Source organism: Euleptes europaea, chromosome 4 (assembly GCF_029931775.1).
Source record: "Euleptes europaea isolate rEulEur1 chromosome 4, rEulEur1.hap1, whole genome shotgun sequence".
In the NCBI taxonomy this organism is placed as follows: domain Eukaryota; kingdom Metazoa; phylum Chordata; class Lepidosauria; order Squamata; family Sphaerodactylidae; genus Euleptes; species Euleptes europaea.
The window spans coordinates 23,623,758-23,871,036 of record NC_079315.1 but is presented as its reverse complement, the minus strand read 5'-3'; the positions used below and the strand labels follow the sequence as shown (position 1 = coordinate 23,871,036).

The window sequence follows — 247,279 nt, the reverse complement described above, 5'->3', positions numbered from 1 at the left end:
AAGTCCCCGGTTCGATCCCTGGTACGTCTCGTAAAAAAAAAAAAAAAAAAAAGCTTAAGCCCATCACCTAAAGCCCCGAGTAGACAATAGCGACTTTGCTAGGCCAATTCGATAGAAAAGCAGCTTCATGTGAGCAAATGCAGTCCGCACTTAATGGGCACGCAAGACCATCCGAGGCCTCTCCTAAGAACGTGGACCTATACTGTAAACCTGGAAACAAGAAGAATGCAGCCAGACCCTTGTGGCTGGAGAACTAGTGCACTGAAGTCTGGGTTTGTGCTTCCCTCACCTGCTGGTGATTTTTATTTATACTTTTTAAAGCACGCTTCTTAAAACTCCATCGTTATTGATGCCCCCCCCCCTTTCCCTGGTAGTTTTAACCATTCTAATCTGTAGCAGATGTGAGACTTGCGTATTCAATCATTCTTGTGCACACAAACCTAGGTCTAAGACCCCCCCCCCCCGCTCAGTTTAGACCAATGTGTAGCCAGCTCCCTACAATTTAGCGCTACAGTACCATTCCTAAACAGAGGATGGACTGAAGTCTTAGTGTGGCTTTGTACTTTTGCATTACTAGCCAACCTTTGAGAACATTTTCTTCTCTAACACCTTGCAAAGTAAAAGAGGCAAGTGATGTAAGCCACTCAGTGGCAAAGTATAAATGAAGTAAATAAATATCTGCCGTCAACTGTTTGTCTTAATATTGGCTTAGACAATTGATCACAGCAGCTTTCCAGGGTCTTGGTCAGTGAAAAGGTATTTGTTAGTATTGGCGACCCATGATCTATCAAACCTAGGACTTTCTGTATGCAAAGTGCTGTATCACTGACCTAGGGCACCACCCAGAAGATAGTGGCAAGCAGTTGTCCTCTCCATTACAGCCAGAAGACATGAAGGAATGAGGAGCCAGATTTAGGCTTCTTGAAGGACACTTAAGCAGAGGCACAGTTGCCTAGATTTGTTGTACCTGTAACTTGCCAAAAAGATCCTACTTCTCACATACACAGAAGTTGAGGGATATTTAAGAGCTTGGGCTAATAGTTGGTTTTAGAGCAGGGTGCTGGGCCAATTTTAGTATTCTTCCAGTTTGTCAGTTAAATGGCATAGTGTAATGGTTACAATATTAAGACTAAGATCTGGGAGACACAGGCTGGAATCACCCCACTCTGCCACGGAAGCTCGCTGGGTGATTATAGGCCTAATCTCTCAGCCTCTCTCACTCTTAACGTACCTCACAGGGTTGTTGTGAGGATAAAATGGAGAGGAGAATGTTGCAAAGTGTTTTGGATCCCCACTGGGCAGAAAGGAAAGGATATAAATGAAGTAAATACACACGTTAAGAAATTTTAGCCTACCCACCATCCAAGTATATGTGAATCCAAAGAAATCAAACAGCAAACAAGATAGTTTTTCCAATGTTTATTTAGTACAAAACCTCTGAGAGACATGTTTGAATTAGAGACACAGCAAATAAAAACACTCCATGGGCTCTAAGGCACCCCAGTGGTACAATGTTGCTATGGCAGGTAGGACTGTTGTTTTAGGATAACTCGACAAGGATAAAGAACAACCGGTTATTGAATACCTGAGGTACTGTCAATGTGCAATTTCCTTCTTTGAGACTGGTGTGAGAACGTATTACCATGCATTCTAGCCTCTCAACATCTCTGCCATGAGTAGAGGAATGATATGGAGTTGTTTGCTTCAAAGGCACAAGCACAAATGCTTACTGGTACTGAGAACTAAACAAACGGAGCTTTCTTAGTGGTGAAAACTGAAGAGCTGGCTTATGATGGAGAGATGCAGAAAATGCCCATTGTACAGTACTTAGGAACAGAAGTTTGTTTCCTATTCAAGTCAGTAAGCTTTCAAAACACTTCCATTTCGATGCCAAGGAAAAAGAGCAAAATTACATCAGTTAAGTGTGACCATCACACCAAGAAGCCCCGCTGAAATACCACACCAGATAACATAATTAGTGCCAAATGTTAACCAAATTATGGGCTTGATTCAAAGGCAAGCAATGGTTATTTTATACCCCCAAAACAGAAACCAGTCCTAATAGACAGAACACAGAGAAGATAAGCCTATATTTAAAGGACATTTCTGCAACCTTCAGGTAACAGAATGGCTTGATAACTGACTAGATTTTTAGCCTCTGCCAACATTAAAAAAACAAGCCTTGAGATCCCTTTCATGGTATTTGTGTGCCTTGGTTTTTCAGCTGCTCTTTCAAATGTGCTGCTTCTTACAGCTTCCAGGAAGGTCATATAAAGTTTTGCATTTAAGCATAACTGACTATTCAGTTTGCTACTGTATCCCATAAAAGGAAACCAAGTTTTCTTAGTTACATAATTGTGTTACACTGAGTGAAAATTCCATGATTCCCATAAACACATTTAGTTCCCCCTCCCCTGCAAATATACAAACAAGTCTTCATTAGCTTCAAATACAAAAATACTTTAAATTTTACAGAGGGCAAGCCAATAAAATTATGTACACACTGGGAAAACACTACACATTGTTTGTTAGACTACATAAACATGTCTCCACCTGAAGAGCCAACAAAAAAGCATTCCAATCGAGTAATCATGTTGCTCAATTGCACTAAATATCCGCATGCTTGCCACAGAACTAACAGATGGAGGATTGTTAGCTCAAAGGTGTAAGGAAAAAAAGATCTAAAGTGCTTAAGGCATTTCCTCTTGATATGGGTCTACCCTGTTAAGCAGCAAGAGAACTAAGCACTCGTGCCTCAGGCTAGTTCACAGTAATGATCCTTCCTATAATGATAACAAACCCATCTCTCTACTTCTCTTAATTTATACTTCCGTATTAACACTAAGGGTGCATCTGGGGTAACAGCTGCAAATCAGGTAAGTTGTGGGAAAAGCCACAAAGAAGTCTGCATAATTGGAAGCACCTTGCATAAGTATTCATTTCAGAAGTATGATGTCTATTCAGCTTGGAAAACTACTCAGTAGCTTGTAGACTCTTTCCTTAGGCAGCAATGGTGTTACCAGCAGTGCACATGTTAACTGTCGATAGTAGTGAAGGGCAAAACAAAGCTAGTGCTTTATACCTTACCGTCATTCCAGTTTTAGGAATACCTGGATACAGATTAATTAGGAGCTTATTTACAATATTCAACATATCAGTAAGATACTTTAGAAGAGCTACAGTCTGCTTCCCTCCCAAAAGGTACTTGGCATCTAATTCAATGAGCATAAAGAGAATCAGTCACTCAAAACATTCTCATTTTACCCACAACAGTGCAAAGAGGTTGTGCCACAAATAGGAGTGGCATCACTACAGTGTAGGAATCTAGCTGTATGAGTTGGAAGTTTATTGGTTTCTTGTTAGAATCCATATTTAAACTTGCCTTTGAAAGGGGCAAATATCTTGAATGCTGCTGACATGAGAAAACTTAGCATTATACGCTGCCAAAGAAATCTTTTGCAAGATGAGAATCAAACAATTAAAGCCCATACAGGAAATTCTGCTGAACTGTACATATTTTAGACATCCAAATTGTAGTGTAACTTCTCTGTGAAAGGCAAATGTCTTAATTTTGCAAAAGTGGATGAGAGTTACAGAAGCAGTTTGCTTGGTACACTTGTAAAATTGTCAAGCAAACAAATCCACAGAAAAATATATTTTAAAAAATAAAATACTAAATCCTACTTACTGAAGAAGTGACTAGGAGCCAAGCTAAAATGTTTAGGGAGGTTGGAAGCACATTAGCATACAACCTTAAGTTTCAATGCATGGCCTTAATAATCTTTTCTGACACCATGGAAGGAAGGGAGGAGTCATGAAGCCATTAAAAAATGGGAATGTATAATCCACTTTTTATCTAGCCAAGATCACAGAGGGCTCATATGAGTCAATACATAACACATTAAGTTATTAAGTTTCATGTACCTAGAAGCTAATTATAGACTCCAATTCAATTAGGCACAAATTTCAGGACACACCCTACAGAAATGCCAATGGATTCAGCGTATAAATTTATGCCAAATAAGGGTACAATCTTAAACTCATCGTGGATCTCTGTCCATTCAGGAACACTAGAGGGACTTTTATCCCCACTGGGGAGACAGGACACAGAGGTTACTTTACCTTCTAATCACAGAATAGCCTAGAGATTTTATAGGAGGAAAGTAGCAATACGTCAAAACTTTCATATGCTAAACTGGTCACCAATACTATAATCTTTCACAATCAGGTGATATCCCATTCCACAGAGTATTCTGCATGGCTTGTGGACACAGCAGCCAAAATAAGTTTAGAATCCATTACCTACGCAGACAAGGCAAACCTTGTTAAAGTAGGCCATGGTGCCTGATGGTATACGATCTATCTTGAATGAAAGGACAGCGATCAAAACTAAGTATGTGTATCTTGCTCCTTTTTCCATTATGTCAAATTATGTAGATTCAAATTGGCTCCAAAAGGTTCTCATTTTTAAAGCTTCGGTGTAGGATCCCCAGTACATCTACTATTTCTCAAGATCAAGGGGGCAAGAGTTAGAAATTCACAAGAGAAGGAAAGTGATGAGGGTTTCAGACTAAGATCATACTTGTCCTTATCGTATCATACTGAAAGGATGAATCAGCCACAAGACAAGTCATCAAGTCCAGTCTAATAGAATCACATACTTGTAGCCACAATCTCAATACCCCTCTTAAAAAAAAAAAAAGATCAGTCTATTTCCTATTACTCTGCAGATTCACCGTATGCTCCTGCCAATATTCCATTCGGCTCCACGTATTCTGCACAAATTAGTGCTCAGGCTTTATAAGCAGCAGGAACACATAAAACCATTGTTGCAAGCTCTTCTTAATTTCGCCTGCAGCAAAAGATTAGTTAACCTATAGCAGAAATATCATTGGGCAACATTGGTTAGGCTACTAGCTGAACCGCTCAATCCATTTTCATTCTTCTGTAACGTTTTCACAGCCGTTGGCACCTGCAGTCCTGTTGTCACTGTGAGACCACCACACCAGACCTAGCAAATAAAGGCCAGCATCTGAAACGTAAGTATTTATTCATACCATTTCTTTTTTTCTTAAAATGCTAAAGGGGCGTGCATTTTCACAAAGTAATGTGAAGCGTACTTCACGTTAGACAAATACATCACATCTTATGGTAATGCAACAGAAACAATGGAGGAAATCCACATGTATTCTAAAGCAGGAGTCCCCAATCTTGTTGAGCAGGTGGACACTTCTGGAATTTAGAGAACAGGGAATGGGTGCCACCACAAAATACCACGGAGGTCTGGGGCCAAGCAGAAAATGTTGGAAAGATGCAAGTCAAGCATCCTTCTACTACGAAGTCAGTCGGATCTGGGCTCTCTTCTTTCAGTGAGGTGCAGGAAAGCCAGACTGACTCTATGCTTTGGGAAAGAAGCAAATGGGCACCAGGAAACTCACTGGTGGGCAGTATGGTGCCATATTGGAGATCACTGTTCTAGAGCAAATGCAACATGCATTACTTCTGATGGTTCTGTATATTTACTCTATGCAGCAAGCAACCTAGTACAGTAACTGGATTCCGTTATTATAGCCCTTGAAAGCTGTAATTTTGTAGGGACGTTGGGAATTGCCGCAATTCTTTCACAGAAAGAATTCTTAGGGGTAGGAATAAAATGACAAAACTGATTTTAATTTGTAGTGAAGGTGGCCAGAGTAAATATCTGGTTGGTGTGCAAACAAGCAATTTAACTTGAACTTTCTGTCTGTTTAAAAAATGCTGCATCTAAAATCCTGGAGAAATTGAAATTGTGCAAACTAATCCAACAGATGTGTACACTAATTTGACAAACTAATTCCTGTGCAAACTAATTTGACAGATAATGTTGGCATACTGGGATATCAGTGTCTAAATTCCGCATCCTTGAATACTTGTTTTGAGTCAATGTGCACTTGTTTGGACTATGAAACAAAAAAACCCTTATGCTTCTTTCACTTTGAAAGGTAAGAATCAAGCCAGTTTTTCCACTGTCATTTCCATGGAAAAAATGATGGATAAAATGTGCAAGCATTTGGCCTCTTCAACTTCAAGCTAACTTTTAAGCACTGTTAATATAATGTGGTGTGCACCAAGTTCCAGACCCTTTTAAAAGTATCAATCAGGATTAAGTTAACAAATTAGACTTCACAGACAAAAAAAGTATCCAGGAGTGATACACAGGGCTTGCTCTGAGCTTATTCAAAAGTGAATAGTCTACAAAAACATTACAAGATCTAGGCCTCAGAATGTTTAAGAACATGGAAATTTGCACTATATCTACTTCCTTTTAATATTTCCTTTTGAGGAATAACTGACTATATTCAGGTATCACAATAAATTGCCTTGATCAAAACCCAATTTGCTGACTGGCATTCAACTAGGATTCCAAATGAAAGGTTTCTAGCTGGCAGTTTAAGTAAAGCCACCTTTTGGAGTCCCTTGAGTCACCTGACCACAGAAGATAACATGGGCAAGAGGCAGCCAAACCAAGGTTTGTCACTTTTGGTAAACCAGAGTTAGTTGCACAAACCAAAGGCCGTATGACTGAAAGTAACCAAGTTGGGGGTACACATCCTCAAGCCCTGCACCCCAGGCAATTCAATTTCTACAATCTAAAGTATGCAAATACTTTCACAAACAAGACTTAGCAGCTTGCTGTTTGAAGATGAAAGCCAGTCTTTGAAGAACCTGAACTCCTGGGCCCATTCCCAAACTCAACGGTTTGTCTGCCCTCTCATAGAACTTTGCTCCACTGGCAAAGCCCTAGAGTTAACTGTATCCCAAAATAACTATGACATTAGGTTGGTAATCTTACTAGCATAATTCAACAATACAGAAATAGCCTGTGAGGTTAGAAGTGTGAAAAGGTAAAAGGTAGGTACTGACCATGAAGCCTGGTAATAGTGGTTGGGAAAATTTTGTTTTGAAGGTATACAACAGTTGCTTTGAGCTTGCATTATAGAATGAAAGCTGACCTAGAGAAAGGAAGGAAAGTTAATACTTCATGAAAGTTCATTTACAGCTTTTTGTCTAATTAAAACTACACATTCTGTATGGTTTGGGACTAATGATTACGAACTAAGAGATTCAAGCCCTACAACAGAGTATTTAATGACGGCCAATACTGAATCTGTAAGCAAGCATCAAGGAACAGTATGAAACACTGGGCAAAAGGAAAGGGTGTAGCAGAGAAAGGCAAGAACACTGCCTGCAATATAGGGGACTAATTCCTAAATTAGCTTTTAAGAATTATTTTGTTGGATCAGGCAACAGGCCAGCCTAGTCCTCCCCCCTGGCCTCCAACAATAGCTGACCATATGGCCAGAGCTTACAAACAAGACAACTGAGACAAATATCCCAATATGACCTCAGCATCTGGTAAACAGAAGGATGCTTCCTCTGAACATGGAGATTAAGCTCTTCACTGTCAGGGGTGATCATCAGTGATGACCTACCCACCTTGCAGCAATTAAGTCCATAACCTGACTAGGGGTTATGCATGCATATAGTAATGCCCTAAAACGTACAGTCAATTTCACGGAATGGTCCCAGCTTCAAATACAAAAAGAACCCTTCTATTCACTCTCCATACTGTTCTCAACAGCCAGATACAATGATGACAACTTAGTACAAAGCTAGATAGCACCAGGCAGGTCTGCACCTCTAGTCTTTGTTCTGGCAACATAATTCAATCAAGCCCAGTTTCCCTAATCTCTAGGATCTATATTTGAAATGAGTTAGTCTTAGGACTTCAAGCTTTAAAAACTTCACAGCAGTACACTAATCTATCCCAAATTACAGATAAGTACATCTAATAGCTTTACTTTGTTTCTGTTATTATGCTGGGACTATTATTTTTGTATACTTCCCAGTGGCTATTTTTCAGCAAATCTTATTGGAGGAATTATGGAATGCATAGCTGAAGTGAAGAGTACCAAGAACAGCTCCTCAAAGGATTAACATTTCAGGGGCGGGGAGACACCTCTCTGAGACGTTCAGGTTTACTCTGGTTAAAACTTAAGAAACTGTAGCACTACCAGAAACGATTAACCCAAGCCCCCCAGTTTATTTCACCTCTTCACAATGTTCTCCCCTTTCTCTGAAGAAATATTTAGAAGTCAACCCATTGCAACATTTGCAAAAATTTGTTCACAGCATTACGTTATTTTCCATTTCATAATATTTTTGTAGACTAGAAGTTACCTCCGTCGAAGTCACAGTAGATGCCTATCCTGTCTGGAACCACAACATCTAGTACCTTTGCTTTGTTATTGTGTTTGGCCGCAAAGGTAGTCTGAAGCCAGTTGTTGATGTGCACGCACCAGCTTGTATTAGTTTTGCCCAGCTGATCAAATTTCCCCAAATTTTTATATGTCACTCCCACACTATAGGATTTACAGTCTTTCTGGGCTTTCACTTCCCAGTAGTGCTGTCCGCTTTCAATAGCAGTGTCTCCTGTAACAAAACACAGAAGTTTCTCTTAACACCAAATAACTTTTTGTTGCTTCGAGGTGAAGGCTACACAAGAAGAGATACATGTGGCTGTGGTGGAAAGTGCCGTCAAGTTGCAGCCGACTTGTGGCAACTCCATAGGATTTTCAAGGCAAGAAACGTTCAGAGGTGGGTTGCCATTGCCTGCTTATGAGTAGCAACTTGGACTTCCTTGGTGGTCTCCCATCCAAGTTCTAACTGGACCGACCCTGCTTAGCTTCTGAGATCTGACGAGATCAGGCTAGCCTGGGCCATCCAGATCAGGGCAAAGAGATTCCTGTGTGTGTGTTAAGTGCCATCAAGTTGCTTCCAACTCATGGCGACCCTATGAATCAAAGTCCTCCAAAATGTCCTATCTTTGACAGCCTTGCCCAGATCTTGCAAATTGAGGGCTGTGGCTTCCTTTATTGAGTCAATCCATTCCTTGTTGGGTCTTCCTCTTTTCTTGCTGCCCTCAACTTTTCCTAGCATGACTGTCTTTTCTAGTGACACTGGATTAAAAAAAGATTCCTACTTGAATACAAATGACAGATTGTGTGTGCCAGTGAAAATCCCTGATCTCATTGCTTACAGACACGGGACTAAAAAGCCAAAACCTAGGAAACCTTACCTAGCACTGTGTACGATTCCCCAGTAAACCGATCTCTGCTGCCTCTTATCAATGGAGAGCGTAAACTGACAGATGACCGTTTTGGAGAGGGCGTCCCACTTCTGCAAAATGACAAGACATTAAGGTATTTGTATCTCTCTGCAATATTCAAGTGGTGAACACTACAGCATATAACTACTGAGAACAAGTTAGTTGGGGCACTGATAAAATATTAAGTTGCACAGAAGCTCTTATGATCATGCATGGCTCACATGCTGTTAGAGGGCTCTCTCTGTTCATCCTGCTATGCTGAAAGTCTCTAACTATTCAACACACAAACGAAACTATTACGACAATAAACCATAGCAAGACAAGAACAGAAGAGGCATTTAAACAAACTAACTATTACTGAACACTGATAAGATATGTGAACGGCAGGAATGGAGAGTAATTCTGAAAAAAATGTGTGCTTTGACAAGCATCTAATAAACATTCAAAGGAAAACAGGAAGTCTGATCTGGACCAATCAGTCAGACATTTCCCCAATTCCAACAATGCATCAGCAACTCTCTCTGCCATTCTACTGTAATGTTACAGGACACCTAACTTAAAAGAGTTTTCTGGTGGAGAATCTGAGTACTATGGATTAGTTTGCTGAAAGACATTTAGTACCTTTGACAGAAAAAAAGGTACCTGGCTTGTTTGCATACTGTAGTTTTAGGTCATAGTTTTACTGCTGTTTTCAGAACCATATCTAATTCTGAACAAGGCCCTAAAGTGTGGTTCAAATATCCACACACTGTGGCCAGGGATAGACAAGGAGGATTTTTCTACAAACCTCAAAGAAGTCTTGTGGAAAAATACACAGGGTGGTTAAAAAAAAAAAAAACCCAAATACAAGCAATGTCTGCAGCTTTAACAGATGAATGTCCACCAAGATCTCATGAGACTACGTTCAGCAATCTCAGCGGCCATTTTAAGGGTTGCTAGGCAACCATAACAATACTGCAGAGTCCCCAAAAACTTGGTTTCTGTCAATCCAAGTTGGAGGGGAGAGACTGAAAAAGGTGAAATATTGAAGGGAGGAAGGAAGCCAGGGCACAACAAAGAAAAACAAGGGAGATGAAGGGGGGAGGATGCAAGGGAAAAGGAGATGTCCCCCCTTGTGAAATCCTGTTGCGGATCTTAAACACATTTGACAACACAGCTTTGAAAGGTGCTTTGTTCAAGTAAAGTGTAACTAAATAGTTACTTACCAAAAGAAAAAAAAGAAATAAGTGAAAGCATGAAAAAAAAGACAGCAAAGCCAAGAAATTAAAGCATTAATTCAGGGGAAAAGAACTGTATACACAACGACATTTGATCCTGCTTCGAGAATACCACTGTTCTGAAGCCTGCTTCCTTCTGCTTTCTATCCTAAAAGCGACCATAGGTTTGCTGCTGCTTTACAGAAAAGTAGCACGGTTATTAAAAACATTTGGTACACAGAAAAAGGCACGCACTACAACTGCCCCCCAGATTCAGATGTTATGAACTCAAACACCAACATACTAATTTTCAGGTAAGTGTGCCAAGGTCCCTCCACCAAGACAGACTTTTGTATTCAACAGCCTTTACCAGTATGCACAATAATGTAAACATTTGAAGCTATCTGAGCAACTCTGTATGACATTACACCGTTTTCATATACACTTCCCATTTCATTTGTTAAGCCACTCTAGCAGTACTACGGCCCTTTCTGGGGTGTTTACAAATTGAAGCAACATCACATAAAAGGCTAGTTCTTTAGATAGTACATACTCATGTTGAGAGAAAGTATGCCTAATTCATGTGAATGGCCAAGAAATAAATTTGTTGAGGAAATAATGTTTAATACTTAGTTCTGGATATGTAACTCCAATGAGGTCTACAGAGTTCAGCAGCTACTTTAGCTGGAATAAATTCTACAGCAAACAATTTGCTAACATTGCATCGCTGTACTCCCTTCTTGCCCTGACCTGGATGGCCCAGGCTAGCCTGATCGCGTCAGATCTCAGAAGCTAAGCAGGGTCAGCCCTGGTTAGTATTTGGATGCGAGACCACCAAGGAAGTCCAGGGTTGCTATACAGAGGAAGGCACTGGCAAACCACCTCTGTTAGTCTCTTGCCTTGAAAACCCCATAAAGGGTCGCCATGAGTCGGGTGCGACTTGACGGCACTTTACACACACACACTCCCTTCTTAGTAATATTTGGCGGTACAAAATGTGCAACATGACAGAAGGAAAACATTTTTTATTTTAATTATTTTACTTCAATTTTATTTTTTTACTTCAATTTACATCATTTATATCCCGCCTTTCTGCCTAGCCAGGGCCACCAAGGCGGCTACAGAACATTAATGCAGGGAATGTCAGATCCGAGGTAGAAATCGCAATTTGCTTGATAAAACTCTCTACAGTGGTTCTCAACCTTCCTAATGCCGTGACCCTTTAGTACAGTTCCTCATGTTGTGGTGACCCCCAACCATAAAATTATTTTCGTTGCCACTTCATACCTGTAATTTTACAGGTACACTGTTTATTAACTTAATAATACACACGCTGACTTGGATCATTCATCCCCCCCTTTCCTCAACGCCTTTTAACAACCATTCATGCACGGGAGGTTTTGCCTTGGATTTGCCGCTCTCTAGATGCACATTTTCCCCATCTGCATTCTCAAAACTCTGCAAAGGGGCTTATTGTTGAGTTTTGAGAATCTGCTTGGGGAAAATGTGCATCTGAGTGGCAAATCCAAGGCAAAACCTCCCATTCATAAATGGCCAATAACTCCCTGTCCTGGGTCACCCTCCCGCCTGGGCTCCCCGGCCCAGGACCAACCCCGACCCCAGCGCCCCAGGCAGGGGAAGAGGGAAGAGCCCTCGAGCCTCCACTCACAGGGAGAGCAGTCAGGAGAGGCAGCAAACGGCAGCCGGCTACAGCCTCCTCCCAGCGTCCGGGGGGGGGGGCGGGCCAGAAGCCCCCACAACCGCCGACAGGCCCGCTCGTCAGCTGGTGAGTGGGAGAACCGGCCCGGGCGGACCACGCCCGGCTGACAGGGCGCCGCAGCGGCCGCGACGTTCCCCGGACCCCAGGCTGGCCAGCCAGCCGGGTCCCCGGGGAGAGGCCAAACAGCCTGCCCATCAGCTGGCCAGTGGAGGGGGGAGAGTGCTGGGAGAGGGAGGCGCCAGGCGGTTCAGCGCGGCTCCAGCTCTGGCGCTCCCCAAAGCAGGCCCGCCAGCATCAGCAGCACGCGGTCGCTCCTTCGTTATGCGAGTACCTCCTGCGCACTCTCTCCCGCCCTCCTGCGCAGACTCTCTCCCGCCCCCTTTCAGAAACCTTTCGGTACTGCCGTGCTGGTATTCGTCTCGTCCCCCCGTCCCGACATTCGTCTCGAGTCGACCGACACCCCAGCCGTGCCTGCACTCGAGGGGCCAAAGAGCGGTTTGCCGACCCCTGGTCTTAGGCAACCCCTGTGAAAGGGTCGTTCGACCCCCAAAGGTGTCGCGTCCCACAGGTTGAGAACCACTGCTATATAAGAAAGTTTCAAGGAAACTTAAAAGCTTTCTAAACGAAGTAGAAATCAGCAAATTGGGCACATCATCCCATTGATATGGAGGACCCTGTCTTGTGCATCTGATGGTGGGATTTAGCATACAAAAGCTATAGATGTTAGCAGAGATGCCTTTAAAGTGATAGAAATGTTTGTGTGTTTTTTCTTTTCCATATAACAGCCATTGCTATATTACTGACAACCATCTATGCAATTCTGTATTTTAATGTTACTGGCTTTAAGTTTAGCAACTGTTTAAAGCTGTGTACTGCCTTGCAAACATTTGCAGAAAGGCAATTCGTTAATGTACAAGATGTCAAATTGAAGAATTTACACAGAGCAGAACATCTGTTGACTGGTAAAGGCAGTGGAATTGACACGTGCTACGTCTAGAGAGCAAGAACTGAAAGGAAACTATTGAAGAGCAGTAAAGTTGCAGGCTAAACCCTAGGGCTAGCAAGAGGCATATTGTCACCTTGTATTGTTCTTCAGGAGGGTAATCTGGCCACTGTCAGACAAAAATAGGAAATTAAAAGTGACTCTGAGGAGAAACATTTAATCTTATCTAAAAAACCACTAATTTGGCAATCTTTAAACCACTTTAAAACCATTTCCTTGCTGATAATAGTAGACACTGCATGCCATTTACAGTTCAAAAATATTTGCCCACAAATGAAATCAAATTGGAAAGTACTGCACACAGTAAGCAATCTGATAACATTTGCAACATTTATCAAACAAATCTTGAATTTAAGTGGTGATCTTCATTGCATGCCTGACCAAATTATTTTGTACACTTGGAGTGTGTAGATTATCGAAGCCTACTTCTTCATAGATCAGGACTCCACGATGCTGCCAGGCTCGAAGCCTTCTCCTGCACATATTTTCGTACTTTTAAAAAGTTAACACAATTAAGACAACGATGAACACCAGGGAGAGCTTCTCATAGCAAAAACACATAGTGCCAGGAATGCAAGACCAGCACCAGCAGGCAGGTGTACCGTTTGCATAGAGATCAGCACCTTTTCCAGGACCAACCTCAACCTGTGGAAGAATTCAGCCAGAGCTTCACAGAGCTCTTTAAAGAAGCCGACGAAGAATGCACTTACAAACCCCTTCAGATTTTACTCTGCATGAATAGCAAGGCATAGGTGGATAACCACGTCACCGCATGTTCTCCAGCTGTTCTTAAGTGGTGTTGGCAAGTGGAATCTGAGAACATATAATTGTTTCAACCATGTTCCCTCCTCACTCCATTAATGTTCCTCCTGATTGCAAATCGTCCCCCCTATCAGAAGAGTTCTGTTTTCTTTATTGGCTTGAATGAAGGGAAGGCATTCTAATGGAGGAAGGAAATATTCCTGTCCTCACCCATACCAGACCATGCCATTCCTAGGGTGTGGTATGGCAAGGGGGCCCAACACCTCATTTTTATCCTGTCTGTCCTGCAAGGAACTCAGCATAGTGAGGTTCTCAAATCCTCCATTTTGCCCAACCACCACCCTGCAGGGTAGGTTAGGCTAAGACAGAATGATATCAAGGTCACCCTGTGAGTTTCATGGTGGAGTGGAAATCTGAACTCAGAACAATTATACTCTGTGAGGTTAGTACCTTCTTGGCCTCATTTTGTAACCTGACATGTGGAAGCTCATGGCCTGGATTCTGACATTTAAGTACCTTGGGCTTTTTCTTTGAAAGCCAGACAATACAATTCAGAAGGACCCTGGGTTTAAAAGCTTATTTAAGTTATCTGAATGCTATCATTCCACTTTTTCTATCACAGTTAGAAAAGCCTGATGTTTCAGATGTAAAAACCGATAATGGAATTATTCTTACAATCAAGAATCTCTCTTACAAAGAAATGTTCTCTCTTCAAAGAAATGTACAATTAATCGTTTGAAAAAGAACTCCCTTTGGGCGCATCCTTCCTCCTGTAGATTATAGGAAATGCTGCTTTCAAGGAGTGTCTCTTATGAATGAGGCACGTGACCGAATCACATAAGGAGTAAGCTTTAGCAATCTTATCAAAAGCAGTTCCCAATACTACCATTCAGTTAACCAGGGCCAATTTTTAACCATGTCGCCATCTAGGTAAATCAGAATTCTATTACCTGGTTATATTATGTAACATTTCCTAAAACTCCCCATTTATTTGCTTCAAGAGCTGCCTCAAAATGCGGGTAGCAGCGGTGTTTAGTACCAAGAAGCTGATGGATTTATCAAGTTTAAGGCAGTAAGTTTATTCTAAAACTTATGCCAACTTCTCACAAAATCTATTATTTGCTTTTCAGGAATAAAAAAAGCAGATGTACAAACTAGTACTGAGCAAACAACAGTTTTCCTTACCTGCCTTTGTTCTCTTTTCCTTTCACTTTGTTCTCTTGGCCTTTGCCTCCTGAAGAATCCCATTCAACGCAGGAATCTTCAACTTTCAAGTTCATATGAGACGAGGAACCATCCAGATTGAAAACAAGAGCTGAACAAAGACAAGATGTGGAACAGTTATTCACGCCCTTTCCTTTAGTGCAATACCTACTTCAGGAATTAACTCTAAAGTAGAACCTGCTATGACCCATTTTCCAACTTTAACTCAAACAGTATATAACATCAGGACTTGTGGTTTCTTTTTATCAGATCTGCCTATCTGCCTTCAGAGCTCTAGAGTATCCTGGTAATCACAGGCTTCAAGTTATGAATTAAAGATCTATGGAAAACAAGTTTGCTCTCAAATCTGGACAAAGTAAGCATGCCAATCTGTTCAGTAATCAGAGAAGACAATGCAGGTTGTCACATACTAGAATATGAGTGTTCACTGTGAAAGCTAAACATTAAGTGGGAAGAACTTTGTTACGTCTACCATGATCTTCCCCAATATTAAATTTAACATAAAAGATGTGTTCAACACATTTTCTAATTTCCATAGCTACAGAGGCTGAATGCCAATGATGTAAGCACCCACACTTTCAGAGATCAAAAGTGTTCCATACAGCCAATCAGCACTGAGTCACTACTGCTCAGTGGAATGTGGTTTTGTCTGAATTTAATCCATCCACTGCCAACGAAGCGGAATAGCTTTGAAAGCAAAACAATAGCTGTTATATTAAACAGACTATTCAAATACTGAGTTGTTGTTTTTATAAGTATTTCAGTGTACAAGGTTTGGAATTCCTCTCGGAAAGGTCAACAAGATGCTGGAGTAAAGCTGACCTGAAAACTGTAAAAGCAAATATCCATAATTGTATACAAAATTTTAGAGTAAATTACCTTTGACTCAAATGAGAATAAGATACTGTTACAAGACTGCCATTAGATGAAAAGCCTGCAAGTTATAGCCAATATATACAGCAGCCTCTAACAATACCCAGCTACTTCTAGACCAACGCATTCTCCAGAGTAAAGCCAGAGATAGCGGACGCAAAATAGAGCACAGCAGCCCCCTAAAAATGCACTATAGAAGTTCTAATCTTGAAAGAGCATCATACACGTAGCTACAAATGTATATCAGCCAGATCAACGGCCAACTTTTTAAAATAGAAGCTGCTGCTGGGATAGCTTCTTCGCACTTCATTTTTAGATTACCGCAAACATAACCCAAGGCTTCATAGAATGATTCTGGACTTAATCTGTCAGATTAAACTATTATTCTGTACTATTGTCAATCAATCAAATTTTATTTCGATACAATATCAGCTCTAAATATTGTCACATTTGACACAGTATGGTAAAACCCTGGGATTTTTGATATGACAAAATGGTTAAGCAAATGAACCCCTTCTTTAGGAATCCCACTGTCGCTTGATTAAACACATAAGTCTTCCTGAGAAAAGTGGACCGTTAGTGCTGCAAAACAGAAGAACAACAATTCACAGGCTAATTTCCTGCAGTCGGCACTTTAGCCACCATATCATACGAGTTGTCCATAATGCAGTTTTACCTTTGGTTTCTAAAGTCACTGGGTCAGAACAGTCTCCCGCCACAGCCTTGTTGCAAGCTCGGACACGGAAATTCATATATTTTGAATCAAACCTCAGACCTGGAAGATGGAGAAGCCATCAGACAGATAAGATTAACACACACAAAAGAGCTAGACTCAAGTCCAGCAGCACCTTAGAGACCAACAAGATTTTTTCGGGTATAAGTTTGACTGTCAAAGCTCCCTTCGTCAGATGGACAAAAAAAGGTTTATCTAGAATTATGCAGAAGACCTGGTGGCCCCATGAAGAACTGGGGGACGAGGAGGATAAACAATTTGAATTTGGGGTGAAAAGGAATTTTCCATCTCCTCCTCCAGGATGCCACAAACTCTTTGGGGCTTGGACATATAAATTTCTGTATTTGTCTTCCCCTTCCATTTAAAGGACTCAACTGCTCTCAAGATACCTAAGAACACTAAGCATGCTCAGTTCTCAGACCAGACCACTGGGTTGGAAGGAATATTTTCTTAAAAAAAACAAACATTTACCACTAATATTTTTCTGCACACCCATGGAATTCTTCTGAATATGCAGAAATCCCAACCTTGCCTGTGGCCTTTTGTACAGCCTTTGTGATAGCAACTTCTTTTTAACTTCAAAAAGAAAATGTTTATTCTTGGCTATCTTAGCTGTCCCATTAAAAGCAATTTTAAAATATAAAGGTCAACAGGACATTATCAGATACAATTTATATATTAGAAATGATTTTGTGAGGAATTTGTCATAGGCAGTTCATTGCTCAAGTCATCCTGAAGAGGAACCCCACTCCTCGAAGATACCTGATAATGTGTATTCAGTGCCCTTAATGTAGTCTATAGATTCCCAGCACCTCTCATCTTTTACTCGAGGTAGTCCATCAAAATTGGTTTTTCTATATTCTAGTACGTAGTGATCAATTTTGTTGTCTTCTTCTGGCATTTGCCACGATATTGTTACCGAGTTGTCAGCTACAAGACAATCAGCTAGAACGATCTCTGGAGCTCTGGGAACTGTTGAAAGAACAACAAAAAATTTAAGAGCACTGATAAAGCAGACCACCACTCAGACGCTAGTTTCGATCATTTCAATCTTGCCAAAGATGAATGAAGACTTGGATACAAAAGCTGGGCTTTTCTGCAAGAATGAAGGTCTACAGCCCAGCATCTATTTGATTTCTTGTCCTCTACTCAACAAATGAGCTCAGAATCAAATTGCACTAGGCTTAGCAATACTAGCTTCTTAGTGTGACAGGACTGCATATTTACAATGCTAACGAACACACCAGTGCCGACCTATGTAATTTTATCACCAGCTTTTCAACTGTGGACTGCTTACCGGTACAATTTGCTTCTGTTCTGAAAATACCCAGACTGACCTCCTTTAATTAGCAGAAAGCAAACTGGCAGTTATGGACTGGGGTGGGTGGATGGGGGAACTCTACAGAAAAAAATCCTTACTACCCGGGCATAAGTAGTGGTCAATGGTGACCTCTGTTTCCAAGTCCTCTGCATGTCGTAGAGAATTTAAGGAAGGCAGTCTGATGTGTCACTGGCTACTTCTACCAGCTCCAAAGCCTGACACAGATTGCTCCAATCTCTGTTGGTACCAAAGGTCAGCAGTGATATGGGAAACTCTCCTCTCTCCTAACTAGGCAATGTGAAGTAAAAGTGTCAGCATCAAGAACAGGACCTTGCCCATAAAGAGCAGATTAAGGTTTGTGTATTCTATAGATATTTACCTAACAGTGCATTGATATGCAACATTCAAGACAGGGAAAACCATTAATATAGCTAGCACCATTCACTTCTGAAAGCTAAGTTTAGTTTCCTCATAAATATTTGAACGTTACTCTTATTCATGTTGCAATCAACATCAGGGATTAATCAATATATAATCTTTTTGTATGCCATTCTTCCTCTGAGGAGTTTTACGTACTCTGAATTTCCTCTTACCACTCTGCTTACACAGGAGAGGGTGAGAGACAGAGGCTTCCCAAAGACCAGATCTCAGTAAGTTTCCTGGATGAGGGGGAATTTGAACCTGGGTCCTGGCAGTCCAAATCCATCCAATTAACTATATATATTGCTTCTCGGCCTTTTGGCTAAGATCAAGTGTAGTATCTATATATTTTGAAATTAGTCATATTAGCACTACCAGGGCTTTACTTACTGCCAGATAATGTATTTTGCACTTCAAACCAAAAAAAATAGCCTGCATTTACTAACAGGCTTTGCCATAGCCTCATAAAGTTGATGCACACTAGGGAACCTGTGCACTAGGAAACCCACTTCTATTCTAGACTTATCTCAATTCAAACACATTTTTATGTTAAGAATCAATTCAAGATGCAATATCCTCAGCATGCATAAGAGGGGTAAACAGAGGCAAATCCAATTACCAGAAGTTACACAAAAACCTATTAGGACCAACCACTACCATCCACAGAAGAGACTGCAACTTTTGAGTTTTTCAGAACTCTCCTTCAGGCTGGATACTGAACATGCATGCACACACAGAAGGTGGCGGTCCCTGACCTTTAGGACCTCTTCACCAAGCACTTAAACGTCCCCGTGGTTAGACAGCCATGCTGGTCCACAGCAACACAAATACTATCTGCCTGGACCACACAATGCAGGAAGCCAGAAGCATCACCAGGTATGGTGACAAAAATGTTAATTTATTCATAGCTGCATGGCACAGTAAGAGTACAGTTCTATTGGGGGTGGGGGAGAAGTAGAGAATTTCAGTTGGGCTGGGAGGAGAGAGATGGCAGATAGCCGAGTCAGATGTTAAGGGTTTAGACTGCTTTAAACTGCTAGGGAATTGTTACAGAAAGATAGCTGCTAATGTATATTCCTCTAGGGCTTAGCAGAATAAAATTAAACTCTTTGTGTTGGTTCAGCGACTTATGTATCAGGCCGAACTGGATGAAAGCCAACGCAAGTGTTAACTATAAGTTGCTCTACCATGTTTGGATGCTTCATATATATGCATGCTATATTGTTCTAAAGTAAGTCCTTTACCCAACGAGCGATTAAGGGCATGGGTTTAATTCAGCCAGAGTCTTTTTTTGGGCAAACTGTATGTCACAGTGCATTGGATGGGAATCGGATGATTAATCAGAACTGATCTAAAATTTCAGCAAAACAACTCCATGCCAAGATATTCCAAGCATTTGTCATCCACAAGATGTGAATTAAATCTGATCTCCTGACACTTTGAATTTGATTCTTGAATACAAAGCCTTCGATTCATCCAAGCAGGAGCAAATTCAGGTCACCCAAGTGTCATTTGGCAACTTGCTGTGGAAGACAGCAGTAAGAAGGTTCTTTAAAGACCAGAGTGATTGACAAGCAACAAGAGTGATTGAAATGGGCCCACGCCATTTAACACTGGGGACTTGAGACCTGGTAATAAAAGCCTCTGAATAAAAACATTTGGCACCATTCCACCCTCATTATTGTGTTGGGTGCTTCAGCTAAATCCCTCACTCTATACATAATGCCGTTGAACTGCTCCACAGGATAAGTTTACCTGGCAAGAACTTTAGAGCTTGGAGCATTTGCCTTTCCTGAGAGAAGTCCACCATCAAGTGTGTCATGTTGTCACTCACTTTGGGTCTCAAAGAGAGACGGAATGCCGGAGCCATTGTAACTCTAAAGAGCAGAAGGCAGAAGACAAAGTTCACCAAAAAGAAACCAGAGGTCTTGCTGTAAACACATAATATTTCTCTAATACCCAGCGATCTGCAATATGGATGCTGTCTCAGGAAGTTTCTTCAGTCATCACCTTAGTGCCCTGTACTTTGATACTAAGGTGGACATTTCTACTGGTCATATGCCACTATTCGTTGTATAGCCGAATTCTATCAAAAGCAGTTTATCACAGCTTTCAGTGTTCCCATCCCTAACACAGACATAAAGGGGGTTGAACTGGAGGGGAAGGACAACAGTGATCTGTCTTCCGCATGTGCTAGCCAACAAAGGACAATATGCAGAAGAAGCTTCTATTTATAACTGATCAATTTCAGAGAACATGAGAAATGCATTGCAGTGTCAGTATTTTTACATCATCATCAAGGAATGTAGTAGTAGCAGCAGTAGCATGAGTTCTGGGTACCCAGAATAATTCAGACTTTCAGAGAACGCTACTGTATTATTCCAAGTAAGTACAATTTTCTATTGAGCTGTAGTAGAAGCTACACATCCTTGCTCTTGGGAAACTAATGTTAACCACAACACCTGGACTACAAGTTATACACCTGAACTTCCATTCGTCAATTGCTTCACAGTCAGGCTAATTCAAACCAAGATAATTCAGGGCCTGGCAAGATTTGTACTTCTTTTTGTTCGTCATAAATCAATTAAGTCCCTAATTTTTTTAAGTGAAGCAAGACAAATTCAGGAGAAGTAGCTGCTATGCTAATCCTTACAGTACCATAGAACATGTCTGTCTGTTTTGCTATCATGAAGTGGTATGTACCATTCTCACTGAAGTGAGAGGCTGGCTCCAAGTCACATTCTGCACCAAATTAAATCTAGAAAGGATTTAAAGATACAGAACCACAAGCCAAAACCATAAAATTATGGTTCAAGCTGAAATAAGAACTCACAGCTGCAGAGATGGAGGGAAGGAAGCAAATTCAGAAGAGGGTTAGGACGATGGGATCTTGTAGAGTCCACCTTCTCATACAAACCTTACTATAGGACAACAGCTGTTGCTGTTGCCAGCACTAGCATTTCCTGGGCTCCTGCTGGAAATGTCTCCTTAAAGGCTTTTCAGCCACCCTATTGCTGTGCTGAGGCTGATCTCCGCAGTTCTTTTCCTAATTCTCTTAGTCAAAACCTTGAGGCTGGAGAACACATTCAGAAGCATTCCTAGAGAGACCAAGCAGCTTTTTAGCAGCAAGTGGCCTTTGCTGGGCTTGTACCTTGTAAAGGCATCTGTGCACAGCTCAGCAGCCACACTGCAAGTCTCTGTCCACTCTAAATAGAGCTGTGAAAATCAGAACAGGAAGGCTGAATTATATGCAATATTCTAAACACTGCAGACCAGGTGGAGATCACTTGCCACTAAAGAGGTTTTAGCGGCATCCCCTTGATAACCAGTATCTGCTCTGACTTCAAGCTCCAGCCATATATGGCTGCTTCCTTCTGAATATACCAGCGGACCCAAAAGTTTGCAAGCAGGGCAGCGTAGTACTGCCTTACTGCCTTCTTAAACAAACTGGAAAAAAACTGCACTCTGTAAGTACTGAGACATGATCCCGGCAATTAATTAAGTCTCTGCCCCACCCAAATAATTTCACTGTGTGAACTGTACAGAATACTGGGCTTTTGCTCATGTGCTCCTGGGCTTGCTTTGCGCCGACTCTGAGAAACACGCTGAGCATAAGATGCCAAAATATCCAATTTTCAATCATTTCTACTAAAAGGGATGCCTTGGCCTGCATAAATAATGAACATGGAGCTTAAAGCTTAAGTGCCTCAAATATTCTGGGATACCTTTCAATATTCACTCTAGCACAGGAACAGACTTACAATGTCCCGCTTTCAGATTTTTTTTTAACGAAGTGTTTTATGTGTACTGCATATCCGCTCTCAAGATCACATGGAAGTGTTCCAATAAGTTTCATTCCCCCTGTGCATGAAGTCAATGTTATATATAGAACTAGTCCAAAATTTTAGAATCTGTACCAGAGACTCCTGTGCTACTTCCAAGTTTAGTTTGCATCTACTATAAGAATAGTAGATTCTTATAGACTCGTCAGATCTCAGAAGCTAAGCAGGTCAGCCCTGGTTAGTATTTGGATGGGAGACCATCAAGGAATACCAGGGTTGCTGTGCAGAGGAAGGCACTGGCAAACCACCTCTGTTAGCCTCTTGCCATGAAAACCCCAAAAGGGGTCGCCATAAGTCGGCTGCGACTTGACGGCACTTTACACACACACACACATAAGAATAACTTTTAATCCTATTGTCACACATCTTTCTAACCCCACTGCTATTTAAGCTATGCCCACCTTCTTTGTTACTGCATAAAAATGAAAGCCAATGAACTAGGAAGGAGGAAGGGTAAATTAAAACAGTTTTGTGCTCGGTCACCATGCAAAACTCAGTTTTGTATCAGTTGTATGAATCCTGAGTAAGAACAATGACTCCTTAAAACTACCATCCTCAACTTCCATTAAAAAAAGGAACAGTTAGAAGCAAGAAGTTTGTACTGTACCTATCCTTGATCTGTCTGGCAGCCTTGAAGCATTTCAGGGAGAAGAAAAAGAAGGTAGTTAATGGTTTCATGCAAGTTTCATCTGCAGTAACATGCAAGAAAGTTAAGAGTATGAATCCCACAGGCATCCAACTCAGATTTCAAAACCAAACTAGAGTTTTGTTCACTGAAGATTTGGCCCACAAGCCTGTGTTAATACAAAGTGATAGAAATGCAGTCATAAGCAAACAAAGCATTATATTTCTTCAAAGCCAGCCCAATCAATTCCATGTGGCTTCTCCTCAAACCTGCACTGAGAATCGGTACTCATTTCTAATACAAAAAGGGATCAGCCCAACTCAGGAATATCCCAGTTAACTCTTGTACTAAACATGACAAGTAGAGAACGTATTTGTGTCGGAGTTTGCCATCTGCATAACAGCACTCTAGCTTTAGAGTTTTTGCCCCTCAAAAGTCCCTAATTAAAGTACAATTTATTGATGCAAAAAGACATCTTTCACTTAGGTCTAGATAGAATAGAATGCTTATAAGTTACAAGGTAACAAAATGCCCAAAATTACTTTATACTCTACCGAGCATACTCACAATCCAGAAGCAGAACAGACAGAATCTGTCCAGACCATAGGTCATAATGAATACTTAGAACAGTAATCACACGGGACTGACAACACAAAATATGAACAAAAAAATTGTGGTGTACAATATGTTCAAGCTGAGGGATTTGGAGGGGGGGAAGGGGATTGCCATGCTAGCACAGCTTCAATCAAATACACCTTTCCCAAGATGTCCCTCTACTGATTAACAAAAATACAGTTTTTGTTAATTTGACCAGAAGGTTTCACAAAACCCCATCACCAAAATGGTAATGTTCTTAACCGTCTAGGCCAGTGGTTCCCAAAGTGGCCAGTACCACCCCCTGGGGAGGGGATTACCTAGGGAGGGCACTAAGAGGCAAGGGGGCAGCAGGGGGCACTAGAGGTGGGCCCCCTTCGACTGTGTTGTTGGATAGGGGGCGCTGGGGTTGAGTTTGTGGAACCAAGGGGGCGGTAGCCCGAAAAGTTTGGGAACCACTGGTCTAGGCTATTCTATAACAGCAGTGGTAAATATACCTCAGCCCACAGATAATATGTATAAAATTCAGTTTAGGGGGAAAGTGTATGATTTGCACTCCAGAATTTAGCTTAAACTTGCCTCTCCAAGCAAGATCAAGCATCTACAGAAAGCTGGTTAGCTGCTGTGAAAGCTCACGTATGTGCAGAAACCACGGAGATGTTTATGGCTGGGGGAGTGTGACAAAAAGGTCTCCCGATCTGGGAATGCAAAATTAAGTAGAAGAGGGGGGTATGAACAGAAAATGAAAACCCTTTGTTGGTATTAAGGCGATGAAGAGGAAAAGCCAGATAAAAAAGAAGAGCAGGTGAAAGATGTAGAGGTCATAGGATGTTTAAATTCCAGTTATGAAATAATTTGGCATTAAATCTGGGGTAAATATTTGCCTACCCTCTTTCCATATTAAGGGCAAATCAGCTTTAAGGGTAACATGAATGCATTTATTCCCTTTCCCCCTCTTTACTCAAAATACTATGAATATACCCTTGCTTGTTAAAAATTCTGTTTCTGTTCAGGGATGTAAGATGTTGAGTAGACGCTGAAGTTTTGTTATTCACTCAGTGTGGCTTTGTGGTTTCCTGGACAGCTACACACATCTAACCTGGGCTATGCTAACCAGGAAACTAAGGGGAGGTTTAAAAATCCCTTTCTGGATGTTGAGTTATCAATACAATCTTACCTGCCACGGATTACTCTGAGCTACAACCAAAGTGGGATAGGAGGGTTGAGAACTGCCAGAGGGTTTTTAAAAAATAACCATATTTTAAAGTTGTTAAAGTTTTAACTGATAGGACTACAACCTACTTATTGTCTACTCCTACTGGCAACCACAATTAAAGGTTTTGATACCACTGAGGAGACGGAGTAAGGCTGGGAAGGGAAATTTTTTATCAAGGTCTGGTAACTGGGACTTGGCCTGCTAGATGAATTCCTTATCCTGGTGAAAAGGGGAACCCTGTAGAGGAAGCCCGTATCACAACAGCCATCCAGAACCACAACAGGAATCTGCTGGAGCCTTATATAAAAATTGGAGGAGCTTGATTACAGCTATAAACAACAATGATAATTCAATCTTCTGGTGGACTGTGAATTCTCTAAGTAATGGCTATGTCAGAGTCCCAGCATGTATCCTGTCATCGGTCTGGGTAGCTTACTTCAAGAGCCTTTTCTCCTACTCTGTGGAAAACCAAGGACTTATACCTGTAGCTTCTTCTATTTTGCTGAATTCCTGGCCAGATGTGTCTCCTAATGAAATTAAACCGCTCATTGATCGCTTACGTTCAGGGAAAGCCCCAGGTTCTGATCTAATTCCCTATGAACTTTTTAAAGTCAATAGTAAATGGTGGGCCAACATTCTTGCTCCTGTATTTACACAAATTAATGCATCAGGAGCCATTCCAAAATCTTGGAGACATACTATTATCGTTCCAATCTTCAAAAAGGGTCAGCTCTCTGACCCAAGTTGTTATCATCCAATCAGCCTTTTGTCTTGCTTAGGCAAATTGTATTCCTCCTACTTATTAAAGAGGCTGTTGGACTGGGTTGAGAGTAATGACATCCTTGGATGGGAGCAGATTGGCTTCAGAAAGGGTTGGTCTGTTATGGACCATTGTTTAGTGCTCTCTCACTTAGCCGAGAAATATTCCTCCCCCCAAAATGGCACCCTTTACGCAGGTTTTATGGATCTTAAGGGAGCTTTTGATACCATCCCGAGGGAGAGGCTATGGTTGAAACTATCAAATTCTACTATGGATAGGAGGTTACTATGGCTCATTCAACAATTTCATACTGACCTCACAGCTCAGGTTCGCTGAGCCCTTTGAACTGGCCAAGGGAGTTAGACAAGGTTCCTCCATGCTCCTTTCTTGTTTAATCTAAACCTGAATGATATGGCAACCAATTTCTCAGAGTCTTGTCACCCCCCAAAGCTTGCAAGTCATCCCACCCCAATTCTACTCTATGCTGATGATGCAGTTCTCCTGTCCTGTACAAGAATTGGTTTGAAAAGATCTTTACAACCCTTCTCTGAGTACTGCTCTAGGGAAGATCTTAAAATAAACCACCATAAATCTAAGATTATGATCTTCACAAAGAGGAGAAAAATGCCTCTTTTTCCCTGGGTATTAGACGGCTTTGAGGTTGACCAAGTCAAGGAGTTTGTTTACCTTGGCATTCTTTTTTCCCATAACCTAAATTGGAATTCCCATCAAAAAGCAGTGTCCAACAAAATTAAACCTGGGGTTGGTGCTATTGTCAACTTTTTCAGGTGGCAAATATATTCCAGGGGCTGTTCAGGTTTTTAATCTAAAAATTACCCCAATTATTCTCTTTGGTGTTGCCATCTGGATATCAGTTGTCAATGAATCTATAGATCGTCCATTGCTTCAGTTCTTACGAAAACTCCTAAATGCCCCTCGATGTGTTGCTGGCATTACTCTTCATTCCGAGTTTGGCCAAATGTCACTTGAAGCTAGGGCATGGTTGGCCGCCTTTAAACTACACCTTAAACTGTGCTTTAGCACAGAGGGGTACCTAGCTTCTTTGAAGCACGACCCTTTTAAATCCTCATGGCAAAAAAACTTAGATGAGAAACTGTCATTGTTGGGCTTCTCGCAGGATATGTTATTAGATCTTGGGAAAACTGAAGCTTTCACCAAAATTAAAAAGCGCATTAAAGAGTTTGATTATAACAGCACTACTTTTCGTGCTCGCCACGTTAGTTCATCCCAATTCTTTGGAATACCACCACCACGTGGTTTGCCTGCTTATACATATTATTTGACAACTCCTCGTCTTTCTAGAGCTTTTTGTTTAGCTAGATTGAATGCTAACCCCTCTGTGGTTATGCAGGGCAGAATTTTGAATATACCATATTCAGACAGGACCTATCCTTGCTCTTCTGGCTCTATCGATTCACTAGCTCGTGCCCTTTTGGAATGCCGCTTTTACGAGGAACTTCGATCACATTGTATTTCCCCCCCTTTAACTTACAAATCTAATGCCTCTGTGTCTGACATAATGTCTTTTCTACTAAGCGATAGGGATCCCAAGGCTACATTGTCAGTGGCAAGATTTTTCAGTCCTTATATCTCTCAAACACTAGTTATATGCTGCTCAAGATCAATGGATCAAGGAGCTTCTAAGGGATAAAAGAAAAGGAAAGGAATCTGCTGGGGAAAAATAAGTATTTCTGAGCTATCCTAACTGGATGTTTGGATGCAGACTGCATTAGTAGTCATGCAAGAATTTTAACATGGAACAATTCAAGCAGCATTTAATTTAAAGCCAGAAAAGACACTGAGTTGTGTTATGAGCTCCCAAGTGTCTTTCTTGTAAATAGCCTGTGCTCAAGACATCAAATGGGACCAGAAGAGCAGACTAGAGGGAAAGAAGTTTTCTAAGCCTCCCCTTGCACCATTTTCCTGACCTGAAAAGCCCTGCAGGGCTGCTATTTGCCATAACAGAGCAGGCACAAAGGTCCTATATATTCAGGTCCTATATGTTTACTCCAACAGGGCAAACAGTGGTTCTGCAGGGCTATTTCAAACCAGGCAAATGATACTGAGGGCACTTAAACCACCTTCCCCATGGTCCTGCACACTGAGCATTTAAAGGGCAAATGGGTTTGTGTGTTCCACACATAGAACTCCCAGCATTGCACTGGTTTTCTCTACAATACAGACAACAAAGGCTGGATGGAAGCAGCTTCAGCATAAGCAAAATGTTCTAATTTTGTTTGCTGTATCCTCCACCATTTGCAGTTGCCAGCAATAACTTGCTCCAAAGTCACCCACAAACTCTACAGAAGAAAAGCAACTAGATCCCTGGTCTCCAAAGGATAAGCTCAGGTTACAAGTTCCCTTGTCTTTCCCAACATAATTATCCGTGCCCTTACACACACACACAAAACCAGGTTACTAGGCAATGACAAATAATCTCTGGATTCCCCCCTCCCCCCAGATTTAATTCTGTCTATTGCATATTAAAAGGAGAGAGATCAAAGAATAGTGAATAAATAATGAATTCAGCTCAAAGGGAAAGTGATCTCCCACAGTAATAAGTGAATTTTGTTCCCTCAGCAGTTACTATTAATTGTAGCATTACACTTCTCGTGGTAAATTTACCAACCAACCATTTTAAGAGAAACAGTGCTGGGCTAAAGGGCAGCAGTCAGTTAAAAGGAACACAATCCACATTTAGGGTAGATATTTATTCTGAATGTAAAAGCAGCAGTCATCAAGATTCTGCCCTCCTTCTCCCCAGTTTGAACAGAGCCATTTTAAGATCTTTTTCTGGAAAAGTTAAGCACATGGCCATCACTAGAATGAGTCCTCATTATGAAAGCCAAATAAGCCTCATTAGCCAGCAAGTGTAATTTTGGCTGTGCTCAGCAGAACACCCATCAAAATAGAGACTGATGAAACAGCAAGTTTTCAAACTGATGCACAAAGTACTACGTTTTGCAGAGCCAAACTATTTTGATCCGTGACCATTTGTCAAGCATATTAGAATAGGGCAATAAATAGGATAGATTCATTGCTAGGCTCAGGGAGGAATAAAATAATAATGCTATCAGTCTGGGAGACTGGATGGCCAGAAAGTAATCGGGGCAGCAAGGTGTCTGCTGGAGTCAAGAGCTAGGAAGGGATGAAAGCAAAAGGGATCCGAGCAGGGTTTGCTTTTGTATTAATTTCAGGGAAATGACCCCAACGGAAGCCTTAAACTTCTCCAAAAGTAACAAATCCCAGTTTTTCAGAGTACTCATAGTACACAGATCAGAACAAATTCCTCAGCCAGAAGCAAGCATTAAGGACTATCTCTGAGCATACCTCAAAATCAGGGCTATAACAAAGGGGAGGGTCGAGCAGCCAGCCGCAGCATGCAGACAGGGCGGCAGAACTGCCTCTCCTACCTGGCACAGAGGAGACTACAGGAGAGGCAGTTCGGCCACCCTCTCTGCATGCCACAGGGGCCGTGGCTGGCCTCCTCACCACCACCACCCCACTTACGGCTCTGCTCCAAGTATTAGTTTTAAAGCCATGTCCATCATTGATTGAAACACAGCTTCCTTTCCAACAAAGTTAAGCTTAGCAGACAAGTACAAGTAACAGGGTTTTGAACTGGTGTAGCAGTGGTGGTACAAATAACCTGGGGAAACAAAGCGCTGGCAATACTAGTCATGACAAATTCATGTAACAGAACTGTGACAATCTGCATTGCCAATTTAAACTCCACTGAGAATAAGTGAAGACAGTAGTCTAAGATTTCCCCATTCAGCAGTAGATTTACCATCCTACACGTGGGCCCTCAGATAATACTGATAATTTCATTGTTCCAAGTACAAGATATTTACATGCCTACTGTATGAATGTTAGAGCCCTGCAACGCAGAGTGGTAAGCTGCAGTACTGCAGTCAAAGCTCTGATCATGACCCAAGTTCAATCCTGACAGAAGTCAGTTTCAGGTAGCTGGCTCAAGGCTGACTCGGCCTTCCATCCTTCCGAGGTCGGTAAAATAAGTACCCAGCTTGCTGGGGGTAAAGTGTAGATATGGATGAAGGCAATGGCAAACCACCCTGTAAACACAGTCTGCCCAGTAAACATCATGATGTGATGTCACCCCATGGGTCAGTAATGACCTGGTGCTTGCACAGGGGACTACATTTACCTTTTTAACTGTATGAATGCTTCTGCACTTCCATATAGCAGTAGCTGCATAATCACTGGCAAATACTAACTTGACAAGTATCTGACGAAGGGAGCTTTGACTCTTGAAAGCTCATACCCTGAAAATCCTGTTGATCTCTAAGCTGCTACTGGACTCAAATCTAGCTGTTCTACTGTAGACTAACATGACTACCCTCTGAAACTAACTTGATGTTGTCACTGAACAGTTACAGACTGTCTTAACTTTATTCATGCCTTCTCAGATCTAGCCTGCACTATGCACAATCAAGGCGCAGATTCATCTAGCTTTATTTTGTATCTGAAATTTACAAAATCCAAAATTATATATAGGATTTTTTGAGCATGTAAATCTTGACTAAAAAACTTATCATTTAAAAGGTTCTACTATCTTAGGGGCAATATGGATGCATACATTTGAAACCCTTAGAATGTAGTGTCTACAACTGCTGAGATTAATAGATTCTACAGGTCCTCCTACTGCTGTGCCTTACTACACATTTTCAGACATATGCAACATGCGGTTAATAAAAATCTGGGCATTACTTGTTCACATTAGATAGTTTAATACCTTTGAAAATTCCTCTGTGTCCTTTATGTCCAGTGACCGCGTAGCAAATTCAAGCAATTCTTCAGAGTTCTCAAGGGACTTACTACATTGACTAAGTTGATTCTAGAAGAAAAAAATACCATTCAGAACACCAGCCTGTAGTAATTTGTTAGCTATTAGAGAACACATTTTAGCTAGACTTTGCCTTCTCTTTCCAGCTGCCAGCTAAGGTTGCAAGAGCAGTAAGCTTGATCAACGATCTTCCTCGAGTCCTCCAGGCTACAAGATTTTAGAAGATGACAAGCCTGAAGGCAAATGAAGGCTGGAGACTGTTGGCAATGGCAAATTCCATGTCTCACTCCCAATTCCACATGCTCAAAGTAGAACTATGAGCATGGAAAACATACGGCTAGCCCTAGTTAAGCTATTTGCATGCATGCCAGCTCCACAATTCCATCTACTGGTTCCAGAATTTTCAGTACATATGGATACCATTTACATGGTTATTCAGGAACAATACGGCAGCATTAGGAGGAGGAGAACACCTCCTTGAGCTTCTAACTTGATCTTGCATTCGAGCCTCACTTGTTTTAAGTAAGAAGCTTAAGTCTCTCTTCTAGACATCACTGGAGAAGTTTTATGGCTTCTATCAGGAATACTTTTTGCCATCGAGTCACAGCTGACTTATGGCAACCCCTAGTGGGATTTTCAAGACCACAGAGTTCAGAGGTGGTTTGCCACATTGCCTGCCTCCGTGTCATGACCCTGATATTCCTTGGAGGTCTCCCATCCAAATACTAGCCAGAGGCAACCTTGCTTAGCTTCTGAGATCAGGCTAGCATGGGGCTCTCCAGGTCAGGGCATTAGGAACACTATACAGAAAAAAAGGATTCCAAAATGCCAGATATTTTTTGGTCTAGGGAACTCAAGCCAAAGCTAGTTAAGTACGAAATGTAAGGCTGAACTCACCACGAGAAATGAAATTATCTGTGGAAGAGAAAGTATGGAATGCAATGCTTCTGCTCCAATGTCTGACAGGCCACCTGCACTCCTGGCTCAAGCACACAGCCCTTGAGCAAGCAAGCAAGCGAGGGCCAGTGAGGGTGTTGTTTTGGTTGAGGAAAACCCACTCTTCCTAGTAGGGATTCCTTGCTGCTCCCCAACCTCCTCTTAAGTGGGGTTTAGTGCCTTTCCCTTTGGTAGGCTGCCACCACCTCCTAATCTTTGTCTCCCCCACTGGTTTGGTGCCAGGAGGAGAATCAAGTCAGGGCTGCTTGCAGACAATTGGTTCTCGATTGCTTCTCTTAAATACAGGCTTTAATCTACTGGCGTAACTCTAGAGAAAAATCCAGGCTCCAGGACAAGGGTTCTGACTAATAAAAGAAATGAACCAGAAAAATTTCTAACCTAACCTGGAGCTTACAATACCTGAGCATTTTATCTCCATGTTTTCATTTCTGGCTGCAAAAATCATGCCTCTCTGAGCATGCTGAATGTTCCTTGCTCCAATGTTACCATTGGACATTGAACACTGTTCAATGAACACTGGTCAGTTTCAATAAACATCCGCCCCTTCTGCTCTTATCCATGACTTGCAGGGTAACTGCAAACCTGTGCAGTTACACATATGTAGTTGTGTTCAAAGCAAACGTGCACAGAGTTGGAGTCAATGCATTTAAACGTATCAGATTTGAGTATACTCCGTGGAAAATGCCATGATGAAGTTGAGGTAGAGTTACTGTCTTCTATATATGAAATATGGATTGTCTAAGCTTTACAAACTTACTGACCTCCATGGCATCTAACTAACATGCAGATGCTTGGTACACAACAAGGCTGCAGAGTAAGAACTTTTCATTACGATATAGACAAATAGTTCAGTTACTATTTGGTACATTATTTTCTATATAGATTTAACAAATAATCTCAGGGTATTAACATTTACCCTCAATTTGCAAACACAGCAAATGATACCCCAACCAATCACAAAACAAGAAGAGACTCAGTCTTGAACACTGTAGCCCAGTGACTAAAACATTCCAAATTATTGTTGCTCACAGGAAGCTGACAAACCTTGCCTGTGAAGTGCATCAGACCAAATCCAAATGTCAATGTTTTGAGTTTGTTCCCCAACCACTTAACATTAGTACTGAAGAAACAGCAACCCCAAGAGCTTAACAGGATAGGTATATCAGAAGGCCCTTCAAGTATTTTTCATTTACTTGGAGTGCTACAGGAATTCCAGAACAGAACTAAAGGGTGTTATACTAATTAGCATGTCAATATTTAAACCACTCTCAAGAATGCATCAGGCATCTGGGTAAGAAGGTCCTTTCAAAAGTAGTCAGACACCCTGGGATCTTTTCAAGTGTGTAAAATGCTTCTTTTCAAAGACAGCACACTTGTTGTTGTTAAAATATTCATATAAGCTGGATAAATTCAAGACAAATCAGATATCTGCTGAGCATCTCCATTTTAAAATGTATAAGTCATAATGTCTCTTTTAAAGCTTTCATTTTAAAAAAAAATTGATACACGATTTTCTAGAGCCACAGACAACACTTTGAATAAGTGTCTTAGATTGGTTTCTTCCAAAGGTCTGATACACATACACTACTGTACACTTCAGAAAGATTTTGCTTTTGCTATTTATACAGTACAACCTAGATCAGTATCACTCTATATATAAAAGTTCCGGAAATACAGCAAACAACATAAAGGTGAAAAATGCCACACTTGTTTAAACTATACAAATCCAAACATTTAACACATTTATACACTATAGGAGTTATTCAATCTGTTCCAGATTTCCTTATACTATAAACATTCCATTGTGTTATTACTGAAACACCAGTGCCTACTTACCTGAAGTTCTTGAGTTTTATGAGCTTCTGCTTGTTTTATACTAGTAGTCATACTTTCCTTCATCTCATCTAGTATTGAATACAAGCCATCAAATTCCTCATCCAGCTCACCGATTACACTAGAAGCATTAGCCTGTGAACAGAATTTTCGTTGTACTTGTTAAGTATTGGTTTGTTCAGCACCAAGCCCAACCTAATAGTAACCATCACAAAGTCACAATTTCATCTGTAGCACACTAGGTTTCCTAAGCATAACTGGAATACTACAAGACATCTATTATGAATAAGACTTATCTTGATGCTTCAGTTAGACCTACACAAATACAAACATCATCAGTGCACTTCATAAAACAGGCATCGTCAACAAAGCAAAATACCAAGTTTAATGGTTTTGATATCACTCTCTCATATGATTACAGACATTAGTTATAAACAGATATTAAGGACACATGAAGCTAACACACAAAGAATTCCTAAAGGGCAAAACACATTCTAATTTGCCTCAGTTCAGATTTCCACCCTACCATTCCTTCAAGGACCTCCAGCCATTGTACATGGGGCTTATCATACTTCATTCCCACAACCATCCTGTAAAATGGGTACATAGCACTAATCGTCACCACTGAGAAGATATCTGAAGCCAAGCTGCCAAATTCAAGCCCAACAGTCACTTCTCAATAGCAAGCATAAATTCCTTAAATTCATGAGAATACCAAAGTGGGGTTAGTAGCCCTCCCCCTCCAAACGAGAAACTTAAAAAACGTATCACTCACAACAGAAGAATTCTGTATTGTATTGACTGTATCTCATGACAGAAACTTATAGACAGGATCACCAAAAAGTTCTTAGTCAGATTAAGAGCTTTATGTTGAAACAAAGCTAAGCAGTACTGCATGGAAAACTAAAGCTATTTCTCTGAAATCTTGCCCATGGCACTGATTTCTATGACTGCATAACTGTTCAGAACATAGGAAGAGCCTTGCTGGATCACAGCAGTGGTCCATCTAACCCAGCATCCTGCCTCACTAGTGGCTTACCAGTTATTCTGGAGGGACAATAGCAAGGTTCACAGCCATAATGATGCTTCACAACAATTTAAAGCACAGTCTACATGTGTGGGGCAGACAGATGAATGAAGCAGAGTATGGAGTATTTGCCCTGACCTGGATGGCCCAGGCTAGCCTGGTCTCATCAGATCTCAGAAGCTAAGCAGGGTCAGCCCTGGTTAGTATTTGGATGGGAGACCACCAAGGAATACCAGGGTTGCTGTGCAGAGGAAGGCACTGGCAAACCACCTCTGTTAGTTTCTTGCCACGAAAACCCCAAAAGGGGTCGCCATAAGTCGGCTGCGACTTGAAGGCACTTTACACACACACACACACACACACACACACACACACAGAGTATTTAGAACAGATAGTATTAATAAATGAGGGGAACTGAGCTATCCCCTGCCCATCTCCCACACAAGGACACAACTGAAGTACCAGGGAGGATCAACTGCTCAGCTTCTCACCCATCTGCCCTTCTAAATGTTAAACAAGACCCACACCCTTTTTTATATGCAAGCAGGGCAAACTGGAGCAATCGTGGCCGACACCGTTTCATCTAGTTTGAACCTTGACCTTTATTGCTTCAAAAGTAAAGGAAGTGGAACAAGTTCAAACCAGCTCCTTGCAATGTGTACAACAGTTTTTGCAAGCTTTACCACATACCTGGACACCTTTCAAGGTGTGATTTAGTGTTTCAATGAAGTTTTGGATTTCATCATTTTTGTGTGCCAGTGTGGAAATAATCCTCTGCAGAGCTTCCTAGAATTAGAGAAGTTGGTGAAGGTTTTAGTTTACTTACATACAACATATGAACTTCAGTCAGTCATTTTTAGACAAACAATGCCTTTATTACAAACCACTTGACTGATCAACTACCCAGGCGACACAGATGCATGAAGGCCAAGCTGGTAAGAGTTTGTATTTTATCAACTACAAGACTAATATACTAATTGCCATTTTGTGGCTTAATGACCATGCTGTGGTCAGATGAGGATTTATGGCAAAATCAAGATAGACTTACTTCCTGGACAACAGAAGAGATTTAGAGTGCTGCAGGAAGATTTGCAACTTATTACGAAACCTCCCCACATTCTTCTATGCCCCTATGAAAACTACTTCTGCAGGTCAGGATACCCTCCCACACAGCACAGGATGTTGCACGGGGGACAACATCTGGTATGTGGAATGGGTGGAAATTAGAGGAACCCCTCCATGGAAGCTCTTTGAATGCTGAAACCATGGCAGTTGAATCCAGCAGGACAGAGATTATACAGGTAGGGAAGGCAGATGCCCTGGAGGAGACTTGGGGAGGGGCTGTGGCTCAGTGGTAGAGCATCTGCTTGGCATGCAGAAGGTCCCATGTTCAATCCCCAGCATCTCCAGTTAAAGGGACTAGGCAAGTAGGTGATGTGAAAGACCTCTGCCTGAGACCCTGGAGAGCTGCTGTCGGTCTGAGTAGACAATACTGACTTTGGTGGACCTAGGGTCTGATTCAGTATAAGGCAGCTTCATGTGTTCCTGTGAGCACAAGGGGCTTTCTAGATTCTGAGCAATATCATCAAATGTGAATTGACAAAAGCATCTGCAGTAAAAAAACAGGACAGGTGTTTTACCTTCACATATACAATACTTGTGGTCCATAAGCAATTGTATTATGGATTCAAATGATACATTTTAGGAAATATTCTATTCATTGGTTCTAATCCTAAGTGAGTTCATAAATGCATATTTCCCTTTTCTCCCTTCTCTTGAGCAAATCCAAAAGGTGTTTGAGAGTTGTGGGACCCATACAAACAGAATGGGAGTTAGTGTGGGAGACAGCATCAGACATTCTTTCTCATAAGTTAAAGAAAGAAGAGGAATAGTTATTTCTGCTGGTTGCTACATCCTACTCTGTTTCTGAGGGTCTCCTTAGCCTCAGGGGCAGTGGAAGGGGGGAGTGCTATTCTATGAACCTGTTCAGTTTGCAGTTCAATGAACATTAGTTTTTACTACAATATGCTACTTAATGGGATTTGCTGTGGAATAATTTTAAAGATTTTTGTCTCTACCACAACTGGCAGATATGCATCTACCTACATTTCCATTTACAGTCATGTGTTAAGAATTTTTAAAAATATATATCAATGTTGTGGCTAAAATCCCCAGCACATGGAGGTAGAAAAGCTGAAGACAAAGAGCCCTGTAAATGTACACATATTGTATCATGTGGTATATTTCAGTCCCAATCTAGCTGGCTTGTTCATGCTTTATGGGGAACAAATGCCCTTGGAAGGCTCTCATAATTCTGATTTGAGGCACAAGAAACACCAGTTTCCCTGCTCCTATCCAGTTTCTGAGCTACTTACATAATCCTACACTAGTCTGTCATTAGTGGCATTTTACAAGCATGCATATCCTGCAATATCAAAGAATCTCACAAATCTGAATAAACGTTCAGATTCTCAGGTAACAAAAAGATTAATACCTGATCACCCAAGGCAAACTTGTGCCAGTCCTTTGTAGACCCAGCAATACCAGATTCCTGGACTCTGGCTTTCTATACTCCTACCAAGTCACCAATTTTTACTGACCTAAAGATTAAGGATTTATCTCAGCCTAAAATCATGTTAGCAACTAGTTACATTTTATAGCACAGATCCATATATGTCTGAGTAAAATGTATCACCTCTTTCAAGTTTCCCACCCCCAGTATTTCATTCTTAAATCCACGGAGAACATTAATGCTAAGAGCACTGTGTGTTTACAATCACTTCACACTTTCAGTCTCTATAGTCTGTATGACCAGTTGTTATAGCTTTCCTAAAGACAACAAGGTCCAGAGCTGAGCTGACAAGCTGTTTTTACCACCAAATTCCAGATGAGCAGTGCATCTGATAGGCTAGAGCTAAGCCACAGATCCTATAAGTGTAACTATCAGTTTAAGTCAGAATTCGCAGAACTCTTCTTTCTTGGATTTACTAGATTACATTTATTCCTACCACATGAAAATCATTTTATATCCATTTCTAGAGAACAAATACTCATTTGAGAGCAAAGGTTCCTATTACAAAAGTGCCAAGGCAGTTCCTTACACAGCCACTCCTAAAATAAACATACTACCTTATGTTTCCTTACCAACTATCTCACCATAAATAAAAGTATTAGACTACAGCTAAACTTCAGCTAGAAGTAAAATGCATCAAATGCAAACACATTCTACAATAGTCAACGTAGTATTCAGAGTACATTTGTGCCACATTGAACTCTATAATGTCATAACTTATCTCAATACATGTAGGAAATACAGAGTTATGAAGATGGGTCATATCAGGTTTTTCTTGAGCCAGTTTTTAACTGTTATGTGTGTCCTATTAATGGACACAAAATTCCTACCACAATGCTCAACTTGTAGCGTATTCTCACCTAGTTTAGGATGTAGAAGATGGAACCTATAAAAGACATTGTTTGGGGAAGGACAGGAGAATGGTATGCCTATAATGGACTTTTGGAACTGCTGTGAGAATTACCAGAATCTGCCCAGGTCCTTGATATACTTGGATGTTCAGTTACTACATATGCCTTAGCTTAAAACTGTAATTGATATTGTTTGTTAAAAGTGGACTATTTTGTTTTCAGAAACAATATCTTTACTAACTAGAAGCCATATATTTGAAAGCCACAGTTCACATGGCATCAGAAAGTCTTAATTAAGTTCTAGAAGCCATAGGGCAAACATGTTCCCATTATAAGTATCACGTAAGATTTCATTTCTTATATAATAGTAACATTTAATAACCCATCTCAGGGGCCCAGCAAATGCATGGGAGGGGGGAAATTGGTACTATGCCTATTTATCTGCTTCTTACCTCTGTGTGTTCATTTCATGCTCTGAACAGGGCCTATGTTTATTTATTTGCTTTATTTATGGCCCATCTTTTTCATTGAGACTAAAGGTGAATAAATTACAACCTGCAGCCCTGTGATCAGACACCCTGTACAAAACATGAATGTGCAGGTACCACTCAGAACTTCAGATGCATAATGGAGATTAGAAATAGAGACCAGAAGTATGATGTCTTCTCATTCAACCCTTCCCCTCCATATTAAGGGAAAATTGGAAAGGTGCAAAAGGAACTCCTCTTCAGTTTTAGCCAAAGATTTGGGGGTGGGGTGGGGAAGCTGATTCTTCCTTAGCAGTATGTAACTGACAATACCAGAATCCAAAAATAACTTCATTGGTTTGTTTATTTACTACATTTCTATACCACTTTTCCACATTGCTGGAAGTTTACAACAACAACAAAAATAAAAAACTAACCAGAAACCAACAAACAGAATAAAAAAAACTAACCAGAAACCAACAAACAGAAAAAACTAACCAGAAACCTGACACATTAACACACTAAATAACATTAAAACCAATTTTAGGAGAGAGACAGCTTAAACTGCTACTTTTAAGGGAGTAAGAGATTATACTTTTCTCTGTGCAATTCCTGAACAACATTCTCTTCCACTGAATTGATGGTAACATATTCCCCCTTCTACCCATAGACACTTAAACCTGCTCAATTTACCATGCACTTAATTATTAATGTCTCGCTTCTACAGCCTAGCATGCTGCCCTACTTTATCAGGATACTATCTTAATATGCAAGCACCAACAGTATTTTGCAGAACTAAGTATGCCTATAAATCTCTCACTGCACAATTCAACTCCCAGCATCTACAAAACAGGGCCATATGCATTAGTTATCTTTCTGTATAGCTTCTGAGATGTCATTTAAGCCTTACTAGAAAGCGAAATATCAGAAAAAGGTGCAACATGAGACAGAAGATACTATAAAGATAATTTATTCATTTTTAAAATAGAGTTTGACATATACAAATGGATTATTAGATTACTTTGAAGTATCAGCTGTTATCTTCTTGAACCAACACAAAATCACAAGTCTGAGCTTTTTGTATAACTACTTGACACTCACCTTCATACAAAGTAACACTAAAAAGCACATTTTATTTAAGCAGTTAATCAAGTTTTTAAATCCACTTTATGTAGGGAAATGTGCTATTAGACAACAAAAAAAGGGGGAAACAAACTCAACCAAAAAAAGTACAGGGAAAGGAAATATCACCATATACACAGTCAAATGGCACTTGTGCCATAGCTTTTAATATTAATTCCTGCAAGAGAACATTCACTACTAGTGTGTCTGGTAGCAACTAATAAATTAAACTGTAGTACTTTTACTGATGTGCACCAGGTGGAATTAACCTCTCATTTACTCTTCTGAAAGCACAACCTTGATTAAGAAGAAATAAAACCAAAGGTACACAGCTGTGCGTATATAAATTATCATATGATTCAAGTAAACTGTCTTAAAGGGCTTTTTTAAGGACTTTTCCTCGACTGACGTTTACTCTGTTGGGACAGCCTGGATTGTATTTTAGGTATTACATTGTACAAGGACACTTTCAGGCTTCTCTTATATTATACCATTTACATGTATGACTTACTGTTCAGTATATTAACAGATCACTTCAGGTTACAATGGTTCCATATTAACATACCATACCCTCATTAGCACATTATCTTGATACTTACAGGACAATGATTAGCACATTACTTTTGCAGGACAATACTCAGCTCAAACCCAACCCCTTTCTGACTATATATTACTCTTCCTACACCCTTGACACTGAGACACACTGTCCTTCAGTGTTACTACTCTGAAGATGCCTGCCACAGTTGCTGGTGAAACGTTAGGAAAGAAAATTCCAAGACCACGGTTACACAGCCCGGATAACCTACAAGAACCAATTACTGTTCAGTTACCATACGTTAGAAAAACAGGGTACAATTTTTAAAAACACATAATGCAGCTATAAAATTAGTTGGTACTGCTATTATGTAGTAGCCAGGTATGTTGTAAATACATTTATTAGATTTTTTAATTCTTTTGATCTAAGTGTTTTTCTTTTCTTTTATATTTCATTTTAAGAATGAAGAAAACAGGGGAAAAGAGAAGACTGGCAGAGCAGACCCAGAAGTTCCACTCTTTTCAGAGAGACAAGCTTTCAAGTGTGCACAGGCCTGCAGTCTAAGAGCACACTTCTATGTACACTAATTCAGAATTAGCTCAATTGAAAATAGCAGGGCCAGCGGGGGGGGGGGGGAGGAGGAGGGAGAAACACTCCAAGGGCCCTTTTCAGTGGGAGCTGGACAAGGTGCTGCTAGGGTGTGGCTATACATTATGTGGCCCACACTATTGAGGATACCAATAGGGGTAAGTAAGATTGTGATTGGCTCAACCTCACAGGGTTTCTGCAAATATAAAGGGGGGCATGTTTAATACAGAGAGCTTCCCACCCAGTTTCACTGGGCTCAAGGCAGATCCCAGGAAGGGTTGCCAACATCCAGGTGGGGCCTGGAGTTCTCCCAGAATTACAACTGTTCCCCAGACTACAGAGATCAACTGCCCTGGAAAAACTGGCAACTTTGGAGGATGTACTGTATGACATCACCTCCCTGCTGAGCTCCCCCCACCTCCCCAAACTCTCTCAGGCTCAATTCACAAATCTCCAGGAATTTTCCAAGCTGGAGATGGCAACCTTAGTCCTAGGACTGAAAGTGACAACACAACTCCTGTTGTGAGCCACAGGAAAGGAGGCACCACCTATAGAGCCAACAAATCAGGGAAGGAAACACCAGATAAAGACAGCTTTTGGGGGGGCATGGTTCAGTGGAAGAGCATCTGCTTTGCTTGCAGAAGGTTCCAGGTTCAATCCCCAACATCTCTAGTCAAAAGATCAAACAGCAGGTAATATGAAATACCTTTTCCTGAGACTCTAGAAAGCCACTACCAATCAGAGGAGACAAGGGCATGACTAAATATAAGTTCATGTGCTCATTCTCCCTTCCCTGGATTGCTGTGACATCCAAACAGGTAAACTATAGTTAGCATTGCCTCACAACCATGGTCTGCAAACACCCTTCAAACCCTGGCTTCAGTCATGGTTTGGGGCAGCACGCTGGTCACAATTTGCTTAGGACATAATATGATGGAGACAATGACTCAATAGCAGACCATCTGCTTTACATGTAAAAGTTCCCATGGTTCAGGCACTCAGAGATGAGAAAAAAACTACCAGAGGCCTTGCAAAGGAGCTGCCAGTATCTCCACCATGTAGCATCAACCTGTCCACAGAAGGTCTCTGGTTCTACTCCTGGCCTGTTCCATAAAAGGGATCTGGTAGCAGGTAATGTGGAAGACCTCTATTTGAAGCCCTGGAAAGCAACTTCCAGCCAGAGCACACAAGATCAACTTGAGAAACCAGTATTCTGACTTGGCACTAGGCAACTTAATGTGCTCTTAAAGGAAGGGACTGTGGCAAAACATTTGCTTTGAACACATGAAGCTGCCTTATACTGAATCAGATCCTTGGTCCATCAACGTCAGTACTGTCTACTCAGACCAGCAGTGGCTCTCCAAGGTCTCAGGGGGCAGAGGTCTTTCACATCACCTCCTTACCTAGCCCCTTTAACTGGAGATGCCGGGGATTGAACCTGGGACCTTCTGCATGCCAAGCAGAGGCTCTACCACTGAGCCACGGCCCCTCCCTGACATGCTTTGCATGTAGCTGGTCCCAGGTGGGAAAAGGTCAGGCAGCAGGTGATACGAAGCCGCTCTCCTTGGGATGCTGGTGAGCCACTGCCAGTCAATGGCCTGACTGGGGTCGAGGAAGATTCATGTATACTGGACACTGACCAGAGGTCTGACTTACTATAAAGCAGGTTCGTGTGTTGTGCAGCAGCCCCGCCCCCCCATGCAAGCATCACACCAGCAGCAGAAAAGCCACAATGAAGGGCTTAAAGGTGCCCCACCCCCAAGATGCTTTGCGGGGCTCCCTGCCTTTTGGACCCCCCCTCCCTAAAACAAATAAGTCTGGAATTCATAACAGACCCCTTCCCTCCCCCCCCCCACCACCAAAAAAAACCCCGAGAGGGCCACAAAAGCCGGCACTGCTTCACGCAGAGCCACTCTTCAGCCCTGCACCAGCCCCACCTCCCCCTTTCTCATCCTAGGAGGGAAAGGCCCGACTCCTTGGCCTCTCTAGGACCCCCTCTCACCTTTCCCTCCCTCTATATTCCTCCGCCCGAGAGGAAAAAGAGCTCCCACCGAGGCAGGGGCCGCGCCGGCCCCTCCGCCGCCCCGCCCGACTTACTTTCTGCGCTTCCATGACGGAGGCCGGCCCGAGACAGGCGAGGACAAAAAGAGAGGGAAGCGGGGCGAGCGCGGGAGGCAACAACGGACGCGGGGGACGGAGCACCGCGCCGTCTCCGTCCGCCTAACGGTTAACGCTGGGGGGGGAGGAGGGCGTCGCGCCAGCCACTGAGCGGCGGCGGCGGCGGCCCGAGGAGACCGCGAGCGTGCGTCAGGAGGCCACGCCCACCTCTCCAGAACCCCACCCTTCGGCGCTTCGCTCCCCCCCTCCCTCGGCGCGCGCGTGCGCCGTGGTGGCCCAGGCGGTCTACGGCCGCCCTGCGGCTGGCGGGGTTGTTGCAGCGGAAGTCTCGTGGCCAGCGGCAGTGGAGGTGCTGCCAGAGGGCGAAAACGCCCGGGCGCTTGAGCCTCCTTTCTTCCCTGTTCCAGCCAGGATCGAACGCACGGACGTTCGAAGAACGTTCAGCCAGGATCGAACGCACGGACGTTCTTCCCTGTTCCAGCCAGGATTCAGCCAGGATCGAACGCACGAACGTTCGAAGAACGTTCGTGCGTTCGATCCTGGCTGAATCCTGGCTGGAACAGGGAAGAACGTCCGTGCGTTCGATCCTGGCTGGATCCTGGCTGGAACGGAAGAACGTCCGTGCGTTCGATCCTGGCTGGATCCTGGCTGGAACAGGGAAGAACGTTCGTGCGTTCGATCCTGGCTGGAACAGGGAAGAACGTTCGTGCGTTCGATCCTGGCTGGATCCTGGCTGGAACAGGGAAGAAAGGAGGCTCAAGCGACCGGGCGTTTTCGCCCGAAGAGCGCGTGCGTCTTCGAAGCGCCGCTGGCCCGCTGCTTTAATTTGCTGCTGGCTAACAAACGAAAGCAGCTACGCATTGGAAATGGTGGTATTCAGGGCGAAAACGCACGGTCGCTTGAGCCACCTTTGTTCCCCGTTTCAGCCAGGATCGAACGCATGCGTTTCGCCGAACGTGCGTTCGATCCTGGCTGAAACGGGGAATAAAGGAGGCTAAAGCGACCGTGCGTTTTCGCCCTAAGACTAAAAAAAATAAATTCTGATGGTAGGGAACAAAAAATAGTATTTGAGTCACTCTGAGCTTGGGAGGCGTGGGATATAAATAGCTTAAGGTGTTGATTTTATTTTACTATAACTTTTATCCTTTTATATACTGCAGATTGTACTGTGCCAATAAAGGCATTTGAATTTGAATAGCTTAAGGTTTTTTTTAAATTAAAACATTCATTTGGTGTGAGCCAGCGTGGTGTAGTGGCTAAGAGCCGTGGTTTGGAGCGGTGGAGTCCGATCTGGAGAACTGGGTTTGATTCCCCACTCCTCCACATGAGCGGCGGACGCAAATATGGTGAACTGGATTTGTTTCCCCACTCCTACACATGAAGCCAGCTGGGTGACCTTGGGCTAGTCACAGCTCTCTTAGAGCTTTCTCAGTCCCACCTACCTCACAGGGTGTCTGTTGTGGGGAAGGGAAGGTGATTGTAAGCCAGTTTGAGTCTCCCTTAAGTGGTAGAGAAAATTGGCATATAAAAACCAACTCTTCTTTTCCGTTTTTACCCCCTGCAACAGGCATACCCCCACTGGGATTTTATTGCAAGGTTTTAATAAACAAGTTTAAGACAGAATGTAAAATGTATTAAGAAGTATTACACAACAATCACACAGAGTGGTCAACGTGGAGATAGAAGAGTCCAGTAGCACCTTAAGTAGAGTCCAGTAGCACCTTAAAGACTACCAAAATTTCTGGCAAGGTATGAACTTTCGTGAGTCACAGCTCAAAGTGAGCTGTAACTCACAAACACTCATACCCTGCCAGAAATGTTGATAGTCTTTAAGGTGCTACTGGACTCTTGCTCTTTTCTACTGCTGCAGAGCGGTCAAGATTAATTACTTTCAGGAGGGCCTGCTCTATGGAGCACTTACTGTTGTCTCATTTACTTTTACTCTGTGACTCTGCCCTGCCCCCCAACCTGACCAATTAAAAAGAGAAATATCTAGTCTGGATCCACCTTCATTGTTAAAAAGGAAGCAATGCTAATTTCTCCTTGCTTCTGGTTAAACGGAGTAGACGAAGAATGAATAGGGGCAAAAATGGTGGTTGTTCCTTGCGTAGCACTGGGGCCTCCAGATGGGGCCTGGGGATGCCCCAGAATTACAGCTGCTCTCCGGACAACTGAGATCAGTTCCCCTAGAGAAAATGGCTGCTTTGGAGGGCGGACTCTATGGCATTATGCCCCGATGAGGCTCCACTTCCAGATCTCCAGGAATTTCCCATCCTGGAGATGGCAACCCTACTTAGTGCACATGTGTTTGAAATACTGTGCAACAGCAATCAGAATTGTGCACACCTGCTCAGGAATAAGCCCCACTGGTTTCTGTGCAGTTTGTATCCTGTAAAGGCTGCAGACCTATGGACAGTTACTCAAGAGCAGTTACTGAGAAGAGCAGATGCATACAGGATTGGGCTCCAAGTGGGTTTAGGGGTTATGGCCATCATGTGTGAAAACTTACGATGCAGTTAAGTCTAGAGCCCAATGCATTCTCAGCAGAGAGCAAGACTTGTTGAACTCCACCTGCTTGCTTCTGACTAAATATTTATTCAATTCTGCACACTCTTACTTGGGAGAAAGCAGCACTGAGAACAGGAAATACCCCTGAAAGCAACAGAAATTGTGTCTAAGTAAACATAGCATGCCTGTTATATTAGGGACTTTGGAACACAGGCAGGATAATACTGCTGCAGTCGTCTTGTTTGTGGGCTTCCTAGAGGCAACTATGCCTATGTGTGAACAGACTGCTGGACTTGATGGGCCTTGATCTGACCCAGCATGGCTTTTCTTATGTTCTTAATTAGATGCTACACCTCTTATGAGTGTGTGTGATAGCAAATGAGCTATTTAGGTGCCCGCCACTACTGAACAGCTAGCTTTGCCCGCAGGCCCTTTCAGAGAAGAGTGGGGTATGGCTGGCCAAGGCCCTACACTCCTCCAAAATGGCTAGCTGCCAATCACTTGTACCACAGCTGCCACATCTCTACATCCCTTTCAAGGTTGTGGGTGACCCTATGACGGTCCTCAGTGGCACCGATGTGGGTTATGATAACGTTCAGTACCAGAAATATGTACTAGCATGCAGACAGTTTTAGTGGCATTTATTTATAACTCTGAAAGCAAATGCAAAAATAAAGTTGGCATTATATATAAATTTCAGCATGGAAATATACATCTAAAATTAATTCCTGTTGATCTCAGTGTCAGAATTTCCAATCTGAAAAAGAATAAATGAGTATGCTCAACTACTGCCAGCCCTAATAATTTTTTTTTTATATCTCTGTAATGTTAGAGGAGGGTTTTTCCCCTCGCACAAGAATTAGAAAGTTATTGTGACGGGAGTGACTTTAAACGGGGCCCGGTGACCCACAGAACTGCAGCCGTGATTATGTCCGTGGGGGAACATTGGGAACGGTTGTATTTCACTATCGCCCCTATTGTAACCCCTGTGGTGTTAGGGATGAACTGGTTAAGGGGGCACAATCCCTCCATTGATTGGGTTAAACGGGTGCTTTCCTTCCCCGAAAACCCCTGTGGGTTGCATGACAAGGAACGGGTACTCAGGACTCCAGCCGCCGCACTGGTAGGGTCCCCCGCCCCAGTCTCTCCTCCATTACCCTCTGAGTACTCGCAATTTACTGATGTTTTTGATGTTAGAGAGTGCGACGAACTGCCTCCCCACAGAGAAACGGACTGTGCCATCGAGATTGTAGGGGAAGGCAAACTGTCTAAGGGAAAGGTTTACCCCATGAGCCCTAGTGAAAAGACAGTGTTGCGAGACTATCTGGATGTCAATCTGGCGAGGGGTTTCATACGCCCCTCCAAGGCTCCTTATTCAGCCCCAGCTTTCTTTGTAAAGAAAAAGACGGGAGATTTAAGACTGTGTATTGACTTTCGCAGACTGAACGCAGTCACCCAGTCTAATGCTTACCCCCTCCCTCTTATTCCTGACCTTCTAGCACAATTAAAGGAGGGCCGAATCTTCACCAAACTGGACTTGGTAGAAGCCTACCACCGCATTCGCATCAAAGAAGGAGACGAACCCAAAACGGCCTTTTCCAGTTGTTTTGGGATGTTTGAGTACCTAGTCATGCCGTTCGGACTTTCGGGGGCTCCGAGTGTCTTTATGCAATTAATTAATGAGGTTTTGCATGATTTGCTGTTTCGGGGGGTGGTGGTATTTCTCGATGACATCCTTATTTACTCTGAAACCATGGAAGACCATGTGCGCCTAGTGCGAGAGGTGCTCCAGCGGCTGCGGGAGCACAAACTGTATGCTAAGGTGTCCAAATGTGAATTCCACCAACCCTCCATTACATTTCTGGGGTATGTGATCTCCCACCAAGGGTTGGAAATGGACCCCGCCAAGGTCCAGGCAGTGCGGGACTGGGAACCCCCCACTACCCGCCGCCAACTTCAGCAGTTTTTGGGGTTTGCCAATTTTTACCGGAACTTCATTCCTAACTTTGCCCAAGTTGCGCTTCCCCTCACTGCCCTGTTGCGTACCAAGGACAAGGGGGCTAGCGCCGCGCTTCCCTCAGCCCGTTTGCAATGGTCCCCCCAGTGCCAGCTAGCTTTTGAACGTTTGAAGCTACTTTTTTCATCCGAACCCGTTTTGGCTCACCCAGATTGCACCAAGCCTTTTGTGGTGCAAGTGGATGCCTCGGATGTAGCCATGGGCGGGGCCCTATTGCAGAGGGATGAGGGGGGACGGTTGAGACCATGCGCCTACTTCTCCAAGAAGTTTTCCCAGTCTGAAATCAACTGGGCCATTTGGGAGAAGGAGGCAGCAGCGGTCAAACATGCCCTTACCATATGGCGACACTTCTTGGAAGGGGCCGAACTGCCATTCGAAGTGTGTACCGATCACAAGAATCTTGAGGCCCTCAAGGGGGCTAGAAAACTCAATGCCAAACAGGTTCGGTGGGCCCAATTTTTCGCTAAGTTCCGGTTCACTCTCAGACATGTCCCTGGCAAAGAAAATGCCCTAGCCGACGCTTTGTCACGACTTCCCCAGTATCGCAACGATTTCGATCGCCCAGTCGACTCCCTGTTCACTCCCGAGCAGCGAGGGGAAGTTCCTAGCTTAGCCGTCACCACCCGGTCCCAAGCCCGACCACCGGAGACCCCCCCTACACTCAAAGGCATCCCGGAAGCCTTCCAACAGCGACTCCGGGACGCCTCCTTGCAGGAGGAGGAGCATCATCTCCTCCCCACTGGTCTGGAACGTACCAACACTTGGTGGGTGCAAGGGGGGAAACTGTACGTCCCCTCCTCTCTTCGCAAGGAGGTATTGGGACTTGTACATGGTGCCAGGCTAGCGGGTCATTTTGGTTTCATAAAAACGCTTCACCTGGTTCGAAGACAATTCTGGTGGCCCGGTATGAGATCTGATGTAGAGTTGTATGTGCGCAGCTGCCCCACCTGCGCCACAGCCAAGAAACGGATGGGAAAACCCCCAGGGCTTCTCAAACCGCTTGAGAGCCCCTCCCGTCCCTGGGAAGTCATCGCCATGGATTTTATCACCGACCTACCTCCGAGTCGGGGAAAAACGGTTCTTTGGGTTATCACAGACCTCTTTTCCAAACAGGTTCACTTCGTTCCATGTGCAGGCCTTCCTTCAGCCCAGGGCTTAGCTAAACTGTTCATCACACACGTCCTCAGGCTACACTCGATCCCGAGGAAGGTCCTCTCCGACCGGGGGGTCCAGTTTGTTGCCAAATTCTGGCGGGCCTTCCTAAAGTTAATGGGAGTGGAAGAGCAGGGCCTTTCTTCCGCCTATCACCCCCAAACGGATGGTCAAACAGAACGAGTAAATGCGGTGGTAGAATGTTATTTGCGTTGCTATGTAAATTTCCACCAGGACGACTGGGTCGACCTGCTGCCATTTGCCGAATATGCGTATAACAATGCGCCTCATTCCTCTACCGGCTTTAGTCCCTTCCAAGTTATATACGGGACGGATTTCGGCCCTTTCGGTTCTGCCCCCGTCTCGCCAGAGCTCCAGTCTACCCCTGACCTTCAGGAGTGGATTCAGGTGGTTAAATCCACCTGGCCATGGTTGCTCAAAAATCTGGAAAGGGCAAAAAGCAAGTACAAGGAACAAGCAGACAAACACCGGTCTCCGGGATGGGAACTCAAGGTGGGGGAGCAAGTCTATCTGTCCACCAAAAACCTCCGCTCTCTTCGCCCCTGCAAAAAACTGAGCGACCGTTATGTGGGACCTTTCCCCATTACCAGAGTAATCAACGAGGTTACTGTGGAACTGGACCTCCCAAAAACTCTGAAAGGAGTCCATCCAGTCTTTCATATAAGCCTCCTCAAACCCTATGTGGCAGCCCCCCAGTTCCACCCCCCTCCCGCACACGAGATTCCTACCGTAGTAGGAGGGGACACCCATTTGGAAATATCCAAGGTTTTAGACTCCAAATGGAAGAAAGGGAAACTGTTTTACTTTGTTCGCTGGAAAAACCTTGGCTCCGCTCATGACGAATGGGTGGCCGCACCCCACATGGCGGCTCCTCGCTTAGTCCGGGAATTCCACCTTGCTTATCCCGATAAGCCTCGTCCTCTCGGGGACCCCGGGAGGGGGCCTTAAGGGGGGCAGAATGTGAGGGTCTCTGTCTTTGTGTCTCTGCTTTCCATCACCTGCTGTGTTATCAGTGAACTCGTAAAAGCAGTTCACACCTTCTGGTCTCAGGCGCCAGGCCTGATGGCCCATGTATCTTCCCCCCCCCGCTGTTCTTCCTGCCAGTACTCCCTCAGGCCGATGCGGCCTTGGAAGTGTGATAGCCGCCCAGACTTCCTGGGATCTGTCTGATGTTTTGTATTATGCCAAGCTTGTAACTTCCCATAACAATAAGTGTGAACCCCAGTGCCCCAGTGCCCTGGAGTCAATATATTCTGTAAACCCGTATAGCCCCTCACTTGCAACTTTCTACCTGTGCCTGTCTCATCTCCTGAAGGCTTCAATAAATCGATTGTTTCTGTATCAACGTCTGAGCAACTGATTTGGAGAAGCAAACTCAGAGAGGGGGATCTCTCACAGTTATCCCATATTTGCAGTTTTCATATGGCTCGATAATGTTGATTTTATTTATTTTGATATTCATACCCTGCTTTTCTCCCCAATGCAGACCAAGGTGGTTTACAACATAATTTCTCTTCTTCCATTTTATCCTTACAACAACAACCCTGCGAGGTTAGGCTGAGAGTGACAAGGTCACCCTGAGACCTTCCACAGCAGAGGTGGGATTCGAACCTGGGTCTCCCAGATCTTAGTACGATACTCTAACTGCTGCACCATGCCGGCTGTCCTGTCAGCAGAATGCAAATTGCATTCATAAATCACAGAGAAATGGCAGCCTAAGCATTTGGGTTCCTTTGCTTTAGAAGTGTGGGTCAGCAATATTAATAATTTTGAGTTTTGCACTCACCAAGGATTCATAGAAAATTCCAGGGACAACTGCCTCAGGGCTCGTTTCTGTTGAAGAAAATAGCAAAGATTTATAGCATTTCTGTAATATCTTTATAAATAGGGATCCGTGTGTGAAAAAGTTGTGTAGGGAGGGGAGAAGAGGTCAAAAAGAGGTTCTCTGGAGCTGCCTCTTCAGATAGCTGCTAATGCCCCTCTGTCCCAGTAGGCACGACTCTGGCCTCTTGCAGAGGAACTGCAGCTTCAGGGATATCCCTCGATGCACCTGTACTTCTAATCAAACTAGCCAGAAATTCCCTTGGCCTGTGTGTGGGAAGGCTTTTCTTTAAAAGGAGGGATCTTCAAGCATACTTCAAGGGTCTCCTCTCACCTGGAGGGATCCCCTCTGGCCTTCTCCCTGTCCGTACTACACAGTCTTTTTACTAACGGGAAGAGACAAGGGGAAGAAGTCCGCGCAACATCTACTGCAGATCTTGGTGCCCTCTGTGGTCTCTTTAGAAGGGGAGGGATGCTGAGCCCATCAAAGAAAGGAAGAATTTGGTCTTTAGAGTGCCTTAGGTTGCCTGAAGGAAGCGAGGGACCATTAACCATCCATCCTTGCATCCCTTTAACTGTGTGTGAGCACTGACCTCTGATACCTTGTCCATAGAAGAAACAAAAGGTATGGCAGCAGCATATGAGCATGGGGGGGATTTTTCTCAATGTTCCCCCGCTTCCTCTGATAGCACCATGGAGAAAAAGAAGAGCATTAGGTCCACTTTAAGAGCTGTGACCCACAGAAGATGAAACCCTGCTTCTAATGACTAATGTTGCTGAGGTTATTGGCAAATACTTTGTGAGGAAGAGGCATATCATCTCATGTACTTGAAATAGATGGTGGGTTGCCATGAGTGGATAACCTGAAAAGGGCAAGTGATGGGAGATTTGCCAGGTGAGGACATGGAGGGGGGGGGGCGCACAGCATCACATGTGCTGCGATGTCCAGGGAAAACCTGGTTGTGACAGCAAATAGCTCTAGGAATCACTAGATCTACCTGCTGTCCTAAAATTTTTTTTATTATTATTTCTCTTACTGCCACTAGGAGTGGTGGCGGGCACGGCGGACTGCCAGCAGAAAGCCTCCCATCGTAGCAGGAGGTCTAGCAATCCTTTTGAGATGGAACAAATGCAATAGCTTTCCCTTCTGTCAGCCTACAATCTAACAACATTTATTTCAGCATAAACCTTTGTGAGTCAGAGCTCTCTACATCAGATGCACTGGAGTGTAAACCCATTAGGCTGATTTATATACACAACAGACAAGGGAGGGGAAAATGTTACCAAGAGAGGTTGGTTGAAAACAAGATTCAGTCCTTACTTACTTAGTATAGTGCCACCAAACTTGCCTTCGAAACTTCAGGACGTTTTTAAATATGCTACAACCGCCGCCAGAACGGTTCTGGCAAGAACTTGGAAACAAACTCACATACCCGAAATAGAAGACTGGAAAGAAAAACTGTTGGAATATGCCAGTATGGCCAAGATGACTTTCGAGATAAACTTAAAATCCAGTGAATCTACAGAGCAATTTGATGATAAGTGGGCGTCATTCTATACCTATATGAATTGCAGCTAATTGAATGAAATATGCTGGCTATGTACTATTTAACTTGTTTTAACTAACTGTTAAGTAAACTCTAGATTTTCATATAATAGAACATCAATATAAGTAGAATAATTGAATGACACCTTGTAATAATTTTTTTTGTGTAGAAAATGTTTCACAATATACAACTGAGCTTATTTTTTAATATTGTATTGTTTTTATATTTATAACGTTTTATCCCTCCCGTTTTTTTCCTGTACCCCTTCAATTATATAAATAAAATCTTTATAAAAAAAGAAAGAAAGAAAGAAAACAAGATTCAGTCCAAAGAGTGATCAGTTTTACTCAGCCTGAGTGTGAGACACTCCCAACCAGGCCTAGTAAAGCCTAGTTCAGGATGAAATAAGATAAGCAGATACAGCAGGAAGTTTCAGAGATGTACCAAAGTAATTAATATCTGGAAGGGGTAGGAAAGCCTGCAACCCATCTGGAATTACCTCCTGCCAGCCTGTTTCCCTTTTGTTTAGGTATAATGCCCAGTTTGTGGATTTGGTTGCCCTCTAGTGAGAGCAGGGTGAGGAGAATTATCTGTAAAGGAGAGCTGGTTGGTCGGTTAGTGGATAAGCCTTCAGCGAGACATAGGCAGAGAGCCATATGGCAGAGAATTTGCGTGGATTGACCTGACGAGCACCAGTATGCTTGACAGTTGGTTCATATGTTCACTTTGGAGGTGCTGTGGCCACTGCGTCCCCTCTCTGTTTTTAATTTTCTCAATTTATTTTAGTTTTATGATTATTTCTTTTTTTGTTTTATAAAACTTGGCCAGCTGCCTTAGGGTATATATTTTAAATATAAATTTAAAAAATAAGTAATAGGATTGGGTCATTAGTCAAGCCACAGTTCTCTAAGCTTCCAAACTGATACGTGGGGGCAATACAGGAGTGTGCTATTAGTAGCTACTGGGGCTACTAATAGATGTAGTGTGCTATGAATGCTTGAGGTTTATATAAATGCTAAAAACTATGTATATAATGTTTTTCCTCAAGTGTTTCACACACATACTGGCTTAGGGTTAGATCGTGACTAACTGGCAATTTCTACTGATTTCCCCTTTCCTACTGCAGACCCCCTCACGTAGGGTTGCCAACCTCCAGGTACTCCCAAACACAAAAAGGCTCTGTGCTGTAAAGTAGCAATCAATATAATAGACAGCACACACACAAAAAACTAGTGAAGGCAAAATATATAATAGTGACAAAAATACAAACATACAAACAACATGAAAACCACTGCAGACAGAACCCCGATATATCAAAGGCTGTAACAGCAGCAAAGAGCAGATCAAAGGACGTGTCGTCTAGATCGTGTACCACGTTTTGCTATGGGCTTCATCAGCTGTATAACCTGTATAAAGCAATTCACAATAATCACAAAATATGTACAAATAAACCCTATTGATATTAATAAAAAATATAGCCATCATAAATAATTCTTACCATAGAAGACAATTAAAAAAAACCCCAATGGGTAATAGCAATAGACCTATTGCTATTACCCATTGGGGTTTTTTTTAATTGTCTTCTATGGTAAGAATTATTTATGATGGCTATAATATTTTTTATTAATATCAATAGGGTTTGTTTGTACATATTTTATGTTTATTGTGAATTGCTTTATACAGGTTATACAGCTGATGAAGCCCATAGCGAAACGTGGTACATGATCTAGACGACATGTCCTTTGATCTGCTCTTTGATCTGCTGTTGCAGCCTTTGATATATCAGGGTTCTGTCCGCAGTGCTCCAGTTCTTCCTATGGGAAAATATTATAGTGTTCATTTGTTATGACATTGTATTACATTGAGTACTTACCTATGTGATGGACATTTTGCTGCATATTTTATGCATTTGAATAATTAAGCTGCTACCTGTTTTTGCTATATTATACATATTGTTTGTGGTTTTCATGTTGTTTCTATGTTTGTATTTTTTGTCACTATTATATATTTTGCCTTCACTAGTTTTTTTGTGCTGTCTCTTATATTGATAACCTCCAGGTACTAGCTGGAGATCTCCCACTATTACAACTGATCTCCAGCCGATAGAGATCAGTTCACCTGGAGAAAATGGCCACTTTGGCAATTGGACTCTGTGGCATTGAAGTCTCTCCCTTCCCCAAATCCCTCCAGCGTGGTGTAGTGGTTAAGAGCGGTGGTTTGAAGCGGTGGACTCTGATCTGGAGAACTGGGTTTGGTTCCCCACTCCTACACATGAAGCCAGCTGGGTGATCTTAGGCTAGTCACACTCTCTCAGCCCCCCTACCTCACAGGGTGTCTGTTGTGGGGAGGGGAAGAGAAGATGATTGTAAGCCGGTTTGATTCTTCCTTAAGTGGTAGAGAAAGTCGGCATATAAAAACCAACTCTTCTTCTTCTCTTCAGGCTTCGCCCCAAAAATATCCAGGTATTTCCCAACCTGGAGCTGGCAACCCTACCCTCACATTGTTCCTTAGATTCCCCTTACCCCCCAGGAGTAGCATTGCATGGACTCAGTGGGCTGCAGTGGATGGGAGGGAGACAGGAAGGCTCCGTTCAAGCTGATGGAAATTTTAGACTGGATCCAACTCTTAGATCAAAAAGTGCCGTTGTGCAAATGAAAAGGCTTCTACTCACATAAAGGGGGTGTCCCCAGTTTATGTTGATTCTGCTTTGTTGAATCAGGTCCTCCCTCCATGTGTACCACATATGGAGTCCCCCACAACCCTTATGTATAGTTTTTGATGGGAGCTAGGATTGGAAGGTAGGAAAGTCCTGTTCCTCAATCAAATCTGTTGGCTAGTCAGTAGTATCAGAGGCCAGAGAGGTCCACTTGCTTTTTCTCCCTCAGAGAACTATTATCTAAAACAGCCCACAGGGGACATAGTGCAGAATTTTTGACATCTATCCCACCATCCTCCAAGTTGCTCAGGGCACACAAAGATCTCCACTCCTCCATTTTTTCTTCTTACAACAATCTTGTAAAGTAGGTTAGGCTGAGGGAGAGTGTGTCTGTCTTACAGCCACCTTGTGAGCTACATCTGAATGGGGATTTGAACCTGGGTCGCCCCAGTCCTAGTCCAATAGTCTAACTACTACTTCACACTGGCTCACAGAAGAATGATGTTTAATTTAAAGTCGGCTTGCTAGATCAGTAAAATAATTTCAGCCCACATATTACCTTCTACCTCAAGGGGAAATATCAAAGATATTCAGACGTAATAGATGTTCACATGATAATGTTCCTGGAGGGTTGCGTCTGTTCTTGGTGGCTTGCCCCAATAAACACACAGGCTGCAGCTGATGCTTTGGGACTAAGCTTTGAAATCAAATGTTTTGACCAATTAGAATACAGGATTTCCTAAAGCGGTTACGCAACTGGGATTATCTAGTCCAGTTAACAAGCTCAAACCACTCTAATCCTATTCTTGCGCTGCAGGCCAGTTCCTCAGCCTCTTGTAAAATGGAAGAGCTAAATATATATGTTTGTGCTATGCACATAAGCAGCCTTTGCACTGAATCCGCTAGGATCGCTCTCAAACTAGGGGAGGGGGGATTCTGCTTTTTATTGGATCCATGGCTACCGACATCTGAGTGTCTCAAAACTCAAGTGATAACAGTGAAAGAAGAGTTTTGAAATGTTCAAATGTTTGCAATTCACACCAGTGACGTTTGGTACTATGTTGTCTTCCATTAAAAAAAAAAATCTTCCCTCTAGGGAACCCTTTCCTAATTGATTTATCTGCCAACAAACCTTGTACATCTGCCATAGATGTTCTAAGTGTGACTCTGGGGAGTGTTTTAGGCAACCTGTCAATTAACACAAGGCAATGGCAGAGTTGCTGGCCAGGGGCCACCATAGTCTTGGGTAAATTCACAGTGTGTTCCTCCTAACAAACATTCACGGTTTGTGGGCAGTTGTGCATCAGCTGTGGTAGTCAACCAATAGTCAGGGACCATTAGATAAGTTAGATGGCCCAGGCTAGCCTGATCTCGTCAGATCTCAGAAGCTAAGCAGGGTCAGCCCTGGTTAGTATTTGGATGGGATACCAGGGTTGCTGTGCAGAGGAAGGCACTGGCAAATCACCTCTGTTAGTCTCTTGCCATGAAAACTGATCTATATTTGCTGGAGATCAGTTGTAATAGCACGAGCTCTCCAGCTAGTACCTGGAGGTTGGCAACCCTAAGCACTGATCTTGTCCCTCCTTAAAGGCATAACAAAGACCGCTAATCTAAACAAGTAATTAAATAATACTATTTTATTATTTGGTCTTTACTGCTTTGCCTACCTAATTCTGGCTCAGTTTTGCTTGTTAAGTCCCTGGTAATTTCCAAGGCTTGAACTATTACTTAATACTTAAACCCGAGTTGGAGTGAAACCCTTGGGGAAAATTCTGTGAATTTGTCACATAGGAAGTTACTTCTACTTGGACTGCTGTAACTCTTGTAAAATGCCTCCCAGGCTTTGCGGATGTGTCAACATGTTAATACCTGTGACTGCTTTGTCTTTCTATAAGCAGCGCTCAGGTGATAAGTGATAAACTGGGATGACCTTTCTTCTTTCTGCACAGGAGTATGAGTTCCTGTCAGCAAACACTAAATTGTCCTGCCACTAGCCGAGCACAAAGCTCCTAGTGTTATTTTTCCTGGAGAGTTGCCAACCTCCAGGTACTGGCTGGAGCTCTCTTGCTATTACAATTGATCTCCAGCCGATAGAGATCAGGTCACCTGGAGAAAATGGCCACTTGGCAATTGGACTCTATGGCACTGAAGTCCCTCCCCTCCCCAGGTTCCGCCCCAAAAACCTCCAGCCGGTGGCAAAGGGGGACCTGGCAACCATACCGTTAGGGTATGACCCATCAAAATTCATTACTCTCATTCTGTTCAATGAGAAAGTAAGTGAAATGTGCACTCAAATCTGTCCCATTTACTTAAGTGGGACAGTTATATATAAGGGTTGCCAGGTCCCTTTTCACCACTGCTGGGAGATTTTTGGGGTGGAGCCTGAGGAGGGCAGGGACCTCAATGCCATAGAGTCCAATTGCCAAAGCAGCCATTTTCTCCAGGTGAACTGATCTCTATTGGCTGGAGATCATTTGTAATTAGCTCATGACCTCTTTTACGAGGGACTTCTATCACATTATGTCTCTCCCCTTTTAACATATAAATCTAACGCCTCTATCTCTGACATAATGCCTTTTTTATTAAGTGACAGGGATCCCAAGGCTACATTGTCAGTGGCAAGGTTTTTTCCAGTCCTTATATCCCTCAAACATTAGATTTATGCTGCTCAAGATCAATGGATCAAGGAGCTTCTAAGCGATAAAGGAAAGAAACTTCCAATACTTACTTACTGCCCTCAAGTGCACCTCACTTGTGCTTAGAAAGCCCCTTTCCCTTTCTGTCACTCAATATCACTGTACAAAGGGTTGTCCAATCAAGACTAACAGCAGCAACAATAATGCCTGTGATAAATTCATTATAAACGGTCTGTGTACAGTTTAGGAGCATATTATGGTCAACAGTATGATGCTTGATATTATTGAGTGACTAGTATCCTTTCTTTGGGAGACCACCAAGGAAGACCAGGCTTGCTGTGCAGAGGAAGGCACTGGCAGACCACCTCTCTGTTAGTCTCTTGCCGTGAAAACCCCAAAAGGGGTCGCCATAAGTCAGCTGCGACTTGACGGCACTTTACACACACACAGTATCCTTTCTTAATAGTTATTGACTCTATAAAACATGGCCAGCAGAGGGCACTGTGAGATTACTGCAGTAATCATAGCACAAATCTTACGTGTGGATTTATCAGGGCATTGCAGATGGTAACCTGTCTTGGTTCAGTGTACTTTGCATAGGGCGGGGATCCGGTTGATATACCGCCCACATACTTCTGCAGTAGACTTTTTGGCGGATGTGGTCTCTACAACTTGTCTGGCTAAGTTTGGGACTTGTTTGGCAATCGCGGGACTGTCCCGGGTTACATAGGACCCTTTGCATAAGGGCTCCTGATGGATTTGCTTTCTGCGTCGAGCAAGACCTTGTTGATCTGTTACCTGAGTGTCATGAAATTAGAAGTGAGGCCTGCTTTAGATAAAAAGCAAAAGGGTATCGAAATCCTGAGGTGGTGGTGTGGATTTTTCTGCTTTTGACTGTAAATGGGGCTGGGGATAGACACCCAGGTTTTGCCTCCACAGTAATAGGCCACTGTCCCATTTCCAAACTGGCCAATGCTGTTGGTCAGACAGGGAGGACATAGTTTAAGGCTGGCAAATGAGAATGGGTCAATACAGAATGTGTCCGCAGGAATCCGAAACTGGAGAAGCAAGAAAGGAGACAGTCCAGGTCCTGGACATCTAGAGCCCGCTCAACAGTGGTACTGTCCAACCTGTGTTTATTCACATCCATTATCCAGTGAGAAAGCAATCAAGGGCATATCTGGTCTGGAATTGTCGCAGTGGTCATTTCCTCTTCCAACAAGACTCTGGGAATTGTAGTCCTGAGATGAGGAGGCTTAAAAAAAAAATCAGCTGTCAGCACTTAATCAAACTACAGGACCCCTGAATTCTCTGTGGGAAGCTATAACAATTACAGCAGTATAAAATAACACGTTTGCAGTGTAGATACTCTTAAGAAGGTCTGGGTGTTATATAAAGGCCGATCTCTATTGGCAGGGAGCAGGATTATTTTCTGGATAATGCTTTATATAGCTGCTGATGGACTCCATTTTTCTTGTAGGGATATAAGCGAGGAATCATGGTGAGCCAAGATTAAGCTCAAAGCATGCCAAGGAAAGGAGGAGAAGGGAAAGCCCTGAATGGAATGATCAAAGGGAGGGAGGAGACCTGGTGAATTTAGGAGAATCTCAGCTGTTGACTGCAGGGGGTAGGCTATGATTTCAAAGCCACATCTCTGAGCAGCGTAGCTAGGGTTGCTACTTCTGGGTTGGGAAATACCTGGAGATTTTTGGGGCGGAGCCTGAGGAAGGTGGGGTTTTGGGAGGGGAGGGACTTCAATGCCATAGAGTCCAATTGCCAAAGCTGCCACTTTCTCCAGGAGAACTGATCTCTGTTGCCTGGAGATCAGTTGCAATAGCAAGAGATCTCCAGCTAGGACCTGGAGATTGGCAACCCTAAGCATAGCCTCAGCAGTGTTGATTGAGGTATGCAGAGAAAAATACCTTCGCTGACAGTCAAGGACATTGAGGGGGGCAGGTCATGGCCCCACAGAGCTATTGCAAGGACAGTGATAAATTCTCTCCTGATTTGGGTTTGGGCCAGTCAATGAATAGGATCTTATCTATCCTGGGTGCACTGAACTCTCTGGCTTTGGGATCAGGTCAGGCATTTGGGCAACAGCCAATGGGAGATAAATATTGACAGTGATCTACCCTCTTCTAAAATGGGAGGCATAGGCTAAAGAAGGGCCTTGTTAATGTCTCTTCCTAACGTGGTGTATAAGGGGGTGGTAGGGCAACAAGAGGCATAGTTGGGTTAGTAGAATCCCAATACACTAGCCATAGGGTTGCCAACCTCCAAGTACTAGCTCAGGGATGGGGAACCTCAGGCCCGGGGGCCGTATGCGGCCCCCGAGGACATTTTTTGTGGCCCTCGGGAGCTCCAGGGCCCTGCCGCGGAGGGGCAAGGCAGGGCAGCCCTCCCTGAGGATGTTCCTGGGGCCACGGCTTGCAGGTGCGCTCCGGCGCCCTTTGGACCTCCTCTCACCAACTGACGGCTGTTAGTCGGCGAGAGGAGGAGGAGGGATGCTTCCCCAAGACTGCCCCCTGTAGCCGCCAGGGCACACTGTAAGCCCCTCTCACTGCCTGTCGGCTGTTGAGCAGCGAGAGGGAGGGGGAAAGAGGCCCGCAGCTCCTGGCGGCACAGCATGTGCGCAGGAGCCGATCGGGTTTCAGGGAGCCTTTTGTGGACTCTGGGGGGGGAGGGCATGGAGCCTGGGGCCAGGTCGTGTGGCGCCGGTGTGTGGGTGTGTAGGGGCGGGGAGGCTTTTCTCTCTCCCTCTCTTTCTGTCTCTTTCTTTGTCTGTCTCCCTCGGTCATTTTCTTTCTCCCCCTCTTTCCATTTCTTTCTCCCTCTCTCCCTTTTCCTCTTTCTCTGTTTTCCTTCCTTCCTCCCTTGCCAATTGACCACGGACTGCGCCCCCCTGGCGCCTCGTCTGCTCGGGCCCACCGCTGGCTGCCCCCCCCCCTGGGAGGGGGGAGGACCGGGGGAGGGGGGATGCCCTCCAGGCCTCCCCTGGGGTTACCAACCTCCAGGTGGTGGCCGGAGACCTGGCAGCCCTAGCCTTCCCCCCCCCCCCACTTGGAGATCTACACCTGGTATGGCCCCCGAATGTTGTTATAAATGGGCAAATGGCCCTTGGCAGGAAAAAGGTTCCCCACCCCTGTACTAGCTGAGGAGCTCCTGCCTGTTCTTCAGCCGATAGAGATCAGTTCACCTGGAGAAAATGGCCGCTTTGGCAATTGGTCTCTTATGGCATTGGTCCCTCCCCTCCTCAGGCTCTGCTCCAAAAATCTCCAGGAATTTCCCAACCTGGAGCAGGCAACCCTAGCTAGCCACTTTGAATCTATGGCTACTTTGGAAGAGCTCATTCTACATTTCACCAGTTTCTTTCCAAAGTGCCGCAGCACAAGGCCTCAGTGTGTCTCTCTCCTGCTTTACTCAAATGCCTGAAAGAGCAGGCGGGTAATGCATTTAAATTTGGATGAGGCATCTTTTAATACTGCTCGGATGACTCAGGGTATTTTCACACACAGCGCTCAAAATATGCCTGTGAATCCCTTCTGTTCTTCTCTTCCTGTATCAGCTGTCACCCTGCTATGTGATTCCATTCTACACGTACGTGTCCTAAAGTGTCCTAACACGACTTCTCTATCCCTCAATAACGCTAACCTCTCCCTTTTCGGTTGATTCCTTTGCTGCTTAGAGGCACACGCTGTGACATTTAGAAGCCTGTATAGGGAGGGAGAAAATCCTCAGCACTGACAATTTGACAGTGATAATGTGGAGAAGTGTTATATTCAAGCTGCTATAATACACTTTTTCCACATCTTGAATTTTGGAAGTGCACATTTTGTGTAGACAACTGGGGAAGGCAATGGCGAACCACCCTATAAACATACTCTGCCTAGTAAACGCTGTGATGTGATGTCACCCTATGGGTCAGTACCTTTACCTATTTACATGTTTGTGTCTTAGAAATGCACGTTTGGGGAGCAACTATAAACAGGTCTGCTTGGAAGTAAGGCCCAGTTTATTCAATGAGGCTTACTCCCAGGAAAGGGTTCTAAGGATTCCAGCTTTTGTTGTACATTTTTTAAAGCGGTGCATGCTTCTTTGCCATAGACAGTTTCCCTTCTCAGTTTTTTGTTTTCGTTTATTTTATTTTGCATTTGGTACTGAACCCCCAGATTGACAAGTTCTAGAGAACTCAAAAATCTGCACACTCCTTTGTGATATGAGGTGGTAAGGTGTTAGCTGGAGCCACGGACATGGTTCAACTTCCCATTTTTCACAAAGAGACGCAATGAAAACAGGGGACCAAGATGATCTCAAGATCCAGTGGGTTCATTTTGCTTAGCCTCATGGGGTTGCCAAAAAAAACCCCAAAGGGGGCAGGGGATCCCCACCCTCAGCTCCCATTTCCCATTGGGGAAAAATAAAAAATGAAAAATATTAAAAGTTAGAGAGGTTCTGGTGACTCCTAGAGAGGCATGACATCACTTCTGGGTTTCTTTGGCTGTCACTGACAGCTGCCCTTTGCCCCCTCCCCTCAGTTTCCTGGTGGTTGCCAGGCCTGGCAACCCTGTATAGATGCAGGAAGAATACGGAAGCCTAAGGTGAGCCAGAGGCAGGCAGGCGAGCCACTCCTCTTCACCACTGGCGGGAGGATTTGGGGGCGGAGCCTGAGAAAGGCGGGGTTTGGGGAGGGGAGGGACTTCAATGCCATGGAGTCCAGTTGCCAAAGGGCCATTTTTCTCCAAGTGAAGTGGAGATCAGCTGGAGATTAGTTGTAATAGCAGGAGATCTCCAGCTAGTACCTGGAGGTTGGCAACCCTACAAGCAGGCCTTCGGCTGGTGTCCTCGTTAGCACTTTCTGAGCAGCCCTGCCTGTTCGTTTGCCACTGGAGAAGTTATGCGCTGAATGCTGTAATGCTTCCTGCGCAGTGTGTTGCTAACCTGCTGTTTTACAACTTAATGCATAAAGGCTCATTGCCTCATTCACACTTGTGGCTTATCCCTGAAGACCCGCCATTCAGTCTTAGCTGGAGTGTGAACTGAGCCTCTTTCCAGAGCAATTGACACTTCAGCCACGTGGACATAAGCAGTCCCTCTCTTCAGCTTAATTGACCTGAAATAACTATTAGAGCTGCAAGTGTTAAAAACCTGCTTCTAGAAGATGACAGTTCCTTCGCTGGGCCTAAATACCATTGTAAAGAATGATAGCCTGTTATTTGTCACATCTGTATTCTGTCTTCTGTCTTCTCTCCAATGGCGCATCCCATTCTATCCTCACAACAATCCTGCGAGGCTGGCAGATAGTGAATGGCATGGGCCCATATATGGGAGTGAATGTTAAAAATGACCCCAGGTCTATGTTTGGCTGCGATCCAGTACAGAATAAGCAAACTATTGATTTAACCAAGCATGCTTAAATCTGTATTGAATTACGGTCATCTGGGAGCAAGAGGCGTGCTAGCCTAGGGTTGCCAGGCACAGCAGGAGATTTGGGAAGTGGGGACTTCTGGTTTATGAGGGGGGGGCGATAGGCATCCCTGGAGCAATGATGTCACTTAAGTTCCAGCACAACGTGGAAGTAACATAATTGCATGGGGGGGGGGGTTCTAGCACTTGTCCAAAGGTTTATGGTTCATCCATAGAGTTTGGGGCAAATGATAGCACATCAACCAGTGTGATGACATCATCATGCCAGTGACACCAATCAACCCCCAAATCGCCCCCCCCCCCCGCAATTTTGCCTGAGAATTTCCTTCTGCCATTTCTGCCAAATCCTCAGACCGCTTTTGTTTATATTATTGTGAAATCTGGAAACTATAATTCTGGGACCTAACTGGCAACCCGTAACACAATGTTAAGCACACTTCTAAACAACAATTCCACAATCTCAGAATTGCCTAACTGGATTAGACCAAGGGTTCATCTAGCTCAGATGTTCCCAGCCTTTTTGAGCCTTTGGAATGCTGATAATGTTGGTGAGCACAACCACAACATAGTTGCTGTAGTATGTGGAGCCAATTGCATGAACACATGAAGCTGCCTTATACTGAATCAGACCCTTGATCCACCAAAGTCAGTATTGTCTACTCAGACCGGCAGTGGCTCCAGGGTCTCAGGCTGAGGTCTTTCACATCACCTACTTGCCTGGTTCCTTTAACTGGAGATGCCAGGGATTAAGACTGGGACCTTCTGCATGCCAAGCAGATGCTCTACCACTGAGCCATGGCCTCTCCCGAAAATGTCAGGGGGTGTCAGGCATGGTCTGAGAGAGAAACATTGTGGTTTCTCCAGGTGCTGGCCAAGGCCAGCTCTAGCCCTGCAAACAACGTGTTTATACTGAACTCTGTGGGAATGCCGGTAGAAGCCTACCCCCGACAGCTCCTGGGAGGGGGGTTGCCATGGCATCCAGATCTACCCCGATTTGCCCTATGCTCTTCCATATATGCCCTGTACTGTGCTTGTAGTTTTCATTAGTGTCCATTTGATTCTTAGCTTCTGTTAACCTGTGGATTTTCCAATAAATCAACTTTCTTTGGACTGCTTGTCTGTGGATGTCTGCTTATGGGATTATCATGGGACTAGAGTTTACAGGGGGTGAGGTTAGGCATACCTCTAATATTAATGCTTCAACATTTCAGGCACAAGCTGTTTAACAGGATGCTTTTTAAAATAAACATATTGCTTTAAAATATTTTCTGCAATACACACAGCTTACCTTCAGTAACACAGTTTAAATCCTTGGGCTGTGGTGGCAGCTGCTGTCAAAGCAACTCAAAAAAGGTCTGCATAGCCAAGCCAATCTGTAGTGGCCAGTCGGAAGCCTTGCCAGACAAATATCCCATTTTGGCCCTCCTCACTTTCTAAGGATAGCGGGCACCAGGAAAAGTGCTGGTGGGCACCATGTTAGGGACCCCTGACCTAGTCCAACATTCTTTCTCCAACAGTGACCTTAAGAAACTCATAGCCATGTCTTATACTTGGTCCTTAGGATTCAACTACCAGAGATATTCTGCTACTCATAATGGTGGTTCCATTTGGTTTCTCCTGAATAATATCCACTGATAGCTCTATGGTCCTTTAATAAAGTTTTTTTTAAATTAAGCTAGTGGCTATCACTGCCGGTTGTCTTGAAGCAACTGTCAGTTATAGCTGCTTTTGAAACATTGACATTTGCAAATATGGATTGAATGGGAGAGGGAAATCTCCCACAAACAATCAAGCACATCTTCCACGCAGGAAGGCCAAATATTTCTGCATTGCTCAGTAATTCCGAAACCTCTTTGGAGCACAATCACGTCTCCCTTTTTTCTGCTTCAATGTTATGGCAATAATTGTCATCTTTAGCTAAAAGCTATTTATTTCACGCCCACTTGCAAGGCGGCGATTGGTTAATCGGGCAATTTAGTTAGAGTCTCTGTAATTCTCCTGGGTTTTTTTTTATCATCACCAGACACTGCGATTACCGGACCAAGGAAATGATAAGAGATTAAGCTGTGCCGATTTGAAAGCACAAAGGCGCAATGTGTGCTTTGTCGCATCTCCCCTGAAGCCTGGCCACAAGTTGGCAGCCATCGGCGGGTGGAGCTGGGGCTATTAACCCTCTCTCACTCAGACAAAAAAGCATATCATTCTGTTGCAGGATAGTTTTTAACTAACTAATCACGGTCTTGCAAGTGGGCATGAAATATATAGCTTTTAGGTACAGATGGGCATTATTGCTGTAGCTCTGAAGGCGAAAGGAAACCCGGGGTGGTATAGTAGCTGATGGATCTGGGTGCCTTGAGCTGAAGTACCCACTGGGCCATCAAGCTTGCTGGGGTGACCAGGGGCCAGTTTTTCTCTCTCAATCTAATCTATGTCACAGGGTTGTCAGGAGGATATATCGAAAATATGCTGCTTTGAGCTCTTGGAAGGAGGATGGGATAAATATGTGTAGGCCCCCAAGAATTTATCACTTTGTTCTCTTGAGCCTTAACTAGTACCCTTCTTTCATTTCCTCAATTGCTGTCTCTCAACTGCCATTTCTCAGCTGTCTTTCTGCTTCTCCTTTCCCGAGATTAAAAAAAAAAGAAGAAGTTTCTGTAACTGGTTGCAGGACTACCCGTTTCAACCCATTGGTCATTTATGCAGGGGAAATTTGCAGCTTCATGTGTGCACCTGAGATGAGTAGTGCAGAATAGAGAACTATCACTTTTTAAAAAAAATTTAAATTATTTTCTAGTTACAGCGTTTTCATTTCATTTCAATCATTCAAATATCATAGATTTATAACATAAACTATCTTTTCAATCAAAGTAAATAATTCTAACTATATAAACTTCCCCTCTCCCCTCCTCTATCTGTTTATTATATCTATTCTCCCCTTTGTATTTAATTTCTAATTCATTATAATATTTTAATTGTAAATTTAAATAAAGATGAGAACTATTACTAATGGCAGACAAGCTTACTTGAAAATGGGTTAGGCCTCCATTATGGGTCTTCCCCTGCAATGCAGAGCCACAAGAGTGTGTTGATTTTAAGTCACGCTCTCTTGTTCATGCAAAGTGCATGGCAGGCCTGCGCACTCTCTCCTCCCCCCACCCCAGAGCATTAATGTGTGACAGAAGCATACAGGGGTGTGAGACAAGTTGAAGAATCACACTGATTCCAAAGGGATTGTTGGTTGACTTGCGTTAAAATATTTTGACAGTTAGCGTGCAAGCAGATGTTCTCATCTTACAAAGAGGCCTTGGTCTTGCAACGCTGCCTGGATATAACCACAGAATGTATAAGGACTTCTTAGACATCCATCAGACATCATCCTAGTACTATGACTATAGGACCAAGACTGTGTCCTAGAACCTTCTTTGAATGCCTGAACTAACCAGGTCATATGAAAATAAGGGTAAAGAATATACTGGAAATAGGCTGAATCCTTCACTATCCATGGGAAGGCCCATCTACAAGCACTTGGAAACAGTAGCTGAATGCAGAATCTGGTTAGAAAAATTTTCAGTCTACTCACCCACTCTTCTCCAATACCGGGAAAACCTAATAAGCATTTTTCCTGTTTGCAGTTCTCATTCTTCTAAAACGGGAGGTGTAGACTAAAGAAGGGCCTGTTTATGACTCTCCCTAATGCGGTGTACAGGAGGTGCTAGGGCAGCAAGAGGGCACAGTTGAGCTAGCATAATCCCAGTACACTAACCCCCTTGAAGCTATGGCTACTTTGGAAGAGCTCATTGACATTTCACCAGTTTCCTTCCAAGGTGCCGCAGCACAAGGCCTCAGCATGAAAACACCTTGGCCATTTATGCATGGGAGGCTTTGCTTTGAATTTGCCACTCTGTAGGTGCACATTTCCCCCATCTGAATTCTCAAAACTCTGCTTATTGTTGAGTTTTGAGAATTCGGATGGGGAAAATGTGCACCTAGAGAGCGGCAAATCCAAAGCAAAGCCTGCCATGCATAAATGGCCCGGTGTTTTTCTTTTCTCTGTTCTGGAGAGCCGGGTTTGATTCCCCACTCCTCCACATGAGCGGCGGAGGCTGATCTGGTGAACTGGATTTGTTTCCCCACTGCTACACACGAAGCCGGCTGGGCGACCTTGGGCTAGTCACAGCTCTGTCAGCCTCACCAACACCACAGGATGTCTGTTGTGGGGAAGGGACGGTGATCGTAAGCCAGTTTGAGTCTCCCTTAAGTGGTGGAATGTCGGCATATTAAAACCAACTCTTCTTCTTCTTGCTTCTCTTGGATAAAATGAACTCTTTGTGTCTTTTTCTATAGCGATCCTCAGAACAATAGCACAAGTTCTCAATGGACTTAAAAAAAAACATAACTTTTTAAATCTGTGGCTTCACCACTGTGTCTATCTATCCCTGGGCAGCAAAGGGAAATCAGAAAGCGCTTGAACACATCCCAGAACGCGGCACAGATCAACCCAGATGAACTGCTGTTCAGACGTCTCTGTGTACCTCATAAAAAAACATGCAGATCTCAGTTCTCCCTCCCAGATATTGCTGAGCGGAAGTCCCTGGAAGTCCAGCACCTGAGGTAGAGCTTTCAGGGTGGGAACAGGGATCATGCAATGCCATGACGTTACTTCCAGTCATGTAACTGGAAGGGATGTCATATATCACCATGACGCTCTAGCAATCTCCAGACCTATATGGTTTTACCATAGGTATTTGGGGGATTGCTAGAATGTTGCGTCGTTGTGTCTGTCATTTCTGGTTCCACTACCAGAAGTGATGTTGCGGTGTTGCCACAACATTTCTCCCTCTCCTTTTCCCCCAGTGTTCCACTGGGCAGCAGTGGGAAGCCAGGGCGTAGTTTCACTTGGTGCAAAGCTAGATTTATGCACAAGCAGCAAGTAAACTGAAATTTAGGGCCTCCGATTATGAGGTACAGGTGAATAAATTTTTAAAAAATACTAAATTGTTGTTTGGGGGTGAGGCCTCTTAAACGTGACATAGTTTTGAGCCTCAGCGTGTCTTATTCGGGACCTGGTGGATCAGAAGCCATGCCTGAAAAATGGAAATCATTCTGTCAGAAATGTAATTGAAACAGAAATTGCTGGTGTAGTTGATCACTCGTTCAGGGACTGTGGCTATGTTTGCGGCTTCACGTTTAACCTTTTCTCTCTCCCTGTGCATTCGAACATGTCAAATATCCTTTTGCCCCTTGATTCTTCTCCTGAGGCTCTTTTGAGGATTCTTGTAGTTTCCACCCTTAACCAGGAGAATTAGAGAAAAAGTAGAAGAGTGAGAACACGCTCCTATATTCCACAATAAAATAACTACGTAATGCTTTCTTTTCACTTGGAAATATTTAAGGAGGTTTTCAAGGGGGTGGATGAAAGAAGACCTGCTGCGCAGTTTAGGCTACAATCCTAAACACGCTTAATACAGAATAAATCCAATTGAACTCAATGCAATGATTACCCTGTTAGGGAGGGCAACATCCTACTAGGACTGCAAGTTGGTCTGGAGAAAAATGCCACATCCCCTTAATAGGAGCTTAACATGGGCAGGTGAAAGTTTTCATGGCATGGAGGATATTTTCTCACAACAGTCTTTAGTTTTTGTGGTGATTGTTAGAATGTTAGATTGGCATTCATAGAAGGCCCTTTGCCAGTCTTGGGGCTTAAAGTTTCTGTTGTAGACAAGCTACTTTTTCTTTTCAAGAAATGTTTTGTCTCTGAGCAAATTCATACCATCATCTGACACATAGTCTGAACTGACAACCTGTGGTTCGCGTCAGCCTCCAGACACATCCCACTCTTGCCATTCAATTAACAGACCTGATCTTTGGCAACATTTTGGTGGCCTTTTTCACATGCAGTAAATCATTTCCAGGTCCCTCCTGAAAAGAGAACAGACTCCAGTCAGATTTAGAAAAGTTAGGTAGGGGGAAAGAGTAAGATTTGGGATTTTTTGATCACTGGAATTATATAGTACTGAGAAATTATCAATACACCTAATTCTCATAATGACCACATCTGCGGATTCTTTAATCAGGAGACTGGGGCCATGTACAGACAAGACATCTTTTTACACACCTGAAAAAACTCCCAGGTTTGCAGGAAAATCTGGAGTAATAAAAAAGTACATGGGGGGGGGTTTAAACTCAAAATAACAGAAGTAGCACCTGTAGCTTTTCGAATACACTCTCAGTTGCCATTGCTAGACAACCACAGCAGTATTCTCAGCCTTCGAGCCGTGGTTTCTGGTAGTAAAAGGCAGAGGGGAGGGCAATATCCAGGGCTGCTTTGGCCTTTGAGGGAGGACTCCTCACGGGCAGGCTCACCAGCAACCACTGGGTGACATGTTACCATCTGATTTGAATAACTCATCCAGATCTGGCTGCCTGCTACTGTCCACAGCAGCCACCCCACAAAAACCAGCGTAGTGTAGTGGTTAGAGTTTCAGACTAGGATCTGTGAGACCCAAGTTTGAATCTCCATTCTGCCATGGAAACTCACTGGGTGACCTTGAGCCAATCACACACATTCAGCTGAACCTACCTCACAGGATTGTTGTGAGGATAAATGGAGGAGAATGATGTCAGCTGCTTGGGAACCCCACAGATGAGAATGGTAGCGTACTAATGAAGCAAATAATAAATACAGCTGGAAGGGGGGCAGAGAAAAGGTGGTCAGTGGATAGGAAGGGGAGAAGGAAGCAGGGAAAGGTGAGGATGGGGGGGGGGCTGCCAAGAGGAGGAAAAGAGGAAACAGTTGCAAGGGGGATACAAGGGAAAGTGGTTTGCACCTTGAAAATTCTTGTGAGTTCTCCTCCATGCAACCGGTCCTAACCAGGCTGGCACTGCACATTTAGGTCCAGCCTGGCACAAAACTCAGCCATCGTTTTCCTGGGTAGAGGATGGAAAGCTGATGATGGGGGCAGGTAAAGGTAGGGGCCACAGCTCAGCGATAGAGCATCTGCTTGACATGGGGAAGGTCCCAACTTCAATCCTTGGCATTTCCAGTTAAAAGGACCAGGTAGAAGATGATGTGAAAGACCTCCACCTGTCTCCCTGGAGAGCTGGTGCCGGTCCACAAATGCGATACTTACCTTGATGGACCAATGGTCTGATTCAGTATGAGGCAGGTTCATGTGTACATTGGCTGGTAGGAGAGAAGCAGGAAAAAGGGAGAGGTGGGGGGGCTTTTTGGGGGGCTTTTTTGGGGGGAAAGGGAAAGAAAAATAGTGGGGAAGGAGAAAAATGATATGCCTTCTGCAGTCTTTGAGGGTCCCATGCTTGTTCTAATCTCATTATGTTAATATGGAAGACTTGTTATTTTGAGAAATTTGGACATTTAATCTTGAATAATTAGGCTAGAAAAGAAACATGAGAATTACATTACTGTTAATTATCAACTGTGACTGAGTAGTTTTTTAGTTGAAGGAAGGCAATGGAGATTATTAATATACACTATTCTTATTTACTGTAAAAACAGAGGCAATAGATGGAATAAGTATTTTTATTATATCTCAAGTGAATTGATAATTTGAGGCTTTTTATTACAAGAAAAGGCAAACAAAATCTCGTTTAGAAAAAAAGATGGAAGGGAAGACATGTTAAGAGATTCATAAAATTATGGGGTAGAGAAGTGAACATATTCATCCCCCCATCCCGTAATATGATAATGGGAGAATACCCACTGGTGTTAACAGGCCCTAAATTCAGGGCAGATGAAAGGAATTACTTCTTTATACAGCTTGTCATTAAAAAGTAGAATGCCCACAAATGTAGCAATGGCTGCTAGATTAGGTAAAGGTAGTGACCCATGGGGTGACGTCACATCCCGACGTTTACTAGGCAGACTGTGCTTATGGGGTGGTTTGCCTTTGCCTTCCCCAGCCATCTACACTTTACCCCCAGCAAGCTGGGTACTCATTTTACCGACCTCGGAAGGATGGAAGGCTGAGTCAACCTTGAGCTGGCTACCTGAATTAGATTGTTTAAAATGGGACTACATGAAGGAGAAGTTCAATGGGAAATTCATGAAGGAGAAGTTCATCAATGACTATTACCCACAGTGACTACATGGAACCTCCATGTTCAGAAGTTGTAACACTCGGAACAACAGTGTTGGGGATAATAAACAGAGAAGCTTCAACATCCACATTGCTTGCAGGCCTTTGAGAGCATCTGGTTGGTCTGTGCATGAAACAGGCTGCTGGACTAGATGGATCATTGTGATCAGGCAGCATTGCTCTTGTGATAGGGTCGCCAAGTTTCTGCTGCAGACAGACCTCCTGGCCCCAGCTGGCCCATCCTGCAGACGCTCAGCTGCGTGGCGGGAGAGAACTAGGGGCTGGCAGGTGTTGCCAGCAACACTATGATGTCACTTTCAGGGCAACTGGAAGTGCCATCATTGCTGCTGGCAACACTCAAGCATTTGACCAGAACCCTATGGTTTAAACCTCTTATGGTTTGGGTAAAATGCTAGAGCATTACTGGTGACAATTCTATGTCACTGTCAAGGGCCCTCCCCTGGCTGGTGAGTCTCCTGCGAGTTGCCAACCTTGTTTTGGCAACCTCATCTTATGTTCATATGTACATAGAATAAAAAGGGGGAATGATGCTTAGACGGTACCAGTTCATACTATGAGAGGCTGAGAGCTCACACGACAGAATATTACTCCAAAATTCTCTCTCCATATAGGATCCAGCTGCCGGGGAGAAGAATTTGAACCTAGATGCCTCTTGGATGAACAAGTATTCTAGTTGAAGGGGGGGGGGGGTTGAAGGGAAGAAGAACCTATCATCATGGAAGTGTCCATCCGCTATTTAAAATGGTACAGTCCAGACAGAGCTTTACAACCCCTTAGTTCTTTTTGTGAACTAGGCCATAGTTTCCTGACTGAATCTGTCATCTGCGGGGACGCTTGATATAACATTCAGTTTCTAGGAAGTTGTAAGGAAAGAGCCGAGTGATTTCAACCTTGACAGATTGTAAACAAGAGACTTTCAAACTTAATAGAAGCCTCCTCGGGGTACCATTGTACAAATTAGAAAGTGTTGAAACTTGAAGGAAATAGAAATGGCATTGCCTGAGCTGTGGGGACCCAGGAGCAGCTAAGTATGGTGGTAGAATCTGCCACCGTGCATAACATTGCCAGGCTGTTTCGGTCTGTTTCTTCATTTCCCATGCCACAATTTGAATGCAAAATGTCAATTAGCTAGTACATTCATAGGCATATTCAAAGTGGTTCCCGGGCTCTGTCACACTGTAGCGTGACTAAGAAATGAAATCCATGGTGGAGCTGTAAAGACGAAGGCACAGGGTTAGGCCGACAGGAGCAGACATGAATCTTGGTGGCTCTCATTAAACACCAATGTAAATATGATTTTGACAAGGCAAAGCCCTTTCTCCTGGCTTCAGCGTCTTCCTTAAATTGTGCTGCAACCTGCCTAAAGTATCTAGGTGTGCTTAATAAGCACACTAACACAATAGCCACCAGGACCATGGATCTGTAGTTTGCAAACTAAGCACATGTAAGGGCTTTGTGCAGTTTAAACAAGACCCCAAGCCTGAACAAAGTCAGAAGCCACAAGGAAGCTCTTTTGCCTCATGTTCAAATGGGGCCTGAATTTTGCAGGGGGAGGGTCAAACTCTCCCTCCTGTCCCGTTGCCCCAAACCTTCCTACTTGCAGTCATCAACAGGAGGACATACATTACGGGGATCCCAAGGATATCTTTTAAATTTGTCAGGAAAAAGCAGCTGATCAGGAAGAGACCATTAGTCCTTAGGCAGTATGGCACAGCCCAATGTTGTCAGATCTGGGAGGCTATGAAGGGTCGATACTTGGATGGGAGACCACCAAGGAAGTCTCTGAAGAGGAAGGCAATGGCAAACCACCTTGGTTGCCACTTAAAGGCACTTACGTATGTACATTAGTCCTGAAACACTTTGAAGTTGACCATTTCTTTCCTAAAGTGTACAGCGATTCAATCTGATCATCTATAAATATATACTAATACACACACAGTGCATATACTCCTCCTCACCAACACTGGGTGGCTCAGCTGGTGACTTCACAAGGGAGTCTGCATGAACAGCACACAGATACTGATCAGACCATGGAGGATTCCTACAGTATATGCACCCTTACTTTGTCCCCACCCCCCAATCTATCATAATGGGCATTTTACAAGCTTGGTCTTTCTCCGCCTCACCCACAATCCATTAACATTTGCGCCCTGACCTGGATGGCCCAAGCTAATTCGACCTCGGAAGCTAAGCAGGGTCAGCCCTGGTTAGTACTTGGATGGGAGATCACCAAGGAAGTCCAGAGTTGCTAGACAGAGGAAGGCAATGACAAGCTCCTTCGGCATGCCTTGCATTGAAAACCCGCAGTGGTTCCAAAACTGTGCTCCATGGAGCACTTGGTGCTCCATGAAGAGATTAGGAAGAAAAATACTACTGTTGTTCGGTTTAGTATGTAGGTGCTAGGTGAAAATTAGTGCTCCGTGACTAATTTCTCTCCTGAAAAGAGCTCCATGACTCAAATAGTTTGTGAGCTGCTGACCTATGGGGTTGCCAGAAAATAGCTGTGACCCGATAGCACTTTCCACCACCATGAACATTTGTACAGGACTAATTCCAGTGTAGCATTACTTACAAAGAGAGTGCCCTGATATGTTTACCAAATGGCAATTGCATATTTGCCTTCTAGAATATTTTGTGCATCAACATCACCTCAAAAATGACATTTGACAGTCAAAATAAACAAATTTAGGAGTAGTTAGTTCCACAGCATGCAGCCCCATCTGTATGCAGGAGGCCTGGTTGCTTGACAAAAAGTATCCATAATTCAGCAGGTTTTCACAACGGCTTGGGCCATATGCAACGCTCCCAGACAAATTAAACTCTCTTAATGGATAAAAGTGTTGCTTAAGTGGGTTTGCAGTAAACAAAGGGGCAGGAAATTGCTCTGCTCGACTTGGTGCAGTTAATTAGACAATTGGGGGTATCAAAAGGAGTAAACACACAATGGAGAAGATTGAGTTGCCAGTCCTGAGCAGGCAGCGTCATGCTGTAATGTTCAGGTCTGAATTTTCCAAATATTGCCAATTCTGTGGCTGTTCCCCCCCTAAGCCTCAAGGGGCTTCTAATATCTGATATCAAAAGCAAAGAACTGTCACGGAACCAGAGAGCAGACTGGAAACAGATGAAAAGACCATCTCATCAAGATGGGGTCAGACTCCCTGATGCTGTTTTGACAGGCACACGGCACACATGTGGGGGAACTGTCACTCCTTCCGGCAGAAGGTGGCGGTGACATCCCCTGCAGGGCAACTGACAGCTGGGAATGGGGGAAGATGAGAAAGAGGCTATTTACAATCAGGTAAAAGGCACGAGGGAAGGGGTTACAAGAACACTGCCCCCCAGCGCTGCAGACTTGACCCAATTTGTTCTGCTTTTAACATCTGAAAACAACAACCCTCCCCCACCCGAAAATCTGATAACTGGCCTCCCAGAAAAAGACTGTTCCAGGTCTTTGTTCTGAATATCAGGCAGTGCCTGTTCCTTATTGCATGCTGTCAGTAGTTTTGATGAGTTAATGTTTGATCAGGTTTTGCTGTTAGCTAGCTGCTTTGGCGGCCCCAAAGGCAGCATTCAAATGACCAAAAAATAGAAAATATTGCAAACTGGTGGATGGCTGAAATACTAAAATCTGTGTCCTGCAGAGTCTGAGAAACTTTGCATGCACTAGTGACCTTCACAGTAAAAACATGAGAGCAACCAAACATACGAAGATCCAGCGTCTGTTGTTCCAGACAAGCACATTTATACTCCTTTCTGCTGTATATAGGACCTGGTTGCCACCATCCCTGCCAGTCTGACATTCACCATTGTACTTGGGGTGTCCAGGACTTGATCAATCAAATAGCTTCTAGTATCAGATGGGAACCCCCCCCTCTCCATCTTCCAGTTTGCAACCTAGAGGAAGCAATAGCCATAAAACCTTTTAAACACCATGTTAAGAAACCAAATTTATTTGTAAAACAGGACCTGTATATAAAAATGCTGCACAATCAAGTTATACAAAAATACAAAAAATTTGTTTCTGATTACAATTTCCAGTTGCAAATTCAAAGCATCTCTCTCTCTGTGTCCAGGGCTTCTTCTAGAAAGCAGGGAATACAACAAGCTTAAAGAATCTGGCAAAGCAGTTGGTTTTGAGGTCAATGGAGGTGAGCTGAATCCAAGGTTCCCGAAGTCTTTGACTCCCGAAACAGAGGTGAGCTCCCATTTCTACGGAGCAGCCACTCCAGTGACCTGCCGCTTCCCTTACTGTGGAATCCTGCTTCTGTGGTTTTCAACCTGCCGAGCCCAGATTTTATTTCGTTGCTGTTGTCAAGTCGCAGCGACTTCAGCAAACGGCACCACAAAAAGTCCAGTGCTGTAGCAGTGCCACTGCACTTTCCCTTCTTCCCACGTATTAAGGCTCCTCTTAATTTCTCCTCCTAAATATTCTTACAGTAACATGTAATATATACATTAAAAGAGACTTAAAGCAGTGCTCTAGTTTAAGCCTAGACTCTGCCTTGTTCCTGCTAACACACGCACGCGTTCAAACTGGGATTCATGTCGACAGACAGAATGAATTGTCATGGCATTTATTTGTTTTGGTTAAATGAGGTGGGTGGGATTGAAGTGTTAGCAGGAACATGGGCTAATTTAGTTTGCAAGCCTTAAAATGTACTTCCGTGACTGGTTTTCTGTGACTGATAAAGGATTCTTCTTTCTTATTATGTATTACTTGTCCTGAATTTTATTGCAAGTAGTCTGAAACAAGTAGGATGTCAGATGATTTATAAAAATGAAACTCAAAGCATTTAGTTACACAGCAAAGACCACCAGTTAATGATTACAGAATGCTAGGTTTCCTTCAGCAGCAATTTTAAAGGTCTCATCTTTTCCAAGGAAGCACATAATCAAAACAGCCATTTTTTTATATATATGGCCATTCAGCTCTACTGCGCATCTCAACACATTTTTTTGCAACTGTTTAGCTAAGCTTATCTAGAACAGCAGCTTTCCCCCAAAAAAGATTCTCTTAAGGAGTGATCCAACCACTGAGGCATTACTTTTTCTCTCTCCATGTTTGCATTTAGTGCAATAAAGTTTAAAAATTCTGCTCTGAAATATTTAACTTTACATTAACAAAAATAGTTTTCTTAAAAAAATTGTAACAAAAAGGAATATATCGCATAAACAGATCGTGAAATTATTCTCTGCAATTACACTAGAAGCATTTACCATTACAATAAGCCAAACAATGGGAATATTAGCATTCATTGTGTAGTAAGTTTCAGGAAAGGAGAAAGGAATTGAACAAGTAATATGGACACGTTCTTGTTGTTAGATAAATGATAATTACTCACCAGTAATAAAGTTATACAGGAGGCCTCCGAGCAATCACCTTAATAGCCTGTCAAACTTTGGAAACTTCTAGAAAGCAATGCCTATCAAACAGGCCTTTACCATTCTGATCTATGTGAATGACCTGTGAAAACAGGTGTGTGATGAAGGTGCCCCATCTGGTAGCCTCAAACCTCAAAATCCCTTAAATGGGACATTTGGACTAAAGCATCTTAAGTTAATGGGGCTAAGTTAATTTAAGTAGTCTTTCTGGGTGTTACCTTGGCTCACGGGCAGAACATCTGCTTTGTGTGAAGAAGCTCCCAGGTTCACTCTCCAGTGAAAAGGATCTGATCTATGGCTTGGTCCACATGAACAGCAGATGCAATGGTTAAAAATTTGCTCCTGGACTATACCACTTTAGGTGGGTAAGTACATGACTGAATGCTCCCCATGTGTCTAAAAAACAAAAGTCCCTGAACACTGAAAACCAGACGTCAGAGAGGAGTTCGAGCCCAGCCTCCTCCCTAACCAGTGTTCTAGGTTGTCCAGAAAACTTTGAATTGGAACCATTTCCAATGCCCTTAATAATGTTGTCTGATTTATCACATTTTTTACTTATATTTCATAAATAAAAAAAAAATCTAAGGAACCCGTGTACTCTTCCTACACCCTTGACACTGAGAGACACTGTCCTTCAGTGTTACTACTCTGAAGATGCCTGCCACAGTTGCTGGCGAAACGTCAGGAAAGAAAATTCCAAGACCACGGTTACACAGCCCGGATAACCTACAAGAACCAATGAACTCTGACCGTGAAAGCCTTCGACAATATTTTGAACCCGTGTTTGTTTTATGTCCGAATAGCAATAAAAAAGCTGGACTGAAACACTGGATGGGGGGGCATCAACCAAATGTTGTTTAAATGTTACATTCAAACAAACTCTGATCTTGATGTGAAAATGATTTTTGTTGTAATAATATTTGCAAAAATTTAAAGCCATTATAGCATAGTCCCTTACATGTTTTAAAAAAGAAGAAAAAAAGCCAAAGGCACTAAAAACTACAGACACACTAATTTTAGCTCACCTAAAGAACTGCATATGATACGGCATGTATGGGGCTGTGTCAACTTATCTATTCCAACAGTTCCCCTTTCTAGGAATTTGGCATGTCTTGAATTCTGTTTGGGCTCTGGCCTCCTTGTATTGTATCATCTGCTGCTAAGTGAGACCGTGGTCCAGGCTAGCCTGATCTCATCAGATCTCAGAAGCTAAGCAGGGTCAGGCTTGGTTAGTAATGGGATGGGAGACCACCAAGGAATGCCAGAGTTGTTGTGCAGAGGAAGGCAATGGCAGACTACCTCTGTTAGTCTCTTGCCTTGAGAACCCTAAGGTAACTCTCTCTTTATACAGCTTAATTCTTCAGCAGTTGGAAAGAAGAATAATTGGTTTTTATATGCTGACTTTCTCTACAGCTTAAGAAAGAATCAAACTGGCTTACAATCACCTTCCTTTCCCCTCCCCACAACAGACACCCTATGAGGTAGGTGGGGTTGAGAGAGTGTGACTAGCCCAAGGTCACCCAGCTGGCTTCATGTGGAGGAGAAGGGAAACCAACCCGGTTCACCAGATTAGCATCCGCCATTCATGTGGAGGAGTGGGGAATCAAACCCGGTTCTCCATGAAGGGACCGAACCAGTAAGGGACACAAATATTGCTTTCTGGAAGCCTCTGAAGTGTTCATGTGGCATTCAGATATACCATGAGCACGAATGCACAGAAGCCACTTTTAACAACTATTTTAGATGCTAAGGTGGTGATATTTCAAAATGACATTTACCTGCTCTTTCCCATTGGACTCCACTTATTACTGAATATAGAATTAACACATAACCAAGGAAAGGTTCCAACAGTAAAGAAAAACACAAATGACTTACAGTACTTAATTTTTTTTGTATAGCTGTACAGTTTCTCACTCTACTCCCAGCATCTTTCCATGTAGTCATGGATGAACAGTGATGGAATATATCTAAGGCTGAACTTTAGAAGCCTGCTATTCAGCTATTTCTTTGAAGGATTTGCGTAGTTCAAAAAGAACAACAATGTGCAAAGGACAATATTGAACATGAGGGGACAAAGAAAGTAGCTTAGGGGAAAAGTTGCATATAAAACTCATCCTCTCATATGCCTATAGCACATCCTTCATAGGTTTGGGGGCTCTCTCAATATCTAAATACCTGAGGAGTTGGTTAGTGTTTTTTTTTTTTAATGCATTAGGTATACATTGTCTAATGTATTAATGAGAAAAATTTGGATATGTAGAACTTGCTGGATTCTATTAGCATCCCATAGCCAAAAAAAAGGGGGGAGGGAGCAATATCCAAAATGATTAATGTATTTTTCATTTAATTTCTTAAAAAAACACATGAAGGACTTTTTCTCCCAGAACAGTCATTATCCATTAAGTTTTAAAGAGTTATGCTCATTAAAAATAACCACGAGGGGAAGATACTTGACCCACTTATGCATTTCAAATCTCCATCCGTACATGACTCTTCTTAAATATTATGGAATCCTCCTCCAAATTATAAAGTCTCAATTGGATTAACAATCATAACATTGCCACGAACCACAATGATTAGTTTTAAAATGGAACAATGATAAAAGTTGCTTGTAAAAGCCACCCGTATGAAAAGAGTACATGTTTCACAAAAATAATCATTAAAAAAGTATTAAATCCCTGTTCCTTTTCTCTGATTTTGGCTGCTTTTTAAATAATATATATATAGATATATATATAGATAAGATAGATATTGTTTTGGAATGTCAATGATTTCCATAATGGCTGACTAGTTTCAAGATGAACTTGCTCCAGAGGCCTAGAAAACAAAAGTCATAAATAAAATTAGAAACACATTATAAAGAATATTAATATTTATAGACTGACAGGCATAACAAACAGCACAATACAAATTTTGCAAATCTTTTTTTAAAAGCCGACATATGTAAAGAGGCACTTTTTAAGAGCTAAGTGGTTCATATGCATGTCTGTTCTGAAGCCAAATGAAAGCCAGGATCCAAAGACCTTCTCTGTGCATGCCTAAAGGACTGGTCGGTGAGATTTTTGATATTTTTTCCCCTTTGGACAGGAGATACTTGTGTTATAATCTGTTTTGGAAAGTCACCTCCGGGCACCAGACAGAATCTTCAGACTAGGGCTTGTAGTTGTCTTGTTAATCAAAGTCTGTATTAACTGTGGTTTGTGACAACTGAATTCACAAACCAACTAGTTAAGTAGTTCTGCCCCTTTGGGCTGCTTGGTCACAGAAATGGTAGCAGAGACAGGGTGTTCTCCCTTCTGGGAGAAGGAGAGGTGACAAGAAGCAGACAAACCAACATTTGTGCACAAACTGAGATATATTACTTCAGTCTTTCAATGGCACAAACTATGATTTAAACAATTCGGATGCAGGAAGGCATCCTGGGTTCGAGTGTGACACACTGTCCGCTTCACCAGCATCATTCATAACATCCTATCCCTTGGTGAAAAAAATTCACCAGTCCTCTACACTCCAGTTTTCTGATAAGGTACAAATGCATGGGAATAATGTTTGCAAAACTTCAAAGTAAGTCACAAATAGAGGAATAGGTGACATGTATGCCACGGTAATTTATCACTTTTGTGCTTTGTTCATCACAATGAGTATCACATGCCTGAACAAGGTATTATTTAGCACTCAAGTCAGACTGCTGGAGAAACTGCCAGGAGTCAAGACAGCAATACACACTAACAAAGCACATAAAACTGAAGGGCTGTGAAACCATAATCAGCCTGGTTCCATGCAAAGTCTGTTTATGCTGTACAGAGGCAGCTGCAGAAAGCCTATATTTTCAACTGCTATGGGGTGGATTTGGATTACAAAGATACCCCCCCCCACACACCGGTGCTTTTCCCCCTTGTTGCATGATGACTATCAATTTTGACTATGCTGACCGGAAAATCTGTTCTTGGCAGGCCTGATATGGTATTACTGTTTTGTTGTTGATGGTGTTTGTTAAAGCCAGGGTAAAAACTAAGGTTAGATCCTAACAATTTTTCCACTGGAGGAAGAGGAGAAAGGTTCTCCTTTTGATCACTGAAAAGATTGTACTGCGAATCCTTGTGGACAAAAAGCCAAGAAGGATTGGGGCTGCAGTGAGGAAGAGAACTGGGTGAGATTGAGTGGAAAAGCTGACAGGATCCATCTCCTAGATTTTACCATGCTGGGGAAACCTGATCAGTCCTACTTTACCATTATCAAAGCTGTGTCATTACTGCATGAAATCACACAGAGTTAAGCTGTTGTTTCAAACTACGATCCTCAGGTCCACCCAGAGAAATTCCGAATAGGACAGGCACATAAGCAGTGTCTTCTGCATCAGGCCAATGATCCATCTAGTTAACCACTGTTCCCCACTCTGGTCAGCCAGATATTCCTCCCAAAACTCACAGGGGTATGACAATGATAGCCATTCTCTATTGTTTATCCCTCAACCCCAAGAAGTCTGCAGCCTCTATTCAAAGATGACCTATTAATTATTAACAGACTTTGACAGACATATCCATGAAATTATTTAATACTAAACCACCTCTTCTAGTGGTTGTTATACCATTCTACACCAATGTGTTTAATTAAACATTAAATAGATCAGCATTGCCTTTGTCTGGAACCTTCTGCCAAATGACTTTATTGGATAGCCAATTCCTAGTGTTCTGAGAGAGAATCGCTCTATTCACTCTGCCCATATTATTGATAAGCTTTACAATCATGGGTGCTGATGTTACCCTCTCTTTTGAGTATTGATTAGTGGTTGCCCTAGAATACTACCTGATTGGTTCATTTCTCCAGACAGGTCAATCACATACAAGCACTTATCTGTTATATCGTTAACATTTCTATGCTTATTCAGCTAGCAGCTAGCTTTCCCTCCCCAGCTCCTCAATATCATGAACCTTCAGATGCTACCTTGTTAAAATCATTCTAAAGATCTAATGGAAGCATATTATCCAAACAGGCTCTCATTAATACTGGAAGTCAGGACAAGTTCAGCTTCCGTGTAATTTGTAACATAATTTGTTAGTTGTTGTTCTAAACTGAACATGTATATATATATATATATTGGCTTTAAGAGCTAATTAACACATGCATTACTTCACTTTGGCCCCTTTCAAACAGCCTTCATAATCCGTTTTAGCTGCCGGTTACTAACAGATATTCTGTGCCATTTCAGACACAACCATTTTGGCTCCCGCCTGTTAACAGATTTTATTAACCTTTTCAAAGCTGCTTGTGCCCATTCGCAAAGTGAGGTTGAGCTGTTTTTTGGGAAAAACACTTTCTTCCATTTTCAGGTGTTCTTTCCATTTCTGAATCACTGTAGTGTGGTGTTTAAAATGTCTGCGGCACCTCAGAAAGAGCTGCCTTCCCCCCACACCCTTTTTTGCAGCGCATTCTATCTTGGCTTTTCTTTTTTAACGTTCTAATTTTTGTGCGATAGTGCTAGACCAGTATAGCAATTCAGTCCTATATTGCCAGCATTCAGATGCAGCTGGCAATATAGCATTGAACTGCTATATAGCTCTAGCACTATAGCACAAAAATTAGAATGTTAAAAAAAAAGCCAAAATAGGGTGGGGAAGAAGCAGAGTGGTTTGAAATGAGCAGAGTGCTTCAGATACAGCTCACAAATGGATTTAAAAATGATGTCTGAAACCTTGTCCTCATGTTGCTTCACATGGAATCAGGCTAGCAATGGATAACAACCAGCTTAAAACCACAATGTGAAACAGGCCTTTTGTCTCTTGCCATTTCCCATCTGTCATCACTTGATGACTCCAGGACTAAACTGTTCAGAAGTTGTCACAGGTGATGCAAAAGTTCCCTTTGTGATGGTTCATTCACACATGCATGTCACCACTTGTTGTCATCAAGTGACAAAGGTGCACGCATTACCTGCCCCTATGTCAAAAGGTGAGGAACTGCTGTCCTGTGGGAAACCAACGCCACATTTTAAGATTGCGGGAGGTGGTGGTGGAGAACAGGAACATATATACAAGTTGCAGCTTCAGTAACACCATGAAATAAAAATATCTCATTTTCTTATATTGATTCCTGGCCTTCCCTTGTCTCCAGGAATTTGAAGAGTTATTAAATTGCATATTAAAAATAAAGCACAGAAATGCCTGAAACTGAGGGAGCTCAAATTACACCCTTGTCTGGTAGACACAATTTTAAGACACAAAAAGAATAATTGCAGAGACAGCAAACCACAAACAGAACTGGTAGCACGTTGAAAGGAGTAATTGTATTCACTTCCTCAGTGGCCAGTAGAGGGGAGACTTGGGAATTATCAATTAAGTTTCAAAAACAGGCTGAAACAAAACTAAATTAAACAGGAAAGTGATGTGGGCTAGAGCAGGGATGTTGAACTCAATTGTTATGAGGGCCAGATATGACATAAATGTCATTGGTCAGGCCTGGCCGGGCCATGCCTCGCCAGCCCAGATCGGGGTGGGTGGCGGTGGCTGCCTCGTGGGCCGGATAAGAGCTCTCATGGGGCCTGATCTGGCCTCTGGGCCTTATGTTTGACACCCTGGGGCTAAAGACTCTCTCAAGCACTGCTGAACTGTCCCAACCAGACTGAGCAGGTAATCCACTTGCAGCAGCGTACAGAGGAGTTTACTAACATGCTGTCAAAGACTCATATTCGCCACTTCTGTGTGGCGGGCTATAACTTCTACATGCAGCAATTGTGTCATCCACAAATAACCTAGCATTAGTTCACATTTACTGCTCTTTTGCTGAGAAATGTGTCACGCCCTGAAGCATGCCTGCCACAACACCACAGTGAAAGAGATCACAGAAAGATACTTCTGGGCACTTGGTTACTCATGTCTGATATTTTAAGTCCTTCCAGATGTTGTTTTTCCTTGTTATGTATACAGCTGCTAGGAGATTGTGAGTATTAAATAGCTACACCAATGAGGTTCTCCAAGGTTACAAAAAACACAGTAGAAGAATGGAGGGTACAGTTCCTTTCAGCTTACTTTTATGGGAGAAGGTCTCAGGTGTGACAAAAACGCTGCCATCCAGGTGATAGGCAAGCTCACAAACAGAAAAAGCAGAATATCCTGAGTGACACAAGCAACAAAGACTTCTCCTGAAGAAGCACAGTCAGTGAGGACAGAGAGGGAGAGGAAGTACAGGTGAAACTCTTGGAAGACATCCACCACCTCCTCCCTTGGACCTACCATCGGTTTGAGCTCTCTGCCGTCAGCACCGCCTCCCCTGCCTTCTTTCATTGCTTTCCTGCTGTTCTGCACAAACTCCTGCAAGACAAGTGGGGAGAAAAGTCCTCCGTCACAGGCAACCTCTGGGACACATTAATGTGGTAGCTGAAAGGCTGAGGCAGCAACCCTAAATGCTCTTCCTAGGGATTAAGTCAGTGGGACTTATTTAAAGGAAAACATGCTTAGGATAGCAGTATTAATCACAAAGAACCTGGTTTGCATTTTGCCTCCGCTTTGGATTCAACCGCTGGTCTTAAGAAAGCAAGCTGTCTCTTGGTGGGAAGCTGCAATGAGGGTAGTGACCCATCTTACAGGGCTGTTCTGAATCACATTGTACAGTGAAAGCGCCACAGAAACATTATCATCACTATTGGTGCCACTGCCAAATGTATTCTGAGAAACCACCTCCTGTTTATACGTCCCTGATTAAAACTCCCCTAGTTTGCTCACAGAGTCATCCCCAGGTGATCAAATCCTTAGGTGAAATAGCAGAAAGTAACCCTCTAAGGATGGCAATTCTTAAACTCTAATCTTGGTCCTACGTGCTGCCCTCAGCGCACTAGAATCAAGACAAAAACTGGAAAGCTAGAGATCCCCTTGAGATTTCATGACATGATGAGAAGGCCGCCCTGCTTCTTTTGAAAAGCTGGAATGGAAGAGTGACTTGCCTTTTTAGCAGTGCAAACAGCCACAGCGAAATCTGAGAAAAACCCCCGGTCTGAGTGCACGGTCTCCCTCCCATGTTTTCATGGTTCTCAGCCACAGAAGCCAACAATTTAGATTAATTCATTTATTTCAGTCAGTCAGCCTTCATTTCGATATGAAATCAGCTGACTTATATATATGATGCCATTTATGGAGTAGGATTGCCAGTCTCAGTTTGTCGTTTGCGCATCCCAATCGCCTGGAGACAAAAGTTGGCTACCTGGATGGTTATCTCCCGGGAAGAAATTCATTTATTTAAAACATTTATTAGCCGCCTTCCTTCCTTCTAGGGCTCAAGGTGGCTTACAATGTAGATAAAATACATAAAATAAAATACATAATTTGGAAGCTTTCGAGCATCTTCCCATATGCTGTCTAACACAAGAAAATGGCTGCCAGAACACTCACAAGCAAACAGGAACTGCAGTCTTCACTGTAAACAAGTACGGCTGCTATGAGTTTTTTAAATATAACTCATGATTTCCTGGATTCGGACACTGCATAGGGAAAAGAAAGTTTTTGTTTTTTTACTTACCATGAGCACCTTATCCATATAGAACTCCTTCCCAGGACTGCCATCGTTATATTTAGTATCGATGGCAAAACATAAGAAGAGGACATCCACGACCATTTCATAAATGGACAGGAAGCAGTGAGCGACCAGGAACGCAAACAAGCAGACAATGACGAGCGGCAGCCACACAGTGTAGTCCCGTTGGTAGTTCAGCAGCATGATCCCTGCCAGGCCCGTGCTGCACACGATTAGGACCTAGCGAGCAAAGACAGCGGACTCAGCTGAAGGCCTCCTCAATCCCCAGGATTCAGCCACTCAGAAATGGGGAACGCCAGAATAAGTTGCTCAAACAGACAACTCTCTCCATCAGGTATTTAATCAGACAACCGTTTCAACTGAACTGACTTATGCGTTATGTGGTGCCCACAGCTGCAGATTTGGCTCAGAAAAGGGATGATTTAACACAACAGGCATCACAAAAACTCTAGAAGAGCTGATTAAATATATAACAGAAGTTAGAGTCACAGTAGCAGCAAAATGGAAATCAGATGAATGCCTAGATATAGAAGACTGGAAGAGTACCGTATTTTTCGCTCCATAGGACGCACCGCTCCATAAGACGCACCTAGTTTTTAGAGGAGGAAAACAAGAAAAAATCTTGTTTTCCTCCTCTAAAAACCTGTCTTATGGGACGGAGCGAGCCAGCGTTCTCCGCCCCGACGGCCAGCTGGGAGGCGGGCGGGGTGCACAGAGCCGGCTGGGCGTGCTGGAACGGGGCGCACAGAGCCGGCTCGCGTCATTCCAGCGTGCCCAGCCGGCTCTGTGCACACATTCGCTCCGTAAGACGCACAGACATTTCCCCTCACTTTTGAGGAGGAAAAAAGTGCGTCTTATGGAGCGAAAAATAAGGTAAATTAGCAGAGTATGCGGTGATGGCAGAACTGACAAACTTTGTGAACAGAAGGCCAATTAAAGAACTTCAGGATAAATGGAAACTCTATTGTATATATCCTTCTCAAAACTTGGGTTGCGAGGGAAGATGTGATCTGAGGGATTTATAGAATAAGTAAGATTATTGTATAATGTTAAGAAATTATAAATAAGAAAAAATAAATAAAAGGCAGTTCATGATTATATAATTGAACATAAACTGATACTACATTTGTATTGCTATAGTTTATTAAGAAATTAACAGGTAGTAATTTGGGTTTATTAATGATGCTAAAGATGCTAGCTATGACACTAAAGATGGTAATTATCAAATATTTTGATTTAAACATGTGAGATCAATTTTATGGATAGTAGTAATTTCAGTGTAATTCATTTTGACTGTTTTTCTATATTCTGTATTTTATTCATATTTTTGTATTTGGTGTGTTTTTGTATCTTTTGTATTGATTAGTATAATATATTATAAAAAACACTGGTTTAGAACAGTTGGCAAAATACTTCTCTACACAACGAGTCATCAAAATGTGGAATATATTGCCAGAATATGCTGTAGAGATGGCCACAAACATAGACAGCTTTAAAAGGGGATTACACAGGTTCATGGAGGACAAGTCTCTCTGTGGCTACTAGCCATGGTGACTAAAGGGAACCTCCTCACATTCAGAGGCAGGATACCTCTGAAGTCCAGTGACAGGAGGAAGCATCAGGGGAAACCTCTATGCCATGTTGTTAGCCCTCCACAGCAACTGGTTAGCAATTGTGTGAGATGGGATGCTGGATTATCATTTCATTTTATTTGCAGTCATAGACCATCAAAAATTGAATTTACATAACTGAATAATATAGAGTAAAACAAGTACAAAATACAATTAAAATATAAATGCTATCGCTCCATTATTTTATCTTTTAAAGAAAGATAAAGAAGGGGGCATTGGCTTGGGGGAGGAGGAAGGAAGGAAGGAAGGAAGGAAGGAAGGAAGGAAGGAAGGAAGGAAGGAAGGAAGGAAGGAAGGAAGGAAGGAAGGAAGGAAGGAAGGAAGGAAGGAAGGAAGGAAGGAAGGAAGGAAGGAAGGAAGGAAGGAAGGAAGGAAGGAAGGAAGGAAGGAAGGAAGGAAGGAAGGAAGGAAGAGCAAAAAGGGGGACAGCCTGAGGGAGGGGGAAACAAAGAGGGGGGGAGATTGGGGGGGAAAGCAAGGGGAAGATTGAGAAAGGGTAGAGGGAAGAAAGGGGGACATTGTCTGAGAAGGGCTCAGGTGAGAGGGGGCAGACTGACCTACAATGGGTGATGGAGAGAAGGTGGGTAAGAGAGGATTGCTAAAGAAGGGGATGGGGTAGACAGAGAGAAGCTGGTAGTTTTATGAAAAAAAGCATTTCCAATGGATTTTAAAGTATGAATCTGCTTTTTACAAGCAACACAGGTAAAAACAGATCCCTTATCCTGCTTCAATCTATATGCTGGCGGCTATAAACTACAAAGCAGAGCTGGGTTGATAGTTACACGCTGCTGCCCTGACATTAAGAGGAAGCTTTCTGCAGCACTAGTTTTGGCACATATCACTGTGTTATTTTTGGCCATCTGCAGAACATGTCACCCATCCCCCCACCAGACCTTCATGGTACATGTCAAATCCATTCAAAGCAAACCTCAGTATGCGCTCCAATTCCTCCTAAGGCCATTAGATCTAATTATTCGCTCACTCCTACTGCAACTTATTGATTTGTTTATTTGTGGGCTTACGAAGTCTCCGCTTGGAAGTTCAGCTAGACGCAGTGTGAATTAATGCACAGTGAGCAGAATGAAAATGAATTGTAACTGGGCCCACAAAGCCGTAAAGTGGTTTTGGATATGTTTGATGACTGATATGCAGAGCCAGTGTGATGTAGCGGTTGGAGTGTTGGACTAAGATCTGGGAGACTCGGGTTTGAGTCTCCACTCTGCCGTGGAATCAGTCTAAACATTGGTCCAGTCACACAGCCTAACCTACTTCAACAGGCTGCTGTGAGGATAACACTGAGGACGGGAGAATGATGTAAACCGCTTTGGGTCTCCACCGGGAGAGAAAAGGCACGTACAAGTGCACACACAGGAAGATAAAATGTGAGCACAAACTCATGCTTCACTCACTGATTACCCATTAGAAAGATTAATATGAAATTATTAGACATTTCAGAAACAAAAGATGTGTTTGGGGGGAGGTGATGGAGGTGAAACCCAAAATCATAAGCATTTAAGTATATATATAAATGACAGGTCCTTTTCATTCCTCAGAATGACCGGCTACTACATCCTTACACTCCACGGTCCTGACCAGATCCACCTAGTCATGTCAACTGAAAGAGCTGAGTTCACTCAACCCCTGGCTTCTGTTTACAGGCTAAAGTGGAACATAAGGAGTAGGTTTGTAAGCATGCCATGTTTCTGCAGGTAAACAATTCCGTTTCCTAAGAATCTCTGCTTTCAATTAAAGGTAGGGGAGCATATTTTTAGCCATTATGTTAATCTGAAATCTCAGAGACCAGAACAGTGGCTGAATAAGACTGTCACTAGTCAATGGACAAAATCCAGTACCTGGTCTAGGACCCTCCTTGCCCCTTCCCCATGATTAACAGAATCAGAACAAATCATGAAGAAATTATGCAAGTTTGCTCAACTCAGTTTTGGGATTTTTAGTTTTTTAAAGAACTGAGTACACCCCAACACGGGTTACATGTAAAGCAAAGAATGATATCTGAAGAGAGCTCCCAATGCTTTTGACTCAAGCCTACCTTCCCTAGAAATAGCATGAAGTCTCCCACTGTGTTTATGGCAGCCACACGCAAAGCATTCTCCACTAGTATCACAAAGGCATCCTTTGCTGAGGTGCAGAAGTTGGTGCTGTTGATAGCTGTGGCTGTGTATGCATTCTGGAAAGAGAAGAACAAAACATACTTTTGTTCTCTTCTGCTCAAACCCCACAGCTAAAAGACCTTCCCACATTTGTCAAAATGAAAAACAGATTCCTCTACTTTACCACAGCACAAACAGCGCAGTCTTGTGCAAGTTTGATAAACAGACCAAAAGGGCATTCTGGATGAAACAGGCAACATAATTTCATGTCTGGCCCTTGCATAGATAGAACACAATGCATCAGGTGTTTCACTGAACTGTCCCCAAAGCACACCCGTTTCTGTCTGCACATTTTCAGCTCTCTGCACATACCTACCCTAATGCTGTCTGCCCATACCAGCTCTCTACTGCTGGAGGGGACACTGCCTAGACCACTAGTGCAGGAAACACATTCTTCCGGTATATTTGAAGATATGTACTGTGTATAAGGTAAGCATCTCTACTGAGAATACTTTATAAATATGTAGAAAAGAACAAAACTTACTAGATATCCAAAACTCAAATTACCTTCCAGCTTGGTATTTAGCAACGCAACGCCTGATGCAGTAGTCACATTTTGATGCATTTAACAGAAATTCAGGATTTGTTAAACAGCCTCATAAAAACTGTCTCCCCTCCAATGACTAACACAGCTCTGAATATCTAAAGTTTTCTATTTGACAGAACTTGAACCAATCCAACCAGGAAGGTGTTGCCCAGATGATGGTAGCTGTAGGATGCAAAAGTATATAATGTATACTGCCCTTAAATATGCTACGTATAAAGAAATAAATTACATAAAGAATCTGAACTTAAAAAAAACAAAAGCAAACAAACAATAAAACAGTACAGGCTTTTGATGGGGAAAAAAACAGAACTCTTTCTCTCACCTCAAGTGTCAACAGAGGATCAAGGGTATTCACAGGGAGTCCTCAAATCAGAATTGATGATCCACCAAACCAAACTGTTTGGCAGCTGCCAAGGTCTCAATAGATCTCTGCTGCACTGGCTGGGTCTGCAGAACCCGGGGAGCAGGCAACCACCTGGCATGCTGGCTTATTTGGCTGGGAGGGACCTGCATTTAACTTGATGAGGAGTCTCAGGAATGTATTCTTACTGAAAATGAACCAGTATTTCAAAACCCTACAAAAGGTCAGCTTGTGATTTTGCCTCGCAACATTGTAAGATTATCTCATTAGCTCCTGAAGTTCCTGAGAGCCAGCGTGGTGCAGTGGTTAAGAGCAGTGGTTTGGAGTGGTAGACTCTGATCTAGAGAACCAGATGTGATTCCCCACTCCTCCACATGAGCGGAGGAGGCTAATCTGGTAAACTCGATTTGTTTCCCCACTGCTACACATGAAGCCAACTGGGTGACCTTGGGCTAGCCACACTCTCTCAGCCTCACCTACCTGACAGGGTGTCTGTTGTGGGGAGGAGAAGGGAAGGTGATTGTAAGCCGGTTTGATTCTCCCTTAAGTGGTAGAGAATGTTGGCATATAAAAACCAACTCTTATTATTATTATAACTGGCAAAGTATCTTCCACTGCTGCTGGTAGTGTTACACGAAAAAAGTCCATCCAAATATTTGAATCTTCATCTGTGCAATGGAATGTGCACCTAGAAGCCATTAGCCCATGTCGGCAAGTTTTCCCTCACTCCAAATCAGAACTTTTTTATCATGCCATTTTTAACAGAGACACTTACTGAACATTAATAATGTTTTACATTAAAGGTAATGTCCACTGTCAGCATACGTAGGCTTCAGTTAATGCTAAGGTCACATTGTGTATTAACTCCATGCAAGATGATTCAAGAGGTCAATGGTAACAGGATTTCCCCAGTTAAGAAAAGAGCTCTATTACATGAGGTTGAATTAACATCCCGTGGATAAAATGGAAAGTAGTGGTATTAAGGCATTTTAACTATCCCGCGTTTCTGACAGTACAGTGTAAGACCTTACATGTTGGGTCCTGAACTTTTCTTTTTAACCCAAGAAGGACTGGAGGGATGGAGCACTTGACTAAGATAGAGTCAAGGAGGACATAGAGGAACACCATTATACAAGCCCACTCTAACGATCTGAGAATTAGAATGAGTAGCAACAAAAGGGGAAAAATCGGCAGAGGCAATACAACACTCGAAGGAAATCTTTACAAATGGGTATGGCTACTGTCAGCCCACAGCAATTCACAGCAGGTTTCTCTCAAAGAAATCAGTGCCAATTACAGATGCTCATTTTCTAAAATGTGTGGTGCTTAAATACAAAAAAAAAGCTACAAATTTCACTCTTGTTGCACTAAGTACACACTGTGATGGGCCTCTACTCAATCACAACGGGCCTATGCTCAATCAGTGCACAAATCTGATTCCATGCTGAAGCATGATTGCATCTCTATGACTTCTCATCCAAAACATTACATTTGTTCTCAGTTACAGCCAAGGAACCTCAGAGATTATAAAGCACCTTAATCTCGCCAAAGAACTGCTTCTGAAGGTTAGCAAACCAATTGGCAACATGAGCGGAAATATTTCATCCTCTGGTTGAAAGATGATTTTAAAAAGAGGCTACAGTTAAACTTGGCAACCTTTGAAAAAAGCACCAAATTATATGAAATCTTACCTGATTTAAGTAAGTCAGGCACTTTTCTAGACACCAAAGGCAGCAAATGCAGGCTTTCAGAATACACCGAGCACAGGCATTTTCCTAAGAGGAGGAGGAGTCACAGAAGAAAGAGACTAGTCAAGGGTCAAACAAACACCAAAGGGCCTGAGCACCAGGACATGGGACGCTTAAATGAGGAAGGTGCCTAAAGATCAACTCTCCCCTCTACACGTGCATTGCCTTGTATAAAGAGTTCAGAACCCATTTTCAATTTCACGCTCCCTGCCGCTTGGCGGCTACATGGGGCCAAGCCACACATGCGGGCCAGCTGCCTTTTCTCCCCAGGTAATCCCTCCTGTGGAGAGAACCACACAGAAAAAAACATCAACGCAAAATCAGGCTATACACAGAGACAGCTGGCGGTTCTTTCCCGACAGCGGCGGCTGCAAAAAAACGACTTATGCGATTATAGGCACGGCTGCCGGCTGTCTCGCTGTCTTGCCTGTATTACCGTGAGGCATCTTTGCTCGATCTGGAACATGTGAAAAATTGGGTGGAGGCAAAAAAACAAAAATGGTTGGTTTCCATGGGTGAATTGGCCCACATATCACAATGGACTAGACTTGTGGGCCATCTAGCCTAGTGACTGGCCTCTCCAGTGGCATCTCACCATTCAGTTTCCTGAACTCAGCCCAGCACCCATGAAGAACTGCCCCAACCCCCTAAAACCTGGGCTCTGTCATTCCTTGCCTAAAATCTTGCCGTACGAACACAAAACTTCTCCTAGCACTGAAAAGGGTTAACTACTTCATGCTTGAACCTTAGCGGATCTTTGCCTCCAGTAAAGCCCAACCACGGCTGGAAAAGGACGGTTTCAACATTTTCACAGAAGTCTGCAAAGGCAGCACAAAGAGAGATGTCCAACTACAACTACATCGTAAAAAACCTGCAACAGTTTAAAAGTTTAGATTTCAATTAACACCATGCCTAACACACCACAACCTCATTATTTACTGTCCCCCCCCCCACTCCCTTGAAAATGGTGGGTTGGATCCCATCTAAATTCCACGTACAGAAGCATGAACTCTCTGCGACATGAAGCGTCCACCAAAATACTGCTTCTGGGGAACACTAGGAGCAGCATGGCGGAGGGGGGGGGGAGAGAGAAACTGAAGGTCTGCTGCAGCAAGGAAACGATCAGTAAAAATCACATCCCCGCTTGCATGCATGGATTTTTCCATGGAATCCAACCCACCTATGTCTAAGAAACCTTATTTTACTTACAGGGGAGGAAAAGGCAATTCTTTTGTTTTTAAGTTTGCCTTTCCTATTCTTTCAGCCTTCTGGCCACACCTTCCAAATCCAATCCCTATTTAATTCTTTCCCTGCGCAGTTTCACTGAACAACCTTACTTATACAGTGAAGTGTTTCCTCTTACTTTTCCTTTGACTTGGGTATGAATATACATGAGTATCATCCTCGGAATCTTCACCAAGGTAATAATAAAAGACCCTTTAGCCACAGTTCCCAGGTGGTAACAGATCAGGCGATTGACAGATGCCAGAATAGGCGTGAATGGCAGATTCCTTTTTTCTCTGCGGAGAAATTTTTAGAACAAACAGCGAGAACTGTGAGCATCAGCAGACAAAAACAGATAGCACTGACATTATTCGAGGGTCATCTTAAGTTGTGAATGGTGCGGCACGCTGACTTTCTGGGGCCGTCAGTTCTGCAGATATTCAGAACAGACAAAGTCTGCTCTGTAGCAAGCCCCGGAGACCAAGAATACTCTACTCCTGAAGCTCCAGGAAACAGAAGGGGGGTGGGTGCGGAAAAGGAATTTTGGGAGGAGGGCCTGGACCCCACTGTCCATGAGCAGGTTACAGGACCTTACTGCTCACCACCCACAGCCAGATAGCCCAAGGCAGTGCTGTCACCACTGGGGCGATCTTAAATACAGGGGACCCTGTGAAGCCGCCCTGGGCTGACTTGAGCATGTACATGTGTATATTTAAGGGCTTCCACATTTCTGTGGGGCAAGACTCCTCGCCTTCTCTGAGTATCTCTAAAATGGCCAGAGGGTTGGGGAAGGGGAAAAGAATTGTAACCCAGCCCAGTTTCTCCATAAGAATAGAACAAACATTAAAAGTTATATTATTCTAAACACACACACAAAAAGGGCACTAAAGTTCTGGAAAAATACAAAACAGAATAAAAGACAGAAGTACAGCTTCTTGCTAGCTAAACGTTTACAGCATCTAGCTTGCACCCTTTCTGCTAAGGGGCAGGAAAAAACAGTTCATCCCTACGTTCATGATCTAACAACTAGCTGCTGATGGATGGACCTAACAAGGGGACACCTGACAATGGGCTCCTCCATTACCTATTTCTAAGTGACTTTGGGAAGGCAGGATGTCTGCTCTTGTCCAATAGAAAAGTGGGTTTCCAATTCAAATTTGGCCAATGAGGTATTCCACAGGGTGAGGTGTGGTTTTGTACCCAGACATTTTTGGGCCTGGATGTAAAGATCACAGGCTGTGTGAAAGGGAGGTGAGAGGTGAAAGATGAGAGAAGGTTCTCCTTTGCTCTTCTCTGAAGTTTACTAGCTCCTTGTGACATGCTAGGTGTTAAGATCTCTAGTACCCTATGGGGAGGGGTTGTGGCTCAGTTTGTAGAGCATCTGCTCGGCATGCAGCAGATCCCAGGTTCAATCCCTGGCATCTCCAGTTAAAGGGACTAGGCGAGTAGGTGATGTGAAAGACCCCTGCCTGAGACCCTGGAGAGCCGCTGCCAGTCTGAGTAGACAATACTGTCTTTGATAGACCAAGAGTATGATTCAGTATAAGGCAGCTTCATGTGTTCATATGACTCTAGGGTAACTATCTCTTCACGAGAATGGAGTTTAGTATTATTTTATTTCTATTTTTTCTGGGTCAGCTAAGATCCACCCACAAAACTGTCTTCTCTGCCTTAAGAACAGTATTACTCTCATGAAATGTTTTATTTATCACAGTGCTAGCTGCTCTGGTGTGTTTCCTTTTCAGTTTGTCTTTACAGATCACATCACAGTAATCCCCCATTGGCTTCACAAGGGCTCCAAAGCCCCCATTTCATTAGCAGAAAAGTATTTTCATTTCACACAATCCCATCTTTTGGTTGTGTTTTGGTAGCAAAACAAACTTGCTAATACAAACCAGTAGAAAATCTCACAAACGTCAAACCAAATTAATGTATCCATTATAATTAAAAAGGTCTGTACCCGGCTTTTAAATATCGTACCTTTTTAAAGACAGTAACTGTTACAGATCAAGGTAAATATCTGCTGATTCTTCATTTCAGAAGCATCTTTATAAAGATTTCAGAAATAGTCTGAGACGGAGTAGAAGAGAACAAGAGTCCAGTAGCATCTTAAAGACCAACAACATTGTTCTGAAGAAGTGAGCTGTGACTCATGAAAGCTCATACCCTGCCAGAAATTTTGTTAGTCTTTAAGGCACTACTGGATGCTTGCTCTTTTTCTACTGCTACATACAGACTAACATGGCTACCCATCTCAGATGAAGTATTACAGATTTACTGTAATCTGCACATTTCACTGTTTTGCCTTTCAGTTCGGTCTTCTCATCTCATTATGCACACAGTTCCTCTACCCAGTCCTTCTGAGCGTTGAGCTACCCAGCCTCTCACTGTTCAGCTGCCCCAGAGCTCTCACCTTGTAAAATAATATGTCACAACAGCTCCTGCTACAGTCATCTGCTGACAGGCGAGAATAAATTCACTGATCCAAACTAGCCCCACAATGTGGTACCACCACATGTATCTCTGGAGGGCTGATACCCGGAACTCGACAAAACCTTGTTCGTTTCCTACGGGGCTACCTAGAATCAGAAACAAGAAGGTGTTTGAAATATTCATTCTGCAAGAGTACAGCATCTGCAACGCCTGGTACATAAGTAACAATCACAGTTTAAGAGTGGTTTCTTGGTTTTAGAAGGCAGTTCTTGTTGCTGTAGTTACACAGTTGCTACTCTGGCAGTTCCCACAAACACCTAGATACAGATCTCAATCAGACCATTAATGAAAATCAGCTGTTGTCAAATTACAAAAAAAAACTGAATGCATGCGGGGGGGGGGAGAAGAAGAGGAAGAAGAAGAGGACGAAAAAGAAGAAGCAGAAAGGCAGCAGCAGCAGCAGCAGCAGCAGAAGGAGGAGGAGTTGGTTTTTATATGCTGACTTTACCACTTAAGGGAGACTCAAACCGGCTCACAATCCACCTTCCCTTCCCCTCCCCACAACAGACACCCTGTGAGGAAGGTGGGGCTGAGAGAGCTGTGGCTAGCCCAAGGTCACCCAGCTGGCTTCATGTGTAGGAGTGGGGAAACAAACCCAGTTCACCAGATTAGCCTCTGCCACTCATGTGGGGGAGAGGGGAATCAAACCCGGTTTTCCAGATCAGAGTCCACCGCTCTTAACCACTACACCATTAAAGAATTATTTTAAAGCAGGCTTTCACTTTGCCACATTCCATTTCATTCAACAAACGGATGACAGCACAGCGATATTTTTTCTTGCGTTACAAAAAAAGAAATCCAGAAATTGTACAGGGACTACATACCAGTGGTACCTAGGAAGAGCAAAACCATGATCCAGTAGATCCAAAAGATTATGAGGGCTAGGAAAGTCCAAAATGGCTGGAAGACGAGAAGCGGCAGGTGAATGAAAACCTTGCCAGCCACGTGGAACAAGGCAATGGTGAGAGCTACTTGTTTGCGCATAACCAACATTATCAACAGTAAGATAACCTGTGAAAGGAAGAATGTGTGTGTTATAATACAATATATATAATACATTTTAAATGAATTTGTCAACAGGGGAAAGTCCTGCACAGATTAAACAGAGGAAATATGCCTCCCGTCTACAACTCCAAAACATAAAGTATCTGTTCTTGGAATTTAGTACAAGTCTGTAATAATATTTTTTATTTTCTTAATAACATGTTAACATATAAAGCAATGTCCAATACTAACAATACCAAAAAAACACACTTAAAATTTCAAAATTAATCATAAATTGACTTCCCCCTCACCCTCTTCTGTCTAAAATTGAATTGTAAAAACTATTGCTAACGGGATTAATCCCTTTACTATTTTAATTAATATACTTTTACTCTATCTGACGTCAAATTAATGCTCAACATAAAATTAATAAAATGTATAAGAAAGGGATTAGATCAAAAATATTCTCAACATGGTCCTATTAATAACAAATGACAAACTCAATAGAAAATAAGAGCAAATAGGAACCAATATTACAAAAAAATTAAAAAATATATTAACTTCCCCTACATCTCCCTCCTTCCATTGAGAATTAATTACTTTATTAAATTTCCATTTCACCCTAGCTTTCATTTCCAACATATTAATTTCTATAAATCATTCATCTAATTTCAAATATTTTATAATTCTGATTCTATACCAAATATTGTAATATTTCCATTAGCCAGTCCTTTTAACCAGTTCCTTTTAATCATATCCGCAAGAAAGATCAAACTCTTTTAAAATAATCTCTTTGCCCGGAATTTCCAGCATCATCTTCTTTTCTCCAGTAGCAGTAAACGTCGGGGATCATCTTTGGAGGTTGTTAGTAAAATCCCTTCTGCAAACAATTGGTCTTCATAGTAAATCCAGGTTGTAGTCTGTTCCATCCCAGCTTCAAAAAAGAGAATCCAGTCAATTCCAATCTTCCTGCTCCTTAAGTCCTCCAAGCAAACATTGAAGAAGTCATCTTGCAGGTTAAAGGGACAAGAATCAAAGCCTAAATTGAAATCTCCTGCAAACAGCTGGATTGTTGCACGTTGCTTCTTAAAGGTTCCCAGTTCCTCTACAGAATTCTTCTGTCCTTCATGTATCTTGTCATCCAAAGGCACCCGGTCTGTGAGGTCTTCCTCCTTCATTATTTGGGTAGTTGACTGGGTAAAGGTATTCATCATATTCATTATTCGTTCCATCTGTTTTAATATCCGCTCCTGTTGTTGTAACAGCTGTTGGTGCTGTCTTGCAGATATCTCATTTTGCTGAACCAGCAAGTCTTGAATTATTTTTTCCATAATTACTTGTGAGGGTACATCAAGTTGAAAATATTGTGATGTTTTGTAATCCAAAAAGTTCTTGTTGTTCTATTTTTGGCGGTTTTGGCAGGTCTTAAAAATCCAGGTTTCCAAAATGTGGGTAAAATAACAATTCATAATAAACAGAACCGCTGAAACATTTTTCAGAAATCTTCAATAAAAAAGTGAAAAATAACTTAAAATTTGAAAGTACCAACAAGTTTTTACAGACACTCTAGGTCGACATAGAACAGGAAGTAGGAAATTAGCCGGAAACAGTACAGCCATGGACCGTCCATCGTCCCCGTTTTGTAGTTTTCAATGACAAACCTTTTATTTGGTGCACCAAGGGACATCAGATCCGGTCGTGCGTGTCTCAATACTTCCCTTCTCCCCATTGTCGACAAGCTTGCTGCAGTACGATGGTATTCCTGGAGGTCTTCCGGCCCCAAAATTTAAAAGACGTAGTAGGAGGACCGGAAAGGTGAGGTGACCAAGGAGAGGGAGGGTTTTATTCCTCCATTCCCCTCAAACGTCACAAAATCCAATTGGTGCTCGTGCTGTCCATCCAAAGCGCAATTTGTTTAGTCTACCCACAGATCAAATTGATAGAGTCCGTGCCACTTTATCTAATGTTCTATCTTTACAGAAATAATCTTGTATGAAGGGGGGGGATCGTGGGGGATTCCCAGTTTTTTCCACCAGCCTGGCCGCCATTCTATTCCCGGTAAGATCAAAAGTATTTCTTAGTACTCACTTAGATTTCGGAGGGTGAGGTTTTTCTTCTTTAAAATAGTTCATAAGATGGTAATAGGTAATGGAGGTCCAAGCCGAATGACAAAGAAAACGCTTGCAGTGATGCAATCTCCTCTCGATGCCAGCGGGGACAAACATCCACACCTCCGGGGGACTTAGAAAAGTTCCCTCGGAGAGTATGGGAGTCACACCGCTTTCTTCGGGCTGCAGAGGAATTCCTGCGTCCCAGTCCACTATTTAGGACCGGGTTGGTGTGCTAAAAACACACCAATTCAAAGCGTTTCTTGGATTTCCTAGGGAGCTCTCCCTAGGGACGACTGCTTGGAGCCAGCTCGTTACCGGAAGTCTGAATTCAGTACAAGTCTGGACCCCTTTAACCACCTGGTAACATATGACTTTTCTATACATTGGATGGAGATACTTAGGGCCTTTCCACACATGTACAGGTTTACACACTTCAGACGGAAACACAGAAAATCCTGATTCCAGTGACTGAATGTGTTTGATACAAAGCATTTGTGTTCTTCAGATGTACACCTAAAACTGTAATGTTTGAATGAGACAATGTAGGAACTGGTTTTCAGACTAATCAGACTGCTGGCTAAAATCCTTGCATTCTCTTATTGACTACAACTCAAATAATGCAAGAGAAATTGCATTGATGTATTGAGAATAATATTTCTAAAAGATGTCGAAGAGTTTTTTTTTTAAGTTAGGTAAAGGTCCCCTGTGCAAGCACCGGGTCATTCCTGACCCATGGGGTGACGTCACATCCCGACGTTTACTAGGCAGACTTTGTTTATGGGGTGGTTTGCCAGTGCCTTCCCCAGGCATCTTCCCTTTACCCCCAGCAAGCTGGGTACTCATTTTACCGACCTCAGAAGAATGGAAGGCTGAGTCAACCTTGAGCCGGCTACCTGAAACAGACTTCCGTCGGGATCGAACTCAGGTCGTGAGCAGAACTTTTGACTGCAGTACTGCAGCTTACCACTCTGCACCACGGGGTTCCTCTTTAAGTTAAGAACACTTAATCAAAATGTGATAAAGAAACAGAGCTGTTTTACTTATATATTTAAGACCCTTCTATGCCACTTCTTTAGAGACCTGTGGCAATGTTGTGTGGCTGTGACAGCGGTACCCTAAGGGAAGTTATTATCATGGGTGAGTGCAGGAGGGAAAATGTTTCATCTTTGGAAGGGGCTGACATTTACTGAGACTGACTGGTGTTTGTAGTGACACCAGGTAGGGGAAACGTCCTGCCATATGAGCATGGGACTCTTTGATAGACTAGCGCCTGTCTACTGGCTGAATGAGTTCTGGCTGGCCCAGGCTGTCAGAGCCCAAGGCTTGGGTTGGCTAACATGTTTTTACAAAAGTGGGATGGAGAGCTGAAAAGCAGTTTGAACTTCCGGTAACGAGCTGGTCCCAGGCAGTTGTCCCTAGGGAGAGCTCCCAAGGGAATCCAAGATACGCTTTGAATTGGTGTGCTTTTAGCACACCAACCCGGTCCTAAATAGTGGACCGGGACGCAGGAATTCCTCTGCAGCCCAAAGAAAGCGGTGTGACTCCCATACTCTCCGAGGGAACTTTTCTAAGCTCCCCGGAGGTGTGGATGTTTGTCTCGCTGGCATTGAGAGGAGATTGCATCGCCGCAAGCGTTTTCTCTGGCATTAGGCTTGGACCTCCATTACCTATAACCATCTTATGAACTATTTTAAAGAAGAAAAACCTCACCCTCCGAAATCTAAGTGAGTAACAAGAATTCTTTTGATCTTACCGGGAATAGAAGGTTGAATTGATTGGCAGAATCAACTGTGAAATCCGCACCTCTCCCCCCCATTCTATAAAAACTTTTCCATTAAGATAAGACATCAGATAAGGCGGGAAGGACTCTATCAAGTTGATCTGGGGGTAGACTAAACACGTAAACTCTTTGACAGATGTGGCAAGTACCAATCGGATTCCGTGACGTTTGAGGGGAAGGGAGAAATAAAACCCTCCCTCCCCTTGGTCACGCTACCTTTATTGAGCCGGCAAGGTCCTTCAGCCACGCACTTAAGATCCATTTTGATGTACCGGAAGACCTCTAGTAAACAGTACATCGTATTACAGGACGTCTGCCGGCAACGGGGAGAAGTACAGAAGCACGCAGGACGGGAACTGAATTCCCTTGGTGCACCAACCAAAAGGTTCTCTATTTAAAACTACAAAAAGGGGACGACAGAAGGTCCGCAGCTACACAGTTTCCGGCCGGCTTCCTGCTCCCTGTTCTTGTCGACCTAGAGCGTCTAAAACAACTTAATGGTACCTCAAATTTAAAAACTTGTTTTTCGGCTGTTTTTTGAGGATTTTTAGGGGAATATTTAAGCGATTAAGTTCAGCGTGAACTACTAATCTATCCACACTTTGGAAAAATACCTTTGAAGACTTGCCAAATTCGCTGAAATAAAACATCAAAAAAATCTTCAACCTGTTGAACCCTCACAAGTAATTATGGAAAAAATAATTCAAGATTTGTTTGCTCAGCAAAATGAGATATCTGCAAGACAGCATAAACAGCTGTTAAAAAAACAGGAGCAAATGATAAAACAGATGGAACAGATGATGAATATGATGAACACCTTTACCCAGTCAACTACTCAAATAATGAACGAGGAAGACCTTAAAGACCTGGTGCCTCTAGATGACAAGATACAGGAAGAACAGAAGACCTCTCTAGAGGAATTGGGAAATTTCAACAAGTAAAGTGCAACAATCCAGCTGTCAACAGGAGATTTGAATATGGGTGGCTTTGATCTCTGTTTTTTTAACCTGCATGATGAACTTTTCAATGTTTGCTTGGAAGATTTAAAGAACAAGAAAACTGGAGTTGACAGGATTCTCTTTTTTGAATTTGGGATGGAACAAACTGCAAAGTGGATTTTACTATGAAGACCATCTATTTGCAGAAGGGACTTTATTAACAACCTCCAAGGATGACTTCCGATGCTTACTGCTAATGGAAAAAAGAAGGCGATTCTGGAAATTCCGGGCAAAGGGACTAATTTAAAAGAGTTTGGTCTTTCTTGCTGATATGATTAAAAGGAACGGATTAAAAAGACTGGTTTAAACGGAAACATAACAACATTTGATATAGATTTATCAGAAGTATAAGATGTTTGAATTTATAAGAGTTTGATTCCTTTTGTGGACATGATCAAAATGAACTGGTTAAAACGATTGACCTTAATGGAATCTGCATTATATATGATTATGATTTACTGAAACGAAAATGGAAAATTTAACAAAGCAATTAATTTTTTAATGAGGAGGGAGGTGTAGGGGAAGTTAATACTTTCTTTAATTTTTTCTTGACGATATACAAATACTTTTTATTGGTTCCTATTTGTTCTTAGTTTTATTGAATACTTTAACTGTTATCAATAGGACTACTTTGAGAATGGTTTTTGATTTAATCCCTTACTTATACCTTTTATTAATTTTAGGTTAAGCATTGATTTAAAGATGCTAGATAGGAGTATGTCAATTAAAATAGTAAAGGGATTAGTCCCGTTAGCAAAAATTTATACATTTTATTTTTGGACGGAAGAGGGAGAGGGGGAAGTCAATTTATGGTTAATTTAGAAATTTTAAGTGTGGTGTTTTTTTTTAAGTATTATTAGTGTTGGATATTGTTTTATATGTTAACGTGTCAAATTAAGAAAATAAAAAATTATTATTTAAAAAAAGAGCTGAAAAGCAGTTTCATACTGGGTGTGCGTGACTGTGTGTGGGGGGAGCACGACCATGCAAAGGATAGCATCCTCTATACGCATAAAACATCTGAATCTTGCAATAGGGAGGGGAGATCAGATGTTCAAGTAATGTAAGCTCCAAATTAGGTTAGCAATTTTTCTATGTTCCATTTCATAGTTCTGTAGCTTGTATATACTTCAGTGTTATGCTAATAGAATAAAGAAGAGGAAAAAGAGTTGGTTTTTATATGCTGACTTTCTCTACCACTTAAGGCAGAATCAAACCGGCTTACGATCACCTTACCTTCCCCTCCTCACAACAGACACCCTGTGAGGTAGGTGAGGCTGAGAGAGTGTGACTAGCCCAAGGTCACCAAGGCTTTATGTGAAGGAGTGGGGAAACAAATCCAGTTCACCAGATTAGCCTCTGCCACTCATGTGGAGGAGTGGGGAATCAAACCCGGTTCTCCAGATTAGAGTCCACCGTTCTTAACCACTACACCACGCTGGCTCTCAAAAATCTTGCACGTGCATTTTCTAAAGGGCTGCTTCACACGCCATGTCTTTTGACAGACTTATCTGTGCACATCACAGTTCATACTGATTATTTATTTATTGGATTTTTTAATCCCACCCTCATCCCCGGCCACATCTGGGCTCAGGGTGGCTACCAACAAATGTTAACATACAAATACACTCTTCCTTTCCTTTATCCAATTGATCTTGAGCAATGTAATTTTAAATCTAGTGTTTGAGGGAAATAAGGACTGAAATAAATCTTGTCACTTACAATGTAGCCTTGGGATCCCTGTCACTTAATAAAAAAGGCATTATATCAGACACAGAGGCATTATATTTATATATTAAAAGGGGAAAGATATAACGTGATCTAAGATCCTCATAACAGCAGCATTCCAAAAGGGCATGAGTTAATGAATCAATAGAGCCAGAAGAGCAAGGACAGGTCCTTTCTGGATATGGTATATTCAAAATTCTGCTTTGCATAACCATAGAGGGAACAGCATTTATTCTAACTAAACAGAAGGCTCTAGAAAGACGAGGAGTTGTCAAATAATAAGTATGTGGGCAAACCGCGTGGTGGTGGTATTCCGAAAAACTGAGATGAACAAATACGGCAAACATACAAATACAATAAAACCATATAAACAGAATCCAATACATAGACATTCAGCAATTCTAAAACCAACAATAGTTAAAAATTCCAAAGGTGGTGCTCATCTCTAGGGCGTAGCCACCGCCTCATGACATAACAAGGCAGTCAGCCCTCCGTAGCAAGTTGGCAATCAACAATAAAAGAAGAAAAGGGGGGATGAGGCCAGCACTGATGGAAACTGTGGCCGTGGATGTGCATGCCCTTGTGTTAGAAAGCTGTGCTTTAAAGCAGCGGCTTCCACAATATTGGCATGCACAGTAAAATCAACACAAAGAGGTATGCTCCCCCCCTCCCCATATCATTGTGCTTCACACGTCAAGGAGCCTTTGACTCAACAGCAACTGAGTACTTACTGTGAAGACTGTAGCTGCAATGGCATAGATCAGGAGGGCCTGATGATTGTCTTTGGCTATTTGAAGCTGATCAACAGTTAGAGTGTCGCTGGGAGACATTCGCTGTTTCGCATACAACCACCACAACACTCCTGTGCCACCTGTTTTTCATACAGAAAAAATATATACTGCACTTCCTATTTCACAACAGATGTATCACATCATTTTGGGAAAATGCCCCATTTCTTCCTTTACCAGGTTAGATTAGGATGTCGGATCTAGTGTACAACGTGAAGATGGAACGACGCTCTGACTCCCTAAGAAGATCTTTCTTTACAAAAGCTTTTAAAAAGAAATGTGTCACTTCTCAATAATCTGATAGAACAAAGGAAAAGCAGAAGTAGTTGCCTAAGAAATCAAATGGAGGAGAAAGCAGACTTTTAGACATAGGCCTTCAGGATCTACATAGGGCTACTAATAAAACCTTCTTACCACTGATCCATCTTATCACAGAGCCATCTCCCTAGCTGGGTTTAATGTTATGCCATCTGCATTACTCGATGGAAGATTTAGCAAAATCCCCCAATCAGACAGACTTTGTCCCTGTGGAAGTAATTGTGTTGAAACATTTGTCCATGTTTTATTTTATTGTAGTTTCTATTCAGAAATTTGTAATGAACTACTAAGCCCTTTGCAGACATGTGGACTGAATGCTTCCGATTCCTGTAATACTTCCCTTCTATTGAATAACTGTTCGCTCTATGTTCTAGAGAAGGTAGCACAATTTTTAAGGATTGCCATAGAACGCCGCAAATTAGTTAAATAGATGGATGCATTAACTCACAACTATCTTATGCAAGTGTCTTTTAACAATTTTGTGAGGTTTTATCTCAGATTATTGTCGAAGGCTTTCATGGTCAGAGTTCATCGGTTCTTGTAGGCTATCTGGTCTGTGTGACAGGAGTAACACTGAAGGACAGTGTCTCTCAGTGTCAAGTGATTCATAAAGACAAAAAAGACAAAAGAGACCCCCTCACCTCTGCAGGAGTATATCGTATACCTTGCAGTTGTGGACAAGTTTACATCGGGAACACACAACGCAGCATATAAACAAGGATAAAAGAACATGAAAGATACTGCAGACTTGGCCAACCTGAGAAATCAGCAGTGGCTGAACATGGACTGACCCAAACAGGACACAGGGTCTTATTCCAAGACACTGAAAGACTGGACAATTCTACCAGCTATTTTGTCAGATTGCACAGAGAAGCCATTGAAATTCATAAACATCAGCACAACTTTAACAGAAGAGAGTTTAAGAATGAATAAGGCTTGGCTTCCTGTCCTGAAAACCTCCAGACTAACAAAGGCTACAGTCCACAATAGCCATGCGGATTAGCTTTGGATTCCACATGTTAACAGATCACTTCAGGATACAATGGTTCCACATTAACATTCCACACCCTCATTAGCACATTATCTTGATACTTACAGGATAATGATTAGCACATTACCTTTAATACTTTGCAAGACTATGACTCAGCTCAAACCCAACCCCCTTCTGACTATATATTACTCTTCCTACACACTTGACACTGAGAGACACTGTCCTTCAGTGTTACTCCTCTGAAGATGCCTGCCACAGCTGCTGGCGAAATGTCAGGAAAGAAAATACCAAGGCCATGGTCAAACAGCCCGGATAGCCATATATCTCAAATATTTATATTTTTACATGCTACCGTATATATAGTGATTTTATGCCAATAAAGGATGGTATGACTGACAAAATGGAGGAGAAAGGGCATATTGTCTCCTATATGGTATCAAGGAGAGCCTTTTTCATATCATTCTCTCTCTTCGTTGACATTGGCCAATGAGGCCACGCTTTGTGTTCTGAGTTTTACCCAGAGGGAAAATAAGAGTGGATGCGGCAAGGCCCTTTTCAGTTGAGCCTGTTTATTCAACTCTGACAAGGGAGCATGAGTTCACCTCCTACCTATATATTATTCAATCCCCAGCTGAAATGCTTTGGTTAAGTGATAACGTGGCTGGGGGGCAAGGAGCCATTTCAAGCAACAGACAGCTAATTTTAGTTCTCAATATTGTCTTAAAAAAAAAACCATAGGAAAAAAAATTAAGTATGCTACTGTGGTGGAAAATGCAACGGAAAAATTCTGAAAATGCCTTCTTCTCCTACACCCAAGTGAGTGTAGCTAGGCCTCATGTAACAATACTGCCAAACCTTGTATTTACCAGATTTATAGTGGCCATCCTAACCAGATTCATGCCCTTCCAGACTTCACTGGACTGTTTCGATCTAATGCTGATTCACTGTGAGGTCACAAACTGCAGCAGCATGCCTCTAACCCAAGGTGAATGCTGCAGCCCAAGAGCTCTTCTCTAGTTAATCTCTCCTTCCAGTCTCCTGGCTGCTGCTGTGGTAGCTTCAGAAGTGGCAGGAAACCCCCCCTTCTCCACCCCCCTTCCTTGCGTCTTAAACTATTGAAGAATTCCAGGAATCTGGGAAATGTATTTTTCAAAGGAATCCTTAATATGGAGAATGGTAGTAGGGAAGAAATTGGAAACCATCTTATGCTCCCATCAACAACAGGGTTACCAAGATGGGCTTGGAAAATTACTTCTACTACTGGAGTTTAAGATCAAACTGCTAACTCCGAGTAGTAATCACCATCTGCTCCTCAGCATCACTGCTGCGAGTACACAATTTCTTTTGTTAAAAAGCTTTAACCAAAGGCCTTATGCTACGATGCATTGCACAAATAAGAGTTCAGTAACCTTGCGACAAAGGCATCCATACCATCAGAACAAACTCAAATCGATACCACTTTTGTAATTACTATATTTCCCTTCTCTGCTTTCTTGCACTTTTGAACTTCATTCAGTGTTCAATGCCACCATGGTTCTGAACTGTACGTTATTTTGCTTTCATGTAACTGGATGTACCCTGCTTCAGCTTAATAAATGATAATAATGTTTAATAATGGCCAAACTGATTTGGTTCTCAACAGCACAGCTTTAACATCTCTCATTGTAACAAAAGCTGAATCAAACCAATTGATCCCTAGGTGGTGAGTGTTTTTAAGGAAGCAACAACAGCCAGGGAAAGTGCCAGCACCGTTACCCCGCTTTATATTCTCTACTGTTCTTTGTCTTATCTGTGAAAGCTCTTTCCAGTTCACTTCTTTAAATTAGAATCTGTGAATCTACAATATCCTATTAATTCTCTCTTCCTTTGATATGCTATAGCTAAGTTATATATATGATATCCTATATATATATGATATGCTAAGTTATATCATATATGATAAGCATATACATATATATCATATATGATATATATATGATATGCTAAGTTATATATATAACTTAGGCAAACAATACGCTGTAAACATACAGGGGTCACTTCCACATGAAGGTTTTGATCTGATGTGGCATTCAAACTTGAAGATTTTTTTAAAGTATCCATAGACCTTGGTTCTTGTAGGTTATCCGGGCTGTGTAACCGTGGTCTTGGAATTTTCTTTCCTGACGTTTCACCAGCAACTGTGGCAGGCATCTTCAGAGTAGTGTGCTAATGAGGGTATGGTATGTTAATATGGAACCATTGTATCCTGAAGTGATCTGTTAATGTGTGTAATCCAAAAACTAATCTGTATGGCTATTGTTGAATGTTGTCTTTGTCTGGAGGTTTTTCAGGGCAGGAAGCCAAGCCTTATTCATTCTTAAACTCTCCTCTTTTCTGTTAAAGTTGTGCTGATGTTTATGAATTTCAATGGCTTCTCTGTGCAATCTGACAAAATAGTTGGTAGAATTGTCCAGTCTTTCAGTGTCTTGGAATAAGACCCTGTGTCCTGTTTGTGTCAGTCCATGTTCAGCCACTGCTGATTTCTCAGGTTGGCCAAGTCTGCAGTATCTTTCATGTTCTTTTATCCTTGTTTGTATGCTGCGTTTTGTGGTCCCGATGTAAACTTCTCCACAGCTGCAAGGTATACGATATACTCCTGCAGAGGTGAGGGGGTCTCTTTTGTCTTTTGCTGATCGTAGCATTTGTTGTATTTTCTTGGTGGGTTTAAACACTGTTTGTAGGTTATGTTTTTTCAAAAGTTTCTCCATCCTATCAGTGACTCCTTTAATAAATGGCAAGAATACCTTTCCTATGGGAGACTGTTTTTCTTGAGTTTTCTGATTTTTGTTTGGTTTAATGGCCCTTCTGATTTCATTCTTGGAGTAGCCGTTTGCTAGCAGTGCGTGATTTAGATGATTAGTTTCTTCCTTGAGAAACTGTGGTTCACAGATCCGTCTTGCACGGTCCATTAATGTTTTGATTATTCCTCTTTTCTGTCGGGGGTGGTGGTTGGAGTTTTTGTGTAAGTAGCGATCTGTGTGAGTTGGTTTCCGGTAGACCTTGTGACCTAACTGAAGGTTTGTTTTACGGATGACAAGGGTATCAAGAAATGGGAGTTTACCCTCAATTTCCTTTTCCATGGTAAACTGAATGTTTGGATGGATATTATTAAGATGGTTTAGAAAGTCCATTAATTTTTCTTCACCATGGCTCCAAATGGTAAATGTATCATCTACGAACCTGAACCAGACTGTAGGTTTGTAAGGTGCTGATTCTAATGCTGTCTTTTCAAAATATTCCATGTAAAAGTTTGCTATTACTGGACTGAGTGGACTTCCCATAGCTACTCCATCAATCTGTTCATAAAATTCTTGATCCCATAGGAAATAACTTGTTGTCAAACAATGGTGAAATAAGGCTGTTATATCTTCTGGAAAAATCTGGTTAATCAATGAGATTGTGTCTTTTACTGGAACCTTGGTAAAGAGGGATACAACATCAAAACTGATTAATATATCCTTTGGATTGAGTCTTAACGGACTGATTTTGTTGATGAAGTGAGTTGAATCTTTGATGTAAGAAGTGGTTTTTCCAATGTGGTCCTGTAGGAGGGTGGTCAAATATTTAGCTAATTCATATGTTGGGGAACCAATGGCACTCACGATGGGTCGGAGTGGAACGGAATCCTTATGAATTTTAGGTAGTCCATATAATCGTGGTGGTTGTGCTTCAGTCTTGCATAGTTTTCTGTGTGTGTCGGGATGAAGAGTGGAATTCTTGATCAGAATGCTAGTTTTCCTGGTAATTTTGCAAGTTGGATCTCGTTTTAGTTTTTTGTATGTGGCAGGGTCCAGAAGTTCCTCAATCTTCTTTTTGTATTCTTCTGTTTTCATGATCACTGTGGCATTGCCTTTGTCAGCTGGTAGAATAATGATTTCTGGATCTGCATTGAGGGTCTTGATGGCGTTTCTCTCCTTGCGTGTTATATTGCTAGCAGGGGGCTTTGCTTTTCGTAGAATTCTTGCTGTCTCCATAGACCCTCGTCTCCTAATCACCCACTTTCCGTATTTTCTCACTTTGCTGCCATCTTTCCCAAATCTGGTTTCATATGAGCTTTTGGGAAAGATTACAATCATTTTGGAATAAAATTATAATCCCGTAGCACCTTGAAGACCCAACAAAATTTTCCACGATATAAGCTTTTGTGAGTCAAAGCTCACTTTGTATTTCATGAAATGACCTTTGAATGATGAAAGCCTATTCCTGGAAAAAAACTGTTCACCTTTTAAGGTACTGCTGGGCTCAAATTTTGTTCTACCACTACGGACTAACACAGTCCTTTTGGAAAGATCACACAAAGTCCACAGTAAAGTGGACATTTTTGTAGGGTGTGCCAAAATGTAGGGTGTGCTGTTTTTGCCCCAGACTCCCACAGCCACCTTTTCCCACTGGTTCACTGTGGGTGGGTGGGTGTCTTTCAGGATTCTTAGAGTTGGCAACTGCTATATCACTGTAGCACAGTAATACTGCTACAATCTAATGCCTACTAGCTCCTCTGAATCCCCAGCTTTCATTAAAAAAAAACCACAAGTCTCTAGCCCTTCGCATTGCGGGGAGAAGGAGAAAGAACCCCTTATTATCCGCACAAAGAAAAGGGCTAGGGTTTTACACTGTAAAAAAGCAGGCTGGGCCATTTGGAAGGTGCTTTGCCAGGATAGAAAGACTACACTTGTGAACCTTTTAGCCTGTCTCCCACTCAGTTTGAGACAAAAGGGAAAATAAGCAAGGTATGATAAGCACGTAAAAACGCCTGATTATTTATTTACCTGTGATTAAGCAAACAGGAGTAGCCTACATGATCACACTATCTTCCCAACCTTCTTTGGCAGCATGATGAACCCCTCCCCCCCCAAGCATTACATCACTGGCACCAACAGTAACCAAAGTTAAGGTTAAACGAGGAGTCCTGGATTCCCCAGAAAAACCAGGTTAAACTCGTTTTAAATCCAGGTTAAGAAGGAGAACGGGTTATCCTTCACTGTGATTAACAACAGTGCCAATGTAATCCTTAACTATTTTTAAAGCAGATGGAAGTTGGAAGAGGGAGTCCATGATTATGTGATTTACTTCTCATTTGCTGAATCATGGCTGAAAAATTTATGTGAGTTATTTCTTCGAGGAAGAGTACAGGGAAAAAAACAAGCTTCCAATTATCTTCCCTCCTGATGTGATCTGTTTTAATATTCTTGCCTGGGACTAAAAACTGCCAAATTTGGTTTTTCTCCCCCATGACAATTATCCACACCTCTTGTCTGTTCATCAGTATTTCTTGCTGGATTTTATATTCTTTGCCAGAAATTCCACATTTACAACTGACCAGACTGCACTGGGCTTTTGAGACCTCCAAGATAAACATCATACCTTATTCAAGAACCTTGGAAACATCTGTGCATTTTTGGCATTCCCTGGCTGTGCTATCACACAGCAGTAGAATAGCTCTGTTTAATAGTTATTCTGCTACTGGACAGTATGGAAGAAAACAATTGCATTTATCCTTCACTGATCATAACTGAAAAGATTATTTGGGTTTTGGTGATGGGGGAAGAATATTTCAGTATTTTAAAAGTGTTTATAGATTACTTTTAGTGCTAATGCTATGATGAGTTCTGATGCAGCGCTAGCATATATATCCATACAAAGGAAGAAGAGTTGCTTTTTATATGCCGACTTTCTCTACCACTTAAGAATCAAACCAGCTTACAATCACCTTCACTTCCCCTCCCCAGAACAGACACCCTGTGAGGTAGGTGGAGCTGAGAGAGTGTGGCTAGCCCAAGGTCACCCAGCTGGCTTCATGTGGAGGAGTGGGGAATCAAACCCAGTTCTCCAGATCAGAGTCCACCGCTCCAAACCACCGCTCTTAACCACTACACCACGTTGGAGGGGAGGGAATATAGGTTTGAATGAATAACTTGTTTGCCAGGGGCCTTTTATTTAAAACATGGAAGATACACACCCCACTACTGGAGACAGGGAATACACAGCTTACAAACGAATAATGGGAAGGAGACAGTGTTATAAAATAACAAGATAGTTGTGGAAACAGGTTATGCAACTTATTTTCCTATTCTCTTTCAAAAGGTATGTCAAGTTCTGTGCAGGAATGGCACAAGAGAGAGGGCAGAATATTAAGATTTTAAAAAGTATCTTTCTAAAGTTTGTAAAGTACTACAAAGGATGGAAGGTGTCATTCACGCACTACATAATTTGCTTACAGAATTCACTGCCATGTAATGTTGCTTACAGGCTTAAAAATGCTTTAAAAAGGGATTAGACAAATTAATAGAGAATAAGCCCATCAATGGCTATTAGAAATTGCATGTTCAGTTGTGTTATGTGACTTTACAGATGAATACCTGAAGAACACTGAGTGGCAGGTAAGCAACCTGTTCTTTTTCATGGTCCCTGTGCATGGGAACAGATTAGCAAACTGACATATATCTGCTGGTGGACCAAGGTGTAATCAGATGCCAAAGAAAGGATCCCTTTGAGCTCTGACATGTCACAAAGGTAGAAGGCTGAGATCAGGTGATCATCCTGCAGAGACATGGTATGCGGACTCCTCTGAGGATGATGCTATGGCTCTGGTGAAATGGGCCTTTACAGACCCCAGAAGCAGCTTGCAAGCCAAGTCATAGTGCATCTTGATGGTGGTTCACACCCAGTGGCTGAAGTTCTTTGAAGAGACATTTGTCCCTGGGTGAGGCCAGAATAGCACAGAAACAGGACAGGGCATTTCCTGAAGGCTCTGCCCTGTCCAGTCAGAATGACAGTGTTCTTTGAACATCCAGTGAATTAAAGTTTCTCTTTCCTCCAGTGTCAGATTAGGAAAGAATATAGGTGGCATTATCTCTTGGTTCAGATGGAAGCAGCAGCCTTGGCAGAATAGAGATGTCTGGCCACAGCACTGTTTTATTTAGGTGAAGATGGAGATAAGGAGGGTAAGACTATAGAGTGCATATCACACTGGACCATCTAGTGGACCATACTGCCATCAAGAAGGCAGCCTTCATGGACGACAAAGGTCACAGGTGGCCAGAGGCTCAAAAGGGTTTTAATTGGTTGAGAAATCATAACCTGCAGGACCTATAATAGAGCAAGAGACAAGATAGGTTGGTAAAACCTAGTGAAGCTTTTGAAGACTGTCATGATTATGGGTTGGGTGAACACACATCAGTTCCTCAGGTGTGGTCTTGCAATTGAAATGGCAGCCAGATGCACTCTTCAAAAGAAGAGTATTCCAGCCCTTAAGAGCACAGATAGAGTAGATACCCAAGTACCGAGGCAGTGGAACTGGTGAGGGAGTTCTATCCCTGAGCAGTGAAAAAATGGACAGAAACACTGCTTGTCATAAGGGCACCTGGCAGAAGTCTCTCTTACAGTCAGACTATCATCATCATAGCTAATGAGTGGGGTAATCCCAAACTACTCTCCATGCCACCAGATGCAGTCTAGGTCCAGAATCCTGCTGTAAGTCTACAACAATAAGTTGTTGTCTTGGGGAAATGTAACAATCCTAGACAAGTAGAAAGACCTTGGTAAACCAAGTTTTCCTTGGTCAGGAGGGGGTGATCAGAACGTAGTTAGTGCCTTCCCAGGCTATTTTGTTGACCACCTTAGTGATGAGTTGAACAGGAGGGATGTTGAAAAAAGATGGTGTCCACCTGACCTGGAAGACATTGCTCATGGAGAGGTGTCTTGTTCCAGCTCTGTTGAAGAAGCTTCAGCACTGCTAATTCGATGAGGCAAACATCAATGTCAGACCAAACCCACCTGAGGAAAATGGGCTGGAGGCAATTCAAGGGTGACTGAGGGAGTCAGGAAAGATGTTGTCTTTGCTGGCAAGTTGTTTACACAATGTGTGAGGTGTTACCCAGTTAATCTCTCCTAGAAGTTCCAGGCGAGGGAGGACAGAGTCACAGAGGCTATGCCCCCTTGCTAGTTGATATAATATTTGGGACCCATGTTGTCAGTGGCTACCTCTACTATCCAGTCCTGCAGATTTGGAGGAAAGGCATGTAGACCTCAACAAGCTCCAAAGAGTCAATGTGGAACAATCTTTCCTTCTCCAAGCAAGGCTGACCAAGGTTATGATGAACACAATGGGCACAGCACCCCACCTGGTAATGTGCTATAGGGTCACCTGTGGGGAGTAGGGGCAAAGGGTGTTCACAGTTGGCGATGATGAAGGGATGTCCCCTATGCTGGACTCCTGCAAATGGGTGACAGAAGGCACAGGAACATATCTTGGGCATCTTCCAGTGAACTGTAGATGCAACTGACCCATACTTGTATTGACCTCATGCAAAGTTCAGCATGCTCTACAACTACAATCAATAGGGCCTGTGAGCAATAAGAGTCTCTGGACAACAATATCTGGCTGGAGAGCATGTTGCATTAACACAGAGGACAGTCTGCGAGCACTGTCCAGAAACAGAAATGCCCTCAGTGCCATTTATTTATTTAGAATATTTCTATGCCACCTCTTCAGAAATCTGCTTATAATTAAAAAACACAGAATAAAAAAAACCCAAGCCATTAAAAACAAGCCAGTGGACATAAGCAGCATAAACCTATCCATCAATCAGAAGCATTCAAAAGCCAATGAGATTAAAACCCTTATTAAAAGCCTGGGTAAAGAGATGTGCTTTAGCCTAGCACCTAAAAGGAAGTAAAGCCTCAAGGGGGAAGGCGTTCTAAAAGTGAGGTGCCACCACAGAAAATGCCCTGCTTCTTTTTGTCACCCACCTCACCGCTGAAGAGAAAAGCACAGAAAGCACAACTTGAGAGGCAGATCTCAACTGGCAGGCAGGATAGTAAGGGAGGAGGAAGCCCTTCAGGTGCCCTGGCACCAAGCCATTTGGGGATTCAAAGGTAAGAACCAGCACTGTAAATTGTGCCCAAAAACAGATGGGCACCAGTGCAGATCTTGCAACAGAGGAGTGATACAGTCCCTAAAACCATCCCTGACAGTAGCCTGGCTGACAGATTTTGAACCAACGGGTTTCCGAACAGCATTCAAAAGCAACCCCATGCAACATGTATTACAGTAATTTAACTTGGTGTGGTCACAGCATGAATCACTGTGGCCAAATCATTCTTTTCAAGGAAGGACCGTAGCTGGCTAAACACCGTAGCTGATAAAAGGAGCTACGTGCCACGGAGAAGACCTGAGCCTCCAGCCGTCGGCCAGGATCCAGTTGCACCCCCCAAACTATGAACATGCTCCTTCAGGGGGACTGCAACCCCCTCCAGGACAGGCCAACTGCACAGCCCCTGAGCACTGTTTGGTCTTAGTTGTATGGGTGACTTTCAGTTGGTGAGGCCTGACAGAGTGCACAAGGTGCTTTGGGGTGTGCAGCCCACCTCAGCCAGTCTTGCCCCTTGCTCCTAACGGCTAAGTGTCATACCAGGCTGGGCTGGCTGACTGGGTCCGGGAGGTAATAAAGGTGTATTTGAAAGAGGTGGCTGAGCACTACCCAACCAAACCGTAGAGTCATGGTAGGCCCTGGGTCCGGCCTGGTGGAATGTTCTGCCTAGTAACATCAGGGCTCTGTGGGACCTGAAAGAGTTCCTCAGGGCCTGTAAGACAGAGCTATTCTGCCAGGCCTACAACTGAGGGCAGCCACAGACGGTATTAATGCTGGCCTCCCCACTTCCCTCCCCTTACTTTTATAACTGGTTTTATAGGGGGGCCATCTGCCATCTTGGCTCTGGCATTTACTATGCTACAGCAGGCACTGTATTAATTGATGTGCCATCTGTTGTTAATCATTTATGAGACTGTACTTTATGGTTTTAGATGTTTTATTGCTGTATAAATATTGTGATTTTGATGTGGTTACCTGCCCTGAGCCTGGTCTTGGCCAGGGAGGGCAGGTTAGAAATTTAATGAATAAATATGGATGAGTCTTATCCGCATTGACACATAGGCCCAATGTATGTAGGAACTACAGAGTGATGATGAAGAGGGTGAGATGAGAGATAACTGTTAGGAGTCAGTCATCCACGAAGGGAAAGGAGGTGATGCCCAGATTCCAAAGTTGTGCCACAGTAACTGCCATGCTTTTGGTGAGGACTCTTAGGACTGTGGAGGGGCCAAAAGTAGTAACTTGTACTGGTAGTGTACAACACATGAAGCTGCCTTATACTGAATCAGAACCTCGGTCCATCAAAGTCAGTACTGTCTGACTGGCAGCGGCTCTCCAGGGTCTCAGGCTGAGGTCTTTCACATCACCTACTTGCCTAGTACCTTTAACTGGAGATGCCGGGGATTGAACCTGGGACCTTCTGCATGCAAGCAAAGGCTCTACCACTGAGCCACAGCCCCTTCCATACATTTCCTACACCAATACTTTGCAATACTGAGGCTGAATTGAGATGTGGAACTAAGGGGCCTTAAAGGTAATTAGAAGTGAACCACGCTCCCACGGTTAGATAAGGCAGTACAGATTTGCAGGGTTACTGTTCTGAACATTTTAAAGTCAAATGATGGAGCTGACATCCCTGAGGTTGAGTATGGGAGCTGACATCCCTGAGGTTGAGTATGGGACAAAGTCTTCTAGCTTTCTTCAGAATGGTAAAACGCTAAGAGTAGAAGCATACTCATTTGGGAGGGTGGTACTGCTTCTATCATCTCTTTTTCCAGGAGGAAGTCAGACTCCAGGAGGAATCTGGAATTGGGGGAAGTGTCTTTAGATAGTGAAAGCAAAACAAGCCATTGCATATCCCTGTTTGATAATAGCTTCAGGACCAATGTTTTGTTGGTCACAGTCTTTCACTGCAAAATGATGTTGACAAAGGTATGGGACAGTAGGTGGTGTGAGGAGAGGATCAGAGTCAAAGGCTCTATTTTGAAGCTTCTGACTATTTGGACTGTTGGGAGCTGAAATGTGGCTTGGAGAAGGTAGACTTGCCTGATACTGCTGAGTAAGACTTTCCAAATTGCAAACCATCCATGAAGGACTGGAATGAAAAAAGGAGGAAACAATTCTGAAGCTGGAAAATAGAAGAAACATTCTGAAATGCTAGCTCACATTCCCCTCTCCCCTCTACACAGCCCTCAGACACACACAGAGGGCTTGGGAGAGAGGCACAGTCTTCAGTCATTTGCAGTGCACAGACTGGGGTTAAGTTAAAGATCAAGATTCTCTTCCGCTGCTCAGAAGAAACTCCTATTATTGTTTACCTTCGCTATACCTCAATGTAAATGAGAGAGAAAGGGAACAAATCTGGCTGATGATGGGCATTTTGCTCACCAGAAGACCAGAGATACTTGCAGTCGACTGTAGTTATCTTTGGAAGAGTTGCAATGTCCAGCATGCAAAGGAACAGAGAAGACCACCCAGCAGGGGGAAGGCAAGTGGTCAGCTAGTTAGGGCTGTAAGGTTAGAGACCTTTCCACCTTTTTTCACACCTCTTGACTTAGACTGATATTCTTAGGGAACAATTTCCTCCTTCTCTGAAGTCTTTCTACCCTCTCTCTCCCTCCTTAGCTAGATAGACTGCTACAGTATATGAATCTGAGCATGGTAGTGCAGTCGAGACTCTATGGGTAAACATAAAAGGAATAAGAAATAATAGTGATATTCTCGTGGGGGTCTGCTATCGACCGCCAAACCAGGCAGAGGACTTGGATGGGATGCTCCTAGACCAGATCACAAAGTTCTCAAAGAGACGGGACATGGTGGTCATGGGAGATTTTAATTACCCGGATATCTGTTGGAAGTCCAACGCTGCTAAAAATGCAAGATCCAATAAATTCCTGACTTGTCTTGCTGACAACTTCCTATTCCAGAAGGTGGACAGGGAAACAAGGGGGTCTGCTATCTTAGACTTGATTCTCACCAACAGGGAAGAACTGGTCGATGAGGTTAAAGTAGTAGGCACCTTGGGTAGTAGTGACCACGTACTCTTGGAATTTACAATCTTGGGGAGAGGAAAACCTGTGCGTAGTCAGACATATAGGTTGGACTTCAAAAGAGCAAATTTTAACAAACTTAAACTTATGGTAGGTAGAATCCTATGGTCAGAAATACTTAAGGAGAAGGGAGTTCAAGAAGGGTGGGCGTTTCTTAAAAATAAAATACTGAAGGCGCAATCCCAAACCATTCCTATGAGAAGGAAAAATGGGAGGAGCCTAAAGAGGCCAGGGTGGCTCCATAAACAGCTTTTTAAAGAGTTTAGGAAGTGGAAGGAAGGCCTTATAACCAAAGAGGAATATAAGCAAATAACTAGTGCTTGTAGGGAGAGTGTTAGGAAAGCTAAAGCTCAGTATGAACTTAGGCTAGCGAGAGATGCTAAACGCAACAAAAAAGGGTTCTTTTCCTATGTACAGAGTAAGAGTAAGAACAAGGACAAGATAAGCCCATTGCGTGGACCGGAAAGTGAAATTGTAACAGGAGATGAAGAGAGGGCAGAACTCCTCAATTCCTACTTTTCCTCAGTTTTTTCTCATGAGGGAAGTGGTGCTCAACGTGGCATAAACAGAACATGTGATGAGGGAAGGGATTTGCAGCCTAGAATTGGCATTGGGGTAGTGCACAAACACCTGGTTTCTTTAAATGAAACAAAATCCTCTGGACCAGATGAATTGCACCCAAGGGTACTCAAAGAACTTGCAGATATAATTTCGGAACCTCTGTCCATTATTTTTGAAAAGTCTTGGCAAACAGGTGAGGTGCCAGAAGATTGGAGGCTGGCAAATGTGGTCCCATCTTCAAGAAGGGGAAAAAGGAGGATCCAGGTAACTACTGACCCATCAGCTTGACTTCTATACCAGGAAAAGTGTTCGAACAAATCATCAAACAGTCCGTCCTTGAGCATTTAGAAAGGATGGATCTGATCACTAAGAGCCAGCATGGGTTTCTCAAGAATAAGTCATGTCAGACTAATCTTATCTCCTTTTTTGAGAAAGTTACTACCTTGCTGGATCAGGGGAATGCTGTAGACATAGTTTATCTAGATTTCAGTAAGGCTTTTGATAAGGTTCCACATAGTAGTCTAGTTGACAAATTGGGAAAATGTGGGTTAGATCCTATTATTGTTAGATGGATCTGCAACTGGTTGACAGATCGTACCCAAAGAGTGCTAGTTAATGGTTCCTCGTCCACTTGGAGCAGGGGTGGGGAACGTCAGGCCCGGGGGCCGTATAAGGCCCGCAAAATCATTTGGTCTGGCCCTTCGTGGGTCCTGGCAGATCTCTAGCTCTAAGGATCTAAGACTGGCGATCCGCCCCCTCCCGCGGCCAGGAATAGCCTCTATTCAAGGTGGATGTTTGTTTTGCCGAGAAAAGAAATCTTCTTTCCCCCTTGCAGAAGAGTCATTAGCTATGGAGCTGCTAGGACCACCCAAGAAACTATGTTAACCCTTTCCCACCTGGTCTGTGGAGAAACGTATTTCCTCTGCACTACAAGATGTGAGGTACTGTCATGCATCACAAGTGGCGACAATGGAGGGGTTAAAGGGGGCAGGGCCAGAATGTGCGGCCCGCAAATGATGTTATAAATATCCAAATGGCCCTTAGCAGAAAAAAGGTTCCCCACCCCTGACTTGGAGAGAAGTGACTAGTGGAGTTCCTCAGGGATCTGTGCTGGGCCCTGAGTTGTTCAACATCTTTATAAATGATTTGGATGAAGGAATAGAGGGGATGCTTATTAAATTTGCAGATGATACTAAATTGGGAGGGGTAGCAAATACGGTAGAAGACAGAGCCAAGATGCAGGATGATATTGACAGGCTGGAGAAATGGGCTAGAACTAATAAAATGCACTTCAACAAAGACAAATGTAAAGTTCTGCAGTTAGGTAGGAAAAATTAAATGCATAATTATAGGATGGGGGAGACTTGTTTGAGCAGTAGTGTGTGTGAAAAGGATCTTGGGGTCTTAGTAGACCAAACACTGAACATGAGTCAGCAGTGTGATGCTGTAACTAAAAAGGCAAATGCAGTTTTGCATCAACAGAAGTATAGTGTCCAGATCACGCGAAGTGATGGTATCGCTTTACTCTGCTCTGGTTAGACCTCAACTAGAGTACTGTGTTCAGTTTTGGGCACCGCAATTTAAGAAAGATGTAGACAAGCTGGAACGTGTCCAGAGAAGGGAAACAAAGATGGTGAGGGGTCTGGAGACCAAGTCTTATGAGGAAAGGTTGAAGGAGCTGGGTATGTTTAGCCTGAAGAGGAGAAGACTGAGAGGGGATATGATAACCATGTTCAAGTACTTGAAGGGCTGTCATATGGAGGAGGGTGCCAAGTTGTTTTCTGTTGCTCAAGAAGGTCGGACCAGAACCAATGGGTTGAAATTAAATCAAAAGAATTTCCGTCTAGACATTAGGAAGAATTTTCTAATAGTTAGAGCGGTTCCTCAGTGGAACAGGCTTCCTCGGGAGGCGGTAAGCTCTCCTTCCCTGGAGGTTTATAAGAAGAGGTTAGATGGCCATCTGTCAGCAATGCTGATTCTGTGACCTTAGGCAGATGATGAGAGGGAGGGCATCTTGGCCATCTTCTGGTCACTAGGGGTGTGGAGGGAGGAGGTAGTTGTGAATTTCCTGCATTGTGCAGGGGGTTGGACTTGATGGCCCTGGTGGTCCCTTCCAACTCTATGATTCTAGGCTCTGTCTGTCAGCTTTCCTATCCTAAAATGTAATTCCCTCAATAAAGGCAACTTGATCTTTGATCAGTGCGTCTGACCTTTCTCTGCGTACTTAGCCTACTCTGCCAACAGTTATGGATGCCAGCCCATCATGTGAATAGTGAAGGGGATACTCACAACGTGACAGCCCTAATGCATACAGTGAGTTCTTCCAAATTATACTTCCAGGGGTACAGGGTGCTGAGACCCATGGGGAGCAATGCCTAGCCCAGTTCTTAGTACCATCTGGATAGATCTTCATTTCTGGGAACAATAAAAGGCCATCTGTACCAACTTCTTGTTAGGGGTTCAAGCAATCCTCGAATGCTATCAGTGATCATAAGGGTATCCTCTAAGGATGAAAGATACTGTCCTTTCCTCCTGTACTATCATGAGCAATCAGAACAGCACATGGGCCCAAGATCACCAAGCTGAAGACTTTATCTGATCTATTTATCTGATCTATTTTCAGTTCTCTTAAGCAAAAAAATCAGCTACCATGGAAGATAGCCTTGAGAATAATACAAGGTGAAACAGCAATAACAAATTGCTACAGCAAAAAATGACTCCTGATTTTTAGGGTGTGACGGGAAACTGGGAGATCAGATATTTAAGCCCCTGCCCATACCCCTGGAGGAACATGATTAACTTTAACAACTTACCGCAAACATTTTAGGTTTGGTCTAAGGACCGTAATAATAAATTTTCAACAACTTACCGAGCGATCCCAGAACAACAAGAATAGTTAAGATCCAAACAACTACTCTTGAAATGTATCTGATTATCACCATCATGATCATGGAAAGCACTGCAAAGAAGCAAATGAGAATAAAAAGGATCATTTATTTAAAGAAGAAATTGCTATGAAAAACATATGAAAGTAATATAAAGGACTTCCCCTGAAACAACTCACTAATACATTAGTGATGTTTCTGCATTCACTACAAGTACTTTACTCAAAAACGTACAGGCTAAGTTGCATTATATTCAAATTTGTGACTTGCCAGTTAAATAAAACGAACCCTATATGAACATTTATACACCAAGATATGAACACTCAGATGTAGACACAGTATATAATGAGAGAACAAATGCAACATGTTAGAATGGCGAGTTTCTTTTCATGAGTTGAATACACATTGCACAACTCATGGTGAGCACAACCCAAGAGTTGCATGCAGACGATGCATGCTTGGCAAGCATAATTATCATGATGAGAATGAATTAAGATGTTAAAATTATGACAAGAAACACATACTACTTAATCTTTACCTGCCTTATTCACAAGAAACCATTTAATAAGGTTTTTTTTAAACAGTCTTTTATGCCATTCTATTATTTGGAACTCTACAATCTCAACTGTTTAGCACTCACATTGCATCATAGACAAGATGCCCACTATAAACTTAACTGGTTTGGAAAAGCTTCAAATTGCTTCAGGAGTGTGCAAGTAGGAGAAGATATTACTTTCTGAGTGAACTTGGCTGATCACATTATACAGAAATGCTCCTTGAAGTTTAATTGAATGAAAGTTATTGTGTATATGTGTGTGTGCACATGCATGCCATTATAAAGTGTCTGAAAACTCACAGATAGCTGGTGAACATCAACAACATTAAAGTAATTCTGAAAATACTAAATGAATACTAAAAAACTGGGGAAATAGTTGTTTTTGGACCTCATGACATTCATTTTGGGTGTCAGTTTTCACACGTGAATGCTAACCTTCACCCACACTCTGGAAGTTGATTTTCTGTTCACTGTAAAATATATAAAGGTGTGAAAATTTGGAGAAGACTTTTAGGTGAAAGGGAAGGAAGTTTGCCTAGGGATGCTCCAACACCTGGTACGGCTAGCATCCTGTTTGACAGCAGCAATCAGGCAGCTGATTAATCAACAGGCCATAAAGCTGTTTACAACCTGCTCACATTTTTTTTTTTGCAGAAACAGGCTATATACAACGATCAGAACTCAACTGGCAGCTGAGGAGGAATCAGTTGGGAGTCAGTGTCTGATCTCCAGCTGGGGAACTTCTCTCCACACTAACTGACAGAATGAGTCTGCAGAGAATAGGGGCAATCTGTTCTTATTCTCTGCAGCCCAAGCAGACAGCTGGTGGGGAAAAGAAATCTGCTGCTCTCTCAACTACCGCCTGAAACTGCTTGAGCTGCAGAGGACAAGAGCAGTCTGCTCCTCTTCTCAGCAACCCAACCTGACAGTTCAGGGTGGAGGTTGAAAACAAGCCAATTGCTCCTTGCTCAAACAGAGAGGGTGATTGGCTCGCCTGTGTTCAGCACAGCTGAACAAGGTATGCTGCTGTTGAACATGTTCACAACAAATTCACAACATAATTAATTCTGTCGAATTGACCAAGCAGTATTTATCAGCAAGGATCAAATGTTTATGCAATATCAACTTCATAACCAAGTTGACTATGTAAGTTCTACTGTTCTACTGCTACTCCAATAATGGTGCTTCATAAAGCTATCTATGAATCCTAATGTTATCAACGAACAAAAAAATACAATTGCCTATGGTGCAGTGGGTGCTGGAACAGGCAATAAGTGAAAACCAAACTAACAGAACTTTTCATTGTCTCGTCTCTTGTTCCATATAAAAAGAGACTGGCTAATACACTATCAAAATGTGTAGAATTTGTAGAAATGCTGAAGGAACCTTTTACTTAGTTTTTATTATTTAGGACCTGTTGCCCCTGAATGCTGGCAGAGATCAAACATTAGGATTAATTCATGCCCAAACACTTGTCACCTAGTAAGTCAAATGGAAGTCTGGTTTGATAAAAAATAAATTCATAAACTGCATTTTAAATTGTTTGTCTCAATTCTCTGCCTGGGAGATACAACAGTGTAAGAATTTATTAAAGAGGCAGCTCTTATTTAACCTGCTATGACATTTAAATTAATGACAAACTCCTCTCATAAAACTAACAAGATCTGAACTAAATCTGAAACTTCTAAATTCATTTAAGTATCTGTGGTTAATTTTAATTAGATAGCTACTGAATTTTTACACTTTGACACAAAAAGCATGCTTTTGAGGGATGCAAAGAGGATATTAAAAAATCCTACTTTAGACTTTTATGTCTTTTTTATGTCTGTTGCAGTCATTGCTCCCCCAATCTGCTACAATGTCAGCAGCATTCTTTAACTTTTAACAGGGCTGCTCATTTCTCCTTCAGTACATGTAAACAATGTCATGGAGTCACAAAACCAATGCAAATCGACTAGATGCTGACCTCAGAGAAGGAAAGTGGTGTTACGTGGCCTTACTCTGAAGTCCTGATCTGGCATTGGAATGTGCACTTGACTCTGCATCCCGCTGGGAGCCCAGTAGAGTATGCAGGCTGACAACATGCACTCTTGGATGCACATTCTTGTGTACATCTGGAAGGAGACAATCTGTTTTATTGCTCTATGGTTGCTTCACTGTGACAATACAGCAAATTTGGGAGCACTGGCCAGGCTGTCAAGAGAATGGGGGGTGCTATTTTGCTCCCCCAGTGTTGTTCTGTTCAAATTTGTATTTGTCTGAGTAAATTTCCATTGGTGGGGTTAAAAAGTTAAAGACAAGCTTGTTAATTTTTTAAAATTAGGTTTTGGTTCATTTGTGTAATAGAAATGAACACATACTAAAGATGGACCTTTTCTTCTAACAAAGAACAGCTTTTTATTGTCTTACCGCTTCCTTCATAAAACATGTAATGTTGTGATTATGTACAAATTTTAATGTACAAATTAAATGTAACCTATTTATTTTTAATGGCACACCTTGCTCTTCCTTTGAAAAGCCTGGAGAAGTTTTATGTGGTCTCGCCCATCCAGGCAGCTTACAGGCCAAGACCTGTTTAGCTTATGGCTTCTTATGTCTTGAGACCATTTTGTTTTAATCAGTTAAAAGCAGATGATTAACCAACTAAGATTCTTTGAACTGGTTGGCAGATCTACTTTTGATGCAAATCCCTGAAGATTGAACTATCCATGTTCCCTTAGCAATGACAACCCAAATTAACGGAGAAAGCATACTGAGAAGCTTATATACAAGGCTTACATATACCATGGGCTGGTTTGGCTTGTTTTAAAGGGAAGCAGAAGGTGTAGAGATTTAATTTGGCAGTGAGACTGAATGGCGTTCAGATCCCCACATCAGTTAAGCATAAGGAGAAAAAGTCAATGCACACACATTTTTAAAAACACATTTAATGCAGCTGCTGGATAGGAAATATAAAATTAGAAATAGTTTCCTAACAAGCTTAATACTGAACATACTGTGTTTTCATATTGTGGGGACAGAACGTGTTCACATTCTCCTGTTGCAGTACTATTATAAATAGCTAGTAATGAGAAAAACAATTACCTAGTGATAACAAGCAAAGTCCCAATATAATCTCTCTGCAGGTCATTACTCCACTAATCAGCCTGTGCAAGACACTACTGTCACTGACAAAGGTGATCAGGGCCTCTGCAAACTTGGCATAGCAGGAAATGTTCACAGGAGCACAGCGATGGAAGAATGGAATAGGTGCACTGGTGATACAAGAAAAAAAATCAGAAAAAAATTACTCCTATGTAATATAAATGCCACATCAACACACAAATGGAAGGTGAATTGATGCAGTACACTCCACCCTCATAACACTCTAGTCTGGAGTTGCAAGATTAACATAAACGTGCTGCTATAGATGAGGATGGCTGTAATGGGTCATGATGCAATCCTTAAAAATCAAGATACTCTGAGAAAAAAGAGGGTGGAGTGCACGTTTTGATGTCTCCCCCCCACCACCATCTCAAAAACAAACCAGAACAGCCCACATTCACCCCAACACACACAATTTGAAAATACTCCACTAATTCAACGTATCACTAGACAAGGCATATTTGTCTACGACGGAGAGGTCTTGAGGTATTTCCAAAAGGTATTCAGACTTGCAGCAATGGTGAGCCTCTAGCAAGCAGACTTCTAAAACTTATGGATGTAACTGACACAAGGCTGCTGCTTGCTTGGCTCTCCTTACAAACAACAGGATTCAACAGACATGATGGTACTGTGCATGCCAGGATCCAAGAAGATCCTTGTATGTGACACTGAATGGTTGCTGATTTCCAGCTATTGCTCCTCACGCAATAACTGAACGCTGTTGCCATGGGTCTCCCGATTTCCGTGCAGCTTTGGGGGTGGGGGAAGCTGAGGTGGAAAGAGGGATTCCCCCCCCCCCAGAAAAGTCTTGACGCACACATCGAATACTGTGCACAGCCTTAAAATCCTAGTCACAGAGGATAAGCCAATTGCAGACTGATTTCAAAAATGTTCTCCCTGACTTAAACAGAGCAGCCAAGTTTTATACTGAAAGGTTACCAAGAAGCAATTGTGATAAAACTAAAAAAACAACAACAACCAGTTTATAGTCAAATAAGGATTCCAAGAGTAGACTTTCTCAACATTAGTTCCATTTTGATGGTTGACTCTTATCTATTTGACTGCATTTTATCTAACCCCTCCACCCAGGAGGTCAGGGCAGTATCCATGGTTCTCCTCTATTCTATTCTAATTGCACTAAGAACTAGGTTAGGCTAAGAAAGAAATTGGCTCAAAGGTCAGTCAGTAAGATTCATGGCTTAAGGGAGGATTTTAACACAGGTATTTCCGGTCATAGTTCAGAATGCTAACCGCTATATCACACCAGCTGTGAACATATTCTGACCTACCTTGGCTAATTAGAAAAAAAAATTGGTTTTTATATGCCAACTTTCTCTACCACTTAAGGAAGAATCAAACTGGCTTACAATTCTCCTTCCCTTCCCCTCCCCACAACACATACCCTTTGAGGTAGGTGGGGCTGAGAGAGTGCGACTAGCCCAAGGTCACCCAGCTGGCTTCATGTGTAGGAGTGGGGAAACAAATCCCATTCACCAGATTAGCCTCTGCTGCTCATGTGGAGGAGTGGGGAATCAAACCCAGTTCTCCAGATCAGAGTCCACCGCTCCAAACCACCGCTCTTAACCACAATACCACGCTGGCTCTCTTAATTACAGCATGTGTTGTTGGTTTAAGGCACTGCTCTATCTGAACAACTGTCCAATATTTCCAAGAGAGCAGCACGGGGGCTGCCTTCCCAAGCACATTCTTCTCTACCTTTAACTTTTGCCAGGAGTAATCCAGGGCTGAGATTAGGCCAGTACAGAGTACTGGTAAGTAAGCGGTCAGAGTGGTACCTCCCACTTTCTGCTTTGAGCCCCCTCAGAAAGAAAGAAATATCAGTTAGTTGTTTTCATTCCTGGAACTATCCCATACCCAAATTCTAGACATAGGAATTATACTTTGCAGATTTAACCACAACTGCCTGTTGGGTTGCTCAATAGGCAGCATTGCTGCTGCCAACACTTATACTAGACTGTCAAGCCTGTCTATTTTTTAATTCTCTTTTGCTCAGAGAGAACCTTTTTTACATTTTGATGCACCAGACACTCATCTTTCTAATTGGAGCCAATGAATAAAATCACTTTTTTCTATTCCAAAGGCATTTTCTTTAACCTCTAGGTTATTCTCTCTCAAAATCAGTTCCCACAGTCATACTTGTCAGGTTCACTAAGGCTAAGACAAACAGGGTATATAATGCCTGCAGGGTCATCAATTTTTAGTCAGAGAGGGGAAGTCTGAACTTGTTCTAATTAGAATTTTCTAAAATGCTAAAACCTTCACTTCAAGGATGCAGGATAGAAGCTGCTGACTTCAACCTCCCTTTTCCATGTATTATTTATCACTTACAAAGACCCAACACTCTAAAGAGAATTACCTACAGAGAGTTATTGAATAATTAGTAGCCCAAATTGAAAGGAACTCATAACTTGCTAAATCTAGAAAATGTTTTTTAATCTACACTTTTACATACTTGACAAGCTGTTTTAGACTTTAAGGCACACTTCCAAGGCACACAGTGTCCTTGAATATTCAGACACCTTGGAAAAGAAAGCTAAGAGGTCTAATGACATAATAAAACTATTCCTGGTCTGTGAAACTTCAGGTTACAGGTGACAGAAGAGCCTGATCAAATGTTCTTCCACCTAAGAAAACCTTTCTGCATATTGACCTTCACTCATTAGTGTATTTTCAGGGGAGGGTTGCCATCTGACTTTAGTATTCAGCATGGTTACTTAATTCCACATGATGTGTCTAGTATCTGGTCACCCTTGTGAGGGCAGAAAGGCAGGATATAAATTTGGTAAAACAAAATAAACTCTGGGTTGGGAAATTCCTAGAGATTTGGCTGTGGCACCTGAGGGCGGGGCTTATGGGGTGCCCTCAGAAGGGGTATAACTAGGGTTGCCAGTTCCCTCTTCACCACCAGTGGGAGGTTGTTGTGGCGGGGCCTCAAGAGGGGTAGATTTGGGGAGGGACTCCAATGCCATAAAGTCCAATTACCAAAGCAGCCATTTTCTCCAGGTGAACTGATCTCTATCGGCTGGAGATCAGTTGTAACAGCAGGAGATCTCCTGCTGCTACCTGGAGCTTGGCAAACCTAGGTATAACATCATCAGATCCACCTTCCAAAGCAGCCATTTTTCTCCAGGGGAGCTGACCTCTGTACTCCAGAGATCGGCTGTAATTCTTGGGGATCTCCAGGCCCCATCTGCAGGGTGGCAACCAGACTTCAGGGAAATATTCAACGCGCAGCTGAAAGTTCTGATGTTGCCAAAAGTCCGTAATCATGAATTTTCCAGCTCATAATGCTCAGTTGCAATACGAACCAAGCGCCCACTCCCCGATTCTTTTCTAGCTCGGAAAGTAAACTGAGCTTCTGGACACATGCAGGCTGACAAGGTGCTTTGGAGCATTAAAACCACTTTGAGGTTTTTTTTAATAAAGTACTATATATTCAATCAATCAATAGGGAGCTTTTTAGGGCACCTGAGTACTCAGCAGGAATCCTTAATTCCACATAAAGTGACTAGGATCTGGGTGTGGTGGGTCCTTATGCCTGGAATCCCGCTGACAGCACGCTAAAGTAAAATACTCCACTGTTGAGAAAAAAGCCATTATGTCTTCCCCAAATACAAGGTATTGTTTGTAGAAAGCAACATATGAACATATAACACATAAGACTTTTGACACAAAACTCATAAAAACCCACTGAAGTCAAAGAGAGGGAAGGAAGGTTTTCAAGCATAAACTTAGATTTTTTTCTGTGTCAATTGTGGATACTGAATTAAAGATGGAGTTAATTGTTCTGCCTTTCCAGCAAATATTAACTATTTCCATTGCTGGAAAATTTGTCCCTATCTTTGAGAGAGGCTTCTGTCCCAAACCTAAACAGATTACATTTGTCCCTTTTGATACCACAACAGGAGTTACTACCTCAAAAATAAGATGCAAAACAGGCATCTTTTTATACTCCCCATCTATTAATTTCAAAACTAGTTCCTCATAATCTCTAGAACACCTAATAAAGAAATCTTCTATTCCTATGCAGAGTCATTTACTAGCAGGCCATGAAAACCATCGTGCTTTTCAGCTCCCTGCATTTTAATGCCAAATTTATGTAAAATAAAAGCCAGGATCCAACCAGCTGCCTAAGATTGTGCAATGGGCTTGTGCCAGTCCAGTGGAATTTAGGACTTGTTTTCTTCAAGCATCTGACCCCATTAGGGTTGCCAGTTCTGGGTTGGGAAATACCTGGAGATTTTGGGAGTGGAGACTGGGGAGGGGAGGTACCTCAGCAGGGTATAATGTCATAAAGTCCATCCCCGCAAAGCAGCCATTTTCTCCAGGGGAACTGATCTTGGTCATCTGGAAATCAACTGTAACAGCGGGAGATCTCCAGGTGCCACCTGGAGGTTGATATCGCCAGACCCCACCCATTCCAAATCCCTTCTGTTTCAAAAGCAGTTTTGCAATGTAGTGGGGGTGGGGCGATACTGTTGATAGTGAACACACCTATCCAAAGCCCCCCATGGCTGTTGGAAGTCGTTTCATAGGTCCTAAAATCTTTGACATTTTCCTTTCAGACAGGCAAAATCCTAATGCAATCAGGGTGGGTGGAAGCTGCCTTATACTGAATCAGACCCTTGGTCCATCAAAGTCAGTATTGTCTACTCAGACCAGCAGCGGCTCTCCAGGGTCTCAGGCAGAGGTCTTTCACATCACCTACCTGCCCAGTTCCTTTAACTGGAGATGCCGGGAATTGAACCTGGGACCGTCTGAATGCCAAGCAGATGCTCTACCACTGAGCCACAGCCCCTTCCCTAGAGCTTGCCTTGTTTTTTCTATTTCTCCCCAATTTTAATGCAGTTAGTTATTGTATTAGGCTACCTTCTGCTGAAGACAATGATTATCATGCACATCTGAAACTACCTGGTTTTATGAGTAGGAGACAAAAAATTAACTTTGCTATAATGAATAAAAAAATGAGGTCAGCGGTTACTACATGATGTCTTGGAATAAATGGGACTCTTGAGAATCATGAGAATCTAGCACATGAGCCCAATTTCTATTTTAGTAGCTTTGACTCAGGGAGGTACAAGATGCCGTGTGCCTCTTTAATAAGAAGCAATATAATAAATTTATTACAGCAATCCTCTGTGTTTTTATTAATGATTGTTGATTAGATGCAGGGATATTACATGTTTGAACAGAACCGAAAATTCTCTCAGCTATGACTTCTCATTTAATAATGATCAGAACTCAGTAAGGGTGACTTTACAGTAAACAAGAGCAGGTATATCATTCTTCTTGCATACTAGATCAATTCTTTATTTTCAGCATGATGCACAAAGGTTTAAGAGGACAGAAGCTGAATCTCAGCACTGGCATATTAAAACAAAAACTATTTCCTGGGTCTGTAAAAGAGAGACACGCCTGAAGAATACTAAAAATTCTGCTCCATGAAACTTTCCTTTTCCTGGATTCTGGGGCGGTCCATTCTTGAAAAGGGCTACATAAGGCTCACGTAAGGATCTCACTGACCTCTGGGCCAACTTTTCTGGCAAGTAATACTGGGAGACATGGAGAGCCTCACGCATATGTAAGAGTAGCAGAACTTCCAGGAGGCCCCAAGTACCTTAATTTCTTCAGCCTTTTTGTAGTGCTTAACATGTCATATGGCAATAGAAAAGAGCAAGAGCCCAGTAGCACCTTAAAATTTCTGGCAGGGTATGAGCTTTCATGAGAAACAGCTCACTTCTTCTGAAGAAATGATCTGTGACTCATGAAAGCTCATACCCTGCCAGAAATTTTGTTAGTCTTTAAGGTGCTACTGGGACTTTTGCTCTTTTCTGCTGCTACAGACGCACCAACAAGGCTACCCATCGTGATCTATGTCGTATTGCAAAAGAAACCAGAGGAAACCCCAAGAACAGCAACTTAGGCCGAAAACGCACGGGCACTTACTCCTGTCCCCGCCCAGTCTCCTCCCTGTTTTCCATTTTCAAGCCAGACCAAATTCTCGCAAACGGATGAGACCTCTGATGCTGCTGGCCGAGCGTTGTGTCGACCTAAAATGAACCCGTCTTAGCGATTGAGGATCCAAACCGTTACCCCTGGCTCGCTTCAGATGAACAGGAGCCTATTATTCCGGCGTCACGACGTCCAGCACACCTCCAAACCCCTCCCTGCGCAACCTCACCCCCTTTTGTTTCCAATTTTTTTGAAAAGTGGGAGCACAGGGCTGTCATTGGTCAGTGAGTCAGTGAGTCGGCCAATTACCACTGGGAGCGGGCTTTGCTGAATGGCCAGGAAGTGCGTGTCTCCGGCGTTTTCTGTTTTGATGGGCAGATCAGCACGCTGACTCGCCATGGATCAAGAGAGGTTCTGCGCAAAGATTGTCCCCCCGCCAGGTTTGAACTGATCCTGGCTGGAATGGGGAGGACACTGGGAAGAAACCTGAGTAAGTGCCCGTGCGTTTTCGGCCTTAGTGTGCAGAAATTGACATGGGAGACTCCAGTTTCACATCCTCAAAAGAGAAAAGCAGGAAGGAAGTGAAGGAGGAAGAGTGGGAACATCTTTGATGAGCATTGCTTATATAAAACTTGGGTGTGGACAGAAATGTGAGCCTTTGGACACAAGCTGAAGGACAGAAACCAAATGTCTCTTGGCCCTTTACCTCTTAGTCTGTGGTTTTCAGCCTGTGTCTTTAATCCAGCCAGCCAATGAGTCCAGAAACAGCCTGATATGCACTTGTTTATTTTACTTTGTTTGTGTGCTCTGATTTATTTGTGTATTGTTTTTCCTCTTGCAAGCCACTTTGAGGGAAGGGGAGGGAGCATAGTATACCGTCCTGTCAGATCTTGGAAGCTAAGAGGGGTCAATACTTGGATGGGAGACCAGAAGAAGAGTTGGTTTTTATATGCCGACTTTCTCTACCACTTAAGGGAGACTCAAACCGGCTCACAATCACCTTCCCTTCCTCTCTCCACAACAGACACCCTGTAAGGTGGGTGGGGCTGAGAGAGCTCTAACAGAGCTGTGACTTTCCCAAGGTCACCTAGCTGACTTTGTGTGGAGGAGTGGGGAAACAAGTCCAATTCACCAGATTAGCCTCCACCGCTCATGTGGAGGAGTGGGGAATCAAACCCAATTCTTCAGATCAGAGTCCACCACTCCAAACCACCGCTCTTAACCACTACACCATGCTGGCTCTGCAGAGGAAGACTCTGCAGAGGAGGACAATGGCAAACCACCTCGGCCTCTCACTTGCCTTGAAAGCCCCTGGCTGGGGTTGCCATAAGTCGGCTTGCGCCTTGACGGTACTTTACGCATACACACAAGCCACTCTGGATCCATTTGGGAGAAAAGCGGGGTATAAATACTTAAATAAATAAGAACATTCTAAGTTTGCTTAGACACCTCCAGTGCCACCCTAAGCAGAATTACACCCTTGGCAAGACCAGTCATGCCAAGGCAGAATAAACCGAACCCAGACAAGGCAGAAGTGATGCTGGGTGGGAAGGCTGGTGTCTTCGAGAGATTGGGTTCACTTACCCTGGATGGAGGGGAGTTGGCTTTTGCAAGTAGGTTAAGAGCTTGGGGGTACTCATGAACCCAGCCTTGCTGTTCGAAAAGCAGGTTGGTGTAGCAGGCGAGGGAGTTTTCTACCACCTGTACCTAATTTGCCAACTCGCTTTTCTCCTAGACTCAGTTTTGCCACCCTAATCCATGCTTTTGTAGTCTTAGAGGTGGATTACTGTAATGTGCTCTACATTTGGCAGTTCCTCAAGAAAACTCAGAAATGGCAGCTGGTTCAGAATGTAGCTGCCTGATTTACTAGCCAATGGGAACATGTAATTTGCCCATTTTAAAGCAGCTACACTGGCTGCCAGTTTGTGCCCAAATCCAACTCAAGGCGCTGGTTATGACATTTAAATCCCTTTCTTAGCCTAAAACCCACATATCTAAAAGGCTGTCTCCTACCATATGTTCCTGCGTGGCCACTATGGTATTCAGGCTGCTACCTTCTATCTATTGCTCTACTTAAGGTGGCCTGCCTGGCATCAACCAGACTCCGAGCCTTTTCCATTGCAGTTCCTATTTTGTGGAATGGGCTCCCTGAGGAAGTGAGGGGAGCAATATAATTAGAAATTTTCAGGTGGCACAGCAAGGCCATTTTATTTACCAGGGATTCTGATGGGCTGTGGACTGCAGGCTTCTTATGAGGGTGGCCATCTGGGGTTCTGTTTTATTGGTTTTAAACCATAATCCTTTAACCATGACTGGTAAGCCCCCCTTGAGCCATTAAGAAAGGTGGGCTATAAATATTTTAATTAATAAACAAAATTGTGTATTTCAGCTTCCAATACTGTATCCGCTGGTTACAGCTGAAAGGGCCTTTCACTCTCCACTCCTTAGTTTCACGCTTGTAGCAGCTGTACTCTGTCAGTCCTATTTCTAGCTCCCACCCCTTAACACATAATCTCACAATTAGTACAGAGAACTTCCTACCTGGCATTGTTACAAGTAACTGATTATCTACCAAATCTGTTTCCTCAAATCCAACTGAATCCTGTAAGTGCTTGTCCAGAACATGCAGTTTGCCTAATTTTCTGTGCAAGGTGAATTTAACATTCTGAAAACTGAAACCTCCCTCTATAAACTTGCCCAACAGAACATGACTCTGAATGATGAAGCGAGGAACAGAGCAGTGGTTATTTTCCTTCCCACTAACCTGAGGGTTTGATCATACTAGGCAGTTATGTTTCTGGAAAATATTGCATTGGATTTTTTTTTTTAATTCTAAATTCATTGGAATATGATTTAGCAAGTCTAATATTTAGTAAACTAGCCTAAAACAGTAAATGATGTATAATGATTTCCAAAGTTCTTCCAAAAGACGAGAATAGTTGAACAAGAGCACTTGGTTCAGAAAAAATAAATACATAAAAGGCATTGTGTATTTTAAACGAGGTGTGTATTGCATGTGTATCAATGGGGTGTGTATTGCATGTGTGCAATACAAATCAGATTTACACCCCTCTAAACCTTCTGACTACAATGGACTTAAGAAGGGTGTAACTCTGCTTAGAATTGTACCGTATGCAGCAGAAAAAAAGTCTACCCCACCTCACTAATGATAAGCTGGACTGAAGGGAGGTGGGGTAGGGTGGAGATACAGTTGAATAAATTCTGAGTTGACAAGAATTTATCAAATGCACCTCCTCCTTAAATTTAAAGGCCAAATTACATATACTGGACTTCAAACTTAAAAATAAGTTTCTAAATCAGCATTAAAATGAGTTTTAAGGTTGACATGTTTCATGGGGTGTAAAAAAATGTTCACTTGACCTCTAGAAAGTTTCTGTCCTGATGAAGGACAGAACCATAGATGCAAATTAAACAGTTAATTTAATTTTTTTTTTTAAGAATCCAGGCTGTTGAAGATTTTGGAATAGTAACAAGAACAAGATAAAAAATTAAGTATTTGCATAATGGTGCTTAACAACTATTTGCATAATGGTACTTAACCAACCATTAGTTGTTTGGACAGTACTGATTCCTTTAGTTTAAAGTATATATGTGAATTAGTTAGCTTCAAAAAAACAATGAATCGTTTAACCTATGTTTGAGAAAACACAGAGTACCAGCCACAAAGCTGAAAGGATGAGTTACTTGTAGATTACACAGTTAAGCAATGGAAACTAGAGTACAGCATACATATTCTCTAGACTGAGAGACTTGGAGCAGAAAGATTCAGACAAAAACCAAGCAACCAATCAGGTGCAACACAGTGAAATGCAATACATGAAGACATCACAACTGGAAAAAAAAAATCTCACATGCACATACAACCACCAATAAACCCAAGCTACTTTTATAGCCACATAACCAAACAGCACCAAACTCCTTTGAGTTCTAGAAGCAGGAGACTCCTTCATATAACATAATATGTAAGATATTTGCCAGTGAAGTGCATGTGGGATAGCAATTTTATAGAAAATGAGGCAGTTAGAGGGGAACCCCTATGAAAACACCCCAGGACACCATACCGAGGTCCTCAAGTGATATTGCCCTGGCATTAAAGACTTAAGCTTTGACACAAAATTAAGTTCTAAAATAGCAATTACCTCTCTGGAACTGGGAGCTTGGGGCAAAGCTGAGCAGCCCTTGAATCCGTAGTGTATTCAGATGGCTTTAGTTCATAGTTACATAGAGTGGAACCTGTTTAAATGGGGGGAAACAAAAACAAAACAAATTCAAGGACATTAGTTCAGTGCCTAGCATGCCAGTGCCATTAAAAGCAAACTTCAGCCACAGACCTCCACAACATTACCAGATCTTTGGAGTCCAGTGTTCAGCTTATGCAAAAGTACGTATCTCATTTTGGACTTGAGAGGAACACGTAATTTAAAGAGTAGTTTGGGGCCACGTCTACAAACACCAGCCAGAGACTATATCCTGCATGAGAGCTGTAATGTAGAGAATGGCTCATCAAATGCAATCTGGAGGGAACATACGTAGGTAAGTGTACTCAGAAGGAAGTTGAATACTATTAAATAGAGCTCACTCCCAGGAAAGCATCCTTAGGATTGCAGCCTTAGCTATTTAAATTCCTCTTCAGACAGTTTTTGAGTGCTTTCACAGCAAAGCTTCACCATAAGAAAAATGACACAGAAAGGTCACCGCATGATGACATTCTCCTCTTCATAAATTTTCATGCAGATTTTTGCCTCAAAAACTAGTTTCATAATTCAGATCTTTAATACTGTGCTGCTGGGGGGAGGGGGGAATTTAATAGTACCCAAAAGCTATACCCAGAATATTGCAAAGAAATCCTTTTTGAATAGCCAAAGTGACTAAATCCTAGGTATCGAAACAGAAAAATAGGAGAGAATCAAAAGAGACTGCAAGGTGGTAGGCAGGGTCTTTGCAAGGCTTATGGTTCATTTAATCTATTTAAGGAATCTCATTTGCACTTCTCGGGATAAACAGTCCCATTTCTTCCCTGCACTATCAATCCATGCATTTGGAAAAGATCTGAAAAATTGGGGGGGGGGTTGTTTGGCTTGCTTTGTGATAAATAGTCATTAAGGCAAACACAAGCAGGGAATGAAGATACTCCCATTCCAAGTAGCCAGGCATAAAACAAATTTGCTCCAAATTCCTCTATCTCCCCCTCCCTCCCCAAGTCTTTTTATACTGTCTGTATAAATGAACATGACAATACTGACAAGATACAGACAGTTCTAGGCTATTACGAAGGACACTGCCAAGGACCCCCCACAGAATACCGCTGAACTGTGAAATATCAAACCAAAACATCTTATGTATCCATTACAGCTTCTCAAAATTGCATTTCTGTTGAAATAATGGCTTTGGGCTACACATCATCTGGCAGAAATGCAAGAGTTTATAAGAGTCCATTTCTTCATAGCACCTTTACCCATTCACACTTCAGTACCACTAGGATCAGAAGGACTTACGCATAAAAATGCGAGGGATCAGACTGATAATACCCGTGCCTCAAATTACAACTTAAGCTTTGATAGTCACAATTTACATGGATAAAAATGGAATTATTGTCCCCTTTTTGACATTCATGTCCAGGTGACGCCATACTGAATCTTAACAAATTTAAGTCTCTGTCCTTAAACCAGAAGCCACAGTAGCAATTTTTTCTACACATAAATACCAGCCACTCGCTTCTTTGCATGATATATGTTACACTGAAATAGCTATAAAACAGCTGCTGTAAAGTTCATGGATTAAGCTAGAGGCACGGGATATGCAGACATCTTGATCTCAACTCTATTTCACCATTTTCCAAAAAAAAACAAAGCCTCACCATTTACAACCAATTCTTAAAGGCATGTCTTCTAGCCAAATCCAGAAAGCAAAGACTTAATTTCCTTATTTTCAGAACCTCATCTGGCAAGGAAAACTGCTGAAGCCAAGATATTTAAATAGGAATAGTCCCCTGGAAATGTAACTTCAGAATGTGTGGCCACAGCTCCATTTATCATGGTGATTATTTATATCAGGGCAAAAACAAAAAAACATTTAACTTGTTAGGAACCAAAATCAATTTTTTTAGGAGCAAAGGCATTTTTTTGCTGCATTGTATTATCTTAAGGTGGAAATATTGCTAGTAAGGCAAGAAATTATGCCTTTGGTTACTTATGTTTACTGAGGATAATAGACATAAGAACATAAGAAGAGACTTGCTGGATCAGACCAGTGGTCCATCAGAGCAGGGTTGTGGCTCAGTGGAAAAGCCTCTGCTTGGCACACAGAAGGTCCCAGGTTCAATCCTTGGCATCTGCTGTTTAAAAGGACCAGGCAGTAGATGATCTGAAAGACCTCTCCCTGAAACCCTGGAGAGCTGCTGCCAGTCTGAGCAGGCAATACTGATCTTCATGGACTGATGGTGTGATTCAGTATAAGGAAGCGTTAAGTGCATATGTGTAGTCCAGCATCCTGTCTCACACAGTGGCCAACCAGTTCCTTTGGAAGTCCAACAACAGGGCATAAAGGCCAAGGCCTTCCCGTGATGTTACCTCCTGGCACAGGCATTCAGAGGTTTACTGCCTCTGAATGTGGAGATTTGTGAGATCAGTTAATAAAAAAATACTCCTATTTCTCAGTTGTAATTAGATTTATCTGCCATAAAAGGAGACACATTCATACAGCCCAATGTAATAACAGGTAGTTAAGAGACCGCTACTGCCTTGAAAGACAGTTAATGGACATGACCTTCTGAAAACTAAGGTAGGCCATCTCTTATGCTACACAGTAAGAGTGACCCAGCAAAATCAGATCAAGAATCCACCCTGTTTCCAGTGGTTGGTTAGATGCTTCTGGGAAGTTTAAAAGCAATGCATGATTGGCAGTAGCTTTCTGGTGCCGTTTGTTCCTCAGCATTTGGTATTCCAAGGTGTACTGTCTCTGAAAATGGAAATTCTACTTAGCTATCTTAGCTAACAGCCCCTGATAAACCTATCCTTCACGAATTTGTCTAATCCTTTACTAAAACCACCAAAGCTACCAGCCATATGTTGCAGAAGTGCATTGTGTAATTAGGTATTGCATAATTTGTATAATATATATTTTTTATGCATTAAGTATTTATTTACTTAATGGGTTTTTATGCCACTCTCAGAAAGTTCACAAGGCGGCATATAATGAAATTTACAAGCCACAAAATAAATATGTAACGTTTATAGTATAAAATAAAACAGCAACAATATAAAAACAAAAACTGTCAAGGGAAGAACTACAAAATATATTGCTACACATGCCCAGGAATACAAAAACATCCTGAGGATGCCTAAAACTCAGTAGAACAGATAGCAGGCAAACAGATACACAGGGAATTCATATGAGGCTCCAGAATGGAAAAAGCCCCATCTCAGGTAGCCACCTATCTTAATTCAGAAGGTGAAGACAACAGAGTGCTGTCTCTGCAAAAACTCTTATTAGTCAGGTTCATGAGAACAGGCAATCATTTAAGTACCCTGCCCCCAGAATGTTTAATATAAATGCGAGAACCAGCACTTTGGATTGTGCCCAGAAATGAACTGGAAGCCAATTAGATTATTTCAGAACTGCCAGATGTATTTCCAACAGCTGACTCAGCAATCCCACCACTGCCTTCAAATCTCCCTATAGTCCTCAAAGGTACATGACCCAGGGGGATGGAGCACTCACCCCTCCAGTTCTCCAACCAGCCGCCACGGAACCTACCAACCATGTGTATTGTGGAGAGGTCCCACAGCGGGGAAGGAGGGAGGGATGTGTGCCTGCATAGAAGATCCACCAGATGAACAACAGTTACAGTAAGTGAAACTCTGTTTTGCATCTGTGTGGCTTCTATGCAGTCCCACATTGAGAGAGTAGCAAGCTCGCTTACCAGGATGGTGGGTGTGGGAAAGTCACCGAAACAATGACTGCAAGACGGTACATCCCACTGCTGCCTCTCTGGATGAATCCAAGTCGATTGCATAGTGCTTCATGAAGGTAGAAGGGGTCGACCACGTCGCCGCTCGACAGATATCTCGGAGGTCGATTTTAGACGAAAAGGCGACGGAGGCAGCGTAAGCTCTTGTGGAGTGCGCTTTGATCATGTCTGGGCAGTCCACGTGTGCTCTCTCATAAGCCAGGGTAATGGCTGTGGTAATCCACCTTGACAGAGTCTGCGGGGGATGCCCTATGACCCTTGAGGTGTCCACCAAAACAAATGAAAAGGTTATCATCTACCCTAAAGCCCATGGTCCTTTGTAGGTAGAAAAGGACATCTAGGGAATGTAATGCCCTTTCCACATTGGAAGATGGGTTAGGAAAAAACACGGGTAGCATGATATCTTGGGAAAGGTGGAAAGAGGAAACCACCTTGGGCAAAAAAGAAAGCTTTGATTTCAAAACCACCCGGTCTGCATGGAACTTAGTGAACAGATGGGAGTGGCAGAGGGCCGCGAGGTTGCTGACCCTCCTGGCCGAGGTAATAGCTGCCAAAAAGGCCGCCTTATACGACAGTTAGGATAATTCACATGTCGCCAGAGGCTCAAAAGGGTGTTTCATGAGTTGGGACAACACCATGGATAAGCTCCACTGTGGAACAGGTGGAGACACCGGGGGGGGGGTACAGGTTGACGAGCCCCCATAGAAACTTCTTGGAGTGCGGATGAGAAAAAACAGAAAAAGAGTCCAGCTCAACGTGAAAGGCCGAAATGGCAGCTAAATGAACTTTAATAGAGGAGTTGGACAAACCAGAGTCCTTAAGACATAACAGGTAATCAAAAACTGACGAAAGGGGACAAGTAACTGGGGACAACGCTTTGTCAGCAGCCCACAAGGAAAACCTTCCCCACTTAGCATCATATGATCGCCGGGTAGACGCTTTAAGGGAGTGCAGGAGCACCTGGGCCACTCTATCTGACCAGGAATTCACCTGACAATTCTCCAAGCTGCCAGGTTGACCTCGGGAGACCTGGGAGGGGAAATCTCGGAAAGGAGCCTGTATTGCCCCTGGGCCATGGACATTAGTGTTGCAAACCAGGGCCTCCTGGGCCAAAAGGGTGTTATCAGTATGCAACTTGTCCTGTCCGTCCTGATCTTGCCCAGAACTCTGTTCAGCAAGGGGAAGGGGGGGAACAAGTAAAAAAGGTGACCCAACCACTTCATTTGAAATGCGTCCCCCATGGAGCCTGGGTTCGCTCCTGCCCGGGAGCAGAACTGCGGACAGACAGTGTAGTGTTGGGACGCAAATAGATCTATTTGAGGTGTGCCCCATATGCGGAAAAGATGTTGAAGGTAACGTGTGTTGACAGCAAGCTCGTGAGTGTCGTTTGGACATCAGCTTAGCATGTCTGCGAGTGTATTGCTCGTGCCTACGATGTGAATGGTAGTGACAGTGGTACTGTGTAAAATGGCCCAGTCCCAGACCACGATGGCCTCTTTGCAAAGCAAAATGGACCCTGTGCCACCCTGCTTGTTGAGGTAATGCTGAGCGGTGGAGCTGTCAGTTGCGACCTGAACATGCCTGCCCTGGAGGATTCCTGCAAAGGAACAGAGAGCAAGCCTAACGGCACGGAGTTCCAGGAGGTTAATGTGTAAGCCGGATTTCTGGACCGACCACAAACCATGGGCCCTGAGTTCCATACAATGAGCCCCCCAACCTGAGAGGGAGGCATCAGTGAACAAGTGGACCTGCTGGGTGGGAGATTGAAAGAAAACATCCGCCAAAAGGGTAGTCTCGGAAGACCACCATCCCAAAGAAGTGATAACTGTTCTGGGTATAGAGAGGCGTTTATATTGTGGGTCGACGCTAAGGCGGAATGCTCTGAGGAACCACAGTTGTAGTGGACGCATCCGCAACCATGCAAAGGCCACCACAGCCGTGGTGGAGGCCATAAGGCCCAGGAGCTTTTGAATTTTATGGGCCGTTTGGAACAGTTTCCTGGTAAACTGGGTAACCAATTTCTGGATGGAGCGAATCCTCTGGACAGGAAGATAGGTTCTGGCAGTGACTGAATCTAAGCACGCACCAATAAAATCAATGGTTTTGGAGGGGTTAAGCGCGACTTCTTGAAGTTGACCACCAGACCCAGGTTCGCTAGGACGGAAAACATAACTTGCACCTGACTAACGAGGGACTGTTCGGAAACACCGACCAATAGCCAGTCATCTAAGTATGGAAAGATGGCACACACCTTGAGGGCTAGGTGCGCGACCACCGCAGACAAGCATTTAATGAAAGTGCAGGGCGCTGTAGAAAGGCCGAAGGGCAGAACGGTGTATTTATAGTGCTTTCCGTTACATAAAAAACAGAGATAACGTCTACATTCGTTATGGATAGCGATATGGAAGTATGCATCGCATAAATCCAAAACGACGAACCACGTACGCTGCTCCAGAAGGGGCAGGTCCTCTGGAAGTGATAACATGCTAAACTTCCGTACTTTAACGAAGTCATTAACGCCTCTCAGGTCTAGGATAGGGCGTTTGCCGCCCCCCTTTATCGACTAGGAAGAAACGGGAGTAATACCTGCGACCTCGATCATCAGAGGGGACCTCTCGAACAGCTCCTTTTCCCAAGAGTTCCTGGACCTCCTGTGACAATTGGGTGGGAGCCTGCGACACAGTATGAGCAGGGAGGAGGTAGGGAGGCAGGGCTTCAAGCTCTGTAAAGTAACCATGCTTTATTATTTTGAGAACCCATGAATCATCAGTAATGGAACACCACACATCAAAATAACCAGACAACCGGTCCGTGAAACACACAGGTGTATTTAGTCATGCCTGTTTAGGCTTAGGAGGGCGATTGGGGGACGGTCTGGGCCCCTTACGGGGTCTGGGTCTACCCATAAATTTCAGATCCTGCTGATTACTCTGGAAGGATGGGCAGAATTGGGACTGTTGCTGGAAGGCACCCTGATACCTGTAGGGGGGGATGCTTGGTTCTGCCTACCAAAGTAACGAGGCTTGTAATCCGGGGCGGTAGGTGCAATACCCAGGGACTTAGCATTGGTCTTATTCTTTTTAAGACGATCGAGGAATGCATCAGTCTGATCGATGAAGAGCGAGGTGCCCTTGAAGGGCAAGTCCTCGATGCGTGCTCGGGTGTCGTATGGGAGAGCGGACTGCCTAAGCCATGCATGCCTCCAGAGGACTATGGAGGAGGCCATGGCCTTACTTGAGGCGTCGGTGACATGATGCACAGCAGTTAGTTGCTGCCTGGCCAACGTCATGCCTTCTTTGCACTGCTTTGACCGAGGGTCGCTGGTCCTCGGGCAGGATGCTGATCTGTGGGCCGACTCTATCCCACAGGGCATATTGATACCTGGCCACGACGTTGGAAATCCGAAGGCCCACGGCGCTAGACGTGTAGACCTTCCTAGCTAAGGCGTCCAACTTCCGCCCCTCCCTATCTTGGGGCGAGGAGTGCAAGCCAGACCTATATTTGCCCGGTAGGGCTTCGACCACCATGGACTTGGGGGGAGGATGCTGGTAAAGGAATTTGCCGCCCTCACGGTGGATCTTGTAAAGGTTCTCCACCCTTTTTGAGGATGAGGGGACCGATGCTGGCTTGGGCCAGTTAGAATTGACCCCTCCATAATGCTTTTGATCATGGGGAGGGCCACTGGGCCTGACTCTGGGGAATGGAGGATATCCATAATGGAATTGACTGGACCAGCATCATAAGAGCGGAAATCAATATTTAAGACTTTGGCCATACGTATTAGTTGTTCCACGTACAGCTTTACATCCCCCGGAGGGGAAACGGCATTAGTATCCCCCACAATATCCCCTGGTGAGGGTTGTGATGTGCGGGATTCAGACTCAGAGTCCTGTGTAGCGACAGCTTCTGACTCGGAGTGGAGCGTGTCCACCATCAAAGATGAGAAAGGAAGGGGAACCTCATGATGGGGTTCTTGCCTCAGCAGCGGACGGTCTCGGGAATCCTCTCAGCACCAAGAATCGGTGCGAGGAAGATGATGGGAAGGATGATGACAAGAGTCATCACGACGTCTGTGTTGGAGACAGCAGGGCGATCGGCTCCGACGGGTGCGGTGTGGCGTCGAGGATGAACGACGGCGGTCCCTTCTGTGACACCTGGAGCACCTGGAACCGGTAGACATGGAACGCGAAGAGCCGCGTCGGTGCTGAGACTCTCTTCGGCGCCGAGTACGACAACTGCACCAAGAGGCTGATCAGCTCCGCGACGTGAAGCGACCTAGATGACTGGAATCTCCTCAGCGCCGAGCACGACAACAGCGCCAAAGGTTGATCTGCTCCGCAATGTGGAGCGACCAAGGTGCTTCGACGGACAACAGGATCTAGTTCGACGACGGGAACTAGATCGACGACGATGATCGGAAGACGGACGACAGGAAGTATCTTGACAACGGGAACTCGATCGACGACTATGATCGGAGAGACAACGGGAATGGTCGGACAAGCGCGAGGACCTTGATCGGCGCCAAGAATGGGAACAGCGCCGAGAGTATGCTCGGCCCCAGTAGTGTGAATGACTTTGGGCAACACGCTTGGAACCGGAACGAGGCCTCGACGTCGAGCGGCGGGCCAATGAAGAAGGACTGCGGGATTCCGGACTGTCGTAGTTAGACCCACGGTTGACCTGGAGATCAGACTCAGCGGTGGCAGGCTTGGGAGGATTTGGCGTAGTGACGCTGACCTTGACCCTCGGGTCCGGTAGAGGCACATCCTTGTACAGCTGGTTAAGGAACTGCATGAGGAATTGCTGATCATCCTGGGATTCCCTCTTAACTATAGCAGAGGGATTAACCAGGGAATCTCGCGGAGGCGAGTCATCGAGAACAATCGGTGGGGTTGGCTGAAGCAGAGAGACATTGATGGCCACTGACGAAAGGCGCCAAGGGGTTGACGATGCTGGTTGGTTCCGAGGGGATTTGGAAGAAGACAGACGCCGAGGCGCTCGGCACCAAGGAGAGTTCGACGCCGAACGGCGCTGAGGCAACTTCGACGCAGACTGATGACAACGTTCCAAAGTAGCCGGGGCAAGGCACTTTGCAGGCTAGATGATAGACTTGGTCGTCTCGGGTGACCGAAGGGAGGGTTTGTCGTGCTTAGACGTACCTCCAGCATCCAGCCGGGTGTCCCGACGAGAGAGTTTCTTTGCGGGCTCCTTGGAAGACAATCCTTCAGGACCAGCCGGTCGTTTGGAGGTGCCTTCTCCGGTGTTCTGGCGAAAGACTCCATGTACAGATGAGACTTTAAACGATCAGTACGGGCCTTCAATGCTCTGAGGGTGAGTTTAGCACAACTCTTACAAGTGGAAGGGATGTGCCCTTCCCCAAGGCAAAGGAGGCAATCCTTGTGGCAGTCAGACTTTGACGTTTTAGTGCCACAGGAACGACATTGTTTGAAAAGTGGAGCCTTCTTGGACTCCATGATGAAGAGAAGCTAAAGCCACGTTCTCTCTCCGTGGCGGCAGAAAGAGAACTGGAGGGGAGAGTGCTCCCTTCCCCTGGGTCATGTGACCGTTTGGGCGGGAAGGCGACATGTCCTGAGGGGAGGGGGAGCACTTATTCTTTCTTTTGCTAGAAGCTGACAAATCTTATCCGTGGCTGGCCTGCGCAGTCCCAATGTGGGACTGCATAGAAGCCACACAGATGAACTGCTCTTTCAAGGGACCGATGAAATAGTAAGTGGAAAGGTATTACACATTATACTCACAAATAATTACACATTATAATCACAAATTACACATTATAATCACCAGAACAGCCACAGAACTCTGTTCTAGCTACTGTTGGATTGTGCTCAGATACATATTTTTTCACACCTACTTTCTACCAACTCAGCTCCTGGTACATTTTATCTAACTCTTGAGTAAACCAGGGAACCAAACAAGCTCTTGTCAGGTGGAAGGTGGTGCCTAGAAGTGACTGTCTCAACATCTTAAGTCATGACTGATTTCTAAAGACCAACCAGGACCTCGACATAACTGCCAGACACGTCAATAGGAAACCCCTCAAAGACTCTCGGAAATCATCCAGATCTACCAGAGAGCCAGCGTGGTGTAGTGGTTAAGAGCGGTAGTTTGGAGTGGTGGACTCTGATCTGGAGAACTGGGTTTGATTCCCCACTCCTCCACATGAGCAGCAGAGGCTAATCTGGTGAATGTGATTTGTTTCCCCACTCCTCCACATGAAGCCAGCTGGGTGACCTTGGGCTAGTCACAGTTCTGTTAGAGCTCTCTCAGCCTCTCCTACCTCAGAGTGTCTGTTGTGGGGAGGGAAAGGGAAGGTGATTGTAAGCCAGTTTGAGTCTCCCTTAAGTGGTAGAGAAAGTCGACATATAAAAACCAACTTCTTCTTCAGTCTCCAGGGACAGATTACCTGTCCTCCACCCTTAGACAAGTTCCAAGTTAATGTGACTTTAAGCGTCACCAGGTAATGGTCTGCCTACAATAAGTCATTTGAATATCCACCACCACCAGACTATATGACCAGAGTACTACAGTGTGTGACCCACTACATGAGCATAAATATGTTTGGGGACAACCCCATGGTTGCCATGACAGCCATAAAGGCCTGAACTGCTTCAGCTAAGGAGGCCTCAGTATGGACATTTCAATATCCAAAAGCTTTAACTCAGTAGCAAGTCTGAGACTTCAGGTATTGCAGGCAAGGACACGCTTGGGCAGCAGGGTGGGCTATACACCAATGGAATCTAACGCGTCTCGCATGCCCAGCACTAGGCAAATACACTTGAAATACACTTGAAACTGACACCATGACAGAACACTTGGACAGAGACCAAACCCATTTTCCTTCCACAACCTCCAGTTCTGGATGATACAGCCTTTGATGCTAGGGCAACAAAGCAACTGAACAGGCCTAGAACAAATTAGCTATTTTTGCATTATTCATCCAGGTCTGTTTTACATGCCAAATGCACCTCCTCAAATCTTTTCTTCTTGACAGACGTGACACTCAACACCACATTCTGACCTAATGGTTTATTGATAGAGCTTACAGTATGCCTCCAGCTAAGAGAAGGACAGAAACATGGACAGATGTTACTCATCCGATCACCCTATCCTTAACTGGCCTAGCCTTTTCTAACCGCCATCTCTCCCTACCCCAAAGACCAGTAGTAGTGTTTTTGCTAGTCAGTGACTGTATTAATAAATTATTATTATTATTATCAGTAGTAGTGTCAGCCTTCCCTCCCATAACAAAAAAAAGAAAAAAAACTGTCCCCAAACCAAACAACTTACCTCCCACACCAACAGCTGTAGGTAAACTCTTTCCTAACACCGTCTTCAAAAAAGTACAAATCAGAATCCTTGACACTCACAGCACTCTCAAAATGGTGGGATCAACGCCACTAGGCTTGCTCATGCCAGCAGTGACCTTGCTGCCTACAACATGCTCTGAAGCAACACCACCTCCAGAAAATGGCTAATGCTCAGCAGGAGATATCTAGATTCTCTCACAGCAATTCCACTATCGTTGCTCTTAGTTCTGACAAGCATAGCAGAAACAGGAAGGTAATTCTTTGGTCTGTTGGGTACAAAATGATGCTGTGGGCTTTGTATCCAGCAGTGAGCAGATGGACAGTCACAGGCAAGGATCCTTTAAACAAAAATAAAGCTTTATCTAAATTACTTATGCATCCTAGGCTAACCTCATTTGCCCTCCACACTCACCTCCAAGGATGGCCAGACCAAGCTGCATACACAGGCGGCTTCAGTACAAGAATTCCATTGATAATGGAAAGTAGAACTCTGCTCTATGCCTAAGTGATTTCAATAAAGATTTATTTGGTCTAAAAGATTCTTGCCTGGGACTCTCCATCTCTTGTTGACTGCTGCTGGTCAGTATCACTGGGCAATTCAGATGACCTACTGCCTCAAAAATACTTCTATCTTTCTATCTTCTTGCTTAATAACATCTGCAATGATATAAAACTTGACCCTATTTCCAGAATTTAGAATCCACAAATGCTCAGTCTTTTTCCATAGGGAAGCTATGGTTATTTGGGTTGTTGTTTATCAATTACCTTGTACAATACCATCTACAGTACTGGAGGGTCCATAAGTGGGTCCATTTGTAATGAAAGTTAAGATTCCTGAATTGTAGAGTTTAGATGAAGGATTTTCTTTGCTCCCTTTACATTGCGCTAATTAAAGGCAAGGGGAGAGCTGCCACTAAAGTTAGGGTGAATACTATTAGCAACACAAATCATTGTAAAAATAATGTGGTTTAAGTATAGTAATTGTGTATTTTATATTTTGGTTTAATCTGTCTTGTTGATTAGTGGTTTATTCCTGTGTCTAATGCACATTTCATAGAATCAGAAAGCATGCTTTTGAAATTTGCCAGTATCTTTATACAGGATATTTTCTGCTTCTCCTCTTTTCCTTCTGAATTTCAAGCTGCTCAACTGAGAACTTCCACTCCCTGCCGGACTACCATTTCCAGGCATTATAATTATTCAGGCCCACTGCATAAACTTATTTCATACATTCATTACCATATGCCAGCAAGAGTGAAGCATAGATTGGCAGTTTTCAGAAGCAGGGAGCTTCATTTCTTGTTACCTCATAATCAACAACTTGGATCTGTCCAACAGCCTGAGAGTTAAACCAAATGGCTCCCTCTATTAGTTTCCTCATGGTTGGCCAAGTATGCTCCCTAATGCAGATTTGGCCCACAAACTTCTCCCTGCTTGAATGAAGCCTGGATTTCAAAATTCTGAGCATGGAACTTCAGACAGGTGCATTAACATTTACAAAGACTCCCAAGATTATGTCTGGAAAGATACAGGTACACTCATGCAAGCTTGCTTTGTGACCTTGAACCTGTCATACACTCTCAGCCTAATCTACCTCACAAGGCTGTTCTGAGGGTAAACTAGAGAGGAGAATAATAATAAAGTAAGTCGCTCTGGGTCCCCACTGGGTAGAAAGGCGGTGAATGAATGAATGCATGCATGTATGAAAGAATGAATGCATGCATGAATAAATAAAGGCTGCCTAACGGCTAATACTGTCTGGACCAATATTACTGGATTGTAAGCCATACTGAGCCATGGGAAAAGTCAAGGCATAAATAAAAAGAAATACTAACAGTATCCTAGCTTTGTTCAATCATCACTTTCTCTGGTGTTAAGAAGGTGGAAATACAAGATCCCAAGACTCTTTAAATATCTCATCAGATAGAAAACAGGAGTCTTGGGGTGCTATGCTCTTTTAAACCAACAGCTCATTCCTGAGACTTGCGGCGGCCGGGGATAATGTAGCCGAGGCATCACTGTGGTGCCTTAAAAGAGGTTCCCCGGCTGCCGCAAGGCTTAAAAAAGCCTTTTTAAAAGCTTGAAAAAGAAAATGGGGCTTTGGAAGTTGACTACCATCAGCTCCGCCACGGGAAAGACACCCCCCCATGCTGGCACCGCATTTCTCTTCTGGGATTTAGGTCCCGGAGAGACGATGGCATCGGAGGAGCAGAGTGCAGCTCCACAGTGCCCAGGAGCTGACAGAACTGCCCCTGCCGCCAGCGTAGTGCCTCTTATTCCGTGATAAGAGGCACTTACACTGGCGGCGGAGTCTGTCAGAGTAACAAGTTGCCCATAATAATCTGACAGACAGCTGACAGGTAGCTGTCAGATCAGAGGCATCTAGGATGATGCAAGAGGCAGCAATAGCCTTGCAGGTTCTATGGTGAACTGCAACTAACCGGTTTGAAGCAGTAAGGATGATGTAATACTGTGGCCAGGTCTACAGGTGGCCTTATTGGTTTCAGGTGGTGTTTTGTATATAAGCCTATGTAACTAACTCTGTGTTGGGAAATTTGGTGGAGAGAAGTGTACGTGATGGTTTGTCTTTTATCTGTGCACTGTAAATTAAACAACACTGTTTTCTATAAAGCAAGGAGTTCTGGTGGTGTGTCCTGGATAACTGCTAATCCGCCTGCTTCCACGTCAGAGTCACGTGGCCTCTGGACCACTTTCAGCCCCCCACCCCACCCCAGGAATGGGCTGCAAGTGAAGAATGGATTATTTTCAAGACAATACGTAGCCAAAAAATAATGTTTTAACTTCAGTTTTCTTTTGCTACAGATTTTCTTCCAAATTCACAGGGGTTGCTGTTAGTCTGTTGCAGCAAGGAAAAACAGGAATCTTGGTACTTAAAAACTAAATTTTATTACAGCATAAGCTTTTGTGAACTAGAGCCCCCTTCTTCAGATGCAATGACTCAAATTCAGTCAATCTTTATTAACCAGAGCTCAAGAAATGTGTGTTTAAATAGTTCTTGCCTCTAATTGGGGAATGAAGACAGTATTGTAGTACTTACATCTAAAGTTGAAAGCCTATAAAACTTAATTGAAGAGAACCCAAACCAGCATTCTTCTAATATCTAGAAGGCAGTTTAATTTTTGTCATTAAATGTTTTGTGATTTGATCCACTTAACTAAAACTATATCCTTTCAATGAAATGACTGTTAGTCGTTAAACTGAAATGGGACCTTGGCTTACCTGTGAGGGTCCCTTCTCTACTGAGGGAGGAGGACATCTTCAGCAGCGGGTTTTATCGTCCTATGCTCAGGGAGGCAGGAGTTAAAAATTCTTCTTCTTCTCTGGGCTAGGACCGCCCCCTGCTTTCCAGTTTGATAACTTCCCAAGCCGGATAAATCTAGAACATATGAACTACTAAACTTGAGGAACACTGCGAACAGAAACTCAGAATAGGTTAACAACACGGAACTATGAACACATGTAACATAGGGGGAATGGATCAAAGATCATCTCCCAATGACTTGCGTCAAGTCTTGCTTCAGCTATGTCGGATCCCATACTTCAACTCGTAACCACTCTTCTTCACCCTGGGCAGGCAAGATGTCCTCCTCCCTCAGTAGAGAAGGGACCCTCACAGGTAAGCCAAGGTCCCATTCTCCAACTGAGCTCGGAGGACATCTTCAGCAGCGGGATCTTCAAAAGCTGGACATCAATGGGTGGGTCAAACGTCTGTCACTGCGTGTTGAAGGAGCCTTCTGCCAAAATCAGCATCCAATGAGGAGAAGGAATCTATCTTGTAGTGACGCGTGAAGGTGGATAGACTAGACCAAGCTGCCACTTTACAAATTTCCTCAACAGAGGCTTGCTTGTCGAACGCCACCGAAGTAGCGGAACTGCGGACTGAATGGGCGGTAATCCCAGCTGGTACAGGGATGTTACTGTGTTGATAGCAGAGCTGTATGCACTGCCGAATGCAACGAATGATGGCTATGTTGGACATCTTACTGCCCATGTTAGGAGTAGATACAGAAATGAACAAGGCGTCAGAACGTCTAACCTCTGCCGTCCGACGTAGGTAGATCCGTAAGGCCCGTCTCAAGTCCAAGGTGTGCCACCCTTTCTCCCTAGGATGGGAAGGTCGAGGGCAGAAAGATGGAAGATTAATTTCTTGTTGAAGGTGAAACTTTGAACTTACTTTGGGGATGAAGGTTGGATCTGGGCGCAGAACTACCTTGTCCGCATGGAAGATGCATAACCCCTCTCTGGAAGAGAGAGATCCCAGTTCAGAGACTCTTCTGGCGGAGGTGACCACCGTAAGAAACAGTACCTTCATCCTGAGGAAGGACAAGGAAACCTCTCTTAAGGGTTCGAATGGATGCTTTGTTAACGCCTGGAGAACTACGTTGAGGAGCCACGTGGGAAATCTGTGGCATACTGGTGGAGACATAGCCGATACGCCTTTCAGGAAGGCGACCAAGTGAGGATGTCTGCCGATGGCGAAGCCCTCCAAGTGTGGAATCACAGTGGTTATAGCCGCTACTTGTCTTCTAAGAGTGGATGCCTTCAGTGATTTGACCACTCCATCTTGGAGGAATTCCAGGAGTTTTCCGACAGTGATGGACATCGGATCCAGGTGTTTGCGTCTGCACCACCAGGCGAACACCCTCCAAGAGAAGTTATAAATTCGCTTGGTAGAGTCCTTTCTTGCTGCTTGCATGGTGGAGACCACTTCCGCAGAATATCCTAGCGCTAATAGCTGTTGCCTCTCAAGACCCAGGAGGTCAGTTGCAGCCATGTTGGATCGGGATGTATCAGAGAACCCTGATGCAACAGTTCCGGAACTGGAGGCAGCGGCCAGGGGCCCCGTTGAGATAGTTCCCTCAGGGTCGAGAACCACGGTGTTCGGGGCCAGTGCGGGGCTATGAAGATGACGTGAGCCCTTTCTTGCCTGACCTTCCGAAGTACTCTCAGGATGACTGGAAGAGGAGGAAATGCAAACAGAAGTCCCTGAGGCCACCTCGACTCTAGCGCATCTATCCCTTCGGCTCCTGGGTGTTCGAACCTTGTGAAGTACCTTGGCGTTTGATGGTTGTTTGCAGCGGCGAACAGATCCACCGCTGGATTCCCGAACCTCTTTGTTATCTGTAGGAAGACTTGTCTGTCCAGAGACCATTCTCCCTCATCTGCTGACGGCTCAGCCAGTCCGCCTGAGTGTTGCACACCCCTCTGACATGTTCTGCTCGGAGGGAGGCTAAATGGATCTTGGCCCAGCTTAGGATGTTCTTGGCTTCCTTGTGAAGGGAGGAGGAACGAGACCCTCCTTCCTTGTTCAGGTGGGCCTTTGCCGCCACGTTGTCCATTCGAATGAGGACATGTTGATTCTCCAGTAGAGGTTGGAAATGTAATAGTGCGTTCTGGATCGCCCTCAGCTCCAGCTTGTTGATGTGGAGATGCGTCTCTTCCTTGGTCCACTGACCTTGAGCCATGTGTTGCAAGAGAGTGGCTCCCCACCCTTCCAAGCTGGCGTCCGTGAACAGTTGAATGGACTCTGTTCGAAGATAACTTTGTCCCTTGGTCAAGTTGAGAGACTTGGTCCACCATCTCAGGTTGACCTTTAGATGGGGAGGAATGTGAAGCAGCGGATTCCTTTTCAAAACAATCTGTGCCTGTTATGGTTTCAAGAACCACTGTAGACTTCGCATGTGGAAACGAGCCCACGGGACAGAGCCGATGCAGGACACCATTAGTCCCTGCAGCTTGACCAGTGTCGAAAGGCCCATAGACCTGGAGACAATCACTCTCTTTGTCAATGTCGTGATCTTGGCAATCTTGTCCTCTGGGAGGAAGATCATGCCCCGGACCGTATCTATAATCACCCCCAGGTGTCTGATCGACTGCGTAGGAGTGAGGTTGCTTTTGTTCCTGTTCACCAGAAATCCGTGCTGTTCCAGTGTCGAGAGCACTGTATCTGTGTGCTGGCTGGATGGCGACATCACCAGGATGTCGTCCAGATAGGGAAAGACATGGATTCCTTCTTCTCTCAGATGGGCCACTAGAGTCACCAGGACTTTTGTGAAGACCCTTGGCGCTGAGGATAGGCCGAACGGAAGAGCCCAAAATTGATAGTGACATCGGTGGTACGAGAACCGCAGGTACCTGCGATCCTGAGGATGGATCAGAATGTGCATGTAGGCTTCTGTTAAGTCCACAGAAGTGAGGAACACGTGAGGACGGAGAGCGTCTATGATCGAGCACAGGGTCTCCATCCTGAAACGCTTGAGATGGATGTACCTGTTCACGTGCTTCAGATCCAGGATCGAGCGCCAATCTCTGTTTCTTTTGGGCACTGTGAAGAAGTAAGAGTATTTCCCTGTGCATTGCTCCGGTAAGGGGACATACTCGATGGCCTGTATGTCCAGAAGGTGTTCTATTGCTTTCCGCGTGAGCTTTTCTTGCTTGTAGGTGTGAGAGATGATGAAGCGATCCAGAGGGATTTTGCAGAACTCCAGTTTGTAGCCGTCGCACATAATCTTTGTTACCCAGACGTCCGTCCGGGTAGACTCCCAGGCTGTGGCGAAGTGTTGGAGTCTTCCGCCCACAGGACACTGAACGCAGTCATTGCTTACAGGTTAATCATTGAACCTGCCGGGCTTATCTTGAGTTTGGCTGAATTGGGATGATTTACCGAATCTGAATTCCCTGCAAAAGAAGCCTCTTCCGGAGGACCAGTTTCCTCTTCTGTTGTCTGCCCTGGGTCGGGCCAGGGTGTGAGAGGGCCGAAAGGGCCGAAAGAACAAATACGAGGATCTGCCTTCCTTCTTCAGGTACTTAGGAAGCGCCTTCTTTTTGTCCTTTGTTTCAACAAGAATGTTCTCAAGTTTAGAGCCGAATAGACGATTCCCTTCGAAGGGATACCCCAGGAGGATCGATTCTGAACCATTGTCCGCCGACCATGGTCTAAGCCATAGGGCCCGTCGTGTTACTGAGGTTGCTGCTAGCACCCTGGCTGACAAGGTGACCAAGTCCAGAGTGGCGTCTGCTAGGAACGTTACCGCCTTGAGGACGCGGTTTAGGTTGTCCAACACTCTCCTATTATCCTGTGGGACCAAATCAATCAATTTACGAGACCAAATACATGCTCGAGCCACCAGGGCCGCAGTGGCGGAGGCCTGGATAGATGTAGTGGAAGCCTCATGTGCTTTCTTGGCAGCGTAATCTGCCTTCCTATCCAGTTGGTCTCTGATGTTGCCTGTACCGTCCTCAGAGACTAGACCTGCAGAGTGCAAATCTGCTATTGGAGCTTCTATTAGAGGCACTTGCAGTAGCTTCGCTCTCCAGGGAATAAAGTTTCTTTACGGCAGCAGGGAACTGTCTGCCTGACAGGGGCCTTTCCCATTCAGCCCTTACTAGATCTTCAAAGTATTCTGGGAAAGGGACAGAGCATGATTGGGGCCTCAGCCTGGCAAAAAACTCCTTGGTGCCCCTGAATGTGGCCTTGCTCTTAGCCGCCTCATTCTGCTCATCTTCATGTAGGTCTAAAGTTACCATGACCTTGGAAAGAAGGGCCTGGTAATCCTCCCCTGAGAAAAGGCGAGACTGCTGATCCTGGGGAATAGCTTCCTCCCCCCCCCCACTCGTCTTCTCCTGAGGAGAATTCACCCTCTTCTCTCTTGCTTCCCTCAGAATCTGGTGGGGAAGCCCTGGACTTTCTATGGGGGGGAGAAGTTTTCTTAGCCACCTTGGCAGAACCGGCATGGCTAACGTCCCTGGTATAACTCTCTCTCTCCTGTCTAACGGGTTGACACGGAGGTCCCGGGAGAAGAGGCTCTGGAGCTGGTGGTTTCCCTGAGAGACAACTCCCCGGCTTGAGCAAATTCCTCCCTGAGGGCTTGCCGCATGAGGTCTATCATGGCCCGATTACCCGCACCTCCCACAGAGCAGGGGAATAGAGGGGTTGAGGGATTACCGGATCCGGCCATTGACTCGCCTCCTGCGCCGTTCCCTCGGCAGACTCCTGAAATGCCGGGATCCGACTCACCCTCATCGCCTCCTTGGGCCAAACGGGGAGTTGCGGCGGCCATCTTGTCGTCACGTGCCTTTTTGGTGCCACTTTTCGGGTCCTCTTCGGCGCCTCTTTTCTTGCCAGCCGCCTACGCGCCGGGCTTGTTGGTCCGCCCGCGCTCCCCGCGGGACTTTGAAGCTGCCCTGTGAGACCGGCGCTGCGAAAGGAGTCCGGAGACCTGTTCTTTGTCTCCAGACATGAGTTCCTCTAGGCTCCCATCCTTACTAGCTGCCATTCTCCTCAGCACCGAAGCGGGGGGGGGGGGGAGGAGAGGCACACGAAACACCTAGCTTTAACGCTGGAATCGGGGGAGAGAAACAGGGGCAATATACGTGGGAGGTAATTAAACACGAGAAAGTAATAGATTAAGGATAAGGTATACAAAACAGAGTCAGAAGTAATCTGGCTGTAGAGCTGGCTAAGAGACCTGCTGCTCCCTCTAAGGCAGGAGAAAAACTGGAAAGCAGAGGGGGCTCCTAGCCCAGAGAAGGAGAAGTAAAGAATTTTTAACTCCTGCCTCCCTGAGCATAGGACGATAAAACCCGCTGCTGAAGATGTCCTCCGAGCTCAGTTGGAGAATTACAGTTTGTTCTGATGGTTAGCATTTTCAGCTTCTAATATGCTTACTTAAATCACAAGCAACTGCCTTCAAGGTCACACAAAGCGAAGACAGATTACTGTATCTTTTCTGATAAAATTGGTTTAGGATTAATGTGTTAACGCCAATTTAAAAACCTGAGAGAATCCCTGCAGCAGGACAAAATTTCAGGGACAAAATGTTTAGCTTTCAAAAACAGAGAGACAAGTTAGCAATAATCAGCTTTCATACTGAAGGAAGACATTTTTATGTACAGTGTGTGCACACTTACGTGTGCATGTTCAAATTCTTAGTTTGCTTTAGCAAAAGCTAATGGGTTTTCCTACCTTCCTCTTTCCGCTGAAGCTCCCTGTGCCCCAAAAAGATTCTCCTGAGGCCATGGAACTCTCCTGCATGGTGTTGGATATGCCATGGAAGCTACAGCTAGAGAGAGCAATGAGCAGAAACACACCTCCCCTTACATAAGTGGAACTACCACCTGCTTGTGCATAATGCGGTTTGGATCCCGAACAGATCAGCTAAGGAACGTGGCAGGAATATACAGAAAACTAGTGTGTCAGGAAGATTAGCTTTGAACCATTTCCCCTAACATGTCAGCTTTATATGTACAGGGCGTCAATTTTTTTTAAATTAGAGAGCACATGACCACCACCCCCACACACACACACACACCTGCATTCTGAAGTGGTGCAGCCCAAGAAATGCTGCACACATGGCTCTCCTGGCTGTGTGCCTCAGTTGCATTAGAATTTTTTGTAACAAGTACAGCATTTAGAACTGGAAATGCTCTTAATTCTGTAGATGCCTGCGCACTGAACTGATTTAAACTACCGCAAGGAAATCTAATACTGTGCCAGCATTCAGATGTCACAATAAACTGTACACAACAGATCACAGTTTGTTGATAAGTCCTGGTCTGTCTGCTGCTTGCCTCCTTCCCCACCATCACACAGAATCTCCAGAAGCTGTTCAGAAGGTCCCCTTGTGTTACCTGGCTGCAGACAAAGTCTCACAAGGTAGGCAGCCTGCCTGCTATTGATTGGCTGCAATAAATGTGAGGGGAATGGGAGGAGGCGGCGGCGGCAGTGGTGGTGGTGAAGGCTGGGGCAAGCCAAACACCCTCCCTCTTCCTTTCTCTTGGCTCAGGCAGATTGTCAGCCTGCTTCTCCTTTCTCATTTATCCACTTCACTAAACTCCTAAAGAAAATAGATCTTCTAGCCCTTCCTCTGTTGTGCTCGTCTAACTTTGTTTCGCTCTCCAAAAGAAAAATAGAAGCTTAGGAGGAAACAAGTGATCATGGTCAGGTTATTCATTCAGAAATATGAGAAGGGGCTGAAGTAGGAGTTCTCTTTATGGAGAGAAGGGCACGGCAATAGGTAGGTTGGGAACTACTCCTGAATGAAACAATATTGTGTGTGTGGGGCGCAATTTCTATTGTATATATTGGCAAATGGAGTAAAAGCATGCAATCATTTTTTCCTGCTTTTACATTTCCCCTTGGAAAAGGCGGAAATCACTGAAGTACATTTGCACAATAAATAATCACTAACAGGGAGATTATTCTGGTTGCTGTGCAGAGGAAGGCACTGGCAAACCACCTCTGTTAGTCTCTTGCCATGAAAACCCCAAAAAGGGGTTGCCATAAGTCTGCTGCGACTTGACGGCACTGTACACACACAACAGGGAGATGGGAGGCATGGAGAAGAGGCAGAGGGAAGAAGGGATAGAATCATTAGAAAAGTCAGTTCTCCTCTGCAAATGTCCATCATCACTCTGTTAACATTGGGGGGGGGATTAGAAATTCCATGTTTCCTTGGTAATTTGTTACCTCCCTCAGTAAAGAAAGAAAATTACAGGCAAGTGTATGGGACAAGTCTTTTTTCCCTACTGAGGGGACACACACCTCCTATGATTTTTGGGATCTGGGTCTCTTTTAACTTAGAAACCTTCCTTCAGTTAGAAAGCTAGAGAGAGTATAGACTTTGGGTTCGCCATCATGAGGTAAGTATTGTAGTGCACAAGGAGTTTATGGAGATCCCTGAGGCAGGATTGGAATATAAACAAACTGTAGCCTTGTTTACTCACCGAGAGGGCTCGTTCCGCTCTGAGGTAGAAGGGCATCTTGTAGCTTGGGTTTTCCCGCCCATTGTTAGGGGAGGCAGGATCAAACTTCTACTTCCTGTCTCTCTGGCTACCAGGTGCGTACATCCAGGATGTGACAGAAAGGGTAGGAAGACTCATCAAGCCCACAGATTATTACCCTTTCTTGCTCATTTATGTGGGAACAAATGATATTGCCCAACACAGCCCAGAACATGTTAAAAAAAGACTAAGCGGCTCTGGGTAAGAAGGTGAACAACCTGGGGGCACAGGTTGTGTTTTCATCCGTTCTGCCTGTCAAAGGTCGTGGCTTAGGAAGGGAAAGAAGAATACTACAAATTAATGACTGGATGCGTAGATGGTGTCAGAGAAAGGTTTGGATTTCTGGACCATGGCTTAGGCTTTCGAGAAGAAGCTCTCCTATTGGGAGATGGTTTGCACCTCACAAGGGTAGGAAAAAATGTGTTTGGTGAGAGCCTCGCAAACCTGATCAGGAGGGCTTTAAACTAAATCCTATGGGGGAGTGAGACCAAAACTTAAAGCCTAGTATGATGACAATAACTGGAGATGAGAACAATAAAGATTGGCTGGGAGCGGCATGTATGCGAGGAAACAAACTCACAGTTAAGTCCAGAAACGCAAACCCCAGGGCACATAAACCACGGATTCTGATTTTTTGAACAAATCATCGAACAGTCACTCCTTGAGCATTTAGAAAGGATGGATGTGATTACTAAGATCCAGCACGGGTTTCTCAAGAACAAGTCATGTCAGACTAATTTTATATTTTGAGGAAGTTACTACCTTGCTGGATCAGGGGAATGCAATCAATATAGTTTAACAAGATTTCAGTAAGGCTTTTGATAAGGCTTCCCATAATATGCTTGTTGACAAATTGGGAAAATGTGATTTATATCCTGTTACTGTTAGGTGGATCTGTAATTGGCTGACAAATCTCACCCAAAAAGTGCTTGTTAATGGTTCCTCATTTACTTGGAGAGGGAGTGACTAGTGGAGTGCCTCAGGGATCTGTCCTGGGCCCTGTGTTGTTCAACATCTTTATAAATGATTTGGATGAAGGAATAGAGGGGATGCCTATTAAATTTGCAGGTGATACTATATTGGGAGGGGTAGCAAATACAGTAGAAAACCGAGCCAGGACACAGGATGATCTTGACAGCCTGGAGAATTGGGCTACACCAATAAAATGCATTTCAACAGAGATAAATGAAAAGTTCTGCATTTAGGTAGGAAAAATCAAATGCATAATTATAGGATAGGGGAGTCTTAGCAGAAGTGTGTGCAAAAAGGATCTTGGGGTCATAGTAGACCAAACTCTTAACATGAGTTAGCAGTGTGATGCAGTAGCTAAAAAGGCAAATGCGATCTTGGGCTGTATCAACAGAAGTATAGTGTCCAGATCACACAAAGTGATGGTATCGCTTTACCCTACTCTGGTTAGACCTCACCTAGAGTATTGTGTTCAGTTTTGGACATCACAATTTAAAAAGTATGTAGACAAGCTGGAACGTGTCCAGAGGAGGGCAACAAAGATGGCGAGGGGTCTGGAGACCAAGTCCTATCAGGAAAGGTTGAAGGAGCTGGGTATCTTTAGCTCGCAGAGGAGAAGACTGAGAGGGGATATGATAACCATCTTCAAGTACTTGAAGGGCTGTCATATAGAGGATGGTGCCGAGTTGTTTTCTGTTGCCCCGAAGGTCAGACCAGAACCAACGGGTTGAAATTAAATCAAAAGAGTTTCCAGACATTAGGAAGAATCTTCTAACAGTTAGAGTGGTTCCTCAGTGGAACAGGCTTCCTTGGGAGGTGGTAAGTGCTCCTTCCCTGGAGGTTTTTAAGCAGAGGCTAGATGGCCATCTGTCAGCAATGCTGATTCTATGACCTTAGGCAGATCATGAGAGGGAGGGCATCTTGGCCATCTTCTGATTTTCCTCCTCCTCACAGGGGTCCTCAACCTCTGAAGTATACTCCCCTTCTTCCCTGTCATCCTCCTCTGAGGTAGAACCAATGGAAGGGCAGTCACTCATGAAGGCCTGAAAGTTGGTGCAGGTGGATTTCATGGTTTTTGAACTTCCCCATAGATTGGGAGGGAGAACTGTCCGGACCTGCTAAAAAGATGTGCTAATATGGGATTATAAAAGGGGTTAGAATGACCTGCCTCTTAGCAAGGGCTAGGTCGATCATGGTCGCCACCTCATGTGAAACGAACCTCCCTTCTTTTTCCGGGCCTGATGGGGAGGGGGGTCCATTACCATCCGTCGCCTTCTGAACCTCTTGGGAGCAGCCAGGCGACAGCTCTTGCCGAGGAATGGAAGGAAGGCCGGACGATGTAGCTGCCGAGGCGCCAGAGCTGCGCTTTGGGCCCCGCAGCCGTTTGGCGCCTTTGCTATTAGGTGCGTTGCAGCTTGTGTGCGCCCGCCATTTTTGTCACCAGTTTTTTGGAGGCAAGCTCACTTGGATCCTAAGCCTCTGAGAGACCATCTGGGCAGCTGACGGAGGCTGCTTCAGTTCTTTTTGTTCCCTGGGGACGTAGGGCAGGATCGTAGTGCCCCTCAGAGAGCAGGTCATCCTCTCTGCCATCTTTGTGAGCAGTGGCCGCCATTTTAAGAGCAGCTCTGATGCTCAGTAAAATGGAGAGAGGGGAGAGACAGGGACAGCAGGAAAGGAAAAAGGCTTTTTGGGGGTAAGTATTTAAGAAAGGAGAAACTGTGATAGGACAGAGTAAGAAAAGAAACAAAGAGAATTTCTAAGCTAGACTAAGAACAAAGGACAACAGTGCTATGCTACTGACTTGCTCCCCCAGCAAGGCAGGAAGGAAACGGGAAGCTACAGGCTTTCCCACCAGGGAGACAGGAAGTTTGATCCTGCCTCCCCGAGCAATGGGCAGGAAAACCCAAGCTACAAGATGCCCTTCCCTCAGAGCGGGAAAAGAAGATATATTTATTTACAGGGTATTCTCAAGGAATAGATCGGCAGCATGGGTCTCCAGGCATACAAAGGAGAAACCTGGCTGAGGCACCTACATTTAAATCAGCGATGGCTTTAGAGAGCAGTTAGAATTTTCTTTAACGCTTTCAGGCACAAACAGGCTTTTATTGACTAGCCACTAGGTTGGATCCTCTCACACGCACACTCAGTCTGCCCACGCCAGTCTGCCCTTTCCCAAGAGTCAAATTGTACAAGGTCTGCTCATCCCTAACAATCGGGTATTCTCTCTTCACCTCCAGAGATAGAGCTAAACCACTCTGCCACACTTCCAGGCAGAGCTGCCCTTCACTCTGTCCGCTCTTTTTCCTGAGCCAGACTTGAGCTGTCGCTGCTCTCTCTCTGTTCCCTCCAACATTCCATCTCCTTCTGGAAGTTGATTGGATTGATGAGCAAGCACTCCTATGGGCCCAGCTGAGTAGCTGATTTTCCTTTCACAGGCAGGACAGCCCCCTGTCCGTCACAGTATAAAATTCAAATTGTTGCCAGAGATGGCAAACAAAGAGTCATGCAATAGAAGCTTTTGGAAAAGCTTCTATTCTTCAAAAAGGCACACATAAAAACAAAACTGAATGTATCAATGATATACCTGAAAGGAACCTAGAGCGTACATATGGAACAAATTCACTTGAACAGTTTGTGCAGTCATATATACTGAAGACCTCAGGGCTTCATTTATGGTGGTGTTCACTAGTACTGAGTACCAGAACCATTTTGGAGAGGCTCTCCAAAGTCCTGAGGGGGGAACTGGTGGAAGTTAGTGCAACTTCATTTATGAGTATTGGAACATTAAAAAAAAACCCACAGAAAAAGCACTGGAAGACCTAATAAAATCTAAGACAATTCTGCTCCAACACCCATTATTAGTATAATATTGGGGCTGTCATCAAAGAAGTCTTAGTTGGCTAATTGCATCCATTTTAAATCCACTGATTGGTATTAATACATTTACATATAAACAAAAGATAGTTCTAACAGAAAAAAACATTCTATTGTTATACGATGAAGGTTGCAGCAACCTGTGCCACCAAGTATGAATGCTTTTTCTAAGATGGTTACATATAACCAACATTTCTTGTGAGCACTTGTAATAAAAATAAAATTTTAAAAATGTTGTCTGATTAATTGGGGGCACACAGCTGATTAAACTTCCAAGAAATTAATCTTGTCCGTCAAGCAAATATTGCAGCCTTTTATAACATTGGGTCGAAAGGGAAACAGCATGGTGCATTGCCTTACCATTAGTCTCTGCAAATTTCTGAACATCAGCCAGAGTTTTCAACTCATTTCGTGGGCACGCTGACACACACAGAGCAATAGATTTGATCTTCTGACGTACCAGGTCTACATTGCATGGTTCCAAAAAGAACACATACCTTAAAAAAAAAGCATACACCCCAAAATACAGATTAGATATATTTTGTTTAAAATGAAGTCCTAAACATTAAAATGAAATCCTGAATAGATTTACACCTTTCTAAACCCATCAGTCCCAACACCAACCAGGCAAACATTACATTCTAAACATTAGCAGCAATATACAACCAAATTTAAGCACAGTCTGTTTCCTAGAAGTCTTCAACTTTACAGAAAATTGATTAATGTGCTCCAGTTCAGAGAACGATTCATCAAGTAACACAAGACAGACATGTGATGAGATACAGAATAAAGGGTGTGTGGGACAGGGGGTGCGGGACCTATCTCAGGTACAATCACAAACAGATCTCCAGCATGCTAGAGCGCCACTGTTCATTCAGTTCCAGTACCTACATTGCAAAGTACATTTAACAGTTAAAGAACAAGTAATGAACTTTTATTATTCCACAGTGAAAAAATCAAAATGATCATCCCCCTCCACCAATGCATGTTGGTGTTATGTTGAAGTTTAAAACTCTTGATAAAATATTTGTAGTTCACTGACAAAAAACAGAGGTCTCAGTGCACTGTGGTGGATGAACATTAGTGCAAAACAAGTTTATCTTAAATAGATTTTCCACACCACTGATTCATGATTCTATGGATACCTTCAGCATATTTTTCAATAAGGGTAAAATTGTGATTAAAATTGGTTACCTGAAAAACTTAAAATTATCTTATAGAACTGTCTTCCATTTTACACATTAAGAAAAACTAGCAGTGTATTCCACCATCTAGTGTGAACTGGATCCCTGGATCTAATCTGGAAAATGTCACCAGCAATTTTGCTACAGATACAAATGTAGAGTCAGGAAATTTACATGCAAAAACTATTCAGATTAAAATACAAAATGCAACACAACACCAATCTGGATATAAAGATAATACTGAAGTGGGTTGAACAACATGCAGAATACTTGTCTCCTAGTACAGCACCTCTCAGCCTGTGGGTCCTGACCCAGAAGTGGGTTGCGAAGCCTGTGGAAGTGGGTCTCAGGCTTGATGTATTCATGTTATGTTTTTCTTCAAATGGGTCACTACATCAAATACATTTGGACTTGTGGGTCACCATTCCAAAAAGGTTGAGAACCACAGGCCCTAGTAAATAAGCAATAGGTTCGACTAGACCCATTTTATACTAAGCACAAGGAACCCAAGGTTTCATGACTTCAATAGAGCTTTAATCTCATGTCGAATTCCTTTTAAAATTTGGGATTAATTTTTATTTCTCCTGCAAGATAACCCAAGATAGATACAGCATCTGGGGGGGGGGGGTGTGAAGCAAACCTGAGGTATCAGCTTTAATAGGCAATTACCATGGTTCTCACTGTGCTGGCACAGGAAAAACACACAGGCAAAAGAATAATATTGCGACTTCTGAAAACAAGTTTCACTGAAATCTACACAAGTTTCTTAATGAAGCCTTATATGCTAGAGCCAAGATAGGCTCTTCCTGATGTTTAGCTAGCATGTCATATATCCTGAATAAAAGGCTTTTAATGGAGTTGGAATTTCCAGGTAAATTACCACCATATAAGGTTTCCTAATACTGAAACATGGAACCTTAGCACACACAGTATGTCCTAGTAATTCTTATTTCTTTTGTAAACTATGTAAATTTCATTTTAAAACTTTGCATGTTAAGAGATTACCAACTCCCAACTTAAATTGCAAAGTAAGGACTTATTCATGCTGAATTTCAATAACAGAAAAACTTCAGAATTTTACTTTTTCTTATCTACTTCCCCTAAGAGTATTGTGACTACCACAGATAGATGGTCAATAATTACTACCGTATATACTTGCGTATAAGCCGAGTTTTTCAGCCCCAAAAATGGGCTGAAAAAGCCGGCCTCGGCTTATACGCGGGTCAATACGGGGGGAAGGAGGGAGGAGGGAGGAGGGAGGAGGGAGGGGGGAAACTTACCGCCGCCGCCGGGCCCGTGCCGCTTCCTGCCGCCGGGAGCGGCCTGGGACAGCCTCCTGCAGCCGCAGGAAGGCTGCCCCGGCCCCCCCGGCCCCCACCGCCATTTTTCCTGGCCGGGAGGGGCCATGGGAAGCCTCCTGCAGCCGCAGGAAGGCTGCCCCAGCCCTTCCCGGCCCCCGCCGCCATTTTTCCCGGGCGGGAGGGGCCTTGGGCAGCCTCCTGCAGCCGCAGGAAGGCTGCCCTGGCCCTTCCCGGCCCCCGCCGCCATTTTTCCCGGGCGGGAGGGGCCTTGGGCAGCCTCCTGCGGCTGCAGGAGGCTGCCCCAGCCCCCCAGCCCCCGCCGCTATTTTTCCCCAGGCGGGAGGGGCCTTGGGCAGCCTCCTGCAGTCGCAGGAAGGCTGCCCCGGCCCCCGCCGCCATTTTTCCCGGGCGGGAGGGGCCTTGGGCAGCCTCCTGCAGCCGCAGGAAGGCTGCCCCAGCCCCCCGGCCCCCACCGCTATTTTTCCCAGGCGGGAGGGGCCTTGGGCAGCCTCCTGCAGCCGCAGGAAGGCTGCCCCGGCCCCCGCCGCCATTTTTCCCGGGCGGGAGGGGCCTTGGGCAGCCTCCTGCAGCCGCAGGAAGGCTGCTCCGGGTCCCCCTGGGCCTCGCCGCCGCTTCCTCCCGCCGGGAGCGGCCTGGGGCAGACTCCTGCAGCCGCAGGAAGGCTGCCCAGGCCCCCCCGGGCCGCGCCGCCGCCGGACCCTCGCCACTGGAGAGCCCTGTCAGGTAAGCCTGCGGGGGGGGAGGGGTTATAAGCCGACCCTCGGCTTATACGCGGGTGCCTAATTTTTCCCCATTTTTGGGGAGAAATTAGGCACCTCGGCTTATACGCGGGTCGGCTTATACATGGGTATATACGGTATGTTCTGTTTGAATTCTCTCTAACAATTTGTTTTCTTTCTTTCTTTTATTTGAGGGTTTTAGGGATACAAAAGGTAAGGGGGGAGGGAAAACAATGGGGGTTTACATCACAATCTTGCAAGAACCCCATCTTCAGTGTTCTTGAAGCCCCATTATTCATCATTTATAAAGTTCTACCATGGTTACATATGTAAATATGTAATATGTAACAATTTGTTTTCTCAACCCCTCTATTAAAGATCCTGACCTGGCCACTTTTACTCACTCTTAACAACAAAAAGTTTGAGCCCAACAGCTGATTGGTTCCCCCCACTGTTGTTTTAAAGGCGCCAATAGAATTTTAAATCGTGAGAAGTTTTAAATTGAAATTGCTGTGTTTTAAGTTGTTGCTGGGGTTTTTCGCTATAAGCCACCCTGATCCTCACTTGGTTGGGGGAAAGGGTGGCAAAGAAGTTGAAAGAATAAATAAATACATTTAGAAATCTCACCCCCTCCCAGAGCAAACTAGAAGCACAATAGCTTTGTTGATGCAGGCGGTATTACATTCCAAATATACAAGCTAAAGAAAAGGAATCAAATTTCTAGCCACCGGTAATCTTATTAATTTATTTATATCCCATCTTTTACCCCAATGGGGACCCAAAGTGGCGTACATCATTCTCCTACCCTCCATTTTATCCTCACAACACAACAACCCTGTAAGGTAGGATAGGCCGAGAGTGCGTGACTGGCCCAAGGTCACCCAGCAATCTTCCATGGCAGAGTGAGGATTCGAACCTGGGTTTGCCTAGACCCTAATCTGACACTTTAACCACCACACCCTCTGTGCTGTGAAGTCTCAAGCACACCGGAGACGAGTTTATTGCAGGCTTATGAACTGATAAGAAAATTGAGGATTAAAGACAGTATCTATTCAAATTCCAAAATTATTTCCATTGCTGTTATGGCATCTGTCCCATTATGTTCCTTCTTTACCCCCAAATCACATGTATAGAAATGGTATTAGAGCAGGGTTTGTTTGGGGGGAGGGGGTTGGTGTTGTGAAACACTTCTATCCATAACTGCAGTGCTGCCATCCAGCACTAGGGCAAAAGCTTCTCTTACTAATAGTTCTGAGCAATTCTTCAATTATGCACATATAAATCAAGGGTCTAAAACCCTTTACATTACAGATATCAGGAGTTCATCTTTAAAAGCACAGCAAGCCATCATAGTAACCAAACCAGTCTCGAATAAGAGGTTTATTACGTGCTGCCCAGGTTTTCCAATTCCATTGATTTCCTGTCATTCCTCTACACATCTCTATACCGCCAAACCACCACGATAAAGCAGCAGCAAGCGGCGTGCTCAGTGAGAGCCTCATTAAAATTCAAAAGGCAAGCTTGATCGTTACCCCATCTATATCAATCGTCTTCTGGGCTTACCATGTTAGCTCATATGTTCTCTTAAGTGCTCTAAAGACACCTGCATCTCTCGTGCTCTTAATGCATTATATATTTACAGTGAGGAAACCACGTTCTTCTTTTCTGGTGTGTTCAACTGCTTATATGGAGAACAGCAACTTATGCTTGAGATCTTGCGCTACTTACTGTTTTTCCCCAAGCCACATCAATGTGCCTCCCGCTATCAATGCCTGCAATATCCTCTATACTACTACTTGCTTTAAAAAAATAAAGGTACACTTTTTACAGGACTGCTATTACTGAGATCATGAATACAAAATGAAACTCAGAAAAAGTGCTAAATAAAGGCTGTTCTCCAAGCCCCCTTAAATTTATCATTTTGCAAAGTTTCTCCTGAACAATCATAGTGCTGAAAATTATACCATCAGTAAAGCCTTCTCCTTCAATCAAGAAGACTTATCCCTTCACTGTTTTTTGGTCATCCTCAGAGCCTTTAACTCATTAGATGGCCTTCAGCAAGAACTATTCTCTCAGCCTGATGCGCCCCAACCCACCCCCCAGTATGAAAACAATAAATGGTTGACTTATGGGATTGTTGTAAGTATTACTGAGAATGCAGACAACACACTTTGAACATTTAAAATGAAACACTTCCTGGTTTATTGGTTGGAAAGTTGGCAGCAAACGCAATGGTCTTGGAACTGATGCTATATGATGGAAATGTCTTCTGAACTAGCGGAAGATTCCAGATAATTTTTTTGTACAAAGTTCAAAACAAACTTCAAGAAGAAGGTACTTGGCAGGTACCATCTGAATATTTACTACTTTTAACAAATTAGTCTGTCTGAATATTTCTATTTTCTGAAATGGAAATTTTTGACTCACTGAAGTTTCTACAGAAATGGGAAGAGAGTCAACAAATTTACAGGAAATCTACAGGCCTTTCCTGCCTTTCTTCAGCTGCAAGTCATGTTCTACTTCTTTAAAAACACAGAAACAAAAAAACCCTAAGAATTTCTCATTTTCCCTAATATGGTTTGAAAAGAAGGCATTTAAAAAATGGATTTTAACGAACATTTGAATTAAAAAAAGAAAGGATATGAAAATTGTGTGCAATACCCAATCTTACACTAAAACCATCTGCTAAGTCAGCTGGTAAGCAGATGGAGAACTTTTTGCAGAAAACTCAAAGAAATGAAAAAGATATATGAAGTGAATTAATTCTACTAGCAATTAATACTATACTACAGCAGCAGGGTTCCTGGACCAGGCTAAAGGTCTATGTAATCCTTGGTCCAAAACATGATCAGTAATATTATAGGATGCTGCAAGAAACTCTAAAACAAGCAGTTATCATCTCATCTAAGGAGTACGGTTTCTCATATAGAAGAATAGTAGTACACTCTACAGACAGCTCACACAGAAAACAGAACTCTGTTCATTAAGCCCACAAGGAATTGCACAAAGAGGGATAATTCGGAAATGCACCTTCTCCCCTCATCTCACCAAGATTCTCTAAACTTTCAGGAGCTTAAGCAAGATGTTACCTTCTCTACTTCCCCTCAAGCATCTCAACTGCTCTCCGAGAATATTTACTACGCCTTCCTACATATAGCTGTATTCCAGCCTAAGCCCATTCATTTCACTAGGCACAGACTAAGTAGCTCTGCACAGGATTGCACCATTAGTCTTAATCAGATCACTTTTTAGAGGAGCATTTCCCCTTTTGCTTGCAGTTTAGTTACAAAATCACATTTTTCTACACACCTAGGGCTAAATATATGTAGTTTCCTACTTAGCCTGTGGCTGGCGTGGGTAGTTACTTCTGTGATCAACATAAAGAGGGTACATTCTAACAGATATAAATCATTCTATCAGTAGTTCTCGTAGGTTATCCGGGCTGTGTAACCGTGGTCTTGGTATTTTCTTTCCTGACGTTTCGCCAGCAGCTGTGGCCGGCATCTTCAGAGGAGTAACACTGAAGGACAGTGTCTCTCAGTGTCAAGTGTGTAGGAAGAGTACTCCAAGCAGCATCTGCTGAGTCATATTGTTAAAAGTAAAATCTCAGTAGCATGATTCCCCTTTGACTTTCAAGCGACATGGCTGTGGCTCAGTGTGGTGAGCATCTGCTTGGCCAGTGGAAGGTTCAGAGTACTCTTCCTATACACTTGACACAGAGACACTGTCCTTCAGTGTTACTCCTCTGAAGATGCCGGCCACAGCTGCTGGCAAAACATCAGGAAAGAAAATACCAAGACCACGGTTACACAGCCCGGATAACCTACGAGAACCAATGAACTCTGACCGTGAAAGCCTTCGACAATATTCTATCAGTAGTTCCCAACTTTTGAGTTTGAGAACCCCTTTATAATATCAAAACATTTCTCAGACCCCCCAGAGGATAGTGGTTGTACTATTAGTACCCATTAATTGAAAAAATACACATTGACAAAAAGATCAAAATGACAATGCTTAGTTTACATAAGGATTCGCAGACCCCTTGCAATAACTTCGAGCCCCTCCAGTGGTCCTTGGCCCCCAGGTCAGGAACCTGATTTATACAATGTAACAGAAGTCACAACAGGAGAGCAGAATTCTGTGTTTGAATGTCTTTTATACTGAGAATTAGTTACTTATCAACAGTTGGCTAAAGAGTTTCTTACGGCCCTGGGCCAGGCAACTATGTCTGATTCTCGACCACTGCATGGGCCAGAAGAGGGACAAACACAAAGATAAGCCATACTTTTACTACACTAACACTTGACCGAATTGTTTTTAAAAGGCCCTAAGTTCACCACTATTATTTACAATACAACAAAACATATTACAAGGAGAAATTTCACCATTGCCTAGAGGAAGATCTACTGTATATACTTGGGTATAAGCCGACCCGGGTATAAGCCGAGGTGCCTAATTTCACCCCCAAAATGGGGAAAAATTAGGCACCCGCGTATAAGCCGAGGGTGGGAAATGCACTCCCTCCCCCCCCCCCGCAGGCTTACCTGACCAGGCTCCAGGCGCGCAGGCAGGCGGCGGCCCCCTCCCTGCGCGCAGGAGGCCCCGTGGGCCGCTCCCAGGCCACAGGGAAGGCGCATGGGCAGGCGGCGGCGGCCCCCTCCTTGCGCGCAGGAGGCCCCGCGGGCAGCTCCTGGCCCGCAGGGAAGGCACGCGGGCAGGCGGCAGCAGTAAGTTCCCCCCCCTTCTAAGTACCTTATTGACCCGTGTATAAGCCGAGTTGGGCTTTCTCAGCCCTTTTTTTGGGCTGAAAAACTCGGCTTATACGCGAGTATATACGGTAATTGGGTTTTTCCCCTCTTTAGAGTTCCACTTCTTCTTTGTCAAGCCTTCCACAATACAAAAAGAGATGGGTTGAACCTAAAGAACCACAAAACAGTGCTCTACTGCTGGAAGAAAACTTTCCCACTGCCATCTGTGATCAGGAGATTATAAAGTGAGGGGGCACAATGTGAGGTAGGGAGGTTAGACAGAGGGTCCGTGCATGCTAGCAAAAACAGCACCCTTTTCTGCCAAGTGCCCTTTGGCCAGCAAAACCATGCATGGATCCAACTAGATGCCCATGCCCATAGTAACTTTCTTTCACCGGGTTTCTCTTTTGTTTTGCTGTATTTGCTTTACAAATTTCTGTGATTTGCTCACTGAATTTAGAAAACAAGAAAAAAAGTTAGAAGATGTAATTATAATATGATAAAGATGGATGAAATACAAATGTACATTACTATTCAACAGGAAGGGGCGCAGCAGCATCAGGACATGCGATCGCCTTCGGGCGGGAACAGAGGCACAGAGCCAACAAGCTTTGCCCCCTAGTGGTAGAGCTAGGTAAAAACCTCTGGTTGGCAGGCCTGCACATGCGCAGTCCCAACGAGGACCTGCACAGAAGACCGAAAATGAACTTTTGGCTCTGCCTCGGTTCCTTAATGTTCTGTTTTGACCTCTTGTCCTTCTCATTTTGACGAAGTTTGGACTGGTGACAAGCAGCATCTGCTGAGTCATATTGTTAAAAGTAAAATCTCAGTAGCATGATTCCCCTTTGACTTTCAAGCGACATGGCTGTGGCTCAGTGTGGTGAGCATCTGCTTGGCCAGTGGAAGGTTCAGGGTTCAATCACCAGTATCTCCAGTTAAAAGGACCAGTTAGGTGATGTGAAAGACCTCTGCCTAAGACCCTAGAGAGCTGCTGCCAGTCTAAGAAGCCAATACCGACCATAAAAGACCAATGGCCTGGTTCAGTATAAGGCAGCTCCATGTATGTTCATGGGCTCCACATTGCCAACTGCATTTGTCACTATTCCTATACAGGACCTCCAGGGCTTCATTTTCAATCATCTGTTTTTCATACTGGCAAAGAAAACAGCTTGCCAATATTTAAATATTACTCTCCAGGGCTCCACTTACTCTCAAAACATTCAAAATACCTTTATATACACTGGAGATATATAAGCTCCAGCCTGCAATCACACAGCCCTATCAACCACTGTGATACCAAAGTCAGGGCACAGCTGCATCACAGACTCAAACTGGTTTAATAGTTCTTCGCTATCCACAGGGAACTGTAGCTTTATGAGACCCTGCAGATTCTCAGTACCTTCACAGACAATTCTCAGGATTCTTGTGGGTGATAGAGCCATGATATGTAATAGTAGCCTTCAATGTGCAGGGTAAATATGCTCCAAGGCATCGAAATGGCATAATTTTTCAAGGAGTAACAGCCCTGGAGAGGAAAGCACTCAGCATTCTTCTGAAGAAAACCAGCTTCTAGCCAATATCAGGAAAAGACCCACAATCACGACAGACACTAACAACATGGCCATTTCAGGTGAGTTTTTACCCCATGGCTATCCCAGTCTGAAGGAACAACAGCATCCGGAGGTAGCAACAAGGGCTCTCAGGACTGGGAAAACAACATGGAAACAACATCTGCCCCACATTAATCTTGGCTACTGCTCATCACCAGGAAGTGAGCAGTTGGGTTCTGTGACAAAAGCACAGGGGAAGCCCTGAATCCACAGAGGCAGAAAACTGGTGACTGTAGGCTCAGAGGCCACTTTGGGCAGGGTAGGGATTACCTTGCGGCCATTACAGCTCAAAGTACAAGCCGACACCCAGAGCAGAAACAGCAGGAGGCAAGACATTACAATAGCAGCTGCCTACCATGTGTGTAGGTGCATGCGGGTGATTGTGAACGCAAGCACACAACTGGGTTACTTGCACTAATTTTATGGGCCATGCTGAAAACCAAACATGATGAAAAGACAGGGCAAAAGTCTTTTAAAAACAGAAATTTAGAGATTCGAACTTGGTACTTTGGAGTACATTGTTGACAGGGAGGCAAACTGGTTAAACATTACATTTTTACAGGTATTCAGACAGAAGAGCCATTAATGAGTTAAGGACCCCCTGACAAACTTGGAGAACCTGAATTTACACAAAGAAATCCATCATTATTCTCCTAATCCAAGTCATTGTAATCCACAGCCAAATGACAGCAGACTATTTCCCCAGCTATTGAAATAAAAACAACAGTCCTGGGATCAGATACTCACTTCTTTTCTGTGAGGTCTAAACCACTGTTGTCTATTCCCTCTATTTTTACATTCTTGTGTCCGCAGATATTTCCGTAACTGTCATATCCTGAAGTCAATCTTGCAGCTGCTCCAGTAGCTATTGAAAAGCCACAAATAAGACCCTGGGAAGAAAGGAGAACGAAAGCTTTCAGTGGCAAACTGTATTAAGAACACAGTTCTTTCTAACAACGGCCTCCCAACAAGTCTGTCAGGTGTACAAAACAGAAATGCCTCTGTTCCAATTTCATCCTCTCTGAGATGCATTTGATGTTTGTCGACTGATAAAGGAGACAGCCAGCCCAAAAGGAGACCTGTAGCATTACGTTTTATGTGACTATATATTAGTTACATAAAAGATGAGGAGTTAAAATTCTGCCTCAGCAGCATACAAAAAAAGAGCTTTATTCAAGATGGATGCCTTGTCCTGAGCTGCCGTAAACAGGTGGCAACCGTAGCCAGGAATGCATTTTATTAATCCCATTCAATATGCTGGCTACAACATTTTCTCAGATATGAACTAGCCACTGTTCTGATGATTTCCAAGTGTGACTACTGTAACACTGAGAAGGTGGTTCAGGAAAGCACACTTAATGCTGAATACAGCCATTTCCCCTTCACCAGGGACAAAGAACGGGGATCATATCACACCGATTCTTGCTAAATTTCCAAGTCCCATTCAAAGCGTTGCTGATCATCTAAAAGCCCAAGGGTGGGTGTCATGCTGCCACCACCCAGTGAGCATATGACACCAATGAGGAGGGTAGGGCCTGAAAAGACCTATCTGAGCCTGATCCTGTATTTAAGAGCTGAGTCTGGCTCCAGCAGCTGTCAGAACAGCCTCCAAACCACCCAAGGTCCTCCAGCAAAGTCCAGCTGCGCAGACTGATCAGCCTTGCTGGTAGTGATGCCATTTTATGAGCCAGTAATTTATAAGCTTGACTCTGCTTTGCAGGCACCCAGCCAGCACAGGATAACACCCAAGTCCCTTGGGAGCACTTCCTTCCACATACACATCCCTGTTCCCCAAGAGCAGCAGGAGAGAATCTTCTCCAGGCGCCAAGGAGATTAAAATGTATGAGTGCTTACAGTCCTCCCATTGAGGATGCCACAGTAATGGAAAAGGTTCACCCTGACAACAGCCTTGTACTGCTTTTTGTCACAGTTTAAGACCTCCATGTATCCCACCACCAACCCACTTCAGGCTTTTAACATTCAAGTGATAATTCTGGTATGACAGGAGAAGGCTGCTTTACTTCAACAGTACTGGCTGATGTGCTAGTTTTTTATGTTTAAACTTAAAAATTTAACATGTATTCTGCTTAGAGATCTTAAGGAATGACATTTCAGGGGGGAAAGCATAAAAGGCTGGCGAGGAAAGAGAAACGCGCAAGCCTGTTTTAAAGCAGTGCCTAAATTGAGTGGGTCACATTCCGCATTAAGAAGTGTGTTTACAGAAGGGGAACCTCGTAGAAATTCTTGACACCTGCAAAAGACAAACTGATTATCCCACAAATGCACTTTAATCAGTATAACTAGTATTCTGCCACTGTTTTTTTAGCAATGATCAAAGCCACACCGTAAAATTAATCTTCTCACTAGGGACCAAAGAGTCATCTGACCCTGGGGTAGGGAACTAAAATACATGAATCATAGAATCACAGACTTGGAAGGGACCACCAAGGTCATCTAGTCCAACCCCCTGCACAATGGAGGAAATTCACAACTACCTCCCCCCCACACACCTCCAGTGACCCCACTTCATGCCCAGAAGATGGCCAAGGTGCCCTCCCTCTCGTCATCTGCCTAAGGTCATAGAATCAGCATTACTGACAGATGGCCATCTAGCCTCTGCTTAAAAACCTCCAGGGAAGGAGAGCTTACCACCTTCCAAGGAAGTCTGTCCCACTGAGGAACCACTCTGTTAGACAATTATTCCTAATGTCTAGATGGAAACTATTTTGATTTAATTTCAACCTGTTGGTTCTGGTCTGACTTTTTGGGGCAACAGAAAACAACTCGGCACCCTCCTGCATATGACAGCCCTTCAAGTACTTGAAGATGGTTATCATATCAGTCTTCTCCTCTGCAGGCTAAACATACCCAGCTCCTTCAACCTTTCCTCATAGGACTTGGTCTCCAGAACCCTCACCATCTTTGTTGCCCTCCTCTGGACAAGTTCCAGCTTGTCTTCATCCTTTTTAAATTGCGGTGCCCAAAACTGAACACAATACTCTAGGTGAGGTCTAACCAGAGCAGAGTAAAGCGATACCATTACTTCACGTGATCTGGACACTGTACTTCTGCTGATACAGCCCAAGATAGCATTTGCCTTTTTAGCTACCGCATCATACTGCTGACTCATGTTCAGAGTTTGGTCTAAGACCCCAAGATCCTTTTCGCACACACTACTGCTAAGACAAGTCTCCCCCAGCCAATAATTATGCATTTGATTTTTCCTGCCTAAATGCAGAACTCTACATTTTATTGGTTTTAGCCCAATTCTCCAGCCTGTCAAGATCATCCTGTATCTTGGCTCTGTCTTCTACCGTGTTTGCTACCCCTCCCAATTTAGTATCACCTGCAAATTTAATAAGCATCCCCTCTATTCCTTCATCCAAATCATTTATAAAGATATTGAACAACACATGAGCAGATGCCCTTTCGGCGTGGTTCCTTTGTTACTTACCATTCCAATGCAAAACAGAATGAACAGCAGCAGCCATGGGATATCTGTGCAGCTGCGATCCTCGAGAGGCTTCCACTCTCGCTTGGAGCTCTAGCGTTTTGTTAGAGGGAAGGGAACAGACAAAGGAGGATGGGGAAAAAGAGAGAATGGTTATGCAAGGTCGTTCACATCTGATGTCTTTATGTAACAAAAGGTGAAGGCCCAGTTGTTTTTTAGGGTGGTGGGATTATTCACAGGTTCTGCGGCTATCTACTCACTGTTAGGTGGACTCCAGTGATTGTAGGGTTTTAAGTATTTAGAAGCATCTGGAAATTAATTTCTATCCTTGTTTTCATCAGAGGAGCATCAGAGAGAAAGTCAGCAACACAAACAACTGGAGGCCAACTCACGGATATATGTATGTCTCATGCATCTCTCCCCTCACAACTGAAAGAATGAACTACCTCCATTGAAAAAGTACGGCTTCAGACAATCAAGTATCACAGGTTTCTACTTTTGCACATGACAATCATCACCTAAGGAGCACAGTAATCAAGCGATGAATGTACATGGTTACCAGGGCTTGGGATTAATTTGGAACACAGAAATACTCCAGAATGAAACATCAATTGCAAACTGAACCATGAAGACAACTGTCACATTCATTTTCAAATACACATGTATTCTGAAGCTAGCGTGGTGTAGTGGTTAAGAGCAGTAGTCTGGAGCGGTGGACTCTGATCTGGAGGTCACAGCTCTGTTAGAGCTCTCTCAGCCCCACCTACTTCACAGGGTGTCTGTTGTGGAGAGGGGAAGGTGATTATAAGCTGGTTTGAGTCTTCCTTAAGTGGTAGAGAAAGTCGGCATATAAAAACCAACTCTTCTTCATTACATTTTTACTTTTCATGCATCTTCAGAAAAAAATGCTGAAACTGTACCCCTACATAACCTGGTCCAAGACAGTGACAACCACTGGTGGGGTCTTTCTCCCGTACAGCATTTTGAATGGACATATTACAATCCTACACATCCATGGACAAAATTTCCTATACTGTATCTGTATACTTTCCCTATTAGCCCATAGTTTTGAGAAGTTATTAATCTGTTCAAGGCATTAAAGCAAGAACATACCAAAGAGAAAAGGAAACCAAGACAGCAATGAAACAACGTGTTTCTATTCTTGCATGCAGTAGAAAATGGGAAAGTAGCCTGGCTGGCCAACATATTTGTATTTCAGAGTCCCTCTATAGCTTCTATATACACAGTAATCTTCTTTACAAAAAAGGATAAATGAATAAGCTTTTCACGAACTACTCCATTCAAACACCACAGGCAGGATTACCCTACAATACAAGGGAAAGATGCACTGTTAATAAAGGCAATCACACTACCTTCTTGAAGGTTAAGTTGTTTCACTATAAGGTGAATCTTAACAGTAAATTTAGGGCTGACTTTTGTGAAAGGATAACTTTCTTGCTGTTGGTGGGGCAACTTTTATAAGAAAAACACTTACTGTAATCCTTTAAAAATATAAAAATACAATTTTAGGTGCCTGAGTACTTAAAAACATAGAGTACAAGGAGACCATCAGTGATGATTCATGAACGCAGGTAATTTCTTTCCCTCAGCCTCCACCTGCTCCTTCTTGTTCCATCTCTGCTTTTCCCAGCTCATTCTGCTCCAGCTCTGCTTCCCCCCAAACCCAACCTTCCTGCCTGTCCTCCCATCCACTCACACCTTCTCACCCCCATTGTCTCCAGCCCCATTTTTCCCCACTATGATTTCCAGCTCCCACCCTTGCTCTGTACTATTCTCCCCCTTGCTGCCCAAGATTTCCTTTAATCCCTCTTTTCCATTCTCCTGCTATCCCCTCCGATACCACCACCACTGTCTTTCTGCTGCTGGCTGCCATTTTGGGTTGCTGCAGCAACTTAAAATGTCCCCCAGAGTTTCCGTTACAGAATTGCTGCTACAATTTTGGGGTATTTTAGCCCCCCTGCTTTATTTTTGAAACTTTTTGCATTTTTCCTCAATCTTGGTCCTGTTGTACAAATTTTTGATCTATATGGCGGGGCACTCTTGGCTATTAGAAATATGATCAATTCATAACAATTTAGACTCAGGCACATACTGATTTTAAACTACCTTTCCTTAATAGCTGGGAAAAGTAGACAATAAATTGAGTTTTGTTACCTTGTAATCAAAAAGTTAAGTTTTAATGAATACCTTGTTCATCTCCACCTACTGACAGAGAACATCAGAACAGAATCCAGGGCAGATGCTTGCTGAATGAATTGTCAGAATGTACACCAGGCAATATGAACCAACCCCATCTATGTTTTTGGAAAGCACCTCTGAGGAAGCAGTGCATTCCCAGAGCTGCTTGCAAGATTCTGTCCTGGACCAGAAAAAAGTTTCCCATTGCAGTGAAGAACAAAAAACAGTGAAACGGTCAATCTGAAACCTTGGAAGCTGAACCTCTGAAAAAACTTAACTGTTTGATTACAGAATTCTGATAAGACTGGTATACCATGCTTTTAAAGTTCTTACAATTTCCCATAGTTCAAATTTCATCATTAGAGCAGCTTACTTAAATCAGTAGTCCAGTATATACTTCAGACTCCAGATATAACACATCACTTTCTCCTTCCAATCATTCTCACAAGAACCATACAGGGCAATCATGCTGCTGTGTACACGTAGCAGAACTAGAGCGAACAAGAACCACAATGCAGACACAACAGCACACACAACTAATATTCAAGCTGCTTTTTGAAATGCGCTTCGGGGGAAAATACATAAAGGGACTCATTTCAAGGGGACCCCAAGAGGTAAGTGTTTAACATATGAACTACTCCCATCAAAGCCATCCAGCAAACGCACAAGCTGAGCTGGGAATTGAACTCTCTCTTGCCCTCCTGACCAGATAACTGCTGTTTTAAAAGCACTTTCACAGTCCTTCATTTTCACGCCCACCTTCTCCCCATCACTCAGACATACACACACTAAAAACCTTTACCAGACAATCAGTCACATTAGAAACAAGCTACATTTCTTATTCTGTAATCTGCCTCAAGTCTCACTAAGAAAGGTGGATGATAAATGAAGAAAATCAATACATGAAAATTATGCACACACATTGACGTTGTAAGATTTTGAGGTTTTTTTAAACAAAGGATGTTTCTTACCCAATATATCTTCCCATGCCTTTCTATATCAGCAAGGTTTACTTGTGTAAGACTGTCCTCCCCCCGCCTGGAGGTGCAAGAAGGGAAGAAAGCAACTTTCTTCTGCAATCACAAAGGCAGCTAACAGCACAGTTTGAGCAGATGTATTAGCTAGATTTGAGTCCACTTCGAGACCAACCAGATTTTCAGGGTATAAGCTTTCGCGAGTTAAAGCTCCCTTCGTCAGATACAGATGGATTAATTTATCTTGAGAGCGAAGACATTACCCAGCAACCTCCAGCAGGTCTTCAAGAATCACATTACATACAATTCCTACTCCGATTAAAGATTAGTGGATTCTTACCCCTGCGCTTCATCCCATACATTCAGAAAAAACCACCCTGAACTCCAGTGACAGCCTTTTAAATAAAATAGTTGCTGAAAAATAGATTTATGCTGAGTGAATGCTAGTTTGTTCCTCTGACTGCAGCCTGGCAATGTCACAGCATTTTCCAACCAATTTGAAATCTTCCAGAAATTGTGAAAAAGAAAATGGCATTTCACTTATTTCTGTTTCTCCTGTTTCTGGACACAGGGGTTTCACTTGGCATGTCATCCCACCCCCCACCCCCACCCCCGCCACCCAATTCCAGCTCCATCATTTCAATCTGAGAGGCAGGCTTTGGGATCACTTGTTCATCTCACTTGATAATGTGCATTACAGATGTGAGGCAGATGAAATCATGCTTTAACTGTTTGGGGTAGGGTTGCCAGGCCCTTCTTCCCCATCGGTGGGAGGTTTTTGGGGTGAAGCCTGAGGAGGGTGTGGTTTGGAGAGGGACTTCAATACCATAGAGTCCTATTGCCAAAGCAGCCGTTTTCTCCAGGTGAATTGATCTCTATAGGCTGGAGTTCAGTTGTAATACCAGGAGATCTCCAGCTAGTACCTAGAGGTTAGCAACCCAAGTTTGGGGGTATATAAGAGTTGTTGTGTGTACTTAGTAGTAAAGTCATTCTAGGAGGCTTTAGATCAGGGGTGTTTAGATCAGGAGGGCCGTCATCAGGCCTGCGAGCCCAGGCCCCATCGGGAGGCCAGGTCTACTGCCATGCAAGCCAATGGGTAGACCTGGCCTCTGTGGGGGGGAAAAACCATCTCCGTCCAGAGGCTAGGTCTACCCATTATCTCTCTTTCTCCCTGCCTTTCTGTACACCACCACCCCGTCCAGATCTAGGCTGGCTAGTCCGCTGCGAGCTCATCAGCCAAGGCAGCCACCCCCATCCCACCACAGTTTTAAAATGAATGTGAGGGACTAGAAATATTAACTTTATAGAGGACACAGGCAAAGCCAATTAATGATATTATTTTTTACTTAATTTTTTACTCTAAATACAAAAATTCTTAAAACAATAACATTAAGACTGTTAAATAAAATAAAACGCTGTAAGAATTTTATTGTTGTACACTTGTGTTTTAAGTAAAAAAAATATCATTGATTTTGCCTGTGTCTTCTATAAAGTTTGTATCTCTAGTACCTGGCATTACATTTTATTGTATTTATTTATTTATTAAGCATCATCGGCCCAACCAAGAGTCATTTATGTTATATCTGGCCCTCCTCACAAATGAGTTCGACACCCCTGTTTTAGATGGTCTGAGCAGAAGAGTCACACACTTGTTTCTAGCACAGGTGAGGAACTAAAGCTATGGTCATGTGACTGAGTGTGAGCTCCAGGCTGAGAGCGCAGCTGGAGTCAAGGTCGAGTAGCTCAGAGGTTTGTTATGACAGCCTGCGCCCCGGCGCGATAAGTGTAATCTATCATGGGAACCAGGCTCAGCCTGGTATCCAACGGTGCCTTTCTGATGTATATGTTTCAACCTGCCCGCTTTCCCCCCACTTGAGTCCTCGTACCTTTTCCTGTAAGTTGCTGCTACACACCTTATGCTTCCCAAATAAACTGCTTCTTAGACGACTCTGTCTGGATGGTCTGTTGTTTGGGATTTGACAGGTGGACTCAGACCTTACACTGAGGCCAAATCAGGATAGTCCCTAGAGTGGGCAGGGCAGAAAAGTAACCAGGAGGCAAAAAGCAGGCACAAGGCCAGTCGCACACAGTGCAGCAGGCAGCCTAGTGGCCTCTGGTTATAAAATGCCCAAACTGAAGGAGGGCCAGCAGAACATGAAGCTATACGGCAAGAAGAAGAGCAAGGCTCCCTCTCATTGATCACTGACTCTAAAAGCTCGGGAGGATTATGGCCAGCAGTATCTGTTGCCTGCCTTAGTTCTGGGATCATATCCATGCCCAAGTAATATCTGCACCTGACTTGCAGAACTTGAACCCAAGACATCTGACATTGCTCAACTGCCTTATCTCATGCTCTCAGGAAAACACTGACTTCCACATCCCCTGTATTAGAATCACAGAGTTGCAAGGGACCACCAGGGTTATCTAGTCCAACCCCCTGCACAATGCAGGAAATTCACAACTACCTCCCCCACACACACCCCAGTGACCCCTATTCCATGCCCAGAAGATGGCCAAGATGCCCTCCCTCTCATGAACTGCCCATGGTCACAGAATCAGCATCACTGACAGATGGCCATCTAGCCTCTGCTTAAAAACCTCCAGGGAAGGAGCACTTACCACCTTCCAAGGAAGTCTGTCCCACTGAGGAACTGCTCTGTTAGAAAATTCTTCCTAATGTCTTAATTTAATCTCAACCCGTTGGTTCTGGTCCGACCTAGGGCAACAGAAAACAACTCACCACCATCCTCTATATGACAGCCCTTCAAGTACTTGAAGATGGTTATCATATCCCCTCTCAGGCTAAAGATACCCAGCTCCTTCAACCTCTCCTCACAGGACTTGGTCTCCAGAACCCTCACCATCTTGGTTGTCCTCCTCTGGACACACTCCAGCTTGTCTACATCCTTCTTAAACTGTGCTGCCCAAAACTGAACACAATACTCGAGGTGAGGTCTAACCAGAGCAGAGTAAAGCGATACTATCACGTTTTGTATAAGCTTCCGTGGCACTTGATAAGCTGTCTCCTGCCTTATTTCTTGGGTTGAGTCTATGTTGCTACAAAGCAAATATTCTCAGAGTCTGAGGCTGCTTGGGGTTTTTTGTTTAAGACTCTCAACATTAATACCAAAGGAAGCTGCCACAGAAAAGAACAGCAAGTTTGGAATTCACAATGGAGGGCAGGGATAGTAATAAACATGTATAGCTTTTTATCCTCCTGTATGCGCCACCTGCCAACCCAGTCATGTAATAGGATTTTTAAAAGCCAATGGAGAAGCTGAAAAGGGATTTGGGAGCCTATGTGATCACTCAGTTACTGTAAGTAATCCACTTCATTTTGCTAGGTCCAGACAACATTATACTTTCAAAGGGGAAAAATACACACACACACACACACAAAAGGTGTGGTTTCAACAGGTGGCTAAAAGGTCATAGGGATGAATTAAATCCATACACGTGATCTTTACATAGATCTCCAGTACTGCATCACGCAAAGATTCACTGCTCCCAAAATTAAATAAATAAAGGCATCTGTATGATTAGAGCTGTAGATAATGCTTGTAATCCAAGCTATTTAACCAGCTATTCCCCTCACTCTCCAAGATATTAAGAGAGCTCCAATGAAATCATGTATGGAATAAAAATGCAAATACGTTCCAGCCTAAAAACTATGCTTGTCCAAGCATCTTTAATATTTCATTTATGAGCACCACACAGTTTTAATCCAAGTGCTATTATTACTTGCTCTGCAGTCTGGCAGCAGCTCATTTTGCCCCAGCGTTACTGAAGCACTATAAAAGCTGCAGCTGACAAGCCTGGCCAGAAGCCCAAAGTGATTTCAGCCTTTCCTCTCAGAGGAAAGCCAGGAACAAGCACCAGAGGTTGCTCTGCCACAATACAATCATTTTCTACTGAAGTTACAAACCAGTCTAATGGATTAAGTGTTGCGCAACCCTGCCCATCTTCACAACCTGTGCGAGACGTTGCCACAACCTCCATTTAAAAGCATTTGCGTGAAACTTTATGAGAATAACGCCCAACAACGAACACCATATACATAATTATAACTTCTTCGCAGCACTGCTATTACACTTGCTGGTATGCTGTCACTTAGAATATATTTACTGCAACGCTTTATGCAAAGAACTTGCATCCATTTTGAAAGTAGATGGGACTCACCAACTCAAGGTTTCCTACCCCCTGCACAAAACATTTAATCACAACAGGAAATGTTAAGCTAAGATTAAGTCAGCTATTTACAGAGAGGAGAGGAGGCAAAGGGCTCAATGTCATTTTACTACTTGGGAGATCACCAGCAAAGGCAACTGAAGGTGTGAGCGAGAAAGACAACTGGTACAGCTCATTCAACACATTGAAAGTAGTGGTACTTGTGGCAAACATGCCCTGGAAGAATAAAATATGGGCTAGAAGCTGTGGGTGTAATGAGCTTTACTTTGTTTAACGCAGATTACCTTTTTGCTGCTAGATGGGTGCTGACATCATACACCAAACACATATGCAGCGAAGACCATTCTGGTCATTATATTCTAATTTTCATATTTTCTCTCATTTCTCTTCAGGATTTCTTACTTGCAGAACTGGGCAAGGCCAGAAATATATTCACATATCCAAACGTACTCCCTATGAGGGATCCACTTTATACACTCCCAAGCGTTAAAGACAGGGGACCTGTACAAACTGCTAGCAGTTTTAGCTATTGGTTTTATAGTACCACCACTATTTGTTCTCAGCAAGTGTAGAAGTGGGAGGGATTATTACAGCCAAAATAAATAGCAACACTGTTCTCAGCACAGATGTTTGTTCTCACAGTTATTCCTAATGCTGGAATATATCACTTGAAGGATGTCATATTTTCAATTTTCCTTTTAATGAGTTTGCTCTAATAGATACCTGAGATTTAAGACTAAAAGGAAACAGCCAAGGCAAAGTTCTTGAACCATTCAGAAGAAGAAGAGTTGGTTTTTATATGCCGACTTTCTCTACCACTTATGGAAGAATCAAACCGGTTTACAATCACCTTCCCTTCCCCACAACAGACACCTTGTGAGGTAGGTGGGGCTGAGAGAGTTCAGAGAGAACTGTGACTAGCCCAAGATCACCCAGCTGGCTTCATGTGGAGGAGTGGGGAATCAAACCCAGTTCTCCAGATTAGAGCCCACCGCTCCAAACCACCACTCTTAACCACTACACCACACTGGCTCTTTTTAAAGGAATGAACACAGCGTATTTGATGTATGGCCTCTAGGGTTGCCAGGGTGGAAACCAGCAGGAGATGAGGGAGGCAGGTACTTACTGCAGGGGTGGCAGTCTTTGTTGCCATGCAATGCCCTCACATCTGGCGCAACCAAGATAGGCCAGCATTGAACTGGGGCAATGTTCTAGCCCGCACCCCAAAACTCTTGGCAAGTGCTAGAGCACTGCCTCAGTGCAATACCAACGGTTCTGGGACACACCAGAAGCGATGCCATCACACAATGACTAAGATTGCCACCCCCCATTTTGCCGGCCTGCTTCCGCCCACCAACCAGGTGAGCATCAGCAAGCACTGACAACAATTACCAGGTGTTTGCTGCCCCCCCCCCGTTAGTGGGCACCTGGTAAACCTAACCACCACTGTAATCTGAAAATCAGATTGGAAAGATACTGCTGAGCCTCCCCCTTATTTATTTGCTAGTTTTATCCCACTCTTCCTGCAAAGAGCTCAGGGTGCCGTACATCAGTATCCCCTCCTCCATTTTACCACAACATTCCTATGAGACAAGTCCAGCTGAGAGAGGCCAAGGGGCCCAAGTCCCAAGTGAGCTGCATCACAGAGTAGGAATCTGAATCTGGTCTCCCAAATCCTAGTCCAACACCCTAACTACACCAAGCTGGCTCTCCATCCCTTCCCACACAGAAACAGGGACTGCCTCCCTAATATGTATGAACAAGAATTTAACAAAATTGAACACAGAAACCAGATTGGGGTGGGGTGGGGATGAGTCAACCACAAGATCATATTCCAGGTACAAGCAGAACATGAACAACCTCCTTCCTAACCAACTGTTTTAAAATTGTGTATGTATTTAACTATTCTGCCCTGACCTGGATGGCCCAGGCTAGCCTGATCTCGACAGATCTCAGAAGCTAAGCAGGGTCAGCCCTGGTTAGTATTTGGATGGGAGACCACCAAGGAATACCAGGGTTGCTGTGCAGAGGAAGACACTGGCAAACCACCTCTGTTAGTCTCTTGCCATGAAAACCCCAAAAGGAGTCGCCATAAATCAGCTGCGACTTGAAGGCACTTCACACACACACACACACTTTTAACTGTTTTAAAGGTATTTTAATGAGGTATGTTTGGGAGGGGGTTATTTTAGTAATCTTATAATGTATTTTATCTTGTGCGTTTTAAATTGTGAGCTGCTTTAGCAGCCCTTGTAAGGGCAGAAAGGCAGGACATAAATTTTGTAAATAAATAAAGGATTAACATTAAGGCAGTTACATGCTGAATCAAAAAATAAATAAAATAAAGTTTTAACATTAAGACTGTTACATGGTGAATAAGGAGCGACACTAAGATACAATGTAAAATAATAAATTTTCATAGTACAACAGCTTCCTAAAATAATATTTTCTGAAATAATTTCCCTTGGGCTTTTCTAGCAATATTCATATCTGAAGAAGAAATAACTACCTACCTACAAATATTAAGTCCTCCCTCTGTTAACAAGGTTGCCTCCCTCACTTAGAATGGCACAGCCTAACAGTGCTATACACTTTGACAAGCAATGTAAAGGACTATGAAACTCCATATTTTGTACTGGGAAACAGTGTACTACTAATATTAATAGCACATAAATGCTGTAATTGCCACACAAAACATGCATGTGTAAGACTCAAGAATGCAAATAAAATACCGCCTGTAATATGAAAGGGACTGTGGACTAAACTGTGTAGATGACATTATGTTAGCTATATGTATTGCCACTACGTTATTTTCTACTCATATCATTTTTCAGCATTGTATCTGTATTCTGTATCACAGCTAATATTCTATGCTTGTTGCAGACTTCTGCAATCCTAGTCCTAGTAGATTGCTTATTAGGTGTCGCATCCTATCGACTGCACAAACCTACACCGTGTAATTCACCTTGAACTGCCAGTGAAAAAGGCAGATTATAAATGTAAGGAAAATAAAAGTGTGACAACTTTCCTTCACTTATATCTGTATGCCTTTTTGCAATTTTAAAAAAGGAATCTTTGCTATACCTCTCCAACATGGGAATGACCACTTAGCCTTTAAACAAAGAAAGTTATAAACATGAATAAGTTTAACATCTCTCCCTGTACCTCCCATCACCCCTGCACCTATTTGCTTTCAAGGTTTTTCAATGGCTATGGCCATTTATGGCAGGTTTTAACTTGGATTTGCCACTTTCTAGATACATTTTCCCCATCCAAATTCTCAAAACTCAAAAATAAGCCCCCATGCAGAGCTTTGAGAATTAGGATGGGAAAAATGTGCATCTAGAGAGTGGTAAATCCAAGGCAAAACCTCCCATGCATAAATGGCCTATGTGCTTTCCTCTCTGTAGCATTCACATCTCTGCCAATTTAAAACTCAACAACACTGATCTATGCCCTGTATTACTCAAGGATGTAGTACAGGGTTGTTTTCTTTGAACAGGGACTTGCAGAAAATGAAAATGCATTTAGGCTGCGCATCCAGATGTTTACCTATCAATGTTTTCCCACAAAAAGACTCATGTGCTACTTTTCACTGTTTAGATCACTCTAGTGTTGATCCAAGAACGCCATTATTTAAACATTTTTTTCCTGACGTTAACCAGACAAATACAGCCCTGAGGCAGTACTTCGGAAGAACACAGAACCTAGGCAATAAAGGTGAGCCTACTTTGAGTTATGCAATCCAGAGTACAAAGAGACATCCAACGAAGAGACATCTAACCTCCAATATTTTAAGTAGCTCTGGCTATTGCATTAAAGGAGGGCAACTAAAAAGCTATGCTGTTTTTCTCAAGCATAAAAGCCTTGAGCATACCAGTAACACAGCAATGCGGCATATATTCATTTGAGTACTCTCCTGCTCTTTATAAGACTTTTGGAAATGCCTGGCCATTTCTATAACATTTTTAGAGTATGATCTTCCACTTAAAGAATATATTATTAACGGTGATAATGAGACCGGGAAAGCGTGTTTACTGTGTGTGATTCTTTACAAATCTGTCAATGTCATGATCACCATGTGCTTGCATATAACACCTGCTTGTCAGGCTCCCTATTGACTTGATCACATTATTTTGTTCTCACCAGGTTAGAACATTCAGCTGCAGGTATGACAAATTAGGTCTGTCAGTATGTTACAAAGCGGCACTTCTGTACTATTCAAAGCACTAAAAAAATCACAATTCAGGTAATCTCAACATGACCAAAGAGCAATACCACTATAATTCTGCCCTATAACTGTAAGAAACTGAAGGTCAGGATGAGCTGGAGATGAGAAAGTTCTTCTAATAAGTATTCTAAAAATCTGACAAACCACACTACTTTTTGTATGTTGCTTTGGCACAAATGCTTTACAATTCCTATATTCTCCATCACAAAAAGACAACCCTTTCCATTTGTTAGTGACTCTGCTAAAAGCTCTGCATATGGTCCAATGCTCACAAGGCGCTCCTACGTTCAAAGTTCACCTCAATATTTGCACATGAAGACATGAATGTGGATTTGGATTCTTTATGGTTTTTAAACTTCCTTTCTTCCTTTAAAAATGCATGCAAAGAATAACAGAGTACACTCTCAGTTCTCATGCAGCACTGACAAGGCCTCTGGGCCAGGGGTCCCAAAACTTGTTGAACCTGGTGCCACTTGTGGAATTTCAAGAGAGGTACAGTAGATGCCACAGTGATTATATCTAATTCTCAACATGACCAAATCTGTGGATACTTAAAATTCAGAGAGTGAAGACATGATGAGACAAGACAGTTCTATCTATAATCCTTCAAAAAGACCGGGGTCTGCAGAAAAATCTGAAATCTAAAATAAAAAATGCATTTGGGGTTAAAATCTCCCCAAATTAACAGAAGCAGCACTTGTAGCTTTAAGAAACAAATATCTACTGCAGTGGCTGCTAGGCAAACAAAACAATATTTGCCAGCCTTCAAGCCTTGGTTTCTGTTAGTAAAAAGCAGGAGGAGGGGGCAGGGCCCTTTCAAGGGCTGTTTGGGCCTTTGAAGGAGGCCACATCGGGGCCAGGCCTGGCTGCAACCATAGGGGCAGCTTGATTCCACGTGCCTTGCATGACTTACCCAGGCCTGGCTTCCTGCTACTGTTTAACAGCAGCCACTCCACAAAAGCCATTGTGGTGCAGTGGTTAGGGCTTCAGACTAGGATCTGAAAGATCCAGGTTTTAATCCCCACCCTGCTATGGAAGCTCATAGGGTAACTTTGGGCTACAAATTCTTAGGCTAATCTACTTCACAGGGCTGTTGTGATAACATGAAGGCAAGGAGAATGAAGTAAGCTTTTGGGTCACCACTGTGGAGAAAGGAGGGGTAAAAATGAAGTAAACAATAATTATAGCTGAAGATGTGGACCAGATACAAGGAAGGTTGGTTGATGGGTGTGAAGGAGAAACAAAAGCAGGGAAAGTTGAGGTTGCGGGGGTACCCAGTAAGATGGAAAGAAAAAATATAGTGCAGAGAAGAGGTTGCAGGGGACCCACGTTCACCACCATGCAACTGGGCCATAGTTTTCTCAGTAGGTACAGGCTGCCAGCAGGAGGGAAGAAAGGAGGGTAAACTGAATACAAGATGGCATATAAAGGTAGCTTGGCTGGTGTGTGGGAAAGAGAAGGAAGCAGGAAAAGGGGGCTACAGGGGCTTTCGTGGAATAGAAAGAGTAGAGAGAGTGACAAATAAGATGCCCCTGTGCAAAGTCCATCTGGGTCCCCTGATTGTATCTATCTAATTGAAATAATTTGTGTTGGCTGACCTTAGTTACCATCGGCAGGCCTGTAAGGATCTGGAACTCTGATTGGGGAAACCAGCTGAAGCCAATATTCAGGAAACCATTTGCTCACTTACTTGGATGTGAAAAGGGGAGACAGTATTCTAGCACTCAAGAGGGGAGGTTTCCCTGACAGAGAATGAGAGGACATAAATCTTCATTTTTCTCTTTCCTCACTTCTTCCAATGCTTCCTTTCTCATAGTAAAGTTCCTTCCCCACCTCCAGTTCAATTCTGCTGGTGTTGGTGCTGCTGTTATGACAAAGTAGTTTCAAGCAAACATTCTCCTAATGAAGAAAAACTGAAAAAGTGCAGAAGAAGTCACTGCTGGCTACTTAAACACTAGACAGAAGTACTATAGAAAGGAGGAGGGGATGATTGGCTTGAGCCCAAGTGAGAATTGCTACTGCTTCTCTGTGAAGGGAAGAGGACCTGGACCCCCCCTGTTTGTTGATGTGCGCTTTTGTAGCGACATTGTCCGTTCTGATAAGTACATGATGGTTCCTGATTATGTCTGCGAACTTCCAGAGAGCTAATTTGACAGCTCTCAGCTCCAACAGGTTGATATGGAGCAGTGATTCCTGGTGGGTCCAGCGACCCTGGGCTACCTGATCTCCCAATATGGCCCCCCATCCGAAAAGGCTGGCGTCTGTGAAGACTTGAACAGGGTCTTCGTGAATGTACTGTGTGGCTTTGTGCAGGTTCGACGGAACAGTCCACCACAGAAGACTGTGTCTGACGCTGTGTGGGATTGTCACTGACTTGACCTTTTTTCTTGCTATATCTAATTGGTGGGGACGTAGAAGCCACTGAAGGGGGCGTGAGTGAAAGCGTGCCCATGGGACAATCGCTATGCACGACACCATCAGGCCCAGTAGAGCCGCAAGGGACATTAGCATAGCGGACTTTGATTTGGTCAGTTTGGTAGCAAAGGTTTTCAGTTTGCTTATTCTCTCCTGGGATAGAGATAAAGAGTTGGTCTTTGAGTTGATTCTGGTTCCCAGGTGTGTCATAACTTGGGAAGGTTGTAAGGAACTCTTGCCGAAATTTATGAGATATCCATGTTCCTGGAGGACCTGGATAACGTGATCTGTATGGGTGCGGGAGAGATTTGGTGTTGGAGCACAGATCAGAATATCGTCCAGGTACGGGTGTACCTGGACTCCTTCCTGTCTGAGTGTAGCAATGACTGTTACCAGTACCTTCGTGAAGACCCTCGGGGCGGATGTCAACCCGAAGGGGAGGGCTCTGAATTGGTAATGGTTGGGTCCATAGGCGAACCTGAGGAATGGTCTGTGTAGTGGATGTATAGGAATATGGAGGTAGGCCTCCGTCAGATCCACAGCCGTCATAAAGGTGCCAGGGAGTAGAGATTCCACTATTGACTTGACTGTTTCCATGCGGAAGTGTCTTCGAGCCATCCTCTTGTTGATGTATTTCAAGTCGAGGATGGCCCTCCAGTCGCCGTTTTTCTTTGGCACCGTAAAAAATATGGAATATACTCCCTGGCCCTTCTGAGAGCTGGGGACTGGCTCTATGGCTTTGATGAATAGCAGGTGTTGAATTGCTGTTATTGTCCTTGAATGTTTCTCTGTTTTGAGTGATATAGGGGAATTTAGGAAGAGATCCCGGGGTCGGGAGGTGAATTCCAGTAGGTATCCATTTGATAGGATCTGAGAGACCCATTTGTCCGGGTTGGACAAGGCCCACCTTGCTGTGAACATTTGTAACCTCCCCCCCACGTAGGTGTGATCGGCGTCACTGAGGGGGGTGTTTGGGTAATCGGTCGCCCTTATCTGACCTGGCCTGGAAGTTTTGGGGCCTAGAGAATCTCCCCCCTCTGCGAAAGGATCTGGTATTGTTCCATGATCCCCGGTTTGACACCCAAGAGCCTCTCCTGAAGTCTGTTCTGAATCTGGGAGTGAATTTGGGGGAACGAAAGGAATGATACAGAGGAGAACGTTGGTCTTTTTTGATCTGCATGGGAAGGACCTGTTTTTTATCCTTTGTTTCAACAAGGATACTGTCCAGCTTTTCTCCGAAAAGCCTCCCCTCTTTGACTGGGTAGGCCATCAGTGTAGCTTTGGCCTTAAAATCAGCTGGCCAGGACCTGAGCCATAGACCCCTTCTAATGGAGGTGACTGATGCCATTGACCTCGCTACTGAGGACATGGTATCTAGTGAGGCATCCGCCATCACGGTCAACGCAGTTTGTACTCTGTCAAGACCACCAAGAACTCTGAGGCTATCATCTGGTACAAGTTGTATAATTTTCTTGACCCATAAATAAGCGGCCCTAGCAAAGATGGAAGTGGTAGCGCTGGTCTGAATGGCCATGGCTGAGGCCTCGTGCGCCTTCCTCGCCAGGTAGTCTGACTTTCTGTCTAACTGGTCCCTCAGGGAGCCCACCCCGTCTTCTGGGATCAAACCTGGTGATTGGAGGTCCAACACAGGGGCGTCTACTAAGGGAACCTTAAGCATTTCCATGGCATGTGGAGCCAGATTGTATAATTTTTTAATACTAGTGGGGAGTTGTTTATTGGGAGTTGGGTGCTCCCATTCGTCTCTGACCGCGTTAATGAAAAATTCTGGGAAGGGTACTGAATTGGTTGTTGTCTTAGGTCTTGGAAAGCATTCCTTGACCCCTTTTTTTAACTTAGACTTTGGCTCTTCAGATTGATCTGATTCCTCATTGAGATCAAGGGCGAGGATAGCCTTTGCCAAAAGGGCCTGATAATCCTCCCCAGAAAAAAGTCTGTTATGCTGTTCTACTTGTTGAGGTGGGTCTTCGTCGGAATCGAATTCCCCCTCCTCTAACTCCTCCTCCTCCTCATAATCTACAGAAGAAATGGGAGACTTAGAGAGATCCATTTGATTCTCCCTGGTTTCACATGGCTTAGCCTTCATTGCTGCTTTTGTAGGCCATGACCCACTCCTGCCAGCAGAGGGAGCATCGACTTTTGATTTTGCCTCATTTACAGCAGAAGTGCAGTTGGAAAAGGAAGGATTAGGCGGGAGATTGGGAGGGGGAAGGGAGGGGTCCAATCCCATAGGGGGAGGGAGGCGAGTTTGAAAGGATTGAAAGGCCATCCACTGACGCTGGAGGGCATAATTAATAAGGTCATCAGCATTTTGCCATGAAATAAATTGTGCGCCTGCCACCTCCTGGGAGGGGGGGGGGCTGCCAACTCCCGGCGGGAACGTTCCCGTTTGCGCAGGGTTACCAGAGGATGCAGCTGCCATCGGATCCGAACGTCCCTGATGCTTGTTGAGCGGTTTAGCCGGTTTTGGGGAAGAGGCGGGTGACTTGCGCCCGGCTTTCGCCCCTGCTCCAACTTTAACGCCGCGCCTTTTTCTCCGGGCGCCCGGTAGCTGCGGCGCTATTTTGCGCGCCTTTTTAGGCTTTTCTAAAGGCGCCTCCGGATCAGGCGTCTGGGTCTCTCCCGGTTCCTCTTTGCTCCCTAATGGTCCGCCTGGGCGGCCGTTGGGAGAACCGGAGCCCTTGGGGTTGCTCTGCACCAACCCCCTTTGATAGTCCTTCTCAGAGAGAAGGTCGTCTTCCCTAACTAAAATGGCGTCGGCCATCTTGGCTAAGGAAATAAGGAGGGAAGAAAAAACGGAGGGGGGGGTAGAAGACAGACCAACACTCAAAAAACAAGGATCAAGGCGAAGATTAAGGACTCACGGAACACTGAGAGGTAAGCTGTAACACGAAAGGGAAAGAAACTACTCCTAGCTAAAGAAATGAAGCCTAAAGGCACAGAGCTATGCGGAGTTGCCTGCTCCACCCGGATAGGCAGGACGGAAACTGGCTTCCTCAGGCTGTTTTCCCGCCAAGTATCACAGGAAGTCAGAATCTTTTAGTCCTGCCTACCCGGATGGAGAGGGAAAACAACCCGCAGCTCAGGATGCCCTTGCCTCAGGGGAGAATGAGAGGACATAAATCTTCATTTTTCTCTTTCCTCACTTCTTCCAATGCTTCCTTTCTCATAGTAAAGTTCCTTCCCCACCTCCAGTTCAATTCTGCTGGTGTTGGTGCTGCTGTTATGACAAAGTAGTTTCAAGCAAACATTCTCCTAATGAAGAAAAACTGAAAAAGTGCAGAAGAAGTCACTGCTGGCTACTTAAACACTAGACAGAAGTACTATAGAAAGGAGGAGGGGATGAAGAGGGCTCAAGTTTAGTAGTGTTAAGATGGATTAAATGGTCTAGTAGTAATATCAGCCAGGAGAACCAGGTTCGATGCCCCACTTCGCCACATGAAGCCTGCTAGGTGTCCTTGGGCCAGTCACAGTTCTCTCAGAACTCTCCCAGCCCACGCAGAGGCAGGTAATGGCAAGCTACCTCCAAAAGTCTCTTGCCTTGAAAACCCTACGGGGTCGCCAAAAGTTAGCTGTGACTTGATGGGGCACACACACACACACACACACACACGCAGGCAATTATCCCTTCCCCAGAAAAACAGTCTTGGAGTTTATCAACCAATATGCACTTTTATGCATTTAGAGAAATATTCCTTCACAGAAAGGGGCAACTTGGAAGCAAAGGTATTTGCCTCTTTCCTCTCTTCCATTATGGAACTCTAATCTGGTATGAGAATTCCAGTATTGAGTGAGCTTGGAAAGATTTTGGAAACAGATGATAATACTTCCAAACAACTTTTATAGCACTGTAGTAATATGGAGGAAATTGTACTTCCACTTTCCTATTAGAGAATTTGGGGCAATTCTTAGAAGATGGCCATCCTCCGACACACTTTTCAAAACTGAATGAATCACTTGCTCAGCCTAGAGGCAGTTCTCACTACTTTTAGGGCTAGCATTTAAGGTCACAGACCTCCACAGCTCTTGAAAGACTCATGGCCCATTTTATACTGGGAAACAAATAACAAAGTTGCTATCAAATGCAGGGTATTTTCAAAGCAATCTTTTAGAAGAGTTCTTAAACTGATTTGGCAGTACTAGGGAATACTGAATAAAGGCCGACAGTTTTGGAAGATCTTTTAATTCAAGGAACGTTTTGTTACTCTCAGTATTTGAGAATGACATGTAAAGAGCACTGTGGTTGCAGTTTTAAATTACACAAAACCTTGGATTCTGACATAAGACATGTGACTTCTGTATTTTCTGTCTTAAAGCAACCAAAGCCATCATAGTAATATATCACAGCGATATTATCATTTGTGGTAAAACAGAGATGGGAAGGCCCTTAGGACTTTCTTCCAAGTTTCCAGTGGAAAAACTGGAACATTTGGGGTAGCACTTAAAACTGCTACGAATTTTTCTTTTTAAGACAAGGTTCTGTTCACTCAAAATTTAGTATGGCTTTTTTGTGTAAGACAATCTATGGCATTAGATAATGCTAATGTATAGTGTAGACATATATTTTCAAGGATATTTACTGTACAAATATGAATCATTCTAACAATTAACATTATACAGGTTGAGTATCCCTTATCCAGACTGCTCGGGACCAGAAGTGGTCCATATTTCAGATCTCTCAGTATTTTGGAATATTTTGGAATTTTTGCATATATATAATGAGATATCTTGGGGATGGGACCCAAGTCTAAACATGAAATTCATTTATGTTTTATACTTTATACACATAGCCTGAATGTAATTTTAAACAATATTTTAAATAATTTTGTCTACATTGAACCATCAGTGGCCCTGCTGATGTCCTGTGAGTAATGTCTGCATGCTGCCTCAAAAGATCCAGTTTTCAGACCAGTCCGGATATCGGATGTCCAGATAAGGGATAGCCAATCATTATTACAAAACAACTGAAAGTAACCAATTTACAGACAACCACACAATAACTCCTTGAATTATTCTAGAAGAACCACCAGGGAAACTGCGGAGTTCTGGGTTACGGTTCTCCTTCTGACCTTTCATTAGCAACAAGTATTTCTTACTTTTATGATAACAGCAGATACCTAAACGGAGGCAGAGGAGTGCAAGGATAGTAACAGTGCTCTGTACAGAACACGAAACAGCCTGGTTTCTGAGGGTTTATATATAATCCACGACAAGACAGGACAAAATGACAACGAAGGGTAGCTCTTGTCGCATAATCACTGGAGAGGGTGAACAACTATTCTCTCTCTTTTGACATCTTTTTCAATATTTGAAACTGTCAAACTATTAACTCTTCTGCTCTCAGCTAAGCATACCTAGTTCTTTCAGCCTTCTTAATGTCATCCTTCACTGTTTCTCATCTTCCTACTTCTTCACTGGAATGTGTCAAGCTTTTTCCCTTGGTGGTGGCACCTTGTGCAAAAAAACAGAATACCTTCTTTCAGTCAAGGAATTTGTGGATCAGTATTGAGCAAACCAAACTGTTACCTTCAATGCCTTAGATTAAAACTCCTGTTGATGCATTGACCTTTTTGTACTACATTAAAGTAGCATAAATCCTTGAATCCAACTCCCATAGTTCCCTGAGAAGTACACATACTATGGCAAACCCAGGCTTCTTGCTACACATTGTGCAAAATGGCCTTAAGATGGGGAATAACTTGCCAGTAATGGCAAACCTTTGGCTTGGATCTTATCAGTTTTTTCCTTCTTGATCTCACCTAATTCCCTTCCTCACTGTAACCCCTATTAGGTTTCCATGATACCTAGCACAGCCTTTTTGATGGCCACATATGGGGCCTCCATTCCTCTTCCACCAGCAGAAAAGCTGATAGTATTTTTAAATATATTTTTATTCTATACCCCCCCTTTCTCCCCAATGGGAAACCAAAGTCACTTACATGGTTCTCCTGTCTTCCATTTTATCCTCACAACAACTCCGTGAGCTAGGTTAGACCAAGAGTGTGTGACTTAGCAAGCTTCCATGGCAAAGTGGGGATTAGAACCCAGGTCTTCCTGGTCCTAGACCGACACAGTAACTATTACACCATGCTGGCTCTCTGATTCCAGCCTTTTGTTTGGTACAGAATATATACTTACTCAAGGCAAGACATAGCTCCATGTTACCCAGTGACTGTACCTGTGTGATGCTCCATTCCCAAATACAGGGTACTCTATTCAAGTTTCTTAGACATATCTTTAAAATAGTACTCTTAAAATTGTAGCAGGTAACTTTACCTTTGTGCATTCAATTTACGGTTTTAACTTTTCTAGATCATCTATTTTGTACTCTGATACGTTTACTTCTACTTTCATTTTTTAATATTCTTCCTTCTTCTAGCTCTTTCTTTGGGACATCTTAAGTAAAGCCAGGGATATAATTTCTCCTCACCTGACATCCAACTACTGACTCAAAAGCGTCCACACCCATGACAGCTGACTGACATGAAATAAAGCAAGTCATGATAGTCCAAGCAGTAAATCTGAAGTGGACACAGGCAACCAAAATCCTAAGTAAGCAGTGGGTGTGCCTTTACTTCTGAGAAGTCCAGCACAACAGTAGTAAAATAGCCTGGGGTCTTAGTGGAAGGAGAGCATATGAAATTTGCAAATGCCAGCCTACCTACTGTATGCCTGGGGGCAAACCTCCCACTTCTGTAGTTACATACATAAATATTTTCATAGTAAGATCATTACCATTCAAGGACAACCAAATTAAAATTCTCAGGATTTTCAAAGTATGTGTCTTGACTGGCTTTCTTACAAAACACCATAGAGGTATTGAACTGATCACCTTTGGGGGAAGATAATTTGTGGAGCATTCTGTGGTGTTTATGTCGATAAACATAATAAAAGAATATAACAGTTATTTTGGTTTACTGCTTTTTGTTTAGCTAGCAGCAGCTGAACAACATCTTGCCAAATTTGTTCTTCTCTCTGAACACAGGTACTTATAGCCTGAGCATGCTTGAGCCAAAGGACACTTTCTTGTCCTTTGGCTCTTTGCCTAGAGCTGGGTTGAAAGTCAGGTACAAGAGAGTGAAGACCTGCTTGGTACCAAACCTTCTCCCTCTTGTTCCCCCCCACCTCGGTCCTGTTAACTGCTTTGGGCTCCCATGGGGGGGGGGGAGAAAGTGGGATATAAATAATCAAATTTATTTAAAATATTTACATCCTGCTTTTCTCCTGATCCACAGTACTCAAAGCAGCTTACAAATACAATCTCACAATCAAGCAATACAAGTAAAAGGAAGCAAACCACAAGCTCTGCTCACGGGCCACCAAAAACTCAACAGAAAAGCTCCACTTAACAGAGCCTGTGAAATCCAGGCAATGTTGGTGTCTTCACCTACTTGGCAAGCCCTTTTCACAGCACAGCTGTGCCTAATGAAAAAGTACAAACATTTCTCACCAACCCAAGTGGAGGAACTACTAATAATCCTTGGCCTGATGATCCAAGCTGTCTTGTGGGCACACATAAGGGTCCCAGGTGTTATTGAAAACGCTTAGCCACCACCCGTGTGGTTGTACTTTGCACCAATTGTAGCCTTATATAGAGACCATTACAACAGTCCAGTCTCAAGATTACTGCAGCATAAGCTAGCGTAGCTAGGTTAGCCAGCCTCCAAGCAGTGAAACAATTTCTAGAAGGGAAGCATTTCTTGCCACCTGGCTTACTTGGTTTTCCAGTAGAAGAGCTGGGGTCAGCGGTACTCCCAAGCTCCCAGGAGAGTCTAATAACAGAGTCACACCATCCCTCTAAAATCTTAGCCTTCCCAATCAGCACTGTTTTCATCATATCAGGATTATGCTTCATTATTCTCTTCCTCTGCCACAGCTTCCAGACACTGTCCTAACATGGTGATGGCTGCTTCTGAAGACTTATTTAATGTGATTATATAACCAAGTGTCATCTGCATACAGAGAACAACCTATTTCAGAGTTTCTAATGATCTTAGTGTTTAATAACTATGTAAAACCATTGACTATCAGTGACAATACCGAGTCCTGCGGAACTCCATAGGAGAGCTCCCATATTGCAGAAGTTACATCAGCAATAACCTCTTTCTGCATATGGGTAGACTGAAAAAGACTACAGGCTGACTACCTCTTATCTGGACTGCTTGGGACCAGAATGGTCCATATTTTGGATATTTCCATATTTTGGAATATTTGCATTCACATAATGGGACCCAAGTCTAAACACGAAATTCATATATGTTTTATATATACTTTATACTCAAAGTCTGAATATAATTTTAAACAATGTTGTGTACACTGAACCATCAATGGCACTGGTGAGGGCTTGTGAGTAATGCCTGCATGCTGGCTCATAAGGTCCAGTTTTTGGATCAGTCCGGATATTGGATGTCCGGATAAGGGATGCTCAACCTGTAGAACTATTTTAATGCCACATCTCCAATACCAATGTCATGTTCACGGCTTTTCAGAAGAATAGCACAGTCTACGGAATTGAAAGCAGCTGATAAATCCATGATGATTGCAATGAGGTAGCTGTGTTTGCTGTAGCAAAACAGAAGTCCAGCTAGCCTTTAAGATGCCATTGGATTATTGTTCTGATAAATCTGGTAGAACTAAGAAGCACAGCCTCTGTCCATTTGAAAAGGGAGACCCTCCAGAGCAACTAAGCTGTCTCCTGCCATAGCCAGGTCTGAAGGCTCACTGCAAAGTGTTAAGGGCAGATGAGCCATGCTGAAAGCCTTGGAGTTGTTTTACCACCACATAATTACTTTCCCCACAAAAAACAGATCAGATACTTGCCTATAATTGGCCAAAGCCCCCCCTCCCTCCAATGAAGATTTCTTAATTACTACACAATTAGTGCCTCTTTTAAAAATATGGGAAATCACCCTCTATCAAAAAGGTATAATTAACTAGTAGACCACCCACTTTCTCCAGCAAGCTTTAACGAGCCAGCAGGGGCAGGGATCTAGTGGCTTTCACACAACCCAAAACTCTGTCAATATCACTCAAAGAGACCAGTGATCCAAGCTTATCTGTGTAAAGTCTGCATTTGGCCATAGCCACCCACAGTCCCACACTAGCCCTGATGATTCAGCATTAATTGCAATCCAACAAATTGGAAACTGCTACTCCATGTGCACATCCATTGTAAGGAAAGAGGCGTGTATCATCACTGCAACAGCAAACCAGGGAAGTGCTGTGCCCTCAGACTTCTGGATCATGGGGTGGTATGTTCATAGTCTCAGTATAAAGATGTTTTAAGAAGTTACAAAAGTTATATTATTCAGTTTTGTTCAAACAAGCTTCTGTTAAGAATGTATGCCAAACAATTCTGAAACACAGGCTTTTGAAGTGACTTTTTTTTAAGTATCACAGAGAAAGCTGATCCACAGATGCAGCCATACTATGTTCTAAAATCTGCAGACAATTTGCAACTTATTTGGCATTTTAAGCCATTAACATCTTGTAACCTTCTGTTATCACAACTAAAGAGTTAACTCTTGAATTATGATAACATAAGCTAACGTCTCAAATACATTACTCAAAACACTAAAACTGTGCAATTAATGCTAATATGAAAATACATACTTCACTTCTATGTTGTCTACACACATTAATAAATTGCCATTTTATTATGTTTTCTTGAGAAAGTACTAAGTTTTGCCAGTCTTTATAGTAAGTCATATTCCAGATACATTGTTTTCATGATTCCTGCACTTAAAAAACTAACAAAAACTTCCAACTTTCCTTTGTTTGACAAAGAAACATTGAGAGTTTCAGGAAGTTACGAAGTATAGTCTCTCTCACACATTCCTCTTACTTTTGGCAGGGGCTATTTTAGGGCCATATCCTTTCACCACACATATTGAAGATACATCTTGGAACAGTACAGCTAGCCTGCACATTACAAGGGGCTATCTGTAGTGGTGGTATGCACCCTTCTGGGAAGCCTGTCTTTTTGGTGAATTTGTAGAAGAACTCTTGATAAACCAAGGAATCATACTGTTCTTGGATACACCGCTTGAAAAACTTCTGACTTAGACCGTATAAATGACTTCTACCACACAGCTCTAACCTTGAAGCTCTAAGAAAAAGCCACCAGTATAGGTTCACATGGCCTTGTGACATTCTGCAATGGCATATCAATTGATAATTTAGTAGACCCACCAAACTCATTATTCAGTACTTAGTAGATTCATTCAGAATTTGACCATGTTCATTTAGTACTTGCTATACTGGCTAGGTATCCTCTGTGTTTCATTTCTCTCTTTTCCCAATCAAAACCAGGACTGGTAAAATCAAGTTCCCCAACTTGTTCCTGGGGAAGTTAATAAACCCCAGATACTATACCCGCTGAACATGAAAGAAGGAGCAGATATATATCCAAGAGAGATTTTAATAAACTTGATGTCAATAAATTAGCCAAATTTCTGTAGTGAGAAGGAACAATTTAAGGCAGGAAGATGAAGCTTTAATGTAAAAGCATACATTTGAAAACAAAGAATCATGGGAAGTTACATCTTCAAAAGCAGTAGAGCTGTACTGAATTTTTTACAAAGGCATTTATGTAGTCAAATGTAAAGAGATGGGGAAGGAGAGAAAGAATAGGGATAAATATTGTAATGATCAGTATTAAAGATGATCCCAGAAGTTCATGGATAGAATACAAGGAATATCATGTACTGGATTCATTCTAAGAAGACCACCATGCAGAAAAAGGAAACCCAGAATGTTCTGAGCTACATAGGCCACGCAAAGAGCATGTAAAAGGTATTAAAAATAAAAGAAGCTGAATGACAGGAGATATTAGCCTTTAGACAAGCAAGCCACTGGTTGTGTCATGAAGGGAATCTCTGAGAATGGTTTTACTAAACCATGGCTGCTATTCAGAGTGACCAAAATGTGGGTGTCAATGCAGCATCAAATAAAATAAAGGAAGCAAAAAGCCATCTAGTGGTCCCATTCCTTCCACTGCCACAAGGCAGGGTCATCTACAGTCTTTCCAATCAACACACCATCCAAATCACAGGCACACAGTCTCAGTCAAGGCACAAATATGTAACTGTGCCAGCCCAGCAGATGGCCCAAAAAAGTGAATTAAGTCACATGATACAGGGGAAAGAAAAAATATGACGCCAACTGAGATTACGCAAAAGAAGTCTTCCAGGCTGTTGACACGCTAGCAGGTGGAGAACAGACATTCCAATTTTAAAATGCATCACTTGTTCAGTTGTTAAAATGGGAAGGTTTTAAGGTACTATTGGAGAAGTGGGTGGAGTTGTGTGTGCCTTATATCCAGCAAGAGAGCAATATAATTATGGCAAATAAAGAGCACTTAAAATTAGAAGGGGAAGAGGGAGAAAGGGATAGGCAACAGGCAACATGGTTATAGCCAACTCCCTCTATGCAGGTTTCAAAAAAGGTCTATGGAGTAAGGCATTCAAAATCCAGAACACCTCAGGATATCTTATCCTGTCAAACAACACTATCAAACATGGAATGGATCAACACAGAAATCAGAACAACGGCCATGAAACAGTTGCATTGTATACCCTACTCAGCCTAACTTTTAGCATCGCTGTGGCCCTACGGGATGAGCACCAGGTATAGTTACTAAATTCCAGAAACAGTCTAGCAGCAGTTAAATTAACACAACACACCATTTTTAAAAGCTGCTACTTCATCCATTCCATCTTTGGCTACTGAAGCCTCTCTCTGGGTCCTGGAGCAAGAAACTATTCTAGAGGAGAAACAGATGAATATGGATGGTGAGAGAGATAGAGCACAATAAACTGACAAATTGCTTTTTACCTCACACAGACACACAAAAGATAGATAGTAGTACGAACATGGCTGTTACAAATTAGCCATGCCTATCATTACACAATGCAAATTTCGCATCCTTTCCCAAGAATGTGGTATGTGGCAGGGGAGAGGACATCTCCACATTACAGCAAGGACAGATATGAGAGCAAATGTCCCTCTTACAAAAAACAAAACCTAAAGATTACTCCATCTGGAAAAGTTATTACTGCTTCTTTATAGTTTGTCCTCAATTATTAATGCAGATAAGCATCACTCCATTAAACATACAATAGGGGGGAAAGCATCTGCAGTGGGAGTAACATAGAAAACTACTATTAAAATGTATTGAGATAATTAATATGTCTTAAGAAATATTGAGTGCATGCCCTTAGATAAACACCCCAAAACACACTGGAAGAAATCAGCATGGACTGAAGAGTTGTGCTTAAATGTGAGAAGTCCTGGTTTGCCTTGGGCAAGGCTCTATTGTACTAGTCTAAGCGACCTCACAGGGTTGCTCCAAAAATACAAAGGTCCATCTGTTCCTCAGTGGAACAGGCTTCCTCGGGAGGTAGTAAGCTCTCCTTCCCTGGAGGTTTTTAAGAAGAGGCTAGATGGCCATCTGTCAGCAATGCTGATTCTATGACCTTAGGCAGATGATGAGAGGGAGGGCATCTTGACCATCTTCTGGGCATGGAATAGGAGTCACTGGGGGTGGGGTGGGGATGTAGTTGTGAAATTTCCCGCATTGTGCAGGGAGTTGGACTAGATGACCCTGGTGGTTCCTTCCAACTCTATGATTCACTACACAGGCCACCCTGAACTCCTTTGGGGAATCATAACAGTCAACGGTCACAAGTATGTGGATGCAAAGATGGGGTGAAATTTCATAAAGGCACTTGTGGTAAGAAAGTAGGTGGGGTGGGGCACTGCAACAAGCAGTGATGTGTACAGAATCAGATGGCCAAGCAAGCAACAGGGAACGCGCTAGGTAAGTGAAGGGGTGAGGTTACAGTTCAAAACACGAAATACAGAGATTGCTGCCAGCAGCAAGGGTCATTAGCACATAACCCAAGGGAACAGCAGAGAACATGCAAAGATTGGCTGAACAAAGAGAGTGAAGTCACAGGTGTGTGAACAGCAGAAAACTAATGAGAGGGACTGCTGGTGCTTTTTAACACTGGCACCAGCCAGTATTATGGAAGTCGGCTTTGGGAACACAGCGAGACGAGTAAGTGATGGCCAACTGAGAATGAGGGATTTCACTGTGCTATGTTCTCTGTATGGCAAAGTATGCCAGCAGGCACCATGCCATAGCCCAAAGGGTGCATGGTTATGAAAATGAGGCAGGGCAGGCAAGCACTGGGACAGAAAAGATGTCAGGCACAGGGAAGGCATACAGAAAATCGGAACAAGAACAGGGGGCAGAAGATACCAGGCTGCCACTGGCAAAAGGCAAAGAAGAGAGGGCAGTGGTATTCCTCCCCCACCCAGCTGGTACAGTACACAGCTACAGATAAGCAGAGGCAGGAGGCAATGATTTTTAAAAAGCTATCGTGTATAGTTCTGCCATGTTGTTCTTAAACACGCTTTTATCAGTTTCACACCAAGCTCTGAGCCCACTTTTTAAGACGAGGGTGCGGAAAAAACCCACAATACCAGGGCTGGAACATTCAAGCAATTGCAGGAATGGTGGTGAGACTCGGGCTGAATCCAGGATTTCACGGTTGAGGGAGGCAGCAGTTTAAGGGGGTTCATTTGACTAAAAAAAAAGATTTCAGACAAGTTTTTAGCCACCGGGACTGAGGGGGTTAAAAACATCCCAGTAAATAAAACGTGCCAGTGCAGGGAGGAGGAGAAGACAAGGGTACAACTGGCGCAAAAAAAAAAAAAAACCGAGGGAGGAGGAAACAGCGAGGAGCAATAAATACTTTAAAATCCCCTATCTTTAAAAGGGGGGGAAGAGGAAGAAAACCGAGGGAAGGCAGTGTTATTTCGTAGGATAACTGCAAACGGGTAGAACGACGTGCCCCTTCGAGAGACCCGTGCCTTGGTGCCAAAGGACTCCTTATTTTATCCCGCACCCTAATACAGCCTCCTCTGCAGGGGGGGGGGGCGTCCCATCCTCGCCTCCCCCCCCCACCTCCACTCCCGGCCGCGGCCCAGCTCACCTGAGAGGCGGCGCTCCCACAGCAGCCCATGGCGGGCTCGGGGCTGGGTCTCTGCCGCGGGCTCCAGGCATCCAAGCGCCGCGGTTTCCCGGCCGCCCGCCCGGCCCCAGGGCGACAGCAACGGCGGCGGGGGAGGAGGGCGGCGGGGGGAGGGAGGGGGAAGAGAAGGAACTCGGAAGGCGGCGGTTGTGGTTTTTCAAAGGGGGGCTTTCTTCGCTCTTTTCTGACGCGGCGGCGGCGACTCTCGGCCCGTCAGTCAGTCAGTCAGTCAGTCACTCGGCCCTTCCGCAGCTGCGCCGCCGACCTTTTCGCCGCCGCTGCGGCGGCTCCCGGCCCCTCATCCCTCCTCCCCCAACCGCCAGCCCAACGGCCGCTCCGGAGGGCGGGGCCGGCGCGAGCGGAAGGGGGGAAGGGGAGGGGCGAGGGAGAAGCCAACGGGCGCGAGCCCAGGCCGCCTCCGCCGCCCGCCCCCACCCACCAGGCTGCGCCGTCGCCCTGGAAACAGCGGCGGAACTCTCTTCCCGCCCGGGGACGCGAAGCCGGCCAGGAGATAGGCTGGCTCGCCCCCCCCCCCGCGCCGCCATGGGGAAGAAGCAGACCTCTGCGGAGCTGTCCCACACGTCAAAATAGCCCGGCTCGCTTCCGGTGTGCTTGTTTTGCATTTGACTCACCTGCAGCTCTCTTTTTTCTTTACCGTTATTATTACTGTGTGTGTGTGTGTGCTTTCCCTGTGATTGCTATTCCTAAGTGGGTGGAGCAAAGCATGCGGATTGCTACCGCAGGAGCCTTCCGTTTCTAATCTCTGACGGTTTCCAAATCCCTATGTGACCTTGGCTAAGTCCCTTGCACTCGCTTCTGTCCCTGTCATGGTGCAACGAGCGAACGAGCGCCCCCCCCCTCACCCACCCCCGGTCTGCATTATGAGGACTATATTTAAATCTCACGGTAGTAATTGCAGACGGGGAAGCCCTGTCAGTGTGGTGCAGCAAAATTAAAACAGGAGCCCAGGGGCGGCCAAGCCAGGGCGAAACCTCCCGTGCATAACTCGCTTTAAAGACTGGCAAGAACTTATCCCAGCATCGTCTGTGGCGAGTCAGAAGCGAGCTCTGACTCATGAAAACAAGGGGTTGGAATAAATGTTGTTCTTGGAGGTGCCGCTAGACTTTTGTTTGGTTGGCGCTGTTTCAGCTGTGGCTGGAAAAAGGGAAGGGGAGAAGCCGTATTTGCAGTCCTATGCAGAGTTAACCCAGGCTAAACCCATTGAAATCAAATGAGTAACTGCATAGGGATGCACTGGCAGTAAGGGCTGGTTCCAGGTTTGTGTAGGCCCTGAGTATAACTGGGGGCCCTCTCCCCTTTGCTACAGCCTTTTTGTCTCTAACTACACCTTTACATCTGTCTCCTCCCCTTTGGCTCTACCTTTTCTTCACCCACTTCCCTTTCCATTTCAATCTGCTTACTGTGATAAAGAGATCATATAATATTTTTATTTCTTAGTTATTTTTATTACTTTGTATATAGCTACAGGCCCTGACCTGGATGGCCCAGGCTAGCCTGATCTCATCAGATCTCAGAAGCTAAGCAGAGTCGGCCCTGGTTAGTATTTGGATGGGAGGCCACCAAGGAAGTCCAGGGTTGCTGTGCAGAGGCAGGCACTGGCAAACCACCTCTGTTAGTCTCTTGCCGTGAAAACCCCAAAAGGGGTCGCCATTAGTCTGCTGCGACTTGAAGGCACTTTACACACACACATATAGCACCAGAGAAGAAAGTACACCTAAGGGGTTTGTTTAAATGCTATTCAATAAAATTGGCATCATTTGTGTAAAAGCAATACAAATGTTGTTCTGGAGGAGCCTTGGTCTAAGGGTATGAGGAAAGGTTTCTCCACTCTTATCACAGAAAGTGAGGAGGCTATTCCACATCCCTCCAAAATGCTTAAGCAGATAAACAATGGCAACATACTGAAGATTTTTATTTGCAGCCATCCAATAGAGAGATGGAAACTTATCCCTCAACACAGGATCAAAGGAGCCATAGGTAAAACAAGGAAAATACTTATAATATGTAGAAATGCATCACTCAGTTTTTTTAAACCAAGAGTAACATCTTTGATGCTGCTAATTTAACCTTCCAACAAATATCACAATCCAAATCTTCAGTTGTTGGGTTTACACATATCAGGCAGGCAATGGCAAACATCTCTGAATGTCCCTTGCCTTGAAAACCCTATGGGATTGCCATAAGTCAGCGGTGATTTGACAACACATAGACACATTGTTTTTAAATAGTTTTATTATATTTTTTTAACTGTTCATTGCCTTGAGGGCCCTAATTAGGTACAAAAAGTATGTTTTTTTTTTACTGTGTACCTGTAATGATCAAGATATGTACCATGAGAAAGCACTTCTAATGCATCAACTAGTTGTAACTGCAGCAAAACCAATTTGACAGCATCTACTCCAACGTGTAGTATTCCAAGATGTCTGAGACAGAGCTTTCAGGGTCTACTTTGGTATATGCTGTGAGGCCGCTTCCCAGCATTTTGTTGCTCCATAAAAAGAAATGTAATGAAATATTACATGTTGGAAGCAACTTGACAGCACTTAACACGCACACATTGTAAAAAATTCCTTTGCCTTGCTAGAACTGTCTGCAGCTTGTACCAACACAAGATTCCAGTTGGAGAGTAAGGTACAAAGAAAGCCTGAGGATTTTTTTTCTAGAACAATGGCTTGCACTCCTTATAATAGCACTGGCCACACATATTAGACAAAGAAAAGGAGGCCGCACCAAGGCAAAACAAAGGCAAGGAACAAATGGTGTAGAGGGAAACAAATTCTTTAATAATTTTTATAGCCCCACACATATTAGACACCAAGTATCCATGCTTTTCTGTCACCCTGTCCAACACAATGCTTGCAAGATGTTTTCCTGTTGTATCTGTGACATGCAGAAATTCTAAAAAAACTCTCCTTGATGTCCACTGATTTGCTGTTAACAAAGAGAGGGGAAGTGTGTGTCATTAGAATGGACAAACTGTCTCTTGGCACCTTGGTGAAAGCTTAGTATCCATCACTATAAAAGTAATAAATTTGCCATTCTCCATTTTACTGTGGTGTGAAGTTTGCAGTGCGAGAAAGAAACCACAATTATTCCACAGCAGGGGTGGGCCTTGGCATGTGCTTGACCCCGCCCAAAGAGAGATGTACCCTTCTAAACCCTTTGACTTCAATTGACTTAGAACATTGTAACTGCTTCGGATTCTACTGTGAGTACCCTCAGTGACCAAGAGTCCGGGTTTTTATTTAAAAGGAGAAAATCACGATATTAAAACCATGAACACTCAAGTTTTCTTTTTATTTAAAAAACATAATTCTTGGGAAACACTTATGCCAGCTGACTCAGACTCAGTAAGGAGAAAGTCTGCAGCTTTCACAAGAGCTTGGGACCAGGAGCAAATATATTCTCATATCTGGTTTTACATCAGTAACAACACAATCCTAAATTTCTCTAAGCATGCTGATTTCAATGGAAGTAACTGCATAGGGTTGCACTGGCTGGCAGCACAAGCTGATCAGTGAGTAGACAAGTCAAACAAACCACCTGTATGAATGATTCAGCAAGTGTCTCATTCACCACTCTGTAAGTCCTGTAATCTTTATAGAGGACAATGAATGCACGGAAACTACAACGTGCATGTGTGGAATCATTTAAAAGCCCACAAACCCAACAATAGCGTCAATCCATGTTATAAGAAAAGGTCCCCTGTGCAAGCACCGGGTCATTCCTGACCCATGGGGTGATGTCACATCCCGATGTTTACTAGGCAGACTTTGTTTACGGGGTGGTTTGCCAGTGCCTTTCCCCAGTCATCTTCCCTTTACCCCCAGCAAGCTGGGTAGTCATTTTACCGACCTCGGAAGGATGGAAGGCTGAGTCAACCTTGAGCCAGCTACCTGAAACCAACTTCTGTCGAGATCGAACTCAGGTCGTGAGCAGAACCTTTGACTGCAGTACTGCAGCTTACCACTCTGCGCCATGGGGCTCCTCAATCCATGTTGACAGTGCATTAAAAAAAGTGTTGTGATAAACATGCCAAATATAAGCACTTCTTCCAATTGTCCAAGATTATGCTTCATTTACAAATAGCTGCACAGCCTCCTCAGTAGCTCTGAAATTGTGAAGGCTCTCATCTTCTGCCGATACACGCATTGCCAAGACATTGTGGTTAGCCCTTCACCTCACTCACTCCATCTTTAAAGAGCTAGTAATGTAGTTGGTCTCACAGGGTAGCTATAATTGCAAAACATGGCCCAAACTAAAAAGTGCTATACAATTATTTAGATAATATATAATATTTTGTACTACTAATTTAGTGTGTTAATTGTTGTTGTTCCTGGTTGTGCTGCCTTTTTTATGTCTGACTTGAAAGGACAATTTTGTGAGAAGTACTTTGCAGGTTACAGGCCTTCAGTCATTTGTTGTGGAACCGTCTTACTGAGATCTTACTTTGAAATAAGAGGAATGCAAATTGCAGTTTAAACTCTGTCTAAATAGGGAGCGATAACAAAAATGAATTTTCTCACGGCTCTGCATGGGTAAGTAACACAACTTCTGCTATCTTTTCATTGTTGGCCTTCCTTGGTCCTACTTGGTAACCTTTTTTTTTTTCAGGTTGCCTTGGGGTTATTTCTGCTTTCTCATCCATCAGAAAGCAATTGTTTCCATTAGAAAAGCAAAATAGCTTTGTCTGGTCACGGTACTTTAAATAAATCTTCAAGAAGAGGACTATTCTATTCTTTTATTTAATCTATCTCCATAGTAATTCCCTCCCCCAACTCCTTCTGGCCAGCATAGTGATTCCTAGAAACCATTGCATCTTCCATCCAGGAAGCAGAAACCTTAGAGAGTCATCATAGTTTCCCTAAACCCTCCTTGCTGCTTTCAGGAAGGAGGAAGAACACAGAAGGAAGTACTGACAGTACCAGCCCACAGCTGGCATAAATAAAGAAGGCCAGCCCTCCCTATCTTCCACTTCTAAGTAAGTATCTAGGGAGGACAAAAAGAAAAGTAATAGTAGCTGCAGTTAGCGGGTGCCTTGGGGAGATGACCAGAAATGAACACTTCAGGTTCTGAGGACAAAGTTGCCATTCTTTAATCATCTGTTCCATAATTCCAGTTCATCGACCACTGAAGAATGCCAGCTATCATCTGGCCCTGGCTAATAGCTGGATGGGAGACCACCTCTAAACATCTCTTGTCTTGAAAACCCTATGGGGTCACCATAGGTCGGCTGTGACTTGATGTCACTTTCCACCACCAATATGTAAATGTATATAAATGTAATAGCTCCATCATCTTCCTTGTAACTTTTGCACTGATTAATCAACCAAAAATTCATCAACCAGTTGGCTGCTCTAGAAAAGAGTGTTGAATCACAATCCTCAGAAATCTTGGAGCATAACTGAGAAGGAATGCCTATGAGGTGGGTCACCAGAAGTCTGCTTCAGGGATCGTCAGGAAATCTACTTCAGGAAAAACAATATACAGGCCACTCTGAAGAAGAGAACTTGCTGCCCTAAGCAAAGTTACACCCTTCTAAGTCCATTGATGTTAATGGGCTTGGAAGGATGTAATTCTGATTAGAATCGCACTGTCGGTGCTTCATCTTGCCTCTTGACACATGACTTGGAACCTGCAGCTCTTGTACCATGTCAGATTTCCAAAATCCCTTGTAAGCTCCAATCTGAGAAGATAAAAAAATGCATATCTGGAAGTCAGGCCACCTCAAGAAGCGGGAATACCTGGCTCCAAGCAAGGATGTTGCTCCTTTATATCCTTGCCAGCTCTCACCAGAGAAGGCTCAGATCTTGGTTGGATGGCTATTTTAGAATCCACACCCTCCTAAACCTGGGAGCTTTCCAAGGTCCTGCAGAGCCTGAACCTGCCCCAGCTCCTTGCTACTTACTAGTGGACAGCCCAGGGCTGGACAAGCGCCCTGCAGGTTCACAGGCCTGACAAGCATTTAATCTTGCTTTACAGCATTGTAATTTAGTTGAATTTGTAAGGAATGCTCTTAATCAGAACAAGAACACAGGCTGGTATTATTATAGCTATTCTAAAAATATAAACCAATTGAAAATGTCGAGAAACCAGCTGACAAGATGACAGAATCATTTTTACAGTCATCCTAAAAAGAACAGTTTTGCATGTGAGGGATGAATCACTGGGAAGAAGCCTTAGGTGCTAATAGCAAGTGGTTTCACTTCTCCAAAATTAGCCTTAACACCTTTTCACATATACACACACAAAAAACACTTCCTAACCAAATAGACCCTTCATAATGCAAATGATTATTTAATACTGTAAACAGCTAATGTGTTCTGCCACTGGTATGGACTCAGATGCCTCTACATTTATTGTTGTTGCATAAAATGCATGAAAATTAGTCATTCTTTCCATAATACTACATCTTGCCATGATCTCATCAGCTTTAATCATTTAGTTCGATCTGCTGCCATTTTGTTTTCCCTTGTTTCAAAACGGTGGGGTAGATCTTACTGATGTACTACCCAGGACAGAGGTAATGCTTCTGCAACCCAAACAGACCAAACCATGGGATGCTGAAAAAAGTGTCTTTCATGTTCCAAGTCCGATAAGCATTTGTGTGTGACGGCAGGAGAAGGCATCATGCCCTCTGTGAACTTCCTTGTGCTATTTCTTATCCTTTCTGCTAGTTGTTCTATCACTATGATAAATAAGAGTGGCGAAAGCGGGCAGCCCTGACGTACTGCTCTCTGGATCTGAAAGGCTTGCGAGTGATCATTGTTAACCTTAACCACTGCTGTTCCATCCCTATATAACCCCTGAATTGCATTTAAATAATTACTTCCTATTCCGTATTTGTGCAAAACCTGCCACAGGTATTCTTGGGACAGAGTGTCAAAAGCTTTGAGTACATCTAGTTTTAGGAGACCCAATTTTTTTCGTTGGCCATGTTGCAGGACGTTAATTATATTTCTAATAGGGTGTGCTATATTCCTGCCTTTTACAAATCCATACTGGTCCTCTTTTATTATATTTGGGATAACCCTCTTTAGTCTATTTGCCAATATTTTTGCGAATATAGTCTAGGTTGAGAAAACTTATAGGTCTGTATGATCCTACCTCTTCTGGGTATTTCTGTGGTTTTAAAAACACTATTATTTCTGCTTGTCTCCATGAGTCTGGAGCTTTCTTGCCCTTCAAGACTTCATTAAACACCTCCTGAAGTTCTGGAGCTAGTATTTCTGCCATTTCCTTGTAGAATTCACTTGTAAACCCATCAAGACCTGGTGATTTGCCTTTTTTAAATTCTTTAATTACGTCTCTTATCTCTTGCAATGTGATATCCTCTTCCAATGTAACTTTCTCAGTCTCCTTCAATATTGAGTTAATGTCTTCTTTAAAACCTACTGTGTCCCTTTTCTTATATAAACTTTTTATAAAAAGACTCAAACGCCTCTTTAATTATTGTAGGGTTTTGTGATGATTGGTTATTAACTTTTATACTTTTGACCCTTTGTTTTTCCTTTCTATTTTTCAAATAATTAGCCAGTCTTTTTGCTGAGTTTATGCTATTTCTTTGGAATTCATTCCTCACTATAACATCCCTTTTCCATATTGTTGCCAAATCTAAAGCCTCTATCTGCTTTTTAAGTTCCGTCATTTGTCTCTGTATATTAGGGTTATATCTGTTTGTTTGTTTACTCTGTAATCTTTCCAATTCCTGAATTTTAAGTTGTCTTTTTGAGTACCACTCTCTTTTTATAATTCTTTCTTTTTTTATGCAATATCCCCTTATCACCGCCTTTGCAGCATCTCATAAGATATTAGTGGTGACCGACCCTCTGTTTTCCTCAAAATACAGCTTTGTCTGCTCTTTCATATATTGTCTATCCTCTTCCTTAACCATTATTAGATTATTGTACCTCCAATGACTTTTTTTTTGTTCTTGGTTTACCGCTATTTCAATACTTATTGGGGCATGGTCAGTTATCAAAATTGGGTGAGTTATAATTCCTTTTATGTTCATATTGCTGTTATTTCCTAAGATTATGTAATCTATGCTTGATGCTGTTTTATGTCTACTAGATATATGAGTGGGTTTGGGTTGTAAGCCCATAAATCCATGCGCTTCTTTCAGACCCCATTCTCCCAAATTTATTGTTTTATCTTTTGTAATATTGTTGTTAAGATCTCCTGCTATAATGATTTCCCCTTCTGAAAATTGTTTGGTTTTTTAAAAAAATTATACATAAGAATTTCTTTTATTTTTTGTTCGGGGCGTAAATATTTACTATTGTACACCGTTTACCTTCCAATTTAAATTTAACTAATAAGTATCTACCGACTCTATCTACCATTTTTTCCACTTCCTCCACTTTACATTTCTTGAGAATCCAGACTGCTACCCCTTTTATCTTAGAATCGCTTCTAGCTTCTGCTAATGACACCCAGGCCGTATCTTTTAAAAGCGGCTTCTTATCATTTTTTTTCTTATGTGTTTCCTGGAGACATAATACATCAATCTTTTGGCCTCTTGAGAGTTTAGATATCCTGTATCTCTTAAGATCCGAAGTTAACCCATTGACATTCAGTGTAAGTAATCTTATTGACCTATCCATATTCCTTATTACTTTGAGACTTAAGGCTCCGTGGCTGAGGATATTTTATATAGTTTGCTAACCCACCCCTTCCCTTTACCTTCCCACCCTGTGGTAGAGAAGCCAACTGGAGATAAAAAGGCATCCCCTCTCTCCACTTCTTGGGGTGCACGCATCTCCTCCCTCTCCTGAATTCTCTTACTTATTACACATTAGCTCAATTAACATTTGTATACTTCCCTTTTAGGTAGTTTCACTTTGTGTGTCTGTCCTAGGACGTTTTTCAGCTCTTCCTGATCCTCCTTCCTCAGGGTCCTCTTCAGATTCTGCTACGTCTTCCATTTCTTGCTCACTCATATCTTCTGTATCTATTCCCAACCGTTTTAGTAGTTCTAACGCTTCTGAGGTATTTCGTGCCATAAGCCTCTTTCCATCTTGGAAAATAATTATTGAGGATGGATAGCCCCATGTAAATTTTACATTATTTGCATGCAATTTTTGGGCATAGGGCCGCATTAAATTCTTTTTCTTGAGAGTTTCTTGACAAAAGTCTTGTCTCACCCACACTCTTCTTCCTCTGAAGCTCAGGTCCATCTTTTTTTCAGTTCTTTATATACTTGTTGTTGAAGCTTTTCTCTTGTAAATTTGATTATAACATCACGGGGGGCTCCACCCTTCCCTCTTTTTTGCAAGCAGTGTGCTCGTTCCATTTCGTCTGGTTGAAGTTTGACTCCATTTTCAGCAAGCCATTAGTTAAGAGTCTCTTCTAAATTCCTGGCAGAAACCTCTTCAGAAATCCCTGCCATAATTAAATTAGCCCTTCTGTTGCTGTCGGAGAGTTCTGTAATTTGCTGGTTTAACTGGCCTATTTTCTGCTCTTTTTCTGTTGCAAGTTCTTTTGCAGAAGTAGCTATTTGCTTAATCCCTATTAATTCTTTTCCCACTTTAGCTATGTCTTCTTTAATGGACTTCATTTCTTCACTCATTTTAATTTGAAATGCTGTCACTGTATTGTGCAGAGCAGCTATTTGTTCTGACAATTCCTTAATATTCTTAGCCATCTTTAGAAGCTAATTAGGGGAGTATGAGTAGGCTTTTTGCGTCCTCAAGGCGTTCCCCCAGGAAGGCTATAAATAAAGCGGTTTTACGGGTTTTGAAATTTCAAAACTGTTATCTCCTCTGCTTCTCTTAGTTTTTCTCCCCTCTTATCTTGTTGAATATACTAGGACTCCCTTATTTACATTCTTTTTGAGCTATAAATTCTTTAGTTCAAGGAGAGCTCGGAGTGCCGCGTCCGTCTTGATTTAGCTCATGCGTACAACTTCCCATGCCCTCTGTGAATTTAGCTCTTTTCCAGCTGTTTTTTAAATCCAGAAAGCAGGAAAAAAGAAAACAGGATGGAGAGAAAAATCTAGAAATAATAATAAATTTGTCACATATTATCACATATAAGAGCCCCGTGGCGCAGAGTGGTAAGATGCACTACTGCTGTCCAAGCTCTGTTCACGACCTGAGTTCGATCCCGACGGGAGTCAGTTTCAGATAGCCGGCTCAAGGTTGACTCAGCCTTCCATCCTTCCGAGGTTAGTAAAATGAGGACCCAGCTTGCTGGGGGTAAAGGGAAGATGACTGGGGGAAGGCACTGGCAAACTACCCTGTAAACAAAGTCTGCCTAGGAAACATCGGGATATGACATCACCCCATGGGTCAGGAATGACCTGGAGCTTGCACAGGGGACCTTTACCTTTTTACCTTTTATACAAATTATATGCTGTGTCTTGAATGAGGAGTCACAAGATGGGTATGTAATGTGAATGACCTGACTGTAAATAAATGACCCACCTGTAGCTCCCGTTTTAAAAGCATAGAAGCAACTTTGACAGCTCTGGCAGCTAGTTTTGTGTTCAAATATAGGTTTCAACGCTGAGGTTAACTCCAGCCTTTATCTAACTGTGCCTCCTTTGAATGGTGCATATGGACCTCAGTTTCATTTTTAATTAATGGAAAATGAAGTATGTATATTAACCACACAGTATATGGTAAAATGAGTACCCAGCTTGCTGGGGGTAAAGGGAAGATGACTGGGGAAGGCAATGGCAAACCACCCTGTAAACAAAGTCTGCCTAAGAAACGTCTGGATGTGACGTCACCCCATGGGTCAGGAATGACTCGGTGCTTGCACAGGGGACCTTTACCTTTACCTTTTTTAAATAAAAGAATATGTAGAAGAATGGGAGACCATCAAGGAAGTCCAGGGTTGCTATGCAGAAGCAGGCAAACCACATCATAGAATCATAGAGTTGGAAGGGGCCATACAGGCCATCTAATCAACCCAGAGCATCCCTGGCAAGTGCTTGTCCAGCCTCTGCTTAAAGACTGCCAGTGAGGGGGGAGCTCACCACCTCCCTAGGTAGCTGATTCCACTGTCAAACAGCTCTTACTGTAAAAAAAAAATTCCTAATATCCAGCTGGTACCTTTCCACTCTCAATTTAAACCCATTATTGCAAGTCCTATCCTCTGCTGCCAATAGGAACAGCCTCCTGCCCTCCTCTAAGTGATGGCCCTTCAAATATTTAATGCAAAAGGCAATAAAAGAGGAAATAGTTCAAAATTGATTGGTGCCAGATGTAAAATCCAGGCCTGTGTGCATTGCAGGAAGAATCCCTCCTCCAAATGAAGAAGAAACTGGATGTGCAGCCATGCTGGGTGCACATCCATTCAAAACACAGCAGCATGTTCATCCTCACACAGCCCACCTTCCACATGACTCTCCTCTGACTTACAAGAGAGCTTCATTCAGGTGGACTGAAATCTTATATTTTGGATTGGATGGGAAGTTTGTCTTTTTGATCCAATGAGAGAAAGAGTTAACATGGCCAGTCATAAGGCACAGGAAAGTAACTGTAAACCAAGCACCTGAGAATGACTGTGCCATCCAGTTGATGAAGGCCTGTTATTGACCAGGATGGGAAGATTTTGCCAGCAGCCAACACTTAACTCGAAAGCACTGCTGAACTGCAGACATCTACACATTTCACATACCACCAACAGGTTTGCTGATGAGGTAGAAAAAAGGCATCTGACTTTTAGACAAAATGAAGTTGAGTAACTTTGTCCAATTTAAAATGGTAGCTGATGAAGGTTATGGTTTCTACTACAGTCCAAAGCTCCTTGGAGGAAGGTGGGGGGGACAGAGATAGACAGATGATAGATGATGTATAGATAGATAAATAGAATGTCCATTTCAGACACTGCTGATAGCGACTCTGAGGAAGAGGAACCTTAGAAGAACCATGTTTCTCAAAGAGGCCCACAGTGTGTTATGAAGGGAAACAATGCAGGCCACCTTACTGACGAAAAAGTGACACTGGATTCTGTCTGTAAAGTCAATGACATTGACCTACCAAGGACAGAGCTGAAACCCTCATCCCTGCCAAAATCCCAACCATCCTTTGCTTTCATGCAAGCGCCTGCCTGCCTGAGATAGAAGGCGATATTATCAGAGGCAACTCAGAAATGTCAAAGTAAAACCTCCAAGCCAGGGTTCTGTCTTTTTAAATCTATAACGTTGGACACACTTGGTGATCAGTAAATCCAATTGAACACAGTGGGACTGACTTTTGAGTAAACATGATGTGTTTGCAAAATCCTCTCCAGATCATACCTGTGGGGACAGGGCTTGGGCACACAGCAGATCTGTTCTGACATTAAGTGCTCAGTTTAGTTCTAGCTCTTGTAAGAGCAACTTCTTTGTTCCTTGGGAGCTCTCCCTGGTCCTGATAACCTGCTTCTAACTCCACAGTGCTTTCTCCTTTCCTCTTGGCACTTTGAGTACTTCAGCATTGTTCCTATTTTATCACTCAGGGGCTTCACCTGAACTCTCCAAGTGGGTCTCAGCTGGACTGGAAGAGGCACACTTTTTTATATGTCTCATTTCACACAGGCCACCAACCATCTGTCAGGCATAGCACTACTTGTCATTGTGAGATAGAATCTTGGGTTCAACCTAAGAACTGAAAACCACCATCCTTTTTGCAGCCTCTTGAAATAAAATCCAGTCTCTGGCAAACGCATGCTTGTAAATGACAGGAAAGCTCTATTGTTTTAATTTATTTGCTGCTGCTTAATTTACCTGGCCTTACATTCACAAGCAGGAAAATGCCATTTGTTTCAACGTTGCAAGAAAAGTTTCATGTAATCCAAATGAGATGCTGAAAACTGAGCACAATCTTTCTTGCTGAGACAGTATCATCATAATACATTATTAGCCATCGTGATTTTCTATCATTCCACTCTGGGAGAATTATGGCTGTGGCACCGAGGACGTGAGACTACAGGCTACTTGCTACAAATCTCTTGCAAAGCTCTCGCAATAAATCTCCAGGAGAAAAGTCATTTTGGAAGGGGGAAAAAAAGGATGACACTAAAGGGAGCTGTCATTTGTTTTCATAGTGAAGAAGGGACAAGCAGCTAAGGAGGGACATAGTGTACTACTTCATGCTCTTAACATTGCAGAAGGTGGCATTCATCACAGTGTACTCAATTTATTCTCCATGGAGGACAAGCATAGAGTTACAGCAAAATCCAACACACACACCCTTTGCCCAGAGCCCTCTTAAATAAACATTACCTCTTGATGGAGTAATTCCTTTCTCTTTTATTAACTGTCCCAAAGACCACAAGTGATTTGGATATTGAAGCTGCATACACAATTTTATTCATTTCAACAAAGGCTGCTTCCACCTGAGGATTTAACCCCATGCAAATGGTGAGAAGCCACAAGGTGTCATGCCCAGTTCAGCCACAATTCCCATATTTTCCCTGGATTAGCAGGATTAAAAGAAACCTGCTTGAACTAACTCTTTGGGGAAACTGCAGGGCAGCTGTAGGCAGAGCATCTGTGTGGATACATGACCTACAGCCAACATGGAGAGGGGGTGGAGATAAACTTCATGCCACTCCACCTTTTAACCCTTGACTTTCCCCAGAGAAGCGGTGCTGCTTAACTGTGAAAGGGAAAGAGGGTTCAAGCTGTGGTGGAGCACTGGAAGTTGAGTCTCTGCTTCTGCTCAGACGTGATGCAGAAAAAGAGAACAGCAGGGGGAGCGGCAGCCAAGTGCAATGGGAACGGCTGCATGACGAAGCCATTCCCATCCCACTTGCTGTTCCTGCTGCACTAAGGGGTGTGTTTTTGTACCCCCATGTAAAAGCAGCCAGAATGCCTTTTCCATATGTCTGTTTGCCAAATGACAGGGAAGGGCTGTGGCTGTTGCATAGAAAACCCAGAATGTGGGAGTGCCAGCCCACTGCAAAACCAAACCAGCACTTGATGAAAAAACAAACGGTCCAGAGTTTAAAGCTGAGAAAAGGAAGATTTCTACCTGTAAAAAGGAGGCCCAGAGGCTGGGAAGGAGATTTGCTAAACTGTGCTTGAACTAGACAGGACCAATTGATAGAAGACCCCCTAGTAAGTATCTGGAAGCAAGAGGCTAATAAATTTGTTGTAAAACTAGCAAGAGTTAGAAAGGTCATTCTAAGGGGACTGGGATTCAGCGCCTGGAAAACTTGGGAACTGCTAGCCCAAAGTAATAATCAAAACAGAAATTTCAGCTTGAATAAACACGCAAAGATAGGAGGAAATGGAATGGAAGGCGTTAGGAATTGCTTGATCTTTCTTAATCCCTTTCTTGGTGTAACTGACCCTTTGACCTGCTCATTGAAAGCAATAGGAAAAGTTTCCCTTTAAATCTGTTCCATCTGGCGAATGACATTTCAAAGTAATCCAAGAAGGCAGAAACTCAGATATCACCCAGAATCAGGTTTGTTTCTATGCTTTCCAGCATAGTAGGTACAAAGCCAGGCATGACCACGGGCTTCTGCTTGCTGTCCCTGAGAAAACTACACACACACACTTTTCCTCTGAAGTACATGACTGGCCACTTTGTACTTTTCAACTGGTACCAGGCTCAGTCTGCTCAGTCTTAGGGATTCTGAGACCCTGGGAAAATCCAGGATGGGATTTTGGAATCCCACTGCCCTACACCTGGGGCAAGCTTTCACACTGCGTGATGTCGATGGGAGCCGTCAGTGCCTCTGAAGCCATCTGCTCAAACCTCAGACATCGTGGGGGCAAGTAGTGGCAGCAGCCTGCTCTTCTTATTCTTCCCGCCCCCTCTTGGGGGTGGCGGCTGAAGGTGGTCAGAGCCCATTCCAACTTGGGGCCCAGGATAGCTGCCCCTGATGCCCATTGGCTAAGACCATGCCTGGCTTGTTCTAGTGATGTCTACGGATAAAGCAATAGACCATATTTTAGACCATTATAATAGACATGATTGTTTGTTGGAAGAGTGTGTTATTGTTTAATAAACTGGTTTGATTTGTAAATCTAGCCAGCTGTATGCATGGCTGGTCTTGATCTCAATGGACTCTTAAAAGAACCTGGTGCACTGTACCCTGCTCAGTAGTGAAGCACACTGTAATATGTCTCAGTGGTAAGGGACCAGCTTTGTTGGAAGAGGAAGAAGAAGAGTTGGTTTTTCAAACTGGCTTACAATCTCCTTCCCTTCCCATCCCCACCCTGTGAGGTAGGTGGGGCTGAAAGAGCTCTAAGAGTGCTGTGACTAGCCCAAGGTCATCCAGCTGGCTTCATGTGGAGGAGTGGGGAAACCAACCCAGTTCACCAGATTAGTGTCCACTGCTCATGTGGAAGAGTGGGGAATCAAACCTGGTTCTCCAGATTAGAGTACACCGCTCCAAACCATCGCTCTTAACCACTACACCACACTGGCTCTCGAGCAGAAGGGTTTAGTGAAAGGGTTTCACATAGGAGGTGTTGGAAAATATCTTTCACGCCCAGAGACTGGAGATCCACTTCCAATCAAAGCACACAATGCTAAGCGAGATGGACCAATGAACTGATTCAGTAGAAGGTAGCTTCATAAGACAGCAAAGAAGGGCTTTTTACTAGTTGACTGAAAAAAATGGTTTTCACACTACATTCCTTGGAGGTTTATCAGGCTTTTTTTCAAGAGAAGCTCAGTAATGATATTTAAGCTGTGTCACATGAACACTTTTTTAAAAGAAACTTTTAATTATTTACTTAAAGCATTTGCATTCTCAGACCTCAACAAAGTTCTAGAAGAGGCTCATAACATTTCCATAAAAGTGTGATAAAACCAATAAATTAACAAGAATGTCAGTGTGAAAATAACAAAGAGCCCAAACAGACAGCATAGCAGCTGTAATGAGAGCTACAGCAGCGAAGGGGAAAAGCAAGATTTACAGCCCATTCCTCACAAAAGTCCTTAGGAGGCCCAAAAGGCACTGTGCCGGCACTGGGGCCACCTGTGCCGGCGCCCGGGCAACTCACATTGTGCAGAGGTGCCCCAATGCCAGCGTGGAGGCCCAGATACCGATCTCCTGGTGCTGCCAAGGCACCACTGCCCAGGGACGCCGGCTGGGTCTTCCACCAGCGTCCCACCAGTGCAAAGGCCCGCGTCAGTGTCCCGGGGTGTGTGCCTGGGGCGTGCCAGGGGGCAGAGCTGCCAGTAGGCAGCTTCCTGTCCCCCTTTGGCCTGGTACGCCAGCAGGGAGAACAGCGTTGCTACACTGGCTTTTTTGCAGGCGCAGCCTCACTGTTCTCTATGGGGCAAAACGCCCCATTAAAATTTTTAAAAGCCGGCGAAAGGCTTTTTAAAGCCTTTCGGCAGCCAGGGAATGGGTTTGGAGGCGCCGCAGCAGCGCCTCAGCCCTGGTACCAAAAGGTGAGGAATGGGCTATTAAAAAGTTTTGGACGGTACCCATGTCTGTCTGCAATAGAAAACCTACATTTTAGTCCAGTAGCACCTTAGAGACCAACAAGATTTTTGGGTATAAGCTTTTGAGAGTTAAAGCACTGCTGGTCAGAACCAAGTTGGAATGGAGATCTCTGAGTCCTTATATCCCATTCAGAAGGTGGGAGGGGTATTGCAAAGAAGGAATTTAGGATGCAGAGGTACAATGCACATAGTAACTAGCTTGATTAGAGCAAAGGGGAAATGCTTGGGGGCAGAAAATTAGCATCTATAGTGAGATAAGAATCCTATGTTCCTATTCAGCCCTTGGGGGCTCATTGTTTTGAACTTCTGAAAGAATTCAAGTTGAGCAATCTCACAGTTGTAATCTCCCCTTAAAACTTCTGCTTTAAGGTTAAAGCTTAAATTTTGAGGACTGCCAATGGAAGATCAAAATGTTCTCCCACTGGGTTTTAAGTATTGTATTGGATTTATGTCCATTTACTCGTTTGTGCGGGAAGGAAGGCGGCACGGTGTAGCCCCGTCTTGTCAGATCTTGGAAGCTTATCAGGGTTGGCACTTGGAAGGGAAACCACCAAGGAAGAATCTGCAGAGGAAGGCAACGGCAAACCACCTGTGTTTCTCACTTGCCTTGAAAGCCCCTTGCTGAGGCCGCCATAAGTGACGTGACGGCACTTTACACACACACATTCTTTTGCGGAGGGACTGACATGTTTGTCTGATGTAGAGAGTGGAAGGGTGTTGCTGACAATTGAGAGCATATATAACACTGGAAGACGAACAAGTGAATGAAGCTGAGAGCTGTATAAGACCACCATTGGTGTTTTGTTGTTTCGTTTGTGCCTATCTTGATACCAAGGTTTAACCTCCTATAAACGAAATAACAACAGAACACCACATACAGCTCTCAGCTCAAACCAGTTCAATGCATCATTAACAAACTGCAACCTATGCAGGACAATGATACTCCTCTTTCCCATGTGTTGTGAGGCAAACCTTTTCTTGCCCACAGACAGCCTCCTAATCTAGGGTTGCCAACCTCCAGATACTAGCTGGTGATCTCCTGCTATTACAACTGATCTCCAGCCGATAGAGATCAATTCACCTGGAGAAAATGGCCACTTTGGCAATTGGACTCTATGGCATTGAAGGCTCTTCCCTCCCCAAACCCCGCCCTCCTTAGGCTCTGCCCCCAAAACCTCTCACTGATGGGGAAGAGGCACCTGGCAACCCTACTCCTAGCCTGAAACAACTTCTCACCCACAACAGTACCCTTCCTGGCATCGACATGGACTCTGGGACCAGGGTCTGCAACAAACCAAGATGCCAACTCTGTCCTCATATCCACTCTGATAACCCAAGCACCAGACCTAACAATACCAGCCATATCATCTCTGGTTCATAGCAAGATTTCAAAAATTACCTTTCACCACAGGCCTGGGCAAAGTGGCTGTGTAAATTGACCCTGTGCCCATAAGCCTTTTAGCAGCAGCTCCTAAATGAACAAACAGTTTTCAAGACACAAGTGCACGTGGACAAAGAATTTTTTTTAAAAAAAAGACAGCCTCCTTGACAGTTTGTACAACTACACTAGCAGGGAGCTTCCACTGCATAAAACCCTGAAGTAAATTTATTTATTTAGAAATTGTATATATGCTGCCTCTTCACTGATCTGCTTGAGGTGACGACATTCTCAGTGAGTGCTCCAATCTATTCCATACGACCCTCAGGAGCCCATCGAATGCATCGTAATCCATGAAGCATATGCTCCATGTGTTGCTAGAAGCTGGAAATGACACCTTCTTACAAGGTACTTCCTAGAAGGGATTATAAACCTTCATTCCCACTGGGGAAAATGCAGACTGATTGGTTCTTCTAGACTATCCTGAGATACCCAGTGGTGAAAGTAATGCGGCATCCATTTTCAAATACAAGAGGTTTGAGAAGCAGGTTTAGGATAAAGCACTAGGCTCACAGTCACGGAGGAATATTTCGCTCAAATGGCTTGCCTATTATAAAACAATTTATCTGAAAGACATTAGCCCTGTACTTAGTGGGACAGTTTGTCAAATATGGCAGACAGAGCTAAAGGAGAAATGTTGACGGATTGAGAACCTATACCATACAACCATCGAGAGGGTGCCTGCATTGACTCCTGTCTGTTCCGTTCCTATTTAATACAGCTTCCAGATAAACAACGATTGATAGAGCTGACAAACAGAAAATGTTCACAAAATTATCACGGCTTATTTTCCTTGAAGCGTAAAAAGGGAACGGTGGGCCAGAAGTGAGAATTTCTCATTACGTTAAGGGCAAATAGAATTGATGGAGGCAGTTCTGAGTGTCTGATTTGGGTCACCCTCCATTTCAAGGGATGCAATTCAAAATTATTTTCATCCCAGCTGCTTTTTCCTCAGTGGGTAAATCATACAGAGATACAGTAGGCACCCTCCTCTGTGGATGAGACTCGTTTTTTTTCTGATGGCACAAGAATTCTCTCATGTTCTAGTATACAGATTGAGAATTGACTGATTTAAGCATTTGGTGCTGGTGCTGTTTTAAAAGCAAGCAGTGAATCAGATATGTGCATTTTCAGTATATTGAGGGGCATTTATGTGCATTTCATGGGCAGGTATTTTCCTCCACATCCTGGCACTGGGTAATAAATAAAAAGGGTATGATAAATGAGTGGTGATGAGCTCCCAAAACATATCACGTTCACCTGCCTGGGACAGTCTGAAGCATCATTTTTTCCTAGAGTCTGAAATATTGTCTTTTGATTGCATGGAAAATGTGATAACCTTCCAACAGATGGGAAATGTTGAGGCAGAGCCACGAAGACAGTGTGTAACAAATGGAAAACAAATTCACAATTATTGCACAACAAATGGCTTGTATGGGAGGAATCCCTGTGCTGAAAAAAAATATCTGACATATCCAATGTCTTTTCTCCTTCCTAAGCATTTTAGATTCTCTCATTTTCCAGTAGCCATGCACTGGGAGAGAAAGGAAACGGAACATAAGATAGGGTAGAATCTTGAATACAGAGAATCTCAGATCTGCTATTTTAGGGGATCCTTCCTGCATCTACCAGTCTGCAAAGGAATGCCTGCAGTTAAATGTAGAATCTGGCCATGCTGCAGAAGGTTCAAGGTGGAATTAGGGTGCCATCTCAGTTTCTGGGGGACACAAGGCTGTTGGAGACTGCTCAACTTAAAAATTATCACCATCCCTTCCCCCCCCTTTTTTTGGGGAGGAGGAATTAGTGGATGCACTTTGATGCACAGGGAAGGACCATAGATCTATTGTTTGTACACTCAATCATGTTTTACAAAAATGGGATGTCTTGATCTTCTAGGAGAGCCCTGGTCTTACATGTCTTCCTGAATGCAAAGAGCGAAAGTATTTAAAAGAGAAGGTTTGAAAAAGTATGTAAAAGAGACTGAGTTTGCATTTGTTTGGATTTATTGTCTCGTCACATCTTTCCAGTAACCACAGAGTTGGATCCAGTGACAAGTGAATGGAAAGGTAAGCACACTTAAGCCTATTTCCCTTTGAACACGGAGTAACACCTAGATATACAGCCATACAGTCAATCCCAGTAATTATTTGTGCATATGCAAACAGAAATGCAAGTTGGCATACAATAAATTTAACTTACCGCAAGCTGCCAGTGTGATCTGAACACACAAAGCTGCCTTATACTGAATCAGACTCTTGGCCCATCAAAGTCAGTATTGGTCTACTCAGACCAGCAGTGGTTCTCCAGGGTCTCAGGCTGAGGTCTTTCACATCACCTACCTTCCTAGTCCTTTTAACTGGAGATGCCAGATATTGAACCTGGGACCTTCTGCATGCCAAGCAGATGCTCTGCCACTGAGCCACAACCCCTCTTTTTAGTATGCCCGTGCTTGCACAAGGGCTCTAGTGCATTTGCAAATTTTCCACTGGGTCCAACCCCATCTAATGGCATCACCCGTCCATTTTTTCTTCCTGAACGTTATCCCTTCCCCCTCTTCCCCATTGTGTGCCAAATCTGGAGTCTTCCACAATTACAGCAAAAAGTAGGGAGAGGGCAGATGACAAAATTGGGGGGGGGGGGTAGGCAGGAGAAAGCAGGCTGCTTCTTTAATGAATTTAAATGCAAATACCTGGCTTACAGCGTGGCAATCGTGCCCACAGGGTCTGCATGGCTCATTTAGTCCTATATAAAGAAAGCATTGCTTTCTGTCTGGTCAACAATCCCAGCCTGATTACTGCATTGTGCAATTTTCAGCAGCCTTTAACAGACAGGTGTATGTGGCATTTTAAAGGTAAGGGAAGAGTGAAGACAATACTAATGAGATCGTATGGATTTTTGCTAAAACATAAAAATGTTGCACAGAAGAATCAATATTTATGAATTCCTGAGCAGACTTCATAAATTTCACAGTGTTCAACAGGTGGAAAGCATGCGGTGCCAACCACACAAGCTCCCCAGAAGAACATTTTGTTTCAAATAGCACACTGTGCAGAGCTGGTTCACGTGTGCATATAAATCACTGGAATGGTTTCCGCTGAAAACCGCGACATTTGGAGTTTTAGCTAGCTTATTATGGATTTCAATGGTTTAAATAATTTATCGACTGTGTTGTACTGTTGTTTCTATACTGCCGTGAGCAGTTTCTGCCCAATAAGCTGCAAGTGAGATTAAAATGTAAAATAAAGAAATTAAGATGTCAGAAGCTGCTGCCATATAATACCCCCCCACACACACTAACATTATATCTTTGCATTGGATTTTAGTTGTAAGTTGCTTGGGGTGGGGGTTTCCAATCTTGGCTGAAAGAAACACTATAGATAATAAATGAGTTGAAATTGGGTGAGATGAAAGTCCCACCTGTGATAACTCCTTTACACATCACTTGATGCAGCAAGTTTCAGGAAATAAACATCTCAGAAGCTAAGCAGGGTCAGCCCTGGTTAGTATTTGGATGGGAGACCACCAAGGAATACCAGGGTTGCTGTGCAGAGGAAGGCACTGGCAAACCACCTCTGTTAGTCTCTTGCCATGAAAATCCCAAAAGGGGTTGCCATAAGTTGGCTGCAACTTGACGTCACTTTACACACACACACACATGTACCTATGGGCACAGGAAGCAGCCTTATATCAAGTCAAGCTATTGGCTCATCGAGCTCAGTATTGTCTACTCTGGCTGGTGGTGGCTCTCCAGGGTCTCAGGCTTGGCTGTGTGTGTGTCTTTCTTAGCACCTGCTGCCTAAATTCTTCAACTGGAAATGCCCGAGACTGAATCTGAGGACTTCTGCATGCAAACCTTGCATTCTATCACTGTGTGATGGCCGATGGTGCAAAATAAGGTAAAAATATATGTTACTGCTCAGTTAAAATCCCTAAACTTCCCTATGTGTTTTGCCAAGAGGCTTCCACAGGGAAATGTTAGTCTTGCAGTGATTTTCCAAAAAAAGACTACAAGGTTAGTAGCCCCTGAAAAAGCCTCTTGGCGAAACACATAGGGACTTCCGGGAATTTTCACTGAGTACCAGTAATAAAATATATTTTGTACCATCAGCCTTGGCCTTATTTTTTATCTTCTGTGACTTTTATTTCTCCTCTATCACTGTACCACAACCCCTCAACTTCCCATATGGCCCAGAAAGTTTCCTGTTGCTCTTGTATGGTTTACATTCAGTTTCCCTGGGGGCTACTGTGGGAAAATTTCACAATAGATGGAGGGGAGAACCCACAAGTAAACACAGAGGTAAAACCATGTAAAGATTCATTAACTGTGCTCTAAAGATGGGTTGTCAGCCCTGGTTAGTACTTGGATGGGAGACCACCAAGGACTACCAAGGACTTTATACACTGGCAAACTTCCCCTGTTACTCTCTTGCCTTGAAAACCCCATAAAGGGTCGCCATAAGTAGGCTGCAACTTGACGGCACTTCACACACACAAAGATGGGATTATCACAGGTGCTAGGAAATTACCTGAAACTTGGATCTTCTTTGATCTCTCCAGGTGTTGTTTTGAGATGTTATGTGCCTTTTGAGCCTGTGCTCTACAGCTGTACCAAAATCCTTCCCCCTTCCCACATGGCCCAGAACATTTCCAGCGAGCCTCTATTACTGTCACAGAGATGTCCTGGTTGTGTAAAAGAGGACATTTCGGTAGATGCTGCTTGTCGCCTGAAAAGATGCAGCTGGTGAAGATATGCAGCTGGTGAAGATACCTCTTGCACATAAGACAAGGGCAGGGATCCAAGAAAGCCTGTGACTGATTCTACATGCCTATGGGAATTTTGAGTCTGTGCTTCTCACACAGCAGCCCCTCCCCGTACAACATGAAAAACCACATTTGAAACTGAGAAGACTTTCCAAAGCAGTTTGTGATGATATTGTGGTGATACTGAGAGGCAGCGTGGTGTAGCGGTTAGAATGTTGGACTAGGATCCGGGAGACCCAGGTTCGAATCCCCATTCTGCCATGGGAACTTGCTGGATGACCTTGGGACAGTCACACACTCTCAGCCTAGCCTACCTCACAGGGTTGTTGTGTGGATAAAATGGAGGCGAAGAGAACTATGTAAGCCACTTTGGGTCCTCATTGGGGAGAAGAGCAGGATAGAAATAAAGTATATAGAATCATAGAGTTGGAAGGGACCACCAGGGCCATCTAGTCCAACCCCATGCACAATGCAGGAAATTCGAACTACCTCCCCCACACACATACCCTAGGTGACCCTTACTCCATGCCCAGAAGATGTCTAAGATGCCCTCCCTCTCATGATCTGCCTAAGGTCATAGAATCAGCATTGCTGACAGATGGCCATCTAACCTTTTCGTAAAAACCTCCAGGGAAGGAGAGCTCACCACCTCCCGAGGAAACATACCCAGCCCTTTCAACCTTTCCTCATAGGACTTGGTCTCCGGACCTTTCACCATCTTTGTTGCCCTCTTCTGGACACATTCCAGCTTGTCCACATCTTTCTTAAATTGCGGTGCCCAAAACTGAATGATATAATGATGATGAAAACACAACAGTAGGCAGGCCTCCAGTAGCTGTTCAGATGCCAGCCTAAAGTAGAGGAACCCTGTTTTATCATGGATCTCGTCACCCTCCTCTTCTCTGAATAACATATCTAGTACAGGTGGGATTTCCCAGCAATTCATTAATGCCCTGCCATAAACCAGAGACAAGCATTATCTTTGTTTTCATTAGGTGAGGCCCCACTATGTAATAACTCTTTTCAAGATATGCCCTCCCCTGGCTCTTTAGATCATAAATCTGGTCAACATAGAAACACATTGGGCACGACCCCAGTAAAGTGAAGCAGATTTAAAGTGATCCCTACAAAGTGAAGCAGGTGTGCTTTGGCCTGCCTTTGAAAACCATGGGACCTGAAAGCACTTAACTTTAGCTGGGATGGTGCACTTAACTTTGGCTGGGATGGTGCCCACTGTAATCTTTAAAAAAAAAGGGGGGGGGACATCTTATATCCGTGCAGAGGGCATGGCTACTATCGCACAAACAGCAATCCTTATTTATGTCTAAATGGTCTTGTACGTCAAAGCTGCATTGCAGACCATCAATCCAACAGGCTCTCAGCAGAATTAAAGGGGTGGGCTTGTGCTCCCAGCCACTCTCTGCTTGGAATTTTGCCAGGGAGGCATGATTGCGGGAACAAATCACTTTAACCCAGGCATTTCGGTTTCCAGAAAGATCTCCCGATGCCACAATATTCTCTGCTTCCCTCTAGCAGCAGGCACAGCTGTGCCCTCTCCACCTTACTGTTTGTTCTTCCCATGGGATCCTTAGCAACGAGCATAAGACAATGTGACTACATCCCCGGCATGGGGACGAGAGCCAAAAGGGAGGCAGGCATAAATTTCCATGGGCTGCAGATGATGTCCTCTTCATCTCCCGCTCAGCTTGGATGACTTCACTGGCACTTTAATAAATTGTACTGAGTCAGACCGGGAGGCTAGCGAGTGACTGAGATAAGCTGCCAGGAATCCAAGGCTCCCGTCTGGGTAATGGGTCTTCGGCGGCTCCTTTCAACCAGGAGTCACAGATGTACAACCTCTGATTTTTCAAGCAATTTATCCTCTATATAGAGTTGTCCGTTACTGACTAAACTGGCCTGCCTCCATGTTGACAGCGTCCCTTGCTCTCCCTAGTGGCACATAGTTAGGAAGCAGACGTCGCTCTAGGGGACCACCCTGAGGCTGGCTGTACCTCAGCCGCGGAGTTTCAGGTATTCTTCCTCACAGACAGGCAAGAAGGTGCTGCTTCCTAAAAGTGAAAATATTGTGTGTGTGTGTGTGTTAAAGATATAGGTATTTCCTTTCTCTCTGCATCTGGGAGGGAGATGGCAGAAGGAAGCTGTTGTAGCCAACCCCTTCAGGGGTTTAAGACAATGAGGGGAAAGTGTGACACAGGAGAAAGAGACATTTTATCTCTCCAGTACGCTTACTCCAGCCAGGACCAAGCCAGCTTGTTCTTAATAGGGTTGCCGACCTCCAGGTGGGGCCTAGAGACCTCCCAGAATTACAACTGACCTTCCGACTACAGGAATCAGTTCCCCTGGAGAAAATGGCTGTTCTGGAGGGTGGCATTATCCCCACTGAGGTCCCTCCCCTCCCTAAACTCTGTTGGCAGCGTATGCTAAGTAAGCAGAGAAGGGTCAGACTCACTGATTAAAGATTAAGTTGCCTTTTTTGACGGAACTACATTTTAGTATAGGAAAGCTGAGAGACAGAGCCTCTAGCTGTCTGTCTAGCTAAGGAGGGAGAGAGAGGGTAGAATAGCCTCCGAGAAGAAGGAGGAAATTGTCCCCTAAGAATAGCAGTCTAAGGACAGACAAGAGGTGTGAAAAAAGGGTGGAAAGGTCTCTAGCCTTACAGCCCTAACTAGCTGACCACTTGCCTGCCCCTGCTGGGTCTCCTCCTCACTTCCTTTGCATGCTAGACATTGCAACTCTTCCAACAAACTCCACACCCCCTGCCCTCCATGCCCAAATCTCCAGGAATCTCCCAACCCAAAGTTGGCAGCCCTATTCTACTACTGTGCTGAGTATTTCACCACCCAACTGCTCTTCACTTCAGCACTCCTTTTGCCTTCCCTGGCTGTTTTATCATGGGCATAATAAAAACCCAGAGGCTGTAATGGTCTTGGCGTCCATAAAAGAACAAGGAGTGGTATGGAAGACAACTTTTAATCGCTGGAGCGCTATAAACAAGAGGTCCTATCTGGCAGGTTCCTCCTTTCCCAGTTCTGAGTACTGAGGAAGGCAATATCCCAAGCAACCACTAGCTGGTTTCGCACTTCATGTTTTTTTCCTTTTCAGAAGTGCCCAGGAAAAGACCTTAGAGAGCTGCTGCCTGTCAGAGTAGACAATACTGACCTTGAAAGAACAATGGCCTGACTCAGTAGAAGGTAGCTTAATGTGTTCAAGAGGCTGACCCCTTTTGTGGAACCACAATGGAACTATGCAACAATTAAGGACATGGAAATAAACATCTTGATCATGCTCCCTCCCTCTGTATTCACACTGGAATCTTCCCTCCCGCTCTACTCACCATCAGTGCTTGTAAGTCAACATCATCATAAGAAAACCTAGAGAGAAAGCTTTTTTCCTCATGTTGACCAAAGGAACAGCACAGCTGAAATGTCATGTAGGCCAATAAGCAAGGAAGCGCTGAAATGACAATCTGTCGTGTGTTAAGTGGCGTCAAGTCGCTTCCAACCTATGGCAACCCTATGAATTAATGACCTCCAAAATGTCCTATCGTCAACAGCCTTGCTCAGGTCTTGCAGACTGAGGGCCGTGGCTTCCTTGATTTAATCAATCCATCTCATGCTGGGCCTTCCTCTTTTGCTAGTAATATTTCGTTTATAAAATTAAAACACTGGTTTTACTATTCCAGAGACCAATGCAGCCTTATTGAGGGATATTTTGTATATTACATAATGATATACCCAGGTTGGTTGCCAAGTGTACAGTCCATGGAGTTAGTAGTGCCAACCCTGGTTCCTTACTGAGAGGACTGGCATGGTACCAGTGCTTGCAAATGCACACTATTGCATTCACACACTATCAGGTGTATATGTGAAACATCTTTTATAACCTGGAAAACTGTAATACACTGCAGTCCTTGGAAACTTGTTTTCTGAGCTGGGGGTGGGGGGATTTTCAGTACTTCAGTAGACTTTTTCAATATTCAGTGAAACTTTTCCCTTCATTGACACTATTAAAAGTATGCCAGCTTTTAGCTCCGGGCATTTTTGTCTTATATTTTTTAAAAATGAAGCCACAGAGGAAAACTTACACGGCAGCTGTTCTTCTTTTCAAAAAGCATAAGATAATTAGCCACAGCTCGGATCAAAACTCAACCAATAATGCCATCAGCTATAACTGTTTTGTGCTCTAGCCTCTAAACTCAAGAGCATTCATACACGCCCTTAGTGATCGCGACAGTTTGCAATGAGGGCAGCTAGGGAAGATGCAAAAGAAAAAGAAAAAAGCAGACATTTCGGAGAGCTTGCTAGGAGTCAGTAGCCAGCTGTAACACCATCCAATTCATTGGGCCACCTGGTATGATAGAGTTTCCATTGCCAATTAAATTAAGTCAAGGACTGTGTGAACCAATCAGACAAGCCACTTTGTGCTGTTTGGATTAAAGCAGCGGTTCTCAACCCTTTTTTTTTGCTCCATTCCCCCCTTTCGCCATTGTTCAGAATATAATTCCCCCCTTCCCAAGATAGTCATTAACGTTACTGAACACTGCAGATTAAATTAAAAACCAACTACAATTTTATAGATTGTACATAATCTACCGGCCATCACACTTTGCTGAATAGTGGTCCCAATTCCCCCCCCCCCGAAACCCTTGTTGAGAACCCATGGATTAAAGTATTCTTCACATGTATGTCTCATATAGTGAACAATAATGCAAGAATCAGGTTTTTCTGTAATTTAGTTTCTGGATTATTGGTAGAATGCATAAACCTGACTTTCCTTAAAAGCTTGGGGGGGGGGGCACCAGAAGCTAATTCTTGTCATCAATAAAATAACTTAAAAAAAAAAAGCCTCTGTACAGTACATCTTGGGTGTAAACTGAGATTTAGATGGTTGGGTTATGTCCTGATGACTATACTGAATGCTTGCCTGTGAATGTTTTCAAAGATGTGTTTTTAAGATGGCTAAAATGTTCTCCGGGTGGGGGGGAGCCCTATCTTGAAGAATGTACATCTGATTTGTACCTTTCCCAAGCATTGCCCTTCATCGGTTGTTATTTTGGCACTGTTCCCCCCCCCCCCCAATTTATTTCCTACGGCTTTTCTTTCTCCTTCGTTATGTGATCCCAGCCTATCAGGGAGGACATATTGAAGGTGATGACATCAGATTTGGCTACATGACATCAGTGAGGGCAAACTGAGGCAACCATTTGCCCTCACTCCACGACCTGTTGCCAAGGCAACCAGGCCAATGCTCCATGTCTTACTACAATACGCTGCAGTCGCGATTTCATTGTCTGCATCCCTCTCTGCCTGTACTACAACACAGAACTGTAAGACTGAGACTGCTCGCCTCAACAACGGGGACACATTTCCTCTTCCCCATATACTTTGCCCCTATCCTCAGCCCTACAACTGGAAAAAATCAATGAAAGGGGAAGGGGGATGCTTTTCACAGCTTGCAAAAACATGTGAAAGGTGCATCTGGTCTAGTTCAGCCACAGTGAAGATTTTTTTTTGATTTTTTTTAGTAAGTAGCAGCAAAATATCCATCAGCGTGATGAGTGAGGTATGTCTCCATTGACCCCCAGGGGTCCGCGAGGACTAAATTAAGGTCTGCGAAACAAAGTTATAAACCCATAATAAATTAATATTTTCAATTAAAAGTTCTCTATTATAAAAATATACATTCAAATATTAGTCTAAGTTTAATGTTTAACTAACAGTTATGGTTAAAGTTTATTCTCAAATTCTCGGAATTTTTATTTTGAACCTTGGGGTCCCTGCACCGAACAAAAAAGTCCTAGTGGTCCCTGGTCAAAAAAAGGTTGGGAACCACTGCTCCAAAGGGACAGCTAGTATACAGCAGATGTCCTTGGGGAAGGCAGCCCCTGTACACATGCTTTCCAAGAGACATATTGGGCCCCTGACCATAGGACTTGGATGGGAGACCACCAAGGAAGTCCAGGGTCGCTATGCAGAGGCAGGCAATGGCAAACCCCCTCTGCTAGTGTCTTTCCTTGAAAACCCCCATGAGGGGTGTTGCCCTAAGTTGGCAGTAACTTGACAGCACTTTCCACCAGCTATGGAATGGAGATCAACTTTTGCTCTTCCCACAATGGTATGTGACGTGCAGCCCTGTTTTTCCCATAGTGCTGAATGGCAACTGTTCAGGGATACAGCAAGGTGGGGGCTAAACTTGTCCCCTACACATGGAAATTGCAGCCATTGAGAATCAAGTTTGTCTGTATCCCCCTGCCTATTTATCTTCATAGCCTGATCCTAGCTTTTTAAAAAAATTACATAGGAGTGAGATTGAATGTTGGGAATTGGGTTTTCTATATGCAGACTAGTGAGATGCTAGTCATTATGACCAGTGGGATTACTCTGAGGTGACTTGTATGTTTCAAGGACCTCCAAAGAATTTTCAGCCCTGAAGGCCAAGCAAAACATGGTCAAGAAGAACAGGTTTTGTTCTTACGGCAAGTGTCTCCAAGGCTAAGTTTTCCCTCCCTCTATAGGTATAAACAGCAACCATTCAGATTTGTGAGAGAAAGCAAAAGGGTGCTGTGATCCCAGTGAACCCGCAGCTTTCTTGGGGAAACAGAACAGCCTGCTGTTATCTGCAGTGCCCTGTTCCTTGGTGACATTAACATGGGGTCCCCAACTGTTTGAGTCTGTGGGCACCTTTTGGAATTCTGACACAGGGTGGTGGGTAGGGTTGCCAGCTCCAGGTTGGGAAATACCTGGAGATTTTTGGGGCGGAGACTGAGGAGGGCGGGGTTTGGGGAGGGGACTTCAATGCCATAGAGTCCAGTGGCCAAAGCGGCCATTTTCTCCAGGTGAACTGATCTCTATCGGCTGGAGATCAGTTGTAATAGCAGGAGATCTCCAGCTAGTACCTGGAGACTGGCAACCCTAGTGGTGGGCATATCCACCAAATGGCTGCCACAGGAAGAGGAGCCAACCTCAACATGGCTACTGCAGGAAGAACTGTCACACATACAGAGAAAGCCCAAGTACAAGGAAAATGAGGGGCAATTTTTTAAATGTACTGGGAACGAGGAGTGAGAGGCAACCAAACCAACAATTAGTGGCAGCAAAAACCACCAGCAAAAACATTATTTTAATCTGCACAGGAAATTAGTCAGCATCCCTGCTGGGCAAGAACCCCACATGGCCCCACTTACTCTCACAAATGCTTGGTGGGCACCAGGAAATGTGTTGGCAGGTGCCACAGCGCTTATAGTTAGCATTAAAGCACAACAAATTCTATTGTTCATATGAATACATGAAGCTTTGGTTTAGACCTCTGGTCTATCAAGGTCAGTACTGCCTATTTGGACTACTGCTAGCGGCGCTCTGGTGTCTCAGGTAGAGGTCTTTCACATCACTTACTACCTGATCCTTTTCCAACTGGAGATGCCAGGGACTGAATTTGAGATCCTGGGCATGCAAACTAGAGCCTCTGCTACTGAGCCACTGCCCTATCTAGGGTTGCCAACCTCCAGGAACTAGCTGGAGATCTCCTGCTATTACAACTGATCTCCAGCCGATAGAGAGGAGTTCACCTGGACAAAATGGCCGCTTTGCCAACTGGACTTTATGTCCCTCACTTCCCCAAACCTCACCCTCCTCAGGCTCTGCCCCAAAAACCTCCTGCCGGTGGCAAAGAGGGACCTGACAACCCTAGCCCCACCTCAACATATGAAAAGAAGCCCCTTATACCAAACAAGAGAAGATTCCAAACAATCTAGCTCTTACTCTTTTTTTCTCGGGTTCCAAGAACACCGAGTTCTTAGATTACCTGACATAACCTAACATCTCCTGGCAGAGTTTCATGTGCTCCAGCGGAGTGCCCTTTTGCCCTATCCCAGAATGCTGCATGTCAGCATAGGTCTGCCATGTGACGAACATGGTGGTGACTCAGATGGTACCGTGCCACCAGTTGAAGCAACCCCTGCAGAGTCAACGCAACATTCTAATGCAAGGAAAGGAGGAACTACAATCCTAATGGCCACAAGTACTGCATCAACGCTTCAATTAAAGGAGGAAACGACTCCCTCGTCAATCCCTTCAGCACGATCCCATTAATCCATTTTAACGGCATCAGAGTGAGCAATGGCTTGTGCCACCGGTATGCTACACGGAACATAAGGTTATATTACCTTTAATCCTAGCGGCCTTTTAGTGACTAAGCACATTTATTTGCTACATCCGACAGCTACAACAGCAGAAAATGGGACAGGATCACACTAAATCACTAGGGTGGCCGCACTGAACCTCCAACTCCTCTTTGGCAGCACAATACAAAAAACCACTGTGGTGTGCTACATCAAGGACAACCAGTTTTGCTGAAGTTTGTGTTGCTTCTTCGAATCTGATGATGCCTTCAGTTGGCAATAGGACTCTTTTAAGTTCAGAACCAATTTGCATATTGGTCTTCACCTTTGCTGGGGATGACATGAGGACTTTGGATCAGAATTGCGATGGGAGTTCTGTGCTTGCCAGACACACACTGACTCTTTTCTCCTTGCAACCGTGTGGGGAGAAGCGTCTTTAGCCTCCCCCTTCCCTAGGGTTGCTGACAGAAGAAGGAGGAGGAGTTGGAGGAGTTGGTTTTTATATGCAGACTTTCCCTGCCACTTAAGGAAGAATCAAACCGGCTTACAGTCATCTTCCCTTCTTTCCCCACAGCAGACACCCTTGTGAGGTAGGTGGGGCTGAGAGAGCTCTAACAGAGCTGTGACTAGCCCAAGGTCACCCAGCTGGCTTCATGTGTAGGAGTGGGGAAACCAACCCAGTTCACCAGATTAGAGTCTGCTGCTCATGTGGAGGAGTGGGGAATCAAACAGGGTTCTCCAGAGTCCACTGCCTTAACCATCACTCTTACTCACTACACCACACTGGCTCCTCTTGATTATACCTGCTCCCCTTGTGGCATGTCCCCAAACCAAATCAAGTTGGAAAATACATGGGGAAATCTAACCACAGATATCTCACATCACATGTAGTTCGGCCTGAGAAAAGACGTTAAGGGGAGGGCTGAGCTAGGACAATTTGAAGGCCATAGAAGCCCTAATAGCCCAGATTAGCCTGATCTTGTCAGAGCTTGGAAGCTAAACAGTGATGGTACTTGGATGGGAGACCACAGAGAAACACTGGGGCTGCTACCCAGAGGAAGGCAAGGGCAAATGACAAACCACTTCTGCTCATCTCTTGCCTTGAAAACCCCATGAGGTGGAACTTCATGGGGTTGCCGTGAACTGGTTGTGACTGGATGGTACATGTTACCTGTAGGGTACATTGGGACTGTTCCCCTGGCCTGTAAGGACTTCTGCTATTCTTTCTTCTATCAGATGAAACATGACCCCTGCACTTTGTTTTCCATTAATTTTGCAGTTCTGTATCTTGCAGGCCATTTCTGAGATTGAGGAAGAAATACTAATGTGTAAGGGAAAAATCTACATTGAGGCTGATAAAGATGTAGTCAGCTGAACATGATACAGCGACTTTGCCTTCCTAAGCAGGAATGAAACTGTTCAGAGCATGAATGGGAGATCCTGGAGCTGATTGTAATGGACTGTTGATGGTACTACTTGTATTTTAGTACAGGAAGAGAGGCACAAGGCTAAGAACTATAACGATGGACATTATTTATAAAACACTGGAAAATTAACAGAAAAGTTCTATGTAGAATTCCTCTAGTCTTTTGATTTAAAAAAATAGACCTGCTTAGGCTGGCTCTCACAGGGACTCAGGCATGTTAGAGGGCCACTTTCAAAGAGTAAGTCTCATTGACAAAGAATATTGAAGGCTTTTAAGACACACTGAAGTATTTTCCCCCACCTCCAATGCAAAATCTCCCTGATACACCTTCAGCCCATTCCTAAGGCCATTTATTCATGGAAGGTTTTGCGCTGGATTTGCCACTCTTTAGATGCACTTTTTCCCCATCCATATTCTCAAAACTCAACAATAAGCCGCCATGCAGAGTTTTGAGAATTCAGATGGGGGAAATGTGCATCTATAGAGTGACAAATCCAATGCAAAACCTTCCATGAATAAATGGCCTAAGAGTTGCAGTGGCCAGGGCCGCCAAGCAGCTAAGGTTGCCAACCTCCAGGTACTAGCTGGAGATCTCCTGCTATTACAACTGATCTCCAGCCGATAGAGGTCAGTTCACCTGGAGAAAATGCCCGCTTTGGCAATTAGACTCTCCCTTCCCCAAACCCCGCCCTCCTCAGACTCCACCCCCAAAACCTCCTGCCAGTGGCAAAGAGGGACCTGACAGCCCGAGCCACAGCGCCTCCAAAGAGGTTTGGGCCACTGCAGCAAGGGGGGGAAAGGGCCTTTTGAAAAGTAACATTTAGAAAAGGGGGGGAGCCCTATTGAAAACAGCTGCACCTATGTTGTTTAAGGGCTCGTTCCTGGGCTGAAAGGGGTTAGGAAGCTGCCAGTTTGCATGGCACAAGTGGCACGGATGCCAGCATAGGGGTCACGTCACCTCCTAAGGTGATTTGGCCCCCAGCCTCAGGAACGCACTGTTAGTATGTGTTCAGACCCAATGTCGCTGCAGGCCTGTGCTGCGCAAGCCAGTGTTGTTTTAGGTATGAAAGGATGAAATTTCAAAGGGCATCAAAGCTGCAAAAAGATACACCGGCAAGCATCACAATATTTATTTTCCCTGACATGAATGAATTCACCAGGCCATGCAAGCAAGACGAATGCAACGCACGTCCGGCATTCTGCTTAAGATTCATGAGTCAGAGTTCTCGATGAGGGTTTAAAAGAGGGAGAAACGGAGCCAATAGCTAAATGTGACAACATCACAGCCCACGTTTGACTTTATTGTTGCTTTGGGTGTCGCAGCATATTATTGCTTCCAGCCCCCTTCGCCAGAGCATACACTGAAAATTGTCAACGCTTGCTTTGCTCAAGCGGAAAGCACCCCCCACTGCTTGCCGAAGAGTCAGAGCCAATGAGACGAGGGTGGGTGAATGCTTTAAAGTGAGATCTAATATTGAGCAGAGAAGAGCCTGTATAAGAGATGAGGAGAGAGCTAGAAACCTCTGGGGGTTCTCCCCGCAGTAGCCCTTATTGTGACTGATTGGGTAACAGATTCAGTGGACCGGCAAGTGGAGTTTGAGGTTGGATCCATGCATGGAGCAGAATCCCGAGGTGGTACAGAAAACTAACCTGTAGGCAGAAAACTAACCCAGCAGAGAAGATCTCTGGCCCAGGCTTCCACTGTGCTCTGCTGGCTTTCTACTTGCACAGACGGTATCTTTTAACAGGGGACATTCAAATATGGTATGTCGGCCATCTGAAGCAGTACAGTCCATGGATACTTATTAGGGAGTACAATTAATTTCTGATGAAAAGAAGTTTTGGAGGGTTGGGCCAAGTTGCACCAAGAATCTTTAAAACCAATTAAAACCACGGGCTCTATATGCTGGATTTTTCTGAACCACCTGATCTTGAGTTATTTCAAGTCTTCAAAACAACAATAACCCCTTTGTAGACACTCTCAAGGGTACATTCTAGGTTCCACTAACAACTGAAACAGTAGAAAATCAAGTATACATATACTTGTTTAACTGCTATCTTAAATTGATGTTGAAAAGGGGACTCCTGAAGATATTTTTACAGGAACATTTACAATCCGAATCCCCAAACTGCCTATTTAATTCCAGAAAATACCTCAGTTGTTCCAATTATATGTCCCTCCCCCACAAAATATTTTATAGAGTTCAAAATGCCAGCTCTTAAACTAGAACAGAAAAAATGGGCTGAGAGATATCTTTGTACACTGTGATTTATCTTCAGTGGCCACTGTTAAACCGTCCTGATATAAATGATAACGTTTCACTGATATGCGACGAGGAAACCTTTTATGTAGTTAAGACTCTCTAACAACTGCCTTTGCTGTAGTAGGCAAGTGCTAACACTACATCCCTCTTAATTTAAGACTCCATAATTGCATTGAGGAAGCAATGAAATACATTTAATGCCATATATTTTAATACCCCAACTCTGAGAATGTACAGAATACGCTTGCCCCACGTTTATGAGGATGTGACTGCTGGTCAAAGCAGCACAAAGGGTGGATTATGGGCTTGCCAAAAATTACACAGCGATCGCTAGAACAGTGGCTACATTTGCCCTGATTACTGCGGAAGATTGACAAAAATATTTTGATGCTCATCTTGTTGAGTGTAAATGGGCACTTAGTATGCTACTTATTATCAAATGCTTTTAAACCTGTTTTGCTGGCAGTCCTAACTCATCTGTTGTTTGTTCTGTCCCTGCTGTGATTGTGTTTTTGTAATTATTTTACTTTTTATCCTTTTTTTTTTGGTTGTGGTTAATAAACCTGAAATGAAAAGGAAAAAAAATAGTAGAGAACACACCCCGGTGAATTAAATGGTACTCACTTATGAGTTATGTTATTGAAAATTGATTATTAAAAATTATCGTGAACGGTTAGATGCCCCTTCCATGGGGGCAATTTATAAGAAGAAAAATCAAACAACACAAAATAAATTTAGAGTGGTTAACTTTTTCACTTTTGTGCCCAAAGAATTACATGATACACTTTTTTGACCATGAAAGGTTCACCTGACTAATTCTGCATGCACAATAAAACACTGGCAACCCAAGCTACACACCTTAATTACTAAATTATGAAATTTAAGTATGATGTTCTTAATAAAGGACAATTTAAAGTAATGACACCATGGGTGTCAAACTCATTTGTTACAAGGGCCGGATATGATATAAATGTCACTTGGTCAGGCCGGGCCATGTGTACCATAAAATGTAATGCCAGGTACCGGAGATACAAATTTTAGAGAAGGCACAGGCAAAGCCAATTAATGATTTTTTAAAAACTTTATTTTCCACTTAAACTACAAATCAATGCTTAAAACAATAACATTCTACAGTATTTTCTTTTATTTTACAGTCTTTGATAACTGACACTTCGGGACTGGGGAGCCCAGATTGGAACTGGCGGAGTGGCTGCCTCGCGGGCCAGGTAAGAGCCCTCAGGGGCGTGATCTGGCCCGTGGGCCTTATGTTTGACATCTTCTTTTCTTTTTAAAAGCTTGGTCTCTGCAAATGTGTCCCGTAATGTATTCTCTACAAGGGTTCTTTTAATGGCATAACAGACTTTCTCTTACAGAAAAAGATTAATATGATACCACATTGGCCAGGAATACAGAACATACACACACACATCTACTAGAAAGAACAACAGGTAAGAAATGCACTATGAACAGAGCCAACCGAAGAGTAAATTGATAAACTGGCCGGGGGACTGATACATTTATAGTTGGCAACTATTGCGACGAGAAGAGCTCTGAAAACTTTGCTGGTGAGGGGGGGAGTGAAGGGGAGACAAGCAACATTTTCCTAGGCTGCATTAACATACAAGAGAAACAGGATGCTTCAAAAAATATTTCAAACAAAATAAGTGATTTGTAACTGCAGTACAAATCTCACTTTTTACCTTACAAAGCCGAGTTGTCTGTAAGAGCAGTATCATTAAAGTAAAGGTACATGGAAGTTTAGGTTCAAGAACTGCGGGATCTTCAGACACCTGTGGCTCTGTAATACTAGAATAGATTGCACCATTTGGGACTGGTAGGGGGGCATTTATTTCTTTGTATTAAAAAAAAAATCCCCACACACAGAAAACTAGCGCTATTGGAAGAAAAATTCTATCCTTTCCTTGCTTGATGTTGGGCTTTTTGTTATTCATAGGGCATCTTTAACACCGGACAGTATCCAAAACTATTGTTCCTCATGCTAGTTCGACCGCGTGGAGCTAGTTCTGTTTCACGTGTGAATTTGGGGGAAAGGGAGATCAAGTCAGGTACACTATCCGTTGCTGCTTTTGTTGTTAATGGCCGGCCTCTGTTCCTTTGTCTGTCCTAGCAACCTGAGAAATGTAGCTATGCAACCATTTCTGAACGCTTTCTTTCCATGTCTGGAAAGAAATCAGTTTTGGGCAAATCAGTTCCGAGGGGCTTGCAGCTGACTCCTGCAAAGACTGCCCCGCTTGGATGCCTCCGCTTCTTCCCGCACTGTGTTCTCACTGGGGCTGCCAGCTTGTTTTGTGACACAATCCTGTGCCGCTTTTTTCTTGGTGGATGGGGGTGGTGGAGTGAAGGAGGGGGAAATGTCTTCTACTAAATTTCGGTGAGTTGGGCAGCACTAAGAAAGGTACACAATTCTCCTTTAAAAAATTAGTTCTCTTGGGTAAGGGGAGGATTAGGATTGCCAACCTCCAGACGATTTACTATGACATCCATTTAAATCTGTGAAGCACACATTCAATTTCTGGATAAGCACCTCGTCCTGCAGCCGCCCAAGGATTTCTTGGATTGATGAAGCCTGAATAGGCGAAATGGGTAGAAAAATACCGGAAACCCATCTTTTTTGGAATCCAGTGGCATCTTTGTTGCAAAGAGCTACTATATGCATATTTGGAGCTTTAATACAATTGTATAATTACTTTGTAAATGTTGCAAACATTGCAATTGGGAATTTCATTGCTAACTGAGTGTTTTGTATCCTGTTATTGGATCTTGTACCCATGTAACTAAAATCAATCTGATAAATAATTCTGATTAGAATTTATAGAATTGGTATAATTTATTATTTATTAGACCATAAGTACTGTTTCTTTGTAAAACCTCCAGGTACTAGCTGGAGATCTCCTGCTATTACAACTGATCTCCAGGCAATAGAAATCAGTTCCCTGGAGAAAATGGCCGCTTTGACAATTGGACTTTATGTCATTGAAACCCCTCCCCTCCCCAAACTCCGCCCTCCCCAGGCTCCGCCCCAAAAATCTCCCGCCAGTGGCAAAGAGGGACCTGGCAACCCTAGGGGGGATGGTAACCTAAGGGAGAAAATGGTATCGTGCCTCATCCAAAATAGGCTGGTGTTCATTGTATGTGTATTAAATATCTGGTTATAATACCCAATTTTTAGGGTTGCCAGCTCCAGGTTGGGACATATCTGGAGATTTTTGGGGTGGAGCCAGAGGAGGGTGGAGTTTGGAGAGGGGAGGGGACTCAGTGCCATAGAGTCCAATTGCCAAAGTGGCCATTTTCTCCAGGGAACTGATTTCTATTGCCTGGAGATCACTTACGATAGTGGGAGATCTCCAGCCACCATCTGGAGATTGGCAACCCCACAAATTTGGTGTAACCTGCTGTCCCATCAGTTTTTGGTGATGGATTCAAGCCCCACAGTCAGGGGAAAGTTTATTGTATTCCTCACTGCAGTGCAGGCTGTTCACACCTGGCACCTGGGCAGTGTTTGCTGGTTTTTGAAGGCACATCATATATGTCAAGAGAAAAAGTGGCAATGCTGGTGTGGATGGGGACCAGGCAAGTGGGTTCCCTTTCCTTGTGCCTGGGATGTTTCCGCTCAGAAGTAAGACGACTAAGGGGGTGGGGACATTATGATAGAGCAGTGGTTCCCAAAGTGGGCAGTACCACCCCCTGGGGGGCGGTGGGATTACCTAGGGGGGCACTAAGATGCAAGGGGGCAACGGGGGCGCTAGAGGTGGGCCCCTTCAATTGTGTTGTTCGCTAATTTACAATAGATCAAGCTATGGCACCTTGCTGGCACATTTGGTGGAAACTATCAGAATTTTCCCCCAGGCTTTGAAGAGCTGGTACCACTGGATCAAGCCCATCAGTTTTGTTGAATAAATTTCAACTAAAAAGTTTAAATTTGATTTTGAATAGATGTGCAATTAATGGTTACAGTTTTGAAATTGTATTGTTGTTAATCTTCTTTAGCGCGTCATGCAAACCCCTATTTTGAATAATGCTTTTTATAGGGTAGGGGGTGCTGGGGTTGGGTTTGTGGAACCGAGGGGGGGTGGCCCAAAAAGTTTGGGAACCACTGTGATAGAGGTTTAATTACGCATGCAGTGGAGGTAGTGGTACACTTTGTGTCTCCCATAATGCACCCACTGAAGTTGATAATACATTCCGAATGAACAAAAGGAAGTACTAATTTACTCAACAAGGAATTAAATTATAGAATTTACTGTCAGCGGACATAGTGATGGCTGCTAGAATACATGTCTTTAAGAGCGGATTAGACAAAATCATAGACGAGATGTCAGTTCAGTTCAGATACCTTTATTGGCAAATCCAACATTCATCCAAGTACAGTAAGGACATAACATAACTTATTAAAAGGAAGAGTAAAATGCCATCACACCAACAAAAAAATTAGCCACAATTTCTATGATTTTAGGGTCCTGGTTATTAAGAAGGGTGAGTACCTTTGAACAGTTAGAAAATCCCTCCAACTGAATCAGACTATTATTTAAGAGTTTTAATCGTAATCTGTGATACAGAGGGCACAGAAGAAGAACATAGACGAGATGTCCATTATTAACTATTAGCCATAAAAGCAAACCTTCATATACAGAAGCAGCAAACCTCTCAATACCTATGCTAGGAGGCAGCATCAGGGAAATGACTTGGGCTCTGTGCCCTGTTTGCTGGCCCTCCAGGACAGCTTGTTGTTGGCCACTGTGTGAAACAGAAGGCTGAGCTAGATGGACCACCTGTCTGATCCAGCAGGGTCCTTCTTGTGTGATGTTCTTACATCTTCATCTAACAGGTAAGCATTCCCACCACATATAGAATCATAGAGTTGGAAGGTACCACCAGGGTCATCTAGTCCAACCCCCTGCACAGTGCAGGAATTTCACAACTACCTCCCCCACACACACCCAGTGACCCATACTCCATGCCCAGAAGATGGCCAAGATGCCCTCACTCTCATCATCTGCCTAAGGTCATAGAATCAGCCTTGCTGACAGATGGCCATCTAGCCTCTGCTTAAAAACCTCCAGGGAAGGAGCACTTACCACCTCCCGAGGAAGCCTATCTCCATGCCAGGACAAGATTTGTGTGCTAAATTTCTGTGTGTTTCTACTGTTAAAGGCAAATGAGCAGGAGCCAGTGTAAAAGCCTAAAAAGATGGAAAGCTGCATAGAAGATGGGGGGGGGGCAAGCTAGCTCCTTAACTCTGCCATCTTCCCACAGATCAGAATTTCCACAAGATGTCCTTGTTTTTTGCTTTTTTAAAAATCTGCCACTGTTTACATCATTGACACTGAACAGGTGTGACCACACAAATAAAGCCCTGTTCCTTCCAGCTTAGAGGAGTGACCTGTTATGCTTAACCACAGGCTTGCAAAGCAAACTCCTGGGAATGGAGCTGTCAAGAATCTGAGCCCTCCAGACAAAGATCAATGGCAAAGAGAAGCTACTGGGACAGCATCTATCATGATAACATGTTTTTGCAGGATTGGAGGAAATCGAGACCTTGGACTACAGTGAGGGAAAAAAGTATTTGATCCCCTGCTAAATTTGCCCGTTTGCCCTCTGACGAAGAAATGACCAGTCCATAATTTTAATGGTAGGTTTATTGTAGCTGTGAGAGACAGAATAACAACAGGAAAACCCCCAGAAATCCAGAAGACAAAAGTCAGAGATTGATGTGCATTATAATGAGTGAAATAAGTATTTGATCCCCTATCAACCAGCCAGATTAGGGTTAGGGTTAGGGTTCTGCTGTCGACAGAAGCAATCAATCCATCAGATTCCAAGATATCCTCAATTATGCTTCAAAGCAGCACAGATAAAGAAAAGAAAGTAGACAGGAAACTGCAGTATCATAGACCCTGCGTCGTCTCCTCTCGGTGGTTAAGTAGTAGGAACGATTTGATGGTTACACCGGGGAGATTCACTTCAAGTCTTCCAATCTGCCCTGTCTTTTCGATGGTAACAAAGCCCTTCTTGTTATCTTCCGGTCTTAAGAGGCGACGTGGCTGGACATTGAATCAAAGAAGCCGGAAGTGGGGGGGGGAAGGTTCTCGTCTCCCTCCCTCCCCTCAAAGCATTTAATTGGTAGTTGTAAAGTCATTCAGAAGTCCCTTTTATTGCGTCTACTCACTGATCAAGTTGATAAGGTCTTAGTCAGTTCATTTAATGGCATTTGTTTATTTTAAAAGTCTCGTTACGCTGGGCAGGGAGTCGCTGGTTTTCGAAGGTGTTTTTATCGTCATTCAGGTCTTCTCAATCAAGATAAAGGCAAAAAGTGTCTTTTTACTCACTCTGACTTCCAAAGGTGAGGCTTCTTGTTCTTTTCATAGATTATTTGATGTTAATGTATAGAGGAGGTCAAAGCCTATAATCCAAAGAGTCGTCCGTGGCAATGGTAGCCCCTATGCCGGCGGGGACAACTTCCAACTCAACGGGAGGCTTAAAAAAGCTCTCTCGGAGAATATGGGAGTCCAAACCGCTCTTGAAGGCTGCAGGGGAATTTCCTGCTTCCCGATCCACTATTTAGGACCGAGTTGGAGTGCTTTTTGCACTCCAAATCTAAACGACTCTTGGTGTTTCCTGGGAGCCCCCAGGAAACAATGGCGCTCGGACCAAACGCTCTACAGGAAGCCTGCTTCTATATAAGAATACAAGCAGATATGTCAAACAAGAGGTTGGAAGAGATGTTACTCAAACAAATGGACATGTTTGCAGTGCAACAAGATTTAGTCTTCGAAAAACAACAAGCGCTCTCACATCAAGCATTTCAACTAGCTGAGGTGATGAATATCCTATTTAAATCAATTAATGGAAAACTGGACACAATTATTGAGGAGATCCACAATATGAAGACCCAAGATTTTAAAGAGGTAGCTGCAAGTGACCAGCTGGCAAGGAGAGAGAGCAACATGAAAGAACTCAATACCTCTACAATTTACTTGTCTGAGTCACTGCTGACAGGAGGAGCATTATTATCCCAAGAAAACACTTCCTGGCAGCCAGCGATGGAGGGAGACATGATGAAGGATTTTACCAAGAAGATGCTGGAAATTTTAACAAGAAGCCAATGGATACAATCACCGGGATCTTCTTTTACATCTTCAGAGGCCAGAATTGCAGCTACTATATTGAAAAACGGGGGGTGGGGATTGGGAAATAAAGAAGGACTGGCAGATCCCCTCCCAAAACAAGATAATGGCTAAAATGATGCTTATTTTTGGGGTGTAAGGGAGCCACGGTGGATTTACTTTGATGAATTTTTAATGGGAAAATTTGTTTATGTATTGATCTAATCCCTTTAATTTAGAATAATAGAATGTTATATAGAGACAATGATGATAATATTATAACTAGGTAGGACTTGAAATTGCTTATAGAAGTAGTATAGATAGCTTAAAGCAAGTCTGTATGAGAGAAAATAAGGATTAGAAATTAATTTGAAATGCAAAAGTGTTAACCAGTAGAATTAGTGACTGAAGAAGATGCGGGGAAGTCACATATAGTAGATAGCATAGAATATTATAGATAACATATTCTCAGTAATAGCAATGAACTTTTTTTGTTACAAGCAGTTACAACTGAATATATTGTTGAGATATGTTTATTTTAGTTGAATTGTAGAAAATAATAAAAATAATTTAAAAAAAAAAAAATCCATCAGATTCCAAACTAGCCACCATGACCAAGACCAAAGAGCGGTCCAAGGATGTCAGGGACAAGATTGTAGATCTGCACAAGGCTGGACTGGGCTACAAGACTATTGCCAAGCAGCTTGGTGAGAAGGTGACAACCCTAACCCTAACTGTCAACCTCCCTCAGTCTGGGGCTCCATGCAAGATCTCATCTCGTGGAGTTGCAATGATCATGAGAACGGTGATGAAGCAGCCCAGAACTACACGGGGGGAACTTGTCAATGATCTCAGGGCAGCTGGGACCATAGTCACCATGAAAACAGTTGGTAACACACTGTGGTAAGAATTTTTATATTAAACATTAGTTTGGCTTAAGAAGAACCATCCTTATATTTTAATATTATAACCTGTAGCTTAGAAACCATGTGAAGGCCTGACTAAGACCTTTAGCTGACCCCAAGCTTCAACTAGGCTCCTGACCTTAAAGGGTACAGGAGATTGCATTGCTAAGAGTTAGTCAACCAAAAAGCACATTAGGTGCCCCAAAATTATGTTTTAGAGAGAGCAAGGTCATTTAGGCCGGCAGCAAGTTATCTGCTTACTGCATGGGGGAAAATTGTTTTTGTACACTGGCTGACAGACAGACAAACAGTGTCAGAGACTCTGGTTATAAGAAACTTATTTTGGAACAGGATATTTTCCAAACAAGATTAACCATGATTTGTGAAAACTCATTGTCGTAGGCCAACCTGAGCTGCCCTCCTCCTCTGAGGAAGAGGAGGAGTGGGAACCTGGGCCCGTTCCTCCAAGGACTGCACTGGAACAGCAGGAACAGGCATCAGAGCCACCAAGACCCATGGCAGGGGATGAGGGCTGCTCATTCTGGCAGCAAACAGAACAGCAAGAAGAGCAGGACTCCTCGCCTGCAAGTTCTCCCAAGCCGTCTGAGAAGCAGAGAATCAGGGCCCGGCTTCAATTAAGGGAACGAAGGCAAAAGGCCAGGTGGGCCTTGAGAGATAGAGCAAAGACAATCAAGCCGAATCAGGGAGGAGTGGAAAACGCTGGCTGATAAAAGGCCAGGCAGATTGCCAGAGTTCTTGTGGGTTCAACACATGTTGAAGGCCACTGACTGAGAGAAGCAAACAGAAGCGCCAGCAACTGAAGCGATCTCAGTCAACCCCGGTGTGCAAGCTGACGCCTGATCTGAGAAACAAGGAGATTGGACTGGAAAGTGCCTCTACTCCTTTACCTGCTAATTACCTTGGTCTAGCCCGGTCCACGGGAAGAGAAAAGCCTGCGTCAGGCTCTGGTCAACGCAGTACTCCCATTGCTGTTGTTGAAACCAGAGGCCAAGTCTCGGGCCTGGTTACTGCCTGCACGCTACACTCCTGCCTGAGTACGACACTCATCTCCTGAAGAATTTGAAAGGAGGTGTCCGGCTGGGACCCCTCCTCACGGTTTAGCTTATAAAAGGCTGGTCCAGTTGTCCAGTCGTCGTCCTTCTCAAGGAGAGACCAGGCTCCATAAAATTGTGGTTTCCAGCTCTGTCTTTTCTTCAGAACGACCCAGAGGACTCTGATAGTTTGCTTGTTTGTCTGTCAAGTTGTATGTGTTTCTGTTAATTTCTATCCTATATATTTTTTATCCAAGTATTATATTTCTTTTTCCTTGTCTTATATTCTCTTGTAAAGTCCAATAAACTGTATGGTTTACTGTTATATGTCTGGTGTACTGTTTGAGAGTGTCTTGTGTGTGCAAGGTTTCCTTTCCTATCACATTTCTGGGCTTTACTTTGGTGAGTAAGCAGGCAGAGAATCCAATCACAAAAGAACAAAGAGGAGAGGGGGAAGCAGAATTCCCTCCACACACACTACGCCGTGAAGGACTGAGATCTTGCAGAGCCCGCAAGGTCCCCTTGCTCAAGACAGCACATGTACAGGCCCGTCTGCAGTTTGCCAATGCACATCTGAATGACCCAGAGGAGAACTGGGGGAAAGTGTTGTGGTCAGATGAGACCAAAATCGAGCTCTTTGGCATCAACTCAACTCGCCGTGTTTGGAGGAGGAGGAATGCTGCCGAAGACCCCAAGAACACCATCCCCACCATCAAACATGGAGGGGGACATATTTGGGGGTGTTTTTCTGCTAAGGGGACAGGACACCTTCACCGCATTGAAGGGACGATGGACGGGACCATGTATCGTCAAATCTTGGGTGAGCACCTCCTTCCCTCAGCCAGGGCATTGAAAATGGGTCGAGGATGGGTATTCCAGCATGACAATGACCCAAAACACACGGCCAAGGCAACAAAGGAGTGGCTCAAGAAGAAGCACATTAAGGTCTGAAGTGGCCTAGCCAGTCTCCAGACCTTAATCCCATCGAAAATCTGTGGAGGGAGCTGAAGGTTTGAGTAGCTACACATCAGCCTCGAAATCTTACTGACTTGGAGAGGATCTGCAAAGAGGAGTGGGACAAAATATCTCCTGAGATGTGTGCAAACCTGGTGGCCACCTACAAGAAACATCTGACCTCTGTAATTGCCAACAAGGGTTTTGCCACCAAGTACTAAGTCATCTTTTGCAAAGGGATCAAATACTTATTTCACTCATTATAATGCACATCAATCTCTGACTTTTGTCTTCTGGGTTTCTGGGGTTTTTCCTGTTATTCTGTCTCTCACAGCTACAATAAACCTACCATTAAAATTATGGACTGGTCATTTCTTCGTCAGCGGGCAAATGGGCAAATTCAGCAGGGGATCAAATACTTTTTTCCCTCACTGTATATTCCATGCTGCTCCTTATATTCCCTGGCTGATATCTCAAGCCACCCTTTATTTCATCCCTCTCTTTCCAGGCTGTTTATAGCAGACAGTACACAGCAGTCACTGGAAAAGACAGTCATGCTAGGAAAAGTTGAGGGCAGCAGGAAAAGAGGAAGACCCAACAAGAGATGGATTGACTCAATAAATGAAGCCACAGCCTTCAATTAGCAAGATCTGAGCAAGGCTGTCAAAGACAGGATATTTTGGAGGACTTCCATTCATAGGGTCACCATGAGTCGAAAGCGACTTGACGGCACTTAACACACAACACACACACACAGCAGTTTTTAGCAGCTGAAGTTTTTTTCCATAGCGTGGACATAAAGTGAAGGGAAAAACATCACCCACTTGGATGCTGTGTTGGTTGCTCTTAAAGGTGAAGAAGTGGGGAGGGGCCGTGGCTCAGTAGTAGAGCATCTGCTTGGCATGCAGAAGGTCCCAGGTTCAATCCCCGGCATCTCCAGTTAAAGGGACCAGGCAAGTAGGTGATGTGAAAGACCTCTACCTGGGACCTGAAGAGCCGCTGCCAGTCTGAGTAGACAATACTGACTTTGATGGACTGAGGGTCTGATTCAGTATATGCAGCTTCATGTGTAGTGGGAGAATGCTGTTTATAGCCTATGTTGTAAATCTGTTTTCGAATTACAGGCTTGGGGAGGGAGAGTTGAGCTCATCCTTGTTAGCCATCTTTCAAAAAGTGTGTTCATTTAAATCAATCTATACTTGGAAATGCCTCTTCCTTTTTCCTGAGTGAAAGATGCCAGTGAGATGGAGAATGCCCAAAATATAGGAAGGGCCATCAGTGAGTGGCAGAACACATGCTTGGAACAACTGGTAGCAGAATTGCGAAAGACCTTTGCAGAAGCTTGAGAATTCCTGCCTGGCCAAAGTAGCCAGTACTGGGCTAAGTGGACCAGTGTTTTGACTCAGGCTATTTCCACAGGCAGTGATTCTTCATTTTAGAGTTTTTAAAAAGTCTCAACAAGTATGTGGACAGGAATGAGCCTGTGGACGATGTATATTTGGATTTCCAAAAGGCTTTTGACATAGTCCCCCACCAAAGACTTCTAAGCAAACTTTGTAGTCATGGGATAGGAGGACAAGCCCTCTTATGGATTGAGAGCTGGCTGAAAAATAGGAAGCAGAGAGTAGGAATCAATGGTCCCTGTAGCAAAGCAGGGTAAAATCTGAAAGTGTACAGGTGGATGACGTTCAGACGTTCTGAAAAAGACTGGTCCAATTTGCAAAACAACCATATGGAAACAATGTCAATGTGATAGCTCATATTTCACTGAGGAAGAATATCCAAGGGGTGTTCTCTATGTTGGTATTAACCTACTAAGTAATCGATAATTTACTACCCTTTCATGGTGCCTCCAAATTTACCTTACACTGAGGTGATTCGCTTCACGTTGTCTAACGGTCCAGCCAGTCAGCCATTCCCTTCTTCTCTGCTGTTGGCTGAAAGAGTCTGTTGGTTGTAAGATTTGGGCATCTCAATGATAACTCTGTACTCCAGTGCTTCTACTTCAGGGCCACACACCTTTGGTTCTTAGACTGAATGCTTGGGTAGAAATCCTGCTTCGTAAGATTTCAGCAGCTGGTGAATTGTTCCAGCAAATGTAGCACAGCTCTGTTGTAAATCAGTAGCAGTCTGAAGCTGGATTATTTATGGTCCTCTTTTTCCTTCAAAACACTTATAAAAATGCTATTATTTAGGGCCCTAATAAATTTTAACAGTGCTGCTGCAAAATTCCATTAGGCAAGCCCCCCTTGTTCATCTTATGTGGCAGCACCTATATTCGTCTCAGACTTTATTTAATAGTTCAGCTATGACAGTTTTTAATTTTATTTTTGTAATTGGTTGGAGCAGCCAATATTCGAGCAACTAAAAATACAGGAAATATTACAATGATCTGCCCATGAGTTTCATTCTAATTCCTGTATAGAAATGAACTGGGCAGGAATATTATTATTGTATGAAGCAGAGTTCCCACCTATTTTATTAGCCCTGTTCCACTGCAGCCGTTTTCCACTGTGACGTTTTCCCCTCAATTGATCATCATACTAGGAATGACTTTGCCTGCCACATTTCTGTGCTACATTTAATCTCCTAGAGAGTCGTGTAGATGTGCTCATACAGTAGACGTTGCTGTGAATGAG

General features: G+C 43.6%; 2 protein-coding genes and 1 pseudogene across 6 annotated transcripts; 1 reads left to right on the top strand and 2 right to left on the bottom strand.

Annotated features, from left to right (window-relative positions):
• Positions 1–4,753: 4,753 nt before the first annotated feature.
• On the bottom strand, positions 4,754–42,364 carry FSD1L (fibronectin type III and SPRY domain containing 1 like). Of its 4 annotated transcripts, none has more exons than XM_056848108.1 (14): positions 42,315–42,364; positions 34,773–34,868; positions 33,059–33,190; positions 30,215–30,316; positions 22,850–22,872; positions 20,156–20,277; positions 17,422–17,631; positions 16,603–16,701; positions 15,015–15,144; positions 13,144–13,176; positions 9,119–9,219; positions 8,221–8,472; positions 6,904–6,992; positions 4,754–5,011 (listed from the first exon to the last, which is right to left on the bottom strand). In XM_056848108.1, the coding sequence occupies exons 1-14, from the start codon at positions 42,327–42,329 to the stop codon at positions 4,889–4,891; spliced, it is 1,527 nt and encodes a 508-aa protein (XP_056704086.1). In that variant the 5' UTR covers positions 42,330–42,364; the 3' UTR covers positions 4,754–4,888. The 4 variants fall into 4 exon arrangements, with proteins under 4 accessions (XP_056704086.1, XP_056704087.1, XP_056704088.1 ...); XM_056848109.1 differs by having other exon boundaries at positions 9,119–9,216; XM_056848110.1 differs by lacking the exon at positions 13,144–13,176.
• LOC130477200 (U2 spliceosomal RNA) lies at positions 18,703–18,791 on the top strand (annotated as a pseudogene).
• Positions 42,365–78,356: 35,992 nt separating the features above from the next.
• Positions 78,357–200,250, bottom strand: SLC44A1 (solute carrier family 44 member 1). 2 transcript variants are annotated; one of them, XM_056848540.1, is made up of 16 exons: positions 200,117–200,250; positions 172,095–172,184; positions 169,388–169,530; positions 159,418–159,554; positions 133,254–133,347; positions 123,061–123,230; positions 119,405–119,494; positions 102,650–102,789; positions 95,142–95,328; positions 94,238–94,403; positions 91,964–92,120; positions 90,544–90,627; positions 87,824–87,961; positions 84,128–84,361; positions 82,849–82,926; positions 78,357–78,436 (listed from the first exon to the last, which is right to left on the bottom strand). In XM_056848540.1, the coding sequence occupies exons 1-16, from the start codon at positions 200,144–200,146 to the stop codon at positions 78,413–78,415; spliced, it is 1,962 nt and encodes a 653-aa protein (XP_056704518.1). In that variant the 5' UTR covers positions 200,147–200,250; the 3' UTR covers positions 78,357–78,412. The 2 variants fall into 2 exon arrangements, with proteins under 2 accessions (XP_056704518.1, XP_056704517.1); XM_056848539.1 differs by lacking the exon at positions 78,357–78,436 and having other exon boundaries at positions 82,636–82,926.
• Between the last annotated feature and the right edge of the window lie 47,029 nt (positions 200,251–247,279).

Coding starts and splice junctions, on each gene's coding strand:
- FSD1L (XM_056848108.1), bottom strand. Junction 15,145..16,602: donor AGTGACTTTAGAAACCAAAG/GTAAAACTGCAT, acceptor GTCTTTGTTCAG/CTCTTGTTTTCAATCTGGAT. Junction 6,993..8,220: donor CTACTGTGACTTCGACGGAG/GTAACTTCTAGT, acceptor TCCTTTCTCTAG/GTCAGCTTTCATTCTATAAT.
- SLC44A1 (XM_056848539.1), bottom strand. CDS start 200,146: ATGGGCTGCTGTGGGAGCGCCGCCTCTCAG. Junction 94,404..95,141: donor GCTCTTCCTAGGTACCACTG/GTATGTAGTCCC, acceptor TTCTGATTCTAG/GTAGCCCCGTAGGAAACGAA. Junction 82,927..84,127: donor ATATGGATAAGGTGCTCATG/GTAAGTAAAAAA, acceptor CTTGTCTTGCAG/GAGTTTGTGCAGAACAGCAG.